At 42.6% G+C, this 288,358-nt stretch overlaps 6 protein-coding genes across 16 annotated transcripts in view; all 6 read right to left on the bottom strand.

Moving 5' to 3' along the window:
* LOC139332983 (proline-serine-threonine phosphatase-interacting protein 1-like) overlaps positions 1 to 3,132 on the bottom strand; it is a 7,377-nt gene extending 4,245 nt beyond the window's left edge. Inside the window, exons 1-3 of the mRNA XM_070965191.1 lie at positions 2,987 to 3,132; positions 2,290 to 2,390; positions 454 to 528 (exon numbers count right to left, since the gene is read on the bottom strand). Of these exons, the coding sequence (XP_070821292.1) occupies positions 454 to 528; positions 2,290 to 2,390; positions 2,987 to 3,019 (209 nt within the window). The 5' untranslated portion in view covers positions 3,020 to 3,132. The remainder of the gene's footprint in view (positions 1 to 453; positions 529 to 2,289; positions 2,391 to 2,986) is intronic.
* A 105,172-nt stretch (positions 3,133 to 108,304) lies between these two features.
* On the bottom strand, positions 108,305 to 113,241 carry LOC139333067 (insulin gene enhancer protein isl-2a). 2 transcript variants are annotated; one of them, XM_070965326.1, is made up of 6 exons: positions 113,134 to 113,241; positions 112,527 to 112,716; positions 111,887 to 112,149; positions 110,279 to 110,574; positions 109,413 to 109,580; positions 108,305 to 109,047 (listed from the first exon to the last, which is right to left on the bottom strand). In XM_070965326.1, exons 1-6 carry the CDS (start codon positions 113,189 to 113,191, stop codon positions 108,931 to 108,933), a joined length of 1,092 nt encoding a protein of 363 aa, XP_070821427.1. In that variant the 5' UTR covers positions 113,192 to 113,241; the 3' UTR covers positions 108,305 to 108,930. The 2 variants fall into 2 exon arrangements, with proteins under 2 accessions (XP_070821427.1, XP_070821436.1); XM_070965335.1 differs by having other exon boundaries at positions 110,291 to 110,574.
* Positions 113,242 to 128,797: 15,556 nt separating this feature from the next.
* On the bottom strand, positions 128,798 to 176,584 carry LOC139336033 (transmembrane protein 266-like). Its single transcript, XM_070969922.1, has 11 exons — positions 175,740 to 176,584; positions 174,861 to 174,998; positions 163,029 to 163,220; positions 141,997 to 142,151; positions 140,557 to 140,630; positions 139,124 to 139,180; positions 138,517 to 138,655; positions 135,568 to 135,683; positions 134,061 to 134,256; positions 130,859 to 130,921; positions 128,798 to 130,489 (listed from the first exon to the last, which is right to left on the bottom strand). The coding sequence occupies exons 2-11, from the start codon at positions 174,872 to 174,874 to the stop codon at positions 129,849 to 129,851; spliced, it is 1,647 nt and encodes a 548-aa protein (XP_070826023.1). The 5' UTR covers positions 174,875 to 174,998; positions 175,740 to 176,584; the 3' UTR covers positions 128,798 to 129,848.
* A 349-nt stretch (positions 176,585 to 176,933) lies between these two features.
* Positions 176,934 to 184,738, bottom strand: fbxo22 (F-box protein 22). Its single transcript, XM_070970482.1, has 7 exons — positions 184,544 to 184,738; positions 184,147 to 184,279; positions 183,367 to 183,454; positions 181,604 to 181,702; positions 179,445 to 179,597; positions 179,163 to 179,328; positions 176,934 to 178,776 (listed from the first exon to the last, which is right to left on the bottom strand). The coding sequence occupies exons 1-7, from the start codon at positions 184,672 to 184,674 to the stop codon at positions 178,383 to 178,385; spliced, it is 1,164 nt and encodes a 387-aa protein (XP_070826583.1). The 5' UTR covers positions 184,675 to 184,738; the 3' UTR covers positions 176,934 to 178,382.
* Positions 184,739 to 185,143: 405 nt separating this feature from the next.
* Positions 185,144 to 194,925, bottom strand: LOC139338792 (tropomyosin alpha-1 chain-like). Of its 9 annotated transcripts, none has more exons than XM_070974096.1 (10): positions 194,640 to 194,834; positions 193,969 to 194,094; positions 191,529 to 191,662; positions 190,014 to 190,131; positions 189,743 to 189,813; positions 189,528 to 189,603; positions 189,333 to 189,395; positions 189,012 to 189,081; positions 188,311 to 188,389; positions 185,144 to 186,959 (listed from the first exon to the last, which is right to left on the bottom strand). In XM_070974096.1, the coding sequence occupies exons 1-10, from the start codon at positions 194,751 to 194,753 to the stop codon at positions 186,938 to 186,940; spliced, it is 873 nt and encodes a 290-aa protein (XP_070830197.1). In that variant the 5' UTR covers positions 194,754 to 194,834; the 3' UTR covers positions 185,144 to 186,937. The 9 variants fall into 9 exon arrangements, with proteins under 9 accessions (XP_070830197.1, XP_070830281.1, XP_070830451.1 ...); XM_070974267.1 differs by lacking the exon at positions 185,144 to 186,959 and adding an exon at positions 187,772 to 187,906 and having other exon boundaries at positions 194,640 to 194,833; XM_070974180.1 differs by lacking the exon at positions 188,311 to 188,389 and having other exon boundaries at positions 185,144 to 185,836; positions 194,640 to 194,925.
* Positions 194,926 to 199,501: 4,576 nt separating this feature from the next.
* Positions 199,502 to 285,831, bottom strand: tln2a (talin 2a). 2 transcript variants are annotated; one of them, XM_070958749.1, is made up of 58 exons: positions 285,692 to 285,831; positions 263,983 to 264,030; positions 245,773 to 245,943; positions 244,925 to 245,022; positions 243,982 to 244,111; positions 243,721 to 243,876; positions 243,141 to 243,283; positions 242,879 to 243,006; positions 242,548 to 242,611; positions 242,318 to 242,422; positions 239,404 to 239,559; positions 238,552 to 238,653; positions 237,835 to 237,911; positions 235,350 to 235,530; positions 235,069 to 235,182; positions 234,741 to 234,849; positions 234,037 to 234,245; positions 232,914 to 233,012; positions 232,127 to 232,294; positions 231,021 to 231,155; positions 230,517 to 230,676; positions 228,251 to 228,417; positions 225,485 to 225,613; positions 224,724 to 224,837; positions 224,394 to 224,507; positions 223,805 to 223,939; positions 223,347 to 223,475; positions 223,034 to 223,136; positions 221,622 to 221,830; positions 220,143 to 220,262; positions 219,681 to 219,878; positions 219,437 to 219,576; positions 218,881 to 218,974; positions 218,564 to 218,653; positions 218,313 to 218,435; positions 218,053 to 218,196; positions 216,810 to 216,971; positions 216,385 to 216,525; positions 216,066 to 216,247; positions 214,726 to 214,858; positions 214,048 to 214,149; positions 213,627 to 213,797; positions 213,373 to 213,519; positions 211,333 to 211,434; positions 211,005 to 211,124; positions 210,573 to 210,719; positions 209,231 to 209,397; positions 208,156 to 208,339; positions 207,856 to 207,981; positions 206,441 to 206,557; positions 206,073 to 206,258; positions 205,851 to 205,958; positions 205,526 to 205,631; positions 204,738 to 204,862; positions 203,121 to 203,309; positions 202,847 to 203,029; positions 202,533 to 202,658; positions 199,502 to 202,381 (listed from the first exon to the last, which is right to left on the bottom strand). In XM_070958749.1, the coding sequence occupies exons 3-58, from the start codon at positions 245,906 to 245,908 to the stop codon at positions 202,253 to 202,255; spliced, it is 7,632 nt and encodes a 2,543-aa protein (XP_070814850.1). In that variant the 5' UTR covers positions 245,909 to 245,943; positions 263,983 to 264,030; positions 285,692 to 285,831; the 3' UTR covers positions 199,502 to 202,252. The 2 variants fall into 2 exon arrangements, with proteins under 2 accessions (XP_070814850.1, XP_070814858.1); XM_070958757.1 differs by lacking the exons at positions 199,502 to 202,381; positions 202,533 to 202,658; positions 202,847 to 203,029; positions 203,121 to 203,309; positions 204,738 to 204,862 and adding an exon at positions 204,948 to 205,291.
* Positions 285,832 to 288,358: the final 2,527 nt, after the last annotated feature.

Below are 288,358 nucleotides of genomic sequence, written 5' to 3'. Positions count from 1 at the left end.
AACAGCTACACCCGAGCACTTTGAGCACAGTATCATCAAGGTCACCTTACATGTACTTCCTTAAAGAGGGAAAACTGTGGTTCATTATTTTACCAAAAGACAGGAAACTTGCAAGAGGTAATGACCTCCTGTATACTGAGAGAGGGGTCGCTGCAGGAAGTACAGCGTGGCGTGCGTGTGCCAGCACACACAGCGTCTCTCATTTTTTCTTTCTGTCTCACAGACATAGAAATGCGTGTTTCCTAAAATGAATATGACTCATAGGCGCCTGACTGATGTTTTATATTCTATGTTACAGGTCAGTTTCAATCTGCATTAAACCGTAAACTCATCACAGTCTTCCAACAAAATGAATATAGACTACCTTTTACCATATTTTTAGCAATATCTTATATAACGTGTGTATACACGTGTATACAGTACTGATAACATCACACTCTGAATGCCATTTACCTGATCTCTGTGTGTCCTCCAGCTTTGCGAGCAATAGTCACCAGTTCCCTCCCATACTTGTCCTCTGCTTGTGCCCTGTGCAGTGCACACACATGCCCAGAGTTTGTGTTTTAATAATTAGCCGTAAAACTGTGACATATGTCCAAACAAAAGTGAGGCAGTGTGCAACCACTGTATTTTGTCTTCATATGCAGATACAATAATTTGCACCTTCCACCCTGTCACCACAGAGGCATAAGAGGCTTTGTCCTTCCACATCAAGTAACTGACTTTTTTAGTGAACTTATTTTGAAACCAGACCTTCACCATTTGGCAACAAGAATCCCTTTACAGCTGTAATTGATAATAACATAAAATACGTACTTTAGTACACTTTAGTAACACGATGACGTTGACCTTGTGTGAATCTGCTATTCTCTATGAATAAATTCTTTCCGGTGCTGTAAGAAGTACTCAGATCTTTTTCTTAATACAACAGTCTAAATGTTCTTCATTACAAGTGAGCACAAGTAATTCAAGTCCTGAATTCAAAATGCTACTTAAGCACAAGTACAGAGGTATTATTAGAAACTTGTATTAAAGGTCAAAGTGTTCATTATGCAGAACGGTTCTTTTCACAGTGTTATGTTGTTACAGATAATTATATGTTTCCGTTTTCATTAACAAATACATGTAAGAGCATTTTAGTTGTAGTTCATCAATGTGGAGCCAGTTTTAGATACTTGCTCTACTACTAGGTAGATTTGCATTATATTACTGCATCTTATCATAAGCATATCATGTGTTTTTTTTTTTACTGCAAAAAGTAACTGGTAACTAAAAGTGGAAATTAGAATATAAAAATTAAAAAGTTCTATATTTTCCTCTGAAATGTCATGAAGTATAAAGTATCTTAAAATTCTCAAGCAAAGTGCAAGTATGTCAAAATTGGACTTGTGTACAGTACTTGAGTAAACGTTCTTAGTTACATTCTGTCTAGCTAATGGGTGTTAGTGGTGCTGAGTAGTTTAATCCATCCATCCATTTTCTATACCGCCTATCCCTTTTCGGGGTTGTGGGGGGCTGGAGCCTATCCCAGCTACAACGGGCGAGAGGCGGGGTACACCCTGAACCGGTCGCCAGCCGGTTGCAGGGCCACATGCAAGGACAAACAAACATTCACACTCACACCTACAGACAATTTAGAGTCATCAATTAACCTAATGAGCATGTTTTTGGTCTGTGGGAGGAAGCCGGAGTACCCGGAGAGAACCCACGCATGCACGGGAAGAACATGCAAACTTCACACAGAAAGGCCCCGCCTGACCCGGGGATCGAACCAGCAACCTTGTTGCTGTGAGGCATGCGCACTACCTGCTGTGTCACCGTGCAGCCCGTAGTTTAATCCATAGCTTAGAAATTTGTCAGCAATCCGATAAATTGTTAACTGACTGTGATGCAAGTAAGGGGTGGGACTTACTGAAGGCTAACAATGACTGATTCACTGTTAAATCAAATGATCACCAGAAATTCAGTTTCTCTAGGATGCTTAAAGTTTAAAGATATTACACTCCAAACTCCATATTGCTGAGTGTTGCACTTTAAGATGCTGTTGTCATGTGATAGTTATTCAACCTTTGCACAGCAATAAGATAATACACTGGCTCTGTCACTCTGTGATGAGCTGGCCTTTGCTGGAAAAAGCTATCTTTATTTAGATTTATACTCATCCTATTCCATCATGGCTTTAATTACACAACAATCACAAAAACAAGCAACATGTGGTTTTAAGAATTTGCCAAATCCCTGATTGAAATGCTCAATATTAGTTTCAGCGAATGAAATACAAACTGATACCGCATTTTTAAAAGCTCCTCCACATCTTTGCACATTTGCCTTCCATCCCGTAACCTTTGGATCACAGCGTCATACCCGGCATGACAGGTGAATTCTGACCCCTGTATTGAGAAGAAAAACCTTAGAGAAATACTGCAATGAACAACATTGCTCAACAACTATTGCAACATGACCTTGAGTCAATTCTGGACTCACTATGTGGTGAAAATGCAGAACTAGCATTTAGCAGAAATATATGTGACATGGCAACATGCTCAGTACTTCAAACTGCCCTTTGTGAGCAGAGCAGATTGTCATATAAGGTAAAGGCAAAGAGTGCTAGCTTGACCTGTAGCATGGTGCAGAAACAAAAACGTTATTACAAGAAAATTTTGCTCTACAATTTGGTGTCATGCAAGTACAGTCCTGGTCCATAGAGCGCTGTTGCTTACAGATTACATTATATGATATCAATGTGATGTAAATGTGGGACAATTTTGGTCTACAAATGACTAGTCAAGTTCAGATACAGCACATACATACCAGTGACAATCAAAGTGTCTGTTTGTTTTGTAGGTACTTTAGATTATCTGTATAATTAATAAATTACATTGTACAATGTGAGTAATCTAAATTATTGGACGGCCATAAACACACCAATGATCTTTCAGTTTTCAAAAAGCTTCAGCAAAGCATGAAACCGTAAAAATAGACTTACCCAGAAAGCATCTTTAAACATTAGAGGTGCCATCACAAGTATTCCTTGAACTGAGCACAGTTGCTCTCCTCAGTATGAACCTCTCTTAATCTCTCACCAACAATTCAATTAAAGTTGCTGAAGGTTGTGGGATTAACAGCCCTGCAAACTGTGTTTAAAACCATGAGTGTCCAAACGTCAGTGAGTCATTTTGAATGAGGAAGAGCTTCTGTCCCATGATGTCACTGACCACAGTCAGCGCAGTGTGGGCTTCATGTGTGAGACGGCATCTCTTTCACTATCGTTTGATGGCCTTAGAGCAGAAAGTCTTGTCATGTAAGGGTTTGTCAACCATATTGCAGATGATTTATACTGTGGGTGCCTGTTTAGACAATGTGGTCCATGTGAGTTTAATCTGTCAGCTGCAGATGAAGAAATTATTGGTTTGCTCATTTACAGCTCACACGGACATCGAGCACAGCTTCAGTTACAGCTGGAGTCAGTAACACTGTGACTGATGGCTGAAGCTAACAACTAGAGTGGGCTTGGATGATTATCTAATATTATTGAAATTCTGATAATATTTTACCAATAAGGTAACACATTCATATAAAACACATCCATTTGAATGGATTCTGTACAAATTTCATCAAAGCATTTGTTGTATTGTAAACATGATGTTTACTGTTTGTTTGTTTATTTCTCTTGTTCCTTCTTTTTATTCATTCTTTTAATTTTACTGCGCCTCAATGCTTAGTTGTTTCACACAAACAATTTCATCCAACAGTTGTGTACATTCCCATACTGACCACAAGGGGGAGACACAGACCTTTCTAACACATCTCAATCATACTGAGGATTCGAATACCACATGGGATCAATCCCTCCCATCACATTGAGACTGTAACTCTTAAATCTCCATGGGGGATCGGACATAAAATCCGAAATCTCTCAATTCAGCTGAGATGAATACAAGTCTGAGCCTCGGGCATCTCTACGGGTAGACATGGAGACACGTGAATGAGCACATCGAAGCTTATTATTGATTTTCAAAGTGAGGAGAAGGACAGACTGATGTCTCTCACCAGCCGCTCAGTAAGATGTGTGAAAATCTTTGGCTCTCACACAAAGCTGGAGGATCATTCTGTCACACACCTAACGACATGTTAAAGGGACAGAGCAAATCAATACAGCCAACTGAGAATAATGGAGCTCAGTTTTTTACTATTTGTATTCCTTTCAAATTTATGTAGAGCACTTTGAGTTGCAATGCTGCATATAACGCACTGACCAGACAAAAGTTTGATTTGTTAATTGATTGGACAAGCAAATTTTATATTACATGATACATTGTATCTCAGTACTCAGGCTTATCTGAAAACCAGCTATGGCTGCCCAGGCTGTATAAAGAGTATATACTATTTCTCATTCTGATGCTTGATCAAAGCCTTGAATTACAGCCAGCCATCCATCTGAAGCGGCCATCTTTGGGTTCAGGAGGGTGTAAGAATTCAGTTTTCCCACTTGGAAAACCAAACACCTACCAGTAGAGCGAAGATAATCCTCCAGACCAAGACTTGTGAGTTTTCACGTCGACATGACTGAGTCCGTGGTGCTTGGCCTTCGCTGTGACCCCGTTTGAGGCCTCTAATGGAGGGACAAGCTCTGGGAATCAGCTGTGCTGCCAGGGCCTGTGTACACTGCCACACACCAGGGCTGCAGCGCACACACACACGCACGCACGCACGCACACACACACACACACACACACACACACACACACACACACACACACACACACACACACACACACACTTTAGTTTCCTGCCCCTCTCTCACTCGTTTCTCTCTCTCCCTCAGAGTGGCAGTTATTGAACTGTGACAAACGAGCCGTGTCAGACCAGCCCCCCTACCTGGGGGATTGGCTAAATGACCTTTCCATTACCCAACCACTGCTGTATTCCCCCTCCACAGATAGAGTTACACACATGGCCACAAAGCCCATTTGCCAGGACCGGTGTCACTGTCGCTGCCATTAGCCACTACATCTTTCTGTGCTTTCTGACACATATTTCTGTTTTATTTTAATTTCATTTTAAGTCTGCACGTCCCTTTAGCTCCAACAGTATTTATTTCTTTTTAGTGCATATATTACACCCATAGTGTTGACCATGTGTGTGCATGCTGAGTGGTAAACATGTGATGCTAGATGCAACTTGTGCCTGGTTGCTTAAGTTAATGTGTGTGTGTGTGTGTGTGTGTGTGTGTGTGTGTGTGTGTGTGTGTGTGTGTGTGTGTGTGTGTGTGTGTGTGTGTGTGTGTGAGAGAGAGAGAGAGGGAGAGAGAGAGAGAGCCTCTGGCCTGCAGTTAACTGGTTTTCACACATTCTTCACCCTCTTGCTAATCCCCTGTTGACCACTGGCACCAGCCCTGAATCTCACTAGAAACTTAAGGGAACAAGTTGGAAGGAGAAGAATGGAGAAGGGGATGAGAAGAGTAGGGTGGAAAGGTTAAAAGTGGATGGGGGTGGGGTTAGGCAAAAAGGATGCAAGAGGACAGGCAAGAGATCAGAGGGAAGAAATGAAGGAGAGAGGAGTAAAAGTCGAAGAGAAGAAATTCTCTGAATTGACTGCCGCTGCCTGTTGGATAGGAATGCAGTGAAGTGAGTCCTTGGCCGCATTAGTGCAAACCTGTTAGGAAGCTGACAGATGGAGAGCTAATGATGTGTAGGCACAAGGGCAGGGCCTGTAGTTGCTAGTGAGACGATCTGTAGTGGCTGTCATAATACAGCTGAAAACCAACAGCTGAGGGAGGTGGAGGAGGAGGAGGAGGAGGAGGTGGAGAGGACGAGAGGAAAGAGCAGAAACACACTAAGCCCAGAGAGCGAGCCGAGGGCCTTTCTCACGTTTGATCAACGTCTGGCTTTGAATGAAACATTTATTAGCTGTCTTAATCCTCAGTATTACTGCTAAGAACTCCAGCTTTAATCAATTTGATCCTCATGTGTCCCTTATTCCCTGATGTGTTTCTCTGGACACTGGGATGAAGGCAGTATGGACACACACACACACACACACACACACACACACACACACACACACACACACACACACACACACACACACACACACACACACACACACACGTCTAGCATGCATATTTGTGTAGATTTTCCTTCGTATAAATATTTAATTAGCGCTGATGTCACATAATGCGATCATGGCCATGTTTCTGTTTATATGGGGATTCTAGAGCGTCTGCGGGTGCCTGCGCGTTTGTGTACGAATATTAGTTTTTGTGCTGGTATAATAATATATATGTTGGGAAAGGATTGTGCATGAGGTACTTGCATGCATGTAAGAGTGTGTCTGTACATTTGAGTTGATGTGTACTGGTACTGACCCCTGTAAAAGGGATGCGTGCTACAAGCAATTCCCCCTTCATCCTGCTCCTCTCTCCTTCCCCCGCACCATCTTTTCAGCAGACTGGAGTTTGGTGTTACGCTAATTTGCCCAGCGGCCACTCTCTCCACAGGGACGCACCCTGTCCCCCTCAACTGCCCCCGTGTCCTCCTCTTCCTTCTTCCTCTCTTTCCTTACACCTCGTGACCATCTCCTCTCCTCTCCTCTCCTCTCCTCTCCTCTCCTCTCCTCTCCTCTCCTCTCCTCTCCTCCTCTCTCTCTCACTCCCCCTTTCCCTCTCACTCTTTCTCTGTCTGGCCTCTGCATGTTTCTAGTCTTGCTGGTCTCTTGTGACATGGCCTTTTACCACACAGTGCCACTTGTTTGTGCGTGTACCTCTATGTGTGTTTTTACGGTGTGTTTGCATTGTGTGTGTCCATGTGTGTTCTCAAGCCAGAAAGGGAAGGCTGCTAATTTGCTAAGTGGTTTCATCCACCTGACAGAGGACAGAGATTCTGCTTGGCTTCACTCCTCTGATCCAGGCCACAAGGGGAGTCAAAGTCTGGCCAGATGCAGACCAACACACACGACCACTCAGTCTGGACCAGCTACCTTCTTAGCTTTGTTGTGTCTGTTCAAAGAGTTCAAATGGATTTTTTTTTTAAAGCATGTGTGTGGACTTGTGTGTAGGTGTGTGCAGGTTTAGTTTATGTTTGCTCAGTGGGAGATAATGGATTGTGTGTGTGTGTGTGTGTGTGTGTGTGCTTGCACATATTCCTTTGTGTGACTTTGTTTGTTAGGTTTAAAGGGCTATAAAGTGGAAAGTGACCTGCGGTTTGACATACTGATAAAAGGTATCAGGTTTGTTTGATTTGTTAACATTCCACCTTAAGGTGTCAGACATTATCTGTACTCATACATGTGCAACATTTAACTTGCTCTACAAGATGATTTTGGATTTTTCTAATTGACTACATCATGACATTGCTGTCCACATAATTTTCTGAGTGAAATCACTCCATAAATCACCTGTGGTCAGCTGAAAAGAAATAGTTCAAACTCACAAAGATTTAAAAATGATGTTACATGCATTCTAAGGAAGGCCAGGACCCAGATGCAGAGACCAAGTAAACCAAAATTTATTGAACAAAGTACAAACAAAAAAATCACCTGAACCAGGGATAACGCTGAACAGCAGGAAAACTCAAAAATCACCTCAACGTGGAACAGTATCAAAACAGTCAAAATGCAAACAAGAGAACTAACAAAGTGGCAAAATGAGGAAAACTCAAAATCACCAGACTACTGGGAAAGAACTATTATCAAAATGCAGAACAAAAGGCGACTATGAAAAAACTCACAGCGATCAATACAATTATGTAGGCAAAAGGCACTGGAGGCAGGAGGAGCGGGACTAGAGACGAGCGAAACAGTTCGGTAGCAAGCTGCATACGACTGGGAGACAAAGAGAATAGTCCGGCTCAGGAGATGAGCATGAGGTGCCGTAAGACGCCGAGCTGATTAACAGATGACATGCAGGTGTGTCTAATGAAGCTCGCTCCAGAGCGATTCGGCCCCGCCTCTGCCCCGCTCCAACCTGCTGAGTGAGAGTGAAGTGAGAGTGACCCGAGACCACAGCCATCACAAATGAATCGATATTTATTCTTTATGTATCTGAAAAAAGTTCTTTATTATTTTATTTTATTATTTATTTTTATTATGTTATTTTATTACACTTCTTTCACCTGTGCAGAACTACGTTAAAGTTTGACTGGTTTCACTTATCTCACTGAAACTGGATTGGCCTGCAGACTGTACCTTAGAGCAATGTGAGCCGTTTGGCTGGGACCTCTGAAATTTCTACTGGTTTCATCAACATGCACCAAGAGGCTGCAGGACTTTGAACAATGTGCCTGAGGACAAGGGTCACTCCAGCAATTCAGTATTGAACTTTCATTAAGTTGGTGGAATAATAACCAACAGATTAAAAAAAAAAGAGTAGTCAAAATCAAAGCAGCAGAGGTTCCATGTCTCCTCATGCTTAATGCCTAATATAAATTCAGAGACCCTGGATCCTACATTTCCCATGATGCAATGTGATAGTGTCTTTCATTATATCCTCTGGCCACCTCTTTCAAATCCCACACCTTCAGTTTGTAATGAGAGTCTCAAGCCCAGGGCGAGATAACTCTGATGACATCAGTAGAGTCATTTTTTCTTGGAAAGCTCCCTCCAGAGCTGCAAAAAACAGAAGAATTATATTGTATTATATGATCTGTTTTCATGGACATGGTTGAGCTGAGCTTCATGTGTAAAATCAGTGGGGTGGCCCTTGAATTTCAGTGTACTCTTAACAAAACCTGTCATTTTTTTTTCCCTGCTTTGAACACTTTGTATTGTCCTTCGTCAGACTTCTGACTTTTTAAAGCCACCCTCTGCTACACACTTGTAAATCAAGAATGCTGTGAAAATGACTCTCGTCACTGATGATCTTGAACCAAGAGGCACACACGAAACAGCAGGTGGGGCTGTCGAGTTTCTAAATCTGTCCTGTGAGTTTCATGCTGCACGTCTCTCTGTCCGCATTCCTTTTGTTTTCTGTTCAGTCTCACTGCAAACGGTGAGGCCGCCTGAGAGAATTATCACTGGCCGCTCTGCTGCTCGTCCACCACGTATGAGGAAGCCTGATAACACAGAGCGAACACTGTTCACAGACAGAGCTGTCAAAAAGCTGTGAAACAAAAACCAAACCATACAGTGCATGCACTCAGATGCGTACATTCTAATGATTACAGCTGTTTATAATCTTTATCTGAATGATCATGTAAACCAGATGCCAGCAAACCTCTGAACCACTGTTTCATTCACACCTGGAGGCTTCCCATTACAGTGATAGGCTTCACTGATGCAATAGTTGTCTTATCTAAGAATGCTGCAACAATATTTAATAAATAAAGAGAGAATGTTTCTCATTTACTTCATCCGCCCAGATGTTGTTTGCTGGTTTGGGATTGTAATTCTTGAATTCCTTTCTCCACTGCTGTCTCCCAAAAACCTTGGGAAAGATGTCTATGTTTCACATTGCACACACTACATGGTGAATAGCGGATGTTCTTTTATATATGTTAAAAAAAAAACTATAAATTGATTTTCAGTACCCATCTTCATACTGGGAATGAGCTGATGGTGCAACAGTAGTTTGGTGGTGCATGCAGATGTATGACTTCTATAAGGGCTACATCAGCAGTTTATGTGACAGTTTGTCTTTGTTGTTGTGCTACTTTGCGCACTGCAAGGTTGGCTGTTGGTGATCCATCAGACATTTTATTGCCATGGTAAAAGTGAGGACAGCACAGGTTACATTTTACAGTATTACAGGAAGGAAAGATGGTTGCAGTTGCCTCAGAGTTGTTTAGTGGTTCTTTTCTTGACTTCCATCACAGGCCTTCCTTTATCCGGTTTGTTAGCTAGCAAAATATATGATGGCTAATGAATAATGAATGCTGTGTGAATGACGACACTGATACGGATGGTGTACCTACTAAAATATGTTTAGCAGTGAAATACAGCATTAGAGAGATTGTCTGTTGTCTCTCAGAGTGACAATCAACTAAAGAATGACTATTTTTATTATGAATCACTATGAATATCTTAACTTATTCAACATAACATTAAAAAAAAACTTGTTTTGTTCGAGTGTGCATCTCAGTGTATCCTTAATAGTCAGTGTGACAAACCAGTAGTCAGAGTAACCATTTCCTACCAGTAAACCACTATGAGCATTTCCAGGGCCCTTGCCAAAGTGACAATCAGCAATGTATTTTTGGGTGTTCACAACCAAAACATCTTTGCCTCCACCACCAACATCCGTTACGTTGGACCTCAACATCTGCAACAATTCAACAAACAGTTCTTGCAACCGCAAGACTAAATGAGGAGGAAGGCACGAATGTATTATTATATCAAAATCCATAATGTTGATTTTTGATGTGCTAAATGCTTCAAATACACTACACACATAAGTCATACAGTATATGGAAGATTAGCAAACTGATTCTTTGATGCCCTTCTTTTATTTCACCACAAATTCATTGTGTGTCTGTCTTCAAATTGCTTTAATCTAACATATATTGTACATACAAGAAGAAACCAAATATTCAATAAGTTTGAAAAAATTCTTAATTTCCACTCTATGAATTACTGTTGTGTGAGTGTGGCTCCAGGCGTGTTTGTTTATGACGCCACGCAGGCAGGCAGGCAGGCAGGCAGACCCAGGTATAGCAGTTACAGTGGTGTTGTGCTATGCGGTGGTGTGCATGATTATCGACCAGCGTGTCATGCAGGATAAGGCCCAGTGTGCCTCTGTTGACTGCTTTGCGGTCAGCACTGCAGGGAGCAGGATTGTGGTTAGCCTACAGACAGCCAAGGCTGTGTAAGAAGATCAGCTGTGTGTGTGTGTGTGTGTGTGCGTGTGTGTGTGTGCGTGTGTGTGTGTGAGCCAGGTATTTATCACGTTGTGGGGACACAATGTGACTGTTTACACAGTCACATTGTGGGGACTCACCTGTCATATGGGGACAAAATGCAGGTCCCCTTAATGTAAATCATTAAATTTTAGGGTGCAGACTGAGGATAGGGTTACAGGTTAGGTAAGGTTAGGTTAGGTACAGGGTTAGGAATAGGCAGATAGTGGTTATGGTTATGGTTAGGGTAAGGCTCCAGGAAATGAATGTAAGTCTATGTAATGTCCCCACAAGTGATAAAAACACAGCGTTTGTGTATGTGTGTGTGTATGTGTGTGTGTGTGTGTGTGTGTGTGTGTGTGTGTGTGTGTGTGTGTGTGTGCGCGTGTGTGAGAGAGAGAGTATGCAGGGTTCGCCTTCTACTACTTTGTGTCCTCTCCATGTAGTCTTCATGCTTTTGTATCTTTGTGCATTATTACTATATTTAGGTCAATATTCTAATGGAAGGAATTATTATTGAGTGCCAAAGTGAATTGCGTTTTTGAGGGGCCGGTGGTACAGTCCACCTGGATGTAGAACATTTATTAGTCAGATGTATCATGTCCAGACTTACGAAAACCAGCAGGAAGTTAGCCATTTTTGTGTAGTATCCCAGCCAGAAGCCCCAAACTTCCCAGCCTATGGACATCTACATGTCAGTTAAGATTCATAGTCATTGTGCCATTTGCTGGCAACAAAAAGTCTTGTGTGACAATCATCATTTCATTTACATAAAATTTTCATGGTGTCCAAAACACACGAAAATTCAGCACGGTCGGTGTCCAGCAATGAGGCAGCAGTTGCTGCACACCCTGACACCCACAGTGGTGCAGGGGTTAATTACCTCTCCCTTCTGCCATATTTTTTTCCTTATTCTCTCTCTCTCTCTCTCTCTCTCTCTCTCTCTCTCTCTCTCTCTCTCTCTCTCTCTCTCTCTCTCACACACACACACACACACACACACACACACACACACAGAAACACACACACACACGTGCTTTTACTGTTGAGCATTTGGGAAGTGCCTTAGGCTTCAAACGAGCCACTGGTACTAATGGCCCTACTGCATCAGAGTATGTGAGTGTTTTCAACAATCACTTGACTGACTGATCTTCACAGACATGAAATATAACATATGATACTTGGTGTTGTTCTCCCTCTCAGCTCCGACTTATTTCCTTAACTGTTTTGTCCATTCTCTTCCTCCTGTCATGTGCACACACATACATTCGCAGAGGCACCCACCCATGCATGCACACTCACACACACACACACACACACTCATCCTCTCACCACAGTGACCACAGATGCGTGCAGGAGTTGGGCCCCGTGGCTGAAGCTAATGGATGGCTCTCATAAATGGCGGGAGCTTTGCACGGGGGAGGCAGAGATGTAGTTTTTGCCATGCTCTGATTCTTCCCTGTCCTGATGATAGCACCATCCCAGAGAGGTTCATCAATTCTTCATGTGGCCCAGCGCTAAACACAAACAATATCTGACGGAGGTTTGCCACAGGCATGCTCCGAGCACCCTAAACCTCTGCTTTCTCTGCCCCCTCTCAGTATGTTTTGCAAGCTTGAGCAGTTTTGATACAGTTGTGGTGGAATGGGGACATCTCATTCAACATAAGGTTGATTGTTTGATGTGATGTATTTAACCTCGACTGTGCCTGATTCTTGTCATGACACACTAGAACTATTGATTGTGGTTTTGTTAGCGTTATTACACTTTTGCTGGATTTTTTTTTAACTTGCCGTTAACTTTGTGACATCAGAGTGCCCTCTGTGGTAGGTGAGCGAGGGCTTCACTGGAAGACAGATGCTGAACCGAAGAGCAGTATGAACTTAATATTAACATGATTTACATAAAATCATACCCAATGACGGAGTTAACAAATTTACATGAAACTGTGTTTGGATTGAACGAGCACTTTCCATACACACATTTGATTGGACAAGTGTTAATGTCCACAGAGAATCCATGAGCGAGTGGTCACAGTTCTGAGCTGATCTGCTGGTATAGTCTGCATGTCTGTCAATAAAAGCTGCAGCAATACAGTGTACAGAGCATGAGCTCAAATAGTGTTTATTTACTTGATGATGCAAATTAACTGATTATGAGCCGTTAGCCTTATGTCAGGAGTGTCCTCTGTGCATGTTGTATATCTCCCACTGACAGTCACATTATGAATAATGAATTTGTTTGAATAACACCCCGCTAACCTGGAGCATAAATACCTAATTATATCAAACACCGTCTACCTTGTCTTTGTTTATGTCACCTCATACATTATCAGACACAAGGCGCTTCTCACTGTCTTGCAAATCACCACTATTTGCATAATTTCTTGCCAAACACATCAGCGTATAAATGGAACAAAGCTCATTGATACGCTGACTCGGAGCGGGAGAACTTTGGCCTGCTCCTGTGCTCTGATGGGTTAGGTTGTCTTATGAAGGGCATAGTTCGTTTTTAATCCTAATAACAAACAGCTTCATGCCAGCAGTCGTCTCATGGTGAAAGATAGTAACAGTATTGATTTTAACTCTCCTGTGGTGATTTCACTCATCTGTCTCTGCTGTTGATGGCTGACGATGAGGAGTTTCTCGGATGAAGTGGCCATTCCTTTACCCGGGTGACTTGAGGGCTCTGAGTCACTCAGGCTGTGTTTTAGTAGCATTCTGTGGAGCATAATTGTTGAAATTTGAATTGTTTTTGCAGAGGACAGCAGCAGAGCAGATCAGTTGGAAATATTATCAAACTATTCTTTCCAGCTTCCTTTAAGGTACTGGCTAGATGACCATTAAAGAAGGTTGCCTGAATATCAAATCACATACACATGCTCTGTAGCTGCCACGGCCCCCATCCTTTCTCAGGGTAGCTCTTCATTCATTACCTGATGAGTGCTCATCGGCATGGCCCTCTTCCCACCGTTAACCAGCATCCATAATAAGGAATGGTGGTGGCGCGGACATCTTTCACTAGTCGACTTGTCATTAACTAAAAGCATTGCAGAGCTTTACTCCCAATTACCACTCCTCTCACTGCTCACATAAATCACACATGGTCGTCTCTCATAAGCTGCACTCTTCTGTCTCTAGCCCACCGTTGCCCACTCCTCCACTTCAATTTCTTTCTTTGTACCACAGAGAGCTTTTTGGACTGGCGTTCTCCGTAAATGTAGTGCCATTATGAGAAGAAGAACTAACTTTACCCCCCAACCTGTCCCCCTTTCAATTGAGTGTAAACGGTGGTTTGATTGCAGCAGGTTTAGGCCGGAGCAACAATAGAGACCTCATCGTTTAAGCTGTTATGATCTTTTAATAGTCTTCCATTACTGTATCGTTATCCTAAAAGCCAGCAGTCTCGCTTTGATATCACTTTCATTAAAAGCAGGCCGGGATCATTTGTAGTGGCATTTAAGTCATTTGTTGAGGGTGTGTGAATACGTTTGCGAATGTGTGTGTCTCTGTGTTTATAAAGGAGACTAGCTGAGGTGCAGTGTATTTTTATCTGGAGCATCGATCTGTTTCAACCTCCCCTCCTCTGCTCCTGGGTGTAGAAGCCTTGACCTTCAGTGTGGGAGGTATCAATGAGCCATGTGACCTCCGCTCTGGGCCACTGCTGCTACACCGTTCTCTCACACTCACTCATACACACACGGAGTCACACACCTGCTTGCACATGCAAAAAAAACTTATGGTATACAGTATCAGAGGTAACAATAAGCGAATAAATAAAAGCAGGAAAATTAAAGGTGTAAAGTTCCCTCTGCTCTCCAACTGTTAGACCACACCGCCTGGATTCCAGTTGTTGCACATGCAGAAGAATCTCTGTCTTTCTCTCTCTCTCTCTGTGTCTCACACTCTTTTCAAACAGACACCCTCCCACATACACACACACACACACACACACACACACACAGAGAGAGAGAGAGGGGGTCAGGGTCTCGAAACACAAGATTTCTGTTGTCTTTGTTTGTCGTCAGCACCTTCTCAGGCGGTTGAGGTTTCGCCTTCTCCGGAATCAGCCGAGCGCTGCGAGGGGGTCCTTCTGTGCGTGTTTGTGTATCAGAGTGTGAGTGTGTGTAAGGTATTGTGTGTCTTAGAGTGTGTGTGAGCGTGAGCGGGCTGTCTCTGTGTGTTCTGTGTGTGTGTGTGCTGAGGAGGAGGTGGAGGGCTCAGTTGCTGCAGGGCTCTGTATTGATGTCCGCTGCCTCCCCCCGAGGCCCAGCTCTGTGGGATAGTGTGTCAGTAGGACAAAGGCATGGCGCCATCCGTCCTGCTCTACGGGCCAGTAACTAGAATTAATTACAAACCAATCGAATCCGCTGCAGCCAATTGGTAAACTAATTGGTAATTTCAGCTGCCCATCTAGTCACGGATGGGCATCTAGCTGTGGCCACTGGTGCTGGTGTTCTAGGTGAGAGCCCCTCAGATGGACTTTTGTTCACTGTAGCTGTGCTCAAAAAAGTGCAGTTTTTTTGGCTTTAGGCAAGCAAAGCCCAGAGCTGTGCTGCTGCAGAGCTACTGAAATCACTGAAGACCCCAGCAGACCCCTGGCTGCTAATGTCTAACATCAGCATGACAGCTGTCTGGCAATGTTAACTTGCTGATGCTGAGGTATGCTTAGCTTACCATGTTCAGACATAGGTTAGCCAGTTAGTATGCTAATATCTAATGCCATCGCATTGGTATGGGACAGTAAAACTCCTGTATGTGACATCAGAAAGGTGTGTACGTGTGTGTGTTCAGATGGACCAACAAGAACAGGCTGAAACATACTGACCCCTTCAGTGAGAAGATATGTTTTTTGTAAATTGGGTGAGCTAACCCTTTAAAGTGGACCAGACCCCTCGCAGTCTCATCGTATTTAAACAGGTAACACTGGTCAGGACATGCTCCACTGGCCCTCGTCTGCCCCAGCTGCTTGTTGCTTGTGTTGTAGAAGTGGTGGATGTGAGGTTCAGGTTACGGCCCACTCCGACGTGGCCTGGTGATAGGGGACACGACAGAGCCACTGCCCCCACTGTTCCCCTCCAGACATTCCCCACAAATAGCCCCATTAGCTGGGACCGATGCCCCTATTCTTCCAGCCCATTCAAGGATACTCTCTTCTTTTCAGCATTTCTATAGCCTCAGTAATAAGTAAGTCCGGTGCAATGGAATCGTGGGAGATAAGGCTGGTTAGCACAAGCAGTCATTTCTTGAGAGACCGTCTGGCTGTTTGTGGCTTTCCCCTGATGCAACTGTTCATCCCTCCAGTGTCATGCTGCCTTTGATTGACTGAGAAAAGTCCTCAAAAAGGACAGTTGTCTGTGTTTCAGCGAGCCGTCAACATGTCTGGCTCTTGCCGTTTGGGAGGAAGTGCATGAGGGAGGATGAAAGGCATGTCGAGGTGCCAGGTTTCTGGAGGAACATCAGTCTCCCAATTAGGCCTGAAATAACCTGGCCTGACCTGACACTTCCTGTCTGCCCGAGCAGAAAGAGAGAGGAGTGGGAGGACAGGAGGACAGGAAGGTAGAGGGAGAAGTGTGAGGGACTGAAAATGAAACCGAATGAGGATTAGACATTAGGCGCAGGATCTGTGAGTGAAATGGGACGAGTGAGTGTGTGCCATGTGGAACTGTGTGTATTTGTCTTCAAATGTACAGTCAGCTCTGATGCAGAACGTCTCAGGTCACTCATATCTTACACAGTGAAATTATTACCCTTAGTTCTGACATCCGAGTATGAGCAGCTCAGTTTTGTCAGTCTGAGGGCGCTTCCAGTTTATTGCAACCTGGATCTCATTGTTGTGTTTTAGACAACATAAAAAAAAAAAAAACACAACCGCACAAGTGTCAATACATTCTGATTTAAATACTCCTAAATCCTGGTTTTCCAAACATCCAAAGCCTAAGGCACTTCAAACAAGTGAGCAGAAACAAAGACAAAAATGCAGAAATTCCTCATGCTGTACGTTCTCTCTGTTTATTTATGACCCCACTGGTCATAGTAAGAAAGCAAATGACATGATAGGTTTGCAGGGCATCAGATCAGTCAAATCTCCATTAATAGTGTTGTTGATCAGATTTGATTCACAATAACAAAACTAATGTTAGTTTCCTTAACGATAACGATCCCCTTTTTTCCATGACTAAGACAAGACTATATCAATGTTCAATTTTGTTGACGAAAAAGAGGAGACTGAGATGCTGTTTAATATATAAAAACTTTACTAAAATCTCTGGTAATTTTCCCCGATGAAAAAGAAGAGACAAAGTACTGTAAATGATGATGAAGATGATGATGATGATGATGATGATGATTAGTGTGTGTGTGTGTGTGTGTGTGTGTGTGAGAGAGAGAGAGAGAGAGAGAGAGAGAGAGAGATAATTAGGTAAGCCGTGTTATCATAAACAACAGTTTAGTAAGCACCAAACACCTGAGCAGCTAACCTACAAACTGATGCATTTTGGCGTGTATTTGTCAGCTGCTGTTTATGTGTCCTTCATATTACCATTAAAATGAATTTGATTTGATTTTGAATCAAAAAGAATCTGGATGCATTCCTTAAACTGGATTCACTTAAATGATCAATGTAATCTGATGACTAAAAAATTGACAAAATCTAGACTAAAAGATATTATTAAAATGCTCCGACTTTTCATCAATTAAAACTAAAACACTAAAACACAAGATGAGTTTGACGGAGCATAATTAAAACTAACAAGGACACTTCACATACGACTGAGGCGATGACTGAATAAAAAAAAAATGTTGACAAAATTATCACTAAATAAGCAACCAACCTAGTCATCAGATTCAAGTATTGATCAGTCCTTACTCTTAACCTTTTCTTGTTTTTCATCTCCTGTCCAGAACCTTGCTTGTGACTTGTGTCACTTTGGATAAAAGTGTCTGCCAAATGACAAATTGTAATTGTAATTGTAATCAATACTGATTGGTGCACAGAAGTACGCCGTATCATCTTTTTTCAAATGAGCTGCACTGGCTAAAACTGTTGGCAGAAAATATGTAGGACTCCATTATTCTTAGAAAGACACTTAGTGAGACAAAAAGTTTTCAGGACCTTTCATGTGTTGCAGTGAAACTACCATCATTTGATTTGCAACTAAGCAGTAAGAAAGCTGTTTTTTTCTCATGGTTGCAATTATGTGAAAGATTAAAGTTCCTCATGCTCACGTATTTCACGTCACCTTCTTTATCTGCAAGGTCTTCACTTATTACACTAAGGTGCAAATCTCCCTTTGACTTTTCATCATCAGTGTATCCAGTCCAGCAGTGTTTCAGGGCAGCTTCCACGGTCTAATATGGGCACCAGTCACCATGTGCAGCCTAAATCTAAACAGAGAAACATGCATGCATGCGCGCGCGCACACACACACACACACACACACACACACACACACACACACACACACACACACACACACACACACACACACAGGCATCATAAACATAGCTGGTCAATGGGCTAAGCAGTATTTCAAGGTAATCCACCAGTTTATTGGCTTAAACAGAATGACCAGTACACCCATAAATTGATTAAGACATTAAAGTGCAGGCTTTTAAGTAGGTACCCCCTTCCCCGATATGTGCTTTTAGTACAGACTGTACATTGATTGGCTTACTTGTGCTTTGCATGGGTTCTGGCCTTTCCACCAAGGGTAATAACAGTTTACTGATGTAGAAATGTATTTTACATGAGCTGGTTTTTAGTGTCACAAACTCATGGGGGGAGATGGTAAGAGGGCAGCCGACTCACCATCACACTAACTAGTGCTGCCTCTCAGGAAAGCTTTAAAATCTAATTCTTAACCGTCCTTCAAAGAGAAAATCCACCTTTGAACAAAATATATGTTTTTCATTTCTTTGATCTTGAGGTGTCAATCTCGAACTCTTTCCCACAGTTGGAAATATGATAGTCAAAACCAGGCCGATCATGAGCCCTTTCTTGATTTACAGTGCTCAGCAACACAAAACAGTGACCTGACCCACAGTAAATTTCCTTAAATTAGTGTCCTCTGAAATGTCAGGGAGGTAAGCTGGTTTTACTGAGATCACAGGTCACTGTTTCTGCTTTCTAGAGAGTTGTGTTCACAAATCAAAAGCTTTTAGCTTCAGCATTTCACATGAATTTTGTTTTAGGGTGGATTTTCTTGAGCTCAGAGTTGCAGTGAGATCAAGATTTTCCACCTATTAAGTTAACCCTGCTGATCTGTGCAGGATAAACAGGAATTGCAAACCAGATTAAAGGCACATTCCCTTCTCAGATGCCCAGTCTACGCTGTTAGGATCTCCCAGTTAGGCCAGTGGAGCAAGATGGATGATCAATGGCTTCTCTGAAAATCATTTGTTTAATCTGATTTGTAGGGATTTTCTCTCCTTCAGCAACGGAAACGGTGCACAGCTGGGAGAGTAAAACTGTGGTGGGAGTCTGCTGAAACATTGGTTCAATATGGACATTATTCTGAAACCTGACACCACAGGAAATAGATATTGATCATGATGACCATTTATTCACTCTGTGGCTACATGGGGGGCCAAGCAAGACCTGCCAAGAAGATTCTTAGTTGAATAGAGATGGCATTGCTGCCTTTTACACTCACTGGAGACAACTATCTTGTGTTTTCTATATGTGATAAGTCTGATGATATCCTATATATTTCAAATTTTTACCAAGGCCCATAAAAATGCCAAAACCAGCAATGAATTGATTCTACTAACAAATATTTCAAAAGCCTGAGTTATCTTTTTCTTCTCTGTTCCATTGTTGTCCAAATGCTATTAAAAACACATAAATGAGGCACACTGTTGCACTGGGTGACACACCCATCCATAATGAGTCTATCCTATATGTTCTCAATGCCATAAATACTCACATGGGCACCGAATGAATCCACGTCTGAAAACTGTCCCCATCAAATGCACTTTAAACTGCTCTTCCAGGAAGGTTTGCTGAAAACTTCTGAGCCCAGCTGTTCTGGGAAATTATGTAGCTTGTTTTTAAAGATTTACATCTTTGAATGCATGTGGGTATGTTTTTATGGAATTTGTTGATGACAGCAGAAATATACATTATCCAGGGCCTTATGCATTAAAATTGTGTTATGCCATTTGTGATTGAAGTGAAAGTATACAGCAGAGAACATGACAGACACGTAGCAAATATCATGAGTCATTTTCAAACTCATAACGTTGAGACTAGAACCTTTGTGTCAAGGCCCATCTACCAGGACGGCACATATTCTTCTTCTAGCTGCCTCCAGTAGGAGATGTATCCTCGTCTTCTCTCAGCTATTTACGTATCTCCTCTCTTCTGGTTTTTACATTATTCATATCCTAGAAATCTGTTTGCCCAGACACTAAAGCCTGGGCTTTCAGCTTCTGTTAGCGTCTGCTGTTTTTTTTAACAGGCTCCTGAACTTACCTGTGATGTTGAAAAATTAATTGACAGGACCAAGTGCACCAACCAGTCATGCATGTAAAAAGGACAGGCTAATGTCCTTTCAGAATAGTCCAGTTAGCCATGATGCCATGAACAGGCTTCTTGGGAAATATTTCATAAAGGCTCTGCTCTCATGAGCCCTCATAAATCTGCTGCTCCACCTCCTAGTTTCTTTGCACCAGTTGACAGGGCCGGTTTTTTCTATGGGCAATGTGGGCGACCGCCCAGGGCACAATCTATGCGCCCTCAAAAAAAAAAAAAAAAAGTCAAAACAAAACTCGCCAATTTTCTAGACTACCGCTCATTTCCATGTCAAATTAATGGAGTGGGCGCTGGGGCGCCCTTATTGTCACGTCAACTTGCTGCTTCATACAGGTTGTGTGTGTCAGAAGAGGCAAGGGGGAGGGGGGCGGGGGTTCAATTTGCGACTGCAGAGGATGGATCAAAGCAAGGGGTACAGGGGCGAGGGATAGACTGATAATCCCAGGCCACACAACACAAGCTGCCTCCAAATAAATTGTATTTTATTTCTAAAATTATTATAGAGCCATATACCTACATTTAATTAATTGGGTTATGTGAAAAAAAAAAAAAAAAAAAAAAAAAAATCTGTGCATGCATCTACATGACTTTGTTTACATCACTTGAGTCCGGTTGTTTGACGGGCAGATGGATGGTGTTGCAAAAGGTAATGATGTGGAGTCTTCATCATGGATCAAAGTAAAAGACCAAAGAAGCATCAGGTGCCCAGTTCAGAAAAAGAAGAAAAGAAGAAGAGGAGAAACGGGCAAAAGATGAAGGTATGCAGGTTTCAATGAGTGACATGAGTGACAGTAGCCTATAGGCTATTTATTAGCCTCCTGCTAATATGTTGCTACTTAGCCACAGAAGACGACTGTGTTTGGTTTTTAGTTTTGCTGAACTAGCAACTATTAGAATTGAGGCACCATGTCATGCAACTAATTTCACTCATTGGCAACCTAGACTAGTTTTAAGTGCAAGTTGACACAGAAGTCCTCACTGTGGAATTTGTAATGCTTTACCTGGGTCTATGCTAACTTAAATAACTTCTAATACACATTGACATGGCATTTTGTAAGCTATATGATATAACTTTTGGAATAATTTGTAGTGTGTTATGCTTAGTTAATAGGATGTTAACAAATGTTAATAAATTGTGCATTATGGGTATTTTAGTTGGGTAACTGATGCATGTGTGATGTAAGTGTGATCTAACTTACATATTGTATCTTAATTGTAAATTCAGGGGCACTTCTGAAATATTCTGGAGCTGGAGCACCCACTGGCCAAAATGAGGAGTCAGATACCTCCACAGCAGCCACAGACATGGTCCTGGAGACATTGGTGTTTACATACTCTATTTCGGTTATTTATCTTTTTTTTTTTTTTTTTTTTTTCTTGTTACTCTTTTATATTTAAGATTATGGGCTCTATTTTCGACTCAGGTCTGCTGCGATGGGGCGTGGCGGCACAGACTTTGGTATTTTCGTGTGCTGCATCTCCTCCTCCTTCTCATCTCAGTCCCACCCAGCGGCGCAACTGGGAAAGAAGGGGGGGGGGGCCTGGGTTTAGAACAGCCGAGTCAAATCTTCACCAATCACAGCAGCTCCTCGCCTCACCTTTAATAACACCGCTGGCAAGGCGCATGGCAAGTTTCCAGGAGCCTGACGTCACTCATGTCTCCCGACATTTGTATTACTTTGCACACCCGTTTGTATATACTGTTTATTTTTTCTGAGTATATATATATTGTTTTATATTGTGTTCTATATTTTGTGGTACATTTTGTTTATATATATATTTTCAATATAAATATTTTGTTTTTATATTTGCTTTTTATGTATATAGTTCTCTCTCTTTTCTTTCTTTTCTAATTTTATTCTAATTCTATTCTTGTAAGGAGAACTGCAACAGAAACAATTGCCCCTCGGAGATAAATAAAGGATTTCTCACTCTAATGTCTAAATATGAGGTCCTTAGATGGTAAATCGTCGGCCTCCTCCTCATCCTCCTCATCCTCCTCAAAGCAATGATGTACTCCATCTTTGTAAATAACGTATATAACGTATATATAAAGTATTACAGTGATAACATTTGTATTTGGAATGAAATGACGTGGGTAATAGCGGACAACGATCATCACACGTTTTTTCCATGTGTCTGTCTCTCTCTGTCTCTTGAGTGCTCTGAGATAGATGCAGTATATATGCTCTGTAGGATGCCACGGCTGTTTCTGTTGGCACAGCGACGTTAACCAATTAGTTCTCATCCCTGTTTCACCTGTGTACATTCAATCAGGGTGAGTGACCATTACGTGTGTCGTCAAATGAGATGCTGATCAAAATATATAAATATAGGTCTGACTGTATGTGCTGACTCAGACAGTTGCATTGAATCGTCGCTGTTGCTAATTATTGATCGCAGTGTGCGTTCGATGACTGACCGAGCACTGCTGAAAACACCGTTAAAACCACGCTGCCGTCTTATTGACAGTGTGATATATGGCGTCATCAACCACGTTTTCAGTGGATAGCCTTTATCATCTAGCAGCCACCCATCCAGAGAGGTGCCCCCCTGAAAGACTGTAGGGATGCTAGAATTCGCCAGGATGAACAAGTCATGTGTCGACCCGGGGAAACTGGCATACACATTCGTCACCAGGCAATTTGAGTCACAGATCACCAGACATCCCTGTTTCACCTGTGTACATTCAGTCAGGTTGAGTGACCATTACGCGTGCCAAACGCGCTTTCGATGTCGTCAGATGAGATACAGATCAAAATATATAAATTTATGTCTGACTGTATGCGCTAACTCAGATAGTTGCATTGAATCGTGGCTGTTGCTAATAATTGATTGCAGTGAAATGCCAGACACTGTGGAAACCTGACTGTGAGGTGTTGGTGACGTGAGCGCGCGACTCCGCCGGTTTGCGAAAATCGGCGCACAGAGTTGACCAGGTCTGAGGTGGCGAGCTTTCAGCGCACTTTTACGCCGCCGGTGCAGACCGAAATGGTCGAAAATTCCAATGCGCCGGCTCATTATGCCGACACCTCCCCCCTACTGCGCCGCAACAACCATCCTGGCGCACCTCTGTACGCCTCGGTTTGCCAAAATACCAAATGCGCCGTGCGCCTGCCTGCGCCGCTCAAAAGCCGGAGTCGAAAATAGAGCCCTATATATTAAAAATTAATTAAGTAGTAATTAATAAAATAATATAAATAATATATTATATTGTTGTGTTGGTGGGGTTTGTGTTTTTTTTTTTGGGGGGGGGGGGGGGGGGGCAGGACCATCTCTGCCAGTAGATAATCATTTTAATAAACAATTTTTAAAAAATCAAGAGCGTATAACCTCAACATGCAATATTATGACACAAAAGCATGGAGGCTTTTTGTGTGTCCTGATAAGCACAAACAGTGATGTCATTCTGCAGTTCTTTTTTGTCAATGTATTATTCATAGGAAAATGTATGTATATATATATTTTTCTTCCACTGGTCTCATCCAGGGAATTCCATCAGCATTGATCTGCACAGCAGACGAACCGGATGTGCAGGAGGAGGATATGAAGAAGAAGGCAGGGATTTCAAGAGGATTTGTCTCAGCTAATACTGTTAAACTTTTAAGATCGGAGACTTGATGGGGTGATGTGTGAGGAGGGACACATCATGAGAGTGTACATTTGTATGTGAGAGAGAGGGAGGGAGTATGACATCAACAGAAAAAATCAATACAATATGAGAAAGAAGAAAAAGTGTGTTTGTCCTGTTTGGGTTGTTCATTAGGCTCATGTCTCCTAGTGAAAGCTGAGAGTATCACACAGTGTGTGTTGTGCAGAATGTGTGGTCTGAAAGATGGTATAGGACCCAGCAACAAATCTGGATAGGGGTTTCCCTGGACAATAAGATGTAGAAATTATCTTTAGCTCCATCGTAGACTAATGCAAAAACAAAATCTTATCAGTGGTGAGTTTGAAACAAGAGTCTTCAGCCATGCCAGCAGCTGTGAGAGGCTACTCTTCACAGTGATAACACCATCTCAATTTAGCATGTTTGTGTGATAATGTTTGCAAATTAGAACTATAGGGAACGCACAGCTGTAGTAAATTTCATAACAATCCACATAGTAATTGAGATCAAGATATTTCACCCTGAGACACAAATGTCAACCTCATGGTGGTGCTAAGAGAGTCAGGGGATCACCAGCATCAGTAGGATTCATCTTCTGGGGATGACAAATGTCTGTCAAGCTTATCTGGTGAATATTATAATATAATATAATATGAAAACATATGCGTTTTCCCTAAGTGTAAACGGGGTCATAGGGCTCTATTTTCGACTCCGCCGCCAGCGCGCAATTCAATGCAACTATCTGAGTCAGACCTGAATTTATATATTTTGATCAGTATCTCATCTGACCACATCGAAAGCGCGTTCGGCACGCGTAATGGTCACTCAACCTGACCAAATGTACACAGGTGAAACGGGGATGAGAAATAATAAGTTAAGTCGTTAAGTCGCTGTGCCAACCAGAAACAGCCGTGGCATCCTACAGAGCATATATACTGCATCTATCTCAGAGCACTCGAGAGACAGGGAGAGACAGACACATGGAAAAACGTAAGTGATGATCGTTGTCCGCTGTTACCCACGTCATTTCATTCCAAATACAAATGTAATCATCGTAATGCTTAACGTTATCTACAAAGATGGAGTACATCATTGCTTTGAAGAGGATGAGGAGGAGGCCGAGGATTTACCATCTAAGGTCCTCATACTTAGACATCAGAATCAGAATCAGAAATCCTTTGCTTATTCCCGAGGAGAAATTGTTTTTGTTGCCGTGCTCCTTACAAGAATAGAATTAGAATAAAATTAGAAAAGAAAGAAAAGAGAGAGAACTATATAAAAAGCAAATATAAAAACAAAACAAAACAAAACAAAACAAACAAACAAACAAACAAAACAAAACAAAACAAAACAAAAAAAAAAAAAAAAATATATATATATATATATATATATATATGTGTGTGTGTGTGTGTGTGTGTGTGTGTGTGTGTGTGTGTGTGTGTGTGTGTGTGTGTAAAACAAAATATACCACAAAATATAGAACATCATATAAAACAATGTATATATACTGAGAAAAAAATAAACAGTATATACAAACAAGTGTGCAAAGTAATACAAACGGATGTCAGGAGACATGATTGACGTCAGTCTCCTGGAAACTTGCCATGCGCCTTGCCAGCGGTGTTTTTAAAGGTGAGGCGAGGAGCTGCTGTGATTGGTGAAGATTTGACTCGGCTGTGTCAAACCCACTCCACGCCTTCTCCCCTCCCTCTTTCCGAGTTGCGCCGCTGGGTGGGACTGAGATAAGAAGGAGGTGGAGATGCGCCGGGCGCAGCTCGCGAAAATACCAAAGTCTGCGGCGCCACGCCCCATCGGCGCAGCGGACCTGACTTTGCGCCGCGCCGGTGGCGGAGTAGAAAATAGAGCCCATAGTGTGCTTACCTGTATCTGGTGATTGGGCGTGCTGTGGTACTCAGGGCAGGTGGTTGGCTGGTGGGGGGGACTTGTGGAGGGGGATGTGTTAAGGTTTGGCCAGTTCTCTGCTTTTCTCACAAAGAAACTGTGTGGCTCATGAACTATTTGTTAAATAAAGGGTTTATTGTGGACTTGGGAGTGTGTTTGTTCTCAGGCCTCTGACACCGGACCAACCCGGTCAAAGGTGGTAGCAGTCCAACGGTTAGCCTGCCCGGTTGATTCTACATTAACTGAAAAAAAGGCAACGTTTATTACAGGCCTAATCAGTGGAGGGAAGTGAGATGATTGCTTAAATTTGTGACTGTCATTAGTTTTTCAGGTATTGAATAATTACAACCAGGTTTGGAAAATTGTAAACAAGAGGACGAACATGAATGTTGGGTTGTCTAATGTGGTCAGGATCAAAAACAAAGGTTACTGTAAAAACATAACTACAGAAAAACTAGTTACCAAGAGAAGTTGTCCGTGAGTCCGCATTCTGCTCTGTGTGTGTTTAAGTAGTTTTAACTTCATGATTAATTTCATTTTTTAAGAGATTGTGGTTTTAGATACATCTTAACTACTTTTGACAGATTTCACTGACTCTTGACTGCTGTGACAGCTGTGCGGCGCTTTCTCCGGATAAGTTAGCATGAGGTAGAGCGCCCTGAGTTCACTCTATACCGCCAACTTTGTCATTCTTTGAGCGGTCTGTCCTGGTTTAAAGGCTTCTGTCAAATGAAAATATGATAGTGTGAATGTATATTTTAACCCTTGATGCTTACTTGTTAAACCTTAAGCTTTTAATTGTTCTTATTTATTGAACCAAGAAAAGGGAAGAAGAAAATGATTTTATGGTATTTATTCAACAAATATTTAAGATATTTCACCCGTTTAGTGGTCCTTAGAGTTCCACTCCACAAAATATATACATATGTACTTACCTGCACTTTACTTTAAGGTTACTGGAAAATAAAATGCCAGACAAACCCGTTAGACCTGTAGGTTTGTAAAAGTCAGACACATTTTTAACACGAAAAAAATGTGGCAAATATCAGCTCGTTCACTTCTCGGCGTTATGATCCACTAATCACTAAATTAACAGCAAGACCCAAGAGGCAGACAATGAGCACGGAAACGACGGCAGCCGTTGAAACACAAACGGTTTACAAGAAAAAAAAAAATACTAATGCAAAAGTAACAATGGGAACAAACAACAAACGCATTCTCCTAAACTCAAAAAACAGCCCTAAAGTTGGGAGAACAGCTTGGAAATTATATCCACAAACTTAAGCAAAAGCATTTCAAGCTAGAAAATAAGCCTGACAGGTTACTTGCTAGGCAGCTAAAAGGCGTACGGGCGGGCAGGGCAGTACACAAATTTTCTTTGCCACTGGACAATTGATAATTGTGCAGGCAACGCCTGACTGGATGTGCATATTATTATTATTATTATTATTAGTATTAAGAAAATAGTCCATACAAAGGAAAAGTCCTAGATTCAAAACTTGAGCTTCATGTCTTATAAGATTTATGAAATCCTGCATTTTCAGAATGATTTTAATGTTTAAAAATCAAACTGCCTCGTCAAGTAAAAGTAGTTATGCAGAGACATGGACCCTGTGATATGTAGATACTGTACTTTCATCTACAGCAATGCATCATATTCTATAAGATCATCATATGTTTGTACAGTCACTGTCCTGTGAGAAATATGCTTTTCAAAAATGTCAACTTAGCCCTGTTTTCAGCTTTGCAACAGTACTGGTAGGATGGAGGATTTCTAAACAGTTTATTTAGTTGATGAATTTCCTCAGCCCACAAAGGAACACATACCAGAAAAATTCCAAAACACCAAATTTTTTGCGATTTCACTGAATGGAAAGGGTGTGAAAAGTTGTAATCTGAAAAGTAAGAAGTAGCTAACATACTGCTTCTAAAGGCTAAATAAGGTGAGGTTAAAGTAAAGCCTCTCCATGAACTACAAGAAGAAAACATGACAGTTTTATGAACAATAGCCAGCAGTGGCACAGAGGGAATCTAATCCCTGCACCTGGCAGTTTTGATGCCATAATCTACCGGTGGAGCAGCGCAGGCGCACCCTCCTACAGTTTTCAATGTAAATCAATAATGTATGCTGGCTGGCAGGCTCAGCAGTGCTTAGCAGTGATTTTGCGGACTGGCACATCCAGGAGTAGGCAGGCAGGCAGCTGGGGAGCTATTTTGCTACATTACTGATGATGATTCCCCAGGAAAGCTGCCGTAGGCCACCAGTGGGGCTCAGTCCAGCTGCAATAAGTGTCAGGCTATGAAGTCTTGTCAAAGCAGCGATGGCAACAGAAAAAAATACATATGGTATAACTATCACACTGGATTGTTTAAGGACATTGTCATTGTCATTTTTGTGCTGGTTTATGGTGGTGGTTATGGTTTGAGCTGTGAGTGAGGTGGCTGGTATTGGTTTCTTGACTCCAGCTGTATTGAACAAAGTGTTTGGGTTCTTGTCCCCTCTGCTGAATGTTTTAAAAGGGATGACATCATTGTAAGTGACATTTTAAATGCCTTTGTTACTGGGGAAAGGTAATCCATGACTGCAACAGGCCACTTTTGTAAAGCGTTACCCTGAACGCTGCTCATCGAGCAGTCTGAGATTAAAAACAGGTTTTAAAACCTGTTTAGAATGTTGTCAGTGGGGCATTCCTTCTGTTTACCTTTGAAGAAAAGAATTCAATTTAGAATGTAGACATGAAGAAAAAAAAAAAAAAACCTGATCAAAGCAAAGACCAAAGCCAAATAAAATGGCTTTGATCATCAGGCCTATATATAGGGCAGCAGCAATTAGATCAGGTAGATCGTTTCTAATCTTTCAACGCATGGTAAAACTGTGATCGAAAGGAGAGAAAAAATCTGAGATAAACCGACTGACACAGAGATCTGTTCATCAGAGGAAACCTTCAGCTGCGCACAATAGCATTTTTTTTTTGGGACTGATTCTACCAGCCAAAGAAAATGAGCTTCACTAAGACAGCAAGAGATACTGAGAGAGTGCCTCAGAAGAACATCCTGAAGAAGCATCACAACATCAGGACAGCTAATGGTATCGAAAGAGTGCCTGTCGCACACGAGTCTCCGAAGGACGTCTTAAAGGAGTGCCACGATCTGCGCGAAGATGTTCGTGAACTCAGCGAACATTTGGGCACAGAGATGGCCAAGTCTTTCAGCGAGCAGAGTGCAAGAGTGGTTCTAACTGAACAGCTGGATAGGACCACAAACCAGTGGCAAAGACAGAAAACCCTGAAAGAAATGTACATCAACAGGGGGAAAGAAACAAAGAGGGAACTGGAGAGGCTGGTAAAATACAGCAATCCAGAAGCTCTCGACATGGCTAAGATTGCCACTCAGGCGAGAAATACCACCAAGAGAAAGAAGAAGAGGGATCTTCAAGTCGATTACGAGGAGCTGCAGGTGGCTTACATCATCAGTGAGGAAAAGTTTGCTGCTGAGCTTCAGGCGGAGAAGGAGAAGAACAAGACACTCCAAGAGGAACTGGAGAGAATGGTTTCACACCAAGAGGTCAGCCCAACTTGTGACACTGACGTCATCTTTGTCAGACAGCAGGTTGAGACCCTTCAGTGTGAGCTCTGGAGGCAAGTCGAGGAAAAGAATCTCCTTCTGAAAAATTACCAAGAGCTCCAGGAGGCACATGCGGTGATCCAGCAGAAGCTCACGACTGAGCTCCAGCAGGAAAGGGAGAAGAACAAGCTTCTCCAAGGAGAACTGGAGAAGATCACTGTTTCACACCGTGAGGTCAGCCAAAGGTACGAAGCTGATGTCATGACTGCGAGACAGCAGGTCGACAACATTCAGCGTGAGCTCGACAATGAACTCCAGCACAAGACACGCCTTCAAAAACACAGTAAGGAGCTGCAAGAGGCATGTGCCCTCAGCCAGGAGAAGTTGACAACCGCTCTCCAAGAGGAGAGAGTGAATAGCAAGCTTCTCCAAGAGGAACTGGAAAGGACCAGAGATTCCTACCAGGAGATCAGCCAAAGATATGAGACTGATCTGATCACTGCACGACAGCAGGCTGACAAACTTCAGTGTGAGCTTGACAAAGAAATTAAGTCTTACACGGACATGGTGTCAGAAGGCTTGAGCGTGATCAGCACCTTGAGGGCTGAGCAGGACACCCTTCGTCAAAAGATGGCGGAGGAGATGAGTACCTTGCAGCAAAATTTCGGGAGAGAGCTGGAAGAGCTGAAAACTCAGCTCAACGATCAGATCTCACTCAACCTTCAGCTTTCCACCGAGCTTGAGGCGGAGAGAGAGGACGGTCGACCTCCCCGAACGAAGGCCAGGCATGAAGAAACAGGTGAGGATGAGCCATTGAAGATAGAAGGGTTCCTCCCATTCCCTCCTCTGGATACAGCTATCATCACACCCCTGAAAGAGGCTCAAGTTGCCCTTGAGTCCACGGAGGAGGCAGAATCTACTGATGAGAAGCTCCCAGAGAAAACACACAGTACTTCTATGTGGAGACGCATGTGCAAATTTTTGGGAATCAAGAAACGTAGAGGACATAAAATCAGAAAAGAAGAGCTCAGAAACATCGGGACAGAAATAAAATAAGCTCCCAGAGACAACACACACTACTTCTACGTGGAGACGCACGCGCCAATTTTTGGGAATCAAGAAATCTAGAGGACTTCAAATCAGAAAAGAAGGCTTCAGAAACATCGGGACAGAAATCAAATAAGATCCCAGAGACAACACACACTACTTCTATGTGGAGACGCAGGCGCCAATTTTTGGGAATTCAAGAAACGTAGAGGACTTCAAATCAGAAAAGAAGGGTTCAGAAACATTGGGACAGAAAGAAAATACATCAAATAAATTTGAAAAAAAAAAAAAAAAAAAAAATCTAATTCCTGCATCTATTGTTGTATTTTGCACTTTTAGTCGCTGAATAGTCAGTCTTTTAAGAACTGGCTGTAAAATGTAAGACCATGTCTCTCTTATGGTGAGGGCACACATTATGACTGCTGTGCCGATTACAAATATGACTTGGGCCTGACGACTGATCAGACCAAGGTAGACTGGGTCTGTTCCAGTTTGGGTCAGATGGTGTTCAAAATCACACAGCATGTGATTTGTAGTGATTCTAGTCTTCAGATCCAGTCACTTGTTCTCTTCAACATTTTTAAAAACGTGTTTTAATAGAGGATGATGCGAAATTTTGTTTCAAAGAATCAAAGTCCACAGATAGTTTCCTAAATCGTTTTTATTGCAATAAATATTATCCACCATTCACTCTGATCATTAAATGTGTATCAAGCAAGTAAGTCTATCCTAAATCGTTTTTATCCACCATTCACTCTGTATCAAGCAAGCAAGTAAGTAAGTAAGTAAGTAAGTAAGTAAGTAAGTAAGTAAGTAAGTAAGTCAGTAAGGTAAGCAAGACAGAAAGACAGGCAATGAACTGTCAGGCTATTTGACCGGAACTTTTTTATAGGTGTCCTACAACACTTTTTAACGGACACCCTGCAGCCAATCAGAATCGAGTATTCACCCAGACCACGGTATAATGCAATTTTATTTCTCAGTTAAGTTGAGATGTGTCATGCACCAACCTCACCAAAGCAAATTCCTCGTATGTGTAAAATCGTACTTGGCAATAAAGCTTTTTCTGATTCTGATTCTGAAACATAATTGCTGTCAGGATAATGTTCAACAGACGACGTTTTTCAAACAAAGAAAGTGAAACAATTTTGTATTGAGCACAGCTCGTCATGTGGGTGAGCGTACAAATTGCAGGACTTTGACAGGATTTGTGCCCTGAGTTGTGCTTGAGGTTACATTTAGGCAACAAAAGCACTTTGGCTTGGGGTATCTGACTGTCACTCAGTACAGGTGCCCTGTCTCATCCCCCATGTCTTTCCCTAATCTTTACTAAATGCACTGAGTGCTGAAGCACAACAATGGAAAAGTTGTTTTAAATGATTTTCTTTGAAATCATTCCACTGGCTGCAAATCTGCTGTCTTCTTTTAGGTAGCTGGATTATTTTCCAGTTCCTTCAATTCTTCTGAAGCATTCTGATTTAAAATATAATTGAACTTCAACTGTTGCAGATTATACCTGAACTCCACTTTGGCTTTTGTAATAAAGAACCACTGCCAGTGGAGAACAGGATAAGATAAGATAAGATAAGATAAGATAAGATAAGATAAGATAAGATAAGATAAGATAAGATAAGATAAGATAAGATAAGATAAGATAAGATAAGATATACCCTTATTAGTCCCACAGTGGGGAAATTTCAGGTATTACAGCAGCAAAAGTGGATAGCAAACATAGAGGGCATCAGTAAAAGGACATTAAATATTAAATATCAACAACAATATAAACAAGGAGTAATGAAATATGAGCAAACAATACTGATATTGCACATTGATATGAATATGAACCATCAGTACTGACATTTCACATTAAATGATAGTACTCCTGACTGGAGTAATGAAAGGACGAACTACCAAGCACTTTCACAGCACCATGTTTAGAATTTAAGTTTTCTTAAACTGATTGTACAGTTACTTTCAAAACAGTCACTATTGCCAGACTCAGCAGTGAAACTTAAGACACTCTGTAATGGCTTTAGTCCTTTACTGTTTGCTGTGGCTAATTACAGAGCGTAAATGATAAGATCTCTTAAAGTGTATAGTAAATGGAGTCTTACAGTGTCATGAAACATATATAAGCAAACACCCAGACTGCTGCACAACGGAGCCCTTAACACTGGCCTGCTGAGATATTTTAGACTGAGCAGGCTGAGAGATGAGGATTGAGGAAGTGGAGTGTGGGGGTTGAGGTGACTCCCACAGGAGACAGTGACGCCTAAACAAATTCGATAACCTAACCTTGTTACCCCCCAACTCGCATGGCACTGGCCTTCATAATACCCCCAACCCCCCCCCCCCCCCCCCCCCCCCCCCCACACACACACACACACACACACACACACACACCCATTCAAAACAATAGCTTTAGCAGACAGGCGAGACAGATTGTGCATAATATACACACTGATGTGCACACATGTTCACACACTGAAAGCCACAAATGCACACACACATGCACACAGAGTATAATGAATGAGTGCTTGTGAATGGACGGCTATGTGCACTTAGCGCCGGGCACAGCGAGTCTCAGCCTTAGAATGATGAATTGACAGCAGCTTGTAGAGGAGGTTGACAGGCCCTGGATCACAGGAGAGGAGAGGAGAGGAGAGGAGAGGAGAGGAGAGGAGAGGAGAGGAGAGGAGAGGAGGCAAGAGGAGTGAGAGGAGAGGAGAGGAGAGGAGAGGAGAGGAGAGGAGAGGAGAGGAGAGGAGAGGAGAGGAGAGGGAGGACTCCGTGGGGAAGGTGATGAAGCATGCAGTTCAGGTTTCCTGTCTCTGATGTAAGGCCAGCCTGGATCGATGGCTCCACTGGGGCCCGGCCAGGACACTCCAACCTGCCTGCTCTCTACAACTCTCGTTCTCACCCTCCCTTTGTCTCTATCCTTATCTCCTTTTCTTTTCCCTCTCTATGTTGTCATCTGTCATTCGCTCCACTACTGTCTCCATCTGGCTCTCTGTCTCTCTGGTCTCAGTCACAACAAAGGCCACGCAGCCCAATGGCAACTAATATGTCATGTTAGAAATGAAGCGCCTTTTCTTGCCTTATTCACTCGGGTCAAATGCTACATCGTCCTCACTACAGCACAATTCTGTCTCTATATGCAATACTTGAATGAAAAGGGGCCTTCACTTACATCCAGGGCAGGAAACAGAGGTTGTCTGCTCAGTGTAGGTGAGTGAATTAAAGGAAGGACGAGGGAAGAGATAGCTGAATTGAGATAAAAAAGATTAATATAGATGATTGAGTAGAGTATTGCTGTATTTTTGTGACTGATCAAGTCAATTCAGTCGAAATACACTGCAGGTAATTAAGTAATATTGCAATGACATACTGTAAACATTACAGTTTGTCAATAAATGCAGTAATTAAATGCCCCTAACATAGTTACACACCAGGTTATTACTTATGTCCTCTCTGTGCGGTTCTCCCTTAAAATCCATGGGCTCATCACTTGTAAGAAACTGATCATTTGATCACACTAATATCAATTCCAAAATTTATTTTAAGCCTTTTTTGCCCCAACTGTTATGTTGCACTATATTTCTGGTGGGAAGGTCTGACATCCAGGGGCACCAAGCTGTTTTAATTGCCATTTTATCTTTATTCTAAGGTCCTATAATTTGATTTAAAAATTTAAAAAGAAGACACACAGTGGCTCATGTCTTCAACCAGTTGATATGGGGTTGGGAGCATTAATATGATCTTTGTTTAATGAAAAAGCTGTCCAATGCATTTTGATAATTATTTGCAATGACATCAATTACCAGTTTCAACACAGTCAATAGATTTTGTGCTTTTTGTTTTTAATCAATGCAATGGAAAGAATCTCTATTGTCACTGTATGAATTAACAACTGGACACTGAGTAAAAGCGGCTGGTAGGACCTCTACGATAAGGAGTTGAGAACACCCACTCTGCTTTTTTTAGCTGGAAACTCTGGTGTAACACAAGCAGCATTTCGGCAGACAGAGGAGAATCTACAGGGTTAAACTAAAACTAGCAACACTTGGGCTGCATATGACTGGCTGCCATTTGTATTGAGACAAATGGCTTTTTAATAGCCTTCAGGGATTGATACTAATCTAAGGAGGTTGGTCTGGCTCTTTCTCTGAGTGTGGGCTATGACACCAGATTGGATGACAGACAGCCCACTGATGTAGGACTTCCAAATGCCACCCAAACAGAATCCACTCACGACAGTAAGTTAAAAATACGTAGAACAAAGGATGTTTTCTCTCCACTTGACATTCATAGTGTTGTAAAATGTTCTGCAGGTGTCAAAAACTTAAGTCACTGAAAACAGACCAAGTCTGTACTGGATTCAATTATGGAGAAACTGCAGGTACAGGATATATTTTTCTTTCATTTTTCAGTTTAGGCTCTCGTCCCACGCAGTTACACACTTCAGTCTAGTGCAGAATTTGTACTACAATTGACACTGCATATTTTGGCACTTAGGATACATGACAACTGAGCACACATTTTCTCTGTCATGAACGCTGATAGAATTTACGTTTAAATTCTGTAAATATAATACAGCATGTAATTAGGACAGAAGCCTGTAAACAGCTGAAGGTTCAACTACTGAAAAACCTAACAGAAGAATCCATTTTAGGGCAGATTTTCTCCTCAAAGTGACAACAGTCACGGTGCTGATGGAGCCCGGTCTCTCCCTGCTCTCATTAAGCCCTGTTGTAGCCCGTTAGTAGACACAAGACTGGGGCAGCTATTGTTAGGTGGCCTGAGTCTGAGGTTGTCATGGAAAAACTCTAGTCTCATCTGTCAACAGGAGGATAAGTATTTCAAAACTAAATACACGCTGCTCAGACAGCCAGCCTCCATAACACCTTCACCACATACAAGCTTGTCTAAAATGCTGCTTGAAAGGCTGCAAGTTGAAATGAATAAATGATGAAACATAAATGCACTTGAATACTTCATATTAGCTTGTTGTAAATGGGTATTATCTCACAAAAGTGTCTTTACAGATAAACAAATGAGAAGTTATTTACTCTAATGTTTCCCCACTTAGTTTTATTTATTGCTCTTTACTGTGTGTTTCATTTGAGGTTAGTGAAACATTTCAGGCATATGAGCTGTAACAATAGTAAATTAGCGGCCTGTAAATGGTTACGACATCAGAAAATGCATTGCTCGAGTGAAGGGCCGTAGGGGCTATAGTCAGAAAGTGTGCGAGTGCAGTGGCTCTGGCTGAAGATAAGACCTGAAACATGTAATGCAAATCACACAGATGTTGTCAAATCTAAACTTTACTATGAACATGGGTTTGATAGGAAAGCATTATTTTAACGGTAAAGGTCTAAAAATGTGATAATGCATAGATCATATAAATGTCAGACATAGATGTACTACAGATCATTGATACATTGATTTTATAATTGTAGATGTAACATTTTGACAGTCGGTTAAAAGCAGATTTATAGAGGGGATTAATGAATACCTTTGGCATACCCTCCCATTCTCAGTTGACAGTGAATGGTATGTACAACATGTGTTGAGCCTTGTTTGCCCTAATCCATCCATCCATCCATCCATCCATCCATCCATCCATCCATCCATCCATCCATCCATCCATCCATCCATCCATTTTCTATACCGCCTATTCCTTTCAGAGTTGTGGGGGGGCTGGAGCCTATACCAGCTGTCAACGGGTGAGAGGCGGGGTACACCCTGGACCGGTCGCCAGTCGATCGCAGGGCTTGTTCACCCTACAGTAATAGAACTTTAATGTCCAATAGTTGCATCAGTCTAAAAAAAAAAATCACAATAATATGCTGTGTTAAACATAGCACTTGGCTCAGTTTGTGGGAAAGTCAAAATTCTCTAATCTACTTGGAATCTCACTTACGGAGATATGAGGTGAGATGTGAGGTTTCATCCAGCAGCAGAGATGATATGAGTCTTGGCAGACTGCAGCACAATGAGATGGCCTATCTCTTACCATTTGTGTGCATGGAGGGCTTCTCCTCATGACCTGATCTAAACCTATCTGACATCTAACATAACCATAGTCGACACATCAATGCTGATAGCACATGAGAGAGCAGTCAGAACTCATCTAGCAGAGAGATCCACTCCCTTGTGTTTGTGGTCGGCCTTCATTTCCTCACAAATACACAACAGCAGCACAGTGAGGTGCCCGTCTGTCCTGGCGAGCGCTGGCCCCATAAATATTTCACCTCAAAAAACTAAGATGCCAAGAAGCTTTGGATGAGACTCCAGCAAATAATTCATACCATCTGCTGTCAGACACGTCCTGGATCCCTGAGTACAGGGTGGTTTGGTATCTGCAAGGAGAGCTACTGGGAGGACAGGAATAGAGGGATATATTGTGTAGTGTGTGTTGGTCTGTGTATGCTGCCTGATGCTCTTACATGTGGTTATGCTGTAGATACAAACCCAAGGCTGGAGGCGATTTACCAAAGCCAAGAAGCTGTGTGAAGGAACTTAAATAGAGAAAAACACAAGTGTGGACTTTACGCCTAAGGCAACAGGTTTCTTGGCAAACTGTTGACAGACCTGTGGCAGCGCAGGCCTCAGAGAGAGACCATGCCATAAATTTAACAGTGTAGGGGTCTATGGAGTGGAAGTGGTTGATGGGAGGAGAGAGGAGGGTGACGACTGTATTGGCATCAGCAGCGGCTGAGCAGCAGCCACGGTAAGAGGCGTGAAAACAGTTAAGTGAAGGCCATCCAGAAGTCATTGACTGGTGTATAATTGGCTACAGAAGCTAACACAGCGTTCATTCACAGTGAGTTGGCTAAGGTGGCTCCTGGGCTTGCACACATATATAGCAACCAATATCTGCCTTTCTATCCTTTTCATCCTTCACACTTCTTCCACTTTCTTTCTCTCCCTGTTTTATCTTCCCTTCTCAATCCTGCTGTCTCTCCAAAGCCCCTCTCCCATATGCACACTAAATCAATTTTCAGGAATGAATGGGATTTCCAGAAACTGTCTGCCTCAGCTCCAGTGAGGAGTGTTAAGACGGAGCAGCAACACCTCCTGGGAAAGTACATGCAAGTTTGCAATGCTCTTTCACATGACAGCATAATATCTTAGCCCTTGCAATGAACAGCTGACAGAATATCACACCTTTTTGGCAAAATGTCCCATCTGAGCAGCTAGACAGAGTATAACTTGTGGTAAACTGCTGTGTTGGCATAGGAGTCTTTCAAAGATGCATTGTGTGATAGGACATTTAAGACAGTGGGATTGTGTTTCACTTTTTCATTCTCACATTTCCTTGTATTTTGGTTACATAATGTCTCAAACGAATTAGTTACCCAAACTATGATTTGATGAAGGGGCCATGACAGCAAGGTCGATCTTAAGCATGTTAATAAGTGCTCAGTTTATGATGTCTGATATACGACACCCCTCCACTGTCATGGAGACTGTCCATACAATTTCCATGCACTCTGCATAATTGTCTTTTGGTTTCTACCTTCAATACTTCCATAGCACGTTGACTATATATCCTTTCACTGCTTTCATTGGTGATGTACACACTCCAGAGTTCATTTAAGTTAACTTAAGTAATCTGTCAAAAAAAAAAAACATAACAATTTTAACACATTCCAGAATGAAAAAATGCACGACCCATTCTCTCCAAACCACTTACAATATAAACTCACTCCATTATTTTTTTTGAATTGGCTGCTGAGTGATGAAATATCTACAAATTACATGAAAAGTCCAAGACCTTAGCACAAAGAGTTTCCAGACACATAGTTCAGCATTGGTTGCATCATGAAGCAACAATCTTAGACTCTTGCAGCCTTCATCATATTTTCAGTAGGGTATTCATGTTTAGTGAGCTCGGGCTGAGATATTCACACTTGTGGTGGCTTCAGTGAAGCATGCAGGTGTGTTAAAGGCTGTTTGTACAGTGCTGCTGTGTCTGGGAGCGAGCCTCTGGTGGGTCAGCAGGGAGCTCCGGCACGTCCCAGCCCATTACATCTGACTGATCTGTGTCTCATCTCACTGCCTCACTGAGTGAGAGGATATTGGCGCAGTATCTTTGTCCACAGGGGGCCTTCTCATAGGCATTGCACGCATGCATGCATATGTGTTTGTGTTTGTACTGACGTGTGACCATCAGTTGGTTTCTTTATTTCACAACATCATAATCCACAATGCCGTTCCCAAATGTAGTGGTGACCTAAAAATCCACCTTTTTACCCAGAAATGAAATAACCTTACTTTGCACAAGGTCTAGATTCTTAGAAGAAATACACACTCTGACTGTCATGTACTGTAATACATTCTCCCACCACACAGCAGAAATGAAGCTGTGGCCCTGCTAGGCAGAAATATCCAGCTTGTTAACGTGTTCCAGCCGGCCAGTGCAACCATTTCTAGATACACACACGCGCGCATGCACCCACAGGTCTCAGCGAGGCTCGGGGTGATGGCTCTGCCAGGCAGAAACATCCCAGTCGCTAATGTGTTCCAGCCTACCAAACAGTCAGGAGACAGTGACCAGTGGAGCAGATAATCACATCATCTGAGTGAGACCTGCACAGCCTGACGATGCCTCTAATGCTGCTGCTGCTGATGGTGAAGATAACACTGATGCTGCTTTCCACCCTCTGACCAACAAAAGATGGTGTCTGTGTGTGTATGATGTTCCTGCGTGTGTGTTGTATGGGTTATAGGCTTGAGTATATATAGCTGCGAGGCAAAGTGCCTTTAAAATACTGGATGTGATTGAGTGTGTGTGTGTGTGCGTGTGTGTGTGTGTGTGTGTTACTCAGGGTTTGTAGACATCATATGTATTTGTTTGTCTAACTGCCTCCCTGTTTAGTGGTTTATGTATTTAATGCAAAGAGTGTGTGTGTGTGTGTGTGTGTGTGTGTGTGTGTGTGTGTGTGTGTGTGTGTGTGTGTGTGTGTGTGTGTGTGTGTGTGCTCGTGTGTGTATGTGGGTGTGTGAGCATGTGTCACGTTCAGTATGTGAACGTGCTGCAACAATAAAGTGTGTCTGTGTTCGTAATGAAAGTGTGCACCTGTGTGTGTGTCCAAGTAGTTCCACACGTATATGCCTGCCTGTTTGTCAGACCACGGCTTTATTAGGAAATGTTTTTTCCTATTATAAAAATGTCTTTATTGAGCTGAGTAATCATTTTACTGAGCCTGAGTGATGATCTAAGCATCACTTACCAGAGATGGATGTATGGCAGTTCGTATGTCTGATGGAAATCAATGGATTTCCTAATGGTGGATCAGTGGCTGCACGTATTGTCTATTTTGATTCATGGATCACACAGAGCCGTACTGAGGAAAAGTCTTCTTAAGGTTCAAGAATCAAATATCTGTTAAATTGAGTCATCTGAGCCATATTTGATACTAAAGATGATTGGATAACAATTTCAAAGGAAGTTACTTTTTAAATGTACTCTATTATTTTCTCCTAAAATTACAATGAAATTACTCTTTAATCATTAATTATTGGAGAAGAATAGATGATTCACTGGGCCTTTTCACAGCAGATATTTTGACTCACCATAGCAGGAAAAATACAAGTTCCATTAACGTGCAGCAAACATTATCATTCAGTCTGCATATACAGTGGCCGGGCTCTGAAAATAGTAAAGCTAAATGGAGTGCTGCCATCATGGATATTATTAATTACTATTTTTTTTACTACTGCTATTCCTGCTTTGCCATGATATACTATTATAGAGTATCAAGTCCATGTCAGGATTACTTCTTTCTTTCTTTTTTTTTGTGTACATGTGATTTTTGCTTTAATAAATGTTAAAACTGTCATGGTGGATGGTTGGGTCAACTGAACATCAGAGTTTAACTCAAGAGACTGCAGTTTGTTTCCTGTTTTCAACCAACAGCTTGCCACAATCTCTCTATCACCTTCAACATTTTACAGCGAAGGTCCCCTGATCTTAACCAATTAATCAATTTAACCCAAACCATGTTTTTCCTCTAAACCTAGCCAAGATGTTTTTGTGCCTAAACCTAACCAAACCTCCACCACAGTGATGTCACATCTTAAAACACTGATCTGTAACAGTTTTGGAAGGAACAGACACATGATGTCGTCCTGCAGATGGAGGTGCCAAATCAGAAAATGCTTCTCTGTTTTGCTCTTGAAGAAACACACAAACAATGTAATTTGTCGTTTAATTGATATGAAGTCATATTCTTAATTGTACAGTAGATGACAGACGCAGGTCCAACACTTGCTCGACAGGAAAGTTATCCAAGTATGTGATTTGTGATCAATGCCTCTGCAACATGCCTTTTTCACAGGAGACATTTTGACATGTCACAGCAGAAAAGACAAGTGTAAATGATAAAATAAATGATGGCTGGATTCCATGTAGGTGCTTCAGTTTCAGGGTCCTGGTAGTGTCCATGCTGGTTCAAAGGCTTATTGGGACTCTGGTTTAGAACAGAGCCGCCATTAATGCCATAAATAAGACTTGCGCTTTGACCAGTCAGAATGTCTGCTGTTAAAAGGCTGATTTTGGGCTTAATTTATGCTGTCCCTCTTACAACCTGTGTCCTGACAGGAGAGGGGGCAATAAGCCAAGGCAAAATCATTTTGTTTAATAGGTATCAACATGTACTGTGCAAATAAATATAATCAAACATTGGTGTGTTAAATTATTCTTTGATTTTAAATCATGCTTCTCAACAGAAACATTTAAGCGAAGACAAACTTTTATTGGCACACACGCTGACATAGCGGTTGGTCCCTGTACTGTTGTCATTGCAGAGAACATATTTAAATGAGAATTTAACTACATTCATTGGACATGAAGTGACCAGGGTGATAAATGAACTTTTATGTTTATGTCTATAGAGGAGAGACAGCAAGCCACAAATCAAAACATGCACAATGTTTATCTGCAATGGAACAAAATGGAATGGGTGAGACAATGAATGTCACCTGGCATCTCGCTGATTAAAACGATCCTGCAGACAGAGAAGAGAGGGGGGAGACAGAGAGAGACACAAAGTGCAAAGAGGAGAGAGAGTGTATTGTAAAAACCAAGCATAACAAAAACCTGACAGTGAAATATGGTTATGAGAGACAGCACACATAGAAAGGATAAACAGAGAGAAGCGAGGAAAGAGCACCGGAGAGCTCAGAGGATCAAATCTTGTTAACACTGTGGCATGACCTTGGCTGGCAGCTGACACCAGCGATCATCTTTAGGTCACAGCCACTAAGCCACTCTGTTTAATTGACATTAGCCATGGCTGCACAACAGAGAGTCCCACCATTCATGCTTCTCTCATGCAAGCCACAGCTCGGCCAGTTTTTCCAATGATTGTCAGGGAGAGGACGACAAGCTGGTCTTAAAATCAATTATTGGGAATGTCCAGCTTTGTGCTATTTGTATGAGCAAGAAAACAAATAATTTTACGCGAGATGCACTGATCACTGGCTGTGCCCATTATGTTTCATTTTTTTATTTTGGTCAAAAGACCTCAGACACATGGCCCGTTTGTTCAAGTTAGACTGAATTCCAAATAAAAAAGGAGAAGGCACCATCAGACCCTTTTGCTTTTCTTATACTTCAGAAATTCATTATATTGCCAAGGTACAGTAAGGTCAACTCTTCAAACGCCAGCAAGGAAACCTGTAGCTGTTCTGAGCTTATTTAGAGCATTTATGCTGTAAAATACTTGAAACTTAATATGTATGTTATAAATTGTTTCCATGTGTATTCAAGATTCACAAAAAAAATCTCAGTAAAGGACAAACTGGTGATTAACCGTAAACACATGTCATCAGTTATCATCATTGCAGCAGGAAATGACATCACAACAAGCCCAGCCAACTTCTGAAGGTAAGGCCTACTCAGACTCCTCATCTGGGGCCGTTCGTCATTTACGACGCTGTCCGATGGCTGTACTCTGTAATGTTTCACTGTAAGAATAACAAAATGATGTGTCAGAAGAACCCAGCGCAAGAAGCTGGACGGCGAGGAAGGGGTTTGTTATTGACGGCCCGTGTGTGAGTCAGGACGCCCTGTGCTCCTGACCCCGTGCTGTCTCAGATCAGTCTGCGGTTACGATGCCTGGAAGCAGAACTTCTTTGATGACCGCAGATTTATGGGGATGCTTTACTTATCGCACCTATGGGGGCAGGCACCCAGGGAGGGAGAATGAGGTCTTTCTCACGGGGTATTGCACAATTTATACTCGTCAGGATCCAGTGAGTGCTTCTTTACATTCAAAGGGGGAAGGATCAAATCTGCAAAGCCATGAATCTTGCATTTATTTAGGTTTTAATCTTGGGCACATAATGTATTTTAGAACCACTTTTGTTACATTTATTGAAATTGTCTTTACATCCCGACAACAATCAATAAATCAAATCCTTTGACAAAATGTTATGATAATAATGAAATAAAAATATATAGTATCTGTGGCTGTTGCAGGCCTGTAATAAGCACATCCAATGATTATGAAATGATTTAATAACTTTGCCCGTGCAGTCATTATGCATGACTGGAGTCTACCATTCGGCCGGGCAGATAAGTTGCAAGCCAGATGCAAAAGAATGTTAGCTTTTGGGACTTTTTGGTTGGATACTTTCAAAATCTACCTTACGCTTACTGGTTTCTCCAAACTTACCAACCACAGCTTTAAAGGCAGATTTACAGTCAGATGTACATATTAGAAAAAGTACTATGAAGTTCTAAATTTGTTTACTCATATAAACAAACTATGGAGCTATGACAAAAAAATGTTCTTCTATTGTCATCTTTTTGTCATATGTAATTTTTCCATTTCATCATTCAGAAAAGGAGAAATAAAATATTGCGTTTTCACCAATATTACTGTGTTGCTGTACTTCCAGTATTCATTAGTCATTTCTCTTCAGCATGGTCACAATTCGCCATGCTATCTATTTCAAAGTCTGCGTCAGTGGGCATGAAATCTTTCTTGAGAGCAAAATGAGATCTCATACGATTGTGATTTTCTTTTGTGTGTTCATCCAGTCTGGCGACAACTCATCTAGAAATTGTCCCGTAAATTGGCAACATACTGCACACACCACCCTAAAAGGAAGAGCTTGGATATTTGGACCAATAAACTAAACTCACAAACCGAACAGGCTTTTGGCTTTGCAGTAGAAACTAATCTATTCACTGCCTTTCTCATTCACAATAAGCCGATCTTTGCTTAATAAACATGCTGAGGTTGTCTGACAACTGTTGGTGGTATATGCCTAACCCCTGACCTTGCAGTCATTCCTCAGTGGAGCCCACTCTGCTGCCTAATCTCTAATGCCTTCCGAGCTCCACTCTAATTCATTACTTCCCCTTCCACTGCCCTGCCAGGGTCACATAAATGACACGCACCGCACCGGACCCTATTATGACTGAGCCCTGCGCTTGATCTTTGGTGCATCCCTCTGATGTCTGGTTGGTTGTGTGAAGGCAGTATTGAGACAGTGCGTTAAGTGCTGGAGGCCTTAGCTGACACAGAGTCAAAGTGAAGGCAAATTAACACCGTTCATTAAAAACTTTCATTCATGACAGATTGTTTGACTCCTCGTGGCTGCAGCAGAAGGTGTAGAGTCCTGGTGCAGTGATAGAGGAAAGAGAACAATAGCCTGCAGAGACGTGAGAGTGAGTTATGGTGTCACTGAGAGGACCTCAGTCTATTAAGGAGCTGCAGGGAGTGTGATGGAGGTCTTGGAAGAGTGAACTTGAATAAAGATGACAGAGTGGAACAGTTCGGTTGTGGAGGGTAAAATTTGTTTTGCATAATAAAAAGCTGGTTATAACCAACTATAAAAACTGACCCTCACTCTCTCATATTCCCATGCAGAACAGACTTATTTTGAGATATATTTCCCTGTCTCTTATCTGTTGAAAGAGGTCATGCTATCTGAGGTAAGATAAGGTGTAACTGTTAGCAGCGAGGTCAGTCAGTTATGTCTCATTCATTGGTATTTAAAATGATTTGCAAATATGGCCCCCACATACATAGTCATTAAACACAGGTGTCTCAAATTACTGCCATGGCCTGGATATGGTAGATATAGCATATTGTCTTTTTTACATTCATTGTGGCACACACAGACATGACATAATAAGCAATGAGATCAGAACTAATTTGACAATTAATTTCGTGATGAGCGCCTCCGTGTGTCTGATGCTCACTGTGCTCGTTGTTAATGTTATTCACATGGTAATGCTTGGAACCGGAGCTCCTTCTCTTATCCTCGTGTCTGCTTTTTGAAATACAATACACAGAAAGCAGCACTCAGACCTAAGCCTGAAATTAGCCTGTATTTTTTCCATTTTTTCCCACACACACACACACACACACACACACACACACACACACACACACACACACACACACACACACACACACACACACACACACACACACACACACACATACATATATACTGTATGTTTGGTTTGAATTAAAGATAACATTGCGATCACACTTCTTCATCTTTGAATGCCCATTATACTTATTGTGTCTTCTCTACAGTGTCAGCTCACTCATTACATTACAGTGTAAAGGATTGCCACTTGTTTGGTCTGCAAAGATTACAGCTATGAGAGCTATAAGTATCAAACTTAAGCACATAAATTGCAGCGCCTTTACCTGTTAACTGACATCTAAGCTTCACTGCAGTTACAGTGAAGAAGGAGAAAATAAGCCTCGAACACAAGAAAACGATTGCAGATCAAAAGCATTTAAGACAAAGAGAAAGACAGAGAGAGAGCATTATAAAACCTTTCACAACCTTTTAGTGACAGCAGCAAAGTTCTTTTTGAATTTGATGTTATATTTCTAATAGATGTTTGGCTTCATGTTACAGGTTGAATAAAAGTCAAGATATGAAAACACATCTATAATAGTCCTTCCAAAGTCAAACAGCTCTGCAGTAAAGGTATTAGTAATGCAATGAGCTCAGGTTAATGACAGCAGGCCCCATAATATCATATAAAGTTTCATAGTTTCAATAAAGTTGTACAGCATTACTGTGCATTGGCTGCCTCAGTATGCCCCCTTTTTGGGAAATCGCATCCTCCGTCACATCCGATTGATGTAGCTGTTGCTTACTCTGTTCGCACACACAATTTGTTATGTGGTATTTCACTCAGGCGGCTGCCAGCAGCCCTCACTGTACCTTCCATAACTCTTACACTCGTGAAAGATTTTTAATTAAAATGAAGACAGCTGGCTGAACTGTGGAGATGTCACAAATAGTTTTCGCTTCCAAAGAAGCCCATCAAGGTCTCCAGGCGTCAGATTGCAGGCAATTCCAGCTTTTTTGAAGAACTTGTTAATCACGTCTCCTTCTTAACTCAATTATCAACAGCTGCAGATTGATGCATCCAGAGATAGCGAGATAGCGGAGAAACAGAGAATTCAATTGCTTTCCACCGTCTTATGGCTTGTCATCTGTTCCCGTTCTGTATTATATATTGATATGCTGGTGACCCCGTGCATTTACTGTATTGGATTTTTTTATTACTCACCTTTGAGCTTGTGCTGAAGAATAACCACTGACCCCTCAGTGTGAACACAGGGGACCTGTGTGTGTGTGTGTGTGTGTGTGTGTGTGTGTGTGTGCGCGCGCGCATTTGCTCTCATATGAGTACATACATAATACATATACAGTTTTGCATGTGCGACATTAGGTTTGTCTTCTCAAGATGGGTTATATGTTGTGGGTCGGAGGGTCAGGGGGGTACTGGGGGACTGGGGGTTGGTTTGATGTAGTTGGGGGGTGGGAGAGGTTGGCTCCCAGGGCTGAGTGCAGGAGCGGGAGAGTTGGAAGGTCATGTTCATAAATTCTTACCAGTGTGCTGGGGCTTAATTGAAAAGGCTGGAGAAGGAACGAGACCCCTGATCTGTGGCCCCACGTCCCTCCATTGTGACCCTTAGGTCCTCACTCATTCGACTGTGCATCTGTCCCTTTGTCTGTCACAGTAAATATGGTGTCAAATATATGAATTACTCACAAGTAAGTAAGTGTTAAAGTGTTTTGTGCCACTGTATCCAGATACGTCACTTGTCGTATGAATCAGCCTCAGCAGCTCACACTGTACGTTCTGTGAACAATTTTGATTACACAGGAAGGAAAGAGAAAGAAAACAGAGACTCAAAACAGTCTGAATCAGGATGAAGCCTGATCTGAAATTCCAACTACTGGTCAAATGTGAGATAAAAAATTTCACGTTCAATCTGTAATGAAATTCAATATTCACATGCCGGGAACCAAAGCATCCCTGGTTTGTGTCCATCTGGAGAGCTTTTCAGGTCACTCCTCATTTCTCTCTCCCTCACTTCCTGTCAGATTTCCACTGGATTTATCAAATAAAGGCATAAACTACCAAAAACGAATTCAAAAAAAATAAATAAATAAAAATCACAGTCAGGGCAACAGTTTGCGTTGTGTACTCCAGTGTGGTGTGTGTGTGTGTGTGTGTGTGTGTGTGTGTGTGTGTGTGTGTGTGTGTGTGTGTGTGTGTGTGTGTGTGTGTGTGTGTGTCACTTGGTTCTATTGTTGAGCTCAGAATTAGGCCAAATTAACAAGCTGTGCTGAACATTTCAACACAAAACCAAACCATAACCAAGTCACGTGTGGAAGCATTTTGGATGGATGGAAAAATTATGGCTGAAGGACATCTATTTGCTGCCTTTTCAAAACACAACTGGTAACCATGACAACAAATCAAAGCCACCTGTTAGCTGTCATACACAGAATATCAATTCTTTTACAATAACTTAGAATTATGTATATTATATTGAGATTATGATTAATTATTATTTAGTTATTTCTTATTTAGTTACTAGTTATTTCCCTTAATCTTTTATGATCGTATGTATATGACTAGAAACAATTAAGTAATAACATGTCAGAAAATAGTGGAAACATTCAGTTATAGTTTCCCACACATCTTCAGATGTTTTGTTTTGTCCAGCCAATGGTTCAAAACTTCAAGTCATTCAATTGACCAAATATATAACAAAGAAAGGATCAAATCCTCACTTTTAGAAACTGGGAGCAGCAACTGTTTGTCCTTTTTACTTGGAAAAATGACTGAAACGATAATTCGATCTTCAAAATAGCTGTAGATAAATTTTCCAATGATTGGCATCAGTTAGCCAATCATAATTGTCTAATGACATGATATTTTTCACTCTGTGGAACCAGATTTTTAACAGCCTGAATCTGTTGTGTTCTTAATTTATTCATTCTTCTGTATGTACAGTATCTCTATGGCCCCATCACCACACTGTGGGCTCACTGATAATCATCTCACTCCATCAATCTTTCAGCTGACGCTTGAGATAACCCCACTCCTGTGTTGACAAAGCAACGGCTCATTTATAAAGCAGAGGTCCCACCTTCCCGTCCCCTATGGACACTGAAATCTCACCACCAAACAAAGCAATCATAAGCATGAATAGAGGTCTGCTGTGAAACTCTATCTAACGTGTCTTTGCATTCTACACAGATGACACATAGTCGTGGTCTTTTGAAGAGGAGCGGTGAGCCGAGTGGGCACTCGGCAAGAAAGAAGGAGAACCTGTCATTTCACACTGGGAGGAAATCCATCTAGGGTGACCATTGTCCACAATAATAGGCAGGAGATGGTTAAACATATCATTTTGACACGCTGGGCGTTATGACAAGGACAGTTTCACTGCTGCCATAGGTGGAAGGAAGGAAGGAAACTCCTTCTCAAGTTACTGTGAGCAGGGAGAGATAAAGATGCTGTCGTCCTTTTCTATCTTTCTCTTCTGTATCTTTGCCTCTCCCTGTCTTTGTGTGTGGGTTAGTCTGTCTAATGTCTGCCTCTCTGTCCCAGGCTAGGTGTCTTGGATTACTATGGTGATGAGAAGACAGCCTTTGAAGGAATAGTTTGGGATATAAGCTTATTTTTCTTTCCTGTCCGGTGTTAGATGAGTTCTGTGCCACTTTCATATCTGTATGCTAAATATGATGTTTCGTAGTTGGTTAGCTTAGCTTAAAACAAAGACAAACAATGGGTAGACAGCTAGCCTGACTATCAGAAGATAACAAAATTAGTCTACTGATACCTTAAACGCTCACTAATTAACATATTATATCTTGCTTGTTTAGACCTGAAGGTGCTCAAATGGCAGCTGCCTCTGGTACTGATGGTGAACAGTTACTTATTATCTGATAACACTTAATAGACAAACTTTTTTTGGGTCTATCTTGAAGAGACACCTGTTTGACAGCACCTCAAAAACAGATCCATTAACTGGGACAATCGGGCTTCCATATGTTCAAGGGTTTCACACTTTTCAAACATATCAACTCTCTGCTCCTTGTCAATATGTCAGCCATCTGTTTTAAGACAATACACTGTGCCGGGAGGGGAGCTCTGCACTGTTTTATGATTCTGAGGTGTGAAGCCCCCCCCCCACCCTCCTCCCCGACACTCGTGTGGCGTTTCTTCACCCGCTGTGTCCACCTGAGGTCCCAGGACAGCAGTTATGGAGGACGACTGCTCAGCTCTGGTCTGCTGGCTGCCTCTTCTTTAAGGTGTAACAGAAACAATCCCATTAAGTGGTGGATCGCCTTTCACACAGATTACTGAGCATCTGTCACTCCTGCTGGAGGGGGCAGGGACAAGGTCGCTACCGCTGGAACACACACATCCGCTCACACCGGTGCGCAGACCAGCAGGCAATCATGAACACACAAATTTCACAAATGTATAATGGCAATTGCAATGTGGTGATGTTAAAAAGTTTGCTTAGAACTATGATCAGCTAAAAAAATCACAGGCTAAAAAAATCACAGGTCATGTTCGGTGATAGTGTTCTACTCCTAGACAGCGTTGGCCTTTTTAACATATTCAAGAGTCTCATCGATATGAACACAAGTCAGGGATCATCATACAACACAATAACATAAATCCAAATGACCATAATGAAAAGATCTCACTTTATCAATGCTGTACATTGTGGGGGAGACTTACAAATTAATTCATTAATTAATTTGTTGCTTTTTAGGTCAAAGCAGCGATTCTTTGATCCAAACATTTAAGGATGATTTAGGATTTTTAGCACGATTTATTTTGATGGCTGCACAGCAGGAAGATGACAAATTACAACACACACACACAAATATACACAATTTACATACTAGGTCATTATGACAGACTGACCACACTACCTAGAGGGATCTGTGCACCGCTCAAAGACAGTGACACCTGCCGCCTGAATGAGAGGCCTAAACTCGACAACCTTACACTCAGACCAGCTTTTGATGTCTCCATGTCTCTCTGTGTCTCTTCTATGATGTCAGTCACTTGTTTGTTCTACCTGGTTTCTTTCTACAAGCTTGTGTCTTTCAGCGTGCCACTGGCTCCCCATGCAGCTCGGATCGTCGGGTTGGTGTTGTGTTCTGGTCTCCGCGGGGCTCGGGGGGCCCGGGTGATGCCGCCTCACGTTCACCCCGGGTGAAAGGTGAGAAGGCTGAGAACAGAGCGTTCTGGTCTGCTAGAGAAGACCTGCCTGCTCTGTTCTGCATGCTTGAGTTTGGGCAAGGGGTGACAAGGGGGTGGGGGGACAAGAATAGGTGAGAAGGAGAGAGAAATGAGAGAAAAAGATTAGTGCAGCTGAGGACGAATGACAGACATTCACTGCTATAGACGGGGAGAAAAACAGAGCGAGGTAGAGGGAGCCGCCCAGGCTCGCACGCTGTCTGTTCTTAGTTTGCTGGCTTGTTAAATTTAGCTGCTGGTAAGCCTAGATTCAGAAATAACCTTGGATTTAGTTCAGAGATGCTGGCTGTGGGAACGCTGCATTCACTGTGAGAACAGGTCAGCTGGAGTGCTGCTGACTTTGTGCACTGGCTAATTAAGTTAAAACACCAAAAACTTTAGCTGGCCACTTGTTAAATCCTAAGTTCTAAATACATGAGATAAAATATGTGACATGTTGCTGTGGAGGCTTTATTATTCAAAGGCACATAGCTTTGATAGAGCTGAGAGTAAGGCTGGTGACAAATTGGTAAATTACTGTAATTGTTTTTAGCTGAGTAATGTGCAATGAGTAATAGACATTATGTCACCCAACACTGATTATTGGTCATCCTGACTGATTGTAATTTTGAAAAATAATTGACTATTTTCGTAAGTTATCAATTAAAAACACACATCAGAAGCTGCAAAAATTAAACAATTAGACTGCTTATTAAACTTTGACATTTTTAATTCCAAAATACAATTTTTGACACTTTAAAGATTAAATGAATAATAAACATAATAAAAATAGAAAACAGCCAAGAGTTAATATCTAAAGAAACTGCAGTCCCATCAACATATTCAATGTGTCGAGTAATGTGGTCATGAGTTTTGTATCTGCATATTATTCTGTATGTGAGAGACAGCTGACATTGGATTACTTTGTTACACACAGAAAGAGTTCACTTCTAAAGTCGATGTGTCTGTATTTTCTTTTCTCTTCTTCACTTCAGATCCACTATGGTTGATATGAAGAAGCTGTAATATCTCATCTCGGTGTGAACAATGAATAATTGACATCCACCTCTTGGCATAGGTCAAGTTTGTGTGTCACTCCAGAAGACAGAAGTCAAGTGGATCTTAACTGCATCCAACAACTGAATGCATTTCAGTTTTGTTGCTTGCAATCCGTCACTCCCCCTCATCTTTAGTGTCCGTCGATGCCATTTAATAAAATAGAAATGGCACATCGTGCGACAAGCATTACTGTTGCTTTTAATAAAAATAATCCTCAATAAAATGTGTCACTGAATTTCATTGTAAACAGCTAACGTCTCTCCTTTTATGGAAAAAAAGCCAGAAATCTCATACATAATGACTCTGAAGCAATAGAGCTTGAGTGGCTGATCTGAGGAGTAGAAAAACATAACTTATGGTAAATTACTTTACACTCCTGCTGTAAATTCAAATGCAGTGAGACAGGTCAAATTTCACTGATATATCATTCTGTAGGCACGCTGTTTGTCTCTTATTTGACACTTGTCCTTTCTGTCTGTCATGTAATGATGGAGGATAGAGCAGTTATTTCAAAAGTGGGGCGCTTGCTGTGTAAAGAGTAAAGGATACCAGGAAATAAAAAAAAAAGTTGCAGCCATGCTTCATGGCTGTCTTCAAAACAAAACAGATGCGCTTTAATTTATGGCCACTTTCTGTGATTGGAGAAGAAAGCTTAGAATCGATCCGGGGTCTCTCTCTTTCACCTGTTAAGAGCTTTCCTCGTAATTGGCTGCTGCCATCACGGCTACTGCCAAAACTGCGGCCTTCTGTGTTGCACAATAGTATGTTAAAGTATGTGTAAACTGCACCTATTTTTCTTCTGCTCTGGCTATTGATTTTTAAATGAAGTATCAAAGAAAATCAATAGTAATCAACAAATAGAAGGCAACACGCTGTAGTGTCAGATCCCGGGGCACAGCTTAATCAATTTAGATACCTGTCACAACATGGGATGAAGGGGAGACATAAAAAAAATGTTGAGAACCTTGTTTGAATGGAAAGTGAGTAGTGGGATGAGCCATTTGTCATTACAGGAGAAGAGAGATAAGAAGAGAGGGATGTCAAACTACACAAACTTATCCACCCGCTTTTCCTTCGCTGCTTGTTCTTCCCTCTCTCCTCTGGCCTGTGGCTGATCGCTCAACCATAGTTTGGGGCGATTCATGTAAAAACATTACAGTATCCTTCAGGCCGGGGATCAGGTTACACTACAGCAAGGCCTCTCCAAAGAAGCCTGTCCAAAATGCTTAATGAATCTCCAAGTGAACTGTGGAACAGGTAGTCTACCTGCCACTCACTGTCAACACCTAGCCATCTGTCAACGTCACATGTATCCTCTCCTGCTGCATACCTGAATGTTGAGCCAATGTTGGGCCCATGATGGCTGGTTGCTCACAGGGAGAGAAGTCAGTAACCAAACACTGAATGAGCAATTCATATTTTTTAATAGGTGGAGGCAGCTGTAGTGTCGATGGGGGCCAAACAATGGACCAGCATATATTTGAGATGTTTCCCCAAACTTTTTTTCATTGATCCTGAAGCTGTCTTTGTCAGAATATTTTTCCAAGAGAGTAGAAGGATCTTACTTTTGTTTTATTTGGACAGTCGCCTCATTGTCAATAAATCAGACGACCATAATGCATCAATGACACGTCTGGTTGTGGCATCCTGTGACCTAGTTATTACAAAGCATACCGTATAGCCATCATAGACCCTGTCTGGGGGACCTTTGCTGAGTGCCATACCCCTCTCTCTTTCCCTGCATCTCCTGCCTGGATCTGAACTGTGACTAAATAAAGGCAAAATGCCAGAAAGTACTCTTTTAAAAAAAATTACAAGTCTGTTTCATGTTTTATGTCTGTTTAGCAAGAAACTGCAAAGCTGTGGTTAGGGTTTGAAATTGGGCAATGTTTAGAGTTCGACTGAAGATTACACAGTTGTAATTTGGGACTACACCCAAGAGGAGTCATTGTTGCAAACAGTTTATAAAAGCCTGCTCTTTGTCTCTCAGATATCTGATAATCAGTATCAGTATGTAACTGATTTGTTGCTCAAAGCAACACTGAGGTCAGAAGTAAGTATTTTACCGTACAGCATTTACTGCTGATCAAACTCACCACTGGACAATATTCTACAGAGGGTGAAAGCATTGGTTTCCCATTACCCTCTCCTTATGTCTGGTCAAATGTCATTCAAGCTCTGTACATTTCCATTGATTCTGAATACAAAGGGGCAGGAAGCTGTGCCAGGCCTCCCCTCAGGCTACATTTTCTAAGTAAATTTGAGATTGTGGCCAAGTTTATGTTTGTGCCCTTGCAGGTCTGTAGTGGGCTACTCAACCCCTCCTACTCTCTTCCGCAGCCCCCCCACCCACCATCCACTACACCACCAGGAGCAGACTGCTGTGCCAGTCCTCCCTCCAGGCCACAGTGCTGAGAAAGTGACAACATAAGGTCCATTCTGTTCCCTGTCACTCACAGCCCCAGGCCCACTGGTAAATGGAAAAGGCTTTTAGAGGCTGTAAATGGGAAATGGAACCAGAGGGAGGTGGGTCACAGTGGTCATTTCAGCGTGTGTGTCAGTCTACAGCATATGTGTGTATACATATAACGAGTGAACATGTTTGTGTGTGTGCTGTACTTAAATGTAATTTGTGCATTTGAATTAGTATTTGTGTGTGTGTGTGTGTGTGTGTGTGTGTGTGTGTGTGTGTGTGTGTGTGTGTGTGTGTGTGTGTGTGTGTGTGTGTGTGTGTGTGTGTCTGTGAGTGTGAGTGTGTGTGAGAGAGAGAGAACAAGCACAGCAGGGAGTTGTGGAGACCAGGCTGCTACACAGGTGCTGGATTAGCCTTTTTAAAGGAGCATGCCATGTAACCTGTGAAACACTGTGACTTTGTCCACATGCCATTTTGTTGCCACTCACTGTTCCTCACAGGGACCTGTCTCATGTCCTCTTTTTATCACAAACTCTGAGCCCGGCTTTGTTTGCAGCAAGTAAGAGTCTCCACTCTTCAGTCTTAGTTTGTGTCTACAATATATCTCTATTGTTAAAACAAATTACATTACATGGGACATGGTGCTTTATCATCATCCATGGTTATAAATGGCCTGTTTTTGCCATCTGGAGTCTGTATAGTGGCTGAGTTATATTTTACATGCGGGCGCATGCAATACTCCTGCACATACTAATTTCCACATGATAACAAACCATGCAAACCAAACATTCTTCACTGCATGACTGGCTCACTACACATTGTGAGAAAAGTAATGCAGTGAATGCATGCACTCACAATGCCTTTAAAACAGATATACGTCCTCTGTCAGTGCAGCACTGAAAACCAAATTCCTCAGTGATCTCCTTTTATGACAAGGGTTGTCTGCATCAGTCCCACAAAGGGGTGAACGTAGGGACAGTTTTGATTAATTGATGATTAGTGCAGCTTTGAGGCCTTGTGTTTTCCCCCTCTTTGCTGCAGCTGATCACTAATATTTATAACCTACCAGCCCATTTAACTGAGATGTAATATATCGCTTTGCAATTGGTCCTCATTTAACCTTGAGGACTGTAAAGCTGTCATGGAGGAACAATGAAATATTCACCTTCATGAGGGGGCAACTGCACTTAATGGTGACCAACTGCAGTCTGAAACTTTGGTTCACCATTTCACATTTAAGATTTCTTTGGATCCTCACTGATTCAGTTGTACAAATCTGAAGCAAACAAGGCAAAACCCAGTTTACTGAATGCAAAAGAACATTTAATCCCAAGATTTTAAAATCTCCATGTATGCATGTATGTGCGTGTGTGTGTGTGTGTGTGTGTGTGTGTGTGTGTGTGTGTGTGAGAGAGAGAGAGAGAGAGAGAGAGAGAGAGAGAGAGAGAGAGAGAGAGAGAGAGAGAGATTATATTTTTCTTGCTGTGTGACAGGATCATAGTCAAATACACTGTAATTATTAGTGAGGAGAGAGAAGGGGAAAAAGAAAGACCTCTGCGGCCTGCTTAATCGATTAGAGTCCATCTGCAAAATACAGAATGCACAAATAAACAGTAATACTGCATGAATGTACACCTAAAAAAAAGCACACATACTTTTGCATGCAAAAGTACATCAACACAGATTTGTAATACCACAGGCGTCAATGCATGTCCATATGTATAACCACATATTCACTCATATTAGACACAGTTATCGAGGCAGCACAGTGAACACTAACAGCTTTTATCTATCACTACAGAATCTACTTCTACGCTGTTGCTTTGCATCTACCTTATTTGAGATTTTGGCACAAAACCAAAAAAGTCGGAAAACAATAGAGAAAAGCAATTCCTCCTTAATTCCTTAACACTACACTGGAAAAAGTTTTTGTGTGAGAGGAGTGATGAATTGACTGTGGTGTGTCGCTGGGTTGTCAGTGGTGAGTGTGATGATAGTCAGCTGAAGGCTCTCACCTGTCGCTGCTGAGGCGAAGTGAGGGGACGCCTGGCGCCGGCCCAGTCTAAACAGGAGTCGGCCCTCGTTGTCTGAACAGGTCTGCTTCACACTGAGCACGTCGTAGGGAGGGAGAGAGGGAGAGAAGAAGTTCAGATGCTCACACACACAAACAGAAAGCCCCCACCCCCTGTCATTCACACATATCTCTCATGCTGCATGCAGTCAGTTGGACACTATGTGAATACCGTGACTTTGACATACTTTGCTGTAGATGGGTGGATGTTATTTCCAAAATATTATTCGGAAGGATGTGTGTTCTCATACGCGTCTGTGGTCTTGTGTTTATATTACATATACTGTGTGCGCAGATACATTTCGTGTGTGTTCATGCTACACTGCACATCATGTGGAGGATGTGGGCACATCGATGTTTGAACTGAAGACGGATGATCTGTCTGATTTCATCTTGATTTTACAAACACACACACATGAAGACACACCCTTATCCTCCTGGCTGGTGGGCTATATCTGCAGCATGACACTCCCAGGCAAGGCCCTGATGTGTGGGTGCGAGTGTGTGTCTGAGCAGGATATGTGTGTGAGGGTGATGGCGGAGATGAACCATCTGTTTGGCTGAATCTGGGTGTGCTTGATATCCCCTCTGCCTTGGCGTGGCTGCCCTGCAGATGTTTTGGTTGTTTTTAGTGCTGCTTTGTTTTTGATTTCCCCTCGTCTGTTTAGAACTGGAGGGATTACAAGCCATCCACAGTGGGCCATTTGAAGAAGTGTTAGTTAAGACCTTGTGTTGTGCCCTTTCTATAAAACTGTCTGTGCCATTCCACTTATCTTGAGAGCATTCAAACACAGATTTACAATATGAAGCCAGATGAAGAAAAAGCCTGGGAGTCCTTTTTTGTTACTTGTTTGAACACAGACTGGAACATTGCACAGCATACTGCTCTGTGCTAAAACTTTTTTTCATTGTACCAGTGAGGTGATTTGTTTGCAGCTGCCTACATATAGCTTACTTTCCCGGCTTGGTTGCAGTTTTGTTGGCTGTTTTCTTGTCAAACTACACAATGAACAAAATATTTGTCTATATAGTTTACGCGGCTGTTGTAGAATGCATGTACAATACTCTACTGATGCCTTTGGGAAACATTTCCGTTTGCTTGAGAGGTCAAGAGCCACGGTCAGCTGCAGAACAATGATGAGGAAACCACCACAATGCCTCGCAGAATGACACTTAAGCAGGGTGGAGGTTTGCTTTGATGGTGGCTTTTACTTTATGCACCATAGATCTCGCTTTTGAAAAAAGGATCCGTTTTTACCCTTTAATGGTGGATCAGTTAGATATTCTGGACAAAGATGGCTGATATTTGAATGCTGTGGATTTCTGTGCGCGAGCTTGAAGGCCCCTGGTTGCTGATTGGTTGGAACACATTCTCACTCTCAACTCCTCCGCATCACTTTTTAAGGCACTGGGTATCCCTTTAGCATCATTTTTTAACATGCAGGGCTCTACGGTCAAGTTACCAATAATAAAGATAGTGCATCGGATGACACTTTTAGGATAAACTTCGCCGACAACAAAAATAAACGTGGTAAACGTTGTGAAATGGTTGCACTTTGGTTAGGTTCGGCAACAAAACTATTTGGTTGGGTTTAGGGACATGCTTTGGCTTAAAATAAGTGCATGAGTTACATATGTTACATACAATAAGAGACAAATGTTATGTTGCTTCACTTACAAAAGAAATCAGTCTTCACCTCTGGCTTCACAAGGGACACAAATCCCAATCCCCTGGACCAAAGTCCAACCACACTGCCTTCTTCCAAATGCAAACTTTTCTTGCTCTTTGTATTACATCATTCGATGGGCTGGCAGTGAGAAGGGGCTGTCTGCAGAAGTCTGCTGAACTAACCTTCACATTGTAAAACGATGCTGAAGGGCTACCCAGTGCCTTAGAAAGTGACACCAATGGTCCTGATCAAGTGTCCATATGCGATGAGAGGGGAGTGAGAATGGGTTGGTTGTGTCTGAGCCATTTGGATAGCCAAGGCTGTGTATAAAATGGCAATGGCAATACTGGACACTCACAGTGGGTTGACGTAGTATAAAGCAATTGGAGGAAGGTTCAGTAGATGGATGAGTCAAACAAATGCATGAATTTGACCCAGGAGACCCGGGTTGTGTCATGTTCATGCGAACAATCTTTTCCTTAATGGGAAGGCTTTGTGCACTGCTGGGATGAAAACACGCTGGACAGACGGAGCAGTTGCTCTGCACATCTAATACTGCAGTAGATGGATTTACATTGGAGTTAGTTGAAAGTTGGTGTGTTTCATACAGATGCTGCAGGGTACCGTCTGTGTCTGCATGAGACGATGAAGAGCATGACAAAGCATTGGTATCTGGCGCTCTGGTCAGGAGAATGAGTTGGTGTGTTACTGCTGAAATAAGAATTTCCGCTGTTCACGTTGTGGGAAGCGTGTGGTGTCTGCAGAATGTAATATTTTGTGTCAATGATATATCACATTAAGAATGCATCTGCGTCAAAACTTTTTGTAAACTGGATAGACTCTGTTACTCAATGCTGACTCTCATTCAAGATCTCACATTAGACCATTTTGGGATTTCCAGCTTGTATCATGGTGAAATTCCAACCACTGACCACTCATCATTCAAGCGTCTTTCAGGCACTTTCCTGAAATAATAACGCACGAGCAAGACCGTTTAGGTTATGAGAATAAATGCAAGGAAGATAACAATCATCTGACCTGGTCTGGTATGGATCTAACTGTGACTGAGATGACAAATTCATTTTATCTGAGGCTAATATGTATAATAAACTTCTTTTGTGGAAAACTCGTGTTGTGATTAGTTGCAGGAGGTTCCCCAGATTTTTTTTTTTTTTTTTCATTTCCCCAACTTCAACCATCTGTTTTTTGCCATCTGTCATTAAAGGAAATGAGTCATGCCGACTGACAGAATCTTGTGGAATCTGTTGGATTCAGTTTATCTCCCTCTTGCCTACAGAACCTCTTTAGCTCAGTGTGAGTGGGATCTCACTGAACGCTCTTATCTGTTGTTGGCCAGGCGGGGTTATCAGCTCTGGCCTACCTCAGGCGTAAGGACCTCAGACCTCACACAGACATGAGGAGAGAGGGAACACTGGAGTTTAAGCTGTTATTGACGTTATATTCCTCTGAGAGGGCTCTTTTTCCTGCAATAATCAAACACTTGAATAACATAAATACATTTAATCCTTACACTGTAGCATGTCAGCAGTTTTTTTTAATTAGCTTCCATTTGCTGTGGGTGTCAGCCATGTTTGTTTTTGTTGAAATTCCCCTACAGTATCTAAACTCAGCGCAACTACGTGAGTACAAATTAGTCAATTGTTATTCTTGTCAGAGAAGGGTAATAAGCCCACACTTGCCCCATGTGTTTTGAGTTGGCCTGAGTGGTGAGTGGGGTAGGTAGTGTTGACTCTTTGGTGAAAAGTGGCCTTGATCCATCACTGCGTGGTCACTTCCAGGTCAGGCTGTAGGCAGGATCGGCGAAGGGCGTGGAGGGGGAAAGCAGGATATCAGAGACAGGCCAAATAAACAAACCTGTCAGCCGTAGCATGGCCCTCTGACCTCCCCTGTCCCATCTGTTTTCTTATCTACTCCACTGCTAATACTGAGAACAAGTGACACCTCTCTCTGGCAAGCACTCACTGTTTTCCTTCCACTTAGCTGCGGCAGAGCTGCATAAGATATGCACATGGTGAGGAAGACGATATCTTATGGCTTGTTGAGGCAGAATTATGCTGGTAGGAGAGAAGCTTCTCATTATCTGAGTGATAGGTCTATTATTTAACACTCATAATTATAAAAATACAAATACATGTAGTGCGAAAGGCCTTGAAGTTCACTGAAACAAAAAAAACTCAGTTGAGAGGAACTTCATATATATCTTCATATAAAGCTGAAAATCATGACGTTAGGGGGTCACTCTACCAGTATGAGAGGACATAAGAGGACAGTGGAAGGTGATGAGTGACCAGTGGAACGTAAACCTTGTTACTGCTGTCAATGTGTTACCCCGTTCCTTCCCTTTGTATATACAAGATATTTTACACGTGTTGCTTTTGTGACATACACTGTCCATCTTTCTCCACCCTCTGTTCAGCTGTTACTCTACAGTCTCCAAGAAAGCAGTATACCCATCATCCACGCAACAGGGCGGAGTGGATAGGTGGTTGATGGTGTCAATCACTGGTGAGGGCGGAGGAGCTGGGCCCCGTTAATGAATCTCCCCAGAGATGAGAAATTGTGGGGGTGGAGTGAAGAGGAGGAGCTGCAACAGGAGAGGAGGCACCACAGGCAGAGTTTGCTTGTTTTTGTCTGTGTGTGTGTGCATGCGGGGGGGGGGGGGGGGGGGGGGGCAGGCCGATGGGGGTTGGGGGGGTAACAAGCTGTCACACTGGAGGAAAGTCTGCTCCAGCAAGTCACATCTGCCAACGTGCACAAGGGCTATGCCTGAGGGCTGCAGGGTCAAAGGGCAATACGTCCCCCCCGGAGTGCTCAGATCATGTATCCACTCCAGTCAATAAACTGGCTGCTGTCACTGTTACAGACATTGACAATACTGTTCCTTTTTCTATAGACTCAACTGTGGAACTGCATCACATTGATTTACAGTATATTAGTCTCTCCTTTATGTTTTATTCTAGCATCCCGGTGATTGAAAGATTGCATTTTTTTTTAAAAAAAGATCTGTGCAACAACATGTGCTACTGATAAAGCCATTTAACTGAGCTGATTTTTTTCCCCCTATTTTTACAAAAACACTCTTTTATTTATAATTTGACTTTTCAGTCAGCAAGCCAAACAAGTCTGCAAGTCCGTTTTGTCATAACTGGAACTCCTGTAATGAATTTTACACATTTAAAGTGAAATAAATCAAAATCAAAACATACATACATACATACATTACATACTGCAAAGATCCAGCAGTGAGGACACACGTGGCAGGCTGACAACTCCACCTCATGTGGGAATGCAAGCTTGAGTTACTTGTATTCATCTTGGCTGATCCAAGCCTGGTTTGTTTACCTCTGAGCTACCACAGGCTCATGGCTCCTAAGCAGTGTAGAGGTGCAGTGAACAGCACTTAGTGTTCTAATACTGACACAGCAAATAAGCGTGTGTGTGTGTATAAATGTTAATCCGGTGTCAGAGTTGCAATTTCTCTTGGAATGTTCAAGTTTGGTGCAGAGGAGGGGGAGTTGACTCCCTGTCAAATCTGGCTCAGGAGCTTCCAGCCCATCATGTAAAGAAATGCAACCTTCTGCTGTGCTAACTAACTTCTGACAAATCAGCAAAAAGGCATCCTTTTTTTTTCTTTGACCTAAATGCCATCTCTCATGTCCTGGAGCCACCCTGACTGAAAGTTTGTTTTCCCTGGATTATCTGATCTTGTACCCTATTTCCACTCAAAAGCAATGCAAGTAGAGAATGCAGCCAGCACCCCTTCAACCCCACCCTGCCACTGCCCCTCCACCGTCTGACCCTCCCCTGCCTCTACCCGTCTACTGCTTTGGCAAAACCCATGACCTCCCAGTACAGCTCCCTCAGTGACCAGTAATGGTTTATTTTGTGTCAAAGTGCATTTTGGTTCCACTCTGCTCAAGTTTTCAGGACAAATTCAGCAGTTGTGCAACTTGAACCTGTCATGAGCTCACATGTTTACAATGCAGGGCTGCCATTGTTTGTCACACCTTTCAAATAAAAGGTAGCCAAGATGGACAGTGTTTACAGGATGCTGGGAGCTGTTACGGGCCGTGGCTGGCAGCTCTGTCCGCTGGGATGGTGTTTGGAGGCTAATTTGATGGTTGTTGAGCCCTCCCCCACTTCCCAACTGCAGGCTCATGGCTCGTACATAGTGTTTTAAATGACCTGCAATGGAGTTGTGCTTTGTCCCAAAAATGCTGCTGGTCTTTTGCACAAAGAAGATGTGAATACGTCTGCAAACTTGCAAACTTCACATTTGTTTGTCTTGACACAATATATAAACTACTTTTCACGGTATTGTGAGTATTGATGTTCTGATGGTAAACAGGTAAATTGTTTCCGATGTTAAAAAATCATAATTTTGCATGTTAGCATCATAACATTTATTGATTAGCAATATACCCAAGTACAGCTGAGGCTGATGGGAATATCATTAGGTCTGCGGGTATTTAGTTGATATTTAGGGTCATCACAGCTAATCACACATTGTACACAGATATAACATTGTTATATACAGATGCAGCCATGATGGCTGTGGGTGCATTCATAATTCAAATATTGTGAACTAAAGAGTGGGACATTGGTGCAGCTGAATGGAACACCTAAGGGCGTTTATCACAGCTTGACTAAGCATTTGATTAGTTATGTTGAAATGCCTGCGATGGTGTGTCAGTTCCCATCGCACTGTGCGTTTCTGTGTCAAATGTACAGTAACAGTAGCAGGCCTGAGCCACTCCCACCGCTCTCTGATTGGCTTCCTGCCCAGTTGTTCTCCATCTGTTGCCTGAGTTCTTACTGGATGAGCATCTTCAGTTCTCCCATTTCTCCTGTTGTCCTCCTCCTCCTGTTCTATATCCCATTTCCCCTCCACCCCTGTACTTCTCCCTCCTCATCCTCCTTTACCCTCTTCTCCTTCCTCCTCCCTAAATGTCAACTAATTAAGGGGGTGAGGAAAGGGCAGTACAAAGACTTCGTCTGGCCCACCCACTGACCCCGTTACACCCTTTTCTGAGCCATCATTTCTAGCCATTAGCCCTGTCTTAGTCTTTTGATTAGGGCCGAGACTGCCTAGACACAAAGGGCTAATCATGGGATACGACTAGCTAGGCTGTGTCCCTCATCTTTGGGGTAGTCCCCTTCCCGTCCCACCCTGTTCAGCTTTCTTGTTTGTCTTTGGTCTGCTGCTCAAGAAATGAACCTCTAATCTTGTCACTGGTCAGCGAGTCTGTCTCAGACTCTCTCTTCAGCCTGTCATTAACAGAGATATTGTCTTCCTGATCTGCTATATGTTTACAGGCATGTCCTCAGTGTCCGTTCTGTTCCACAAAACTAAAACCACATGAGGGTTTGATCATACAGAATGTAAAAAATGTTTTCTCCCCTCATATATATATACAGAAATGTCACATTTTGGATTTAAACCACAGCTAGTCTAACATAGAAAGTAACAAAAATGTTGATTATACCAGTATTCGTAAATGGAAGAGGCTCTGGTGATACATAACTCGATCAGCAGACAACAACAGTTTTACTGGATAATTCTGTAGCTAATTTCGGCGTCATTTCATTTTGTCCAATGGCGTTTTTTTTGGAAATTTTTACCCTCTGCAACATCTGTGCATTGAGACAACTGTGTTGTCATCTTTAAGGAAAGATTGGGCTATAGGAAATAAAATATGGTTGTAAAGTATGGTTAAATATGGTCTGATTGCAACCTGGTATCATTGGATAGTGTAGAAATATCGCTGCATTTTACAAGTTTTGGATGTGCAGGAAAAGATGAAGTCAGGTAACCTTTGCTAGGTGACCTTCATCAATATGATAACAACAGTGATGTTGATGTTGTGAAATGGTCACAGTTTGGTGAGGTTTAGGCAACAAAACTAATTGGTTAGGCTTATGAAGGAATTCATTTGCATTACGTGCATGACGTTGGTTACAACTGTCGCCTTTTGTCCTACGTAAACTGACTTTTTTTTTTTCTAACACTGACGAAAAAGACAAACTGCCTCTGAACAACAGAAATCAGTAGAGAATAAATGGCGTGATGACATACAAAATAAGTTGTGTATCGTTTTCCATATGCCATTGAGTGATACCAGGCAGTACACTCCTCTAAAACACTCCTGGGGAATGATGTGTTGTAGGCTGTTTGTAATTACTCCAAACGACCACACTGGACGGCTGAGTGAAAGGGGGGGAGATGCAACATTGTGGAAATACTGAGGCAATGGCAAACATTTTCAGTCTCTCCTGGAAGACATTTATTGTGTTGCACTCAAATTGTTGTTCTCATGAAGAGTGACAATGAATGTGACACAAAAGTAAAAAAGAAAGCTGATGAATAATGCCATGAAGTGGGTGTGAATACAGACGTCTGTTTCTGCAAGTTACCAAAATGGTCAGACCGACCTGAACACCAGCTTCTGTCTCTGTAGCTCACAGTGTCAGCTGGTGGTTGCTTTTGTAGCAGATTTACTTTGTGTTGACTATTGACTATTAATGGGGAGTTCCATGTCCTGTCCTGGTGTGGGTCCACTATTGAGGTAGATCATCCCCACACATGTGCTGTATTTAAGTAAACTCTTCTGCACTTGTTCTCACTCACAAAGAAACATGTCTCGTCATGAAATCACACGAACACAGTTCAATCAGTAGTCGACTGCACGGGTGGACTCCAGCCAGTTGAAACCCAAGCTGCATGCCAACTTGCCATTCTTCTGGCTACTGCTGCATGATGAAACCTCTCGGTGGCTGAAGTGATGGACAGAAAGCTGCTTAGGTGCAATTGAGGGGAAACTTTCCCATGTTTCCATCTAAAATGTGTTGAGACTCGCAGGACGTTGGAACAAAGCACCCTCACTGTGAGACTGTCATTCTGTCTGCTTCAAGCAGGCTGGGCAGAATTATAATGTCTTTGAACTTTCAGATTTGTTTAAGGACAAAGTTTCTTCACCAGTGCCAAGTCCAGGTGTTGTAAAGCATCACTGGCACAGAAACTCAAAGAGAAATATGAGACTTTTTTGAGACCTTTGATATAATATCCAAATGAGCAATTTAAGGGTTTTTATTTGTTTTGTCATTTACCAGAGTCATTATGTTTATCAGTCTGGCTGATAAATGAGTTTTGTTTGTGTGTGTGTGTGTGTGTGTGTGTGTGTGTGTGTGTGTGTGTGTGTGTGTGTGTGTGTGTGTGTGTGTGTGTGTGTGTGTGTGTGTGCGTGCATGCACATGTGACTGAAGTTATGAACAGAGTAAAGTACTAAATTTGATCTGAGCCTGCTAGCTAACGTTATGTCATCTACAATTTGATGAGGTGACCAGGCACCTGCCACAGCAAGACACCAGACAAATGGGCTTACAGCTTACAGCTGTTGATTTAATCACGGCAGAGATTGCTGCATTCTTAATTACGCTGCATTATTTTCCGATGATCAAGTAGGGCGTTAAAGTTTTAATAAGTTTGTGATAGCCATTAGATATGCCATGTTTAATAGCCAATAGTTATAGCCGACCAATACACAATTAATAATCAGACATTTGTAAGCATTTCATTTGAATATGTGATATTTGATTGAATTTGATTTGATTTGATTCAGACCTGTGGCCCTTGGCTGCAAGTCACCCCTTCCCTCCCCATGTTCTACTCTGTGTCTCTCCTCAAAATAAATAAATAAATAAATAGAGAATTAGAATGCTGGCATTATTATGTAATTATACTTACTTCATAATTTCCTTCTAGAATCCTAGACAACATTCTAGAGCCGTTTCAGGACCTAACATTAAACACACAGATACAGCTTCAGACGTGAAACGCACTGGACTGCACAGGACTAGGTTGTCATTTAGGAAGGAACAGCATCTCAGATGTTTCAGCAGGATTATTTTCAAGGAAGAGGAGTATCTGCTGTAAAACAGACAAGAGAACAAGAAACCCTAAATCAAATCAAATCAAATCAAATCAAATCAAATCAAATCAAATCAAATCAAATCAAATCAAATCAAATCATGGGTTGTGGGTTTTTATCAATTTTTCTAACAAGGCTGTTGGTCTGTGTGTGTGTGTGTGTGTGTGTGTGTGTGTGTGTGTGTGTGTGTGTGTGTGTGTTCCAGATTACTGTCAGATGAATTCATTAATTGGCTGTATTTCACACATTTAGAATTAATGTCAACATAGTTTTTTTGTTCCTCATTAATGTGTTTTTTCAGTCATACATCAGCCTCATACATTTCAATTTCATGTCATTCACTCATTGAGTGAACAATGAATTTATGTTGAACCATTAAATATTATATACCTTCTTAAAACCAACCAAAGCATTTGAGCCTCATTACCACCACTGGAAAACCATTTGTGAGTCCTGACAGAGAGCCTTCAGGGTGCATGTTAAGTATGTCAGCAATGCAAACAGATCATAAAGGCTTACGGCTACCCACAGTGAAAGGTCGCACACAAAGCAACTACCTTGAAAACCATTAAAGTGGGTGGTGTTTAACTCACACATCACACATTTGAGTCTATCTGCAAGCAATTTTGGCAACCAGTCATCTCACAAGGCTGCAGCAAACTTGCAGGGTAAAAGCCAGCCTGGATGTTTTTAGTTTTCTGTCTTTTGTTGCAAAAAAATTTGATGCAATGATTTATTGTTTGATCCACTGAAAAACCACAACATATGCACTGGAACTGGATCTTTGATGAGTGACATAATGCTGAATATTCAGTCTCTGAAGATGAGTCTTTTGAGAAAAAGGTGACAAACTGCTGTACAAACATTCCCTCTGTGTATACAGAGAAAAGAATTGGAGGAGGGTGTTGAAGACTTGCTGATAATGTTTCCCCCCTCTCCTCTTTCCATTGTCCAAAGAGCAATTGTTAATTACGGTAAGCTCATTGTTCACTGTTTATAATGCCTGTCAGACGAGAACAGTGTGGCATGCACTTCATTAAGTTGGAATAAAGTTTTATATGCAAGATTTTCTTTGCAGAGTAAGCAGATTTCATGTCAATCTGACTGACTAATCTCTGTGGTTGTAAATATTAACCAACATTACGAGGCTATTACTATTTATCTGTGGCAACAGTTGCCCAAACAAATACCTAACAATCAAAAGATGTGCAGCTTGGTGCATTGTGATAGAAAATAGTTCTGTACTCTTGTAACAGAGGTGTTTGACTGATGTTCGTCTGCTGATGGTTTCCTCTTTCCCTCCTCCTCCTCCTCCTGGACGCCCTGGATTAGGGCAGACCTCCCTGCGACCAATCACACACGGACCTGCTTCTTCTCAATTTCTCCATCTCATGTCTCGCTCCTGTGTGTGTGTGCATGTGTGTGCACAGAATCAATGTTGTGTGTGAGCATGTTTGAGCATGTATGCAACTGTGTGTTGGTATTGTGTTTTTTTGTTTGTCTGTGCACATTTGTGTGTGTGTGTGGGGGGGGGGGGTGTAGGTGGGGGTGAGGCACATGCATTGGCTTTTGAGATTTAGTAGGAATGTTTTGGGATCATTCTGTTTCAGATTTCACTTCAGTTTAAAGGTGGGGAGGGGGGGGTGTTGAAAGAGAGAGAGAAGGAGGAAGAAGACGGTGGGTAGATTGGGGGGGAGCTGAGAATAATTTGATCCCCTGGCTTGGCTGGCTGTTCTTGACTGTGTCTTGCTCTGTCCGTCACTGAACAATGCAGATGGAGTAACGTTTCAGGTCGGAGGGGAACACTGATTCTTCAGACAGGTAATCACCTTCTCCCCCACATCCCCCAATTATTTCTCTCTCTCTCTCTCTCTCTCTCTCTCTCTCTCTCTCTCTCTCTCTCTCTCTCTCTCTCTCTCTCTCTCTCTCACACACACACACACACACACACACACACATCCAAGTTCATAAGTTCACAATATTCAAAGGTCTGTGTGAAGTCAATGAACACCACCACACTTACTGTCTTTCTTTCTTGCTTGGTCAGCCTCATCATGCCTTCCAGTATTCCATAACTTTCTGAGTAACTGGCTATTCAGTGAAACCCCTCTGCCATTTCTACACTTGACAAGCCTTGGTCAACCTTGCATTAAAAACACCAGAGGAGCCACTTAAAATGATTAAACCAATTGTGATTGGACACCATTGACTCAAGTCCACGAGTCTCTTCTGATTGTTCACTTTTGGAGTCAGTGTTGTTCAGGGTCTCTTGATGCACTTCAGTAGTTTGCCTCAATACAAGATTGCCATACCATGTGGTCCAGACACATTCGCCCAGTTCATCTTTATGATTATTCCCAATACCTCTTTTGGTGTTATCACACAGCAGAAAGAGACACTGTCTGTTTTGGGAAGGGAAGCAAATTGCCGTAGGCCTTGAACTTGTCCTCCTCTTCCCATATCCTCCATGAGGGATTTGTTGAGTGTCTGTAGTTATGGCCTGTACCTGCTCTATATGGAAAATGTCTTGAGACAACCCCTGTTGTGATTTGGCACAATAAAATTAAAAATGATTTGAATTATATTGAATATACAAAAGTATCTCATTTGGGTTCAATCCCATGTATTTTGGTGACCAGTTTACGACAGGATATCCAATATTCAAACAAAAACAGAACTATGTATCTTGACACCACCCTCCAATTTTCTGCTCTTGGGAAGACATAAACAAGAGGGACCCTCTTCCAAGGCTTAGTGGTGTCTTAACAGTAACATTTGAAGAAAATACATGTTAAAGAGAAAAAAAAATACATATCTTGACACCATCCACCACTGATCAAGGAAAAAACCTAATTAAAAAAGGTACATTTGGAAGTGCCCTTGTGACAATTTGAACTACAGGGACCCTCATTCAAGGCTCTCTGGTGTCTTGATAGTAATATTACCATACAGAATAATACTGAAAAGAGAAACAATTACATGTCTTTGACACCACCCTCCAGAGGTCAAGGACATACCTGTAAAAACTCATTAGAAAGGTAAATTTGGAAGTGCCCTTGGGATGACTTGCACGAGAGGGACCCTCTTCCAAGGCTTGGTGATGTCTTATCAGTAACATTTAAAGAAAATACAATATTCATGAGAGAAAAAATATATACGTACCTTGACCATCCTCCAGTGGTCAAGGAAACACTCCAAAACCTCATTACAATGGTAAATTTGGAAGTGCCATTGGGAAGATTTGAACTAGAGGGACCCTCTTCCTCTGTGTACTAGTGTCTTGACAGACACATTAAAAGAAAATACAATTCTCAAACAAGAAAGAACTATGTGTCTTGAAACAACCCTGAAGTGTTCCAGGAACTACCTCCAAAACCCCAACTACAGTGGTACATTTACAATGGTAAATTCAGGAAAGGTGCTTTGGAAGATTTGCACTCAAAGGACCCTCTTCAGAGGCTTGCTGGTGTCTTGACATTAAGTGTAAAAGATAACAATAATATCCAAACAAGAAAAAACAATGTATCTTGACACCACCCTTCAGCGGTCAACAACATACCTCCAAAACCCACTACTCAGGTCAATTTGGAAGTGCCCTTGGGATGACTTGCACAAGAGGGACCCTCTTCCAAGGCTTACTGGTGTCTTCACACTAACAAAATTACTTATCTTCACACTTCCCTGCAGCAGTCAAGGAAATACCTCCACAAATCCATTCTGGACGTAAATTTGGAAGTGCTTTGTGAAGATTTGCACAAGAGAGACCCTCTCCCATCGCTTGCTGGTATCTTGATATTGACAATCACAACAACCATAATGACTCTAATAACAATTTTTCCAAAAAAAGCTAAAGCGATCTTAACACCATTGTTGTCACCTTCAATTAGAGCATTCCTCTAGATGAATTACACAAGTTGGATTCTCTTCCAATGCGTGCGACTGTCATGAACACAGCTATAAGAGAGTTTAAATGTAAAATGAGGGGACAAAATGCCTGTCGTGATATCACTTTCCAGTTGGCGAACGACTGCTTCCCACAATTTGTAGTGACGCAAGGTTAGAAAAGTGGGAAGATGAGCACAATAGACACAATACTGAAAGGCTTGCAGGTGTCATGACAGTAACAATAATAGAAACTTTAACAATAAAACTGCACACTCACACACACACACACACACACACACACACACACACACACACACACACACACACACACACACACACACACATTTGCAACCTGATCCTTTTAGTATTGCCTGCCTTCTGCTTGGATCAGCAGTTCAACTCCCTCCTTTTCCTTTTGTATTCTGTTTGCCTTCCCCTGTGTCTCCTGTCTGTCTCTCCCCCTTTCTGTGATTTTGTGTGTGTGTGTGCGTGCTTGCGTGTACAACTGCAGGGTGTGGCTGGCAGGTCTGCTCACTCCTAGTATTCATCAAATCACCCGTTATTCCAAGTGGTAAACTTCTCTTCCTGCCCGTTCATATTTTCTTGTGTTTTTTTGTCTGCTTGCCTGCAGTCCTGAGTCCTCCCTGTCTTTGTGTACCTCAGGTTCATACCTTCTGTTCCAGCTGCACTGTGCAAGTTTGTCTGTCGTGAGTAATCTGGATTTTAATTCATTATCTGCCTGTGCACTCTCAGTCCATTCACCAGCAGTATTGTTGCATCATCTGGACTGAATGATCTGAACATTCACTAAATAATTAACTTTTACTCCTGCCTCAGTGTCTGAGTTGAGCATTTGGGCCCAGTTTCTCCTGAGTAAAACCTCACACCTTCAATCTCACACACGTGTAACAGTCCTTGTAGGAAGACTTTTGTGCTGCCAATTGTCATGAGAATATACCCACAATTATGCATTAAACGGCTCACATACAAATGCACAAAACTGTCAGACTTTTCATCGAAAATTAGCCAGACAAAAACCTTTTTCTCAAGTATTTCTTAAAAATGTACTCACATTCCCATATGCACATTGAAAGCACTGTTGGTCAGGCTCAGTGTTCTTCCTGTCCATGCGGACCAACAGTCTTGTTAGAAAAATTGATAAAAACCCACAACCCATGATTTGATTTGATTTGATTTGATTTGATTTGATTTAGGGTTTCTTGTTCTCTTGTCTGTTTTACAGCAGATACTCCTCTTCCTTGAAAATAATCCTGCTGAAACATCTGAGATGCTGTTCCTTCCTAAATGACAACCTAGTCCTGTGCAGTCCAGTGCGTTTCACGTCTGAAGCTGTATCTGTGTGTTTAATGTTAGGTCCTGAAACGGCTCTAGAATGTTGTCTAGGATTCTAGAAGGAAATTATGAAGTAAGTATAATTACATAATAATGCCAGCATTCTAATTCTCTATTTATTTATTTATTTATTTTGAGGAGAGACACAGAGTGGAACATGGGGAGGGAAGGGGTGACTTGCAGCCAAGGGCCACAGGTCTGAATCAAATCAAATCAAATTCAATCAAATATCACATATTCAAATGAAATGCTTACAAATGTCTGATTATTAATTGTGTATTGGTCGGCTATAACTATTGGCTATTAAACATGGCATATCTAATGGCTATCACAAACTTATTAAAACTTTAACACCCTACTTGATCATCGGAAAATAATGCAGCGTAATTAAGAATGCAGCAATCTCTGCCGTGATTAAATCAACAGCTGTAAGCTGTAAGCCCATTTGTCTGGTGTCTTGCTGTGGCAGGTGCCTGGTCACCTCATCAAATTGTAGATGACATAACGTTAGCTAGCAGGCTCAGATCAAATTTAGTACTTTACTCTGTTCATAACTTCAGTCACATGTGCATGCACGCACGCACACACACATACACACACACACACACACACACACACACACACACACACACACACACACACACACACACACACACACACACACCAGCCTCATTGTTTTTTCTCACATATTTACTGTCACCTCTCCTGGATTTTCTGTTCTCATTGTATTTCTCTGTCACTCACACTCGCTCCATCTCTTGTTGATTCAGCAGACAGGTAGTTCACTCTGACCCCACCACCTCCATCCATACCCTCTCTTTACACAGCACCATGTGCATTCCTTTGACTAAGCACAAGGAGTCTGAACCCTCTTAAACACACCATTCTTTACACACTGTTCCTTTGTTTAATGTCCTGACCTTCTCACAAGAAGGAACTTAATTGAACAATACTTGTTTTAATTGATTCCCCAAAGGCCATTAAGCCATATTTCTTTCACTATAAGCCTTAAAATGTAGTTTCTTTTTTTTAATATAAGATAAAGCCAACACTCATCGACCGATGGATAATAAAGTTGAGATGCTCTTTTATTGTATCACCCCCAGTGAAAACTGAGGTGCACATGGCACTTAGATGCACATGAGTAGATAAACTTGACATACATAACTAATAATGATTGTTAATATTGACAAAACCATAGCTTTTTTTCATGTCTCATAGCTCACTTCACTGGATTTGACTATTTAAAGAGTACAGTGTGTTGTCAACCATGTGTGATACATCATCCCGTTGCTCTTTATTCAAGGTCCTCTTGCCCTAGTATCCCCATGTGTCAGTTCATATCACTGTAACTTCTCAATATGACAACGTACATGATGCATGGTGCTGTAGGTTACATACCAAATGAAGGGAGTCTCATCACAACTTTTCAAAAATGCATGACGTAACATCAGCATAACTTTTCTGAGCTTCATAAAACTCCTTCCCTTTCATGTCATGCATTGGAAATCAAATTAGATCCTCAAATGAATTGAGTCTTTCAAGTTTACAGCAACAAATACATTTCCTCATTTTCCAATCTCCTATTTTTTCTCCCCTCAAATGTACAGAAAGTCCATTAGTACCATTTATCATTAACCTCCCTGTGTGCAAGTTGTGGGTCCGTGTGGCCGTGTTAGTTTTTCTCCCTGCGAAAACACAATCATTTCCCAGCGCTAAGTGCCCTTAATGGACTGGAATGGGCACTCTGAGGCTCATTAGCATTAGCCAGCTTCCTACTCTCCGTTAATGGAGAAATGCTCTTTATATTTATAATGCTTTTACAGAGAGGGACGATCAATATCATAATCTACATGATTGTGGAATATGAAGTAAGGTTTTTTGCGGGCATTAGAGAGAAAGTATTGGTTTGAGTTACAAAACAAGAAAACACTTTCATAAGGGTGTGGTAGCTGTGCAGAGTGGATGAATCCTGGTGCAAGAGGTAGAGCAAGAAAAAGAAAAAACATATTAATGACTCAGAGAGTTTGTTCTATTGAATCTTAAAATTGTGGAGCCTGTCTCACTTTTTGTAATGTTTTCTTTTTATAGAAACTGTAGACCACCATAACTACTGAAAACCAATTAAACACATGCAGGTAGGCCGACACACTGTGCACATGCCACAAATTGTCCTGCAGGTTTTTTTTCTTCTCACATTTCTATGAGCAATAGATAGATAGAAGACAGAGTGTGTGTAAGATAAGCAAGTGGACACTGTTCTTGGTCTACAGAGGGCTTCCCCAGCACTTCTGCTCCTGTGTGAGTGTGAGAGATTTCTCCTCTTGTGCTATCGCTGGTGTTGAGTGTGAGCAAGAGTGAGCCAGGGACGATTGTGACACCAGCGAGGAATCCCATCACGAGAGCCTTCAGCTCATATAGACTTAGAGCTGAAGATGTGATTGTCCAACCACACACACACACACACACACACACACACACACACACAGGTTTGACAGGTGTCACAGGTATTTTTTTGAAAAACTGAAGAAATGTATTTTAACCAGTTTACATTAGTATTTTGCCTGCAGTGTAAGTGTAAGATATCATACACACTAAACTACCCAGAAACATTAGGAAGCTGTAAAAACATCTATGGTGGTCCCCTGTGATCTGTCTCCTTCAGGGCCTGGTTTTACAGTATTGGACCACAGGAAGGACACAAAAGTCACATACTTGTCATAACTTGTCTCTCGCACATAATTTTTTAAAATCTTTTTTTTCTTTCACTTTACATTTGTCCTCACTGCACAGTGTTCTCTCCATTTTGCCCTTTTATTTCAGTTAACTTGTTTAAATGTTTACCTCCTTGTTATATTTTCTGTCTCAAATTGTGTTTACGTTTCTGTCCTTTCCAGTCTTATCCACCCTCTATTTTTCAACCCCTTCTTTTCTACAACATGCACCACTCAAGACTGATGTCTACTCCATCACCAAGGTCAGTCTCATATGTATCGGATATGATTGTATGGATCAGCCTATTCTGCCCTGTCAGTCACACGTCCTTGCGTCATGCCGGTGTGAGGTGTGCTGATACCCGGGCAGACAGTAACTTCAGCAAGCTTACCTCCGGAACATATTGATCAGCATCGCTTAAGTAAGACGTCATTAACCAAAAGGACTATGGTAGCAAAAAGAGATACCTGGAGGAAAACAACTGCCTTTCGAGAGACCTCAGGGGATTTTTGATCTGGTTATTTTCTGGTAAGATGCAATCATTAAAGGTGGGGTGAGTCATTCTGCAGAAAGATTGTCGATATCTGCATCTTTCATTCTTCACAGTGAAATTTCATGTTAACATGCCAGATTAACCATCCCTCCCCCTCCCCCATCTCCCCTCCTTTCCTCTTGTTCTGTGGACCAGCACAAATGCCACCTGTTGCTTATTCGCTCAAATACTGTGTGGCTCGGTCTAAGCCACTTTGTTTGTTTCTCATGTACAGAGCCAGGGCTGCATACAAAAAGCAGATTTTTTTCTCAGTGAACACAGAGCAGTGAGTGGACCTTGAGTTTTCTGTTCACACACTCCACATATGTTTATATGTGTTTATAATGATAATAATGGCAGATTTACCACTTGAAATTCTTCCTAATTGTTCAAACAAGAGGTCCCTAATTTCAGACAATATGGAGATTAATACAGGCCACTCATTCCTAGTCTGCTGCTCGATTTTTGGGCTAAAATGCAAAAACATTTAAGTTATTTAACTAACATGCTCCATAACGGTCTCATTAGTTTGAAAATCTGAACCTCATGAAAGAGGTTTTAAATAAGCATTTGCTGCTGCTTAGGTGTGAGTGTGAGGCGGAAGATAAATGAGAAAAAGTCAGCATTACATTTGTGCAATATTTTTTATTCTTGTTATTTTTTTATTTTTTGTCTTCTTGTTCTCTGAATTCTTGCACTCCTTCTTGTTGCTGCTATAACACGTGACTTTCCCCCATTGCAGGATAAATAAAGTCTATCTTGTCTTATCTTTATCTGTATAGCTCTATTGAACTTCATTCAATGGGCTGCTCCAAACGTTCACATGATTGATATTCATACAGTGAATGGTGAGAAACAGGACAGACATGAAAAACATATATGATATAGTATTTATTTTTTTAAACCATTGCAGGACCATTTTTCTGCTTGCAGGAAGGTTTTTTTTTCACATTTTTCGAGTCTTGTTTTGTATTTGAGTGCACCAGTTACAGTGTGGTTATGCATGACAGTTATTTCTTTCGTCTTTTTATTCATGGTGTGCGAGCCTTTTGTTGCTTTTGCTCTGTACACACAGAGCGACGACTGTGGTCCTCAGAGGGAGAAGCAGCTGCTATCGTCCACATAAATAACCATGTCCTGAACGTGCAGCAGGGATATGCATTCAGTGTCCATGTACAGTCTCCAAGACATTGACCCTAAACGTCCCCAATAAATAATGACAAGCTCACACACATTAGCAGCATTTACCATCTTTCTGGATGCCCCACATTCATACCCTCACTCACTTTTCTCTCTCTCTCTCTCTGACACACACACACACACACACAGTCCCCACAATGTGACTGTGTAAACAGATTTTTGTCCCCACAATGAAGAAGAAAAATCGGAGGGACAATGTGATAAATACCTGGTCTCACACACACACACACACACACACACACACACACACACACACACACACACACACACACACACACACACAATATTCTCTCTCTTTCATTGTCCATAACCCTCAAATGGATAGAGATTGATTTGTGTTTTGGTAATGTGGCTCCCCTGTATGTTTCCTTGAACTGACCCAGCAGATTGGACCCTTAAGAATGGCTGTAATTCATGTGGTGGGAGAGAGATGATAACTAGATGCTATATTTATACACTGTATGTACATATATTTAAGGTCGGTATGAAACGATGCCATCACTGTGGATGGGCCCTCAAACTGCTACAACAACAATTTTTATCAAAATAAAATCCTGTATATTAAGCATATACTGTAAATGCATAGTAATCATAATCATTTGGGTTAATCTTTTATATGTTCTGTTGTGTTTCAGTTTCATCTGTTCAGTAGTGATTATTCCTGCAGATGTTAAAACACGGCGGCACGGTGGACAGCAGGTAGTGCGCGTGCCTCACAGCAAGAAGGTCACCAGTTCGATCCCCGGGGATAGCTGGGATAGGCTCCAGCCCCCCCACAACCCCGGGCATAGACAATGGATGGATGTTAAAACACATGCTGAAGCATGTGTTTATCTCAAGTATCCACTCTTTACCATAATCATCGTCCTTCTTTCTCTCTCTCTCTGGGTCCGTACATCCAGGGTATGCCTGCTCTTTCCTCTCAAAAATTTCACACACCTAATCAAATAACAGATTAGGGAAGGATTTATAAGTGCCTGCACGTGTGGTTTGGGATTAGCAGGACTAGGTAAACATAGGTACATAATGTGATACAGATTTTCCAACTCCTTGCACAGTGCTGCATATGTATGCTGTCTGTAGGTTCATGCAGACTCCAGTAGGTGCTGCTGGAGAGCAGTAGAGTTGCCGTTTGTGTCTGATCTGTCCCCACAATCTGGGATCGCCACCAACCTCCTGTCAGCATACAAGACCACGACTCACCACGACTGCAGGGAGATGCTGAGAGAAAAAGCCACAGCAACACTAAGTGCCACTTCACACCTGAGACAGTATTTGCAAAATACAGTTTACAGTCTGGCTTTTATTAGTAGATACATATGGGTTTGTGCTGCTTCAGGAAAATTCAGTCAGGAATGACAGAGAATATAATTACATCTGTGTTTGTCCAAAAATCCGTCTCATACTTCCTTTATTGACCACCACATCAACCACTGTTGATGTACAGCTAGTGTGCTGCACAGATGTCTGACTCTAAATGATACACAGATGTACAGTTGACTGAGGGTGGCTGTGACACTACGGTTAAACCAGTCTATTTACTGGCTAAAGTGGTCACCTACTCTGGTTGAGACAGTGATACAAATTGGCTTGAACAGTTTGCTTTGTTACTGCACAAAGACACAGCAGCACTGCTCACACCGCTGAAGGAGTTTAGAAGTGACATAAGTCAACTCAGAGGAAAATAAAAAACATCATTTTAATGAAATAGCCCTGATCATTGTGCATCAATATAATTAAAAATGACAGTGTGGGTAAAGAAAAAGGGATGGCATGGGACCAGATTGTTCTCTTTTAATTGACTTAGATATCACGTATGTTGTGTATTTAAACTTCATTTGACTTTAAATCTCTAAAATCAGGAGGTGAAATGTCCAATGACTTAAGTCACTCTGCTAGACTTTGTTATTGTCACCCAGTCTTCTCCACTTTTTAAAATCTGACACTAAAACATCTGTTTTCCTTATTACGAGATCACAGTCATGTTTAGTTGTTGTGCACTTGGGCATTGTGGTGCCTCAGTATGGAAAAGGATGACATGATTCTGATCTCCTGACCCACCTCTTTATTTCCTGTTATCACAGGAGGGGTCCAGTTTGAACTCCGAATTCAGGCGCACACTTCTAAGTTAGCTAATCTCTGATGATCTCTTGCCACATGAAGGATTTTTTTGTCTTTTTAATTTAAGTCAAATTGTACTGCTTGAATTGACTATAAGCATTTCAAGCTTGATATCAGTTTTCATATTCGTTGGAGACTGAAATGTCTGAGGATGCTTTGTTGCACTCTGTGACTGAACAAATGCCAAATGAGCATCTTTCAGGGAGTGAGGGCATTGTCTAAAGTAAAAATTGTAATTTGTATCTCCCCTAATCCTCTTTTCTCCTTCCCAGATAAACCATCTGCTCTGGAATTCAGATTGGACTTCATACAGAGTTAAGAAAGCTGAACTAAGTAGACAAATTCCCAGCATCTTAACCCTTCAACCCTTTATAGTATGATGCACAAAAAATCAGATATCAGATTGTATTTTTGCCCGATTTACATCACTTTTAGCTCGTATTTTAACATATTGGGAACCATATTAGAGATGTTTTTCTTCACCACAAGCAAACAAATAAACTGTTCTATCACATGAATTCTGAATATATTTACTGAGTTAAGTGTTGCCAACTTTGTCCAACATAAGAACCTGCTTCTACACCTTGAGCCCGGTTTGCATACAGTACTGCAGATATTAACCCTATGTTACCCCTTGCCAGGGTGCCACTGGGCCAGCAGCCACTGACAAGGTTAAGCTGTTTAGAGTAGGTGAGGAGATTACACATCTTATTATCCACATCTCTCTCTCTCTCTCTCTCTCTCTCTCTCTCTCTCTCTCTCTCTCTCTCTCTCTCTCTCTCTCTCTCTCTCCGCGCCCCCGCCACACACCCTCTCCGCCAGGCTGGCCGCATGGGGCCGCTCCGAAATTTAATACCATGTCTACAACAAGATAAGGCTTTCTTATGGACAGATTAACAATATGCCCATTGTTTGTTGCCCCCGTGCAGTCTTGCAAGCAGGCAGACACAGGCAGCCCAGGCATTAAAGCCAGGGAGTCTGGTTGTCCAATGTGAACTCTAGCAGAAAGAGAAAGAAACACTGAGAAAGAGGAGGAAGGAATGAAGAAGCAGAAGAGGAACAACAAGAAGCTTTAGGGAGTGGGGGGGAGAGGCAATGAGAGAAGAGAGACAGACAAACAGAGGAAAAGGGCCAATGAAGAAAAGAAGAGAAAGAAGGGGAGAAAGGAATTCAACAACCTCAGATAGTCTAGTACTACTGAGTCAAGCGCAGCATACTTCCCCAGTAACAAGACACTGGAGAAGGCATGTCAGCGGCCAAATTGCCCCTCAAACCCACTGACAAGGATTGTCAGCAGAGAGGGGAGAGAGACTCTTTCTGGCCTGCTCTCATGCCAGGGTTAATCACTGGCAATTACAGAGAGGAGGAGCAATCAAAAGGCCGTGATGGCGCGGCACTGGAGTGTGTGGGCCGCGGTACTCGGGTGTCATAAGCCACTGTGACTCAAACCAACCATTTGTCAAACGCCCGGACTCTCAGGACGGGTTCTTCATGCATTATGGAGACACAGTGCTGAAGTTGCAAGTGTGTGTTTATGCGAGTGTATGGCAGTGGTAGGATTACGTGGGAGGGAATTCAGAGGTGATGAGGCTTTAAACTCAAAGGATCCCCAAAAGACCCTGGCGGTCCCGAGCACCTGGTGTCAGATCATGTCAGAGGGCAGGGGGCCAAAATGTCCAAGTATGAGCTGTGAATGTGAGTGAGTGATGATGGTAAAAAGGTATAGATGGATGTTCCAAAAGGTTTCATTTTTTCCAATGAGAACAGTGTAATGCAGTGAGTTTAGTCAGATTATAAGCTTTTTTTATAGATTCAGATCAGGAATTAGTGAACTAAAAACTGCTGGGATTAAATACATACATTTACACATGTGCATTCCTTCATACGCTGACAGAATCATATCAAATCATATGATATATGTAGTGTGTACTACCTTAATTTGATGTTGCATTCGTTGATAAAATGTCGGGGCACCACCTTCCTCAGCTAAGAAGGACTGCAGAAATTAACTGCTATAACGCTGATAAATACTAACGAATGAGCTAACGGTAAACCAGTCTGATAACCTGAAGTGTAAATTCTGGATACAGGGATCGTAAATATTCAGTTCAAAAGGACACCGTCTAACCAGGACTTAAATCAAAATATCATTTATTAAGCAGAATTGTGGATAATGGGTAATGTACCATGAACAATAAGACAGAAGATGGGAGGTGATATGACAGAACACACAAGAAACTTATGGCAACACAATGGTAAATAAATTGGCGATAGTGAGAGGCAGTCTAAAAGGAATAATGGGGACGCGAACGCAGAGTTAAGGGAAAGACGATTAATGGAGAGAATTTGGACGAATTGACCTAATCTTAACCTCACGGACCAACTCTTATTCAAACCCACTTAGCGTGCCTACTTGGTTGCTGGCGTCCCGTTGTGCTCTGCTCCGAACTGGCTCGAAGACGTTCCAGATGTTCGTCCGCGGCTCGATCTACTTGGTGGTCTAGTGGAAGGCCCAGACCTCCAAGATGACAAACTGGTGCGGAACGGGGCGTCTCTGGAACTGGTTCGGCGGTCGGTTACAGATGATGGACTGCTCCGGATGGTTGTGAACCGGACCAAGGATCAACAGCTGGCCGCAGGGTTTGGTTCGGTTGAGTCCGTGACGGATTATTTTAGACTGATAGTACAAATTAAGAGTCTCTTCGATGGCCGGTCGAAGAAGGCTACAAAATTAGTATTACTTGCCTAATTTCACTAATGAAAACAAAACAAAACGTTTGGCTAAAGAGGAAGTTAACTTTGAAGTTTACGGCAAATTATAAGAATACGTCTTCTGAAGATTATTTACGCTACTCGGAATGGCTTGGAGTAGCTCGAAGACGAAAACTTAAGGAGCAAAACGACTGTGCAAAACTTAAGACAAAAGCAAAGAAAGGAATTCAGCTGAGAGTAACTAGACGTGAAAGAAAACAAAGGAACAGAACAAAAGAACAAAACAAAACTAAAAATCTACTACAAATCTACTCTACTATAAAATCTACTATAACTCTCCTGAAACGCGCACTACACGCAGTTTTTAAAGGTCGCTCCGGGGCGTGTCGAAAGGCAGGCCATCGAATCACGGGAGACTCTTTGTGACGCGCGGTGTAATCTCGCCTCATGGAGCTGAACTAATCAAAGAATCATACGAGGGGCTCATCTGCTTCTCACTATGGTCAATCACATATAATTTCAATGACCAATTTTCAATGGCATTTCAACATTGCTCACAGCATGCATTAGACACTTTCTATGGTTGGGTGAAAACATTAAATGATAATCATGGTACAGTTTTATCCTAACAGGTATAATAACTCAATGAATAACTAATACAAAAATAAAGGTAGGACTAAAGAGAGGCAGATTATATTTGTCAAAATGATTATCACGATTATGGTTACTTATCGATAAATGTGCCAGGTCAAGCATATTCAATCTGACGGTTAGGAAACTCTGGATGGCAGTATGGTTTTGTGGTGACAATTCATACAAACTTTTATAAAACCGTTAAAATCAAAACTTGGTCATACTTCAGGTCAGAGATACGGGAAAAACATCAATATTATGCGTACCCCAAGTCCTGCAAGTTGAAAACATGAAAAGTTAAGTTTAACATAAAAGTCTGGTTATCTTGGAGTGTTGAGGAAAATCACACAAGCATACACAAGTTGCCTCAATGGATGTCCGGTTTACGACCCATCAGCATTTGCTGATGTTTGTGGATGTTCCTCTGGAGCCTGGCGTTTGTCTCTCCAGACAGTTTTATTGTCTTGATCACTCTTTGGGGCTATCAGGAGAGAATTAGCATTGCTATGAGAAACATAGTGAGGAGAAGGTGAGGAGAAGGCCACCTTTGATGTTGAGGTGTCTGTGTCCCTGGCTTCCCTGAAAAGAAAACATGGAGGAGATGTCTCTTGTCCAGACATCTTTTCTCTCTTCGAAATCAGTTTGCATTATAGGTAAACCAGATGGTCTACAATTCAATCAGTTGGCGGGTTTACACCTCCATTTCCCTTGAGTATCACCAAAAGGAGGGAAAGAAGGGGTCAGTTAAAGGCCGGTTCTGCTACATATAAATATAATATCAGGATTTTCAGCATCAGTTAGCTCTCCATCAAAGACAAAACTTAAATATAAAAATCTATCTATTTCTTTATTCCCCAATTAGTTGTGTTGCAATTATGGGCCAAGTAAATCAAGATAGAAATTGCGATATCAGGTTTAAAATAGGAAATGAATAATCTTTGAGAGGCGCTTTGTAGCTTTTATGTCAACATGATATGTGTAATAATCAAATTTGCAGGTGATGAATATGCAAGTAGTATGTGCATGCCGTGTCACAGTGTATCCCACCAACATGGCACAGACACACTCTTCTGCTCTCGACACAGACCATTTGTATTCATATGGTGACAGTTGACAGCTGTTTTTCCTTTAATAAGATTAGGCTAAAGAAATTAGTTGTGCACTCTTTAATCTGCCATTTAACAGAGGGAGCCACCTGGGGCCTGCCTTATCCCATCCACTCTGAATGGCTAATCAGAGAGGGTTTGATTCACACAGGGATGAGCCCAGCACTCAGAAGCTGCACCTCCACAAGCCAATAAATGGATGATTCCCCAGTCAAAAGACACCATGCTTTGTTTCCTGTATAAGATCATTTAGTTTGTCTTTGTGTCATTCCCATCTGTACTCACAAGTTCATGATATGGCATTTTTTCCAGATAATTTTGTTTTGTTTTTGTTTTGTTTCAAAAGTTGAATGGGCATGTGTAATTACTCTGTAAAAATCCTTTTTTGGTTAATTTTATTACAACAGCATCATGCTTCTCATTTCACTTTTGATTGCCACCATATGCACGGGCTCAGACTTCCATGAGGTGAACAGCACACACTGATGTTAATGAAAAGCATTGCGGAGATTATTTTAAGAATAATTTTTCCCATGTTAGAGACAACTTGTTATACTGTTGAATTCATGGAAACTGCAATATTTAACAGCAACAGTTTAAACTACAACACACTCTTTATAAACAGATATCTTCAGAATCAATAGGCAATGGACAAGACTTTGGTATCTGAAGTGTTCTGCTTTCCGTTTATAGTGCGTTTGTAGTCCGAGCAGTATTGACTAATCACATTTGAGAGGACTGTGGTTGCATGCAGGTGCACAGTCCATGTGGACCTCAAAAGAGACAGAGCACATTGGCCAAAATGCAATCTCAGAGGGCTATTGTATTCATATTCACATTCAGTAAAAATATGAGCAGGAGAGTGCCGTCACCCTCATTTGCTCTCGGCAGGGGTCTTTGGTTAGTGTGGTTTCTCCGCAGTGGGAGCTGTAGTGGGCTGGTTAGGAGAAATCAGCTTTGGCACAGCTGCACAAACGGGCCTTTTACTGGGCAAATCAATCAGGCAGCTCTGGGCTTGGGCCACTGCCCAGAAAGCACAGTTTGGAGGGAGTCTCACCTTACTCCTGTGCACTGGCTGAAAGGAGCCAGTATTATCACTGTACAGCACTCACCTTGTCACCTCCTCTTTCTTTTCCTCTGCCTCCTCCCTCTGCTCTTTCTCCTTCTGTCATCTCTGTCCTGTTCACCACTTCTACCATTATGGTTCCTCTTTTCTCCTCTCGGCTTTATTCCTCTCCAGTTCTCCTCCTCCTCCTCCTCCTCCTCCTCCTCCTCCTCCTCCTCCTCCTCCCATGCTCTGCTACTCCTTACACGCTGTCCAACTTAACAGATAGCCATCAGGAGGCTGTGATCTGAGGAGAAATGTCATATCGTCTCCTGCTATTGGCTGCATGCCCCTCAAATCAGTTGTGACAGTTTCCTATTACATTGTTTACCTGCCTGAGGGCGGAGGACAGCGTACTTTAACTATATTTAAATCTGCTCAATCTGGAGCGACCACAAGCCCGTGCGTAGCTTTTTAAGCTGGTACGTGGTGCTGTTTGTAATGTCTACTGTTATTCCAGTGAGGATTGGTTTGAGAATGAGGACCAGATGGAGAAAGTTATTATGGAAGATGGGATGTTTATGACAAAGAATAAACAGGGGCTTGCTTTAAAATATCACAAGTCACTCCCTTCAAATTCCATTTCTGATCGAAATGATGTTCATTTTTTGTTGCACGTGTTTCGTCTTAAATGATGCTGGAGCCACGAATAGTTCCAGTTAGTATTCTGGCAAAATAACCAGACCACAGAGATAACTGCTGTACGCATCAGCTCTCAGTGCAGCACTGCAGTCTCGCTGGTGATGGGAACTCTCTGTTGTCCCTGCTTTTTATCTCTGTGGACAGGTCATCAGGTCAGAGAGATTAGATTGTACGTAACGTGGCAGAGTTTGGCAAGTGAGTGAAACAATGTTCTTGCTGTACACTTCCTCACCCATCGCTGTTCCTTCTTGCTCTGCAAGTTTGTGTTTGAGACACTGAACTGCTGCTCTGACCACCACAGGATTTCACTGCAGGCACTCTCATGCTTATATTGTCAGCATTATAAGGATCTAAATGACACAAGTGTCAAACTTTCCTTCCTTCTTGGAATATTGTTATTTATAAGTGAGAGGTTTAACATTTGTCTTCAACTTCAGATAACCATGTCAACACAGATAGACATGGTTAGAGTCCTACTTTAATCCTATTGAGAAAAAAGATTTTTGGATTCAGTGTATGACTGTGTTTTATATCCATATATCTTTGAATTTTAAAAGGCATCTGTGGGTACAATGACCAAACACAATAAAAGTAAAGGATATTTTAAGGTTTATTAAGACAGTGCTGACATGCCCATATGTACATTGGAAATATTACGGTTGCAACTGTCCCTCCATTTCATACTGGCTGTAAATAAACCCTTTTCTGAAGCAGTCACACCAGACAAAATGCACCATCCTCAGTCTGTGCTGGACTAATCAACTTGGTATCTTACAGTGTTTTTAGTAGGGAATCCCTCTTTTGCACCACAGAAATACCACAGAAAAGACTGTAACTTTGGGACATAATGACTTCATTCATTTTTGCACATTATGAAGACTGTAGATTTTGTCCCCCACTGCCTTACATTAAAATTGCTTTTAGAATTTTTTTATTTGCAGCCAGTACAGACAAGAAAAACATTTACATCAACTAATGATGCCTTTAAAGCTGCAGTATGTAAAATGGAGAAGAGAGCAGACTGAGCCTGAAAATTTGAACGAACACAAGTTTCACGTCACTCCCCCTCCCTCTCCGCTGCACTCATGTCCTGCCTCCAAGCCCCTCCTCCCTGCGGCGTCTGCGTGGCTGCCATGACAACCAGTAATGTTAGCCTTAGCATCGGAAACAAGCTAACTCTGCCCAGCCGCTACATCACAGTCGCTAACATACCGTACGCCCTGCGGAGTGTTACTGTAATGATCACTATATTAGCTTTATGGTTATTTGTTGTCTTAGCCGTATATGCTGTTGTTGGCAGCGGCGGTATGGGCAGTTTCTCCTTTGCGGGTGGCTGTTGCTCCGCCATAGCTTTCACTAGCCTCCTGATGCCGCTCACAGAGCTGTTCGACTGAGCAGCAGCCGGCAGCATGAGCAGAGGGAGGGGGTGGAGCACGTGTGAGGAGTGATTGACAGATGTCAGACACTCCCTCAGATGCTCCTCTGGCTCTGATTGGTCGTTTTGTGTCGGGTGCAGTGGATTCTTGCAAATCGCAGTAGGAGCAGTAGGTGGGACCAATGGAGCTGTTTTTTTCACAGATTACATGTTTCATGTACTGCTGTCTGGGCATAGGGACAGTTATAGCAAATATGACAAAAAAATACTTTTATACAAGTTACCTACTGCAGCTTTAATGTACTTGTGGGCATCTGAGTATTGTATAAAGATGCTCTTCAGAAAAGCGAACCTATCCTTTAATGTCTCTGAAAGTGAAAGCCCATGAATGACAAAAGTGCCGTGGTCCTGCAGATGTATAATTATTAAAGCTCATTTTGTTCTCTTAAATATTTACTAAATTCTTTTCTCTTTAAGTCACTATGTATCAAGAATACAGGTGAAGAAATCCCCTCCATGGCTGCTCGTGACCTGCCCAGGGCACAGTGAAATCTCCAGAGTCTTGCAATTAGTTAATTGAAAAGTTATGTACTTGGCATGAATAATTAAATACAGGGTCTCTGGAATTAACACCATGTTCAGAGGCACAAATGAATCCTGCAGAGCCATGTGAGCAGAACATAGAGGCAGGAATATTTGACTAAGGACACTTTTTCTAGATAATTTCTTGACTTCATGAATTGCTTTGTGAGAAAAAAAATAATTTCACTGATGCTGATTGACTCAAAGTGGATAAAAGGTGTAAGAATAATATTACAACAACCTTTCCTCACTGAAAAATGGCACTCATAAGTGCCTGAAAACAGCATGGAGCTTTCACCTCCATCTCTTCGTAGATGTCAGTGATGACTGTAGAAATTCTGTTTTCTGTGATAACTTAATTTGTTGCACATTGCAGTAATGTGTTATTTTTAAAGCCTATCTCTTGATCGAAAGACAGCAGTGATGTTGAATTTGTCACATTTTCATGTAAACGGAACCGTGCAGACTAAACAATGTAGACTTGTCAGAATCATTCACAAGCATACGACACATATGGTTCATATTAGGAAAACCTAAATCAGACAGCTCTGACCATTTCACTTCCAGACTGTACAGCCATGAAGAACCTCACATCAAATTGAATGTGGATTCAAATTCCATGACGCTATAAAATATATCCTATTGATCATACAGGGATGTTGACTGAGGGATAGTTTGGCATTTAGTATACAATGAACCATTGTTCTGTATCATCTTGTACTAACAGATCTGTCAAGTGTCAGTCAACCTACAGCTTCAAACCATATTACAGGTCTAACTTTTGCAGTAGCTCTTCCACTGCTTCACCTCACTCAAAAATCAAGCAATTTTAAGATGCATGTTGCCATTTTTTAGAGTAAATGCACCTCAACTTGAGACGCAGCTTGTTGCGTTTACCAAAGTGGTTGCAAACTACTTGGAGCACTTCACAGTTATTTTGCAAATTAAACCATTGTCCACCTACTTTAGCTCTACATTCACCACCTTCCTCCTTCCTAATCTTGTATTGCCTCATTCTTTTTCTGTCTATTCCTCCATGTGCCCTTCCCTCACACTATCCCTCTATCTAGCATGTATACTTCGACCCCACACAACAAAGCTGTCCTGCTGAGACACTCAAGGGTTAATTGTGGGACATGGTGGTTTCTCATTGTGAAGCTTTCCTAGTTAGCCCCAGTGTTTCGCCGTGGTTATCTGAACAGGGCTAACATGACCTGCCGGGCTCCTTTACACCCTGCTGCAAACACTTCCGAGACTTCTCACTTGCCTGCGTTTGGCACCCGACCAGAAAGCATCTGTCACTGTGACTTCTTAGTGACCAACTTTAGCCCAGAGCTGATGAATAATATAGAGACATGTGCTATTATTCATGGTACAATGCTGCAGGATCCTCTGTGAGACTAATCATCTCTGAGATGGTACAAAACGCTTTTAAATTTTATTTTATTAGATTAAAGACATCCTAAAGCCTGGATTCAAAAATAGATTGTTTTTCTTGGACTCTATAATTAAAAAGGGACATTTTTGACACTGCTGAATAATGCGTTATGATGTGTTGTAAGTTGACATTTACACAGTAACTGTAGGCATTATCAGTTACGTTATTAATAAACAGTAGGTAATGTATTTACAGGATAATTGGATATGCTTCATCGTTACAGAATTGGGATATGGAAGTTCACAGATTCAGCTGTAATATCAAACACCTCAGTATAACTATGAATAAATTCACCAGGCTTATTTCTCCCTCCAAGCGGTCTGTGTCTTTCAACAGGCCTCCTTCACTCTGGTGACAGATGAACCAGCCCTGTGCAGGGATCTCCCTGCTCTGACGAAACTGAGCACTTACCATACGAGCAGGAGCCAAACATTAGTACTGCCGCCTCTCTGTTAGCTAGCATGGCGAAGTGCTAAGCTGGCACTGTGCCTGTTTAAAACTGGCCGGCTCTGGAATTACAGCAGAGCGAGGATTCCATGACTGAGCTGTATTTACAGAGGACATTTAGATGTTGATAGTCTATGCTTACAAGTGGATCCATCATTTAAATGAATAACTTGCTGATAGATAGTGTTTAATATTTATGAAGGGCTTTTAATTGAGCCCACTATTCACTGGGTGCTGGCAGGGGCAGAGACTTCTGGTGGTGCCCTGCGGTGGAAATGATCTTGGCCAGTCACTAAGATGCTATTAGGTAACACAAAGATATAGCTATTGTCCCCTCTTAAAATGATACAATTAAGTAATTGTCTACTTGGGAGAACATTTTTGTTCATTTGAATTTATTCAAAGATCAAATTATTCTCGATTTAATGGACTGAGCAAAGGTTAGGCATCCATTATTTTAGAGGCTAAAAAGAGAGTTTTTTCAATTCTGCTCTAATGCACAATAAACAAAATGCAGCAGCTCTACAAGGCTGGAGTCGGAGGTGTGACCTATCACTAGAACGGTAATGTCTTGAGTCAGGAAAGAGAGTGTTGAACTTTTATTTTTTAACTTCCTGCCAGTAAACAGTTCACCTTGAATTCATTCAAATAATGTCTCTGACTCTGACACTTTTGATTTATTTATTTATCTTTTAGTGAAAAGAGTATTGTGGTATTCTTAACACACATTCATTTATAAAACTGACAATCTAGTAATTCTTAAGACAAAACTAATTTTATTTTAATAAGAGATAAATGTGCTGGAAATATTCTTCGTGCGATTGCAGTAGGATTGAAAGACCTCCTGTGTAAAAGACTGAATAGGTAGATTGCCACTGACTCCCAAAACACAAGTGACAGGTCTACGTTTGTCTTACTAGACCTTGGTCCTCCTTAACATCATGGTTTAGGATTCAGGATTTAGGATTCCTTTATTGATCCCCGAAGGGAAATAGTTTTTTGTAGCAGTGCTCCTTACAAGATAAAATTATAGAATTAGAATAAAATTAGAAAGAAAGAAAGAAAGAAAGAAAGAAAGAAAGAAAGAAAGAAAGAAAGAAAGATATATATATATATATATATATATATATATATAGAGAGAGAGAGAGAGAGAGAGAGAGAGAGAGAGAGAGAAAGGCAATATAAAAAATCTGAATATTAATACTAAGAATATATGTCAATAACAAATATACAACACAATAAAATGTACAACAATAAAACAAATATATATTATATATATTTGGCCACCAAAACTACTTACCTAGGTTTAGGAAAAGATCATGGTTTGAGTTAGAATAGGTATATTACTGTTACATACATAAGATAATAAAGCACATTATGTAACTTAAAATGGGTCAACATTTACTTGCAGTTCCACATGAGACACGAACAGCGGTCTCCTGGGTGAACGTCCTGGTTTGTTTGATCCATCCATCTGCCCAACATCCTCCATATGCAGACTTTCTTGCTCTTTATACTGCTCAACCGACTGACTCCTATGCTTACGTTATAATTTCTCCAGCTACTAGAGGTCCCCTCCTAACAATAAACATAACTATGGATCGTAATAACCTCCTTCAATTGTCGACCTATAGGGCTGTTTACTGGTGTGGACAGGCTGATTTTAATTTCACAATTATAATAAATATCATGGCACAATGATCATTTTGTTTATCTACTGCTCAAAAGATACCAGTTAGGTGACAGTTACACAACAAAGAAAATGATACTTAGCATCATAACTAGCACCTTAAACCTGTAAAATTGACTAAAAATGTGAGCAGTTAGTTGTGCATTTTGAAATAATCTACCTCTTTAAAAATAATACCCATGTTTGATTGTACAGCAAAAAGCCCTTAGACCTGTAGTCCCTAAGGTCTAGTATGACTGCAGGTAAATGCACCCTGTTCTGTTGAGGCCAGAGTCAAAGACTGACAAATTGACAATGGATGCCTTAGTGAAGCCATTTAGGGGGAGAATGTCATAACAACAAGCTTAAGTCCAAGTGACATGTCACACACTGAGTAAGGAGGTTGTGAGCAGTTTGAAAATGTAATTACTGGTATATGTAAAGTCTGCACTGACTGACAGCTCCAACAAAGATGTGAAAGAGGAGTGGGATTGCCTTGGTGAAGGGCAGAGCTTGAGAAAAGCCGTCTTAAATGCTCTTAGCGGTGATGATCGAATGCTGCTCGGCCTCAGAGCTGACTGGAAGAATTTTGACATGCTGGGAGGTCTGGTGATCAACAGCTCTCTCTGCAGGACGCCCGTTTAAGAGAAGTGGACTGCAGTCCCTTCGGGGGAGACATACCTTAGCCACTCAGACAAGGTGAGACGGATCCCTGTGCTGGCTCCTCCCTGAGCTCAGTGAGCTCGAGTACTGAAGTCGACTTGGCGACAGAGTAATAGGCCAATTACCAGTGATTTGTACTGCAGTGGGTGGAGAGGGAATGTTCTCTGGACCTGTCACTGCCAAGCAAATTTGTGATATCACAATAATGCATTGTCATGGGGGACTCTCCCTTAAAGCCCAGTGTATTGAATTTCAACTCAGCTATTGAGGGCAGATTTTTCAGAAGTTTTGATACTCTCTGTTTCTCCTCTGTTGTATGCTGCTATGTTTAGCAAGTGCATTAATGTATATATAAATATATAGGCTCTATACAAAATAATCAGAGTTTAACCTGAGCAAATCTTATGCAAGGCTTTTCTCTTTTTTTCCAGCTTCTTTCCACTACAGCTTGCTGGCATTACTTCAAACCCAATCAGTCTTGGACAGAACTCCCTCCACCACTTCCTCTCACACTATCAAGTTCTCTTCTGTCCGTCTCCTCACCTTCAGTCAAACACTCTGTGTCACTTGGTGAATTTCTTTTTCATTGGCGCAATGAAAGGTGTAAGCTGCTGCTTTTTCATTTAGGTGGCAATGTTGTCCAGGAAGCTTTTATCAGTGTTATGTAGGATGTGAGTAGCCCTCTGTGGAGGAGAGGTGATGATAGTAATCTAGGAGGCCAACAGACAAATGGAAGACAGCCTGTCCTCTCAATCGCTCAACATGAGCTCACTTTCAGAGGCAGATATGAGTGTTCCTGTGATAAACAGAAAGCCTATGGATTTGCAGTCTGCAGTATATCTTTAGTTTTATGAGTCATTTTAAAGAACTAATCTGTGACATTTTTGCTCACTGATTGTTCAACCAATTCATGCACGCTTTTCACCTGGCATTGTGTAGGTTCTTCAGGGAAACTGGAAGGAGTGCTGAAATCAAGGTGGTGTTTTTCACTACTTTACTCTTTTTGTATGGATCGAACAAACAAGATAGATGAATGGCGAAAATTGTGAGCTTTCAAGGTGCTGATAGTTAAACTACCTATTTCCAGTCTGTAGGTGCTGAGCTAACCAGCTGTATAGATCAAACTATCAAACAACTCATCTAAGTCTTGGCAAGAAAGCGAGAGAGAAAATAAATGATTTTTTTATTTTTAGTTAAATAGCAGTGGCATTTTGTTTGTTTGAGAACTGCAGCGCAAAGACGAGACATTACAAAAGTTTTCAGCAAAATAGAAAACACAATAATAATAATAATAATGATATTGCCACCAGGAAATATGTGGTTAAATACTCATTCATAAGATTCATAAGGCTCACATTGTTGTGGTGTATTCTGTTAAACTGACTGATTCGTGCTTCACTTAGTGTCTGCCGATTGTAGCACACAGTAAATCACTGTATATCATTGATAAACCAACTCAGTTATCATCTGCATTGACAATTCTTCCAACACTCCTACAGAGACAGTACCAGCAGCTTGACATATCTCACATGTATGTGACTGATTCCTGTCTGTGTCAGTGTCAGCTCTCACTGTGTGCTGCAGCCAGGGCCCATGGCAACCCCAGCTGCTGTGCTCTAATGACAGCCAGCTGTTTGATCGGCTGCATGCCTGTCACTGAATATGTGTGAGAAACCTGCCGCTTGTTCCCCTCACTCATTTCATAGTCCCACCATAACCACAGTTTGCACAGTAGCCAGTGAATGTAACCTATAGTCGTGGATAATATGAGAGAGTTTAATGTGTGGGAATGCTTTAGGAGAGGAGAGGAGAGGAGAGGAGAGGAGAGGAGAGGAGAGGAGAGGAGAGGAGAGGAGAGGAGAGGAGAGGAGAGGAGAGGCTGCACTTTGTTTTACATTTACTTAAGATTTAGTCTTCTTGCCCCCGTGTGCTCTATCATTAAAACGTTGCCTTTTGCACAGAGGCACACTTGTCTTTAGTGCTGTTTTAGACAAGCACAGCAAAAAGTAACCCATGGCCTTTAGGAGACCTAATTGTGTCTCCGTAGTGCCATTTGACAGTCCTGACCCACCGGTGTCCAAGAGATGCATTGATTTTAGTGGGAGGAGGTGGAAATGAGTCTTCCTTCTTCTTCCCCTGGTTTTAAGAGGACAGGGGAGCCATGGAGCAACGTTGGCTGATGTACAATAGCTGTCCTCCATGCTCAGGTGTCTCAGCGCAGCATTAAGTGTGACCAGGCAACCCTGCGCACAATCAGGCCCTTACACTGTGGAGGTATTGGCATACAGGTATCCATCCTGTGCTTAGCATGCCACTGAGTAAGGGATACCTGCTCATGGTATTTATAGGAGGAAGTGCAGCTCTCTCATATAGGGCAGAAAGTGGTGCAAATTTGTAACCAAAATGTTTGCTGACTCATTATGAATCCTAAAAGCGGTTTAAGTTGCAGCACTCTGAGAGATCAGACGAATATGTGTTTGTTTGTGTACCTGCTGTGAACAATTTTAACAGTTATTTGGTTGAACTGGGGATTGGAGGCTAATTACATAATTACTTTATTAGCGATAATTGTGTTGAAGCATCAGTTTTCCAGCCAGCTTTCATGACTTTCATCTGGAAACAAGGATTTCTTTTCAGTATGTGGACAGCTAGGCCTTGGATATTCAACATCCAGCATCTTTTTCTTGCTTGGCTGACAGGCTGACAGTCATTTTTGCACACTCTAAAGTTTGTTGCATGCTGATGATTTGCAAATGCATCTTTTTCACAAATGTAATATTATGGACTGGAATTTATAGAACCAGTAATTCCTGCACGGATTTGCTGCTGTCAAGCTAATATTTGGTATTTTGGTGAATTATTAATTATAGAACTTGATTGAATTGATTTGTACTGATTGTACTGTCGTAAGGTGACTCAAGGGAGAAGGAGTTTTCTTTGCTTGGTTCTTTGTCGTAGATGTTCTGGGTGAGGGTTGTGTGTCGGGGGTTCAACAGTGCCACAAGTCCAGTCTCACTTAGCTGTACAGACACTTTAAGTGCTTGGTTGGATCAATACACACCATGTGATATTAATGATTGAGGTAAAATAATGTATTGGCAGTTATCAGTGCCATTTAACAGTACAAGATCCATAATATGATCAAAAGCAAAACCAATGCTCCATCAGAATGTCAATATGTTTCCATGTTGGGTCACTAAAACAATACCATGATTAAGCAAAAAGTCATTTTAGAATCACGTCTTGAAAAAAAATCCATCACAGAAATGAATAAATTAAAGCTGAACAAATTAGAATACTTACTCATCAATAGTACTAATAAAAACACTATCATCACTTATATTCACTATTGTCTGAATACAACAATCTGGCCTGTACAACGTCATTTAACACACACCACACACATTAGTGCACAGCGGCTAATTCATCGTGTTCTCATCAACATGCATTTCAGTGATTCAGGCAGCAGGCAAACTACAGTAGCCCCATCTTCATGTGGTCCAACCTTATGTGCGAGTCGGAAAAGCGTTCTTATTGTACCGCTGAACTGTCATCAGGAAAGGATGTTTCCCCTGCGAAAATAAACGGGTGTGACCTTTGACCCCTGCTAATCCATCATGGGGACAGACAAGGCAGGGCCGAGAGATAGCGTTGTTAGCGCACCAGTCAAGCTCAGTCAACCTGCTGCTTCCATGTATTTACTCAAGTATTGTTTTTGTCTAAGTAATTTGAGAATGAGGAGTCTTTTATGTGCTTTGGGTACTTCAGGAGAAGCCTTTTAAGAATAACAAAAAAACCCAACAAGCTCTGTCATGAAAAGTTCCCTTTTGAAGATAGCAGTAGAAATCCACAAGATAGGCACTAAACCAGAAACAAACAAACAGGAGGGACATGAGCTGAAAGTAGCTCATATATCAGTGTTTCAGTGTGATTACATCTGAGGTGATCTGCTGTGATTTCCTCCCTGCTGCAACTCAGATCTGACTAACTTCGTACAAAAGCAGACTCTGTGGTACAAAGCTCAAACTCTGAAACAGCCAAAGGAGGGACACAAAGGTGGAGACTGCAGTCAGTGATTCAGGTTTAATTCAGCAAACACCTAAACCAGATGGCAATCTTTCAGTCTACAATATACACAACTCCTCTGACTAATGATGATGACTAAAATCATCACCATGACAAAGCTAAACACATCCGTCGAGTTAGTACAGTTTGTTCGACCTTAAATCAGCTGGCCTGACTCATGACGGATTACTAAATAATACGTTGTCTGGATAAAAACTTTTATGACCTATCAGCACAGTTTGTGCGTACGGGGCTGCAACATGCTGCTAATAATTTATCGTATTAACTTTGGGAGAGAACTGGTTTCAAAGCTCCATATATCTGCAGATATACAAAGCAAAATGTGTGTTTCTAAGTTTATCCATTAAATAAAGGCTTAATGTCACTTTGTAAGACTTGAAATTGAGTGGGATTAAACTGATACAAATGCAGAAAAACCAGAGAAACAGTCATCTACATGCACTAGCTCATGTTTGCTTTGTCGAGCTCATGCATTCTGCAGAAAGGAGCATGTTGGATTCAAACCATCCAACTGAAGTCCCCTTCCACTCAGAAATGTGTTTTGCTTTTTGTTCCTTCACTTGGATGTTTGACCCTCACTGTGCACAGTGATGTATGAGCAGCGCCTGACACTCAGAGGCTGTTTTCACAATCATCTGAGGGGGGTAGTGTGCTCACCTTAATTCGGGGACCTGTGCAGGTCAGAAACAGAACAACCATGATGTTGTGGCATCACAATAAGGGTCGAAGCCAATTGTGATCCAGTAATCAATGTACACATGTTAAGTGTGGAAAGCTGAAGCCTCCGGTGCAGTGTCAGAAAAATATTTGGATATTTATATATCTGGGATGTGATTTTGACAGACTGATTAATTTTTCTATTTTATTTATGTGGGAATAAAACACACGAGAAACAAATTCAAAGCAGAACATCGTCTCTGGCAGTCCTGTAAGTATCAGTGAAACTAGCACGTTTCAGCCTGTGGTTTCTTCTGCTTGATCAGAATTTCACTTAGAGAGTTACTGCACAGTATGTGTTCAAGAATCAACAGAAACAGCAGAGGCCAGAATCAGATCAGCTTAGAAGACATTATAGATATGCCAGATCTGCCTATTTTACTCTTTATTACCGACTGACACTAACCTTAATTCAAAGTAAATACTCATGAAGAAAAACAGTCCAGGATTAAGTTTATCCAAGCCAAACATTTAATAACATGCAATGCATGTTTAATTCCAAAACACTGGAGAAATGGAAGTGAACTGCTTCACCATGAATATGTTTATATTGTATTAACTTTTTATACACAGGCTATGCATATCTGCAAAGAGGATGCACAGTGTAAACAATGGGCTTTCTCCTGTTTGCACATTCACTGTCAATATATTACAAAAAGGAAGAGATAGCAGACAAGCTATCACTGCTGTGTATTGTGTCATGTGTCAGTTTATATGTTTCTACATCCTCACTCAAACTTACTCCCACTTTAATCTACAGTGCTCCTGACCTACTGCTGTTCTGTCACCCTGACATGTTTAACAAATACTGTCTTCCGGGACAGGATACACCAGAGGTGTTGTTGTCGGTCTGCACAGAAGGTGATGGATTATATGTGATTCAGGCTTTCTTATCAATATGTTCAAACTTCAAACACCCCTGCACAATAACAAGAATGTGAATCATACATGCATGATACACATTCAGGGGCCAATATTGTAATTTTATTTAAATTTTTATTGTGTTTTTCTTTAGTTTCTCCACTGACTTCCTTTCAGAGGCCAGATAGACTGTGAGGAGGGAGGGAGACCTCTGCGACGGTCTCCCCCTTCAATCACTCGGCACAAAAGCAACAAAACACGCCTCTGTAAATATTTCAGTGGCTTCAGCACCTCGTCCAGGGTCCTGCTGCTCGCTGTCTGCTGGTCCTCAGAGTGAGCCATTGTGTGTCCCATGGCAGACTGTTTTGTGTTGTGCTGCTGGACATGGCTGGTCTGTTGTAGGGAGGCAGCGGTGCCTGCATGCATGCAGTGGCAGAGGAGAGGATTAGGGTTGATGTTTCTCTGTGTCTAACTGGCTGCCAGGCATGCTCTGCCGCCTTGGCACAGCACACACAATTTACATCATTTAGTTCTGCTTGCTGCAGAGTGAAAATCTAGTTTAAATAGAGTTCAGATTATTCATTAAGTTTGGGAAAGAGCTGTATTCCTGACCACTAATTGCTCTACCTTGAAGCAAAAAAGAGTGAAGAATTTGAGTGTTTGAGATGTTACATTTCATTAACTTTATTTTGCCAGTTATACACAACAGAATTGTGGCCACATGGCTTCTTTCAGTCAGTTTCTTGAGTATATTAACAGTGCAGTGGCTTGCAGTCTTTTGAGGAAACTTGTTCACAGTCCAAGATCATTGCCATAATAAATGAGAATCCTGTTTTAGGGTGGACGTGCCCTTGATACGAGCCACGTCCCTCGGTGCTTCCCTGAGCGAGTCTTCAGGGAGCGCTTTCTAATAAGAGTAATGTCCCCCCTGCGCATGGCCACCATTCAACAATTTACGGGCAGATTACAGATTCTAATAAAATTTTTTGCAGCCTTAATTAAAGAATCTGCTCCCCATTTTATGATAGTTCAGTTCCCCTCCACCACTTCTATCCAATTTAATTATTCTGATGTACATAATTAGCATGAGCTGGCTATTGTTCGCCTAATTTGCATATTATATTGGATAATTGAATGAGAGTGGCTGATGATTAAATTAGGGTGAATGACAGACGATTCAGCTCGCAGTGTGGAAAAGTTAACAGAATGAGCAGACTGGGAATACAACATGTGCCTTTTGAATATTTATATGTTCCACCGTGGTCACCCCCAGCAGACGCACTCCGCTAATTTAAAAAATGTGCAGCATGGCTGCGGCTAAACTTGTTTCTGCTCCTCTGGCTGTTCCTCAGTGGCTAAGACTGTGCACAAAGTGGAATGGGGGCAGTGAGAAATACTTTTTTTCAGTGTTTTAAATGTGTTCCTCCATCATCAAGGCAACACATTTACAAGTTGATAAGACAAATGAGACTAGTGTGGGGAAATTCATTTCTAGGCGCTTCCAATGTAAACACAGACTCCTGGTGCCTGCCTGCCTGCCTGCCCGCCACATTATGGACAGGCTCGACTTCCCTGATGATGCCTGTCTTGGCAAAAGACATGTGGAACGTAGTTTAAACACATCTGAAAATGACAAATCTGGAAATAAAATGCAAAGATATAAACTACTGTGTAATGCTTAAATGTTTTATAAAAAAAAAAAAAACTTTTCTGTCCTGACTCAAATCAAACTCAAAAGTCACTAATGATTAACAATGAAATTTGTTTTTAAGAGTGAGATTCTTTCATTCAGGATGTTAGTTAAACATTTATTTCATCATCTTGTTAATTAGTTTATCAAGACAAAATGTTATCAGCAGTTCAAATCCCCTTGTTGCACCATAGATTCATCCCACTCCCTGGAACTTTTCCATGCAGGGTTCGGGCAGGATAAATGTTTAGAGGGAATATTTGGAACAGCTTTAGCCTTTCACATGCTAATGTAAGCACTGGCGGCACAAGAAAGCTGGCCTGACCCAGGGGCCACACGGTGACACAGTCTGCTGATTCAGTGCCGGCAACCCTGGCTTTGTTTATGTGTGTGCACGAGAAATAATGCACGTCATAAAAAGGAGAACTTTGAAGGGGAACCACTACCCCGGATGATAAATGCCCTCTGCTCTTCAGATATAAATAACTCTTCCCAATAGTACAAAAGCAATCTCAGGAGTGACTTATTCACCGTCATTTCTACAATAACACTGGGCTGTGTTTCCACCCCTGGTGTTCCTCACATATTGAATCATCCTCTGGGAATTTTTTTCAAGCTCTGATTTGGACACAAACTGTATCACTTTTTAATTGAGAGGCTTTAAAAGAGAAACATGGCACTTGTGATTCAGCATACAAAATCAGAGCAAAGTTGTTGACGAATGCAACAAATAAATAATATGTTAGTTTCTCCTGTAGGAATCTGTGCAGAGTCATATAACCAGCTGCTATAGAGAGGGCATAAAGCATGCTCCATTGGTTTACTTCAAGGATTGTCCATTTTCAAACACAATTTGCAAAACATGAAACTTGTGTTTGTCTTTGTCTCCCACATACCTTGTAAAATCTCCTCTGTTCTCTGTGTTATGGTACACATCAGTACACAGAGTGTCGTCTCATTGTCTACCCAGGAGACATTTCAGGGAGCAGAGGAATTTACACAGTCTCGGGACCTGTCAGTAGGTGGTATAGGAAACTGTAAAGATAAGTACAACAGCTTAAGCCGAGCTTCCTTTTCACAAGAGCCTTCGGCATCTCTCAGATCTCCCAGATACAGCCTTGCCCTCACTCTTATCAGAAACCTGACCATGCCCACTTCCAGCTTGTGGAGAGAAAGATGGGGATCTGGTCTGTGTGTGTGTGTGTGGGAGGGTGTGGGTGTGCAGGACTGATATTTGTTGAGGTGGTCGTTGCCTAACACATCTCAGATCTCTGCAGGGTAAAAGACGCTAAAGCAGTCTACACGAGGGACTGAAGCCGTTAGTTCAGTCATGTGTCACCTCCTTCCTTTAATAGATTGTTTTATTGAACGATTCTTTGCATGAGCAACATGTCATTGTTGTCCAGAGAACATTGTTTATCTTCAAATGTGATGATTTGGGATTAACTATTAACTATTCCCTTGTGGGAATAAAATAGAAATCACTGGATTTCATGAAAAATGTATTGTCGTGAAAACTAAACCGTTATTCTTAGCCCCTGAAAATTAGACATTTTGGAGATACGTGGTCACATTTTTAACAGTTGTGCCTTTTGTTGTCAATATTCTCACTAGTTTGGTACACATCTGTACACATACACTCTCTTCAACTGGATGACACACCACTGACTCTGTTGGTTCTGTGGTCCACTGTGCTGAGACTGCAACGCTTTGTTTCTTCTGTGAACCTTTAAATGCTGTGCAATAGATGATGAGTGTATATCTTCAGCTATGAAAATAAATCCACATTGAAAATATCCATGTCACATCTGATACTGTGTTTTGTTAAATATTTATATTTGTCAAATATTCAGTTCTGCTCATTTATATTTTACCTAATATCAAAACTCTTACTGTAGTAGGCATCTTAGTTTAGCATGTTAGCAGGCTAACATAAGCCAATTAGCACTACATGCACACAGCTGAGGCTGATGGGTATTCCATTAGTTTTGCAGGTAACTGGTCATAAAACCAAGTATTGGATGAGTGATATTTAGATGAAAAGTCAGCAAACCACCAACATTAAGATTTATCATCTGGGTATCATCAATATCTTTACCAAATTTCATTGAAATTCATCCAGATGTTGAGATATTTGAGGAAAAAAATGGTGGACTGACCAACAGACCGAAATTTCCATCCCTTGAGCCACGCTGCTGGCATGGCTAAAAAATGGTGAATCTACAAATGCTTGCGTCCCTGAAGCTTCATTTACTTCCTGCATAGCTGCTTTACCATTTACCTGCTCCAGAAAGGAGTTGTTTGTAAGGTTCTGCTGTGCTGACTCTAAATACTTTATTCAGTTCCGATAAACCAACGTAGAATTAAGATGAGAGAGGAAAGCATACAGCTGAAACCCAAGATGCCCATTCGTCTTATCGAGTGGCTCCTCAGTGCCTGTGCTATCCCTGAAATCTCTTTCACAAAAAGCTGCGAGGAGCAGTGTAATGCAGGCTGACAGGCCGAGAGCAGCCAAGACATTATCATCCTGTTTCTTGGAGCAACATGGAGGCTGCCACCGCTCCACATCCAACCCCTCGGTCCTGCCCAGTTATCTGCTTTTGCTTTATGTCTTTTCCTGCAGAGAGCACTTGATGAAGGACAATTTGTTTGGATGTTTAATGCTGCGCCACTGGCTGGTGGAGGATTATATGAGATGGTCCAGTGATTTGTGGTGGCTGGTAGTGGCTCGGCCTAAGTATGTGTGTTAGTGCGTGTGAGGGAGAGTGTGTGTGCATAAAGACAGTGAGAATGTGTGTCAGCTATTGTGCGTTTGGGTGTTTTTGTGGCTGTGTTCAGTTCCAGGTCCTCGCTCTAACACAGACATCAGTTGTCTCACACACTGCTTCCTCAGAACTCTTGCATTTATGACAATATTGCCTCTGTCACTGTAGGAAGACATTTGTGATATGTTCTTTTTTTTCACACTATAACATTCATTTCCTGTTGAAAGATTAATAATCTTTGAATTTCATTGTTTTAAGATTTATGAAACCCTCCTCTTGCTGAGTCTTCTTTATATGTTTTGGCAGCCTGGAGAATCACTGACTTATCCTGTGAAGCTTCACCCGCCGAAAACTCAGCCAAACGCTACTGTGAGCTTTCCCAGATCTCACACTGACAGACTTTAATGACACACCAGCAAACGGGTGCACAAAGAGCGATGGAGGCGTGCTGGCTTTAATATCGTAACCCAAGGAAGCAAGTTCATCTTTCACTGTGAGCAGTCTGTTAATGTAGTTTTCTGTTTCTTTACTGCCACTATTTATCATCTATCTAAAATTTAAATCAAGGCATAACACTTTGTTCTTTTACATAAAATTGCTGCATCCTTTTTATGTTGGATAACCACTCTGCCATCCACATGACCTAAGACTCTTTCTGCCTAGCCTGTAAACAAGGCCCAATATTCTCTGATACAAAATCTTGTGTTTGTTCTTGTCAGTAACAGAGTCCCTTTTAAATGTTGCCCAGTTCTTGGAAAGATGAACCTTGGTGTACTTTCATCCTAAAGAGAGCAAAGAGATCACCAGTTGCATGTCAACTGTTGTCCAAAACATCTTGCGACAGCCCTTCATTTGATCCATTCGAGGCCCCTTTGAACGCTGCTGTAGAACCCAGTCCTGAAGGGCTTCACCCTCAGATGATAAAAAAAAGTGAATTATTGGTTTGTTTATCATGCTCTTAAAACCTAAAGTGCATTATTAAACAGAGAGCACATTAAAAGGGGGTATTGTTAAAAGTGTTTTAAAAATCTTGTAAATCCCAGTAATTTATGTCACTGTGTTCGCCGAGGCTCACCCTGGCCTTCTGGCTTTAATTTGGATTCGGCTCTGCTCTCTGGGGTCTGTACCTGTGATGCTGCTGTTTTTTCCCAGACACGATCTGACCAATGTGACCCCCTCAGTGAGGCAGCGGTCGCCTCAACTTTAGCGAAGTTGAAAAGTGAATTAACACATTTGCATCAATGTATCGAGCAAGGCATTTTAGTTTAGCACTTTAGCATGCTAACATTTACTACTTCGCACTGAACATTAAATACAGTTGAGGCTGATGGGAATGCCATTAGTTTTGCAGGTAGAGGTGTTGAGATTTTGACCTGAAGATGGCACAATCAAAAGTGAGGAGATCATTTCACTAAAAACTTTGCACTAAAGCCAGCTTCATGGTGGTGCTAGAGGAAAAGTCAGAGGTCATTATTATTAATCCTCTGGGCAGCAGAATCTGTATCAAGTTTAACGGCAATTCCTATCAAAGCTGCAGAGACATTTCATGAAGGGACAAAAATGTTGACCTACTGGTGGCGCTACAGAAAAACTCAGGGGATCAGTAGGATTCATCCTCTTAGGACCATGCATGTCTGCATAAAGTTTCATGTCAATCCATGTGAAAGTTATTGAGATATTTCAGTCTAGATTGCCCATAAAAAACAGTATTCAAAGAATGGACCGAAGCTTTTTTTTTTTTTTTTTCAACACGCACATTTTAAATGAGTATTATTTTGTATTGTCAGATCTCTTAATTGCAGCTGGAGATGTCATTTCTGCTCATGAACGTTTGCCTGATGTAAACCTTCTGTAAATCTAAAAGTAGCATCAATAAAAAATATTTTTAAAATTTCAATGTGCAGACAACCTATCCTTTCCTTTGTAAACGTGCATCACCAACCATGAGTCGTATTCTGCAAATTTATATCTGACCAGTCACTGTATATACACCCCTGCCAGCTGAAAAATACAACAGAAAGCCATTGAAATAACTTCAAAACATTCAACAGTGAGGCGTCACACTAGATTACTGTGAAGCTTCAACAGTGACCAGGCCTCGTCTGGGTGCTGCCTGGGACCAGAAACCTGCTCCAGCCTCTGGGGACTCCCTGGCAGAGGCAACAATGGGTCAGAGCCCCTTCTTTGTGTGGTTGCCCTCCTTAATCAAACTAGCCAGAGGAGTGATTGGATTTTAATTCTGCTGGGCCCACCGTAATGGTGTGATGGACGGGGACTGGTGAATTGGAGCAAGATGTCAGCCCTCGGAGGCCTCCATTAATGATATTGCTTCATTTCTTAAAGTGGCAGGAACGCCTTGGGATGAGGGGATCACTGCAGTTGGCAGGCACAGCCCTCCCTTCCCCTTCTTACCCTCTTTCTTTTTTTTTTATTTGACTCTCGTTATCTCTCACCAACTCAGGATCAGTCGTGTCACTCATTGTGCTTCCTTAGTGTTGTCGGACCATTTCTTAAACTGGTCACAGTATGCGTGCCATTCCAGACTGCTGCTGAGGCGCTGGGTGCGAGACGTGTAACTACTGTCTTGCTGTTTCAACTTAAACATTTACAGAATATGCTGTACATCATAACTATGTATGGTATGTGTGCTGCATGACAGCCATCTTACTGTACATGGCCCCTCAAGAATGAAAGCTTATCAATATAAACTGTATTTCCCTGACCGTGTGAATAGGCAACTCTTTTGACTCACAATGTTTTCATCTGACAGGAGCAGTATATCAACGGCATTTACATTTCAGTGTCTGCTCTGCATGCTATAATTAAAGTTTGTCTCTGTTCCATCCTAACTCATGAGTCAGAAGGTTAATTGAACTTTAGCACTAAATCTAAAACACAAAGACTTCCTGAAAACATTCTTGAACTCCTGAACTGACACTGATACGACCCTGATGAACGCCAGAGTGTCTCCCTGAAACCTTTTGATGCCGTTTCTCATCTTAAGTGACTCACACTCGCTGCCTCATTGTTTGCTTCCAGTGACACTCGTGTTTGTCTTCGCTGTTGGGCTAATGACAGTTTGGTCCTGTCAAAGGCGGGTGCGGGGGCGTGGGGGGGAGGCAAGTACAGGTGAACACTCATTGTGTTTTATAGCAAGTCATTGTCGAGTGGGGCGGCTCCAACCTTCCTCTCCTCTCCTAATGGCCGTTGGTGTGTTGTTTTTGCTGTAGATTTATGCGTGGGTGGGGCGCTGTGATTTACGGAGCTCTGACACTGTCTCAGCAGCAGAACCAGAGAGGCTGATTGCAGCTCAATGTGTGTGTTCCAGGTGAGCTCGAGGTCTGCTCACCATCCCTGCATGCGCACACACACATGTGCACACATGCACACAGTGTGAGCAACATGTCCAGAAACTCACAGAGGAGAACACACAGATACTTTAATGCACATACGCACTCAGTTTTTGTAGTGCAGTAGAGCAGGAAAGCTGCTACTGTTGCAATTTCCTCTCTTTAGGTTCACCTGAAGTACAGATGTATAAGAGGTCATGTTTTGCTATCCTGCAAGCACCGAACAGTAAGTTTAAAAGCTGCACAGCTGAGTGACATTTCTTCACATAAATCTAGAAAAAACTGTGGCTTCGAAAATCCAAAAAATAATGCTCAAAATATGTCAACACAACACTTAAAGAGAAAGTCTTGTTTCAAAGAAATCAATATTTGTTGTTTTTAATGCAGCTTTCTAAAATACCTCCTCCCCTGTTGGCCCCAGTGCTTTTAGAAGTTTAAAGGATAATATGTGGATATTTACTCATTGTGTCAGTTTCCCATAAAAGCAGCATTCATTCCCCAGGATCGATAGTACACAAGAAGCCCGGTGCTGCACAGAGATGTTGATGCTGCCCTTTCATTATCAGGGTAACCCACGAGTAGAGAAGATTAAATTCTTGTCACCAGATGTTAAATTGGCCATTACCCATCTAAGATAAATTGGTCCTTAAATTTCCGATTAAAAACACCTGACAAGAGGTGGAGAAAACACAGCACACAATCACAGTGATGGTGACATCGTGGGGTTGAGGCTCTATTTGGCTGTCTTATGTGGAGTATATGACATGAAGAAGAATTAGGAGAAATTGTTGTCTTAATTTGGGACGTTCTGTTTTGTTGTGAGTCACACATTTTGTAATTTCGCAATTTCTCAATTTGCCTTCAGAAGTGGAGGAGCAGCGTGCAGGGACCTGCTAAATCATCTCATATTGTATGATTTAATCTTACAGCAGTTAGTGAGACCCTGAGCCCAGTCACTGCTGTGTCTCCACTAGAGTGCCACACTTTCTCTCACACCCACCCTCCCCTCTCTCTCTCTCTCTCTCTCAGGCAGAAAAAAGAAATCTCCAGGCTCAGACTCTGCATTAAGTCAGCCTGTCAGTATGCTTCCCTGGAGACTTTTGGACTTGAAGTTCGTCCTGGCAGTTCCTCTGCTGGTGGCCCCCACTCGAGGAGCAAGGTCACAGCGGACCAGAGTGTCGAAACTTTCACAGAGCCCCCACAGAAATCACACGCACTCATTTTTACACAGTGTTTGTAATTCAGCGGTCTCATGACAATCTCTTCATATGTAACAACAGGGTTATGAAGGGGTTGCAGGCAAATTGACAATAAACCTATTGAAAACACATTGCTTTGTTTTATCTTTACATCTATATTTATCAACTGCTCTGAATGAAAATGCACAAAAGCTTGTCTCTCCACATGTTTATATGGGGCCAACCTTCCTGATGGTGGCACTAAAATATCCAATTTCTAAAGGTGAAAATGTGAAAACGTTCATGTTTTATCTGCCACATGTGCACATGGATCATCCATGTGAGAGGATTTTTATGTGCTGCTTGCAAGCAACAAACAGCAAAAACAGCACAAATAACAACAATTTAATTTAATAACAGTTTAAAATAGTTAAGACAGTTTTCACTGCATGGAAAATAAAAATGTAATTTCTCCAGTGGTATGAATTTTACTGTGTATTTCAGGATGAAAATATGAAAGTATGAGTGAACAGCATTGCAGGGTGTTATTTTGGCATATAAGTTTGATGGAGTATCACTGCCTCGTTTGTTTAGCCATGACTCTGTACTGACTAACTGGCTCCTGTGTGTGACCTGTCAGTGACAATAAAGGTTACGAGATTCAGTTATGGGTGGTTCATTTATAATATGACAGTCATGCATCTGTGTATGTTGGTTTATTATTTATGTAAAATTCCCATCAAGATTAAATATCATTGTTTTAAGCCTAAAAAAATTCCACCTTCTTCTCCTTTTTGTCCCATTTCCTCTTGTTCCTAGATGACTGAACTGCTGGGTGCTAAACCTTGACCACTGTTTCCCCAAAATCTGTAAGACTAAGATTCACCCGAAAGAAATTTCACGGAACTGACAGACACAAAGAAAAAAATACATCATAGGTGTTTTTGTGTCTGTCATGACTTTGATGAGGGTAATGTTACAGTCAATAGACAGCAAACCTTGCAGCTCAATTGCTAAACTGAATTGTGGTAATTGTCTGTGCAATTACAAATTCATCAATTCATTAGTGTTCAGTGGAAAATGCTGAAAATGTTAAACTGCCTTTTAACGTAATTTACAATTTAGCCAGTCAGCTGAGACATGTTTCTAATTTACAGTCTGCCTTCATTGAAGAAAAAAACAAAAAAACTGGGTGGACAAAATATTAGAAACAGTCCTCAATATAATGCAGCAGACCAAAAGTTGAATCAGCACCTGTCAGTTTCAACAAAGCCTGAACATTAATAGACTCATAAAGGAAGGGTTTTACTGCAGGCCTGTTGTATTACACTGCATTCATTTCACCCTGGGGTGCCTAAAAAACTGGCAACTGAGTGTATGCCCATGGCTGAGCAAAGGTAGTTGGCCTATATATTTATTTTAAATGGTCAAAATAGACCCATTTCTTAAAACAGCAACATTAAATGGTACATATGACCATGTAAGTCTCTGTTAAATTATCATGGGATTGTGGGGAACATTACTTTGCATATTGGGTGCAGCATGCACGTGTCAAAGTCTGACTTAGTGTTATTTATTTTTTACCTGACAGACTAACCAAAAAAAAATAAAAAATCTTCTGCAGTAGATGAAAGAATATTTTAATGAGCCCCGTGTCTATCAGTCACTGACCGTTTAGTGACTCGTGGTTGTGGGCGGCGCTGCAGTCCTCGCGAGCGCGCTGGGTGATCTAATTACGTCCACCCCTCGCCAATTAGAGAATTACATCACACCTTTAAATGGACTCGTCCTCTTAATCATTAATGATACGGTGTCATTCCCTCTGACAGCGTCTGGTTGCGTTGTGGCAACTTGACACAGTTTGCAGTTAATCCTTAATAATGTGGCAGAAGCTTAATTGTGGTTTGTTTCATAATGTGAGAAATAAATTCGGGAGTATATTAATATTTGCTGTACGGGGTCTCTGCGTGCAGGTCAGTATGAGGCCCAGTCATGCTCGGGTTAAAATCAGGCTGTGGTGCAGACACTGTAGCCGGGGCTGCAGGTAAGGATCACCGCTGTTTGTTGTAGTTCTTGTTTAACACACTGAGGGGAAACGCCCATTGACCCCAGAGAAGATCAGATGCCTTACAGGTACTCACGCCTCTTTTTATGGCTGTCAGAGGACGTGATCTGTCAGCATCTCAGGCGAACAGACAATAAACTGCAGCTTCATTGTTGTACTTCACGTCGTTCATTGAATGTGATTGTGCATTTAAATATTAAACTGTTATTTGCCCCGTTTTTTATTTTTTCCGTGCATTTTTTTTCTCATGCAAACCTGAATTTTAGAAAACGTCTGTAAGAGCTTTTCTTAAAAAATATATATAAATATTTTCCTTATTTAATTTCTCCATATTTTATCGGTGTTGTGACTCATTTGATCTTTTGAGAAAACTTTTTTTTTTTTTTTTTTACCTTTTTGCAATTTTGGCTTTTTTCATTGTACAAAATTGATGGTTCAAAAGATGAGAGAGGGGATTATTTTTACATGATAGTAAGAACTGTTTTAGTTTATTTTAATGTGATCTCGTGTGGTCCTTTAGGGGATGACTTATATACAGTCTCTATGCTGGAACAGGCTGCTTTGGAAACATGCACGGCCCCACAGTGATTTTCTGATAGAGGAGGGTTAATAGGCCTGCATTCTTGTCTGTAAACGCCATTGTTATTCTTCACTTATCTGTGTTATCTTAATCTGCTCGCATTGTTTACTTATCTTATTTGAAATAGCTCAATTACAAATCTATTATCTGCCTTTGTCATTTAAACTTCCGATTAAGACGGTGTCAGTGCAGGAAAAACCATCAGTTGGATTGTTTAACAGTGAAAGACGCTCAAATATTAACATACGTTCATCAGTGATTTGGTGTCCTTATTATTGAATCCAGTTTGGATAAAAGGCAGCAGGTGGGGAAATTACTGCACCAGGATAATTCTATTTATTTCCAAATGTGATGAGAATTAAATATAAAGACTCTTTTTTTTCTTTCTTTCTTTCTTTCTTTCTTTCTTTCTTTCTTTCTTTCTTTTTTTTTTTTTTTTTTTTTTTTTTGGTAATTAAAGACGTTTTCTCTTATCTCTGCCTTTTTATCTAAATTCCCTCCAAAGCAGCAAAACTGCACTGAAGAGAAATGAAATGAGCACACCTGATTTTCACAATAACAAAGAACGTTTCAGAGCCGATTTATATCTAAATCACGTCAGATAAAACAGAGCACCGCATGCACGCCTCTAAATAAATTACGAATGCGTATGTGCCAACAGAGCAGGTTGATCCACAGATTTTCAGTGCATGCATGGCAGCTTTGTTTGGTCCTGCACACGGCGTGAAGGGGGTCAGTTGGTTTAGTTCACTTAGCCTGAGCTGTCATGTCGGCTGACCCGTGCGCAATAACGCAATTCACCGAAAGAAAATAAACCGAGGAGGAGAAGTGACCCTTTACGAGCTGCTCTCTGCTCCCCTCACATACGAGGGGCTTTGGGGAGGGGGTGTGTGTGTGTGTGTGTGTGTGTGTGTGTGTGTGTGTGTGTGTATGTGTGTGTGTGTGTGTGTGAGTGGATGAGGGGGTGTTTGGTTAGTTAGTTTGTTGTGGCTTCAGTCAGTGTATCGCTTGCAGGTGATGCCAGGACTAGATAAGAGGTCGCCGATCCCTCCGCGCTGTCTAGACCAGCTTGTGACTCAACCAGAGTAACTGGACTGAGCACAATTTACAGCAGATTTTTGCCCCCAAGATAGTAAATGACCACTGGCCGATTCCTGCTACACAACCGAAGGGGGGGGGGGGGGGGGGGGGGGGGGGGGGGGGGGCTCCGCAGATGGAGGGCGAAGATAAGACAACAGAGCCTCCAAGCTTCGATTCCTGCAGGTTAACTTGATACATGTTGAACAGGACAAACAGCATATTTCATGATTATTTGTTTTCCTTATTAAACGCGTTGAATCTTTTCTTCATGCTGGTCTCTGCTTCTCTGCTCTGACATGACTGGCCCTCATGAGATGTTTACGGTCTGAGGACAGTGAGCGTGACTTGGTCACCATGAACGCGCCACGACGCAAGCTGTTATTAGGTCCGTGCAGTCACTGCTTTTCTCTCCTTACTTTTGCAGTGAAAGCGGAATTTTCAAATAAAAGAAATTATCATCTACGATAATGTCTCGCAAATGGAAAAGCGACAGTAGATTGAGAGGTTAAAAAAACTGCGCCTGTACAAAGACATGTATTCAGCTTTTTATTTTTTTTATCAGTTAATAATCCCTTTACGAATCGCTTTCCTAACAATAAATAATATAACAATAATTTACTTTTTGTTCGAGAAGCTCAAACAACCTGTGTCCTGCCCTTAAGATAAAGTATTTTACAACACGAATAGTTTGCAGATTATCATGCTCTGACCTTAAGACAAAGAGTCAACTGGACTCGACAACGCAATAAATGTATCAAAAAATTCTCATGTTGAAGAAACAAGACACAATATGATCACAATGAACTCGCAGAAAGTCCTTCTGTTTCGACGTGGAAATGTTTCCAATTTGTTTTTGAGGGAAGGTTTTCTTGTAGTATATCCATCAGGAGGTCCTCTGTACATCTGCCTTCTCCGTATCAAGTCATGCATCAATTGTTCTGCTTATTGTCAATGAAAGCTCCACGAAAAAATAAAATTAAATAAAAAAAAACTCGGAGTCAGTCGGTGCTTTCTTCGTTCCATCTCTTACATGTCAGGGAAAAAACACTCTCCTCTCTGTAGTTTGGGCGATGTGATGAGCTGGTCACATGCAGGGGAGGGGGGGACCGGGATCATGCTGCAACTGTCCTTGCAGGAGGTGAGGGTCGGGGCGACAGGTTTCAGGGGCCCCGTTTCACGTCTCCACCGGGCTGGGTACCATACTGTTGGGGGTGTCCGGTAACTGAGAGGACAAAGAAGTCACGTCGCTGCCCGAAGAGTTCCCGAGAGAGCCCGACTCAGAGAAAGACACCTGAGCGGACAGAAATCATGTGTCAGAATATACGAAATATTCAGGCGTGTGCAGTTTTGTGTTTACGTGTGGTCACTCAGAGAGTGCGTGCGCATGTGTTATTCACAATAACATTCAAATGATTGTCCCTGTGCACGTGGATAGATAGATAGATAGATAGATAGATAGATAGATAGATAGATAGATAGATAGATAGATAGATAGATAGATAGATAGATAGATAGATAGATCAGGTTACAGCCTGCAGTGTGTGTGTGTGTGTGTGTGTGTGTGTGTGTGTGTGTGTGTGTGTGTGTGTGTGTGTGTGTGTGTGTGTGTGTGTGCGCGCGCGCGCGCGCATCTATCTGTCCTGAACACACACACACCAGTTGTTGGAAGGCTGGCTGGTCCAGGTCGCTCTGCAGGGCGAACTCACTCAGGGCTTTCCATGGAGGCTGGTAGGTCTGAACCTCCACTGGGTTCCCCTGCACAGTGCTCTCGTGACGGATAGGACTCCCAGCCACGAGAGGTGTCCCAGTGAGGCCCTGCAGGTTCTGGCAAAAGAATTTTCAAAATTGTTCAAATAGCATAAGCATCATGTGTCCAGCAGGACAGCGTCTGTCACCAAAAACTGGTTAATATGTCCTCATGTGCACGTTTTCAGAATCCTCTTTCTTGTACTATTAATGATCAGTGCTACATTTGGAATAATGGTGACAGCAAATTTTCCCCAAAAGTTTCCTCTTGGGTGGAGCAGAGATTGAACTATGGTCACAGAGGAAGAGATGTTGCAGAGATGCAGACCAAGCCTGTTTGCAGAGGTTGATTTTATCTTTGAGATCAAGCATCTGAAGCCAAACCAGTTGATTCATTATTCATTGACCTTAAGTTTGAGTACAGAGTAACACTGGAGCTGACTGGGACGCTTCTACTGTGTCTCAGCGTAAGCAAACTAAAATCTTAAGTTTGGGAAAGAGTCCAATTATGGGCTAGTCGGCTAGTCGTGATTCCCATCAGTGATAAACAAAAAGGTGAGCATCACCTGCAAGTGATAAGCACAAGGCAAACAACCACCAAAGAGATCGTCATCATTCATTGAAATACGGTATAAAGTTAAATATGGCTTGGTTGCTTTTTAGCGCACTCTAATAATAAAGATACATGTCAGTCTCTCCTGCTCGTGATTTTAAATGACATGCAACTAAGAGAATAAAAACATAATCGTTGATAGTAATCAAGTGGTCAAACTTACGAAGATGCTTACAGTCTTATCACTGTGTTGCTGCTGCTGGAGCTGCTTCATGAGGATTGACTTCTTCTTGTCTTTGCAGCGCTTGTTCTGGAACCAGACCCGGATCACCCTGGGGCTCAGGCCGGTCATCTCCACCAGCTGCTCCTTCATCAGCGCGTCCGGCCTCGGGTTGGCGTTATAGCAGGTCCGCAACGTGTGGAGCTGCTTCTCGTTCAGCACCGTCCTGACCCGCGTCGTCTTCTCCGACTGCTTGTGGACGTGGTTCCGATGCGGGGCCTGCCGCACCGCCACCGGGTCTGCTGAGTCCGGAGGACGGATATTGGTCAGAAAGTGTCACGCAGAGTACAAAGGCCTCAGAAAGCCCTTCAAATGTTGATCTATCCTTTGCCGCTCATTAATCTCAATCTGCAATGATTTGCCTTTTTATATCTCCTGCATTGTTTTGTTTTATGCAGGAAATGCCGATAATATTAGATATCAGTCTGCCATGATTTTTTTACGAGATTAATGTCTAACATCTTAAATCACGGCTCAGGCAAATGAGGATCTTTAAAGAGGAAAATGACACCCTTATGTTTTGGAGAAGTTCATTTTGTTTCCTTTGTCTTTAGAGGACAAAAAAATGTAATTTACTTTTACTTTTAAAAAATAGGAACGAAATTCAATTCTTTAAAATCAAACACTGTGAATTGCGCAAACTTCGACTGACTAAACTCGTGATTTAATGTTTTTAAGGCTGCGTTTTGCAATTTAACCGCTGACGTCTTGCATTGTTATCTTTTGTCTGCCTAAAATAATCCTTAATCGTGTCGTATCGCTTCGGCTATTGTCTTCATTAAATCTATACCAGTAAACTCAGCAGAACTGAGGAAAAACGCAGGTGAAATGTGAAATCCTGCACCGCTGCGGGCCTGTGTGGCCGCGCGCTGAGCGCTGGAACTTCTTTAGAATTGAGCTCTTCGAGCAGGAAGTTGGTGAACATTATTCACACATTTGCTTTGTTCTCTTTCTGTTGGCAGGCGCCCTCAGGATGACAGCTCTGCACACACACACACACACACACACACACACACACACACACGAGCACGTACGCACATGCACGCATGCACACAGTCGCGACTCAAATACCAGATTATTTAGATAATGGCAACAGAGCAGGTTAACGCTAATGAGATCAATTATGAAATTAGCCTAAAGAAAGGTCGCAGCATACACTTTACACACAAACACACACACACACACACACACTAAACCAGATTCCCACATAACAAATAATGTGGACGTAAATGGACAAAGAAAAAAAATTTTTTTTTTCTGAACTTAAGCAATTAGATTTTTTTTTCAACAAATGTTCATTTTTGTGTTTAATTAGTCTCGTTGCAACACATTAGAATTTCCTTAATTTCTTTAAATGACATGGCCTTTCATTGAGTTTTTCGTTTATCAATGCCAGTTTTATTATCCTGGGTTATGTCCTGTTATGACAAACCATCCCATTGTCTTAAGTAAATATAAAAAAAAGTTATTAATAATAATAATAATAATAATAATAATAATAATAATAATAATAATAATAATAATAATAATAATAATAACATAGAATCGGACCTGTCAGGTGCAGCGGTCTGTTGGAGTGGATGTGTCCGGGGCTGATGGGGCTTCCTGCGGAGCTCCTCTCCAGCAGCAGGCTGTGGTCCGCCCGGCACAGCAGCTCGTCTTCCCGCAGGGAGAACTCGTCTCCCGGCAGCAGCTGCCTGCTGCACACCGAGCACCGAAAACACTCGATGTGATACACGTTATCCCGGGCTCTCATCACTAAATCGCTGCTGCTGAATCCCAGGTTGCATTTTGCGCATTTTATTCCAAACAGCCTGGAAAGTTGGAGGGAAAAAATATGTCAAAGAATTAAAAATCTGGGAAGAAATGTAGAAAATAGCTTTTGGCTTTTACTCAGAGTTGAGAGTTGTAGCCTCACAATGTTCTTATGCTATTCTTTTTTTAATGGCTGTTTAAAAAAAAAAAAAGAAGAAGAAGTGTGGTATTTTTTCTTTTTGTGTACCTATGTCAAACTGCGAGGTTAATTTATTAGTTATTCTGCTTTTAGTGCACTTTTTCTTTTATGTCCAACTTCGTCTTTTTTTTAACCTCTTTATAATACCATATATTATTGCAATCAAATATTTTAACTTTGCATTTAAAACAATTAAACAAGATTCAGCCTATACGGGAAATATTTCCAAACTCCTACCTCACATAATCTCTTTTGCAATAGGTTTTTCCGTCCCGGACGAAACAAGTGCAGGTCTCATCCAGGTACTGGCTGCACTCTGCACACTTCAGGCAGGCTGCATGCCACTCCAGGTCGGGAGAGACTCTCAGTATGTACTGGTCATGGATCTGACTTCCACATCCTACACACATCGCGAATCCTGGCTTCTCTGCAAAGAGCCCACAGCACTGTAACCGACTGACTGACGGGAAAATGCAACCAAATAAAACCACTATCTCAAACAACTGCAGCATGAATTATTTTACTTTATTTTATGGTCCAGTCTGTATGTCTCAATTTTGCAGTAAACCTCTGCGTTTGTTGCAGACTGGACAAATCCTGATGTTATGTAACAAATGAAGACTTTTGCCAGCATTCCTAAAGAAAAACACTGAATTATTTCATTTCTAAAAAGTGCCTCCAAAATGCACAGCCGATGAAAAAAATACTACACAGTATTGCATTACTAAGAAAATAACTTTAGCAATCAGTGCGCTGCTGGATATATCATGTAGCTCCACGGTGCCACTGCGACGAAAACCAAATCTGCCACTTAAAACTGGACCGACCAGTGTCGCTTACTTACTTTTGGAATGATCCCCCATATCACCCAAGAAAGAAGAGCTGAAAATAATATCCACCATACAGGAAGGATAGAGGGGATTGTGGTAGATGCAGAAAAGATGTGAGGAGATGACTGGCCCCTCGGCTGCCTCCCTGATAACGTGTGTCTCTCCGGACGTGGAGAGGGAGGCGGGGGGGGGAGAGCAGGCAGCAGGGTCCCACACGCTGGTCCTCTGACGTCATGACGTCAACACCCAACTTCTCCAATCGCGCTACTGCACCTCTCCCACAACCTGTTAAAAAAAATAAAATCAAAGAAAGAAAGAAATCCGGTGTGCGAGAGAGGCGTAAGAATGCAGATGTTCATATTTTTTGTTTCACCCAACAAAGGCTGAAGACAAGGGGGGTAAAAACGCTTCATCGATCCAATTCAATCCGGCTTTACGATGCACATACACTTCATGATGGTGACAGTCATCATCATCATCATCATCATCATCATCATCATCATCATCATCATCATCGAGATACTAAAAATATGTCAAAACCTCTGCATCTGAAAATATTTAGACAATACCGCCAGAACTGCTTAATTAAACTAACTTAAAGGTTCAATTTCTTCCTCACACAATGCAGCAATAACTGATTATTGACTATAGAAATATATTCTCATGGTATTATTTAGTCCATATTACAAATGGTAACATATATAGATTGCTAAACTGTGCCGCGCAGACTCACACAGGTAAGAGAGGGCTTTTTGTATATCGCTTCCAATAAATTTCTGTCTGTTTTAATTTTAGCTCCTCACCATATTTTGGTCAAACATCATCATCAAGGGACATGTATGTTTCTTGAGTCCCGTTGTTATTCTTTAAGTTGGAGGAAAAAAACAATGCACATTACTGCCTTGATGTTTTAATGAAAAACACGCAGGCTAAACCAGAAGGAGAAATTCTTGCAGTAATTTCTTTTTCGGACATAAATTGAACAGGATGGGGACAGCTGGCGAGTCCGCTCCGTCCGGGGGCTCATCTACTCGAGAACGAGGCCATCTATTGGAGGAAAACCAGAACTACATTTATCAGAGCCGGAGAGGGATTTGTTCTTTGGATTGCTGAGAATATATTAGACTGAGCTTTAATTCAGTCTATGAATCTGTCTCTCTCTATATATATGAGCATGAAAACTCTCTATGGTAAACTAAATATCAGTGATTCTACATTAGATAAACCTGGTTACTATAAAAGACAAGTGGCCTGAATAACAGATGCGAATCAAGTTTGATTATATCAAATAGTCTTCATGCAATTCTGTATTCTGCATTCAGAAAAGATATTGCCATGACAAACAAAGCGTCTATATGTATGTGCACGATCTCAAACATGATATAGTTAAAAAAAAATGTCCACTGACACGGTCAGTGTGTTTGAATGTTGAGGCTGTTGAAAAGAACAAACAGCACAGACATGTCAGTGTTGCTGTCTCAAACGCTGGTTTCCTCCTGTATCTTTCCTTCCCTCATCCAAACAGAGACTCTTTCTCCATCTCTCTCCTCTCTCATTCCCTTTCTTGCTACCACATGTTACACAGTATTCTTTCACCATGCTGTTAGACGAGAAACTGCAAAAGATTGTATTGTTTCTGAAACAATGACTCTTACTTTGAAAGCCACAAACCAGATGTGCTCCTCCTGAGTGGAACAGTGGTTTGGTCGGTTCTGGGCCGCTCGTGTCGTGAGGTTTCGCACGAGCTGACCTGACGGCTACACATCGGTGTGAAAGAAGAGCAGTTCGGGAAATAATGTCATTGTGCGGCAAGAAGGAGATGTCACTCACTCTGTAAGGTCAAATCATGATCAATCAGGAAATGCGTGATTGGCTTACAGGTGAGTTGTGCAAACGATGTTTAATGTTTTTTTTTTTTGTTTGTTTGTTTTTTTAAACGCATATATATTTAGTGTCTTAGCCGATTGTAAATGTATTGTATTTCTGTATGGATTATTTTTTGATTGATTTCACAACTTTCATAGATATCAATTAGGACATTCCTGTAGTTCACTAGTCTACACATTATTTTTGCTACTGGTGTCAGGTATAAATGTTAAATACAAACTTTTGTTAATTAACTTCTCAGTTCATTTTATGAAAATGCCTCAACTTGATAAGATTCACAGTCTCATGTTAAGAATTTGTCTTAAACTGAAGCAGCTGCTTAGCTACCTGTCTACTGTATTTTCATGTTGTTGTGCATGTGTTTGAGGACAGGGCACTTTAATTATATGTGCTATAGAAAATGCTTTTGGCTTTTACTCCTAATCTTTTTTTAACACTTGCATATGTCTAAAACTTCCTCTACAGGCCAGCATCCTCCAGAGCACCCCGACTGTTGCAGAACAAACTGATCACTATCAGGCTGACTGCCATCGCTGCTGCCAGCAAGGTTGGGAGGAGAAGTAAGGTATCATGTCTGAAAGCTGGTATAAACAATACCCACAGCTGTCTGTCCAAACAAGTACATGCTGATAAAAGGGCACTAGGTCAGATCATTGAAGAGAGCACAAACAAAAAGTGATACACAAGCTATAATTAGAGTGCAGCTGACATGAAGGTAGTGAGTCCAGTTAGGATTCATGAACCGGTATCGCTTCACTGAGGTAATTTGTAAAGCAGCAGGAAGGGTTTTTTTTGTCTTTTTGGGTAATGTGAGATCAAGGCCTATGATAATATGTGTGCTTTTCTGTGCTGGATTTAGTCAGAAGAGGATGATAATTAATGATATAGGAATGTTATTGTCATAGTTAATTATGCATGCTGTCGAACAAATAGAATTTGTTATCATTCTTGGGTTTTTTACTGTCTCTCTGCCTCTCTGCTGTTTTTGGTCCACACCAAATCAACGCAGAGGAACTCAACTTCACACACATCTGTGCCTCTGCCACATGCAATCTGTGCACCTGTCAGTGGAAAAGAGGTCATTTATTTAGTGATTTATTTGGTGAGGAAAACGATCTCTCACTCATGATATACATGTCATGAATTCTCTGTTTCTCAGGCCTGAAAAACTGAAGATTGCTAACAGTATAACAGTGATATCTTTAAGTGTGAATGCTGTCACTGTTTGCTTTTGACAGCCGGTAACCTCGGTCCTCAAAAACTTTGGGATGCAGACATCAGTTGAAATCTTTCTTGTTCTCATCGGTATAAAATCGTATTTCACATTTCAGAACATTGAAGTTGTTGGCTGCTGAAATTCATCTGCTCAAACTCAACTTTAGTCAATCCAGACTCCATCTTTGGGTATGCATAAAATAAAAAAATGAAATATTTTATTATGCATACTGGATTTTGCAACTTCAGCAATTATGTCCCATTGTTCTAATGCATCTAAAACTTTTTTCTTCTTTTTAATGAGTGACCTCACTCTGTAATCTGTGATTACTCAATACAACCGTCATCTTGTAGATATAATGGTATTTCAATTGAATTAGGATGCATTAAACTAAATCTTAGGTATTTTATTACAGCTCATATTGATCTTTATTTCTAGGCTCAGCTTTACTGTGCTTCATATTAGAATAAGGTGCAGTACGTGGTTGATTCAATGTGCCTGACTCACTGGCATCAGTCATTTTAAACTGTGCCGTTGGTAGAGTGTTTCTCAGAGAGTACAGTAGTATCATGTTCAAGTCAAAAGTTGCCTTGAAATTTGTTGCAGATATTTTTAAAATCAGGATGAGCATTACCTCTTTTTTGTGCTTTTATATGACCATTTCACCCTGTCCTCAGAGAGCTCATTACAACCATTACTTTAACTTTTATAGTCTCAGTCACTGTCACTCAAGAGCTTTATAAGCCTTAACATGTTGTGGTTCCCTTTACAGCATCTCCTCCCCAGAGCGTCTGCTAGGTTGGATGTGGCTACTATTTCAGACATCACTGGGGTCAAATCCCAAAACACTTTTGTCTGGAGCGTGTGTGTTGGTAAGCCTCTTGTGCCGTAAATGCAGTAAGTGGAGTGAACAATGAAAATGTAAAGAGGACTGAAGGAAGGTTCACCAACCACATGGAAGAGCTGATCCCACTTTAACACTGTCCAGCTCCAAAGTTCTCTCTGGCTCTCTGTATGTTTAAGTTAGAGCCCAATATTATGACAACTCATTGCAATAATACAGCATAGACATAACCTGAGTCCTTCCGTAGAAGTGTGCATGTGGAGTGTGGAGTGTGAATTGTGGTTTCAATTCAAGCTTTGGTCATGATGCTGTGATTTATTCCTGCATGCTGCATTGCATATAGGATTTCCCACAATGTGAAGCCTACGCAGAAGAATGAAATATTGAATGTAGACTAAATTATTACGTGCACTCACTGTTTGGCAAATGCAGCAGGTCAAGGGTTAAGTTTACGAGTGTTTCATGCATATACAACAACAAGAAATATCACATGCGGCCTTATTGTGTGTGACCTGTTAATGACTGCCAGATCAAGCCCAGCCATCCTAGCTGTCACTCCAGCATAAAAGCCTCCCTGAAGAATCTCTGATCACAGTTTGATGGGGCCCATTAACCTCATGAAATATATATGTGTGACTGAAATCATCCACTTAAACTTTGGCAAGAGCGAAATGTTCTTGTTTGGAATTCAGGGGGGCCTTTCCTGGGCTGCATTACCAAACTTTTCACAGTGACTTGTTGTCTCTTGAATGTTTTAGGGTTCTGTGGCACTGTGCCTTTATTGTCAGACATATAAGTAATTTACTATGCCGAACTCCCCAGGTTTGATTCAGCGGACATTGTGCCAATCTGTTTATGTCTGTCGGAACGTCTTCATTTTTTTTCCACAAAACAAAACAAAAAACAGTCAAACCCACATTCTAACACAGAATACATGTTTTCTGCAGAGTGCCTGTTTATTAAGTGGCTTGCTAGCTGAAAGAGATGTATTGTATGATATATTATTGCTTTACTGCTTGTGCAGTCAAGTGCAGCAAGGTTTTCACTGTGAGTGGGGCTTCATGTGAGGCTGCACCTATGAAAGGATGAAGTGCTGCTAATGAACACGGTGATAAACTTTTCATTCGCCGCTATTCATTATTCAAGTAATTCTTAGGTAGAAACTTTTCTCTGAAACTTGTGAAAGTAAGTGGGATTGATTTTAAAAACCTGCAGAACACTGAAGGAACATTACTTGTAGATGAAAGAATAAAAGATGAAAAGAGACATTGTTCTGTGGTTTGATCATCACATAAATGATCCCGTCAGATAAACGATACTCTTGATTTTAAATTAAGATCCTCTTCCTCAAATGATAGAAGTGTTTTTATTGACCATCACTGTCTAGTTGTGTAATTAAGATGTCAAAAGGCACAGTACGTGGCACTGCGTTCTACATGTATTTGATATAGTTCCAGTTTAATACCTTCTCAAGCTCAAGCAGAATCCAAACCAAGAGTGACACACCTGAGCTCACCAGGTATTTTGGAAAATAAAAGGCATGTGTCCGTTTGGTTTGGCTACATGTGGCTTGTGAAAGGTGGAAATGAGTGGAAACATCATGTTTCTTTTCAGTCTTGACTTAACAACCCTTTTTTGTTGTCATCTTGTCCAACGTATGGTGTTTTTTTTATTTTGTATTATTTTTTATGTTCACTGCAGAAGCTGGTCTGTTCATTTTTGGCCTGTCATCACATATTGATGTTTGAAAAAATATGCAGTTAGGTGTACATTTGTACCTGAACCAGCAACAGCACTTGTACGTGCAGAATTAGTACACGTGGTCTCAGTGGGAGTCAAAACTCAAATGTCACCTCTGCTGACCTTTAATTATTTTGCGCTTATTCAGGACGAATCCTGAAGAGGAGTCACAGCTTCAAGCTGCCGTATGAGCTGGCTGATAAACTGAATGCTGCACATATTTTGTGTGAGTAGGAGAGTGAGAGAGAGAGGCACTTTTATTAGCAGCTCAATTGAAATGCAGTGAGAGCTTCTGAGCTGCTGTAGATGTTGGCTTTGTCCCCAACGACACGCGGGTCAGCCAGACCTGAAAGACCCATTAATCACATGCATGGTTTGTTTGTCTCTCAGCAAAAGATCCACAATTGTTGTAGTTAGAATTTTTAAATGTAAAATATGAACAGATTTTTTTTGTCGACAATAATAATATTATATAGTATGTATATTGTATATTATGTATATTATACATAATGATTCATATCAATATTTCTGTTTACCTTTTCTAGGGCATGTCTTTGAAGATCTTCATTGCTTAACAGGCCAATATCAAATCTTCCCTCTCTAGGAAAAATGATTGAAAGGGTTGTTTTTCAACAGACGCTTGCTTTCATGATGCAGAACAATCTTTTTAATGGATTTCAGCACTAAGACTGTACTTATCAAAGTTTTAAATGACATACATCTGAATAATGATGCTTCCAAAACCTCAGTCTTAGTATTATTAGATCTCAGTGCTGCCTTTGATAGAGTTGATCAGGACATACTTCTTGACAGACTGGAAAAGTGTGTGGGACTTACTGGCACTGTACTACACTGGTTCAAATCCTATTTACAAGATAGAGACTACTTTGTGTCAACTGGTGAGCATGTCTGAACGAAAAAAGATAATGTGTGGGGTGCCACAAGGGGCCATTCTTAGACCACTTCTTTTCAATATCTACATGTTGCCCCTAGCTCAGATTAGAATCATATTTCTTATCATACTTACGCAGATGATACACAACTTTATATTTCTGTATCATCACATGACTACAGTCCCTTACTTTCACTGAGTGAGTGTATTCATCAATCAATGAGTGGATGTGCCAGAATTTTCTTCAGCTTAATGCAGATAAGACAGAAGTGTCAGTGTCAGTCATCAGTGCTCACCTTAACTCCATGTCACTGACAACAGATAAAGCCAGAAATCTTGGTGTAATTATTGATTGTGACCTGAATTTTAACAACCACTTAAAGCTCATTACCAAATCAGCCTACTACCACCTGAAAAATATAACCAGAATTAAGGGATGTCTGTCCAAAGAAGACATGGAAAAACTTGTTCATGCATTCATTTTCAGTAGGTTGGACTATTGCAATGGAGTCTTAACTGGCCTAAACAAAAAACAATTAGGCAACTACAGCTGATTCAAAATGCTGCTGCACGAGTCCTTACAAACAGCAGAAAAAAAGACCATATCACACCAGTCCTCAGATCACCACATTGGCTTCCTGTGAGTCAAAGAATAGACTTTAAAATCTTACTGTTGGTCTACAAAGCATTAAATGGTCTAGGACCAAAATATATTAAAATAAATATATAATATAAATATATATATATTAAATATATTTAACCCCATATGAAGTATCCAGACCTCTCAAGTCCTTATAAAATAAAATTTAAAAAAAAAACATTTATTGCAGTATTCTTCATCATACAGTCATCATCTGGCATATTTTGTTTGGATTACTCTTGGCACATACAGTATTTAAGTGTTTATAGCCGTCTAATTACTATGATCATAAGACATTAAAGCCATGTGTCTGAAGACATCAGTCTAATTCCTGCACACAGTTGACCCATTTCAAACAATTTTAAAATCAGTGTGACTGCTTCACATGCCAATGTGCAATATAATGTTTAACTACTTTCATTTGAAGACATTTAAATGGGGTAATTTGCACATTTGCTTACTCTCAGAAACACTTGGGCCACATTTTGAAATGTAGTTGATGGCTGGTATAAAGCTCTGAATGATTTATCAGAACCAACAGTGAGTTTAAGTGCTTTGAGTCCACTTTATGTCCAGAGTCAGCCAAAAAGGAAATTAATATGAGCACTCTATAGGCTATAAGATATAAAAAATGTGTAAACATATCTCTTCAAATTATTTTGTAATGATTTTTATTGACAAAAAGGTCAAGAATTACTTCAAAGACATAATTACAGTATACCTCACAAAAGATGTTTTTTTTATATGTCACAACAGTGATGGTATGTCTGCATGCACAGTTATTTATTTTGTGACAGGCCCTTAAAAAAGGCCTCAGAGAGGAAAAAATATAATCACATCATCATGCAAGCGAAGCCATTCTGAGAGGGGAACCATGTTGCAGATTTATAATTCATAATTCTTCAGAGTTAATGCAGTATTCACATGATAATTAGTATTAATTTTTGATTGGTGCCTCGGGGCAGTTCTGCATTGTTGGCCTGAAGAACCTGTGCCATTATTACCTTATTAGTGTAACTGTCAGCCGCCTGTTTTATTTTACAAATGCACGTCTTGTATTTTCTTATCAGCTGCTCTCATCAGCACAGAGCAGCAGTCTTGTTGCTTATCAGCGGCTTTAACAAGCGCCTGTGTCACTTAAATGAGGAAGGAAGCATCTCTGTTTGGACCAGTCAAAACGATGCTCTCACCTGCTGTGTGAGCGCCTGAACGCACTGAAACAGCTGGTCTGCAAAGAGTTTTGTCCATTAATACTAAAGAAAAAGAAAAAGAAAAAGAACTGAAATTTCTACATAAGCCAGTTTTAACACTATGTTCATCACTCTTTTAGTTATGTTTGCAGTTTACTATCGTTTTTGCTTTAACTGTTTCAAATAGAACAGCACGGTTTGAGGAAAAACAGTTAACATTCATCTGTTTCAGGGGGTGGATAAAACAATAGGAACACCTTGCAAAATAATCTAATGTAAGAGTGCAGCAGTTTTCAGATTTAATGCTGCTTCTTCCAATTGTTTCATCTACCTACATGTCAACACATCCATCTGTCTAAGCAAAAATCATATATATATTATTGATTTAATTCAAACCTAGTTTTTAACTCCATGAAGTAGCGCTAGAGCAATTAGTCAATACATAGATAGTCCTCTGACTGAAAATTAACCTCTATTCATTATTAATCATTTGAATCATTTTATTAAAGCAAAAATGCCAGTCTCGTCTCCAATGCATCAGCTTTTATAGACCAAATGATTATTTCATTAATTGAGAAAATAGTCTCCATGTTCATCAGTTGCAGCTTGGGCAGCACGGTGACACAGCAGGTAGTGCACGTGCCTCACAGCAAGAAGGTCACTGGTTCGATCCCCGGGTCGGGCAGGGCCTTTCTGTGTGAAGTTTGCATGTTCTTCCCGTGCATGCATGGATTCTCTCCGGGCACGCGGCTTCCTCCCACAGACCAAAAACATGCTGATTAGGTTAATTGGTGACTCTAAGATTGCCCCTAGGTGTGAGTGTGAGTCTTTGTATGTCTATATATGTTGCCCTGCGATCAACTGGCGACTGGTCCAGGGTGTACCCCGCCTCTCGCCCGTTGATAGCTGGGATAGGCTCCAGCTCCCCCGCAACCAATTTTGATAGTCGGATATAGAAAATGGATGGATGGATGGATGGATGGATGGATGGATGGATGGATGGATGGATGGATGGATGGATAGTTGCAGCTTTACCCTGACAACCAACCACTGAATGCCCTCTCGGCTGTACAACACAGCCATAATGTGATCTGCTCAACAGTCCTTTAGCTTTATTGTTTTGCTGTGTGCTCCACGGTGCTCTGCTTACTGACCAGCTGATGACTTCAGTTGTGTCACAATCTGCATGTTTTGTAAAGCACTCATGTTCTCACACCTGAGGGAAGCTTTGCTGTGTGAAGGAAGAGGTTTCAGCATCACTTTGGGGTATTTCATTAACAGGACAGCAGGTGCACGACTCCCTGACCTGCTCCTTCCACCAGCTGTGTGTGTGTGTGTGTGTGTGTGTGTGTGTGTGTGTGTGTGTGTGTGTGTGTGTGTGTGTGTGTGTGTGTGTGTGTGTGTGTGTGTGTGTGTGAACATGTGGAGACCAAATGGCAGACTACCAGAGCTCTGGGAAAACTGACCGAGCTTGGCAAATCGACTGGTGACTCTGCTGAACCAAAAGCTCCCTGCTGCTGCCTCAGTTGTCTACTTTCCAGAGGAAACTTTGAAAAGCTGTCTGAATGCAGCTGGATTATGAAGGCAAAGGGGCGTGCTTTTCTTTCTTCCTTTTTTTTCTGTCTCTCAAGTGAAAAAAGGCCCTCCAGATTGACAGCGCCTTTCATACTGTATTATCCAGCCTGGCTTTTAACTCCAGGAGAACTGTGTTCACAAATTGATGCTCTGCTCCTTTGGGGCTGTAGCTGAAACATTAAATTGTACTGAAATATTCATACGTGAGTGCATTTAGCTGAGAGCAATTGATGTGCGACTCCCCAGACGCCAGATGGAAATGTTGCAGGGCCCCAGCACGTGCTGGCAGACACCCTGAGCTCTGGCCGGGACAGTGATTGTGATTTAGCCAAGGCTACTGAATTGGACTGGGTTGAAGGCTGCTGCATTCAGGACGACTGATGGCGGTGTCTGTCCCAGTGGCCAGAGAATATCTGGTGTGCTGTGCTGCAAACTAGCGGGCAACTTGAAGGCTATTAAGAATTTTAGGACAAATTAAAAATATGTTTGAAGAAAACCAGTCACTGGTACAAAAAAGTACAATGGTACAATTCATGTTGTCAAACAGCCACTTTGTCAAAAACAGTTACAGACACAGTTAAGTCAGCAGGGATTAGATTTAGATGGACATACTGCACACTCAGATATTTTCTGATAATATTTTGGCTAAATTAAAATATTAATGCATTGGGTATTGCTGTTGTAATTCTGTTGTATTAATGTTTCTACATGTCTGTTTTTTGAAATGCAGGAGCTCTATTATAGTCTGCCTGCATCGTATTTTGTATATTATTTCATAAATATTCATGCAGTGTAGTCCACTATGAATATAGCATAAGCTTTTCACAAGACCAAGCTCAGATTTCGTATTTAATTCAAAAAGTTTGTGTTTGGAACAATAAATAGACCCTGTGTGTCAGAGATTTGGGGAAATGGATCATCTGTTCACATTTGGAAGATCAGTTTAGAAGTGTGGAAATTCTTCCCTCCAGTCTCTTCAGAGTATGTTTGTAAGGTACTGTGAATGTTTGGTCAGGATGTTAATGCAGTTGTTGCAAAAGCATGACTTTGAATATTGTGTATGTGGTTTCAACAGGATTTTAGAAAAATGTTGAATCTGTGGCAGCCATTTCCCTGAAGAGTTGGGCTTTTTACTCAGAAACGTTTGCTAATTTACTCCTCATGTATGAAGTCATGCATGACTTTACACGCCGGATTGCTGAATTAATTTTGATGTTGTGTAGATTATTTTATTCAGTTCAGAGTGATGCAGTGTCCTATCTCCCAGAGGACTATCTGAGTTGTGTCTTCATGTTTATCACATGACTAACTAGCATTCATCTTGTGATTGCTTCTCACATATGCAGGAGCAACAAGAGAAATTCTTTTCTTTCTTTGTTTCTTCTCCTGTAGAGAAACACAGAAAAAAACATCACCTTTACATTACGCAAATCAGACTTGGGAGTTTGTTTCTGCTTCTCTTTCTGTTGATCGTTTGTTCGCATTCCTTTTATTAGCAAATTAAAAAATATGATTTGCATTTACCAAAAACTGATTTAATAATTAATATTATATCTCAAGAAGACTGAAGTGATTGAGCGCGGTCACTCATTGGGTCTTGTTTCCAGTTCTCTTTTTTTCCTGCTGTTGACCCACTTTTAGCCCAAGTAGCATCTGAGCGGAGAGCAGCAGAAGAAAACCGTATTTTTATGTAAATGCAGAAGAAAAAATCCTCTGTAGCCATGACAACAGTCTCCTGAGTGGATTTCTTCCACCAAGCGAACCTCTCGATCCTGTGCACTTAAGAAATATGTTTCAAAACGAGAACCTGAGAAGCTTTTTAGAGAATGATGTATAATTTATTTGTATTTTTCTCCTGCTTCAGAGCCTCTTGAAAGAGGGTCCTGTGTGAGACGTGTTCTGAATCTGTCAGACCGCAGAAGTAATGCTGCCGTGCTCCCCACATGTATTTGTTCTCAATGAGATTGACCCTTTTTAACATATACCCAGCTGTTCGGTGCCATAGGGCAGCATTTCAAATCTCTTCCGCCCACTTGAAAAGAAACAACAAAATCACTTAGGTGTGACTCAGTAAATGTCTCTTTTACTACAATACAAAACATCAAATGCTGTACATTTACATTTTAATGCTAAGGTCATACTAGATATTCCAGTAGTTCAGTTTCTATCACAGTACCAGACTGTTATGTGAGGGCCGTTAATAGGTTTCAGTTGCAGTCAGCTAACAAAACCTGCAAGCCTGCAATAGCTGTTCTTTGGCCACTTGGGGGCAGTAGAAATAAGTAAACACTGACTTATGTTAAGTTGTCAAACATGTTAGCAAAGAGTCATTTATTTAAAAATCCAGAAGATACGTAACATTAGTAGTCATATGGAGTTATGTTTCTGGCCACTTGATGAATCTAAGTCAAACGTTCACTCTCTTTTAGCTCTGTTTTGATCTCCACCAACTCCTTTGGTTGCGTGCGACAGTCAGGGGTGGGCGGTCTTTCAAGACGTAAACACATTATCATCATCATCATCACGGTGCAACATCTTTCACCTTCGGTCCAGAATTCTGCATGTTTACCAAAAGGGTGAAGTTGTGGGCCACACACACACACACACACACACACACACACACACACACACACACACACACACACACACACACACACACAAATGGCACAGCCATGGGGACCAATTTTGGGTGCAGTATCTTGTCCGAGGACACTTTGACATGCAGACTAGAGCCACGGATCAAACTACCAACCCTCTGATTGGTGGATGACCTGCTTGTCTTTCACTGGCTGGATTCTGTTGTAAATGAGCTGTAGTCATGTTCACTCTCTTGACACAGTGTACAGTGTGAGTACACAGTATGTATACCTGCTTACCTATAGGTATATTGTCTTAAAATACAATAAGTCACAACTTGTAAAATGATAAAAATGCAGCATATTTAATTCATTATGGCATTTCAGATTTAAGCGTTGCTGTCTTTGATGTGTACAGCCCTGACAGAGAAGACTGGAGTCATAATCACATAATCCCAAACACATAATCCAAACATGATGCACCAAACTGGCACTTCTGTGCTTTTTTATGAATGAATCGACCACAAAAAGTTTTGTTTTGTTTGCTTTTGAATTTTGTGAACTGAAACTTTATTTAAATGAAGTCAGCCTTTAAACATTACGGTTTAACTTTGAGCTTCAGTGAATGTATGCGCTCAGTGAGTTAAAATAATATGTTTTCTTAATGGTACTGAAAGATTTTACAAAAGCTTTTCATATCTGCAGAATTAACATATTTATGTATTAGAAGGGAGGAAGGAGGGAATTTGTTAACTGTACGAGTCAGTAGATGCAAATCTTTTCATCTGATCTCGGAGGCCTCCATGCTGCCCACAGAAGCCATCTTACAGTGTGCTATGGTCGTCTCCGAGCTTTGGGATCACACCTGGTTACTGTCGATCCCACATGGTTTTAAGCCTCAAAAGAACATTAATGTATCACCGGTCCATGTTCCCCTCTGTTAATGAGAAGGAAAACAATGATCATGTAATGTTAATGCAGTTAAAGTGACTCCCTCTGTGCCATTATTAAAACATTTTAATTATTAAGTGTCTAATGGTCACTGTTAATTCACTTAGCTTCCTGTGAGTATGACAGGGACTGTACCTCTTGGATTGTCAGAGAGGTCCCAAAAGCAATTTACTTCTTAGCATGTCTCCTAAAGGTCCGCTCAGTGTCCCTGCCTGTCATGGCGAACACTTAACTCAGGCTGTCCTGATATGATACGTATTGACAAATTGGGTTCATATGAATCATTCAGGCTCACTTTTCGTTTGGCCTTTAGTCTTAAGGAAAGACATTGGGCATCACGTTTTGTCTGCAGTTATTAGTGAAATTTACAGATATCTTTATCACATACAAAATAATTCAGCTTCGTCAGTGAAGCCACCAGGGTTATCTCTTTTACATGGCTGGTTGAGCTGGAAGGGGCTCGGATTAGAGACACAGCACCTCCACTTGAGACATTAATACCAAGACAGCTGTGACAGATCGAGGCTGAGCCAAGGTTTGGCACCCATATTCAAGAGGATTCCTTTGTGTGCATAGAGAGCCAAGCAGATCATTACTTATTTACTTCTTCCATGGCATGCAATAGGCATTGTTGTTTTTGTAAACTGAATTGATGTGATGTGTCTAGTAATAGGTAGAAGGCTGCAGATCCAGGTTCTCAACTTACATCATGAAAAAAAACAAAAAACAATTGTCTGCCAAAGACAGTAAACAAATGTCTATTTGTTTGTTTTTTGACAGTTAATTTTAGAGATTCGATTTTATGGACCAGTTCCCAACAGCTCTACATTTACCTCATGATGGTTTTAAAGTAAAATGGAACGCTTGAAACAGCAAACATGTCTGTACATTGTTTGGAGCAGCTTTATTCAGAAGAACTCTGAGGTTTTAAGTTTTGCTTTATTTTAAAATATATAATATATTTTTAGGCTGTTCCATTGATGACTCAGCATCAGAAGAAGAAGTCAGCATCAGTTTAACTCATATGTTACTTATTTAAGTATTAAACAATGACTTTCTTTTATTGATATGTAAACCTCCCTCCTGCATATTTTATCTGTAAATAATACAGTTGACAGGCTTTTTACATGTGAGGCCTCCAGTATTGGCTGTTGGCCACCAGAATTACTTTGTGATAAGATAAACTGTGATGGATATGGGACAGATGTCACTTAAACACACATCCCAAGAGTGATCTTAAGCAGACTACAGTTGGTAGGTATTGTGTTTTTCCTCTAAATAAAAAGGAAAAAAATAACAGGACATTTAAATTGGAATATGCAAAGTGCAGCATTTTTAAATTGTATTCATGCTTTAAGTATTTTTTTTCCTCATCTCTCAGGGTTTCCATCGGCTGCTTCATTGCAACTTCCACAGTATTTTTCTTGGGATTAATACGCAGTTTTAGGGCTGTATTAACCTCTGTGAAAAGTTGTTGCTTAATGTGACTTCCAGTCAAAAGTCCATGGTCAATAGAGTTCAACATTTGGCCCGTGTTATGTGAATACAGCATCAAGGCTTCATTCAGAGGGATGGGTCTTCTGTTTTGGGGGCTACAGACAGAATCTTCTACATTAATACTGATAACAGCCCTTGAATACTGCAGCAGTATGTGGAATTGCCCCCCATATGCATTTACAAGTGAATCAAATAAGGCTGTTACAGTCCTCATAGCCACCTCTGCAAATTAAGTGCCCAGTTCTCCAAACTTACAACACGTGCTGATAGCTTAATTGCAGCCGTAATAGTTATTAACAATTAAAACATTCTCTGGATACTTGTAAACATCTGACAAGCAACAAAATGGTACAGCAGTTTATCTTCTGAATTAATGATATGAAGAGGGTAATTAGGGAGGTTGATTCCTCTCACGACACACTTCCAATGATTTGACCAATTAGCAGTTGTTGTGACAGGTCTTCCAATGTTAATAACCTTAAATAATTCAGATTTTTCACAATCATATGCACATAAGGAGATTATGCTAATGAAATAATGCTGTACAGTGCAATATGTACCAAGGAGCCTGTGAGATTTGAAAAATGCCCTTCAACAATGTTTTATCCTGCTGCAGTGTCTCAACATTAAGTATCATGCATATTAACAAGAGTCAGTGAAGTGAAAGCAGTTAAGGAAATACTAACTTTTATTTTTGCTATTTTCATTCAAATGACAACACCTGCATTTGGCAATAACTTCCTCCATATCAAGTTTACAAAAGTGTCTGTAAACATTAAAGTGCAAAGAATTTGCTTGCCATTTAGGGCACATATCTTTTAAAGGTTCATGCTACAAGCACTCCAGTCTAGTTTCATGTGAAGAATCCAGTCACTTACCTTTTCACTTCATCCACACAAGAATACCCTACTACTGTTTTTTTCAACAAGTAAAACAAATATGCTATTCAATTAATTTTGATGATGCTCCATGGTTTCAAATCAAACAAACAGGTGACAGAAAGGCAAAGGTAAGAAAAAGAAAAAAAAAAGAAAGAAAAATTGGCTGTTTGTGCAGTCGCGCCAGTCTTATGTACCCTGTGGCTGTTTAAACAAAGAACAGCACTGATTGATGCTTTGAGTCGATCATACAAATTAAAAGAAATAATAACAAGAGAAATGTATTAGAAAAGACTCCTTTTAACTGCTTGAAATTCCAAGAACAGTGTCTTGGTTTACAACGCTGTTGAGAATTGAAGTTTTTGTTCAATATAGGCTTGAATGGCCCCTTGCTGGTTTTAATTCATGTGAAGTTCAGTGCATTTAGGACCTATTCAAAGTGAGAATTCCTGATGAAGAATGTGTCCAAGAACACATTAGACTCCCCCTAACTGGGATGTTAGAATCTTTGTTGTGCTATTTCAGGGCATTTCTTATTTCAAAAATCCATCAAGGAGGAACACGGGAGGTTGGACAGTATGGCAAAGGGCCTAAGGGTTCGTATTGTCATTTCTACTATTGACCTCTGAACACGTCCAGTTAAGGAGCAACAGTGTTAGCTGCAAGCTAAGGCTCAAGCTTGCTCTTGATTGGCTAAGATCGGATTTACACAGCGACAGAAAAATTCCATTTTTGAATCTTATGTGGTACCTCTCATGAGGTTTGACCGGCCACAGGAGTTCAGATAAATGCTAAGGGTGGCAGTAAAAATAGAAAAGACTTCTGTTTTTGTGTAAATGTAGCTTATGTATCAGGCATGTGCCCCAGAGGTGTGTCGGCTGGTCCCAGGAGCCGGTACTTCTCGTCTAGGGACGGCTCAGTGCTGCCGCCCTGCAGGTGGATCAGTGGCTTGGTCTGCAAGAGCACGCAACCCCTCCCCCGGCCTCGCCTCTCCTCTTGGTTCCTGCGGTTGAAGATGTTTATTCTGTTGTCCAGCTCAGGGCTGGCCTTTTCTGAGCCAGTAGGGCTTGGAAGCTTAAGGTTGACAGGGTCCACTACCAGGCCCTTTTGAGCAAGACAGGAGTCCTCAGAGAGGGAGGAGAGAAGCTCCTGCACCACCATGCTGGGGTCCCTGCAGGGCTCCTGGCCTGAGAAGGAAGGAGGGCAGCAGCGATGGGAGCTGTAGCTCAGACTGAGGTTCTGAGCAGTGCTGCTGCTGCAGTCTGTCATAGATGAACCTGGGGTGTGGCTACTCAGGCTGTGCGGGCGGGCTGTCAGGCTGCCACTGGACCGTGATATGCTGGTTGAAGCGTCACTTACGGCGGTGCCCACCCGCTCCATAGCAAGCATCGGGTTTGACTGGATGGGATTTGGATTGGTGGGGAGGTGAACATCGATGGCTGCAGTGGTGATGATACGGGCACTTAAGCCAGAAGCTCCAGCATCTTCAAAGACATTATATATATTAGAGAAAGTCTGACAACACAGATAAAACAAATTACTTTACACACAACAAGCCCACAGCCCTCTAAGATTTCTGTCAGCCATACAGACAAACTTAGATATTTACTTAACAGATTTCCATTGATCCAATAAAGTTAGGTCAAGTTTTGAGTTCACAATTAAATACAGAGATATAAGATTTCCAGCTCTCCTCAGACTCTATGTAAGACTGGTCCAACAGCAAACTACAAACTGCTCACCAAATGTTTTATGTGCAGCAAAATCTATGAAGATTTGTGACAGCCTTATAACCACTTAACCACATATACACAGAGTAGCATGTAATAAAGTGAGTGTCCATCGTCTCTTACCACTGCTTGCTTCACTGTAGTATTGGCTGATGTAGTTGTTCATGTCATCACGTACAACTGGATCTGAGTTAAAAATAATTGAATAAAAATAACTATTTCAGCAAAGAGAGTTGTGAATAAGAAAACATAAATGTGCTGCTATGGTGGCGGTTTGTTTAATGTATTCTGCATAGCATGTGACCATACCATGAATCGAAACATCATCCACTCTTTAATGAACCTCTGGCTGCATCACTGTGTGAATGCAATGCTTTCCCCATCATTCACTCAAAATCATACCACCATAAAAAACCTAGTATGCATACATTCTTTTATCCATCACAAATCTTTTAGTTTCTCTTCTGTTTGTCTGTAATCTGATTACTAACACGACTTAACACTTTGTCTACAAATCATTTGTTAAATTTGGTGAATCTTGCTGCATCTTTATAGAAAATATTAATTCCTTGGAAAAAGCCTGATCGCTTGTCTTACAATACCATACCAATACAAACACAACATATTGTTTGGGATGTAATGTTTTTATGCTCTGCTATCCACTTTCTATCATAAATAGTATAAAAATATGCCAAATATGCATGGCGTCACTGTTGTAAGTACATGGTTATCACACTTTTGACAGCACTCTGTGGTTGCTGAAATTTGGGATCATTTCAGTGTCAACATCGCAAACTAGTCCAAATGGAAAATATCTCTTATGTTTACAACATAATATTGACAGAGATGACTTCTGCCCCAGGCCACTGGTGCTTTATTGGCAAGTGGCCGGGATCACAAACTGCTACGCTGTGCATTAGCTGCACCCTAGTGCACCAGAAATAAACTGGGACAGGGACAGGGTGGGGTTGGTTTCAGAGATGAGAGAAATGGGGGGAAATGAGAGAGGGGGATCTCTTTGTTTGGGCACAGATCCCTCCAGTCTAGCAGGCCACGGCGTGCATGGTGAATGGTCGTGATCTGCTCTGCTCTTCTGTTCGCTTGATTGGCCTTGAGCTCACTGTCCGCTGGCTGAGTGCGAACCCAGAGTACCCTGAGTGCTAGCCCCTGTCCCCGGGGACATGCTGCAGACTCTGATGGGTAATTTCATTTATTTTTCAGTCTAAAATATTAATCCCTGAGCCACCCCTGGAGAGGAAGCATTGCGCTCACTAAAACAAGACCAAGACAATCACTCCACAATTAATAACACATGAGTCTAAAGAAGAAAGAATGGGCTGTCCAGCATGCATGAAAGGCTCTCCTCCTCTGGCTGTGACAGTCAAGTTACCGGGCTGTCATCTGTCAGTGGAAAAAGAGAGGTGACATCCTGAGGTCCTTTTAGTTCAATTCTAAACTTTCTGATGGGTGAAGTGCAGTTCTACACCACAGGTGAACTGCTATGAGACTAGACCTCAGGAATATTGGCAGCCACAGCTCCTGTTAATACAGATTAACTAACCAAACAGGCAAGTAGATCACAGATCACACTCATCAACAAACGTTCCCGGACCTCAGAAAATGACCCTACTGACTCTCCTCATCGCCCACTTGTCGTTGGTGGTTTTGAGTAAGATGTCTCAAATACTACTGGATTTCCTATATGTCCAATACTTAAGTTTCTGACTCAATACTTGCAAAATGAACGACTATCCCCTCAGAATAAGCTGCTCTTTGCATTTGGTGCTAGTTAGCAAATGAGGACATGCTGACACACAAAAATAAGATGGCGAATTTAGTGAAAATGAAGTAAATTTAGATGGTAAACATGGGAAAAAAAACTTCTTTTACATCAGCATGTTAACATTGTGAGCATGTCAGCACTCTGAGTTAGCCTCTGAAAGTCAATAACATTTCTGTCAACTCTTAGAACACGTGGCTTTGTTCAGACAATTTAATAGATACAGTAGGATAATTTCAAATGTTCTTTCCAGCCAAACATCATTCTTTGTTGCAATACCTATGTTCTGTTGTTACAGTACTGCTGCAGTACTGTGTGATGTCACTCCAATCCTCTCTCAGCATCTGACAGGAAACTCCACTGGCTCACTAATAAACCCTGATTGTCACTGGTCGTTCTGAAATTCTACATGGTTTAGTACTTTAAGGTGGCAAAACCCCTCAGTCTCCTGGGTCATTCATCCTTCTGAAGGCCAAGAGCTCTCGATAGTTTGATGGCACGCTGCAGGTGAGTGGGAGAAAAGCCCACTGAGACTGTGTGTGCAATATTGAGCTATACAAATAAACTTGACTTGATTTGAGTTGTCCTGACTTGACTTGAGCCCTGTGGCCTGAGTGTGCATCACAGTGACCATGTTTCTGTAAAATGCCCCACTTGTTTCTGGAAGAGCCAGATTTCCCACTATGCCCTTGGGGTAATATTGTGGCCGCCGTGGAGCCTCCTGGTGCCCTATTGTGGTTTGCAGGTGAAGGGGAACAGATGTTGACAGGAGCCCACTGTCTCCTAACAAGGCCCAATGCACAGAGCACTCTGTACCTGAAATAGCCCAAGTGGTCTGGGCCGGCTAGGCTGGCCTTGCCACGAGGGGGGCGGTAAGAGAGATAGTTGGGGCATGACAGAAGCTCAGGCAAGCTGACGTAGTGTCAGAGAACATGCTTGTTTTCTCCAGGATTCACCAGATCCTAAAAGCTTTTTTGCCCTCATATTGATCCCAGAGCGCCTGCGGTCAGATGGGTGTTGTGTGCGAGCTCAGAGGGGCTAAGAGGCTGGCCTCGAAGATGCTCCAGGGCTACTGCTCCAGATTAACTGTACACTGCTTTGGCATCAAGTTCACCTGATGTTACACCGTTAGAGACTTTTTGTTCCACATAATTATGTACATACTTTATGCTGCACCTCTCTCCTGGTTTGTCATGCTGCTTTCTCAAGCAAACACTGCACCTGGCGTGGTGTGTATTCAAATAAGCTATATTTTTAAGGCCATATTCTTTGGTCTTTTGTGTTCATTTCCACTTTGTGAAATACTGTTTTGCTATTAGTTCTAACCCACTGCATTAACTTCACTGCAGATCAGTCAAAATTTGTGTCAGAGGAAATTAAAATTAAAAATGTTCGTTTTCTTTCTTACGTCCTTTACAGTTCAGCTGTATCGGATGTATCTTTTATTTCACAAACCTAATAATTTTACATTTAGGTTTCACCAGAACAGCTGTGGTATCTTGTCAACCAGTCCCTAAAAACTCAGCTTTAGGAACCACATTGTACCTGCAGTGGCATGAGGCTCCCTGGGGTTTCTCTGGCCTCCCTCATCGTCAGACTCCCCAGGAGTCAATCCTTCTACAACCTGAAAACTCCTCCCTTGTTTGCCCCACACGTGGTGGATCTGCATGGCTGCTTCACGTTCTGCCGCGAGGTCCAGGTCTTGCTGGGCCAAATGTGCCCTCAGCTGCCTGATCTCAAACTGGAGACAGTTGGTGTGCAAGCACACAAAAAGAGAGAAAAGCAGAAGGTTGACAGTGTGAAGAAACGAACAGATGAAGTGGAAAAGGATTTTGGAGAAATAGATGAGTGAAGAGGAAGGGAAAAAGGACAAGGAAGGCCAGAAATTGGAGATAGGAGGAGAGCAAGAGGAGAGGGAAACAGAACAGATAATAAGAGAAGAGAGAGAAGAAGGAAGGACGGCGTGTCACCATCCCAGATAAACAGCATCAACACAGAACAGCAAAACTCCTAAAACCTCTTTACGGATTGGAATCAATATTGAGATTTTGTCCAGACCTGATAGTTCATATTGACAAACATCAAGATGATTTACTAGTGAACTGTTTTCAGCATTAATCCCAATGCATTATAACCTAATTATGTGTCTGGTACTTTGTAAAACCATGGGCTTCACTGATGTACAACTGTGAGGTTTCTCTGCTCTGATTTCAGAGTTTTTTGGCCTTGAGGATCGTGTCAACTGGCCAGAAACCACTGTGGCAATAAACTCTGTGAAGGGAAGTGAATATAAAATAAAGAAAACAACAGCAAAGTGTTGAAGTACCCACATTTACAAAATCTACATGCAGGGAGTCTGTATTACTCTTGTGCCAACTGAAACTTGCATTCTTAATATACCTGCTGTCAAATCACATTTTGACTGAGGTCATATATGAATTTGTAGCAGTGACTGGAAAACTACTGGCAACATTTACAAAGAGGAATTTTTGGAAGGATCCGATCATTTATGAGAATTAGTTAATTAATTCATTAATTGTATATGTCTGGTCTCAATTGGTCAATTGAGGGTTAATACTTTATCAATATTTATTGTAGTCTGCATTTTCCTGCATGAGGTCATCAGTGTGTGCGCTCTATCGACTCATGCTGCTGAACCGTGTGGAAGGACTGGACCTGTTTGTAAGCTATTGCTGCCCTCCTCTGGTGGTAGATGAGCCTACAGTTTCCTACATGGCCACAAGCATAATTTGTCTCTGTGTGGCCTTAATCAGACCAGTGGTGTCATAAACCATTTAACATGACAAAATCTACAGACTGTTTTCATTTTGGTTACATGGATGAGTGGTTACATGGCCAAAACATGGCTGTAAAAGTAAAACTGTGCACACTTCGCTGTGTGTTGTGCATGACGGCTCTGCTACTGTGATAATTTAACCCCAGTTTTGGGTGGATTTCTGTCATCCGGTTTTCTTACAAGCTAATTATGTGGACGTATCTGGGGAAATGTAGCCTGGCTGTAAGGTTAAATCGGAGGTGTTTTGCTACTCACAGCCTGTTCCTGGCAGATCTGAGTGAGACGCTCCAGCTGCTCCTCTCGCACAGCCTTGGTCTTCTCACACTGCTGGATCTCCAGCTCCATCTCAACTTTGACTTGTAGCACATAAGCTAACATGGAAGAGGAGAGGGATGAAGAGTTTTACAACAAAGATAATAAGAATTGTTTAAATCGCTAAGCTACACAATGAAATACTGACTTGACGGTGTCACAAAGTTTTAATATATTTTTTCTGTCCAGATGGACACTGTGAAGATCCCATTCTACCTCATCCAGAGTCTCCACTGGGTCGGCATCTGGGGTTTACAGCATCTGGACAAACTGGTGTCACAGTCCTGGAATCATCCTTAGTAATGTACCAATGGTAGTGTCTTTAGGAGATGAGATGGACAGGTCTCCACAGAGTAGAATTTATCTGTCATAATTTGTCAAATCAGACTTTAAAAGTTTCTTTTGCTGTGCTGTTTTATTGTTTATAACACTGTTAATTGTTTTTTTTAGTTACTTTAAGGACTGCGTATATAATCAGCAGATCATTTCTCGTCATTTTTATCTTAACTTTCATTGAGCAGACCATTTAATGAACTGTCCTTGACACAAAGCAGCTCATTTACTCACAGTACCAGTGTGTGGGATTTAGCAGCATCTAGCAGTGAGGTTGCAGACTGCAACCAACTGAATACACATTGTTTCACCCCTCCCTTTCCAACCTACAGTGGCCATGAAACTCTCCTCTCTAGAGAACATGGCGGTGCAACACAGCGACCTCCATGGAAGAGGACCTACTCCCTCTGTAGATGTAAAGAGCTCATTCAAAGGTACGAAAGCACAACAACTGATATTTTCAAGTGATTATACACTAATGAAAACATACTGATGTCTATGAATGTAATTCATTTATTAAATGTTTCCTGGTAAAGTATAGGAAGTATAATGCAACGCAACATATCAGAAGGGCAGCATGCAGGGACTGAGGCATCAAGACCCCTAAATTTGGATACCTGTTGTCATCACAGGTGGCGGACAGTCAGTCCTCACACCTCTCTCACATGATATCACACATACTGTGTATCCTGATTGCTATGGGCAACATAAAGAGGTGAGACATGATCAGTAATTGTACTCGTCCTATTCCAATATGTCTGTTGTTGTTGTTGTTGTTGTGATTGTGGATCCAAACTATTATGAGATTCGCCTGCTTTGTCAAAACACAAAGAGGAGAGTGAAACAGCCTTTGTGGTACTGAAGGGGGCAGAGCAAAGCACACAGCCATCGCCACATGCTCATTCTACCTATTTATAGTCATGTTGGCACACAAACACGTTTGCAAAGTGGGGACATCAGAAGGGGTCAGTCCAGTCAGAATTCAAACAGGCATGAAAAGCTCAATCACAGGTTCATCATTTTGACACAATAATAATTCATTTGTGCTCCCGCATATTGTATCTGTGTCAGTATGTGTGTGCGTGTGTATGCGTGTGTGCGTGCATGCTACAGCATTACTGACAGCTTCTGGCAGCATAACAGTGTAATTCACACCACGACTGATTCCACAACTTCACAGAGGCCAACGCAAGGCCCAGCTCTGCTCTCTCCTCTCCTGGAGTCAAGTGTGTCGCTGCTTAAGCAAACCTGTGCCACTTACATGACACACCAACCCAGAAACTGCGTTTCATACTAATGTAGGTCTTTGCACGGATCGCTTTTACTGTCTGTTGGTATATATTTTGTACATTGCAATGGAAACATTCCTCACCATCATGTATACATTCACCATTTACTGTTATGGCAAACACAGTGACCTTGGTGAAATGGCTCTGTTTAAAGCACTGCTGCTTTCACTGTCTTCATATTTGTCTTTGAGTTTTAAAGTCACTGCAGAAGTTGGAAAGGAAGACATTCATCATTTCAGCATTTCATTTTTTTTACATGCTTGAGTTGATATTTCCCATCACTCTGCTCATGAATTCTGCTTTCTTGTTCAAGTCCTTACAAATTCTGCTGCAGTTCACTTCTCTTTATTTCCACTCCCATCGGACAGACACACACGTTGCCACTATTACACATCAAGATAATTCTGCCAGAGACTCAATCTTTCTCCTACGATAACCAAGCCGGGTCCTCAGGTGTACATTTATTGGTTTGAGTGTGATTGTTTTCCTCTGAGGTGTGTTACCGCCTGCCTAGCAAGGAAAGTCAATCACTCACAAATATCAATCCCAACAGGTCGAGATGTGCAGCAGGAAAATCTCGAGTTCATTCCCTGGAAACCAGCACAGCAGCTGCATGTTAAGAAGTTGGAAACATGCTCATGTTCAACATGTTTCGCCAGAGTAAATGAATGTTGAAAGCTGTATTGTATTAACTCTGTATTATAATAATGTCATTTTGATGTGTTCCTTTTAGTTCAATAAGATTGATCTTTAAAAAAAATGTATGAAAAGTGTTATACAAATAAAGTTTTATCATTATTATTATTATTTCCTAAAATATATTGTTTTATGGGGAAACAACCCTGTACCTGTCCACTGTCTCGCTGCAGCTGATCCTGTATGCAGTCAGAGGCCTGTGGTGAGGGTGACCTCCGAACAGATATTGAACCAGGCAGCATTAGCATATGGGAGAACAACCACTATATTCATTATGGCCTCTCTGAATCTACTTAACCAGGCCCTTACAATCAATACAAGTTAGAGTAGCAGAGTGGCAGCAATTTACCGTGAGGGATGATCAATAGCGATATTGCTCTGAATAGTAAATAATTTGTATAATCATGGAGGGAATAGGGTCATTTATCTCTTCAAGGTAAGCTGATTTTCATGCATCTGTGTAGTCCCTTTGGGTTAAGAAAGACTGGCTATTTCATTGAGTTGCTCCACAAAATAAATTGGTGGAGGCTTAGTAAGACAGCTTTGATAGACAGGAGGTTTTTGCCTGCCTCACCATCAATGATCCTCTTGACCCTCCAGATGCGTAGAGTGATGATGAGACTGATGGCATCCCAGGGGCTGCTGGGCCCGTTAGCCACCGTGGAGGCCACCATGGGGGCCAGGGACAGCACGATGACAGCTCCATCAAACACCTGAGGGGGTCATACACACAAACAGATGTACAATTCAAATACTGCATGTGCGAATGTTGTTGTGTCCCACAGGCGCCTGCCAGTAACCCCGGGCCAACCCTAGAGCCCTGACCTCATAGGGTGGGCTTACGTGGGACGCTTGTTCATGTATGCATGCGCAGTTGGTTGCTTTGAAGGAATAGTGTGAAATGTCTTCTTCACTTATTTACTTCTTTGCAGAGTTAGATGAGAAGATTGATACCACTCAAATGTCTCTGCAGTAAATATGAGGCTGCTGAAAAGCCTTAATGCTGAGCTAAGCTAAGCTAAGCTAACCGGCTGTGCTGTCATAGCTTCCTATTTAAGGCACAGACATGTGTGGTACTGATCTTAGAACAGGTGGCCAAATTGAAAATAATATCTGACACTGACAGAAACTGAAAACTGGCCATCAAGATATGCCAATAAACACAGAACACAAGCACTAACCTCAACTTTGTTCTCTATGTAGTCCCAGATCCCGAGCACTACGATTCTGAAGACAGTCTAAGACAGACAGAGAGAGATAAATGAAGGCATTAAAATAGAGAGGTGAGGGAGTATGCTGATACATATAAAAAGCTCTTGTGATATTCTTAGTCTTCTGAGTTGTCATCACATCCAACAAGCTTTGTCAAGATGTGTGAACATAGACTAAAAACTGAGAAGATGCCTGTGTGTTCTTCTTTTCTTCCTCAAATTTTTCTTTCTCCAAAAATGTGTAGCTAGAACCCTTAAAATAGCCCCCAGTAAAAGGAATAGCTGTATGTGATTAGAGTACAATATGTTACAGCTAGAAAATAGTAAATACATGCACACATACAGAATGATGTCACTGATTTACCTTTGACAGATGACAGAGAAGAGAGAAGACGGTCCTTTACAAGCACTTATAACTAGCTCTTTGGTAAGGCTTTTATAGCCGTGGCTAATCAGTTCCCCAATCTTTGACCTACAAAAGGACAACACAACACTTGCAATCTGATCACCTATCACTCTGTACATTGTGCTAGATGCTGTTGGTTGTGTGGGACCCTTTGTTGAGCAGGGCCATTGATTTACACTCCAATTAGCCTTGGGTGTCATGTACGAGCAGTCTTGCTAATCCATCATCTGGAGCTCATGTTGAACAACAGTGCTGGTGTCAAGTGAGAAGCGCGGGGACTCCACCCACATGTTAGAATCCTCTTTTCTGATTGGTGCAGAGGGGCCAGCTGGTGGTATGCTACATATATGTAACACCATTCCCAGATGACTCTTCTTCTGTGATGTCAGTGGGCGAGGTGTTTGGATGGATCATATCACTGTAACCTCATCCCCACTGCTCATTAAGCTCAGCTTTAATTATTGCTCCTGCTGGCTCACTGGTGATTAATGTTTGGTTTAGGGCATTGGGGCTGAGGCTGTCAGGGTAATTGGTTTGCACTGGAGTGGAGGCCTGTGGGCCGAATTCTCCCCTCTCCATTTTGTTTTTCACCACTCCACAATGTTGATTAGACATTATTTTAAAACACTGGCTCAAATTTTATTAAGACCAATTACAATTATGGTTCAAACAATAGACATTTTACCATCCATTCAGCCTCAAGGTAGCATTTCTGATGCTAAAGCTGAATCCTGACGAGACAATGAGGGAAATTACATGGCAGCCACGAACTCTACTTCCCTTAGGCCTGTACCTGGTTTGCATTGCTGTTGATAGGATATAATCTACAGTTTAAGAAAGTTATTTTAGCTTAATTCAATTATGTGACCATATCATACAACTTGTACAAGAGACCAAGAACTTGGAGGTGGGAGAATAACAGAACTAGAACTATGAAGATTTTTGTCAATGGTGGCGCAAGAAATAAGGTTTTATGGACAACAAAGACATATCTCACCTCTGAAAAGAAGAGTGACAGGATGATAAGGCTGATCCAGTGGATAATGCTGGCAAATTGGAAAGCATTGGAAACTGTTGAGAGAAGAGACGGAGCATTTAACCAAGAGGAGCACACGAGACACGATACAAGGAAACAAGGTCTGCGAGGTGGGCTGGCAAATGAATTCAAGTTAAGAAATTCAAAAATAATAATAACTGTCTTAATTCCTTTCATTCTGATTCCAAGAAGAAGAAAATCTTTTTTTTTTCTTGTTTCCTGCCTGAACTTATTTTGAACTTTTACCCATATCACTCCTCTCTTTGACGTTCTGTCCATCAGCATTTTTGCATGCATTGATCTCGAGCACCGACCTGTATCTACCCATGTCCTACATCACTAATGTCTCTGTGCACTCACTCACTCTTGGCTTATTGTCCACTCCTCTATTTGTCTAGCGGGACTGGCAGGAGACGAAGCACTAGATTACAACAGATCTGAAGTGACTAGAGTCCTGCAGCCCCCGCAGCGAGACTCAGGTATCATCAGAGCTGGATGCTGTCCAGTAATCGATGGGGACATGTGCCTGCTGCCATTGACAAGAGACTTGGTTCATTATCACCTTTCTCCATCACTCTCCATCATGACCATTTACCGTCCACCACCACCAGCTCCTCTGTGACTGGCAATGGTGACTGGTGATGGAAAGAGTGGACACTAAATGCATATGTGACTGTTGAATATAAATCACATGACAGTTATGATGATTTCCACAACATTTACAGGTTATACATCTTCAGACATGATCTTTATAAACTGTCCGATGTTAATGTGGTGAACAACGAGGGACAAAAGTCACACTCGTAAATTAGTTCAGGGTGTAACTGTTAAAGCATGATACTGTCACAGTTATCAAATTTTTTTCAGATTTTGAACTAATCTTATGTTTTTTGTGCAAAATGAATTGCAGTGAATTAGAAAGTGCCTCAAAATTGCATTTAAGTATGGTGCTTGAGCAAATGTATATAGTTACTTCTCAGAGTTGGACCAAAGGATGTAGCAAACTGTACACAGAGAAGAAATATAATTAAGATTTCAAATCAGGAGCTTTTTACTGTGACATGCTCTTCCTTGTATCTTCTTATGTCAATCGTACTGAGGGATTTCTAAACCTTGAGTCCTTATCATGGGTTTAAGAATGTATCAATGAAGATGTGCAGCATCTGTCAGCAGGGAGGTCACAGTGCAGGAACAGCACTGTAAGGACATACTGTAGTGGGTGGATGCTCAAGGACACTACAGCATTTAACTCCCCACTGCTGGTGTGTGTGGCACCAGATGCCTCCCAGGTGTTTTATGGACGTCACACAGTGTATTGCTGGAGAGAAATATGCATGCTCAGCAAAACCTCCCCTGAAAATAGGAGAAATAAACAAATAAGCAGCAAGGCACACTATTTACATTGTAGGAGTTTGGTGTCTATAAGCAGCTCCAGAGACAGGAAGAGCACCACCACGATGACACAGGCCACCAGGATACAGTTGAAGCCAGCGCTGAGCAGACAGACCTGCCACAGGGCCACTCGACGGCCACAGCAGGGCTTCAACCAGTTGGACCTGAAGAGAATGAACACAAAAAATCAATCAGGTAGGTTTTTTACTCAAAGTACATTTGTATATGTCTGTGTTATTCTGTTGTATTTCTAGACTACACAATACAAAAAAACAGATAATAATTCAACTTTGACAGCCTCAAATGATATTATCTGAGGTCAATGTATTGCCTATAAACAAAGACCTAAATTAAATGTTTGCTTGCATTGAATCCCAGGCTAACTCCAACACTGAGCAAGGTTTCAGTGGTTTAATCTTGATATTTGAACTCCCTGACATGGCCAACAGAGGGTGGTAGTTTACACTTATGAAAGGTGACGCCTGCTTAATCCCAGCAAAGTTTGGTGCTGATGGCCAGAGCAAAAGGAAAGGAAGCGTGGTCAGAGACAGCATTGACAGAGGAAGGGACAGTGAAGCTCTGTGAACTAGTGACTTGACCATCAGCCGTAGGTGTGACTGGAATACTGATGGACCCCTTTTTACATGGCGATGAAGGGAGTCACTGTAGGAGAAGCTGCTTAGGAGGAAGCATTTCAGAAAAATCCATGGCCTGAGACACAAGTCAAAGATATAAACAGAAAATTCAATTGAAATTCACATCTACGTGTCAATGAGTTGTTTGTTTACCTATGGTCTAAGTCTTTTCAATGAAACATCACACACAATCTCCTGTCTGATGAAAAGTCATTGCTTTTATCTCAGATCATTTGCTCCAGAGAAAATTGTAGGTGAACATTTTTAAGACCTGAAAAAAGCATTATTTTGCCAGGTACTGTAAGAATCCAGCATTTAGGCCATTAAAGTGTCTGGCAAGATACTCAATGCTATTTTGAAATAGCAGTTAGTCTTACAGACCAGCTACTACAAGGGCTGACAGTAGGAGATGAGAGAAACAATGCCTCTCACCAGCTCTCCAGCTGGAGTGGAAAGTTGGCTCAGCCCACTACCTTTCCCTTCTCCCCATGTACTGGCATGGAGGAGACAGACATTGGCAGAGCATTTCTCTCCTCTGATCATGTCTTCATTCCTTGGCATGGTGCTAATATGAGCTGCATCGGTGGCAAAATGGCTCAGTTTTCACTGTGGCTTGAAAAGTGACTATGCTGCACTCATTACGGAAGAATTTGGTTATTTTATCTGTTTTAATACCAGTTATAGCCTATTAAACCAAACTGCTTTCTCACTCAAACACTGGTGGATGAAGACACGTGCTGTCTTTGAAATGGGTTTTGTAAGAACTGTATTTGAATGAGATGATACAAATTAAGCATCTGTCATTAACGCTGAGAGTACTGGGATGAAACAAATCAAGCCATAATAGAAGTCCTACTTTTATCTTTCTGTTTGCTGTGTAACTAACTTTAGAAAATCAGGCTCTACAATGACAGATTCTAAGCTATTTTGATGAAAGGAGTGGAGGACTTCTTGGCTGCCTCCCAGTGTAAAGCACATGACTACAAAACAGATCCAGAGCTTTTACTGTGGTTGATTCAATGCTGTTGCAAAACTATCCCCATGGGGAGAGGGGTTTTCACGTGTCACCTCCTCATCTCTGACATATTAACGTGTACTCAGTCAGTGGAAGAGGCCACACGTGTCTTTTTTTACTCTGTGTGTATCACTCTGTGGTCAAGAAGAACTTTTTGAATTCTCGCACAACCTCCACAACAGATCAACAGTCAAAGTTAAATCTACCTTAACTAAATAATGGACACAACTAATGAAAACTGACATGACACGTTAGCAGAATTCTGCTCCATATACACCAGCCAGAGCTGGAACTAGACACTATCTAAAAAAAAAAATACACCAAATACACTGTTTTCATGTTAGGCATAGACTGATGGTGAAGGATTGTTGGGCTAAAATAGCTGCCATAACCTGTTTTAGGAATTTGTCTGACCCCAATAAGAGACCCTTGCTAAAGACACAGGACATCACTGAAGAATAAACTGCAGTAGAGCAAAATGAGCACATTTGTTCTCCCAGAGAAACGCATTTATGTAGCGATAAGGGAAATGTTCTCAGCAGCTGCTGAGTTGATCACTCCACCCACCCATTGGTGTTTCAGGGGAAAGTATTCGTTCAAAGGCTGGCACGGGCAGAGCCACAAGCCTGTAAACAATGCACAGCTAATCTAATAAAGGCTTCATCATGCTGATAGCAATCATCTTCTTGGCTTTGGGTGGGGTGGCACAAATGCACAAGCCCCAGATGGTGTAGAATCTGCTCCTCCAGAGTCTCGGCGAGACTCTGTGGATGCCAGGTATCGTGTCGTCCTGAGAGCCAGCCTACATGCCAACCTATATACTGTATACACACAACTCCTGTATGAATATATATTTCTATACGAATAAATATGATATACTATGTACACTGTAGGGCTGGTACAAGATGGAAAAGTGACAAACTGATGACATGTTCTTGAACGATAGCAGATGCACATTTCGTTAGAGTTTGCATGAATTTGCATCATCATCTGATATGGTGAACAGGATTAGCTGGAGAAATTTTGGACATGTTCTTGAGCAAAAATTTAACTTCATTTCAACATCAGTGAGTCTGATGGTTTGTGGATCAGAAGCCTTGGTGTATAAAACAAACAACTTTGTCAACCGAGCTAAACTTTAGAGATCCTGAAATGACATATGAGCAATGACCAGCCAGTCACAACTACAGGCCTTTTAAATCACCGTCCAGTCACATATCGTCAAAACTCATTACAGCAATACATCTGCAGCAGTTTATTTCTTATGCATGCCGGTCACGCCCCACAGTATATGCTATCAAACTTAAAGGAGCTAGAAAATCAAGCAAAAGTAGCTGCTGCATTATTTCCCTGATTTTCCCCGAGGTGTGTTTGTGCGCCACAAAAACCAAACCGATGAGATGTGAGGCAGGAGGGAAAAATCTTTCTTTCAACCAAATTAAAACTGGAAATGAGAAATTGATAAAATAATCATTGTAGTTGACAGTGTAAGAGGACTTCATATTTAATTTCCAAATGCAATGAAAGGAAGACATCATTATTTCATTGAGGAGACTTAAAACATTCCGGTTTTGCTCACGGGGCCATTAAACAAGACACATAACTCATTGTTTCTTCATTTAAACATGAACTGAGTGAACGGTCTCCTTCAGCTATGCATTGCTTTCCATTCAAATATTCACTCACTGCTGCTGATCTACTCTACAAGAGCCATTTGAATTTAATGCCTTGCTGAAGGCCACCTTGACAGTAGTTGAAGGTGAGGAGAGTTATTCATTCACCCTCTCCACACACATTTTACATGAGGCTCTGGGGATTTGCACCAGTCAACCTCCAGTAATAACCTTCTCTAACCTTTATGGATTTGTGGCTACTTCCAGCAGCACACAGCAGTACAGCAGAGTCTCATTTCTCAACGAAGCCTTTTTATCAGATCTGATTGTGTAAACATAATAAATGCAATATTCAACACTGAAAGAATGTATTCTAACAATGTCTCACCAACAATGGTGTTTCCTTTCTGAGTCATGTTACTGCGTGTGACACTGCAGACAGTTTTGGAGTATGTTTTATTTTCATGTCACGCTGAAAAAGGATGGAAAGAGAAAGAAGAAAATCCATGCTTTTGAGTCATCCAAACATTTCACTGGTTCAAATAACCCCCATTTCCAGAGGTTATGGTTTAGCAAACCTCCACCATATGATTAGATAGTCCATCAAAGTGCATCTTATATCAAATGATTTCATGCTTCATTCAACTGCTGCAGGGAAGTAAAAATAAGAAAAAAAATTACCAGAATAATAAAACTCCATGAGTGGGAGTAGTAAAAGTGAGTGGTAAAAGTGAAGAACTCTTCTCATAAACTTTAGAGCAGTACAGTCTCCTCAGGCTTTAACAGCATAGTGCCGCCAATCACAGAATACTACTGAGTACAATAGTTCAAGAAAGTCCTCTTTTGGGGTAATTTTACTATTTCCCTATTTTGTATCTGAGTGAGGGTGATACTTAGACAACATACCAGATAAACCAAAATGTAAAGAAAAATGTTTTCTTTCTCTGTAGAGTTCTTCTGCTAATGTTGAATACTACACTACACAACTAATACTACACTTTGAATAATAATCTGAGCCTGCAGTGGCAAAAACAAGCACTTTTAGTGGACACACAATGACGGTCCCCAATAGTCTGAAAGGATTACATCATCCATCCATTTTCTATACTGCCTATCCCTTTCAGGGTTGCGGGGGGGCTGGAGTCTATCCCAGCTGTCAACGGGCGAGAGGCGGGGTACACCCTGGACCAGTCGCAGGGCAACATATACAAACAAACAACCATTCACACTCACAATCACACCTAAGGACAATTTTAGAGTCATCAATTAACCTAATGAGCATGTTTTTGGTCTGTGGGAGGAAGCCGGAGTACCCGGAGAGAACCCACACATGCACGGGAAGAACATGCAAACTTCACACAGAAAGGCCCCGCCCCGGGATCGAACCGGCGACCTTCTTGCTGTGAGGCACGCGCACTACCTGCTGCCCCACCGTGCAACCCGGATTACATCATGTCAGTAATAAGCAAGGAAACTTTCTGTTTACATGTACATGATACCTGCCCTGGCGACCGGTCCAGGGTGTACCCCGCCTCTCGCCCATTGTAGCTGGGATAGGCTCCAGCCCCCCGCAACCCCGAAAGGGATAGGCGGTATAGATAATGGATGGATGATACCTGATACACAATTTTCAGGCTAGCCGTTTCCAGTCTTCATGGTAATTTAAGATAATGGGCCAAACAAGCATATGGGTAGTATCAAACTTCCCATCTAAGTCTCTGCAAAAAAGTGAAAAAGTTTATTTCCCAAATGTCAAATTATTCCTTTAAAATCTTTGGTGTAGATGTGTTTCCCTACTACTGACTGGGGTTTAATCCAACAAACATCTAGTAAAAAGGCTAATCTTGCCATGCAACATGTCTTTAACGTACACACAGACTTGAAGAAGGAATTCATGAGTTATTGTTCATCAGTCTTTAGGCAGAAAGGAAAAAGTACACTTCCCCCAAAATTGTCCATTTAAGCACAGCAACTAGCAACCAGCACTCTGCTTGTTCATAATGCATGGCAGGACAGCATCCTGGCAAAGATCAAATCTATACCTGAGGATATTAAAATAAGTCAACAAGGCAATAAACCTGCTGTAAGTTACAATCTGCCCAGTATTGATAACATGCAGCTTTTTTTTTACAGGCTAACAGCACTGCACGGCAATGCATCACTCACACACACACACACACACACACACACACACACACACACACACACACACACACACACACGCACACACACGGATAAACGAGGGATGTGAGTTCACAGGCAGTGTGAAGACTCAGCTTTGATACGTGAGACAAATAGGCTAAATTCAGTGAATGTGTGTGTCCTTACTTCAAGTCATGCCAAAACTAGCCCAGCCCAGAGGGGACGCAGTCAGACGCTACTGGTGACACATGCAGTATATTAATGAGTCTTATTAAAGCAACAGAACAGTGGCAAATGTTGTTTCTCTGACCCGCTCAGCCCTGACGGCCTGACAGAACCACCTGGCCCAAGTCACTAGTCGACAAGCGCATGCAGCGGACAAGGTCACTTCTCAAACTGCTTGTTTTCAAACCCACTTTAGCGTCATGGATTTTGCAGCCTAATATCGATCTACAAAATGACGTCAATTAAGTCATGTTGCAATTTTAGACAAACTGCAAGGCTTCATGGACACAAACGTAGAGCACGAAGGGTCTGTCTTCATTTGCTCTGCCTTTGCATTTCTGTCTTTATCTCTGCTGCTTTTGCTCCCTGTCCACTCCTTCTTTCTCTACATCCTCTCTGCTGCCGGGTGTGTGGGGCAGGTTGATATAGCTGTCAGTGTTTCCCACTGTTGGTGAGATTGAGTGGAGCTGGACAGGGAAACAGAGGAGGGAGATTAAATCAGGCAAAGTAATCGATACCAGCATGTGGAGTGAGCCACCAAACACTGGGACTGTCAGACTCGCAGCACCTGATGGTCTCATCAGATAAAGTACTCCACCACAGTGGAGGGGGCTATATTGCTTAAACATTCATTCATCCTTAGTCCAACAGACCGCAGCAGAGAATAAGTCCTTTCACTCAAACAGTGAGTTCAATTTGAAGTTTCTTCATTGGAAAATATTATACTTGTATTATAACTACTTCTCACAACTTTTCTACTCTGTCTTTTACTTGTGCCCTGTTTGTGTATTACAGTAACTTCAAGGAAATTTGGGAAATGCACATTATATTAAGATCAGTACTCAAGAGTTGTGCAAGTTGCTCCTCTTCTAAATCCTGAAGCCCTGTATTCCTAATCAATTTCAATTCAAGCTGTGGTGTACAGTAAAAAAAAAGTTAATATAAAGTTGATATTACAGCATTTGTAAAGGGTGTATGACTGTATAAGTTATTAAAATATAAAAGTTTGAAAAAACGTATGCACAGACTTAGCAGCCAGAACTTGTTGAGCGTCTGGTTCGTTATAAACAACACTGTAAGTCCAAACAATGAGGAAAAGCATACTGTACAACTGGTGGTGCTGTATTCTCAGTGCTTTGACAAATCACAGCAAGGAGATCAAATTTAGTCTTGTCCCAAAACAACATATCCAGTTCCTCACAAACTGATCTTCAATCAAGTGTAATAAATTGTGTGGTATGAATTGGAGCGACGCCTGTTTTAATTTTACATTTTTACTCACAAGTCATGAGTTTTCTTCTTTGACGTGTTCTATTATTGGCTAATCACTTGAGGTGCTTTGGATGTGCTGATGACAACTATTCTTGGGATGAGAGGTGCGAATGTGAATGAAGAAGTTCAGTGAGATCATCGCAATACTTTTTTAGTTGTACTGCTCTTCAAGAAATGTGACTTCATTGGATGAATCCACACCCACACTGAGAGACACAGAGAAAAAGAGAGATAAAACACAAGGTGCTCAGTCAAGATAACAAAATTTAGCATTTAGTTCAGTTTGGTTTAGTTTAGTTTAGTTTAGTTTAGTTTAGTTTAGTTTAGTTTAGTTTAGTTTAGTTAAACAAGAGTCTACAGCCACACCATCAGCTCTGTGAGGCTGCACATTGATGGTAACATCAGCAATGCTTGTTTGCTGATGTTTAGCATGTTCAGCATATTAGTTCAGCATAACATGATCATTTTGCTAATTAGCACTAAACACAGCTGAGGCTGATGAAATTTTTATTTTTATGGCTCAATAGATGGACCAACAGAATGCTGATTCACATCAACACATTTAAAGCTGCACTGAGCAATTTCTGACCAGCAGAGGTCAGGAAGTGACTCAAAAGCAAACTTATAACACTGAATCTTAGCATACTAACTCAGCCTCTCAAGCTGTGCTACATTAGTCACATATCAGCAGAAACAGCATGGGATACCTTCTGCTGGCCACCTGTCAAATGTATAGAACGTAAGAAAAAATGTGTTTCTGTAATTAACAGAATTTCCTGCACGCCACATTGGGCTCACAGCACAGATGCCTCAAATTACTAAACGGAAACAAATGATTTCCTACATGTAAGAAGACTGCACTCTCAAGAGTCTAAACTACGTAGAATTACCACCTCGTGGTTGTCTGCTTCCACCAACCAGTCAAATTGCACTTTACATGCATGTCTGCACAGACTCACATAATATATGTAGTGAAGATTTTGAAGGATTTGAATGAAAGGTTTTAAGTGTATTTTCTGGTGAAATGGAGGTTGTCACTATATTGACATGTATGATTCCAGTGAAGCTCGGCGGTGCGGCAGCAGGTAGTGCGCGTGCCTCACAGCAAGAAGGTCGCCAGTTCGATCCCCGGGTCATTCTGTGTGAAGTTTGCATGTTCTTCCCGTGCATGTGTGGGTTCTTTCCGGGTACTCCGGCTTCCTCCCACAGACCAAAAACATGCTCATTAGGCTGATTGGTGACTCTAAATTGCCCCTAGGTGTGAGTGTGAGTGTGAATGATTGTTTGTCTTGTGTGTTGCCCTGCAATCGGCTGGCGACCGGTTCAGGGTGTACCCCGCCTCTCGCCCGTTGACAGCTGGGATAGGCTCCAGCCCCCCCGCAACCCCGAAAAGGGGATAGTCGGGTATAGAAAATGGATGGATGGATGGATGGATGGATGGATGGACGGATGGACGGATGGATGGACGGATGGATGGATGGATGGATGGATGGATGGACGGATGGATGGACGGATGGACGGATGGATGGATGGACGGATGGATGGATGGATGGATGGATGGATGGATTCCAGTGAACAATTTCCTGTGAGAAACATGCTGTCTTCACTTAGAGAGTACAGAGGACTGATGGAGAGCTTCATCACATGGTGCAACAAGCACCTGAAGCTCAATATCAGCAGAACAAATGAGCTTGTAGTCGATTTCAATGCTTCAAATACGCTGCAAACATGTCACAAAAACATGGATGCTACAGAAGATCCACACAATCACTACAGTTTCAAGGTGGACACCAAAGATTAGTGTCATCAATTCAGCATCTGACCGAATGTGAGATATGGTCACATTCTGCCTTCTGTTCCTGAGTTATGGTGTCGAATAATGGATGGAAAAGTGTTTTGTTATGATACCACAGTGACCTTTGGGATATAAAATGTCATCGCTTCATCATTTTACCCTATTAGACATCTATGTGAAATTTTGTCATAATTAGCGTTTGAATTTTTATGTTATGGTCAAAAATGTGTTTTGTGTTGTCACAGTGACCTTTGACCACCAAAATCTGATGAGTTCATCCTTGAGTCCAAGTGAACATTTGAGCCAGATTTGAAAAAAAAATGCTGAAGGCATTCCTGAGATATTGCATTCACAAAAATGGGAAGGAAGCATGGACGGACGAACATGTACAGACTAATAGACAAACATAATGTCTTCAGCCATGACTGCCACTGTCACAAAGACATGAAAAGCATCATGAACATGGGTATAGATTATCGCCTTCAGTTTGAGGGGTTTTTTGGTGGCTGGCAGTAAACACACATTTATTTGTGTTATTGCCAAACCAGATTTTCCTGCAGCCACCGCTTGAAGGCACAGGGCCCACAGTTTGTCCATGTAAAATCACTGTATATACAGCAAAACAACATGCTGTCAAGAAACACTTCAGTGCTTGTGGAATTTGTTTTTAGCAGGAAAGGAGAGAGGGGACAGGTGCAAGAAGACCCTCTTCTTCCTGAAGGAAGGATTACGACTGTCCTTTCAAGTAAAATCACAGTCTGCTGATGGCAAATTCAGTCTCACCTGACAGGCAGCATCCTACCCTCCCCAAGAAACAAACGTGTCTCCAGTAGGCTCCACATTTCAGTAACCAACGCACACACACACAAACACACACATACACAATGCTTCATGCTAAAGCAAGCATGGAAAAGGGGGAGTACCAACTAAGCAGAAAATACATGCTGAGTTTCCCTGATGCTGTCAGATTGCAGGTAATTAATTTTACATTTGAAAGGTTCCCCATTACCAATGCCTGTGCACCATTGATCACAACACATCAGCAGGGGTAGAAGCAAGCCCCACAACTCCTGCAGCACTTTCAGTGGAAACAAACAAAGGAATAAATGACTGACCCTGGAGTCGGGATATAAATCTGTGAGGTACTGACTTCTGCTCAAATATAGAGCGGCTTTAATTTTTAAAAAATTTGGCAATAACTAAACGTTAAAAAAGACAAGTGAATTATTACAAAACAGTATTTACCTTCTTAGGTCAACAATATTGTCAGGCAAGCGTATTATTTATTCAAATTTGTTCATTTGTTTATGTGTGACAGTTACATAACAGCTTCGTAGTCTCTCTCCAAGTCATGACAGTAGCTATAGCTGATGCTGTACAAGCTACAGTGGTACTGCAGCTGGGCAAATAAAGATGCTAATAATTTAAATGTCAGTATATGGCGGGTAATCTAAAGTTGAATTATAGCTTATGTCATATTATACATGCCTTACTTTTTTGTGTTACCTCTGACAGCAGCAAAATAGCTTCAGATCTCATGCTGAAAGGCATCACAGTAAAAGTTACATACATACATTGTACTACAAGAAAGATACATATGATGTAGATTATATTTAACCTGAAGCTACAAGACTGCACCTACAGAGGTTGTACCGCTATGGTTGCTCCCCTCTTCAGCTCAGGCAAACCAATCATTGCTGGTTGACATGAAAAGCATCACTATGGGGGCACCAGCATGCAAATGTCACCACAGACACCAGATTTAAAAACTCCAATATACTGTGAAGCACGGAGAGATTTGCCAGGGGGTGAAAGGCTTGGTCAGCATTGTGTGAACTTGTTTGGCAAGGGCTTGGATGTAACGGACATTCATTCGGTAGAAGTCCGGCGCTGCAGGTTTAAGTTTACTGTGAGCGGCTCCTCATGCACACGGAACAATGAACAAGGGCAACTGGTGTTCAGCTTACCCTCGCAGTCCTGTGGGAACGCTGGGAAACGACTCATTTGTATGTTACAAGGGGACAGGAAGGTCAGTGTGCGTGTGTGTGTGTGTGTGTGTGTGTGTGTGTGTGTGTGTGTGTGTGTGTGTGTGTGTGTGTGTGTGTGTGTGTGTGTGTGTGTGTGTGTGTGTGTGTGCGCGCGCACGCGCGCGAGTGCCTGCATGGGTGTATTCTGTATTCTGTATTCTGTATTCTGCATGTGTATATACCACACATTTGCTTTCATATGTGTTTCATATGTATAGCCAATCAGCGCCAGGCTTGGTAAGTACACTGTCACTATAGACTGAGAGGTATACTGTAGATCTCAGCTGAGGTGACAGGAGTAGATCAAAAAGAGAAGCCACTGTGGAGCTCATTTAAGATGCAGCAAACAAAACAAAACAGCATTTTGACTTCATTGACAAGAAAGACTAATGAAATCGTGCACGGTGCTTTCAAAACAAGGCACTGAACTCTTCCTCCGTGAGTTAAAGTAACATGGGCTTCAGGGTTGTTAGCTGATGCTTGGTCATTGACTTACTGTAGCTCTACTTTGATCAATTACCTGTCAGAAATCCGTTATACTGTCACTGATATTATTGTACATGGCAATAAAAAATATATATTTGCCATCTCATAATAAATATTTACATTTCAAAAAGTTGTAAGTTGAAGCTGTAAGAAGCTGAAAATCTAGGAGAGTCTGTTAGGGACCCCTTCCATGTATCTGGTCTTTACATGTGTGATTAGCGTGTTACGACAGAGCAACTGAACACAACTATCCCAATCGTGTCCCGTTGAACTGAAAACTCCAGCTCGATAATGCTGAAACTTTCTGGACATATGCTTTATGTCTGACCCTTTAAACCTCCATAGTGTTAGTGTTAGTGTTTTGGGGTAAGATGGGGGCATAGAATCAGTCCTCCTCTCAGCCAAAGACATGATATTTTAATACAGATCTACCCACATCTGCACCGAGGCCATCAAGCTGGTCTCCACTAATAGGCCTTAGCTCCGGCACTTGATCCCTCTCCCTTATTAGCCAGAAAAGCAACCTCACACTTCTCCTGTCTGTGAATATCAAAGACTCTGCCAACACTCTGCACCTCCTCTCTGAAGGTGATTTAGGGGCTGAGTGTGAGGATGGGGGTTAACAGAGCATCACATGGTGCTGCTGAAGTATTTCTCTGTGGCCATTATCACATTATCAAAAGTGCGATTGTGCAGCCTATGGACGGCAAAGAGAGAAAAATGTGTAAAAGTTGACACCGCTAATGCGAGGGCAGGCAAAATACAAAACAGATGATCTGGATATACGCAAATGTAAACATGAAGATACGGGCCGCCAGTGGGATTTTCTACTTAACTGCATCATTGTTTGTGAATTTGGGGATCAAAACTACCAGATATTTATCTGAATGTTGTATTTAATGATTATGATTAATGCATAGAGTAATTAATGATTGAAACTTTTTTTCAATCAAATAATTATCATGTAGTGTTTTAGTTTTGATGGTCAAACACACTCGCTATTGTTAGTGAATTCAATATTCCTTTATTCGTCCCTGATCATGAATCATGAAATAAAAGCACTATTTTAACATTTTTCATAATTTGGAGAATCCCTGACATCAATTTTTCCTCAAGACAGACAGAAAACATCTATTTGACGAACAATGAGCATTTAGCTTCTACACTACAAGGGCCAGCAGTCATTCCTGTGGCAGAGGAATTAAGAAGCCTGGGAGATAACAGGGAGGCCGGTCATTCTGGTCGCCGTCTCAGACAACTTCCTGTGCTCTCTAATTAAATCGGGCCAAATTGGCTCGACCAGGTGAGAGCCTTCAGAGAATGCATTATTTCAAAAAGCAGGACTTCAGCATTTGACTTTTATTTCCCTCCTCTGACAAAGATGTAGCGTGTGAAGTACAAACGCAGCGATGGATCCACAGTAAATGGTTGCTCTTTTGGTTATGCATGTTGAGAGATACAAAGTAACTTCTACACACCACACATCCCTTCAAAACGCTCTTTTAAACAAAACACTTCATTTGTCAGGGACCATGTCCAAAAAACATTCATCTCATGCAAACAGACTACTGCGGTCCCTGACAGGTAGACAGACTTTGATTTGCTGGCCCATTCATGATGTCATACAACACTTTACCGACATACTACTTCTGGTCAGTGTTGGTATATCCTTATTATGCACAAATGCCAAAGTTTAGTTCATGTCCATGTTACAAAGGTCAAGTCTGAGCACCGTGCCCACCACAAAAGAGATGGTTGTGATCATGTGCCAAGGTCCATGTTTATGTTCCATCTTTAGCCACATTCTGGACTTGCAAATGGGCCAGCAGTTATTTCCAAAATGGCAGACTTGGACCTTTGGCCTAAAGCTGGTGGGTGGCAGAGAGAAGGAGCACTTGTTTTTCCTATTTTCCCCTCTTGCTCACTACAGATTTAGATGAACCATCTGGTGTTGGTACCTAACCCTGGACTGCCGGCACATTTGGAACAGCCGTATCAGCAACATATGCTTCTATCTCCGCGTCTGGCAGCCACACACCCATCACTAGGATGGGAGGTGACATCATTCCACTGCTCAGGTGTGCACTTATAATGGGAGTGGGTGAGTGACAGTGGGTTGGGGTGGTCGGGTGAGCCAGTCTAGCAACTCAAATCTTAAGATATTTCTGTGCTGCATGTTTTTATCCAGGTGTTGGTCCTCAGACAATAATAAGCCCAGGCAATTCCCCTTATCACATCACCCCGTCTCCACCCAGACCTTCTCTTTACCTTTTAATGTGTGTATCATACCACAGACATTATTTGGCAGCAAGATATTCTCTGCCACTGAGCAGGTACTGCAGCAGGTGTTGTGGAAAAGTGGTTGTTACATGCTATTATGATTGGCTTTACCTTGGAGTTTAGCTTCAGGGCTACATGTCATTCTGTGCTATGTTCTAAGTTAAACAGAGCGCTGTGACAGTCAACCTACATGGCTGATAGTTACATATGTTACAATTTTTTACTTAGAAAACAAGTATAAACTTTAAAAACTCAGCAAAACATGGCCTCTGAGTAGATGCTGTTGCATTTAAGGATTAGTCTCGTTGTCACCATGCTGCCGGTGTTCACCATCGATGTGAGCCACAGATGAGGGCAGGCCCTTCAAATCTCCCTCGCTGGCATTCTTTGTTACATCTGGCATTTTTTTTCCACCAGCAGCAGCCTACACAACGACAAGCTCAAATGCACCAAGAGAACCCTTCAACCTAAAAAAAAAAAAAAAAAAAAAAAAAAAAGTGAGCAAACAAACAAAAGCAGCTTGATGACTAGGGGGAGAGTGGGCGGCCATGAAAGTGCTGAACACAAGCCCACGCCACCTTGGTCTTCCCAGCATTTTTCCTAGACAGGAAGATGGATGGGCCCAACTCTATTAATAACTACACTCCACTTACCATGACGCCAAAACTGCTAACACTGCAACTGCCCCCTGATGCTAGCTAGAACAACCACCTCCCACAATGTCGCCCACGTCTCTCCCGATAGGAACACTGTGTTAGGCAACAATACAGTAGACGGGTGCTGGAAATCTCCAACCTGTCCACCTTTCTTCCCCTTCATACAGGACTGTGAGCCCAGAGGTTCCTGAAGGCTTTCGAAGGTGCCCCTGGTAGTTTTGTTCAGTGTGATGCGCTGACGAGTGTACACAGCATGATTTACAGCGATGAGAAAACATGGGCTGCTACTTGGCTTTGGGTTTAGTTACAATGCAGACTGGCATTCAGCATGGGAAGACATACTTTGTGTGAAATCGAGGGCAGAAATGGATGGAAAAAGATGAGACACGGAGTGTGAAAAGAAAAGAGTAAGAAAGTGAGGGAATAGAAGGAGAAACGAGAACAAAGAGAAAAAATCAGGAGAACTACAGAAATGTGTAGAAAGGTGGTGAAAGAGAGAGAAAGAAGAACCGATCTAAATGTGCAGAAGCATCAATGAAGGAACACTATTGTTCCTAATGAGATGTGACAGCCCAGTATCAACTGGAATATGAAGTGAACCATGATTACAGAGGATTAGATTAACAACCTCTATGTAGTGCAGTGAGAAAGCTTTTCAGGCCTGGCCTTGTTCCCTTTCTCTCTCTCTCAATGTATAAATACTCTATGTGATGTGTTTCTGTTCATGCATGCACCAATATATGTGTACGTGTGTGTGAGAGAGAGCGAGCAAGCAAGAGGAGGGTTTGTATGTGAGTGACTACTTTGCCGCCATATGAAGTGAGGGCAGCACATTATACAAGAGATAGCAGTAAGGTCAGCTCCACCTTCACAATGCTACAGGCTATGATATGCAAACATGGCTGACAGTAGGTGCTTCATCACTCCATGGCAGCTTGACACAGGAGCCTTTTCTCTTGATTAATCCCCCTCTGCTTGCTTCCTATAAAACACGCTGGAACCTTACACTATAGGCAAACCATAATAACACAAAGCTCTGTTCATTTAGCATCCAATCTGTAAACCTGTGAGGGAAAAATACCGCCTGTGAGTCGACTTGCCTCTTGCTCCCAACATGTAAATATATGATGTTTTTTTTTTCCTTTAGTTTTTCCTCTGAGTTTCAATTTCAGGGACTCGTCAACAAAACAATTCGTTCAACAACTGTAAAATACACCTCAAGCTGGTAAATTTGATTTCAGCTTTTAACATATTTCAACAGAAAATATCTATTATGTTTGCATATTTTCACTTGCACCCACTTGCTTTCAAGAAGAGATGAGAAAAGTTTTGCTGACAGCAAAAGATTCCCAAACTGCTGGCGAAAGTAACTTCCGCCCCTCACCCAATGAGCCGTCGCCATGTTGATGAAACAGCTCCACTATGGTTGTGACATTCTCACTCGAAGGGGTGCGCACTGTCATTTTGCCCAACATCATGACAGAAGCCTAAACCTTTCCCATGCACAGCTTTCTTCATGACGCTCCTTCACTGTCTCAGAAAGCCAATGAGCCAGCTAATGCAGACTGGGAGTAGAGGAGTGTGTGTGTGTGTGTGTGTGTGTGTGTGTGTGTGTGTGTGTGTGTGTGTGTGTGTGGGGGGGGGGGGGGGGGGGGGGGGGGGGGCAGTCCACTTCCTCAGGTAGAGTCAGTGGAGCAGTCAATGGATGCCTCTCCCACATACATTTTCATTTTGATGGCTGTGGATTGCTGTCCCACTGCCGCTATCTTGCCTTCCCTCAACTTCACTTCATCATTCCACGCGCCCATAAAAAAGGTTCATTTCCTCTGCCCCATTTCCCTAAAGGTGAGTTTGGCAATCGGTCTCTCTGCGAGACGCACTCCAGCATTTCCTATCTGCACTCTGACAGCAAATCCAGATACGTGCCTGATGGCGCTTACATACTGTTATGACCCAACAAAATCAACTCACTGGTAGCTGATGTCAAAGCGCTGACTTAAGGAGCACCGCCCACTGCTGCAAGAGTCCTTCTTTAAAACATGATGATGGTTCACGGGCGTGGTGCTTGTGAATGTCATTAAAGGAGGCTAATGGCCGCTGTCTGTTTGAGAGGTAGATCGATACGGTAATGAGGAGAAGGAGGCACAGGCGTAATCACCGAAAGCCCCACAATGCTGAAATCCACAGAATAAAATAGAAAAGGGTTGTGGAGGGCAGCAGGCTGACTGACACATTCAGTGAGACGCTCTCTCACTTCATCTAATGATGTGTGCCTTAATGTCAGAGGAGGTGCTCACTTTTTTCTCTTTCAGTGCTGATTCTCACTATTGCGCTGTTTTCTGTACTCCATCTAAAAGTCTCACAGGCTGGCAAAAACATCCGACATGATGCGAGACCTATAAACAGCAGGGATTCTCAATGTTTCACCTCTATTTTCACAAAGCAAGAGGTATCGGAACATCCTAATGAAACTTCCCAACAGGAGGCCAAACACAGGGCCTGGTAATAGTGATTAATGTGAGAGATTAGTATAGCGTTTAAGGTAAAGTGAAGATGTAACATGCACATTGCTGGAGCTCAGGCCTGGTGGATTTAAATGGAATTTCATTAAAGCTAAAAGAAAGAATGATGACTTTTACAACTCCCACTGGCAGCATTTTTATAGGCAGACATTTCGCACTAATGACTTGAATATGAAATAGTGACCCCTTTGCACTAAGCACAGTTTGAGTAAATTGAGCTCACTGGTAAAATACCCTTCATTGCCATGACTGGTAAATCTGTTGTTAGAGCTTGTTACAGCCAGGTTTCTTATGGTTTTTCAGCCTTGGGACCAGAAGGAGAACTTAAGTCTCTTGCCCTCATATCCAAGCTCATTTGAACATATTGGTAGTCTCATTTTGATGATTACTCAACAACAGCAGGCCTGTGACCCAGTTACTGGCCAGCTCTTAGCTTGAGCAGCCTTACAGGTATTTCACAGGTTGAGCAACAATAGGAAATGCTACATGCATAATTCATCACTGTACACCAAGTGTTACCCAACAACACGAGTCCTCGACAGTGAAAACAATCAGAGTAAACAGACTCACATCCATCCATTATGCGCAGGGATGGAAATACATGCTATCACTGACCCTGATGCAAAATAGGACACATGAGGGGTGTACTGGTTGTGATACAAGCGCAGCGTGAGTGTCGGCACCGCCTTCTGTTGACGGTGCGTCTGTGAAATCCATCTGTTTCTGGCCGTGACTGGCTGACTGAAGGGAACCAATGGAGTGAGACCTGATTTGGTGTCAAACGGAGTGCTTGGATGAGGCAGCGTATATGGATTTGCCCTGTGTTTGTGTGAGTGCGTACGTCTATTGGATGCTGTACTACAGCTTATGGTGTTTATGTGTGTCCTGGTGAGAGCTTGTGCAAAGAGCCAGGTTTGAGTCACGGTTGCTGGACGGAACGGAAAGACTGGACAGAAAGCAGGTTTTGAAGGGTGGAAAAAAAAATCTGCTAATGTTGTGACTAATCAAAAGGACAGCTGTGATGTGACCTCACATCCATATGCCATATCAGCATTTCACACCATCATGTTAAAGCGGAAAAAACAAGGCCCCCGACCAGCAGGTCACAAGTTTAGCATGGCTCTCATGCCTGTGTAATCAATACAGTATTTGCTCTTTTTTATCGAGCATATTATATTGTTATATAATTCATCTTCATTGCTTTACGCCTTGATGCTTTATAACAATCTTGAAAATGAGCTTTATGGGACGTAATTGATTAAACCTTGAGTCCCATACGTGTGGCTGCAATGAAGGCCGATGCATTCAGAGTTCTTAGTCCGAGGGAAAAAAAAAAAAAGTGAAGTAATGACACCTGATGACATACAAATCATGAAAAAACACGTACAAACCAGTCAAGAACAGTGTGTGACAATTTGTAGGGTTTAAATGACTTTAAACTGTAGACAGCAGAATATCAATGACATCAAACGACTGGAACTCTGTCGCTGTACAGGCTTTAACAGCCTGCGTCTGATCACCCAATAAAATAATTGAATGTGACGGCATGTATAGTTAGACAACATAAAAGACTTACAAGAAATTAAGAGTGTAATATTATTGGCTTCTGGCTCACACGCTGCAAAATGTCACTTACAATAAAGGCTCCCATTGTCAGCAGGCAGTGGGAGGAGGGAGGATATTTAGTCTGAAATGATGAATTGATCTCAGTTAACTTATGGACGCTGGACAACCCAGAGGTTGTCACTTAATGATAAATGGACGCAATACTGAGCAATGGGGACAGCAAGTCAAGGACTTGGGGAAGGAGACTTAATGCATGATGGATGATAATCATGCATGCTATGTGGCATTAATGCAGGCGTGATGGGGCACGTGTGTGTGTGTGTGAGTGTGTGTGTCTGAAATGTTTGTAGATAACAGCTTCAGGTTCCACCATCTGCTCTTCATAATCTTAACAGGGTAAATATTGGTCCTGTCAAGAACATGTTGTTGACATGCCTTTAAATACGTACTGCAGACATGTGAGTACAGTGCAGCTTCAGTACTGCTTCAGTTCACGAGGTGTAACCCTGCTAAATGGGAAAAGCATCGGGCCATGCTGAAATACTTTATCACAAAAACAGGAAATATGGTGGTATGTTGAACATAAGGTTGACTAAATGGTGGTAAATTACTAAATATTCGCAACAAGGAGGGTTTGTCAAACATTTCAGTGCACTCACAGAGCAGCACAGTACTCCAGAGCCACAGATGACATCACTTTCTCTCCAGGAGTAAACTGAACTCCTGCACCTATTGACAGACCTAGAGATCAAGAATCTACCTTTTCAGCACTTGGCACAAACTTTATCTAACTGGGGTGACATTTACTTTAGCTGAAATTCTCAAAAATTCTTTTATATTGATGCATTTTAATTCAGCCTTGTTGCAGCTGAGCTCACAAAAGGTAAAATAAAAGGTGCAATGTGTGAGGCCACTTTGGAGGACTGATATGACAGCAACAGATGAAACCACGGTGGTGAGCTGCACACTGGACACCGGCGGTGGAGTAAATGTTACATAAATAATGGGCGGTCATGATGATCTTTCATTGCACTCATTTGTTCTGTTCGACTTTCCTCTTCCTTTTCAGGAAAAGGTATTAAGCACCTTTCCATCCATTTGGCAGACACTTCCAGCATATTTGGTCTGACCATCCGTAAGATGCATGACCGTCTCTTGACCCCTTCCCTCTGCTGTCGTTGCATTTAACAGGCTGTGCACCTGCTGCCTCTCGGAGCTTCATCACTGCCACTCCTCTGCATCTCTAACGTCTTGGGACCATGCTGGATGTAAGTGTTTTCACTTTATCACGTTATCTCACTATTTTTTTCATGTCTGCAATCCATAAATAAATCATATCACATCACATCATATTGCTGACAGCTCACTCGCTATCAGGAGAACTTGAACGGTGGACACCTCCATAGTGGAGCTGTATGTTTAGATAGGAGCAGTAAGAATGAATGGCGTATCGCTGCTGTCACTGGGTCTTAAGTCTGAAGTTTTGGCCGAGGGCAGAGATGATGAGCTCTGAATACTAATTTGGGTCGAAGAGCTTTTTTTTTTTTTACTCTGAATCATTTTTCACATTATGTATCTAAGTGCTTACTCTTTAACAACAAACCTTGACATTAGTGTAGAAAATGTTCCTACACACAAAATGAAATGTATCTAATAACTCATTTTGGATCCGATGATGCTGCAGTTTTATGCATTTGAAATTAATTCGCATTTCAACTTGTCTGAGGTTTTTTTGAAAATTCATGCCAGATGGCAGGCTTAAGAGTAATGTCACAAGAATCATCACATTTTAGATTTGTGATTGGAATATCTTGGTGTTTATTAAATTAATAGTACAGGTGCTGTTTAATTAAATAGTTTTGAACAGTCATAAACAACTTTGTAATGTATAAAAAGGATAAAACCTTCTCCCTGGACTAAGCTAGTACCAAGAGTCAAATTAGAGCTCAAAGTGACTGGATTAATCCTGCAGCGAGCTACAAGCACACAAACACGCCACACTCTGTCCATCTGTTACGGACGCTTGTGTGAGATTGACACTTACAATATGAACAGGTTGCCTGAGAAACTGACAATCATCTCACTGCACAATATTTGTTTAAATCACATCATTCAGTTTTTGTATTCCAGCATAAAAACACTGACTTTAGGCTGAGCGCTGACGAGAAGCTGCTCCAAAGGCAGGTTGTTCATGTGCTGCTGAGGAAGAATTAAAGAATCTAACAGACGATACAGTAGGTTCAGGAGTTTGTATACACTGCAATGTTAAATCAGTCGCGACTTAACGGAGCGAATATCAAGAGAAAGAGAAGATGGGGAATCATATGAAGCCCGTAGAGATACTGTACAGGTCAAAATCTGATCAATCACCAAAATCTGATCAGTATTCCAACAAACATACACACACAGCGAGCTCAGGACATCGGGACGATCAATACTCTCTGGCAGGCGTTACTGCTCGATGGGGCTTTCAGAAGAGTGAGTTGTTTTTAATTTCCCTTGATCAAATCACTCATAAGATGCAGGAATCTGTTCGACTGCACTGTGAGTGTGTGTTTGTCCACTTGCAAATGATTTCATTAAAGTCACCTAGAGCAAAGTACCAGTGTGTCGCTCACACCTCCCAGCTGCCAAAACTGCTCAGAGAAGCAAATCGCTGTCACTCCGAAGCTGCTTGGAACCAAGAAATGATCACAAGTCTGTCACTCACGCTTGCCACCGAGGCAAACCAATAACCAAAAAAAAAAAACAAATGCACCTTCCACATAGAACAGCACTCTTCAACAGTCAACACTAGCTTCACTCACCCATCCCTGTTTTCATCTTCATCTGCGTTGGAGAGGAGCTGTGAGCCAGCCAGCGAGAGGTCCAGAGCTGCGAGGGGCAGATCTCTGTAGCCAAAGCTCACCAGCTGGACCGGAGGAGCCAAGCACTGGTTCTCATCCTCCACTGGCTGGGAGATGATCTCCAAGTCTGACAGACCTGCCTGCTCCACTTCCCTAGTCACATGCCAACACCAGAAACAGACAGACAGAAGACAAAGAGGAGACAGAACAGAGACAGTCAGAGATTACTTACGTTAACGACCACGTTTCTCAGATGTGTGCAGAAATATTACACCACACCAGTAACATCAATTTTGAATTTATTACATTTAACATCGCAGATAAATATTAAAATAGTTTAAATATCAAAACGACAGCATAAGGACATCCATCAATTACCATAAAAGTAGCAGATGCAGCCTTGATAACAGAGCAGAAGGAAAGGACAGAAAGGGTTTTGTTGAAGAAGCGTATAATAATGTTTGAGCACAAAAGCAGCGCGGATAAAAAAGACTAATTATTCAGCCCAGCAACTTCACTAAGAACACATTCTCACAGCGACGGCCTCGGGGAGTAAACGCAGGGTCAGAGAGGGTTACACACAAACACCCACTCAAGCACCAGGGAGCTACTGAGCACTCACGCAGTCCTCCACTGCGGAGGACCGGACCGGAGCAGCTGCAGGTGCAGTGCCTTGCTCAAAGACAGTGATTACTGCTACCTACTGGAGGTAGCCTGTGTGAGCTGCTGTTATAGTAAACAAGCTTGACTGACAACAACAGAACACAAACAATACAGACAGAAAAGAAGAACTTTCACTTGCTGACAAGAAGACGAAGAGGAGACACAAGAGACAAACTGAGGACAGCTGAGACCTGAGGTGTATTAATTCTACAGTTTACATCAGAGTAATTTCTTCAATGCTACTATTATTCAAAGTTTGTGAGGTTTATTTGTCATTTTCGTGATCAAATCTTGCAAATTATGCTACTAAATTAAGCTGAGTTACTTAATTGTGGCAACAGCTCATCCACAATGTTCCATCCATCCATTATCTATACCGCCTATCCCTTTCGGGGTTGCAGGGGGGCTGGAGCCTATCCCAGCTTCAATGGGCGAGAGGCGGGGTACACAGCCGATTGCAGGGCAACATATACAAACAAACAACCATTCACACTCACATTCACACCTAGGGGCAATTTAGAGTCACCAATTCACCTAATGAGCATGTTTTTGGTCTGTGGGAGGAATTCACGCATGCACGGGAAGAACATGCAATATGCAATACCATTATCATAGCAGATACTACTTCACATAATTGTGTTTCAAGTAAATGTTCTGTAAAAATGATATTAATTCGGTGATATCAGTTCTTCTGAGGTAAAAATGAAAAATATAGGTGGGTTATTTTGCTGTGTATAAAATCGTCAGTGAGCACTGAATCACAGCTGAGATGTGGTCCATAGTAAATATTTAAAGACTCTACCTGACCAAAGCAACTATTAGAAAGTGCATTTGGGTGATTTTTTACACACTTGGATCCAGTTGGTGTGATAATACTTTGTTTTTCTACATGTCAAGCCATACAGATGCCACACTTACCAGTATTTTGTATTTATCAGGTTTTAATTTGCAAAATGTACAAGTATTAAACAATTTAACAGGAGAATTTCAACAAGAAATATGTTAAGTTTCATTTACAAATGACAGGTTGGATGTTAACTTAATAACCATGCCCACCTTCTTCTGTGTTCACACCAGCAAGCCTCCGCCCTCCACCCTTATCCAGCTTTAAACCTTAATATGTGAACGCATCAAGGCTGCTCAGTTGTAGGCCAGCAGCATGCAACCCAGTGTGCCCACAAGCCCCAGTTGTGTAAAAGCTGGGCCATCTCAGTAGAGCGTGGAGGTGGAAACAAATGCTGAGTGCAGCTGCAGACTGACTATGTGTGCCCTGTGGTGTGTATTTTTAGACCAGAGCAGATGCTGGTGTATCATGTCTGCTGTGACGTCATCGCCTCTCTCTTTGTCAGCTGAGTGGATCCCCACTCTCCTTCAAACGTCAAAGGAAGTCAGGAAAAAGGTGAGCGGGGAGGGGAAGCTGGAGGAGGAGTGGGAGGAAACGGGGATGGACATGAGGGGTTATACAAGAAGGACAATAAAGATAAAAATGGCTTGGAACAATAAGAGATTTTTTTTTTTTTTTTAATGAACCAGAGCGACTGGGCTTAAACCAGGAGGAGGTGGGAGTAAAAGAGACAAGGGGGGAGAGAGGGGCACAAATATTCAGCAGGAGGACTGGAAGTAAGAAGTGGAGGTAATACATAAAAGTAAGAGAGTGAAGACAAATAAATGTAAGCAGAGGGACAAACGTCGAGGAGGAAAGAAGGTTGACCACTAAAAGAAAGAGGAAATGTAGAGATGACAAGATGAGACGAAACCATACGGTGCTGCTGAACGCACAGTAAACTCTTTCATCAAGAGACTGCAGGCTCTGTTTTCCCTCATGGCTGTGGCACAAAGCACAGGGAGAAGCTGAAGTGACTGAAGTGATGGCTGTGTGCACAGAGGATACAGAGGGTATTCCCAGCAGCCATTTTCTATATACTGATACAGTCTTTTTATGTTGTGTTTTTTTTAATTCTTCACTTTCTCTCTTTCAGTCATCCTCAAACTTCCATGACAGGCAGCACTAAGTGACCTAAAACATTCAGAGGAGAGGCATGCAATCTGACAGACAGGCATACCTTTAGGAGAGGACAGACAGGTAAACAGGCAGGACAGGACAGATAGATATGCAGGCAGATAACAGATAAAACCCCAAGTCTCTCTCTCTCACACACACACACGCACGCACGCACGCACGCACACGCGCACACACACACACACACACACACACACACACACACACACACACCACAGCCCTAAACCACAACACAGCCACAGTTCATTAAAATATACAGTGATAATGTCAATGCTAAAGGACCTTTGATGCAATCTGGAGTGACCTGAGCTGTTGGAGGGCATCCTATTCTCTGTGAGTGACTGTAGGGCGTGTGTGTGTGTGTGTGTGTGTGTGTGTGTGTGTGTGTGTGTGTGTGTGTGTGTGTGTGTGTGTGTGTGTGTGTTTGGCAGAGAATCGTGGATTGTGGGTTATGGCAATCATGATGACATCAACAAAGTGACCAAGGCTGATCAGATCTAAACTCTGACTCAGTGACCTTAACACCAGGATTTAAGAAAATAACCAGCCAAATACAACTTTGCAATGGAAGGACATAGGAAATTTTAACAATCATAAAACACAACGTTTCCTGCTCTTTGATCCAAGGCACCAAACAAACCTAAGTAAACCGCAAACACACTGTTGGTTAATGTCATCAATGTCCTAACGAGGAGGCTAGTGGCTCAACGCTTCATTTGCAGGTGCTAGCATAACACACCCAAATCTCCAACCAAACTGTCTGTGGTTGAGTTGCATTGTGGGTAATGTAAGCGTATTTTGACAAGGAAGAGCATGCATGGAATAAAAAAGACAATATATCTGGTTCTGCCTTATTGGTTTTAATCATTTTCCATTGTGAGTCAATAATGTTAAACGAGTGGAATACTAATCGGCGGAGTGCTCTTTTAAAGGTTGTTTTTCACCACTTCTATAAAGCGTGATGCAGTTTTCCTGATCTAAATACTGGAAGGTAAACTGTGCAAAGAATTTGAGGTTACAAAACAAATCAAAGACTAAAAATTACAACAGTTGTGTATGGATTTCTGATGGAGTTCAAGGATCATAGAGGTGTTTCTGATGTCTGCAAACCAAATTAAGAAGGCCGTGTGAAGTTCCAAAAGACATCACACAAAACAAATCCAACTGCCTCTTGTTGCTATAGTGACACATTAAGCTGCAGGAAAAGTATCCAAAAAATCCCACCGCCATATATTGTAGCTGCGACCTGAGCGAACACTAAAGCAGAGCAGCCTCGACCCATTAAAGCCAACAAGTGTACAAATGAAAGTTTGTGAGCTGGACACCAACAGAGCATGAAAAGAAGGAAAAGGCACCAGCTGTCGATGTGTTACTGCAACCAAATCCACTGAACAAAACGGCCAAACGGATGAGTCACAGCCATTATGAGCTGGTGTATTCTCAAAACCTGTTTCAGGTGAGTAAACATGTTCCCGTTGGCTCCGGAGAACTTTAGCTGCACACACTCTGTCCCATGGAAATTCTGCAAGCTCCTCAACAAAAGGGCCAGACTCATCTATTTATTTTATCTGTCTGTGTGTTTTCATGTAATGGGAAAGATCACTGGACTGCACTTCTCCACATTCTGCTCTTCTTCAGTGCTGGCATCAGCTCTACAGCCAGTAAATCACAGCTGAACAGGAGAGTCCACTTGTTCTCTGAGGCCGTCATACAGATGTAGTTGAAGGAAGTTGGGAGAAAGTTCATGCAACATTTAGGTAAATTATCACACAGTACAAAATAACTGCCACACTGATGATTCTGTATGCTGATGTGCTGATAACGATGTAAGTTAAGTTTAAAAAGTAGAGGCGGTAGCATTTCCCAGGAGCAGTCTATTTTAACTCTGCATGTATAGAACACAACAGCAGCACTTTTTTCCTCAATATAAACCCTTTGCTTTCATGAAGAAGTGTTATTGTAGTATTGTCTCAAGTGCTGCTGCCCTCATCCCAATTTGATGGGGTTATTTCCCTCGGCAAGGGGGCCATACATTTCTTTGAAGATACAGAGTCTATATGGACCAGACACTGTGAGGCTGTTGACTCAGGTACAATGCAATATGTATTATATGAGTGGACGATGGATATTAAATTAAACACAGAATATCACTTCTTCTCCATAGAAAGCAGCTTTTTCATGTTCAGAAAATGTGATTTCAGTAATGTACAGGTACAGTGCACACATGCATACAAAGGAAATAAAGTAAAAACAGAAACACAGCAGGGAGCAGACGTAAGAAAATCTGTAATCTGTTGGGAAAGCCTTGTCTAAAAATTAAAAACATGATAATAATTTACAAATAAAAATAATAATAATCATTATTTAAAAAGGCGACACAGAGTCTGTTAACTTTATATCCAAAAAAACAGATTTTTCCAAATTGAGGGGACCCCAAACCATAATTTATATATGCAAAAGAAGAATATACAAATGTTATTTAGCAGAAGCAACATTTCCCACTGTAATTGTTTTCAAGCCACCAATTCTGTTTAATGAACACCTACATTTACTGCAGTAAGTTCTGGTGCAACATCACTATTACTGACCGACCACGGGGATTCTTTATGTCATCATGTGTACAGTAAATGCACTTATGTCAGGAATGGACTCGTACGTTGTTGTATTGTCAATGTGCCTCTATGACAAATAGTTCTACACTTATTTTACTTGGCAAAGAATGAATTCCCGCTCAGAGACTGTGGACATACAGTATTATGCCACAGTGGGTTGGCCTGATAGATGTTGTTTTCTCCACACCTCTCCTACACACAACACCTCATCCATACCACCTCTCATCTACAGCACAGCAGCAGGTTTGGCTTCCTTCCCAAACAATCAGGACCATACACATAACTACTCATGACAGACACAAGCTGTCCGGACCCCGCCGGCTCACAGCTTACAGTGATGTACCTGGTGTGCTGCCTGGCTGCCAGTTGAGATATCAGGGAAAGCTGCGGGTGCAGCTCGTGGATTTGTGCAATGTTCAGCAAAGGTCTCCGGTGAAGCAGGAGGGTTTGTCACATTTTTAGAGATATTTGTGATATTTCAGTGAATGTCGCTCCAGAGGCTTAAAGTTTCTTTGGAAAGGTAATCCATTACAGTGTACATATCCATTTTATTGTTGACATGAATTTTGCATCAAAATGTGAAAATGGAGACTCTTACAAAGTGGACTTTACATCAACAGTGTACACGTGTTGTAGTAATATTGTTATAATATAATACATGGCAATAACTTTAGTGCACTAAAGTCCAAACAATGTCAACAAAAAAAAAACACAAACCTGTCTCCGTTTCCATCCCAGTCCAAACATAAATAGATTTTGCTGTTTTAAGTAAGAATACTGACCTTTCTGAGTACCCCAATGTTCTTATCTAACAGAAAGTGGCAATTGCAAAAAATCTCAAACACATTATACCATGGAAAGACTAAAAAGAGTGCAACTGTAGGAGAGCACCCACAGGAAAGACGTGATATTCAGGGGAGCAGGATTCCCTGGGGGTGGCAGATAACATTACATAGTGGACTGCAGAGTCGTGGGCCAGGTACGAAAGGTCATTATGTGACAAAAGTTGCTCAAGGGACTTCACTGACCAAAACAGAAGGTCATGTAAGTGACTGGGAGCCAGTGGCGCTGAAGAGTGTTCCTCCTCTGACAACTGGAAGTGTCTCGCTCATGACCCTCGTGACCCCTGTGCAATAAGACAGACTTACAAGCAGCCTTGGAGACGAGAAAAGGAATAATTTGGCTTTGTTTGCTTCGCATCCTAATACTCTACACCAAGAAGGTGAACATGATAAACAGCATAGCGACAAAACATTGCATGTTTCAGTTGTCATAGTGAGCATAATAGCGCGCAGACGTTAGCATTTAGCTAACTGCTGTACAGGCTGTGGACTCCTAGTCTTCTTCTGATATCTTGAATTTAAAAAGAAGAAGCTCGGGGCACACTGACAGCTGAGGGGCCTATAGGGGCCATCTTTCTCTCTGTTGGCTAAGAAGTAAAGACATAAAATGCCCCAAAACATAATTTTAGAGCAAGTGTATGGAAGCCTAACGACAGAGGAAGAAAATCCTGCCTGAAAAAATATGAACTTTCTGATTTTTCAGTTTGACTTCAAAGTGCTTAAAGTGAAATCAGTGCTTTCATTATGATCCTGTTTAAACTTTTATTGCACACTGTTCAGAAATGAGAAATTCCATCAGCACTCGGCATTATGAAAATATGATCTACTATCCTCTGAATAAATTCCACTGTACGTCAGGGAGTATATGGTCTAATATATTTGAAAATGCTGCCATGAAAAAGAAATATGTGGAATCATGACATAAAAATCTGACATTGTCTGCTTTCATGTTGTGCTACACAGCATAAATATATGAATCTATCAAGCAAATGAAACATAAAAACTTTGAGCCATTATTATCACGCCTTACCTCAAACATAGGTGTTATCACCTCCCCCTGAAAAGCCCGACGGCAGCTTTGAAAATACACTTTCTGGGGGAGTAAAGAAAATGTATTTCCATCCAGGCATATTTTACCCTGAACCACGCTCCACTCTGTCCAAGGCCTCAGTGGACTACAAGATCAACACACACACACACACACACACACACACACACACACACACACACACGTTAGATGAGGCTGTCTGAGCATAATGCCTGAGGATCTAAAACACACCAAAAACTTGGCCAGAACATGCAGACACAAAGCAGATGTTCCCTGCTCCCACCAGCTGCTGTGGAGAACTTTGGAGAAGCTGGACATCACTGCGTATTAGTGTTACAGACTCATCACATACGAGTGTGTATGCATGCTGCCGGCAGAACAGCCAACACCACAAACTGTATCCTAAAACTTCTAACTTACAGTCAGACTCAAAGCCGGAATCGGTTTGAGAATAACTGTGTCGTGGTTACAGAAGTGACTTTTCACACTTGTGTTTGCTCTAAACTGAGAAGTGTCCACTTTTTGCTGCTCGGAAAGTAAAGACAGTGAGTAATGTTTGTCTTTGCTGCTGACTCACACGCAGCGTAATATGGATTTCACATCAAAAGATGAAGATGAGGCAGCTTGGACATGTGGGACTTTATCAGCATCCAGATTAAACCATGCAAAAACAGTGATACCAGCAGAAAAACACACTTCGCCTCGCCTTTCTTACCCCGTGCATTTCGGTCAATCTACACCCATCAGTCTTTTCCAAAGCAATAACTTGGAAAACGGAACTCGCTGTTTAGCACCGTGCCCATGTTGTAGGACAAAACACCTGTCCAATTTCACAAATTGCCCCAGGTAATTTCTTAGAACACCCAATTCAACTTCCACAGAAAGTTTCGCAATTTCACGCCAGTGGATATTAATGAAGTCTGCCAGGCACATTAGCTCATTAATAATTACAGATTAAACTATGATGAATTGGTGGACTGCACAATGGACTGTTCTGGCCCTGGTGTGACCAGTCTCTTATCTGACCTTTACAGATACAAGCTGTAGAAGACACAAGAGACACAGAGACCCTCGTGGGGCACGACTAAGACAGCAGATGTACATAAGCCTTCTTCATAATGGAGAGGTCCGTGGACCTTTTTACACTGTGTCAGTTTCCAATAATAGATTATTTTAATTTCTACAGACACTTTGGGGAATATGGGTCTTGAAAGACTTAATGTCTGAAAAGACAGATTTCTGTAGACTTGTGAAACTGACTTGACTGACTGGTTTGTTCTTCTGCACTGTATTTTTGCATATAGGGCAAACATAGGAGACATACAGTATATGCTGTAAGTCAGTATTTAAGCTGTTGCCTGTTGCATCTTGAGCACTGTGCAGAATTCTTAGCAACAGCTGTTATCTTATTAAATTGTAAATGTTTAATTCAGTAAGGAGTGAGTGAATAATTAGAATTATAATGGCATTTCCAGGAACAATTTACTGCAGGGAGACTTTTCCCACAGATAAGACTGATTAGTTTGAAAACGTTGTGACGATATATGGAGGAAGCTGAAATGTTACAGGCGTTCGCTTGTCAAAAAAAGAAAAGTCAGGGAAGGAACTTAATGCTCCAAACGTTGTTATGTCTATCATGACACACAGAGCAAAGACTGTAAAAGACGCAATGTGTAAAACGTAAATAAAACAGAGTCATTTGCTAATCCTTTAGGACAAATACTCAATTGAAAACAGTACAAAGACAATACATTTAATGTTTTACTTCATCAGCTTCATTGATTTTTGTAAATATATTCTTATTCTGAATGAGATGCAGCAACATATTTCAAACAGGTTGGGACAGGAGCAGCTAAAGACTGGGAAAGATGTGGAATGCTCCAAAAACACCTGTTTGGAACATTCCACAGGTAAACAGATTCATTGGTAACAGGTGATAGTATCATGATTGGGTATGAAAGGGGCATCCTGGAAAGTCTCAGTCGTTCACAAGCGAGGATGGAGCGAGGTTCACCTCTTTGTGAACACATGATTGTATAATGATTGTATGAAGGACATTACTACATGGACTGGGGAACACTTCATTAATTAGCTTTCAGTAAGCACAGTTAATTTGATGATTGCATCCTGCTTTTATTGACATTTTACACAGTGTCCCAACTTTTTTGGAATCTGGGTTGATGAAATTCTCCCATCAGGATTTTTCCATTTGTTTTACTTTGGAAAACTCCCTCCAGAACCCCAGAACTTTCCCAGGGCCAGTAGTACTTTCCATAAAGAGTAAAATGAACTTGACGTGTAAAATCAGTGGACTGTCCCTTAATCTGACAAACTGACTGTCCAGATAAGAAACATTGGTCAGACTCAATGTTTTAAAATGCATCGTTGCATCTTTAAAAACAGGGCAGCCTTAATGCACATCCAGCACATCTCCTAACCTACATGTGTTATTATCCATAGCTAATCAACTGCGTACATTATGCCAGTGTACTTATGAAAAGAGCCAATTAGGCAGAATATCGGGCCACTCGTAGACAGCATTTCTCCCAGCAGACAGAAAGACACCATGTGCTTGTCAACTCCCACCCTCTGTACAAAAGAGGCAAAGCCGTCCAACCTCTCCGCCCTCCCACTGGCGTTGAATAAACAACAGGGTAAAGAGCGACGTGGGGAGAAAGATGAATGATCCCAACCAGCGCCAAGGACCCTCCAGAATCTTAAAAGGGAAAATACACCCTTCAATGCAATTTACTGTATACATTAATTCCATGAAAGGAGACTCGTCAGGTGGACAGAACACAAAGCTTCAGTCAAATCTGTAAATCTGTCCACATGAGGAGACAAAACATAAGATTGGTCCGTAACAAACAAGCAGTGGCAGAAAGTAGAAAGAGTGCTGTGTTTTAGTACAATTTTGATGTATTACATATTTTGAGTATTTCCATTTTTCAGCTACTGTCTGCTGCAACTACACTACATGTCAGAGGGACTTATTCTGAACTACATTTGTCCGACAGTTAGTGGTTACTTTTATATGATTTCTATGTTTTTTATGTTTAAAGATTAAACCCATTTCTTTTTCACACAAATAGCGTAAGAGAAGAGGAAAGTCCAAACAACCAATATAAATCTGTGGAGCAGAACTTGACTTTTTCTTCTTTCAGACATTTATCCATTTATGCTTTGCAGGGGTCCCTGATGCCTTGGTTGGGAACCACAGAACTAAACAAACCAACAGTGTATAAATACTTCATCAGCAAATCAGCAACTCTCATACTACAAGAGCAAAATGCTGCTTGCACGTTGATACATCAGTATTAACAATCTAATAATATAAAAAAACAATAAATCAAAATCAGGGGCCATTTTTCTGTAGAACCAGTTATACCAGTATGCTTTGATACTTTACGTACATTTTGCTGATAATTCTTCTGTACTAGTATTAGTTAAATAGGATTTTGAGTTATTTTACATGTAATGGAGTATTTATTACATTGCAATACAGGTACTTTCCTTGTATTCTCACTTTTGTTTAATTTAAATATGACTCTTTATAAAGCTGAGACTATAACAGACTCCTCATGTAGAATCAAGCACTAATTTGCATATAAAAAAAAGGTCTGAATGAAATATAGTGCTAAAGTAGAAATATGAATGATGATCATAAATCCAAAGCTACGTCACTACAAACATCAAGGTGTAGAAAGACGGGTTAAAAGTGAAATGATGAAAAATAGGACTTAAAAGTAATGATTGTGTTTCACTCACTGATCGTCAGTCTTCAGGAGTGAAAGCTTTTTTTCTGGTGAGTGTGCAAAGCGGCTGTGAGCTATAGTCATCTGTTTTAGGATGCGCTCCCCCTTAACCACAGCATGATATGGCATTGCTCGTGAGCCCCGCTGAGCTGAGCTCTGTATGGGACCGCGAGCAGAACTGGTTCTCTTATAAAAGCGCAAATGGAGTGATGATTTAGGGCTATTCATCTAGGTCAAGAGAATAAACGCAGCTAGTTAAGACGAGACAAATTAAGAGCCATGCTGCAGCGCCAGAATCGTGAGTTAACGGAGAACAGTGATTTTCACTGTTATCCCTTACCTCTTACTTTGTCTTCACACACTCATAAACATACACACAGGCTGCAGCACGCTCCCTCTGTAATGCATCAGCTGTTCTCGCTACACCCTTGGAAAGCACAAATTAAAAATGGAAAGCAGGGAGAAAACTGGAGGTGGAGGGTGTTAATTTGTAATAGTTAAGGATAATAATAATCAATGTATGCTGTTCCACAGAAAGGATTAGCACAGTGAGCCGTGGACAGGGCTGCAGAATGGACGCTGTGTTTGTCAGCAATGTGCAGGTGTGTTTCTGCATCTCAGTGTGCGTCTGTGTTTAGCATTCAGAGTGACCCGGGCCGAGACACCTCAACTGTAGCAGTGTCTGGGGGAACAAAGGTCATTATTGTAGAGAATGAGGCACAGAAGATCGAGATTGAGATTGAGTGAAGAGTAAAGTTGAGGTGAAGTGTAACGTGAAAGGAAGAGGAAGGAATCCATACGAGGAGAGAGCGAGGAAGAGGAGAAAGTAAGATCCGCGATGGACTGTACTTACTCAGCATTTGCCATGATGCTGGGTGATGGAGTGAGGGGAGATGGTGGTGGCACTTGTCACAAGGTTTCCACTCAGTTCTGGTTGTTTTAGTGCTGCAGTTCACCTTTTCTCCCGATGGATGCTGCTTTCATGTTGAACCTGGAAGAAACACACTCGTTACTGCACATGAGGAAAAGTGAGATTCCTTCATGTTTCATGCAGGACTAATAATCATCTGTAACTTTACTCGCCACAATGGCTGGAGATGCAAACAGTGAGTGTTCGGCCTGATATCTGCAGCGTTTCCATATCAAGTAAAACTGTGACAGCTACTGTAACATCACAACTTCTGCTATTAGGAACAAGTGAAGCTCCTTCTCTGCTGACTCCTATGATTTGTTTCTTGTATCTGCTGATGAAAAATATGTGTTAAAATCAGGGGAGCTCATTGCATTCATCACACGAGCCACAGGGACCGTGTTGGAGGGCTTGTCCTTGAGTATGGTGGCAAATATCAGACCGACAGAAACCCCCAACCCTGCAGCTGAAAAGTTGATTTCAATGAAAATGTCAGACATCAACCACAGACTTCACTCACCACAGAGCCTACACTCCAAACAGACACCAAAAGCCTGTTATCACCAAAAACATAAACTAACTCGTGCAAACATTAACTTTTAATCTATCTGCTCACAGTTCTGGTTCAACTCTCTCCAAACTGAGTTCGGTGCATTTCAGATTCTCACTTCCTGCCATCACAGTAATAACTACACCTGTGATCAAGCCGATGTACTTGCTGGAATGCAGAGAGGAGAAACCAGATGAGAGTTGTGCGCAGAACAACTACTGACAGCTCCTCGCTGTCCATAAATGAATGATTTATCCGGAGAAAGGACTTACCTGTGTGAGATTTACATTGTTGACGGGTAATCGTGCCTCCCGCTGCCCCCTTGCTGATAGTAATGTCTCCCTCGGTGGTGATGAGAGTAAGTGAAGCAGCAGCAGGCTCGCAGTGTGTGTAGGCTGCAGCTATCCTTAGCACTTTTGCATTGGACGAGCACCACCACCGCTTCTGCTGCTGCTTCCGCTGCTCCCACTTGCGCTGCTCGGATTTCAGTGGAAAACCAAAAGAGCGGCTGAAGCTCAAGTGCAAGAAGCATCGTCACTCGGCAAGATCATGTTAGCTTTTAAGGGTTATTCAGATCAAATAAGGACCCTTGAAAGTGCGAAGTCTTCCTCCTCCTCCTCCTCCTCCTCCTCCTCCTCGCTGAGGGTTGTGCGTGTACTGCTCCAGATCCAGATCCAGGTTCTGCTCCTCAGCCGAGGGTTTCCCCGGCGAGCGCAGCGGGGAACCCTGCGAAAGGAGCTGTCCAGGTGCTGAAGCGAGCCCGACAAAGCCGTCGGCTCCGAACCGAGCCGCTTCCTCAGCAGCAGCCGGCCAACACAGGGCGCATTTCAGCCGAACGCCATCAAAACATTGACGTTTTCGTGCCGGAGACTGACAGTAGCCAATGAATAGTGTGACATTTGCATCGCTCCGGTCACGACATAGCAGTCTAAAAATGTTGTCCGTGTGTGTGTGTGTGAGCGTGTGTGAGTGCGCGTGAAAGAAAGAAAGCCTGTGAGCAGATTTTCTCAGTTCCCGATCGAGGCCAATTTGTGAGCGGATTATCGCCACAGATGATTTTATTAGCTTTACGCCTGATAGGTCGTCCCTCTCCGTGTCATGAGCGGGGTTTTTTTACGGTTTCCCAAAATAAAGATACTATGGGAATATAAATTGCGTTAACAGCAATTGGTTTAACCGTTTGTCATTCATCGGGATTAGCCAGTCGATGGTTAAAGCGACCATCAATCAATCCCAAGCGTCTCTTCCTTTATTCAAACACGCCTGGACGTGGGCTGCTGGAGATATCATAGGCTGAGGCTCAGATTTCAGGGTGTGCACAAAGGAGGAAAAGTGGTGATGTGAATTAAGTGTAGTAGGCCTGTGGTTACAACCGGGGAGGATGCGAGCGGCCGGTAGGCTCAGGGAGCGGGTCTAAGCACGCTGCTGGAGCGGCGTTAAAGACACAAAATAAGCATACATCAATATACTAAAGGTTTGTCCTTTATTGAGGAAAAGAGCAGAACAGACACGATTTGGCACACGTAGAAAAGTGCATCAACACCAGAGACAGCTTTGTTCAATGAACCAAAAACACTAAGACTTAGTTTTATCTGCAAAAACTATGAGGGCAGATGTGTGCGTTATGATACAAAGGAGGACTTTTTAAAAGTAAAAATACTGGAGCTCTCTTGAACAATGTCTATTCTTGCAACAATCATCATTGCAGAGTATACAGAAAAGCTGAACTTCAACATATAACAGCAACTAACCACCAACAGACCTACACACTGCACCCTTGTGTCATGAGGAGATTCGTCTTAATGAGGAAAAAGCATGACATCGATCAATCGCAGGGCCATCAAGAAGGATTAATAGATTTTGTCAAAGAGCAATATCATTTCTTATATTTGGCAGCTTTTTCAAACGTGCAACTAGGTAGTTAGTCTCAGACTACGCTATCAAGATTTCAGGCTTTACCATGTATTAGCTTTGCAAAGGGTACCATTTTTTCTGACTTTGAACAGTGCATCTTCAATTTCCAACCACTTTTTCCTAAAGCTAGCTCACTGCAGGAGAGATGAGAGTAAAGTGAGGTGAAAGTGAGAGTTTCTGCTAGTCAGTGTCACTAACACAGCTAACAGGGTGGCCGCGTTCTCTCTTGTTTTAGGATGAATCTTTCATTTAAGCAGCAGGAGCTGGGGAGACGAAGTCACCATTGAGCTCATCCATTAACAGTTGGATGTAGGTAGCAGGAGATGCGACCTGACATGTGGATGAAAAAAAAGAGGCACTGTAAGATTCGAACTGATTCCTCTGTGCCCAAATGAACCGCGGTACATACATATCTAGCAAAAGAGGATTAATCTGTAGGCTAACACGGTTTATTATTTCTTCTCTGGTGTAAAAAAACATAAGTGTAAAACCTACATAACAAGAGCATTCGAATCAAGATTACCTTGATTCTGTGGAAGAGGGACCACACTCCTCTCACTTACAGGAATAGAAAGTGCCTGCGCTGAAGCAACAACTACAGTTTAACAATCGCTCGTAGGACCACAAGCGTATATAATTTACTCACCTGCAAAGCCAACAGACCATGAGGATGAAGTTGCAAGATATGCCTTGAATGTGCCCGAAATTTGGGGAAAATATAAACACATATATTTTACAACATTAAAAAAAAGAGATGATCGGTTTGTCTTGTGTCAACTGTGTTTACACACAGTCTCCGAGGCGGGACACAATTTCCCAAATGACGCCATTACGTTGATGGCTAAAGGGATCGCTTTCCCGCTGTATGAGCAGAAATGGTGACAGCAATATTCTGAGTCGTGATGTGAGTTACACAGCGAACAGACTGATCGTGCTGCAAACAGGAGCACGATGGGTTGTCCTTTCTTTCTGTTTGTCCATAGTCACCGTGGGTCAGTCAGTTAGCCTAGATGGACCAGGGTCATGACTGTCGTGTACTCATGCTGCAGACTGTCTGTGTCAGTGTCACACAGCGTGTAGTCGTCTTTGATGATTCGGTCGCAGCCAATCTCGCCGTTGCCGAACAGGCCGAAGAGCGGGGTGTTGGGGAACACCTTGTGAAAGGCGTCAGCCTCTACGTTGGTCTGGTTGTTGTAGTAGTTCTGGCCTCTCCCCACACAGGCGAACATGAACCCAAGGGTGTTCCTCTCAGGAATTTTGGCTGCCTTTAGGCGGCGGATGGTGGCTTCAGCTGCCTTTGGGTTGCTGATGTCTTGGTCCAAGAGCACAGATGCCCCCTGCACCTTAGGGCCACTCAGGGCCAGGCCCACCACGCCGTATGCACCCTGGCTACAGCTAAAGAGTGAGAAATGTCAGGAAGACTGTGAATAGAATCAGAGAGTATGCAGTAAACAATGCCACTGAAAAATGTAACTCTGCAAATGATAAAATCCTAACTTTCAGTGTTTATTAATAAGTTCAATCCAAACCTATTGTCAGTTCCATGAATGGCATAAGTGACAGGGAAATGAAATTAAAGTCAATCAAACAAAATGAGGTGAGAGTCCCCAGTATCTATGGAAAGCCCTTCAGTCAAACCACGTCTGAGGAAGCCTCACAGTATTTGAACTTGAGGAATTTGCATGAAATCACTTGCAATTTGTATTTTTGTAGAACAGCATTAGTCTTCTGAAAATCACTGAGAAAAAGAAACATAATTTAAGTGAAGGACGTGAACTCACCAGTGCCTGGTGGGAGATAAGACACTTTCTACCAGCCCTCCGGCAATGAGAGCTTTGCTCTTGGCCAGCGGCTCCAGTATCTGGCTGAGGAAGCGTGCTCCTCCAGATTTATATGCCTCATAGACAAAGATTAGAACCACACGAAGCTCTGGGTTGTCAACTAGTCCTGGAAAGAAAGTAAGACAAATGAAAGAATGAGACAAAAACAAGGTCTGCAAGATTGGACGACTTTTGTGCTCCTTTGTTTAGATTACTGAATGACTGCTGTGATCTTACACTCACCTGCTTCCTTCAGGGCTGTTGGGGAAATGGATTTCTTGCAGAAATGAAAGGGCTTGATGTGGACACCTTCCATGCTGGGGAACATGACCGCAAAGCCAGCCTCCCCCTCCTGGTATTCCTGAGGAGGGCTGGAGCAGGAGCCACTGGGAGTCACTTCACAGAGGAGCAAGCATCAAGTACCATAATATATCAAGGTACATGCCATGAGTCGGAGTTTTCATTTAAGCCAAAAAATAAGCAGTGAACAAGTTCCTCCCTTTTATCTGACAGTGAACTCATCACTGAAACCAGCTGTTGTGTTAATTTGGAAAGGAAACCTGCTGAATATCAGTACATTACTGAGAACCACTCATGTGCTGTAGACCCATCTGCAGTTGCAACCATAGAAAGCGGACAGTATCTGTGGCATCACCCTAGTTTCCAGAAGGGATGAGGAAGACTGGAATTGGGTTCACCGCTTGCTGCCATCATGTGCCAGTTGGAAAGCACAGGTGTGAATGAAAAGCTTAGTTACAGCTGCTTCAGTATCGGGGTCCTGGTATTGTGCACGGCTCACTGTCACACCGTCGTGTCGTACTGGAGCACTTGAATGGAACAGAGCCATTGTTTCTGTGGTTTTCCTGCTACGACAAGTCATAACATCTGCTGTGAAAAAGGCCTACACACTTCTCTTAAAGCCTTAATGAACAATCATTCTTACTAACTTCAAGTAGAAATTATTTGTCTTTGTAGTGGGAAGCTAGAGCTTGATTTTGATGCAGGAACTTTACTGAAGTCAGCATCTAGTGGCCATTAGAAAAACTGCAGCTGGAGGCACTAATGTGTTGGCCTCAGCGATGAACTGTGGTGGTTCCTGCTGGGTTAGGAATCATTTTTAGCATTAAATTGACAGGATCGTGAGACAGCCAGCTTCATCCACAACTACTAAATCATCAGGCCCTACTTGAGGAGAGAACCTCTGCGGATAATTCTGCGGATAACTCAGCTTCCAATTAAAACCTCCAGAATAATGAACACTGAAGTAATCCAACCCAAAAAAATAAAAGGCCAGTGGTGGTTGTTTAACAATGAAGGCAACAACTCCCATGATCCCACACTACTTCACAACACCATCAAACAACATCTTTGGTTATTGCTTTGATTGAGAGACCCCGAGCAGCAAAAAATTAGATACTGTACATGAATGCACCCCCAATGAGTAAAGCTCATGCATTCTTATTTCACCTGTCATGCTCTCAGATATGTCCTCTCACTTATGTGATTACATTAATCATTTTAGCCTAAAAAACATGTGATCGACATCTTTAGTGCGTGTTGCTCATCCCAGGTCCCCAGCTGGCTGCTATTTTCACTCAGCTGTAAACTGTATGCACAAGTGGAAATTGCTGTAACTGAATTTGTACAGTATTGGTATCATTTATTCACAAAGAGTTCTGCAGATATTTTATGTCTAGATGTATCACAAGTCATCTTTTTAGTACTATACAGCCCCATTATCAACACGCATAAATAATGACTTGTAATCTTGGCTGTATGGCAGGCGTATTACAATCTATGGACCCTACCTTATCCAATCAAGGATTTCATTCATTTGAATTAGATGTGTGTGGTGACCCAGGGGTGACCCCCAGCTGCAATTTCACAAAATGAGTGTTATCGCAAACAGCTGAGGCTGCCATTAAACCTGACAGACGACAGGAGCCTGATAAGCCATCATCTTGTGGAGAGAGGATGTGGCTGATGGAGAGTCGCTTCTCGGCAGGGTTGTGATTATATGGAGAAATGGGGAGCACAGCACCAGGCAGACGAGGCAATCTATCAGAGGCAGAGGAAGGGAGGTGCCAGCCACCACTGTGCTATCCAACCAGGCAGCAGCACTGGGCTTTAATGTGTAGTCCTTTCTGCTGAATTATTCCTCTTAGATTTACCCAAAATACCTGGATAGCTTTAATTGTTTTTAGAGGATCCCGGTAGGTGAGCATGCTAAGGCTACATAACAGGGCTTTAAGGCTAATTTATGAAGCATTTTTATATTAGTATTGAATTAAATGATTCCCTGTATGTGGCTACCAGTGGTTTTACTGGTTGTGAGGTGGAGATATTATTGTCTTCTTTATGACAGAGGAAATGTGAGTGAAACAGAAAAGAGGAACACTTACAGACGATGCCAGGTGTAGAGATGCCCATGACGTCACATCCTTTGGGGAAGAGCAGCTTCAGTTCCTCAACTGTGTCGGAGCTGTGGCGACTCTTTTTTGCTTCAGAGTAGTTGAGGTGGAAAAAAACATGTTGACGAGAAGGGTCACTGTTTTATGTGCTTATCATGCTAGAAACTAAAAATGTCCTTTATGCAACAATACCTATGTAGTTAATTTTTACATTTCAGTGAGATCTATGTGATACTAGCAAATTGCATACAAATACAGTACAGGATATATCCTCTTTTGACTGGCTGGTCGGTCTCTTTTTGTCCCAGTCAATGGTTTAACCACTCTTCTGAATCAGTGAGCAAGGTACACTGTATCAGCTGCAAGTAACCATAGCAACTATAATAATGCATCACACTATGTTCACCAGGCAGGACTGCACATAACTCTAAATGACAACTTCTGGCATCATGGCTGCTTTTTGAGTAAGTCATGTGAGTCATGATGTGAGTACCATGATACACTCTGATGGGTTACAAGTGCAGGCGCTCTGAGTCATGACAATGATGCCAGAATTATTTTATATGTCAAGAACACAATAACATATACCACTGAGACTGCAGGGACAAAGATGACCAACAGGAACAACATACACAGAAAACCTAAAGCTAACCGGCCACCATCAGAATATGACCTCTGCTCACCAACTCAATATAAAGTAACCAAGGTTACTGCAGTCATTAAGTCCTTTTTATATCTACAGATATCATAGTGCAGCAAGTAGTCGCCAGAAGAACGAATAAAATCTTGGACATGGTTTCTTGCTTTGAGGCAGTATGACATCACCCCCGTGGTTTACTTCCAAAACAAGACCAATGGCCGAGGCAATGGTGACACAAACACATCACACACAAACATGTTATGAGAAATGTGTTAATTAATCTATGTTAAAATGGATTTGAATATTTGACTGACTTTGAATGTATATAGTTCTTAGGATTAAGGTTTTTGGTGAATTTCTCTCTTTGTGAACCATCTTGGAAATCAAAATACACAGACTTTAAAGCTTTCCTTAGTTCTGATTCCAGCCATCTGTGAGATCTTTAACACAGTGTAAAACACACGTCATACAAGGTTGTTTTTACATTCCAAATGTATTTTAAGTGTATTCTACATCAACTAATACATAACTATGGTAATGTTATGATGTAAATAATTCAGAGTGCAATGGAGATGCTAGAGGAAGTCAGAGGCACTGACAAAAGGGGCGGCTGTGACTCAGGAGGTAGAGCGGTCATCTACTGACCTCAGGAGGTTGGTGGTTCAATCCCTGGCCTCAGCAGTCCACATGCTGAAGTATCCTTGGGTAAGATACTGAACCCCAAAAACCTGCCCCCGATGCTGTGCTATCGGTGTATGGATTCATATGTATGTCACTTTGGATAATGACTAATTGTAACCGTAATTGATAAATATTCTGACAAGAAGATAGCAAAGGCGAGGCTGGTGAGTGTTTACACAATCTAGCGTTCAACAACATTATTTTAAACAAACCGATTTCAAAGTATGGCTAACAGTATAGCTATAGTTTAATAGTCACTTTTCCTGAGGGACTATGTTACACCTCCTAGCTCATACAGGATATGTCCGCAATATGTTCCACTAACACAACAATTACGCATGAGACAGACATGCACTTGTGGGACACTTTTTGTCTACTGAACACTACATATTATAAGGTCCACCAGCACTGTGTACTATCATTTAATACCAACCTTTATTCTGTCTGTAGCAATAAGCCTGTCCATTGAAGGCCTCACAGTCCACCATTGCCAGAACTGTTTTGGGTAGGAGAAACACTTTCTGAAAATAATCAGAAGCAAAGTGCTCAAGTTAAAACAGTGTTCACACGTTTTGTTAAATGTATGGTCCAACAATATACCACATTTCTAATGATTTTTATTTAAAAATATGTAAGATTAAATGATTTTTAATCAGCTCCCGAACACATTTATAGGTCTTTATGAAGCTTTATGCTCCACCTCACTCAAAGATTGATCCAAGCATTGCATGGACGGTGTCATGATGGGGTGTCCTGAGTAATAAAACAATCCTGCACTGGTCTGGAGTCAGTACGTCACATGACATGGAAGCTATTGGGGAAAAAAAAAAAAAAAAAAAAAAAAAAAAAGATTTTCCATAAAAATAAAATATTGATATAATATGAGAGACACTAAAATACTACATGATCGGGTGTGCCTTATTTGTCCAGTGTAGTAGCAAGATCTGATATGGACTTTGAGTCAATAGGTCACATGACATGGAAGCTACTGAAAAAAATGCGACCAGGTGTGAATGTTCGTCGAATATCCAACTTCATACCGACTTCATCTCAGTCTATTACCGGGGGGTTTACCATACGTGTTGTATAGTTTTGTTGTTTGTTTGTTTGTTTGTTTGTTTGTTTGTTTGTTTGTTGTTGGGTCCCGCGCATGACATTTCTGTCCCCAACATCTCTCCGTTACGGTTCTCTTGATGCGACTGTGATGATTTACCTCCACCTCATCAGCCAGGATGTTGCAGAGGGCATGGACCTCTGTGTTAGACGGTCCACGGGCTGACACCCAGGTCAGCTGCTGCTGAGTCCTTAGCACTCTGCGGGCACAGTTTCTCCACAGTCTGCACACACTGTGGAAGACCACGAAAACATTCAGCTTTACCCTCTGGCTTGGTAGAGACTTGCTAAGAAGTTAGCTAGCTAGCTATTGAGTTCGTGCTTCTGTCAGATACGGAAGAGCACCTGAAAGCAGTAAACTCTGTCGCACACCAGGTCCAGTGGCTCATACTCGCTGGTCTAGCAGCAGCATTTGTGTCCCTGAAATACAGTTTCACTTCCATTCAACAGCCAGCTAGCTAACTTCACTGTTTAGCATACAAAACACTTTCCGTTACCTTGCAATCCGGAGAAGCGACTTGGTTGGTACGAACGTCAGAATTCGCTCAACCACTTCGGCAACATTGCTGAGCACGTATGCAGTCTTGCTGTCTTGTAAAGAACCCGTAAAATCTTGATTTTCACCCATATTTTCTTCTCAAGCCGTAGGTCTTCCAGCACGGTTGCCCAGCTACGAACTTTCACCTCTGCTCCTCCACCGCTGCCGAGGCGCTTGGACGCCACACAGCGCCCCCTGCTGCGAGGAGGGACTGCCGCAGTTACGACTTCCTGAACTTGATGAAGGGCAAATATTGTTTTTAACTAGTAGTTATTAAACAAAGAAGAACACGTCTGTTACACACTACTATTATAGCTCATGTTTATCTCAGTACTATATTGTGTTGTGCTTTTAATTCCAATACAAGCGGCACTTCTACAATAAAAGTTTAGGGTACTATTTTGTATCACTTAAATGAAGGGCACTATAGAGAATATCGTGTAAGACAACACAGGAATGAAAGCAAAAGTTTCTGGACCTCTGACATTTTCCCCATTTCGTCTTCAGAGTAACAAAAAATATCAAAGAAACAGTGGAATAATGCCACACGTGCGCCAAATTATACTTGATCCAACCATTTATTCATGATCTTTACATTTTCAAGATAAAATGGGAGACAAATGAACAAAACAGTTCCTCAAAATGAACAGAAAAGTGAGTACACTGTACACTTTCTTTCACTTAGCTGATCAAACCAGTACATTCAAGCAACTGCGCTAAGAATTCCTTCCTATACCAAACTGACAGTGAAAAACATCACTGACACTGAATATATGTTTATAATACAGAAGAAACAAAGACACACAAGCAACTTTACAAAAGTACACATAATAAAAGTTCCTTTTATATAACCTTGGCTTAACTTATGGCTTTGTTCACAATGATTATGTGCAGTATTTTTCCCTACAAAAGTGCAAATTTTCCCAACACATACATGTAAACCTATTAAAGATATACAGTGAATGTTAACTGACCTTTGATTACAGTGTGTAACGGAAACAGTGTAGTTCAAGAGTAGCTCACCAAAGCTGTTTGTGCTACCTTGTGTTTCTTCAGGGTGACAAGGTCAGAGGACACATAAACACAAGGCCTGACACTGTCTATAGCAGCCGTATATGGGAGCCAGTCATACTCAGAGCAGATGAGGCAATGAGGCGAACAGAGCTGTGTCAAATGTTAACCATCTCCATCAGAGTCTGATCCAGCACCTGCTTTACGCTCAGGCCTTCTTCTTTAGCACGTGTGAGTTTATCTGTTAATATAGCATTGCATCAGTTAAAATCAGAAAAACAACAAAGATGCATGGAGTATAAACAGACATAGCTCGAGCCCAGGAGAACAAACAGTGTTAGACATGTGCTGATATTGTTACAAACCTTGCGCGTGTGAGAACTTTTCCAATAACACAAGTTAGCATTCATTAAGTCCTCAATTCCAATTCTGTGGGCAAATTCACTGTGGATATCACAGTCAAGCTATAGACAGGGCTGTAGCCAAAACTGTATGAGCTGGGTCAGAGACCGAACAGTGGCTTTTTACCAAGTCTGCAGTTTGACAATGGATTTCATCTCCAGGTCATCATCCAGTTTTTAAGCTCATTCAATGTGATATCGGGGACAATCTGCCAAGCTTACTCAGATTTGCTCTGGAAAGTCACAGGGTTCACAATCACGTCACGTCATCAAACGTATTGTTAATGCAAAAAAAAGCCAAAACACTGATGTGTGTCCTGACTGAAATGCTACAGATAGACATAGAAAACTTGACTAAACAACTCTAAGTTGGGCAGTTTGGTTCTCAGCACAGCTGAACAAACTGCACCTTGAGACTGAACTCTTACTAGATTACTTTTGTTGAAAAGTTGACTTCTCTGGTTAGCAGTCATAACATTTCAGAGGGGGATTTGCGGATGTAGAAGAAATTCTGGACAACTCAAATTATTTTATGAGCCTTAGCAGCTGTTGGCCACTAGCATCACCACCAGCCTTGACCCAATGAGTGACAGCACCATGCAGATTTCAACTGGACTGATGTGCTACAGCCCTGTCAATAAGTGAGAAGAATACAGCAAAATCCATTCCAGTTTCATAACCCCAGGTTGCCTGACCTCCCACCTGAAACTGCAGTTTGAGCATGCATAATGTGAAAATCTTAGATTTGTATCCCACTTGTTGAAAGCATTACTTAAGTTTTTGTGTCATGGACACAGTTGTCTATACTCTTTTTATATCACAGCAGTAGACAATATGCCTGGACATTTGAGTTTCAGAAGAATGAAAGCATACGAGAGCCCGTTCCAGTTTAAGCCTCGTTTAAAGCTACTCTCAGTTCATTGGTCAGAAGGCGGTTTTTCTCAAGCTGCTTGTATAGATGGTCTTGACAGTCAGAAAGCAGGTAAGAGAAAAGGGAAAGAGACAGTTAGGTGGGTTAGTACAGAAGACAAAGAGTTAGCGTTAATCACAGATGTCAGTTTGTATTCAAGCTGTTCAACTGCGCACCTCATGAACATTGCAATCTAACCTGCAATAACTCACTATCTGTCATCCACATTTCCAAACGCTCTTGGTGCTTACCCATGACAACATCAATTCCTCATTTTTCCTTTTGTTGGTTTTGTTTAAGTAGCTATCCCCAGTATCTCCCAGAGATAATGAGCCTTCAATAAGTGGCTAATGCATAATCCAGATTCAGGAGGATGTTGACACTAAAGATCATTTTAAGGTGATTCAGCAGTTGATCCCTTTGGCCGACAAAGTGTGTTTGACACATTAGGTTTTGTAAAAAGCAAATCTAAAGCAGGTAACCTGTCATGGCGGCTGGTATTTTAGCTTATTCCTCTACTTCAATCTGGGAGGATCACCCTTGTATTTCATGTGAACATTAGTTTGTTTAGAATTAACACCCCAATAGTGCCATTACACCAAATAACAGTCCTCTCGAAAAGAAAAGGGAACGGTGAATGAGAGAGGAGCTTCAGAGTTTATTCAAAAGCTACTAAACAAAACAAACTGAAACACATAAAAGACAAAAAAAAAACACAAAAAAAAACACAAAAACAGATGCGACAAATAGAAATGAAGAAACATGGCAGGAGAAGGGGGGAAGGGCTGGCATAGATGGAAGAATGTTTATTTTACAGAAAGCAATGCGGCTCAAAAGGTCTGTATGAGAGGTGAACAAATGGATGGCGGCAGCTGCAGCCCAGTGTGCAGAGGTATAGAAATACAGAGACAGAGGAAACGAAGTTGGGCTGTGCTGCACAGGAGAGGATGAGGATGAGGACACTCAACCAGCTTCTGGGGTGAAGGGTGTAAAGATTTAGCTGTGGAAAAAGGAGAACAAAAGTGTTGGAGGGAGATAGAAAAAGAAGAAATGGAATATAAATGACATGCAGAGCCAAAAAGAGGAAAAAAGTAAGCGGAACTGAATGAGAAAATGAGAATGAAGGTTATGAAGGAATGTGGCTGTGCTGTGAGACACTACAAAGGAACTACAGCTAAATGTGTTAGCAGTTACCCACATCACAAGAAACGTTCATTAAGTTGACAGCCAAATCAGTGTTAGAAAAACAGTGAAGGAGGATCTCAGGAGAATCCACCGTCTGCGATTTAGCTGAATAAAAATCACTACACTCAAACATGCCACAAGAGGGAGCTATTGTATTCCAGTTAGAGGTGAGGGTGTCATGATCTAAGGCACAGCAGAAACAAGTGCGAGGTGAATTACATGGAAGTCATGTCGTTGAGGGCGTGGTCCAGCTCCTCGCTGATGGCCTTGTACTTCAGTTTCTGGGCATACAGCTCATCTATTGTGTGGCAATTGTTATGAGGTGGCAGTGAAGGATTTGGAATAAAATAAGAAGACAACAGAAAGATAATAGCATCAGAGAACAGAAGTCAAAAGGAAAACGCAAACAGAGAAACTGTGGGGGAAAAAAAGGCAGGACAGAAATAGGAAGTGCACATGGAACAGCTGCTGAGGTTGTGTCAGATTCCTGAGGAGTCACAGAGAAACTGCCTCACATGTTCCGTGACCCTGGGAGGACTGCTTGGGACCAAGCTGGCCTTTAACAGTCACTATACCAGAATGGCAAACAGCAATACGGTGAGAAATGTTGTTGCCAGCACGAATAATATCACGCCAGCCTCTGTGGATCACCACTGCGTTCCCCCCTCCCCGGTAGACAACTGACCGAGCAGATATTTGTCCTGAGGACTGTTTAACACCCTGCTGACCAGACTTGTAAACTCACACTGCACCAGTGTTTCCAAAACAGCAACTTTTCTCTTTTCTCTCTACTTTTTTGTGCCAAGTGGTTGAGCAGTAACTGCCTTGCACATCACAACCGCGCTGTAACAAACACACACCTACATTTTGTAAAAACAACTTTTTCCGATGTCTAAAAATCAAGTGGATAAGATTCATACCCTCCAGGTCATCAATGGTCTTCTCCAGCTTGGCGACTGATCTCTCAGCGAACTCAGCACGAGTCTCAGCCTGAGTGGAGGGATACAGGAAAACATTAGCAGGTCACATTAAGAGGTTCACATTACTAACCACAGCCTTGCAGACATTTAAAACACTTTGTGCTGTAATGAAAAATATATAGTCAGCATACTTAATTCAAATAACTAATGAGTCAACATCCAAAATCAATTACAAAGAAGCTCTCTAAAATACCTTTGAAAAAAAAAAGTAGGATGGATAATAAATGGATGGATAATTTAGGCAAACTTTAGTTAGCTCACCTCCTTCAGCTTGTCTGTAAGAACCTTGATCTCCTCCTCGTACTTGTCCTCCTTCTGTGAGTACTGTGGTTGCACACAAAGGCCAGAGTCAGGCAAATATGCAAGACCATATCATATACAAGAGGGCTGTGAACAGACTTTAAGGGTCCAAAACAGAATTATTTGCCATAAATGTTCTTGGTCAGCCATCCTTACCTTTTCTGCCTGGGCCTCCAGAGACTTCAGGTTGTTCTGCACGGTTTTCAGCTCCTCCTCAAGCTCAGAGCATTTGCTATTGATTTATGGGTTTGGTTGAACAAGCAGGAAGATGCCACGGACAAAAGAGAAAAAAATACAAGAGAATTCATCTGACGTGTTACGTAAAGTTGTGACTTGGAACAGATGGAAGGGAAAAAGAAGGAAGTTGTTACCTCTCAGACAGCTCAGCACGCTCCTCTGTACGTTCCAAGTCACTTTCAATGATCACCAGCTTACGGGCCACCTGAGGTCACAACATACAAAGTTAGGTCTAAAAAAACTCTCTAATGTATCTACTGTAATTCTAATAATTATTCATGACTTAGCAGCAATACCAAGTGCCTGAGAGAGTGGCCATTGGCGTTAGCTGTTACGCTGCAGTGAAAGAATTTAGACAATGCTAAGCTCAAAGTTCAGAGTGACGTGAACAGCTGTGAAACCTGCCTCCTCGTATTTGCGGTCAGCCTCCTCTGCAATGTGTTTGGCCTCCTTCAGCTGGATCTCCTGCAGCTCCATCTTCTCCTCGTCCTTCATTGCCCTGTTCTCAATGACCTTCATGCCTCTGAGGGAAAGAAAACAGTGTGATCGGTAAGTCATGAGCACCACAGGGACGACAACAGGCCAATATGTTTAGATAATGCCCTCTTGTATAACTGATAACTGATAGTGATAACTGAAGTGATCAATAGCTTGTCTTATAAGGACCCAGGACACTGCTTGAAGGAAAGTTTAGCATGTTTCCCACTGATGTCTCATACTGGTGAAGCTGTTCTGATTTTGAGGAGGACTACACAGACTTTCATTTACACTGCATTATCTGGACAACGTGTTGATACTTTTAGACACACTGGTCCATCATATTATGGTGGGCGACACTGTAAACAATGAGTGTCCATGTACGAATAAACACCAAGCCATAAACAAACATCCTTAACCAGTACGTCAATGAGCTAGCAATCAGCTGATCCTGGTGTCTGTAGAAAGAGTTTATCACCCACAACCAGCCTTTAGATGGAGGAATGAAAAAAAACTTTTGCAGAGAAGAATGCAACAAAACATCCCAGCACTAATCGTTAACAGAGGCACTCTCAGGCACTGAATCCAAAATACAAGTGATTGTCTTGTCAACAAAATCTGGTTCAATGTGCAGCTTTGTCTGGAATGCAGAGCTACAGGGGAAAAACTTTGATGCTGGTCCAGAAGCAAGAGAAATCCTGTCAGTGACGGGACATAAATGTGAATCGCCCCTGCAATCTTACTACAGCGCAAACTACAACGAGAGCGGACGCTGGAGCAATATCCTTGATTGTGGCATCCCACAATTCAAATGCGCCTGTCAACAGTCAAAAATCCCCTACCTGCGAAGAGGAGTGCTAACATAATTAGCCCTTTAACCGTTCTAAAATCACTGTAAGCCTTGTGTGTCTTATCACATTATTCTGTCACCCTGTTTTAATTGAGTGCTTACTTCTGAACATCAGCGTAATATTACTTCCAGCCACCAGTGGCAGCAGTGAGCACAATAACAGGAGTGCTACTCTCAACAAAATGTTATGTTATGCTATCCTTGATTTTTAGGTAATTGTAGTTAAGTAGAATGCAGTATTTCAGTGCTAGAGTGATAGGATTTGCTTTCCTATTTGTTTTAAAAGCATTCAGTGGCAGAATGACCACTGTGCCTCAAAAAGTTTGAAGCTGCATGTTGTATGATGCAGGACTGGACTATCAAAATCAAAACATCCTGTCCGAATCTGTCCTCATTGGTCTTTTTCAGAGACTATATTTCAGCGAAACAAATAATATGAGGTGATGGGGAACTAAAAACCTTTCAAATTGTGAAGTTCCATGTAAAGTGAAGCACAGCTGTGATTTCTCTGAGTGACACTGAGGACTAACAGCAGGGCCTACGAGTGGACTGTGTTGGGGTCTTCCTGGGCTTAACGGGTGTTATGTACCCACCTCTCACTCTCATCAGCAGCCTTCTCTGCCTCCTCCAGCTTGGTCAGAGCTGTGGCCAGACGCTCCTGAGCACGGTCCAACTCCTCCTCAACCAGCTGGATACGTCTGTTCAGGGAGGCTACATCACCCTCAGCCTAGGAGAACAAAACACCACATTCATATACAGTCAAATCTAGCGTCTCATAAAGGCTAAAATCACGAACCTTGCTTCAGCTGGGCTTTGCAGGGTTGCTACATCCAACCCTTCATGTTCTCCTAGGAGAGCTTGGGCTAGGCCAGGGACACGCCCAAGGGAGGATGCAGGCTCTAGTATGCACGTTTCCTCCACAGCCTGAGGGGTGGATGGCACGTCTCTTATTTTAACACTCATTTTAAACCTACCACATGTTAGCAGTAAGATGCTACAATAGTTTATCCACCCTTCCTCCGGTGAGACCTGCACTATCCTGTCTCCGTATTTCAGTCATCTTGTCCCATAAACAAATTAGCAACCCTGCTACAGTTCAGTATAACGGAGGGGTAAAAAGCAGCTCCCCTGTCCTCCAACTAGCTAGTGGCCTGCGGGAGTTTTACACAGGAGAGGGTTTTATCTCACTGGACCAGCGTTGCTGCTGCAGCGTTAGCGTACTTGTTACAGCCTATTTGTTTTTTCTGGACGTACCGGGTGGTGGTCCTTTCACCTACCCATCGTTTACCCGCGTCCTACACTGGGCTAATTTCACACATGTGTACCTGAGGATACCTGACGGCATTTGAGCATAAACCGTCGCTGTCTAGGCCTTAGCAGCCACGCTTTCTGACCAGATTTACGCCTAATGCCGTCGACAGTCTGACGACTAATTGCCTTAAACAATTAGCAGTGGCTTACTGCTTCCCTCGCGCTCCGCTCCTGGTTCAGTTCCCGCTGTAGAACCGCCGCCCGGTCCTCCGCCGCATCGGCCTGTTCCTGTAACGACTTGATTTTCTTCTTCACAGCCTCCAGAGAGCTCCCACCGGCCATTTTTGCTCTTTTTGTCTTAGCTAAACTAGTTGTCCCTCAGCTCTGTGCGAGTAGCCTCAACGCAGACACACACTCACATACACACACACTTGGAGAAGGATGCGGCGCGTTTGATCCCTGCCCCCACCGCGCTTAATCAACCGCTGATGAGGATTGGGATGTGCCATCCACCCCGGAAGTACCCGATTTTATGCGCAAATGATAACATTTAGCAAATGCCAAAGAAAATTTCAACTGTGATGATTTCCAGTGTTTTCTCGAAAAACTTTTATGTCACTTCTTATACTTTTTGCCCGTTAAACATCTATCTAATTCATGAGCTGTTTTAAGTGTATCCCCTACTGGTAAATTGAGCTAACCCTATCAAAATCACAGCTCCAGGCATTGGACACTGGTCCAGCCATGAGCTGCTAGGAACCATAACGGTACAACTGCGTGCACATAATTAAAGGCCTAATTAATTCTATAAATTATTATTCAAGTTCCTCAGCCTTTGACCTCCTGTCCTATTGTCTGTTTACTCATTGGACCTCACACACTTTTGTTTTCCTGCTACCATAACTTTATCTCATGTTGCACTGCTGCCTGCAGATGGATACTGTATCCACCATTCCATTGCCTTGCTTAAGTTCATTTTTCATGTATTTGCTTATTCATTACGAGTTAATTATGTCCTGATTTTATTAGTGATTTCATGTGTTTCTACAGGGCACTCCTGCACTTGATGGTGTTTTAACTATCTATCTATACATTTTTCATGGTTCATATTGTACTCAGTGCTCAAAATGTAGAGTAGTTCCAGGTTTTCTACTTCTTTTATGTGTGTTATACATCTGTTTTTGTACTTTTTTTTAGTTTACCCGTCAATCAATCAGTCAATAAAGCCCATCTGAGAAATCACTGAAATTTACCTTATATCATCTCAGTAATATTGTTGTTGCTGTTGTTGTGTTGCAGTGATTGACGTTGTTGTTGCTGATTGCAACATAATCAATTAGGCATAATTTGTGTAACATTAAACCCAGTCAATAAACTGGTAATTTCATCAGGGTTGGACATACTGTAACTGTCAACTGAAACCAGAACAACCACAAATCTGTCAAGGATTTTACAGGCCAAATTATGATTGTAAATGCCTGGCTGAAACCCTACACTGGGCCTAGATTTGTCCAAATGGCTGTGGAATGCACTGGTAAGCCAGCGAGCTGTGACCTTACCATATACAGCACAAGAGCTAAATTTAACTATCCATAATTTCTTCCTATACATAGGCCTCATATAATTGATTACTGTGTAATAAAAATGAGAGTAAATCTGTATGGGGGTTTGTAATCTTAGTTTCCTGACTGGACCCATTGGGGTGGTTCAAGGTCAAACCATTTGGCAGTGGCTGCCCTATTGGGGCTCCACTAGTCAGTGGTGCTGTCAGCTCAGACTCACATCTGTGGCCTTCTTCTCAGCGAGCTCCAGTTTCTCCTGGGCATCCTTCAGGGCTTCAGAGTACTTGTCCAACTCATCCTCAGTTGCCTTCAGCTTCTTCTGCAGTGCTACCAGGTCATCCTCAAGCTTGGACACAAAGAAAAAAGAGGAGATTTACTAACATGTGGACCACTCATCACCCTCAACACCAAGCACACAACACCTCATAGTGTCTGTAAATAATCTCTAAGGTGTGAAAATAATACGTTTGTACTACATCACAGACTTTATATAAGTCATTTAGAAATACAGTTTTTCTAGGCTATTAGAAAATGCTTCTTGTCAGGCACTATAGCTAAATTATACTGGATCCAACAGTAAATCTAAAATGTAAATTGTTGCCAACTTCATGCAGCCTTAATAAGTATGTATGTATGTATGTATGTATGTATGTATGTATGTATGTATGTATGTATGTATGTATGTATGTATGTATGAATAACAATAAATTAAAAAAAACGCAAAAAGCAAAGATTTTCAATTTTTAAAAAGTTAACTTAATCCTATGATGACAGGCAAATTAATCCTCAGTAACAGGACGCTGGAAATGCAGGAACCGCAGCGCCGGGCGCACTGTGCCATTGACACCGGTGCGTAAAAGCACCAGAGCGGGTTTCACACTGGATGCCGACCTGTTTGCTCCTGTCCTCCGATGCCTTCTTGTCTGACTCGGCCTGCTCAGCTCTATCCAAGGCGTTCTCCTTGTCGAGCTTGAGCATCTGCATCTTCTTCTTGATGGCATCCATGGCTGCTTAGTGTCGGGGGAGTCCGAGCAAACCAAAAACAAAAGAAACTGAATGAAGAGATCGGAGCGTCTGACCTACACTGAACGCCAAGCTGGAGTGCGAGCTCGCCTGGGTTGTAGTGAGTCAAATATGTAGTTCGGCTGGGCAGTTACTGGATACCCAATACTTTTTTGGATACAACAGCAGCTGTTAGTCAACGCGGGACCTGTCTTTTTTTCTGGATCTCTTCAGTGATTCGCTCTTCTAAGACATTTGACAAGTTCTATGACTATACATGGGACATGGACGTCAGGAAAGCACTGCCCCCTCACACCAGGACGTCCACTCCTGTTACCAACACCCTCCAATTGAAATCTAGGAAGTAGAGTGACAAGAGGTAGTAGCTCCTCAGAGGGGGGTTATTTGGGAGAAACATGCTGATAATAGTGACCCAATTATCACACAGGAGAATAACCCAAAACTACAGGTGAGAAAAGCCACATGAGGAATAATTAGACAATATAGATAGATATAGATATTTTATTTTACACCTAACTGTGGCCAAATAAAATACAGTGTTTAATGAATCATGAACTCGCAACAAATACCAACATTTCAACACAGATTAGTAACAGAATGAATTGTAATAGCACTCCATGCATCAGGTCTATTCATACAAAACAAATATATGTGATTGGATAAGCCCCTGTGAAAGTTCTTCCCCCTCTGCGGGGTGTCATATTAGCCAATATGGCTTGTTTGTCTTCCAGGGATCATTTCAGCAGCTCCCTCACAGCATAGTTCAACATCCGAGCAGCAACCAGATAGGCTTTGCTCTCTGCAGAGGTATAACATTGAGCTTGTCCAACTCTTCTCTCAGCTAGTGCATGCCTGAGAGTTATATCTCATACGAGATGCAGTGGATACATTGGCGTGCGCAGTGGTAGATACAGAAGCTCTGACATTTCAACAGCCCCCCTGACAGCGCCTCTGTCGTAGTTCACAGGGCCACTGGCACAGCCGCAGCTGTCGCACACAACCTGTGGTCGGGACTGGTTGAGTAATTATAGTTTACTGTCGACCAGAGTCATTAATTTTTGTATATGTGAGGGAAATTGGACCTTGACAGTAAAAATCAATCTCAGTAATAACTAAATATAAGTTAGTGGGTGAAAATAAGATATATTTCAATAATAAGTCAGATTGTATATGAACAACACTGTCTCCATGTCCATAAGGCATAACAACCCGTGCTGACTGTATTCTGTCATTCTCAAAGGAGCTTTCATTCTTTAACATCCTCCCGCTCTTCCCTGGCCCAGCCATTCTGCTTTTATTCTGTTGAGTGCATATTTTTGGGGTCTTACTGCCTAGAGAGCACCTGCTTGACTCTGTTTGTGGCCCCTGTGGCCACTCCCATGCCGACTGAGCCTGTCTTTTAGAAGAGGGGCATTAGCTTTCACTATTTTGGTTCCTTTGTGAAGGGGATTGGGACAAAAACAGAATAAAACAAGCAGGCTAAATGATAAGTCACACCAAAAACTCCTCACTTTTGCTTAATTTCTTAAGTCTTGATTAATCATACTCCTTAAGGTTGACCGATAATGATGTGTGATTGCTTCTTGGTTTGAACAGCTGAAGAAGAAATACTACAAATTAGTCTCAAAGTTTTTTTAGTTGAATTTCAAGATTATTTCTTTGCTCTAATAAATAATAATCTATATTTATTAAAGTATTTGTATTAAATCATTTGTCCCTTTTCTCCTGTATTTTATCTCCTTGGGGGGCCAGCCTGATATCCTTCCTGTGGAGCTTTTTTTAAGGCCGTCAGCTGTCACTGTGTTGTCATCCCACCATGTGTTTTGTGGACTGTTAAGCAGCCAGACAGGCATACCAGTCATATACAGAGATCAGAGAGGCTCATGGCGCAATCCATGTCACCCTAGCACCCTGGATAGATAGAGAGACGAACGCCACCACATTGTACCTGTCCAACAATTAATGATTTAGTCAGGTTGAATGTTTGGGTTTTGAGTCAGGGGTCTGTAAATCATTCAAAAATACATACAGCATGAGTTCTCTATAGTGCTCACAGAGGTCTTTGTTCTCTATTCTTTGTGGGACTTACACTTGCAGTAAAAATGTGATTTTTACATTTTCCTGCCAGGGCCGTTACACATGGACAACATGTTTACAGTATTTCTGCCTGCAGCGAAGACCAAGTGGTCAACTGCAAGAGTCTTTGGAGCCTTTTATCACATTGTTTTGTTCTACAATCTAAAGTCTGACCATTGTCAGACTTGGGTAGATGTGCAGAAACAGGCCTTATTCCTCACCTATTAGTGGCTAAAGGTGTTAAACCACATTTCACATTATTGCATATCCCAGCTGTTATTTCTTGAGTAGAGCTCAGCAGAAATCAGTGGTTTAGGTTTCACAAAGGTTTCACAGTGAGCCAAATTCATGCTGACAGCCGTGATCACTGAAACAAGCCTCAGTATTCCCAGAATTCCCATCATGCAGGGAAGCATGTGGCATTGTAACAATGATGTTCTGGCCTTTCATGTGAAGTTGAAAGACCTTTGAAGTTGGATTTCATTAGGTGACCATTGTCTGTTGATGGCCATGTATGCAATACTGATTTATTGTTGTGAAGAACTCATAAATCTAAACACAGTCTTTGTTTCTGCGGTGCGTCACAGCTCAGCACAGTCAAAGCACAGTTTATCAAACCTCGATGCTGCAGGGTCAGACCACAAATAAAAGCCCGGAGCTGTCTGAATGGCTCATCATAGATGTGTCGAGGAAGCTGGCTGAGCAGTTCCCAGACAAAAATGGGACTACGGCGATGATTTCATTGTTAACGTCTAGACAGGAATTTCTCACCTCCTGCTCCATAATTAAAAGTATGGAGGGGGAGTAATGTTGCTGTTCCACTCACTCCTTCTGAGTCAAACTTCATCTCACGCGGTGACTCAACCTAATCAACCTCAACATAACGGTTTAGACGTGCAGAGCTCATACTGTATGTGAGGTCATGTAAAAATATCAACATGATGAATGCTTGTTACAGCGTGTCATCGGTGTGTCATTTTCCATCTGCGGAGTAACAAAGCCAGCAACCTGACGTGACACTTTTTATTGAAAACACAATGTGAAAAATGAAGCACCGGCTTCAGGTCACAGTGGCTCAGAGGAGAGAATCAAGAAACTGGCGCCCACAAGTCCGGACAGGTAATCTTACATTGAATAGAACGAATTGAACGTCTTGAGTGGATGGACCCTGTAACCTTACTGCACAGCTTGCTGCAGTCATCAGTAACCGTACCCGCTTTCTGACGTTTATTATAATTAGATTTAGGGCATAAAAATAATGGATGAGCTGTCTTCTATCAGCTGCTTGTCCACATTAAATTCAATGCCCTCGTCCTTTTAGCCAGGGTTCTCGCTGTCTCCTCTTCAGCAAAGCTAGTGTATCAAGGCCTCTTGTCTCAAGTCAGATCCAATAGGAAGCGGAAAGTGTTAAGGAGTGTGTGACATTTAGATTTGGATCATGAGGAAAAGCGTACAAAAGTGTAGCCAGAAGAACTAACTTTAAGGGATATCGCAGAAAAACAGGATTCCAGGTTTAAAAGCGGTGCTGGAGCAGCTGTGACAGTGTAACTGACATTGCCGCCTCAAATTTTAGTGCCAGACAAATTTAGCACAGGTCTCAGTTCATAGCATGGACTCAATATAGCCCCAGGTTTAGTGCTGACTCAGAAATACCATCTTGTCTTGACACTAAAGTGACACAGACACTTAAAGCGACCTTGTTTGCCTGCAAGAACTCACCTCTGTGTTATTCAGTGGGACTGGAGAACTTGTAGCGGAGTTCTGTTGGGACTACGGCTGAGGCATCGTGAGGGGATATAACACACACACACACACACACACACACACACACACACGGAGAGTTGGATGCTTCATACTTTATTTATTCTGGAAACTGTTGAATTTGCATTTTCTGAGAATTTCATTTCCCAAAAAAAGGTCTAAATGTCTCCAAACCTCCAGGAGTAAACCTCTGCTGGGGAACGTACAGGCCTGAGTGTTGAACCTCAACACATTTTGAATACCAACCAAAATGTCCTTGTGGCATTGAGGAGTGAAAAGTGTGGAAAGTTTCAAATGTTTGGTCCAATTCTTGGCCTTGTTCACAGATTCTTTAATCAGATGTTTACTGATCTCGATTTTCTTCCTCTTTAGACAGATTGACATGTCTTAAATGAGAAAAAATACCACAAAACTGGCCAAATGATGTTTGTATTCCCCTAAGCATTGTCGGCTAATGGCACCAATGTCGATACCCATCCCTATAGTTCTTTGTTTTTCCACCTCCAGGTAGTCCAAGTTAAGCATATTGAGTCTGAACAGACTGGAATTTGCCTGTAGAAGTTTTGAATTGCAGAACAAGTAGCAAAAAGACAAGACAAACAGATTTACTCAGCAAACGCTGAGGACATGACCTCAGTGCCTTCAGCGGGAGCTCCGGCCCTGATGTGGTTCCAGATATTTGAGCTTGTGAGGGGTGTGATTCAGCTCATGTGCTCCAAACAACTTTAAAGTCTAATCCAGTGTGCATCTTTTTCTGCCTTTTTTTCCCGTCAGTGTAACTATATAATTTCCAAGTCCAAAGGCAATGAAATTCCTGTTGATGTTCAGGAAGACCTCAAACTAGAAGACACCAGAGGCGCAAATTAAATAACCACAAAAGGCAATTTGACACACAATGTTCCATTGAAATGCTTTATTTTCAGTGAATACAAAAAATAGTTTTATTGAGGCCAGATAAATATCTTTTATACCGTTACCGTTATCACTTGTCTTTATTGTAGTAACTTCATAATTTTATTTCTGTTAAGGGAGGAAAAACATACAGGACACTTCAATTTACTCCACGTCATTGAAATGCGTCATGACATCTTAATGGTGACAGATATTTCGAAATGTTCTTATCACATTTATCTTTCATAGAGGCTTAAAAGCACAAGAAAAAAAAAGCCAATCCAGAAAATTTCAGTGACTTCATAACATACAATAAAGCAGTTGACTGACACAAATCTCCAGTCTGGCGCAGTTTAGAAGCACTGTGGTACATGGAATGCAGTACAAAAATGTGTTCATATATATAATATACATACTTATATATATATAGATGGTAGATTTTAAACAGCAACACATTTTTTTGACTGGTGGACAGTTCCTCTGTCATCCCCAAAAGGCCTTACATGTGGCAGAGAGATTAAAGAGAAAGGTAGAGGGGATGCAGTTGGTTCAGCACTTTAAGAGGAACAACAAACGTTAGAAAACCCACTGACACTGAACCCACATTCCCAAAACATTTACTTGTCCAGTACCTTTTATTAACCAGTGAAGTGAAGCTGTCACTCAAGCAGACCAGACACTGTATGGGCTACGGACTAAGGCACTAATAATAACACTACAGACTTGACTGATGAGCAGTGGACCCCCCCCATCCCACTTCCCTCCCTAACACAAAAAATATGCCAGAAAACACCGCTGAATTCAGACCCAACTGCTCAGAAAACTCAAAGGTGATGGCCTGTCTATTTGCTGTGGTATACTGTCTGTAAGAGAAGCAGTGCATCCTTAAAAGTTGAACCCCGTCGCTGCTTAAACAACAAGATGCATCTGAAGCACAAAACCATGCATTTTCACAGCAGGACCTAATCTTACAATATACTGTAGTTTAATATTGAAACACAGCCCGTATAGTAAGACGAGGGAACCAAACACACTACAATCAAACTCGGTAAACAAAAGGTTGCTCTGTTGCAGCAAGTAGTATATTCAGTGAAGTCGCACAGAACACCCTTCAATTCAGACAGTGATGAACAAAAAGCTGCAGTGATTAGCGTTGCAGTCACTTCACTTTAAATTGACTTATTTTCACATCAATTCTTAAGCGTTTCAATTGTCAGGGTTTGCTTATTGCAGTTATTGTCTGATTCTGAATTTTGCTGCGTCCTGAAATTGCAGAATTGGAGGTGAACTGACTCAAATCAAATCCCTGGCAGTGATTGAGTATTGCTGAAAAAATGACTAGAATCACTAACAGTGGAAGTGCCAAAGTAAATCTGCAGGGAGGGTATTCATTATAGCACAGAAGCAGTTCAAGCCGCAACTGGTTGATTCAAGAGGTCTGAGGTATTTACAGGTATTCTTAATTTGCATGATGTTGTAGCCAAATCGACCTGCCAAGTGACTCTACCCACATATTCTACACTATATCGCCTCCCATTATTACTTCAAGTTTGCATGGTGGAAGGGAAACCAATGCTGCCCCCTAAAGCACCATCCATGTTATTGCATCATGATCAAATTTCATTTATACTGTGTGTAAAAGCCTCAATACGTAAAGTGATGAGGAACAAAAAAAGATGTCTGACTTGAAGCCGGCACAGGGTTAGCCACCTAGCTCGGCTAGTGGTGGCGAAGACTACTCCTGCCTCTGAAGGAGCCCTCTCTGCTAAAAATACTTTTGAGTAATAAATATTCCTTCTATGGTAATATGTCTTCCTGTGTAGAAAAAGCATTCACATGGTAACATAATGTTCAACATTCGACTTGAGTCTCAGCAGCTGCACACGATGATACCTATATTCACGGGCTTCGACAAACATGTAGAATTTGTTGCATCTTAAAAAGACATTTTGCATGTGGAGCCCATCAATACCAGCATTAAAAAAACGACAAGAAAGAAAGCAAAGACGCTGAATATCACTGTCTACTTAAAGGAAGATTCCCGAAAAAACAACTGTCCATATGGAAATATACAGTGTGGTCCACGAAACACCTACCTTCCTTCATATTAGGGTTTGTGACCACTTAATTAAAGACACGCCACGTGATTCAAACAGACAGTAAGGTGCCAAACGGGAGCATGAAGGCCAACATTCGTACAAATAGAGTACTGAGCTGAAATCTTTTTGTGACGCTGCAGTTAAACGGCGATATCACATGAACGGCAATACAATCAATTCTTCATCTTAAAAGTACGTGAACTAGATTTGTCAAAGAAAAAGAGAAACTGTAGCTTATGGGCAAACATGAGAGCATATGAGCCGTACGGTTTGTCCCAAGCCTGTCACATTCTGGTTCAGATTACACCAAAGGGCAAAGGAGTTAATGCTTTACATGAGGACAAAAAGCAGGTCTTCAGTGGAGTCGCCACAATCTTTATGTTGTTTTCAGAAAGTAATCACTTTCAGGCAGACGTATTTTTAACTTGCTCGTAGTCGATTTTCAGATCTGTCCACGTCCTGTGGACTCAGTCGATGGTGTTCGCTGCAGACTTGGGCATTACTGGTTTGTTAGATCAGTCACAACATATCTGAAGTAGCTGCAGGCCGCGTACCTGTTCAGGTGCGCCATTAAAAAGGACAAACACACACAAACACAGACGTGCTGGTCGCACTGCTTCGAGCGTACGCTGCAGCGATGGCCAGCTTGAGTAATTAGTTGTTGTCCTCTCGTAGCTCGCTGGGCAGGAACTTGTACTGCTGCTGTCTGATCTGAGCCAGCTTCTTCCGGGCTTCTTCCAGCTCTCTCTCCTTCCTCAGCATCTCCTCTTGGGCTGCAATGATCTGGCCAGACAAAAAATAGGTTTAACAGGAGTTTCATTTCCTCGACGTTACACCTGATAATACAGCAGCACAAACTGAAAGAAGCTGAAGAGACTTCCTGTTCGGGCAACAGAAGCTTGTTGTGATATTTAGCGCCGCTCGGCCGTCTTACCTGTGCTATCCCTCCCACAAACTTCGTCTTGACCACCACATTGTGGTCATCTGCTTTGTCAAATGCTGCCTTCTGAGCCGCCCGCACCAAGTTGTCTGACGCCTTCTTCACTGCATTCCCAGCGATCTATTAGAGGAAGAGATCAGTTGAAAACAGCTAATAGCAGCACAACAAAAGAAGAGAACACATTATCATTCTATTAAATCTGAACTGCAGTAAAGAAGAGCACTGCCCTGCTCCATGATCTGACAACTGACTGTTAAAGCGGTCGAGCCAAACTGCGGTATGCTTTTTGGAGTGTGCCTGTGCTGTACCTGCAGTCTCCTCATGGCCTCAGAGTCCTGGTCAGCCTTCACCTTACAGGCCACCAGCAGCTGGGCGGTGGAGGCCGCCACCTGTTTGGCTGAGGAGATGAGCTTCTCCTCACTTGCATGGCCTTGCACCGAGGCGTTGGCTGCCTCACACAGGTTGCTGGTCGCCGCTGCCACCATACGTGCCTGCAAGAGAAGAGCAATTTTAAGTTTTGTTGGTAAAACTATGCCTCAGATTAGAAAACTGTGTGAAAATGCCCCTTCACAACGCACTTACAGCAGAAATGAGCCCTTGGGACCACTGTCCATCGTCCACAGCATTGGCAGGGATGAGGCCCACTTTGCCCTGAGCCACCAGCTCTCTTTGGGCAGCCGAGGCTGATTTGACCAAAGCGCTGGTGGCTGCAGCGATGGACTTGGCTGCCTCCAGGATCTGCTCCTCGAAGTTCAGCGTCTCGTCCGCCTGCTGAGGGGGAAGGAGACCAATCAGTGAGACGGGATGACGTCCTACACGAGGCTTAAGGTTGTTACCTTCCACACCACCAGGACTGAAAGGGAATTTTTTGAAATGGGGTGTTGTATGCTGACACACTGCACTAAGAGAAACAAAAAGATGACTCCAAAAGCTTCACACAGCCAGATATGAAGCATCTTTTTAAACTGCAACAACTGATAAGGAGCACACAATCAGTCAAACTCAAGTCAGTCTGTTTAGAGAACAAACACACACTTTCACACACAAACACATTCACACCACAAGTCTGTAGACAGAGCGGGACACTGTAGGAATATGTTTGATATATAGTTGGGACTGAATAACAACCTAATATATCAAACATATCAGACAGAGCCCTGCAGAGAAGGCCTCCGGTGGTGGGGGCAGGCAGGGAGGGAGGGGGGTTAACTAGGAGCCAGAGGACATATACTGGGACAGGAGACACTAGCTGGAGCTATCGCAGATGCATGTATGATCAGAGGAGGGGGGGGACATGGCAGATGTGTCGTATGGTAGAAGGGGATATGGCTGAAGATATAATGTTGAGCAGGGGGCGGGCTTTCAGCGACAGAGATTAAAGTCGAAAAGTAAAACTTGGATGGCATGAATATCCAATAAAATGGGAAAACGTGAGTGTCTCTGATTGTTATGGGAAGTTCAAGTTCAGAGAGCGAAAGTCGTGATCTTAAATCGAGGTGAGAGAAAGTGTGATGGGAATGCGTTAACAGGGAGGAGACGGCACGAGACACAGAGGACACTTTCTGTGACCTGTGACAAAACAGGTCATTTAGTTTCTGTGAAATCGCAACGTTAACACTGACGCTTCAATAGAAACCACAAAAAAACAACATAAAGATGTTTACAGACAGGCACAGAGCATTGAGAAAGGTAAAAAAAAAAAGGCCTCAAGGCTTTGCTACAAAGAAAATTGTCTCTACTTGGGTACAACATCAACATTTTACCAACTGGGAGCTCCGATTTGTACTTTTTAAACCTCACATACTCGAAAATGATGGCGCTTAGGATAAAGACACTACTCTAATCTGATACAAAAAAGCTGCAAGCTAACAGACAGTCCATTAAAGGCAGGGAAGCATTAAGTTTTGAGGTACTATTCTTAAGCATTAACATATTCATTTTACTTGTAAAATTTTGAATGGAGGACTTCTACTTCTATATCTACAGTGTTGTTTTACTACTTTCTACCTTCTACTACTACCTCCTATTACTGCCTGCTATCTATATATTCATATAAACTTGTTTTATGAGTCATGACCTCCCATGAAACTGTACAAAAGCACCTTTTTTTTCCAACTACTCTGCAGCTCTTTAAGGAACAACACTGCAATGAAACCTCCTCATACGCTGGCACTCAGTTTCAGTCATGCAGTCACCCACCTTGGGCTTGGCTCGGGGTTTGAGCTGCTCCAGCTTCTTAGCCGCCGCTTCGATGGACGCCGCTGCTCCGAGCAGCTCCGTTTCCGCGATCACTGTTGGATCCTCAGGATCCACCCACTCTGAACCTGAGGCAGCATGCACACGTGCAATTAAGATTAAAGCTTACAATTTGACAGCAGGATTTCAAAGAATACTTCAAAAGGTGTGTGAAAAGATCATGCCCCACAACAACAACAACAACAACAACAACGACGACAACATTGTGATCACAAAGAAAAAAAAAACAATCACTGCATCCCATGCGTAGCTGATGGAGGGAACAAACTGCCATTCACACTGCAATAAAGATGGAGTGACTTATTTAGAATGAGATGGAACATAAAACGAAGCGCAAAGGACGGAGCTGACTGTGCACTCGAGAAGCCTGTGAGCAGCTGCAGCTCAAAATGAACGATTAAATGAATCAATGTTAGCGCTGAGGAGAGAACGTGTCGAACAGCTCACAACAGGTGATATAAGTCGCGGTACAGAAAACAATGCTAACTTACCTCCGTCTGTAGCAAGAGAAGGAGGACAGGAACATTACCAAACATTTTTATCTAAAGGACTTTCTGCTGTATTCAAAATGTACTCTGTAGCAGCCTCCGACTGGGGATTACACACCATGACAAATGTTGTTGGAAGCTTCATTAGTAAATCAAGAGAAGTCATCACTTATTGATGTAGACTTGAGTTCATCACAGACACTGTAACACTGTAAAAGACGTGAGCTGTGTGTGAGTCATTACCTTTCATGGCCTCAGCGGTCTGGATGAGCTCTGTGACAGCTCCTGCGACTCTTTTGGAGCAAGTTGCCAGCTGCTGCTTCTGCTCTCCGCTGGGCTTCTGCAGGACCTACAGACAAAATACACACATACACACACTGAGACACCACTCTGCTGGTTTTGTGCTCTGTCAAAAATGAGGAAGTGGCTTCCAGTGAACATGGCACTGAAAAAATATAAATTAAAAAAAAAAAGGTGTGGGGCACATGTGAACTAGATTATACGATATTTTTATTCACTGGAATCTCTGTTTCTCTGAGTCTGCTTCCTGACACAATGTCCAACCTACCAGCAGCACTTGTTCCAGTAGATCGATGTACCCTGTTGTACACTCTGATCCGAACATCAGCGCTCTGTTCTTCACCTCCTCACTGACTTCTGGATGGTAGGCCGCTTGCTGAAAGACAGAAAGAGGGAAGCTCCAGATCCAACCGTCATGTTTAAATTTATTTTCTAGGGTTTCTAAAAAAAATAAAAATATGTTTTTTCTCTTGATGAGGTAAAAAAGAACCTTGCAGGTGGTGAGCATGTCTGAAATAGCTTTGCGGCTGAGGTTGGCTGTGTGGATGATGTCCTCCTGCCGGGCAGAGTTCCCCGCAGCCACCGCTTTAGCAGTTGCCATGGTGATGCCCTTCGTCATGCGAATGAACTCCTCAGGTGTGGTCGTCTTGTTGGGAGCGTCCCTGGATTGAAACATCTTGGTACGACAAAGAGGCTGAGTGTCATTGGACAGGTAATGAACAGATATGATTGAGACATTGATTTAATCTTGAATCCTAAAAGATCACTCTGTGTCAATCAGTTACACGTAACCCTTGATGATACTGCATCACTGTTATCCAGCATCTATCCATGCTCATGCCCTCCACCCGTTCTCACCGACAGTTCCTGTTTGATGCACTCGATCGTGGCCTCCAGCGCTCTGGTGCCCCGGGTGGCCTCGTCCTCCACGGCCTTGACAGTCTTCAGCAGGGACGTCACGTTGGTCACCATGACCTGACAGAAGAACAGAGGAGCACAAAATAATGACAAAATCTGATCAAACTGGTTCATTCACAGCAAAAATATCTCTAATTTATATCAGTGGAGATGGAGCACTAAAACCTGTTAACCTATTATCAGAGTAGCAACAGTGAGAGGACACTACACGTCTTCCACGGACTTCAAAATCCATCCATCCATTTTCTATACCGCCTATCCCAGCTGTCAATGGGCGAGAGGCGGGGTACAACCTGAACTGGTCACCAGTCGATCGCAGGGCAACATATACAGACAAACAACCATTCACACTCACACTCACACCTAGGGACAATTTCAGAGTCACCAATTAACCTAATGAACATGTTTTTGGTCTGTGGGAGGAACATGCAAGAACATGCAAACTTCACCCAGGGATCGAACTGGCGACCTTCTTGCTGTGAGGCACGCGCACTACCTGCTGCCCCACCGACCTGCCCGGACTTCAAAATGTTTATTCATATTTCACAGTGGATCCCCTAAAAAGTCTTTTTCATAGTAAGCACATTAAGCACATTTTGCCTTTATTTCCCCAATCCTGGATCTGAGCCTGTAGTGTCTCCCTGTGTTCAACCATTGCACAGGTTAATGAGGGTGTAGTACATCAAACTCAGGGGCAGGGGGCGCACAGCCCCCATGCAGGAGAGCCCACAGCCCTGAAGACTTTAAGCTAAGATCTCACAGATGGTTTACAAGATTTTTTTTCACCTCAGGTCCTAAAATTGCATGTGAGAAATGTTGTTATCATCTGAGAGACTCCATGACACACTGAGCTGCCGCAGACTGTGAAACTGACACTTAAAAAAAACAAAAACACTTCACAGCTCGAGGTGATAATGAGCAGTCAGCGCTTTCAGCGGTGGATCGTGAATTGTGGCTTTAAAGTATGCGCTGAATCCAAGCATTCAGCTGATTTATTTTGGGTACACATATCCCAGTTTCCTGCTATCCATAACATCCATTTCCTGGCTTTACATTACTGAGACAGCTGAGGAAGAGGAGGATGACTGCTGTGCATACATACAGTATGTGGGACAGTCTAATTAAATTCATCAACATAGATTTAGATTTTCGTCATTTCAGTTGCAAGAGAAAATAACTTTTCAGCACTGGAAAAAAGAAAATAACAGCTGCTGCCTCTCAGGAAACAAATTAGCACAACTGATTTGATTTATTATGAAAAAATAAAATACAAACAAGATTTTAAAGATTTCTAAATTGGAGGCCTTTAAATTAGATGGCGCCTTCAGGACCCACAGACCCCCTGATCCCCTCACCTTGGCAGCGCTCTTCAGCTGGTACATAGATGGATCATCTGCAGCCTTGCCAGCGGCGCACTTGGTGGCACTAATGAGCTCAGCCAGCGCCTTGGCCACATCTTTGACAGCATTTATCAGAACCACCTAGAGAAAAGGACACAGAGACAGACACCAATTAATCACAACTCAGCCTGGGAAACAGACAAAACCCTGAAAGGTTACAATCATTCACAGCTCATTCTTCCATTTTTCTGATAAGAGGCACAGTGAATAAAGGACAAATGGAGAAACACGGGGAGAAAAATAAGAGTGGCTAACCTGTGTCTCAGGGTCATCAGAGCCAATGCTGGCAGCTCCCAGTTTGACCACATCTGTGAGCTGGGTAATGGTTTTGGCAGAAGACTGGGCGGCCTGAGACAACTTGTCCTGACCGGAGGCTGCACCGGACACCAGCATCTTCGTGTCCTCGACCAGAGCTTTGGCCGTCTTCAGAATGTTTTCCCTGAGAGAGAAGATGAGGAGGCAGAAAAAGAAGGAGGAGAGGAGGACAAACGGGTTGGACATTCTTTCAGTGATCCAGACGTCTCACTCGCGTGTAATTTACAGTCATCAAAATGATGCATACCGGCACAATCTCTCTTCACATCAAACACGTTTGTACATCGTCGCCGGTGCGAACAGAGGGAGGACAGGTGAGATCATGCAACAATTTGTTATTTTTCTAGACAGAGGAATTGTAGGAAGCTGCTGCAAAGTTTCATTTTGATTTTCGTTTCCTCTCCTTTTCATGCTGCCCTGCCGGGTCTTCTCTACATTTTGGTTTTCATGAATCTTCAGTGAGAACAGAACAATTTCACTAACCATTATCTGGAGGGATCTAGGTTCATCATTTTTGGTCAAAGCGGCATGCGATTTGCCAAGTCTCATCTTGGATCATCAGATATGTATCTGAACTCTTATCATTCAAGAGCAACTAGGCCAACCAAGCTCACCATAAATCAAACACTAGATTGTGAACTCTTTTACTAACATTTGCTCAACAATCTGAGATTTCACAGAATATAACCAGAATAATTTCTAACTTCTAAACCTTTTGCTTTCTTTTCCTTTAGTTTTTAGCACCACAGGAATACTGCCTCCGAGTGGAGTCCGCAGTCTCAGAGCAAGAACAGTAAGAGATGTGGCACTTCCTCCATCTTTCAAACCCTGAGGGTAATTTGTAGTTTCTAACTTAAGAGGTTTCCTGCCCCCTGTTCACCAGCTAATATGTCATTCTGTCAGTTTCAGATGAAAGATAACCAGCGGGCGGATTTCACACTCTGGTCACGTCTCGTACTTGCAGACTTAGCAGTGTCTCGCACACTAAGCAGTCGAGTGCGTTTCCAGCTCTGACCTGTGGTCGGCGAATGACTCGTCATTCTCTGCGTTGAGCGTGCCGGCGGAGGCGAACATGATGGTGGTGTCCAGATCGGCGATGATGCCGGACACTGCGCTGGCTGCTGTGATGCAGGCCTGAGTGCCCTTGTTGCCGGCTTGGAGGGCTGAGAGCACCAAGGACACCTGAGGACACACACACACACAGACATCACACCCTGTAATCACACAGGTGACGATGTGCAGGTATCTTGACCTTAGGCAGAAAACAGTTTGAAAAGCAGATGGATGAATGTATTCTTTAGATTTTGTACATTAGGGACAGAACCAGTGTGTTTCTTGACTGAGTTTGTTATTGTTAAGTGTGTTACTGTGTTTTGGTCAGTTCACGTGGAGTTGAATACACCTTTACTGGCCAAAACAGAGCAGAATAAAAGCAACACACTGCTACAGATCCTCTTGGTACATGACAAATAATGCGTTCAAGTGAGAAGCCCAAACACTATGTGCAAGAGGATTTTAAAAAACTGCTGTGACAGCATGTTGGCGCAGAGCAATGCACCACATCAGTCACTCACTGAAATGAGTTCATGTCAACGTGGTTTAAACTCCATTTGTTTTCCTCCCAGATGCCCGAGTGGCTGTAGAAACTGATTAACTGGTGTTTCCAGACTCCTGACACTTGAATTCTTACATTAGATTAATAATAGTGGTGGACAGTTCAGCACTGAGAAACCTCTTCTTTTCTTGCCACAAGCATGTTAAGCAAACGAATAAACCCTTGACTTAAAAAAAAAAAAAAAAAAATCACAGTTCATCTGTCCAACATTGCTGGACTGCGTGGAAATGATCTGCGCAATAGTTAAGCATGAATTATAAAAACAGTCCACAGAGTAAAGCATTTTGCCAAGGACTATGAATTAACCAGCCGGCCTTTGAAGCACAAGCATGCCTTGAGCAAGTGGTTTCATTCAAAATGCTTTAATTCAGGAGGCATATGATAAAATGATTTATGGCACTAACCCTCTTATGCTGTTGATACCATGACAGCAGGATCACTTGGTATAAACCACACAGTTAGAAAATAATGCTTCACTATTCCAGTAAAGAGCAACACTGTACAGAGTGATCTGGTATTAACATAATTAATGTTGACAGAAAAGTAGCACAGACTCAGGTTAATGTAGGCGTGCAGCCTTGATAATAACTATATCAAGAGTGGTGTGGATCAGCAGACAAACATCGCAAACAAAAAGGACAAATAAATGGTTAGAAAATAAATAAACCTGGCATTAACTCATTTCTTAAAAACATGAAGACAACAGAATTCGAGCCCAGATCTGCTGAGAGTAGGACAGCACCTTCTCTGTGACTGCGCGGGCACATTCAATGAGCTCTCGTTTGGTGAAGCCGTCAGAGGGAGTGATCTGCAGAGCTCCGGCCTTCTGGACGAGGAAGATGCAGCCATGTCCGAGCTCCTGCACTCGAGTCTTGATCTGGAAACCGATCTGGACAACAGAGAACGCATTTACTGAGCTATTAATCTTATGCAGAAGTACGGATTATGCATCAACTTGCCTCATAAAGGACAATTTAGATCCAAATAAAACTACCTGCTGTAAATATTTAGAAAGAAAATGTGTCTCAGCTACAATGTGTTTGCTGTGTACTGCGTAATATTTCTTACATACATGCAGTTTTTAAGTGTTAAAAGATAAATGTGTCACTCTGACACAGCAGTCGTATAATGGGTGAGACTGTCCGTCTCTGAGTGACACCCAGGCCATCCCCACCTCTTCTGGCTCAGCTGTGTGAGCAGCCAGTCGTCCCTGAACGGACAGCTGGCTGTAGTCCACGGTCACCTGAGAGGCCAGGGCTCCCAGATCATCCGGACACGTCACTGATTTGGTCATCTGAGGGATAAACACACACAAACACACAGTGACTGTCAGTCCAAACAAACCACACTTTGGTCATCTCACACACAGGCTGGTTTATGTTGATCTCTGTGAAATTTCAATACTAAAAGTTTTTCCTCCTAATGACCAATAATATGTTCACAAGTCACAGTCACATTTCCACAACAGTGTAACAATGTAAACAATTATTTTGAAGGCTTACCATTTCCTGAGCAGTGACAGCAATGGCCTTAGAGTATTTCACCATGCTGGTCTGATAATCCACAAATGAGCCCTCAGGTTCAGGAGGCGTACCTTCATCCAGCTGAGGAACACACACATGCACACACGCACGCACGCACACAGTTAACATGGCGCTGCAATTTTCATTTCGGCATGATTGGTTTGTCCTTGACAAAAAGGTACAATCAACTTGTACAATCAATCATTTGGCTCTTTAGTTGCAGCGACATGTTCAATCTAATCTATCCTTCAATTATAATAATTCTGCCAGGTGCGCAGGCATCAGTTCATCTGCAAACCAACATTAATGCAATTTTACATTCAAATAAACACTCAGAATGAAAGATAAACACTCATTATAAATTACCCACTAAATCCAGTCTGTAATTACAGCTTTAAAATAGCAGCCGCTACAAAAACATTCATTCACCAGCTTGCAGTGCATACATTATGTTTCTGGCATTTCTGCTAAATTAGAGAACACATCTGAGTGTCATGACAAAGCTGCGGAGACGAGAGAGGACGATGCCGTGAGGGGGGAGCACGCTGGTGCTGGAGTGAATCTGCAAAATCGCAAGTACATGATGCTCACTAAGTGACACAACACCTTAGAGTGCGCAGTCTTGATGAAGTGCCGAACAGCTGAGCTGAAAAGCCTTGAAATCACCTCTGCTGAAACCACGGCAGGCAGTGACCATTATGTCGATGGATTATCTGAGAGGATTATCTCTTTTTAATCAACTACCGGCACACACATGCTGAGTGACACATGGGTGAAACACACACGCGCACACACACTTGCTCGTCACGCGGTCCCAAACTGAACCACTTTGACTAATTATTCATGACGTGCCACAGAGCGTTGATGCAGAGATGCTCTTCTCCCACACCTGAGGCACGTTCTCCCCCCTGTGATAAGTCTCACTCAGGAAGGCGAGGAGGGATGTAATTAGTTGACGCTATTCCATCTGTACCTGAGATAAAAGGTTTTTTTCTTGCTTCACACCTCATGTGTTTGCCAATAGTTTGACTGTTAATTGGAAAGACGGTCTGAGTTTTTCTCTGTGGCTTTTTATGGCACTGACATCGTAACCAAGATGTTAGACAAAGAAACAGGAAATCAGAGGGGAAATAAGGAAATTCTAATTAGAAAATGATGTTATTTCTCATTTGTACAAATCCTGGAACATCCTGGAAAAATATTCAGGACAGTTGCTGTGCTGCCAGTTCCCCTGCACTCTCCATCAGTATCTTGACTCTTTCCACTGAGACGCTTGCCAAACAAAGAACTTTTCCGCCACAATTTTGCCAACTCGTTAAGATTATGGTGAAATGGGAATGTTGTTGTGGTGTCAGGTGACCACACCTGGGTCCTCACTTCATTTTAGTAATCAGTGCAGCAAAAAGTGGAAAGCTGAGGCCTTTTGCCTGCAGGCCAGCACCTCTGTGGCGCCACACAGAGTGGACCACGTCTTCGGGCCGCTGGATTTGTGTTGCTTTTGGCAGGAAAGAAACTAGAGCTTGTGGCGCACGTCACATATTTGGGTGGATTTCTCTGTGCCAGTTCTCCTCGAAAGGACGAGGGTAATTACTAGCCCTCGCAAGGGGGTCTTGATCACCTTAGGGGAAAAGTGGATGACTGTATCTGATTTGCAGTCATATTGTCAAGTGACACAAGCAAAGGCAAGGCAGAGCTGTCAACTGATCACCAGCTGTTACTCTGCAGCTAGAGAGAACATTTGACGTGGTTTGGGCGTCCTGTAGGAATTACTCCTAGATGCCTCTCTCCACCTGGGAGGAGACCCTGAAGCAGGTTCATAAGACACTGGAGGGACACCATTCGGCCTGGGCATACCTCAGGACCTGGAGATGAAGCTCAAAACACGGAGAGGGAAACGGATGTCTGGGATTTTCTGCTTACTGGTCTGACCAATCACAGTCTTGGTATCCAGGCAAATGGAAATTTATTCACCATGTTCAGGTGAGCTCTAATCACCAGTGTTTGCCCAGGAGCACTCACCTTGGCCATGGCCTCTGCGATGGACTCCACCATTCCTCCCACCATTCCCACCTCACTGGCGGCCTCATTCAGCGTCACCGTGATATCATCAACCGCCTCCTTCATGAGCTGGGCTGCCTCCGCTATGGCATCATGGGTATGGGATGCCTGCGTGAAGTGAGACACCAAGACATGAGCACACATCTGATAAGAGCGTCCAGATAGTCCTTGCAGGAGGTGGAGCAGCGGCACCTAAGAAAGACGAATAGTTTTACCTTTGGGTTTCCTCCACCCTCCTTGGCCGCGTAGAGCATCTGCAGCGCAGACTCAGCCAGGGTCTTAGTTTGGTCCAGGAAAGTCATTTGCTGCTGGTGGTCCTTCAGCTTAGATGCCACACCCACAGAGGCCACGATCAGCGGTTCAAAGTAACCTGCCAGCTGCGTCACCTGAGGAACAGAGTGAAGGCTTTTAACGAGTTCTGAGAATTCCTCAAATACAGCAAACGCCACATTTTCAAATTGAGAAGAAGAAGTAGAGAGAGAGAGATATTGTTGTGACAATTATTACAATTTTGTCCAGACGGCCCACTCCTAATAAGTGGAAATGCGTAATACTGCTGCCCATTAAAAAAGTATTACTTTGTTGCTCCACAGTTGCAGTATTTAAGCAAAGTAATTAACTCCCTGCCCTATATACCTTGTGTCCTAGTTGGGAAGCTTCGCCTCTGGCAGCGGTGGAAACAGGGTCAATTAAGTGGCCAATTTCCTGCACAGTGGACGTCAGCTGCTCTTGTAGTGCCTAAAGAGAGGAAGTAAAAAAAAATAAAATAAAATTTGTCTTGCTTTTTATGGGAGTCAGAGGTACATTCAAATAAGTCAGCTGGAGCCTGATAAAAACTGCCATGCAGCAAACTAAGGAAGGAAATCTTTGCTCAGAGCTACTTTAGCTTCAAATATGTGGTGCAAGTGCCAAAAAACTGCTCTGTGACCAGTTCTCCGGTATAGGGCATAAAGATCCTGTGGGAACCAAACTGTACTGCAGATCTGCTACAAGAAGTATCAACAAAAAAATGATTTGTGCTCTAGAAAGTTTCCTGGTCCCTGGTTCCTGTCTAATGAGCTCCGTTTGTGACCTAGTAAGGACAGAAACCTAATTAAAACAACCAATAATACAGTTGATCTATAATTTATCAGAGACACAAAAAGCAACAGAAGGACTAGAAAAACGAAAAAAAAACAACAATCTGACTAAAACTGAAAAAAGAAAAAAGTCAGCGATGGAGATAAACTCCCAGACAAGGACAAGCAAACGCAAACAGAGAGAGATATCAGTGGCTCTCTGTAAATGTTGAGTCCTTTCCTGATGGTCGCTTACCTCCAGTGAGATGTCGTCCCTGCTGGGTAAGTTCTGGCTGACTGCCGCCAGAGAGGCCTGCTCAATGTCCCGGATACATTTGTTGATGTTATCAATAGACGAGTCGCACTCCCGCTGGCCTGGGGCCTTGTCCCTGAGAATAAAACGGGAAAAGGAAAACAAAAGACACAGAATACAATAAAACGGTTAGAAAGAGTAAAGTTGAAGGATGATCTACAGTAGGAAAAAAATCCCTTGAGGACAAAAAAAAAGACATAACAGACGGCAGGAAGAGAGAAGAGAAGTGCAAATGAACATAACGACCACTCATTAAATCAAAGACAGGTTCCAGGATGTCTCTTAAACGTCTCTTCTGAATGGTTTCCTCATCTCACTGATGCTCAGGTCACATCTGCTGAATTGTGGCCTATAGAGTCTTGATGCTACACAGGGAGATCAAGCTGGGCAGCCAAATTAGCTCTGAAACCGCTGAGTGGTCCGGGGCAGCGGCCACACGGGCAGAATAAGTTTAGTTAAACATCCATTTCCATGCATGGCAGCACACTGAAGGTGACACTGAAATAAATCCTCATCTTTGCGTGTAAAGAGTTATGAGGTTGGCTTTTGCAGGATGGAGTTCATTCATATTTGTGCTCTTTGACACCGTAGTACATCACTGACCATCATTGAAGGCCTGGGCCAAACTCCCAGCACTAAATCTGCAGTCTAAAAGGAAGTCTGAGATAAGGGCGTCAGAATCCAACCAGATGCTAAGCTGGCTGCGTGCGAATGCTAACGCGCAGAGGTTCTGAGCCGGGCGGACACATTAAAATTCAGCGTGTTTGACACTGGGAATTAGTTCCTCACGGGCATCAGTTTTGTTCTGATCAAGGTCAGGTAAAATGGTGTGAAAGAGGAGATTAAAAATTTAAGCTGTGGAGGAAAAAGAACAAGCATTTGTCACAACACGGCGCAGCGCTGGGTATGCTTTCACAAGGACGCTGCCTTTGTCTCACAGGCAGGTTATGGAGCAGTGCGTTCAGAAGAATGGAAGTGAAAGCTGCTTCGGTGAATTTTAGCCTTTTAGTGAGTTTTAACCTTGGTTGTAATATTTAAACTCCCATAATGCAATTCACCACTGCAGTGAGAGAGAGCACAGTGGTGTTAACATGGGGTAAAGGATTAAAATGGTGACATTTTGGCAACTTCTTGGAATTTCTGCAGCCAGGTTAGCTGCTCCCCATTTCCAGTCTTTATGCCAAACTAAGCTAAATGGTTGCTGGTGGCAACTTCATATTTACAGCAGAGACATGTGCGTAGTATCGATTGTCTTTATTGCTAGTACATTTTTTCTCACTCACCGGATGGCTGTGATGAGACTCTTGATGGAGTCGGACACGGTGCGGGAGTGACCAGCCAGGACAGACCAGGTGGGCGGGTCTTTGGGGTTGATAACCAATGAGCGTGCAGTCTTGAGGAGGTGGGTGGAACTGTCTAGCATGGAGCGTGCTGAGTGGAGGATGGGCTCCTGTGCCGCAGAGCCCTACCGAGAGAACAAACTGAACTTAAGGGACAATGTAGAAATGTGTTTATTACAATGCTCTGTTTTTCAGTATATGTGCTATAAACCTATTGTTCTACATGTCACAGCTACAAACACTAATGTTCCCGTGACCGTACCTCGTTGCTGATTTGAGCAGGGACGCTGGCAAACTCCGGGTTGGAGGCAAACGTTGTCAGGTTTTCCACAGCCTCGATCAGTGGAGTGGTGGCAACTCGACACCTGTTCCTGTTGTCCTCTGAGAAATCTCCGTCTAAAGCCTAGAAAAAGAGTGACAGAGCATGAACATGAAAGCTGATTAAACTAGAGCACCTATTAAGTTATTGACTCAAGAGTCAAGAATTAAATCACTGACAGAAGTTTGATGGCAAGAAATATGAGTGGATTTGAAAGACAGATAATTGACTCAACACAGGATTCATCAAAATGATGCCACATCAGTCACAAAGAACGTCACTGCCAAAGCTTAATCCACATCTGTGCTGTGGTATGCCAATAAGGGGACAGACCAAACCTTTCGACAAGACTGGCAAAGATAGCCTACCTTGATGGTTTTGACCAAGTTGGCAGTGCTGTTGGCCACCTCCTTGGCAGACTGGACAAAGTGCCTTTTGGCAACTGGGTTGATTGTCTTGGAGGAAGCCAGACGGCAGGCGTTGCACAGTGCTGAAGTGTGCTTTGCAACAATGGTGGCTGCAGAGAGCACCTGCCACATTATGAACAACAAAAAGGTAAATCAGTGACTGAGATCTCAAACAGTTTATCACTAGATGACAATGCAGCCATCAATTACCAATGTCATATATAAATCATCCAGCGTTTGTACCACTGACAGTTGTTTTGCCTTGTGGTTGTGTTGAGATGAATGGAAATAGATTAATCAAAATTCCTCAATTAGCATGCTCAATCAAAGCAAAAACTAGCTGAAGAGGTTATAAAATTTGTCCTTTGCTTTCAACACCTTAAGACTGAAAGCATGTAGTAATAACAATGTGTGGGCTGCACATGTGATGGGAGAGTGAGAACTGTGCATGCAGAGGGTTATTACTGCACTTAAATTCCTATTTAACGGACGCTGAGAAACTTCATGGAAGAGTGTGCTGTTGAATGCAGTGCATGGCTAATGGTTCAATGGGCATACCTTTAAAAAAAACATGCTATAAGACTAAGTACTGCTAATGTTCTTTATTAAACGGATACAATTTTTATTTTGAAAGTAACTTCCCTTCCCGGAAATATTCTTGAAACTTCCTAGGTAGATAAAAACTGGACTTTCAGCCAGTGAAGGTGTCTCACTACACAGTTGGACACATTAGACATTTGTAGAAAATATTCTAATGAATAACTATTGGAGCTCTAAAAAATATGGCTTTGTCAGCTTCAATAGTTTGAAGATCGTCATCTGATCTTTTTATGGGTTTAAATAACCAATGACCAAATGTTCCTTTTGAACTGCTCCATTTAACGCAAGTTTGTCTCATTAAAGCATGTCTATAATGTCAGCACGAGGAGAGAATTGAGGGATATTTGAGTTCAAGACCAACATGAAGGGATATCTGTATGCACTCAATAAAGCAACCATAATGGCAGCCATATGCAATACTGTACACTTCTTAAGGTTTAACACTGATCCATGCAACACTCCGACCTGATAATAAATCATACTGTGACACATCTCTGCAGAAAACTAATACCCATGTGATCATGCTGCCACACCTAAACCTGTTATAATGTAGATCAGACAACAGGTTTTTGCCTAATTGCTATACAGAGATTATTGTATGTACCTGAGAGGGACTACTGTCTGGGTCTACAAGATTCTGACAGGCCATCTGGATTGCCTGATTGGCTTTGGCAAACTGGATGGGGTCCACCAACCCCTGGTGCCCCGCCTGGCTGTTAGGATCGGACACACCCACCAGGTAGGAGGCCTGTGTGGGGAAAAAATACCCCATCATCATCATCATCATCATCATCAACAAAAAGGCAATATGACCCATTTAATATGTCCCGTTCTGTGAGGTCTGTTCCTCTCCACATTCTCTACCTGTCCTGCGGCTTCGGTGAGGCCACACAGGGCTTTTGAAGCTGATCCAACGCAATCTCCAAATGCAGTCACATCTCCAGTCTTGCAGTTCTGGGAAATACCTGCCATGGACTCTCCCAGGACCTGGACAGAACAAAGGAGCAGGCCAGCGGAACAAAGAGAGGACAGAGGGGGATGCTTAGGATGCGAAGCTCGCCGTGTGCAGAGTGCTCGAGTGTTTGATCGCGAGGCTGTTGGAGTGGACAGCCTACCTTGGAGTTCTCCATCACACTCTCGATGCAGTCGAAGTAGGAGAGGTCACTGACAGGCTCGTTGGGATTGTCCAGCATTCCTCTGACAGCCTGGGAGATGAGTGAGCAGTGTGAGTCTTAAATATCATTTCCCAGGGTCTTCATTTTCATAGAACTCTCTGACATGCCAGATGAAAGGATTAGTATAAGAGCAAATGAATGTTATTTCTGTTGGGACTGCACAGATAGACCACTGTAAACGAGACTCCAATCAATCCTTTTTTGATATGATTGCCGATTGTTCCTGTTTGATAACAAGGTCGTTTGGTTCTGTTTACCTCCAGCTCTCTCAGGGCATTGTCACACTCCTTCTGGCCAGGAGCCTGTTGTGTACACAGCGTGATCAGCTGGTTAATGCTGTCAGTCACTGCTCTGAAAGAAGGAAATAAAAAAGAAGTCACATCCTAATCCTTGAATGTGTGTGCTGTTCGTGCTGCCTTTGACGTGTGCACTGGAGGTTTCTTTGTATGTTGATAACAAAGCCTGCGCAGGCATTCTTGCATACTTCTATTTGCCTGAGTTGGTGTGTGCAAGCGTCGGCATTTCATCAGTAATGTTTGAAATTCTTTACATTTCTTTCATCATGTCTTTTTGAAAATGTGGGAGTTTTTGCTCTTATTTTTCAAATTACATGTGAGGTTTAGCAGCTGCAAGCTTAAAGCCATTAATGGCTAAGATGACAGATGACTGAATGCATTCTGCTGACAACATTAATGGACAAAAAAAAACTGCATCATGACAACAGGAAAGTCAAGGAAAATATTAGATGCACAATAAAATATACAGCATGGATAAAACTCAAAGTGTGGGAGTGTATGTGGCTCGGTGTGGTACCTGGCAGCAGCAGCTAGCAGGTTCTTGGCGTTTGCTGCTGCAGGGTCTACAGAGAGACTCTTAGCTGCCAGCAGCAGCTTGCTAGAAGCCATGGAGATGTTCTTCAGGTTACCAATCACCTGTACCTGGTCATCCTTCTTCTAAAATGACACAAACTCATAACGTTAAAACTTCGTCAAACACACGTCAACATGACTTCAACGCGACGTCAACATTGTTGTGAAACCGCTGTAACGTGACCGACCTGAGTGTGGCCGGCCATCTCTATCCCAGCATCCAGGAACTCATCAAAGTCTTGGCTGAACTTTCCAGAGGCCACCGCCAGCTGGCTGCTGGAGCCTCTGGAGGCATGGACCACCTCGCCCGCTGACTGGTTCAGGTCTGCCGCCGTTTGGTTCAGCTCGCTCTGGGCCTCCTGAAAGGACTTGGAGGCTGGAGGGATCTGAATGGACAAGAAGAGAGAGACGACAAGCACTCAGTGATTTAAGATTAAACTGAAAAAAACTGAGTCCTTTGCTGTGATGAGGGAGAGAGCAACAATGCAAAAACCACTGCATCTATACAGCAGTCCATTTTGCTTTTAACTCGTATGCGTCATTCACCTCGATACATTCCTCGAGGATCTGTTTGCTGCGGGTTATTTTAAGAAACACAAATGACGGTAATTTTGCTGGCAGAGATCTGTTGAGTCACAGACCAAACTCACAGTTTCAATCAGCAGCTTCTTGCTGGCCTCGCCGATGCTCTTGAGAGCCATGTCCACATCCTTCTGGCCAGGCAGACAGTTGACGCAGCTGTTCAGGGAATGAGACACGGCCTTGGCCACCTGGAATACACAGCAGGTTCACAGTGGACTGGGTGAGAGGCAAGGCAGTCCTGAAGAATGACTGATATCACCATTTGGCTTTTTTTTTTTCTTGTATAAACATCAACCAATATGCCTGCGTGTTCTCTTTGATCAGGCAACCAATCACTAAGAGCAGCACAGGCTTCCTAATTTAGTTTTATGTCCCAAAGCAATTTCAAATGACAGACGAGTATATATTAGAGTTTTCTTCATTAAAAAAACATCCTGGTTTGTGCTTTTGTGATTTCTTTATTAGATTCTCCAAGTTTCTACTGAGAAGCATAGAATTTATTTATTTTGTGTAGAAAACATGAAGAGGACAAGACATAAATAATCAATGTCCTTGGCCTGTAAATGTGGCACCAGGTTTATTAGAGGAATCCCTTGCTGTATTTGACAGGTGTTCACTTTCATGTCTTACGAAGCAGATGTACACGTTCATCTGGCTCAGACTTTGTCCACGAGAAAACATTAAGCAGAATATTGAGCACAGATGGAGGCACTGTTGAGTAAAAAGAGCTGACTTTTCACCTTTACATGCCTATTAAACATTTACTTGTTTAATTTGTTACAAATAAAAAACAAAGTCACATTACTTTTGTGTAAAACACAGGGGATTCGGTTGTATGAAATGTTTAATATCATTAAACTTTTCTGTTTTACTCCAAATTCAGATTCATCCAAGAGTTACAACTTAAAATACTCGGTTGGATATGTAATGTATTGAATTTAACATACAATTACACACCCAAGTCACCAGTTCAGTATCTGACCAAATGTGAAATATGGTCACAATCTGCACGTCTGATCCTGATGTTGTCACTTTATCTTGGTCACAGTGACCATTGACCATCAAAATTTAATCAGTTCATCCTTGAATCCAAGTGAACATTTGCTCCAAATTTGAATAAATTCCCTCAAGGTGTTTGTGAGATATCACATTCGTGAGAATGGGATGGACGGACAACTAGAAAACATAATTCACTGTTGTCGCTGGTGCTGCTGGACAACAACATTCACGAAACACAGACACACACTGTGTGCTGTTGGAGGGCGGAGAGGATGGGGTTAGAGTAAGTGAGTCAGTGCTTGTACACAAACATCTCATGGATTCACAAGTTGCAAGTGTATTTTGTTTTGACAACTTTGGAGAGTTTTGCAAAATTGTCTCCGCAGTGACATTTGATGATGTCAGCTTTATGGCAGCAGTGCTGTCGTCTGTCAGAAAGATGAACTGAGCCTTCCAACCTGCAGCGCCAACAGTCAACCGCAGTGTAAAAGAAGTACACACATGCAGAATAGACTCCATACCCTCGAGCGACTCTGAACCAGCCTCACCTGCGCCAGCCTCTGCTGACTCTCAGCGTCTCCGGGGGAAATCAGTGCCTGCTTGGCCTCGTGAATGAGAAGCGCTGAGCCCTCCATAACGTCACGAGCTGAGTCCAGCATGGCAGCAGCAGCCTTGGGGTCCGTGGTGGAGGCAGCGACGCCCCGGGCTGCCTGTGCCAGCGTCTTCAGGGCCTGAGCCGTCTCTCTGGCTGCTATTCCTACACACAGGACCACAGGTAAGACGGAGTATGTAGATGTGACCGACAACTACAATCAGGACAGGAAGTCAGAGACATCATAGATATATTTCTACAATTTGATATTTATCATATACTAATTCTCAAATCCTGAAGACTGACATCCTGTTTGCGCAGGATGTTTGTTTAATGCATAGAAAGCATTCTTTCTCTTGACAAATGTCTTGCAACAAGCAACACAGACAAAATGTAATTTGATAGGAGAATTTCTCTAGAGGTTCTGTGGAGACCCAAGGACCCTATAAAGGTAATGAAAAAGAAGATGACGAGAACAAAAACAGGCGAGGTGAATAACCCTCTGTTTTTGTTCCGACTGCATCACACCTTCTTATTTTTCTCCACTAAAATCGAAAGACCAAAAGTCATTAAAATGGGCAGGTGTGTGCGAATTCCACCCAGCACTCAGGCACATAAAACTCATTGACCTCAGGGAGGCCTCTAATTCTTTCACCATTTTAGCCTATCAACTCATCTGCATCTTTGCTCTTCTGCTCTAAAATGTCAAATTTTGCAACTTTTTCTCAATTTTCTAAAAATCCCCAAACGAAACCACTGGACCAATTGTTCCAAAACTGAGCCAGGATCATCTGACTTCACTGATGTTATCATGGAAATTTCTATTGGGCAATCTGTTTTGAAATAATTTATTTTTAGACCTGTGCTTTTAAGCTCTGTTTTACATAAAAATTGGCTTCAGTGATTGTAACCAAACGTGGTTACGATGTATTCAGATGTTGGTTTGAGACCTTTATTCGCCCTGCTTTACACTACTGCATCACACAGAGCGGCCTAGTTAGAGCTCTGTCAGACCAGGACAAAATATTAACTGAATTGTGATGCTGTATGTATATTGGGTAATTAGGTTATTCAATCATATCAAGTGGTTCAAATATTTTAAAGTCATGTGAAAGAGAGAAAGAAGCTTTGTGGGCAGAAAGCAAAAGATGCTGGCAGCTACAAGATGCACTGAGTTTCAAAAGTGCTGTGTCACATTTAGCCTGCAAATGTATCAGATCAATGATTTATTGAAACTGGCATCAGTGCTCATGGTGGCTGCTGGGATCATTTTGTTCACAGTGAAAGTTGCACATTGTTGACTAAGGAGTCAAGAGATATCTATCCATCTAGACTTCATGGTGGAGTCAATATGTGAGCAGTACCGACCTGTGTAGTGTTCATTTCCCTGTGCAGCACATGTGAGCAGCTGAGCCATGGAGGATCCCACTGACTTCGAGGTGCTGCCCAGATCCTGAGCACACTTCTCCAACTGAAGCAGAGGGGACAAAATAAACCAGCTTTAAACGTAACTAAATACTGAATATTTGGCCACAAATCCATTTGACTGCTTCAGGCGTGTGTTGCTATTAGTCAATATCTCTTGCACAGCTTGATTGAAGCTAATGCAACTGCCATTATTCATGTTCAGTTTGGAGGAATGAATCCCGAGTCGGTCTCACGGATCTGAAACGTCTCTTACCGACTCTCCTGGTAGTGGTTTCAGTTGGGCGTTTGCAGCAGCCAGCTTGGCATCTTGCAGCTCGCTTCTCAGAGTCTGAATGGCAGTGAGAGCAGAGTCGATCTCCATGGGGCCGCAGGCTTCATGAGCCTGGAGCATAAAGGAAGTCTGCTGTTACTAACAGTCAAAAGGCTTACTGCTTATGTTTTGCGCTTGCAAGAAGTGATCTTTTAACAAAGAAACTCCAACAAATGTTACTGATGTGACAAGTCTACTGTGCAATTAAAAAGCTTCTCAGACAGCAGGTTACACATGACGCTAATGGAAAAAAGACTCCACTCATCAAGGCTCATTGACATTTAGACATTATTTTGCTGTGACTTTAACCATTAAGGTCATTACACGGTGTCTCTCTGGACTGATGTAAGTGTATTAGGTTGGTTTTTGCAGGCGCTGTCCCGTATATGACTGCGCTCTACCTTCTGTGCAGACGTCCTCAGCTCCGCCAGGCAGGTGGCCAGGTTCTTGGCACACTGACCCAGTTGCATGGCTGCAGCCTGATCCGTCACCGTGGGAACAGATGACTTGGCCGAGGTCACCATCTTACTACCAGGCTGCAGAGTGGAAAATGAAGCAGAAGGGAAAAGAGTCTGAAATGTTTAATGGGAATGATATTTTTCCTCAGAGCCTGTAAAACGAAATGCTGCTGTGTGCAACGAGGAACAAAGGTTAAATTATGTGGTGGTATTTGTGGAAACCCCACAGTCCTGCATCAGCTCTAAAAATGCCACTGAGGCATTAAACACATAATCCCATCACACCACTGCTTCTTTAACTGCCTGCTTACACCAAAAAGAGGTTACAGGCCTATTTTTAAGGGATCCCCTCATGGCAGAAACACTATTTATACTTTGTGCAGCCTGGTTCTCAATGTAGGACTGAAGCTACTCGGTTTGAGAGTAAGGACATAAAGTTTTAACAATGTGTGTGTGTGTGTGTGTGTGTGTGTGTGTGTGTGTGTGTGTGTGTGTGTGTGTGTGTGTGTGTGTGTGTGTGTGTGTGTCGCACCTGTAGGAAGTTCTGGCTGGCAATAATGAGTGCCAGTTGTGCACTAAGGTCCTCTGGTTTGGCCTGGCTGCCACGCACCCCCTGGACGAGTTGTGGGATGTGGTCTGCCACTGCCTGTTCATACACAGAATACAGACACAGGCTAAAATACAGCCTCAGGGTAAAACCCCTCTGCAGTACAATTCTTTATAACATCAAACAAGCAGCTTTAATGCCAACAATACAATGACGGTCAACAGCTGCTAAAAAACTATTCAAGGAGAATAAGAAAGAAAACAGTGTGAAGGAAACGTCTGAAAAGTCTGAAGAAAACATCAAAAGTAACCTCACCTTACAGCTCTGCACCAGCTGCTGGTGAGCGGCAGTGTTCTTATTGGAGGCGGCAGCATTTTGAGCAGCAGCGATGGTCTGAGTGGCTGCAGCGGCAGCCTGCTTGGCAGCATTCTGAGGAATATAAAGACCCATGTAAACATCCACATGTGCAATATGGTTAAACAGTGGCTCTCCGTCACTGTATCAGTCTCTCTTCAGCTGAGCTGAAAACCACAGTGCTGGTATTTTTCTACATGAATTTGTGTTTCCCTACATTTGCTAAATTTCTGTGTGCAGCTGTAACATTCTCTGTAAGATTGTAAATACAGCAAAAATAAGAGTTTGGTCACCTTAGTTGATACATTATTGTCAGTTATTAATAAAATCTTAATATTATTACAACTACAATAACATACACTAAAATTTCCCGTTCTGACTAACTAGAAAAGGCCATGCACTACCTAACTTGTAGTGTAACATGCTGTAAATTTCATAAAGCCTTCCAATGAGTTGGATATTGTAGTTGGTGGTACTGAGCTGTGAGTCAGATGACCCTGAATAAAATGAGCCCTTTTCAATGCCTGATGACCAGATGACTATTTAGTTTCTTTCAGGATCATTTAAAAAAGACTAACAGCAAAAATAAATCTGTCTGTCTAAATCTGTCTAAAAACACGGATATTTAACAGTGAAAAACGCAGCTGTATTGAACATGTATTAGAGATAGCCTCTTCTTGATGCAGCTGTTCCTCTTGGGACAAAAATGTGCCATCACTGACCTCCAGTCTGTTTATCAGTTTCTTCTTAATGGCATTCTGAGCGGCAGCGTTGGTGGCCACACGCAGCCCCTCTGCGGCCTCCCTCAGCCTTTGCTGCTGGTCCTCATTCTCTGGGTACGCTGCTGCACCCTGAATACACACACACACACACACACACACACACACACACACACACAGATCAGCAAATACAATACACAACAGGTTATCAGGAAGGGAAAATGGAAATGGAAGCTCAACCAGCAGAACCAGTGAGCCAGTGGTCGACAACAATGCTTCAAATGTGGATGTTGCGGCAAAGAAGCTACGAATTGTTAAAATGTGGATGCTTCACACACGTCTTCAACCCGGCAGCGTTTGACCAGCAAAGTCAAATCAGTTCATCCTTAAGTGGACATGCGTGCCAAATCTGAAGAATTTCCTTGATATCGCGTTCATGGACGGACAACCTGAAAGCAAAATGCCTCCAGCATAAAAGAAAAGAGCACAGGCTGAATGACGTACACACTCTTTAAAAAGACGGTTTGTCTCCACTTTTTTGTTTCTTTGAAAAGCAACATCGTGTCTGAGTGACGCGTAAGCACTCATCACATCACACACACCTACTGAGACAAGCAGCAGACACACCCACACGCTGCCATCAGTTCATACAAGCAGTCTTAGAATATCCAATCAGTGCGCAGAGACCTTTGAAATGACACAGACTTAATCACTGCACTCAAACTCAGCTGCAGCTCCTCTTCACTACATGAATCAGTTCTTTTGTTGACACTACGTGTCCGTGAGAGATGCTGTTTACTCATTTTAATAAGCAGCTCTTTTTAATCTTCTTGTTTAGGACTCCAGCAGTACAAGTTAAACGGGTTCTGTGGAGACTAATATCACTTTGCACCTCGGCGTCTCCTGCTGTTGGAGAGAGAGCTAAGCCTGCAGCCATTAGGTTAATTAACTGGGAACTCGGTGGCTTCACCTGCAGCTGCACAGAGAGGTGGGTGTGCGTGCTGCTGAAAACCCGCATCATTAAGGTAATGTTTGACCTCACACACGCTGCTGGCAGAGGTCGCCAGACACAGATATCACTGTGAAGAAGCCACACGAGCACACGAACAGAAATTCTGCTGTTAAGTCATTTCACAGGTTGAAAATGTTTCCAGACTCTCCACAACATTTGACTTCACAGTAAAATAGTGACCAGCTTGGAATCAGTGGATTCTGCAGCTGTCATCTGCCTGCTGGCAACTGCTGATTCCATTTAATTTCAACAGCCAATTTGCATAATTATATAGTGTTTTCAGAGCTGACTAGCCTTCAAAAAGTAGGGTCTGCTTTACAGTGATACAATACGTGTACAAGAAGAGTCTAAAAAGAGCTAAAAAGCAAATCATTACCTGGCACGGGCTTTACAAAATAAGCCAAAACACAGTGTGTAACACATGCAGTCCAAAAACCAAACTGCACACGCTTCCATCAATCAGTTACCATGGTAACTGAGGTGTCAGCCTGCATTGACACAGATAAATATGCAGCTGTTACGGTGATAAGTCTGGCATTAAACTGGACCGTCAAACCAGCTGGAGGGCATCATTTAATTTCCATGGTGGAAGTGGAGAATTATTAATATCAATGTGTGATCCTGTAGACAGATAATGAGACTGATGGAGAGAGATAGCACATAAATAGTTTGGCTAGAGAAGATGGGATGAGTGGCACAGCTAAGCCTGCCCCTCAGCGGTCTGGTTCGAGAAAGAGTTTGATGTCCTCTTAATCATGTTAAGCTGGAAATTTGAGGTGTAAGAAGAACTGGAAGGTGAATTTTAAGGCTGTACGGATTAAAATACTTCAAGGTTCAACTCTAATTTTGAACTTTAGACCACTCGTTCATTCTGTCCTCAGACTGCTGTTCACACGGGGAAGTACACCGCTTTTAAACTGAAGGATTAGACTGAAACTACACCGACGACACCCTCAGGAGACACGTCTGTTAAATGCTGAAATTTCCAGATGACACTACAGTCATCTACCTCATCCTGGACCGTGATGAGTCTGTATACAGACTAGCTGGTCCTCTGCTACTGTCAGAACAAGCTGGAGCTAAACACACTCAAAACTGTGGAGACGATAATGGACGCCAGGAGAAGTCCCCCACCGCTGTCCCTCATCACATACTCAACAGCAGTGTGGAAACCCTCAGGTTTCTATCCTCAATCTCCCAGGAGCTGCTGATCCCGTTCTACTCTGCAGTCATCCAGTCTGTTCTCTGTTCATCCATCACTGGTTTGGATCTGCCACCAGACAGGACAGAACAGACGACATGGACCGACAGGACTGCAGAGAAAACCACCGGTGCCAACCTGTCCTCCATTCAGGACTTATTATGTCCAGAGTCCGGAAACATCACTGCAGACCCATTGCACTTTGGACACTCTCACACCCTCTCTCTCTCTCTGGCTCACTCTTCTTGGGGTATTTAGCTCAGCTTTTTTCCCTTTTGCTGTCACTGAAAAGGTCGCCCAGAATGTACAAGGCAATAAAAGCCAGCACTGTAGATTTTCATCCGGTCTTAAGAAATGCTGCTATTGTGATTAAAATAAAACTTTTCAAGATTATTTTTGGATTGTTTGAATTATTCATGGAATAAAGCTTGCTTCGTACAAGCCCCCTCAGCTCAGTAAACTCACTTTTTCTTGACAGCAGCTGAGGTGCAAGTGCAAGCTGTTAGAAGAGAATAAACACAATAAATATTCGACCTTCGTCTCACACGCCGCTCACCTTTGCTGCCTCCACCATCCTCGCGGTGGCGTCAGCCAGTAGTTTAGCAGCTGCCAGCAACTTCTTAGAATTGTCTACGTCCACCTCGGCCTCAGCATCCGACCTCATGGCATTCACCAGGTCTGAGGTGGCCTGAGCCAACACCCTGGCCTGACGGACCATCTCCCCTGAGAGGAGACACAGTTGAGAGGACAGAGGCAGAGCAGAGGTGAAGGGGGAAGGACAGAGGGATGAGAAAGATTAGAGAGCAGTGGATTAATGATGAAGGACCACTGTGTGGGATTTAGTGGCATCTACCAGTGAGGTTGCTCACAGCAGCTAACTAGATATGCCACTTCTGCCAAAAGATCCCTGTAAATCCTACACACTGGCCCTTAAACTTCATTGCGTAATCCCGTGCCTTTGCTGGAAATCCTCCTGAGTTTATAGCCTTGAACAATACGGACAGAGAAGAAATAAATCCATCTTTGTTTCTTTGTTGCAACAATATCCAAACTCCTGTTTTCTCCTGTGCAAGTTAGAAATAATGATGCAATGCTGGCAAACCTTAGCGGAGGAGATAAATATTTCAATAAACTGCATGGATTTTTAATTTGATTCCATTTAATTTTGTATCGGGAGAAAGGAGAAATTCAAAGTTTACTTGTCAAAATCGTAGCGAATTGACTCCTAATGTGACTGCTTGATGTTGACTTTAAAAAGCAGCTGGTGGGAGAAAACAAGAGATAAAAGAAACACAAATTTCCATCAGCTCAGTGTGGCTGAATCTCTTGCCCAGTTGCATTTGTCTCCCTGATCAGATGTGTGTAATGTAAGCACACCTGTAATCCACTTGTGAAGAAACAGTTGGATGCAACTGTTCCAGTAGCCCCGGTGTTTTCGACTCTCTCTGAAAACATGCGGTTTATCAGACTAATGGGATAAGACAAAGGGGACGAGAAAGGGACTGGTGTCTCTATCCTCTCTGTCAAAGCAGACCTGGCACACCACAGACGCTATTTGGCAGAAGGCTTCTATAATTCATGTGAATGTATCAGCTGATCTGCCGACACTGCACTACAGAGGGAGTCACTCTTTTTTTCAATTTCCTCATCACATTTCATATTTGTACCTGAATGGCACATTTGACACCAGTTCAAAGGCGATACTCTTCAACTGGCATATGTATTCAGGCAGCGCACACAGCGTCCTGCTTGTCTATCGAGCCAATCAATCCAGCGACGCTGACCGCTGGGTCGGGCCACTCGCTGCGCATCTCTTTCCATCTGCCTTGCTCTGCTGTCAGGCTTGTGAACATCACTGTCAGCTTTTTCTCTGTGGCTTCAGCAGGGCTGACAGCGGTCCATTCAAAGCCACCATCATGCCGCTCTCTCTGAGGAGAAGACGGGACGGTTCTACGCAGCAACATCGACTCAGAAACTTTAGAGCTGCGGAAAGCAAGTTTTAAGACTAAGGTTGGATATACAAGATATCTGGCTAAGGCAGGACATCTTTAGCCACAGCTTACAGATATAGTTGATTTTTTATTTTTTACCTTATTCTGTATTTTTTATTCTCTTCTACATCTCCTTCTTATTCCTGCTACTATTGCTTGCTGTCTGTAACACCCCAATTCCCCTGGCAGGGGATTCATAAAGTTAAATCTCATCTCATCTTGAAAGAAACCAAAATATTATCAGGCAGATTCGGGTTGAACCTTCCTCAGGTCTGGTTAAAAAAATGCAACATGTACTTAATTACAACCACTATGACCAAATCAAATTCAGAATAGGACAGCTTGCGTGATATTGAACAAAAACCAGTGCAATGATCAGCCGCTCACAAACAATCAGCTCACTGCTCTGAGTTTCTGGCTTTTATTTTTTCCAGCATGTTCTTCTTTATTTGTAAACCACCAAAGTCAGTAGGCTTCATCCTCTGCGGGCCACGAACATCTGTACAATATTCCACGCCGGCCCATCCAATAATTGATAAGATATTTCAGTCTGGACCAGAGCGATGGACTAGAAAGACAGATATTGCCATCCCTGGAGCTGTGCAGCTCGCACGGCTCATAAAGACTAAAACCTCCCTGAATGTAGCTGCCTGTACTTTTCTGCTAATGACTGACTGACTGACTTACAGGGAAATTAATTAACCTGTTCCTTGACCTAAGTACCGTACATAATTACTTAATTGCCAACAAATGTCCCTTCATTTCAACACATTTTTCTGGATTTTTCAGCATTGCCCAAAGTCCCCCCAAATCCTTCACTTTCTCACTCACCTGCGTCTCCCATCGAGCTGAAGATGCTCTCAGTGACGGTCATAATGGTGTCTGTCGCCTGGTCGTAGCGGCCGATGGGCTCTCCCCTTGAGGTGTACTGACGAACATGCTGCAGGAGATCTCCCAGGGCCTGACTCACCACGCTGGCTGCTGCACTCACCTTCAACACAGGAGATGCACACCATCAACATCAGTGCCATGTTTCTTAAGCTGCATTATTCCCTGCTTCTTATTCCATCGGGGTGGGGAGGAGCACACAGGACTCATTATCCTCATTGCTTCTTAAGTCGTGTGTCAGTGCATGAGCTGAATACCCTGCATAAAAAAAATGGCTGGTGCGATTTAAATGGAACGAGCTGGAGAATCAGTATTCTAGCCAACTCGTTTTGGGTTGTCTGGGTCATACATGTGATGTAGCTTGTTATCTTCTGAGGCAAAACTAAAAATGGCACATGGAACAATAGAGCTGAGCGCAGCGTTTGTCTGTGTCTTAATCGAGCTGACCTGTTTGAGGAGCTCGCCATCTTCTGTGGCTGAGAGGCAGGCCTGGACGCAGCTCTCCACCGAGCGATCCACCAGCTTTCCAGCTTCGATTAACTGCTCCTGGCACACCGGCGAGCTGATGGTGGGACTCACCACCTACAGCAGCAAGTGAAAAGTGTGAAACTTCAATTCCAATTCCATCTCCAACATGAAGGGGAGATAACGGCATCACATGGCGCTAAAGTAATCAACATCAAATGTCTTTCCCCAGCTAAAATAAAAAAAAGATACTGCTTTCTCTCATCTGGAAATTGGAACAATTCAACAATGCCCAAAGTAATCTCCATCTAATTTCCTTCAAAGATAAATGCAAAACATATTTTACACTGGAATAAATGCGCTGCTGAACACTCTTTTCATCACTAAAGCACATTTCGCAGAGAACAGAAGAAAGAAAAAAAAGGAGAGGAGAAAAGATCTGAAAGGGATTCAGCAGATGGCTCTCCTCACGCTGCCATGCAGAGAAGCGGGGGTTTGTTTAGTAAACGCAACTATTCAGGTTGGGAGCCAGGAGGGCATTTAAGCTAATTAGAGGCATGTGGGTTGTACAATTAAAGATCTGCAAATATGATGAGGGCACGGGGTATTTAACACTGCCTCGGTGCATCCTGATACATTCACTCTCCAAAAATACTTATTTTCCAGCTGCAGATGAATAGCAGGTTATTCAAATTTGAATGAAAAAAATCTCTATTTACCAAACCCCACTGCACACTCTACTTATGAGACAGCAAATGGGGAATTATTGTCATGCACTCAAGCAAACAGCTTTAACAATACCTTCCCGAGTGATATCTTTACACCACCTCTAGTGTAATATTCAAAACCGAGACAGATCAGAATAAATGAGAAAACATTACACCACCAGTGCATCAGTTCCAAGCATTTGCATAATATCAACTGAATTTACTTTTTGGGAATTGGGTGCATATTACACAAACACTGGTATGATTTGAGCCATTTAGTACAATGCGTCTCATATGTCATGCACGGTAGCGGTGGTGAATATTCAGCAGTCTTGGGGTTTTTCTTTTGTTGACAGGTTTATTCAGATCATGGTCTTGTACCTTGGCACATGCCACCAGCTGGGAGGTGGACAGGGCGCACTGGGTGGCGGCGGCAATGACACGGTTCTGAAGCACGGTGTCCTCTGCAACCTGGGCCACGTTCTTGGCCTTCAGGACCAACATGGCCGCAGCGTTGGCCACTGCTTTGGCCAGATTCATGAGGATGTCCTACAACAACAGGTGGCAAAGATATTCATCGCATTCTCTTTCAACAGGTAAGAAATTATGCTGGCATTTACATTTACATAGAGCAGATAACGGTTGAATTATAATTAACTGCAGCAGTTGGAGGATTATGTCTGTAGACATCTAACTGCCATCTTATTTCACTTGTAACAGGAAACGCAACAGTGTTCAGTGTACAGTGTACACATAAACATACTTAACAATAGAGATGTCATAAAAAGGGCAGCATCAACAATCTAATCTAATAAAAAACAAAACAATTTACCCACTGCACATCTGTACAACTCATCATTTTGGAGTTACTTTACTACTAATGACTAAAATACAGAAATACACCACAGTGTGTGACAGGCAGGCTGGAGAAAAGCTGTTCTTCATATAACCTTGACAAACATAGTCTAAGCCAAGTACGAGCTGCATGAAAGGAAAACACAAGCGTAACAGCTAGAATAGCATTCGATTAAAGCAAAAGCTAGCTTTCCTCCAAATTCCCCTGGCGACAGTGGGTTTTTGATTAACTGAGTGGCAGTTCCTCAGGGCTCCTTTGAGCAGGACACAGGCTGTGAGGTGTTGATCATAGGTGGACTGGGTGCAGCGTTACCTGGAACCGCTCGTCAGTCTCGCTCTCTCCAATCTGGCGCAGGAGGTCTCCGCTGGCCTGGCCGATGCTGCCTGCTGCTGTCAGTACAGTCTGTCTGGGCTGTGCGCGCACACACACACGCACACAGAAAAGCATTAGGATGTCAAAATCATCTTGTTCCTTGAGTCATGGCTTGTACCCAACTGTGCAGTGTTTCACTGGGCTGTATGCTGCAGATTGTCATCGGATTGAGTTGTTCAAACACAAAATAAGTTAAAAAATTGCTACACTACGACACATTTAACTGTAACAACCAGCCCAGATTTCTTCATCTAACTCTCCTACAGGCTACAAGTTATCTTTCCAACAACTTACATGCATAAATGCACAAATGTGTAAAGCTCAAGGTTGCCCCAGAGCTAGATAGGCCTGTGCATTATGCAGATTAACAGACAACAAATGTGCAGTACATTAACTTTTCAATGATACTTCCACAGCAACAAACCTCCGTGAGAACATTACATTTCTGCAGTCCAAGCAGATGCAGACTGCATTAGCATGTGTGTCATTTACAGCATATTTTAAGCACGATCTGTTTTCAGAAAAGCACGAGATGCTTGACATTCATCCCAGCTTCAGTCTGAGGTCTTTATTCGGACCGACCAGGACAATTCAGTTAGCTGAAGCTGGACAGGGGATGTTAATGTAATTAGGTGTAGTTTGGAGGAGCAGGAGACACGCTGCATTATGAAGAGATGATACACTGTCTCAGAGCAGAGCTGCGTGGCAAATCTGATTAACTTTTTAGGTTGTCAGTTTGGATGGGGGAAAAAAATCACTTCACAGACAACCAAAGGCACAAACAGAATCCGGCATTTCAAGTAACACAAACGGTGAGTTTTATTGCTGTAAGGGCTCGACTCCAGAGTCAGGCTTCTCTTTCACGCAATGTTCTCCATTTTCTAACAATCTCTCCTCTCTGTCTATGTGCCCTCACTCTTTTCTCCACTTGGTTTGGGCTATAAAAAGAGTACAGAATGAAGAAAACCTGATGACATAATGGACAACATACTAAAATGTACTGTATAAACGCTTTGACTAGACATGGTGTCATTATCTCAGAGTTTGAGGTTCCTCTGCTCACCTCTCCGGAAGCCGGCTCCACGGCCTTCAGCAGGTCAGACACGGCCCCTGCAAGTGTCCGGGCGGCCCTCATCAGGTCATTACCTCCACCTACGTCGTCCTCCATCAGCGCAGCCAAAAGCTTCACTCCCTTTGACATTTCTGTCAGGTTGGAGGAAATGGTGGTGATGGCGCAGCCGACCGCGGTGTAGTCTGTGTCAGTCGGATCACCTGAGCACGAGGAGACAGGACGGAATTAGTAAGCGCCATCAGACAGATATGAGCACTGGAGATGTGAATAAAACGAACTTAGAGAGACTGCAGAAACACATGGGGAAATGATGAGGAAAAAGTGTCATCAATCAGAGAGGCACAGAGCCAAAATTCACCAAACCAAGGCAGGATGTGATGGAACTATTAGACTTTACACAGGATCCACAATGATGCTAATGAACAGCAAAGTGATGGAAGGGTTTTCACTAATTGGCCAGATCATTTCAACTCAGAAGAAAAGCACTCCTAAAACTGCTGGAACACGTCTTCACATTCTCAGTGGTTTCATTAAGGGTTCTTAAAGGCTCATAATAAATCCCACAGAGGCTATGCAACAATAGATAATGTTGCCTTCTTCTACGAGACAGTGACATTATTGCCGGGGAACTGCGGTAAAGCCAAGCCTTGGGAGCAGACAAACACATTCTGCTGAGTCATGCCAACGTCACTGACCAGCTGTGAGGTTGACAACAGAGGCGGTTCCTGCAGTGATGGCGTCGACCTGGGAGTGGATCTCATGCTTTGACTCGTCCATCTTGTTCTGGATCCACATCTTGGACGCCTTGGCACACAGACATAGCCCACAACAAAGCACATTACTTTTCATGCATAAATCTCCAAGCAATCTGCAGGCAGTGCCATGATTTAACACTATGTACAGAGAAAAGGATCATTTTATTTACTGGGATATTGTTTTGCGGCTGCTTCACATGACCATAATGTGTGTAAGGATGTGAGGGCTTTATGTTATTTATAGACACGTGTGTGCACTGTACAGTACCATGTCCTGTCCCAGTGGTGGCAGGTTGTCCACCTCCCCGAGGTCAATCTGGGCCTTCTGCACAGCTTGCATACTGGTGTTGATGGTTCCCATCAGGGCCTGCTGTGCTGAACTCTACAGACACAGAATGATCGCCATGAGGAGTGAAGGTGAGAGTGGAGGTTTGATGATACATCTGCCCACTTAGAACAAACTTGTGTATGACTGACATACACCTTTGACAGACTTCAGTCAAAGGAGAGGCACAAACATCACACTAAGAGTCACTTCGCTGTTCTTACCAGAGGTGGCATGTGTCCACGGTGCATCTGACCCATTGTGATCTGCTGTTGAGCAGATGGCATGGTGCCCATGCTGAGTGATTCTGTGCCAATGGAGCCAGAGCGGATCACCCCTGGCAGCGCCACTGAGCCATGCTCCACCCGGCCCACACGGTTAAACTGCTGCTGAAGGATGGTGGACCTGCAGGTACACAAACAGGCAGTGAATACAGCATACGGAGATGTTCAACACTAAAACGGCGTGTTTTTCAAATGACGTCCCGTCTTAAGTTAAAATAGAAGGATACACACAGCATAAAAACAATTCTCAAGTCGTTTCGAGAGTAAATCTGTCAAGGTTTCCATTCAGTGTTGCCTGGTTAGATTTTGAAACACGGTATTCACATAATAACCAAAAGAGAGAGAGTGCTTGTGGGAATGAGAACAACATGAACCTTTCCAATAATTCATGATTATTCTGTAAGCGTTGCACTGAGCTATTCAACACTACAAAGCCAAAACACATTCAGTACACTTTTGGTAAAAATTGGAGTTGAGACCAAAATGTGATTTTTAGACATTTGTTTTACCATGACTGAAAACAGCACAGGCAGAATGTAAAATAACCTTCTTAAGAAAATTTGGCTAACCCGTCTTTAGTTACTGCTCTCTGTCTTGTGGGGCAGTATGGACAGAATCATTCATTTTGTAGCTGAGTGACTTTGCACTGAAAACAGACCTGGTTCTGTTTAACGTCTCATCTCATCTCAACATCACAGACCTCGTTTTCACCAAAATCTCTTTGCATCTTTGCATCTTTCACGGCATGCTAGGCACAAAATACTTCCATTTTAAGGCTAGAAAGAAAACACTACACAAAGAGACAAAGCGCGTTCAAGGCAAGGACAGGACCAAGCTGTGCTCTGCCTCCAGTCAGACATGTCAAAAATTTGTGACTTAAAGCAAAATCAAACAAAATAATTTTACTTAAAAAACTAAGACCTGACTAAATGCCTACTTGAACATACACGCATGACATACAGATGCATCCAGAAATACACCATCAACTTAATACAGAGGCCAAATAACAGTGCAAAATGCAGCTGTACAGTAGATATATATCAGGGACAAGCTGGAACGGCTGCAAACACATTAAGACAAGACCAAAAAGAAGGGAGAAAAGTGACTAAAAAGAAGACTAAAAAAGAGAACATGTTTCTGTTTCTCAGCTTTGTGTGCGAGTGTGTTTATAGGAGAGATTTAACAGCAGGCAGCACGATTGTGTTCATTTGTGACAGAGGGCCACTAACACAAAGAAGACTGACACTGCAGAGTCTTCCCACTGTGTACTTCTGGAAGACAAAGCTCTGTTTTGTTTCTCTTTAGATAAAGCCTTCCAGAGTTTGGCTTGCTGTGTGTTTGCAGTATTAAAGACTTTTGCCTTCGGCCGTGCATACAAGCCCAGATAAAACAAAAGGGGGAAAAAATAAATTAACAATTGCAGCAAACGCTCTCTCAGTTGAAAGAAGGAACGCAATATCAATTGAAGCCAGACAGGAAAAAAGGGCTTCAGTTACTGTTCACTGACAGTCCACTGTGGATAAATGAGATAATACGCATCTAATCAGGAAATGTTCAGATAGAGCCTTCGCTTGTCCAGTGCAGCAAAATTTCCTCACATAATGATTATCTCTCAGGATAACATCTAGCTAAGGAGGTGTTCATGTGGGGAAATGAGGTCCCGGAAGATGGATGTGTGAGCTGTGGTTGAGGGCGGTGGTGAGAAGGAAATTGAAAAAAGGACTCAGCCTGATATTGTGTTTTGCAAGAATAATATGCAATAACAACAGCTGATGCTGGACCATAACACAATAAAGCACTGCAGGGATCACATGGGAGATACTGGAGGAATTAATTTATAGAACTACAAGTTTGTTATGCGGCAGCTTTACTTCAACTTCCTTGCTTTTGCATAGCTTTCCCTTCATAAGTATATTGTTTTCTACTGATGGAAAAATGGCAACTGTCTGCAACAGTGACAAGAAGCACTGCTTGTCATCTAGTTTCAACAAGAGTAAGACTGCAGCTATGCTAACAGCTCTGTGAGGCTGTACACAAAATGTACTGAGCTACCTGCTAACTAACTGCTAACATGCTTACAATGGCTCTGCTAAAATGCTAACGTTTAGCAAGTACAATATCTACCTTTTTAGTTTGGCATGTTAGCATGCTAGCATTAACATTTGCCATCTTCGTTGAGTGTTAGCATGCTAGCATTAATGTTTGCGGTCTCGGTTTAGCGTGTTAGCATGCTAACATTTGCTAATTAACACTAAACAAAGTACAGTTAAGGGCTGATAGGAGTGTCACTTGTTTTGCAGGTCGTGAACCAAAATATTAGACCAAGTGAATTATTACAATTGATTCCAGGGAGAGCTGCTGAGTTCATCGCATGACACAGCTCACACAGCATTTATTCTTAGTTACAAGTTACTAATTTTCATACTTTTTCGGGGACACAGATTCCTCAAGCATGGTTGACTCTTCATCGCCTTCTAATCCAAAGCGATCCTTGCTTTGCTTCTGCAGGAGAGAGACAACAAGTGCATCAAATATCAGTTTCAAAAGAAGCCAGCGGTGGTGTCAGAGAAGCTGTCTTTGCTGAACGTCAGATTTAGTCTCACATAAAGAAAATCTGGCCACAAATTCATCAAGCAACTCGAAGTAGGAAACTGGTCTGAGATGGACGCATAGTTAATTCTACTTTTAGGCTTTGGATGCAGCAGCTGAAGATTTAACCTTAAATGTCATATGAAATACAGATGAAATAAAGGAGTAGTAAGCAAAACAGTGTGTGGGAGTTTTTCACTTTGAAGCAGCACTGCCACTCAGCACACCTGTCACACTTTCAGGTGTGTAGAGGCATATTTTCAGTATTCTGAAGGAAGCAGGCTGAGAAATTCCATGTTTGTGTCAACTTTCTTCACTAAGACTGGAGACCCAAATATGCTAATAACACATATTCCACTCTTAATACGCATCCACTTGAGCTGCTCTAAACAGCATGGTGACTTCTTACAGTGTGCCACATGAGCCCAACTGTCCTGCATTTCTTTTTATCTCACTGCAGCTTGAGTACATCAACAGATCTGAGACTTAATCTGCCACAGGAGGATATTGATTCATCATGATTCATCTGCGTCTCCAGAGAGGAATGCCTCACCTTTTTGAGGATGATGTCGATGTAACCAGCAATGAGCTGAGAGATCTGTTCCCCTTCAGTGGTTTGCACTGAGTAGTAGCTCTCCTGGTACTCCCCAAAGTCCTACACACACACACACACACACACACACACACACACACACACACACACACACACACACACACTAGTTTCAGATGTATACTACACATTGTGTTGGCTGACATCAAACTGCTGCAACATACAGATTCAGATTAAGCTAAAAACATGTTGGAGCAGAGTTTATGTAGGGAAAGGAGCAGAAAAAGGAGCATTTTTTTTTTCTTTAAGAGTGAAAAGTGAGGCGTATGGGCAAACCAGAACAGATCAAAATATAGGACTCCTTCAACAAGCGAAAAACAAGCCAAACCTTTGAATCCATTTCAAATCCCAGCATCAAAAAAACGCACATCCTAAACCACAAAGCACTCTGCTGAATTAACAAGGAGAGAGTGTGTTATTAATTTAACAGAGACAGCGCCTCGACCAGATCTGCAAGATTAAATCTGTGTTGCTCATTGACTCCATGTGCTGACACAAAGCAGGGATATTGACAGGGAAGACAAAAGAGTCTGTTCAATAACTGAAGTGCACAGGGGAATGAAAGGACAGGCAGACTGAGCACTACAGTGATTGTTTAATGGCCACTGCAGGGAACGGTCGGGCTCAGTCTGAGCCTGTCGGTCTTATTTACTACTCGGGATATAACGCTCAGTGTGGACAGAATGACTAAAAGCTAGCAGTGTCAAAACCTTGTGGAAAATATTCACAGCGGGTGCTTCTGTGATGAATCCTGCATCAGTGTGAAGTCAGGTGTTTTCTGTATGCGCGTCTCACCAGGGTGAAGCTCTTGGGTGACGCCGCCCACCTCTTCACGGTGGTAAGAGGCCACTCCTGAACCACATCTTTGGTCCTCTCGTCCACTCTCATCACAGACTCTTTGGTGATCCCCAGGAGCCGCGGCACCAGCTTGTTCTTACTCTTCATCTTTTCCTGCAAAAACAAAAGAAACTTCATTGCCTCCAAAATGGACAAAAACAATACGGCAAACTAATACTGAATCAAAGTCCTTCTGGAACTGCAGCATCACTGTTGGATGAATATAACCACTGACCACAATGACTACCTGCAATGGCTAAATTTGCAGACATTTATTAAATTACCACACAGGTGTTTACTAATAGCATTAGCAACGTCTCTGATAGTGGCCTATGGGTTTCTATAAGGACTGCTACTGGTATTAATGCTACTGCTGGTGTAACTAGCACTCGTAACACTGCCTGCAGTAGTAGTAGGACCACAATTACTAACAACAGTACTACAACTTCTCTCAGTTTGATTGCAGGATGCATTGCTCCTCCACTTCAACTGAAGCTCTGTATGTTTTAACGTCTGTTTGTCTCATCTCGTCTGTATTTGTAATAGTGACACAGAGCATCTCTGCTTTCGATTTTCTTATGTATTACAGGACAGTTTGCTCTCACTGGACCACACTGTAAAAATAAAGGCAGAATCACTTCATGAAAACAGATGATAAACCAACAACACACCAGCCTCAGTGATGCAAACAAACATTTTAAATGTCAATCTCACTACTACCTTCAGTGAACAAATTCTGCCCACATGCGTCTTCTTTAATGGCCATACTCTGCTGCATGCTGAGGGCATTACTTGAGTAAAAAGGCATTTAGAGAAAAGCACTGATTAACAGCTCGACCAACAAAATTTAAATTCATCGGCACAGTCGACTGAAACTCTAATTTTGCCGTCATTCCGATCTGCCAAGATGGATACGTCTTAATCATGTCTTTATCTGCCTGTCTGAAACTCAGCCTCCTCTTGCATCCATTAAGCCTCTAATGTCATACTCCAGTTGCGCTCTGAGCCCACAGAACTTCTTTCCCTTCCCCTGGCATGGAAAGAGAGAAAGCATTTCTTCAGGAGCTGCAGTCGGTGAGCAGATGGACGGACCGTGATGTGCTGTGACGTGAGGGCAAAGAGGTGAGTTGTATAAAAGTCCTGGAGGGCCTGTAAAGTCTCTGGGGCCTCCGGCGGGTTATGGGTTAGGCACTATAGGCTGCATTTTTTCCAGGGTTATTTTTAAGATGTTTCTGCTCCACCGGATTACAATCGAGGGTGACGGAAATGACAAAGGTGAGTGCATTGGATGTCAAACTGATCAAGGGGAACACAGATCCAAGGCCAGGAGGTGGGAATTGGTTTAAGATGTGTGTTTATGCTTTAAAAAGAATGAAAGGAAGAGTACAGCGTGGACTCGCAGGGCTGTGGAATGTGTGATCTGCTGCAAATGAAGATTTGATGAGGTGAGCTCTGATCTAATAGAGAGGGTTTTCTTTTTTTCCTGTTTTTAATACCTCATCTCTGCCCTTATCCTCTGGTGCTGAGAGCTACTGATGAAAAGCCAGAACTGTCTGGCGGAGAGTCGGTAACAGCAGCACAAGTGACTTTTTTTTTTTTTAACAAGCAATTACCAGAAATGATCTCATTTTCTACAAGAGCTGAGCAATGAAGTCAGAAAAGGTGACGACTGGAAAGCAATTTATCGATGCAGATGGGGAGGTTTCCCATGACTTTATGCAGGATGTCCTCTTGCAGCAAGGGGTGTGAAGCAACAAAAAAAAAGAAAAAAAGGTGGTGGTGGTGGGGGGGGGGATTATCTGTCAGTCTTGTCATAGCAGTTGCATAGGTGGTACGATTGAAAATCAGTAAATTGCACCTTTCAGCAGGCATCTGCTGGCAGGTGGACTTATTTGGTAGAGTTATTTGTCCTGGGTGTGCCTGTGCGATGCCTCCCAGCCCCCCTCATGCACTCCACTCCCCCCAGCTCGCTCTGAAATAATCTTTAGTGCCACACTCGGCTGCACAGACACATTTGGTTTCCTTCCAGCAACGCGCTGAACTCCCTGCAGACGAGGTGTTGCTGGTGTGTGTTTGTCTGTGTGTGTGAGTGAAGAAGAGAAACAGGAGGAGATGAAAGATGTCACATTTCTCGATAATGAAAACACCCAGTTTAAAAACCAATGGAAAAACATAACAGGGGATATTTTGCATCATTCGTCCGACAAGGACATTTTGTAAATTAGCTTTTGAGATAAGAAATTTAGCTTTATTATCCACCAAGAATATGCACACTCTTCTTGTCTTTTTTGAATGTTTTCAGGTTATCAGAGCTTTCTTTGGATAAGATTTAAACTTTTAAACTGAGCTGAATAAAAGGACTATGATATCTAAAACGTATTTTTCCATTTTTCTCGTATCCATATCATACACTCTGTGTGTGTGTGTGTGTGTGTGTGTGTGTGTGTGTGTGTGTGTGTGTGTGTGTGTGTCTGTTTCACTGAGTGGTATTTGCAAACCTTATCTGCAAATTTCATTTTACAAGCCCTAAAAACAAAGCTCTACTCACGTGTTTTGATTGGGGTGTTTTTACTCTCTGAACGGGCGATATGAGAGGCTTTGTAGGTTCAGGTGGACACACACAATTTCCCCTCCTGCTAGCTTCTGTCTCCAACCTCTTTATCCAGTTAACACCCAGCCCAGAGAACAGATTTCACACTTTGGAGATAAAAGGCTTTGACTACACTTCAACTAATTCCAAAATCTGCTTCCACCTTTTTAAAATAATTCAATTCAAAAAGAACTTCAGGCTAGATTCTCCATTTTTTGAGGGAAGATGATCTTTTCACTGAATAAATTGGTGCAGTGTTTACAGCATGTTTTGCAAACTTACCTTGACCAGGAAGAAGGAGACGCCGTATGTCCGCAGAGACCGAGCCAGTTTGACGTATTTCACCTTTGCTTCGATCTCTGTCATTTCTCCGCAGTTCTTGTGCTCCTACAGGTTGGATTAAACATTCATGCAGCATCTGAACAAATGGTGCAACTGACAACTGTCAAACCAGCTGAAGGTAAGGTTATCAATATGGTTATTTTGTTTGAAAAAGGACAATGTGACCGCACCTGGAATACTTTCTTCTCGGCTCCCCTCTGCTTTATGTATTCTTTGGGTAGAAACTCCTTCAGGCTAGAAAAGAGATGAAACACAGAAGAAGCTGAAATTCATACAAAAACCTCATTTTTTTTCTGCTACAGCCTTGAAACTCAAAGAACGATCAATTTGGTAAAATATGACTAAATTTATGATATGAATATAAATGTTTCTACCACTACTTTCATGAAAGGCTGTATCCTTCAAATGAGTCTGACACCCAGTGAAACTGATTAAATCAGATTAAATGCCAACCAATCATTTGGCACCACTGAGGAATCGTCCTGTGGGATGGATGCTTACTCTAAGAATCCAGGTTTGTGTTTATGCTCTATGTGAGGTCCAAACTGGATCTGGGCCTGGATGCCTCCAAACTCGCAGGCCTTGTCAAAAGATACGGGGTGAGAGCCGTTTAGGATGTCATCTCGTGCCTGCAAGACAAAAAGAAAGCCTTTCTTACCCTGGGATGTGCTGTCAACTCCAGTAAACATACCCCATTTAGCCTGAGGCACAAAAACTGCACCGGAGTGCATCTGACGGACAACTTCAGAGTGACGGCTCGGACCTGCACATAAAGCAGATTGAGCTGGACTGGGTCTCGGGAGTCCACGTTCTGGTCGGAGTAGAAGAACTTGCGTCTGAGCAGGAGCGTCTCGTTCTCGTCCACCCCCTGCTCTCTGAACGTCCTGCTGTGATCCAGCCAGTTCACTGACAACACACAGTACAGACACCGGGGTCAGATTAGAAGAAATCTCTTCATGAAAGGCAGGAAAATCTAAATATGAACATCTTTTTTTTTTTTTTGTTACAATAATCCAGTCGGTGTTCTTACTGCAAAAAGAAAGGATTTCAAAGCATTGACAGATCAAAGAAATCTTTGTCTGACTGTAAGTGATTATGTTTTTAAGAAGCACCTAGGTCAGATCACACGACTATCATCTCCAAGACATTTCAATTATCCCTCCAGTCATTATCTTTCACTAAGGGCTGGTAAACATCAGAGGAAGCTGTGGTCATGTTTTATGTTTAAGGAGCCTCATACCTTTAATTAGAGGGACAAATCAATGACCCGTCAAGGTGTTTAGCACAAACCCATCTGCAAAACAAGTGACCACCATCGACTACACCATCAGGTCTGAACTCACGGTCGTCGTCTGTGTGTAGTTTAGCTTTCAGCTTCTCCATCTTTCTCTCGTCTCGCAGCAGCGTCCTGTCTTTCTTCAGCGTACCCAGCATCCCATCCTCCTTCTTCTCCTCCACCATCTCCTGGATCAGAGAGTACTCCTCATAGTTTGTGATGCCTGGAATCCAGAAGGGAAAAAGTAAGGATTCCCAGGACTGCGCTGGAGTCAGGTCGGATACACTTTCAATTTAGCGCATGTGTTTAAAGGGAGTACAGTATGTACCTATTCTACTGCATATAGTCACAAGCAGTTCTCCCACAGTTTTGGAGTCGTCCACCATGATGGTTTTGACGGCCCCATCCAACATTTTGATTTTCTGGGGCCTCTGCTTCTTCTTGTATTCAAGGATATCCTGCTCAAAGACAAAAGTCAGAGAGGAGAGAAGAAAGACGAAAAGAGTCAACCAGAGGAGAGAGGAACGCAGGAATTAAATGTAAGAGAGGAAGAGAGAGGGAGGGAGAGAGGCAGGCAGCAAGGACCCGCTGAGAAAATGATCAAATGCATCCAGGTTTGTGTGGAGAGAGGGGAGAATATGGGCCAGAAAACCTTATTTAACGGCTGCCTATCACAGCCCACTGCTCCCTTCCAATCACAACAATGAGGAGAGATTTGGTTCAGAATAATTGGTCACAGTCATGCCTTCTACCTGGGTTGCCTTTGGTGGATTTGAAGAGGAGAAACCATTTAGAGCTGCAAAACCAAACCCACAGCTGTACCGAGAGGGAGCTCTACACGACAAACTCGAGTCAGCCGAGCCTTTGGCAGCGGGGATCAGAGCCTGGCGGAGGATCTACAGCTGGCTGCAGCGCCTCTTTAAAGTCACTTTTTAAATGCTTCCTTTGATGTTCTTGATATCCAATTTGATCCTGTGCTTTCATTTTCTTATTCTGCTTCACTGTTTTTGCACTCCTGTGTAGGATTTAACCTTAAATTCTACTGTATCCTTTATTTGGAGTCGCATTTAAAACTGCCAGCCCTTACTGGATTGAACATTTTTATATGAATTCAATTGTTTTACGTTCTTTTCATCATAAAGTGCATTGTCACCAATCTATTTAAATAAAGATGATGATGCCTCAAAATGCTATTTTGTGTGTGTGTGTGTGTGTGTGTGTGTGTGTGTGTGTGTGTGTGTGTGTGTGTGTGTGTGTGTGTGTGTGTGTACCCCATTGCGGAGCATGTAGTAGTCCAGTGTCCTTCCAGACTCCAGCCAGATGCCTTTCCTGGGGTCTTCGTCAGACAGAAAGAGGCCGTAGTCTGAAGCTGGAGCAGTGAGGAGAAACATCAGCATGTTAGTGACTGATGTGATGGAAGTTATTCATTATGCTGAGACAGAGCACGTGACAGTTTGTCATTTTATCCTGTTCCCCTGTTACAATGTGTCCGGTGAAGCTGGACACAGAGCGCTCTTCAGGCACATCTGTAAACATGGTGATGTAAAGAGCGCTCTTCAGGCACATCTGTAAACATGGTGATGTAAAGAGCGCTCTTCAGGCACATCTGTAAACATGGTGATGTAAAGAGCGCTCTTCAGGCACATCTGTAAACATGGTGATGTAAAGAGCGCTCTTCAGGCACATCTGTAAACATGGTGATGTAACCAGGAATGATGGCGTTGGTGCTGTCAGGCAGAGCAGACCCTGCCGCCTCCTTCTGATCACCTATATCAGCAGCACATGTGAAAGATGGCTATGACTGCCTGGGCGTCAACGTGTGGTTTACCACATGTCTCCAACACGTCACATTCGCAGCGTATGACTCCACGGCCTCTTAAAATATTATGACGTCTGAACCCAGCATCAGTTTATCAGGAAATTATTACAAATGGCACAAGAATAAGAAAATGCTGTAACCAATTGTTAACTACACAGTTCTGTGAACAGCAACATCAAACATATCCTTGTCCTTCAGTTTTGAAAACTCTGGATTACTCACAGTGGAATCACACAGCGTTCCTCACAGACACACATCCAGCCGTTTTTTTTTTTGTTTGTTTTTTTTAATCAGTCTCACCCTGTCCGGTCTGAGCCTCAGGGACCCTCTCTCTGATTATCCTGCAGGCATCGTAGACCGCCGTGGAGGGCTCAAACTGCATCGTCTTCACAACGTTGCACTGGCGAACGCAGATTTTCAGCGACAACACCACCATCTTGGCGGCCGGTGTGGGGGGGGCTGCAGCTACACCTGCAGAAAATGAAGGCGGGGGGGGGGGGGGGGGGGGGGGGGGGGGGGGGGGGGGACAGCAGAAGAGGAGTTTAATGCATGGCACGAGTCCAGGAGGTCCAACACCTGAACACAGTGATGAAACTCGCTTCTCTGGCAAATGAGATAAGTGTGATTTGGAATTTGAATATGTATTAAACGTTATGTTAATGTACTGTGACATCACCGCTGTGCTTGACAAAACAGGTAACATCTTTTTTTCCCTTAAAGCCATTAATCACTTCACGCATCTGTGTATTCTCGCAGTTAGGCATGCTGGTATGACACACACGCACGCACGCACGTACGCACACACGCACGCACAATTGAGAAAAAAAATGTCTTTGCCTTGTGCTGTCAAAAACAATGAAATCGTATGAATGTGAAGAAAGTGTTAATTTGTGCACAGCAAAGCCACTGTTACGCCTCACAAAACAAAAGGGCTGACAACGAATGTATCACTTTCTGAAAACACCCCATCTGGTGCCTGCCGGGGACAAAGCAAAGACATGGACACACTCTGAGCAAGAGACTGTAAAGGTAAAATAAAGCACCGGAGCCATCCACTACAACTGGAAGCGGAGAGGCGACGCCCCACAATCTTTCCTCTGTTAGATGCGTGAAACAAACCGCTTCTTAAATCTCAAATTGGTTTTGAAATCGCCAGTGACGGAAACGCCAACGAGAGTCTGAGCACACATCATCATCTTCACACATAAAGAGGCAGCAAAGCCATTTCCAGCTTGTTATCGTCACAAGAAATCTCAGTGTGGGTCCCACGCTGTTAAACTAACAGCATGCTCCATATTTTCTTACCACATATTAAGTTACCACAAAAACATCCTGAACAACACACTGTGGAAAACAACACTGAATGTTGAGCTGTCAGCCTGCTACTTCATCTGCTCATGGTTACATAATGTCGACGTCTCGCTGCTTCAAATCTAAATCTCCCTAAAACTCCCTTGTTATACATTGAAAACTATAATTAAAAGAGAATTATCACCTGAATTTGCAGCTCCACGCGGCTTCGTGGAGCTTTATAGCGAGTTTCAGCTCATTGATGAGCTGTCAGGCCAACAACTTTATTGTTTCAGCTCACTCTCACCGCTCTTGTAGGGTTGTTTTTTGGCAGCAGCTGGGAGCAGTTTTCAGCGACGGGCTCAAAAAACCTGCTCTGCAGACAGACGCAGCTAGAGCCTAGCTGGTCAACATAGAGGAGATTTTAGCAACTGAAGTAAAGGCATTCTGCAGTTGGTAGAGCCCAAAAACAGAGCTGAAAGAGAGTGATTATCAGGCCTGAATTCACCAGGTGGTCAGAAACACGACTGGATGTGCACATAAGCAACTGGTTTTCCATGACAGCCTATATGATATGTCACTGCTGCACATGAATACAGAGACGAATGTGACACTGCTGCGATTCAAAGAGATTAACGGCAGGGAGATGAAGGAGAAGAAAGCTGTGACCTCCCTAACAGAGCACCTCCTGTGTGGGACCAATGGGAACACAGGGCTCCTCTGTGCCCGGGGGTCAAAGGTGAGAGGTCACTCCGGGCCATGGCTGAAGTGCGCAGGCGGCCCCTCATCTGCTCCGCTGGCCTCTGACCCTGACTCAGACGTTCAGAATCTGGTTCCTATGTGAGATGTGTTCACATACAGCAGTGAAGGTGTTTGTCTGGTTCGCAGCGTTGACACTTGTCTGCGCTACCCTGAAGCAAACGTAAGAATACAACCAGGCCTCGTTTAAGGATGTGCAATTAGTCACCAGAGGAGTTTAGCATTTAGCCTAGCAACATCTTAGGCAGCCTTTCAAAGACACCTCTGAAGCTGACCATTAAGACTTCCTTCTCAGAATAATAATAATATTGGGCTTTTTGGGCTTTTTTGGGCTGCAGCTTGTAAATTTGTCTCAGTTATTGCTTTGGGCTGCATCTCAATCAGTGGAGCACCTCCACAAGCCTCCTGCTGATAGCGGCTGGACCGAAGCCAAGCACTTCCTTCCCATCACTCACACTGTCAGAGGCTGACTGAGCTTTAAGGACAAACACCATCCCGAAACAGATATTAAAACGTTGTTCTAGCGATCCCACCCTGTCGAACCTAACCTGTCAGAATGAAAAGGTCTCTCGAGGGAAGGATCACAGCAGACAAAACGCCCACTGATGGCTTTAAAAGAGCTAATTCAGTGAATGAAAGCAACAAAAGCGAGTCTGTGGAGACACAGGGCTGAGGGTGATTTACAAGTGTATGAACGCATTTTTGAAATACTACAAATCCTGTATTGTATGAATCCACAGAGCATCACCAGCTGGTTCAGAGTTACAGTCCTGGGCTTTTTCTCCCTCCTGTTCTGATTAGATCACAAACTGGAGCCTCGGTGGTCCGCCTTTTACCTTTGGGTGGTGTTTGATCGCCTCCACAAACAAACTGCAAAACCACAGAGATAATGTGATATTCCTCTTTTAGACTCTAATCGCTGCAGCATCAGCCTCCACAAGCCTGAAAAATGGCCAAACAAACGGCAGGAAGAGGTAAAGAGATAAGCGGAAGTGATGAGGAAGGAGCATGATAAACTAATGATAGGATGAATTGTTATCAGTGGAACCACCAGCAGGTCTACACAGTGTGACCTATAGAAAGGGCCATTCATGGCTGTGTGACTACATGCACAGAGATCACTTTTGGATTCGGGCATTGTGCCACATCATGGCTCAACATCTTAAAGGTGGAAATGTGCTGTACCCTGAGGGACCTTTTTTACCCAAACCATGCCCTTCTTTGCCTCCATACCAGCCTCTCACTAAATAACAACTGATTTAACAACACTGCTCTGAAGTGTGCATGCACATGAGCAAGTGCAGCCGTATTCTTCACCGTAGACAACGCTTTGCTGTTTGTGTGCACGACACGGATGCAGGTAGGAATTTGCATGACAGCAACACAAACAAACAAACATGGAGGAGAGCGAACAGGACACAGAACAGGGTAATTCTGAACACCCACGCAACAACTACATCAAAACATATTCACATTTTAGGCCCTTATTTATTTTGCCTGCAAATATAGCTGAAAACATATCTTTTTACCTTTGCATATTTTATATTGTATTTCACACGTATTTGGAAATTAAAAAAAGATTCTGAATAAAAGAGGAGAAATCATTAAATATGAGTACATACTTTTTATTTGATGAGTAGACAATTCAAAATGTAATAAGCAGGCAAACTATTTATTCACTGAACTGACAGAAAATGTGTTATATGGTGTAAAATGGCTTTTATGGGGATATGAGGATTTGGGAATTTATTAGTCAAACTATTAAGCTCAGGTAACCAATGTGACCATGAGCCCCACCTGAGGGCCCTGCAGGCTCCTCGGCTCCTCTCACCCACCTGAACCAAAGCAGTTTCAGCCTTGCAGTGGAATAAAGATTTGACCAGTGTTGCTATTCTGACCGCCCACCACTCTCAGGAGTCACACTTAAAACTGCCATTGGCTATGTGAGGCCTAATGTCAAATTCACCATTTTGGAAGTGTAAAAAAATAAAACTTACTGAGCTCACGCAAAATCCTTCTCAGTCACAGCAGTAATAGGAAAGACGGTCATGTCACACACCAGGTTATCCCTCCTTAAACCATGTTGAGCCCTGATGTGAATCATATATTGTTTTCACCCACACAAACATCACATTTACAATACGCCTTGTTTCATAAACAGACACTTTCAGTTTCTTCGGCTTGTTTAACGTCAAACTTTTCGCCTGATTAAATACAAATAATGCGAAACAAAACTAATTATGAGCTTGATTTGAGCATGACACTCCAATAAAGCCAGGTCAAAAAAATGAAAAAAAGAAGGTAAATCCCTCCTTCATCCCATATGGAGACAAAGCAGAGTCTCCATCAGAGCCAGATTACCACCAAAGCATCCTATTATACATTCTCCCTTCCCTGAGATGAGAAAGGATTTGCTGAGATCAAATGTGATTGTAAAGCCCCCAAAACACTTGAGTACAACCAATTCATTAGGCTGCTACCAAATCCAGTGTGGGAATAAGGCTCCAGTGTGCACACAGCACTAACAACCCACCTTAGTAATCATGTATGCAGCTAATGTAACTAACAGACAGCTCTCTACATTTACAAAAGAGCGGTCTCAATGTGTTGTGCAATATATTTATCCGACAAACATAAATAAACAGGTTCACCATGATAATGATTAGCAGTTATACCATGCTCACCATCTTTAGCTCAGCATGCTAACATTTGCTAATTGGCACTAAACCCAGCTGAGGCTGATGGGAATGCCATTCGATAAGCAGGTTTTGATGATCTGATGATGCCGCGAGAAGAAAACTTACAGCATCTGCAAAGTTATTAAAACTCACCCTCATGGGAACGTGAATGTCTGTAGAGAGTGTCATTACAATCCATCTGATGGCTGTTTGGACCACAGTGGTCCCATTTTTAGCCAAGCCACTAGCAATTATGTTTGAAGGGCATGTCGGTGGTCATACTCAAATCTTAATCATGGGGAGAATGCTGAATGGAAAAATGCCTTTAATCCATCTGTTCAGTGTTTAATAACTGGCTCCATTATCCGATCCTGGACTTTTATGGCATTTTATAGGTATAGCAGCAGATTCGGGTCAGTTCCGACTATTAAGTTGACATAATTGCAGATGCAGAAGCACACAAAAGTTTAAACAGTACAATTTTACAACTGTTCATTGCAAAGAACAAATAAAGTGATAAGAAATACAACATGAGGGGCTGATGAGACCCTACTGATGGCTACAGCAGTGTCGTCTGACCTTCAGCAACCTGCTACATCACTCTTGTCTTCATTTCTCTCCATGCTGGTGACTCCACCTGGATGCAGGCCCATCTGCTCTAACGACTCATCCACCTGCTGCACCAGGGTGCCGTCAGTCTCTGTCTGTCTATTTTACTTGCCTTCCTTCTAGCTTTGCGCCTCACTATCAGCCCTAACTCCTGCTGCACAGGAGGGGAGCAGCGACACAGTCCACAACCCTTCGGCAGTCATCAGTTTAAAGGAATTAAAGCAATTTTTAAAACCTTTAATGAAACAGGAGCAAACAATTTGAGCAGAGAAAAGGGACATGCTGGCCTACCACACTGAAACCACTGAAGCACCAATGCATGGGAGAGTCAACACACACAGACAGGGAACACATAAATCCATAATCATTAATGCGCTGTACACTCCCACACTGTGATACATAAGCACAAAGCATCCCTCCCCCTCCTGACTTTAAACCCAACTGCACCAGTTACACCTACACTCCTTTGATCTCCTGCAGGCCCACATAACAAAGAATACTCAACAGAAGCTGCTGAAAGCAACACTTTTCATGCACTTCATGCCGATGACAGCAGACGCTCATTCAGGGCCAATTAAGTCACAGCAGGCTGGACTTTTGTACTTAAGACGGATTTTCAGGAATACGCTGTTGTGCACGGTGACTCGCCTTCATACAACGTGTATATGAAGTCAGTACGTTCCATACTTGGACCACAGGACAACTGAGCCATCTCCATGACAACTGAGCAAACTTCAGGCTGATGAAAGCTTGTGAAAAACCCAGCAAGGGGGATTTGAGCAGCATCTGTTTTAGAGATCTCAGTCAGTCCACCACTTCGGTCCAGACTGAATCTCTCAACAGCTATCACAAGGATTAACATGACATTTCATGTAAACATTCATGTTTTCCAGAGGATGAATCACGCCGACTTTGGTGAACTCAAAACCTTTCCTTATTTCAACATGATGGATTGCCACAAATTCATGGTTCCTCAAGGCCATGAGCTCAAAGCACTGGTGTGCCTGCAGCATGTAGAGCCATGCAGAGGCACTAACAGTTCCTTCCATGTCAAACTTAACTTTGTGTTTCTAAAAAGACAAAAAAAACAACACTTTCTCGCTGCACTTCAGCACATGCAAACCCTGCACTACGTTTGACCACAGCTAAGAGAAAGCACAGCTCGCGATCATGGAAAGAGTCCGCTGCATTCAAGCAGCTGAGCCCTGAAGGTGCTTTTTAGCCACGTATCATATTAACCCTGCACAAAGCACACACAGGGAGGACGTACATCTACTTGCTGTCAAAGACATTGTGGCGGTGAGACCACTAGGAGAGATGATACGCGTATTATATCCCTCAACAACAGAGTGGCCTGGAGGCACAGTGGAGGCACCCTGCATGTGTCACTTTGGAGGAGGTCAAACAAACAGAGACAGAAAGTCCACTGGAATGACAGGATTTTAAAGAGAAATGTCGCAATTTTAAATGATAGCGTGCACAGAGCAGTCAGTCAAGAATCCAATGATCTACTGAGACCGCTCCTTTGTCTCAGGAGGCAGATGAGGCTGTCGGCACAACCTATCCAAGAGAACAAACGCTGACAGATGTCAAACAATGTGAGCTGCTAGTTGAGCATTGTAGTGTTTGAGTCAGTAACTCAAAAACATGGGCTATGACATACTTTATATACAGCAAATACAGACATCACACCAGAGGAGGACAGAGGCAGCACACACAGAACGCTAAAGAGTAAGAGGTGACTGTTTCGATTTCATTTGGAAGGAACAGCCGGCCTAAGAGTCGCACAAAGGCTCATGAGAAAAAAGGAAAATGAGGCAGAGCATTGGAACATGTAGCTATTGTTCAATAGATCAATAAGGCAGATCAGAGCCTGCTGGGAATGCCCGGGCCCTATTACAGTAACATGGCCTCTAATCCAATAATAGAACAGCCCACAAGTGAAACAGGCCAATCCTGGAGGAGTTGTGGACCAGGGAACATGTCAAATATTTGGCCAGAGCATGCTGGTAGCCTAGTTTCAACACCAGGGCCAAACTGGGCTAACAAAAGCATGGTAATTAGCTTTCTTTGGCTTAGCCCCGAGTAGCATTTCTGTGTTTTAAGTCCAACTGAGATTTTTGTTTGTCTTTACAGCTACATTTCTGCACTGTGAATCATGTGTCCTGTGATCTCCTTTGAGGAAATAAAAAAAAAAAATCAGAAACCAAAACACCATATTTCAATATAGCCAACCAAATCTGCAAGCTGCACTATGCAGCTGTCACTCAAACAGACACCGACCTGCCCTTCCAGCCAGCTGAGACCAAAAGGAGCATTCCTGATATTTCCCCAAAGACCATTTTTTATTCCCTTAATAAAAAAAAAAATAATACATTTAAAACACGTCGTCTTTATATTTGAGAACAAGACCTCCAAATTAAACAGCATGGGTTCATTCAGCGACTAGCTGCCTCCAGAGACCAAGATAATCACATTCATTTGCAGTTAAAAAACATACTGTCCCTGACCTAAAGCAAAAAAACAGCACATGCACAGCACAATACAACCTTATCATATGACAGTGGCTGACACCACACACGGCCTCAGGAGATCCAGCGAGGATGAGGGCTGCTGAGAAACTCAATCATGTTGTTTTCAAAATGAATCTGCGAGCACATAAACCGCTTTTCAAATGCTGTAATACATGTTCACACACGATGAACGCCAAATGAAACTGAGAAATAAATGCAAAAACTAAATCTTTTGCTCTGGAGCCTGCTGTGACACAAGCTTTATTAATATTATTCCTGACTAACAAGTACACAGTGGGGGACTAATTTGCTCCTGGAGCATGTTGCATATTATGATCCATCTATTTTATATGCACTGCAACTGAATAATAACTAGGCTGCGTAATGCACCACTTTGTCAGACTTCATCGTTACCCTCTTCAGGGCGTCTAGTTGAGTTTTTAACGGGGAAATCTGCGTGATAGGACCCGACTGCACCAAATTCAATTAATTCATACAGAACCATTAAAATCAATGAATTTGCTCGTGTGAAGAAAAAAAAAAAACCATCTGTTAGATGCTTTCATGTTAGTACAAATTTTGAGACATGAATTCTCACTTTGCACCACTAGAAAACGTTTTGATAAAACCAGCGTATGAACACTTTTCATTTTTAATCTCCTGGGTGGGATGAATACAGTCTTATTACTTTATTGGCTTTAGCTTGCTAGCATAAGCTAATGCTAAGACACTGTGAGTTCCACTTGATACAGCGGTGAAATACTGAGGCTAAAGCTGCATGTGGCCGGCACAAGTCAGCATCCTCACCAGCTGAGGGTGCATGCAGACAACAGGGACACAATGAAGCACCACTGGATTGCAGGGTAGAGGTAGGAAACCTGGTTATTATGGTAGAGTATCCTAATTTAAAAAGTTATTTGACAGAACAAAATGATTTGGATGCTTACTACAGAAAAAAAAACATAAAAATACTTGGGCAAGCAATGCAGCGCTTAGATTTCTGTCTAAATCATCTTATTTTGAAACACTGTGTTTAACTTTACAAGAGAAAAGGCTTTGGAGGATTGGAACCAAACAGTGAGTTTGGCAAATTCAACTCCAAGTTAAATTTGGTGGAAGTTGCTGGAACATAAACTTCACTCAACCAATGGAGGATGCAGCCACTGCCATTACTCTGAACTCTGATGTATGAGTGTCTCTGTCTGGCAGCACACATGTTCCAGGTTTTTTCTAACTGAACCCGTAACCTTACAACATAATGTTGTTTGCTAAAGAGAGGCTCTGCGGCCTCACGGCTAAACTAGGTTACTGCTGTAGGTACTGTAGTAACCTGAGCATGCTAAGGTTTGCTTTAGAGTTCAATGTTGAATCCATTCGTTCCAGTTGTGTTCTTGTGCTGATGTTTTTGTTTAAGTTGGAAAAAAAAGATGCCACCCTCCAAACACTTGATATGCTGAGCATCGTTCTTATTAGAGCTGCATGCACAGCTGACAGCTTGCTGACCTGTTTTATTGCTTCTCATCTCTGCCAGCCTTTCAAGTGTTTAAATATGTTTAATCAGTGTGTTCTCAACTGCACAAAACGCCCTCCGATACATGCATGGGGTTACCCCATAATGAATCAGTTTTAAACCCTTTTCTGGAGCAAGAGGACCTTTTATTTTTAAATAAACTCAGCTGCAGTTTTGCTTTATCACTGCTGTCCACATTTCCATGAAAACGCAGTGTAAACAAGACATCGAGACACTCTCTCTGCCTACTCGTCAAGCAGAAATGGAACTGATCTAAAGCACACAGTCTTAGTCACACACGAGTGAGCCGGCGCAGTTCAGAGTGAGGTCATCGCCATCCGGCAGGCTGAATGGGGCGGCGGTGGCCAGGAGGTACACTTGTGACTGTGGAGTCAGAGGGAAATGCAGGCTGAGGGACTGAGGAAGCATCACTCTGTCTTTTCCAAGTGCATCTGAGTCAAACGGTGACACCCTGCTCCTGCTCGCCACTCAGGGCGTGGCTCGCAGTCCACACAGGCTCCGGCAGAGTTCACTTTCCTCTTTTCTCGAAGCGGTTTCTCTGTGTGAAAGACGGCAGGCAGATTGAAGTCTTTCAGAGAAAACATGCCCATCATTAAAGAGTGATTCCACTGTTTCAGCAGTTTTCAGCCTGGAAGAAAAGGTTGTTAAATGCTTGGCTGAGGGAGGAACAGGGAGGCAGAAACGTATCCACAAATCAGTTTTTTATGCTTTTTTCTTTTTTTTTTTTGGAAATGGCATTTGGCCAGAGTGGGGAGTAGAATGAAAAAATCTGCCTGATGACAGCAAATATCAGTCTTTTACTGATATTTCTGCATCAGAAACATGTCCTCACTGTGCGTACATGCGTGTCAGAACTGTCCTGTGTGAGACAGGAGGACACACATCCTTCACGCCTCTACTTGAAAACATAACTGTGTGTGAGAAATAAAACCTGTTAGCACAATTATCCACCTGGTCGGTGGTGGGGTCAGGTGACAGACTGCATACCGCCTGAGTGACGAGGCTACATGTCTGTCGTCTGTGTGTTTTTGCATGTGCGCGCTGATCTGTGTGTGTGTGTATGTGTGTGTGAGAGAGAGAGAGACAGGGAAAGAGCGAGCTTGGCAAATGGCTCAGGCAGGCAGGTGATGCATCTCTGTCGGCAGCAGCACCAACGCAGGTGTTGAGTTTCATGCAGGGAAGAGGCACACAGTCGGCCAGCACTCCCACAAATCCAACACTGAGCTTGCTGGTGATGCCTCATTCGGCGTAATGCAGCATTGAGTCACGCGCGGCTGTTGTTTTTTATGTGGCCGTAACAGGAAAAAGTTGCTTGAAACACTGTTCTTTTAAGCTGAGCGCGTCATCCTCCTTCCTGCCTCCTTCATCCCCGAGTTGAAAGTAAGCCGCGAGAGCGACGGACCCGCGATCAATTCAGCCTCTCGACCAGGAGAGAGGGAATCGATGTGAAATGTGACACCGAACCACAGGCACCCCTCCATCATTTGGCACGTATACCAAATATCAACATGGATGGGTGCTGTGTGAAACTACTGAGAGCCGCCATTCAGAGTTAATCTTGTATCACGACCCTCGCTCACGCTCAGCTTTCCTTAACCAAAAAAAAAAAAAAAAGCTTTTGATTTCCATTTAGAGTATAGATGCAGCCTTTAACATTACTCGGACCACTCTATCGCCACTTGAGGATGTGTTCAAATACAGGTTGCCATGGTTACAGAGGCTGGTTGCAGCCTGACTAATATCTGATCTGTTTTAGAAGGCATGAAATGAGAAAACGCTACAGTTCAACTGGCTTTTGTTGCTTGATATGTAGAAATGTGGTTTAAAGCTACTGCTAGCTGCCATGTTGTTTTTATTCAGCAACTTTAAAATTGCCCTTTTATGCAAAAAGACAAATGATGCATTGTTTAGCTGAGGCGTTTGTCCTTGTGAGGTTAGAAAAGAAGCTGCATTCAGACCATCATGTGACATGAAAGGTTCCACTGAATTACAGACTAATGACATCCTTTTGTTTGGATGTGAAAGCAGAACGAAGCAGCTTTGATTGTACATTTAACAGATTTAACAGAACAGCGGTGGTCAAGTATTATCTGTGCATAAAATGGTTTCTCAGGGCTGAAATCATCTATGAACGCCTGAATAAATTAATTAAATGATTAGCCTACATTAGAGAGGGAGCTACATACTCTCGAAAGGGAGCTGAAACTGGCAGTAATCAGCCTGCTTTGACAAACGAGTGACTGTGACTGTGACTGTCTACAGAGCACAAGCAATAAAGCCCAAGAACTGAGATCAACAATATCGGCTCAATTGGCTTTCCTTACTCAAGACTGACTGCCACTTGTTGCCTCTGCCCATGGTGAAGAGATCACCCCAGCTATGCAGAGACACCACATTCACATCACAACAAGCTAAGGCTAAAAAAAAAAAAAAAACTACACAGGTATCTACTGAGTGACGCATACTTTCCAAGTGCAAACCTGCAATCAGCTCCGAGAGGTTAATCATCCACACACAGCCCTTTCCTGTCACAACAGCACGCCGACAACAAACACGCAGCCAGTGAGCATCAAGACCACCGTGACAAAATGACTGCTTACGAGCCGAGGCGGGTCACCTTTCATAAAAGACCTGAGACAAACTGCCTTCACTTCTGCCTGAGGACAGCACAACACCTACCGCACTGGATGCTTTCCTCTCTCACGCTGCTTTTTTTAACTCTCCCTCAAACACAAGAATGTGAAAGAGCTGCATCATGCAAAAAGCAGCGCTGTGCTACACTGTCACATGTCCTAAATAAGTGCTGATGATGTGCAACGAGCAAACTATTACGCTAATAACTTGTGCTGTAATAAATCCACATCAAAGTCAGTTTCTATTCAATGCTTCGGAGCTGCAAGATGCCGGCAAATGTGCACTCTGCAGCAGCAGAAATGCATTACAGATTAACTGAGCTTCAGCGTCCAGGGAAAGAGACAGTGGACGCTGTGGATACCTAAATGCATCCATTGGTGAGTTGTCTATAAGCTATCACTCTCTCACACACTTTGTTTCAGAGCTCACATGCAGCAGCAGTTCCTCTTCTTGCACTCACTGCTCTCAGAGCAGAGCTCACCATTGTCTGCGAGCATGTTTATGTGTACATGTGCATCCTGACATTCATCCCCGTTTGGTGTCCCCTTTCAAAAAGCACCCAAACAGTCTCATACGGGCTTACAGCAGGTAATTGTGGGGGCCAGGTCATCTGATGCAGCACTCCATCGCTCTCCTTCCTGGTCTAATAGTCATCATATAGTGTGGAGGTGTGTTTGGGGTCCCTGTCCTGTTCACTGATGGTTCCACAGAGCACAAACCCGACTGGATGGTGGCAGAATGTTCTGCACATTAGCCACTATGATGTACTGGACATAGCAGAACAAGCATGGCTGTACTAACTTTCCTCAGTCCTCAAACATGACAATCATGTATTTTCAGTGTTTTTGAATCTTATGTAGTGAATCAAAAAAGGCTGGGGCACAGAGGAAATGTTTGGTCATCTGTATCCATGTCACATAAACACTGCTCAGCCCTGAAGTTACACGAGCAAATCATAAAGAGACAGAATCAATAAGACCTGCCATGTACGAAGGGGTTACATTATCGCCGTACTTTGGTGTGCTTTTAGCAATTATTGAGGGGATTGTCTTTCTTATGGGACTTTCTGGTGTAGTCAAAGGCCAGGGATAATTCTGGCTGTCAGACAAAGATTTAGTCTGATCCGTTTCCTCAGCAATAATTCCACTGAGTCTGTAATATGAAGAGATCTCCGATGTGAATACCGTACAGCTGAATCATATTTGCTTTAAAAATCTACTTGACTGAGTGTCAGATGGGGATCATTTTAGTGCAATTTTAGCAGTGAGACCAATGTCATTAGTAAGTTAGTGCTGCTAAGTTAAAGCACTCACACTGCTGAGGTTATAATGACAATGAAACATGATAATATGAGTGCAGTCACAGGGAAAAGTGGTTTGATCGATATCAGGCCAAGCCCTATTTCAGAGGATGAAGATGAAGTTTAACATCAACATTGAATGGCTAACAGCAAAGACATGCATGCGTACATACTGTATGTATTTTTTCAGTGTATTCAGCCATCAGCCAGTTTAAAGCAATCTGAGGCCAGTTTCCAAAGGAAGAGCCATGATAGCTGCCTGGATCTGAGCGCCAAGGAGGCCACTGGGTTCCTGGACGCCGAGGCCTGTTTTTGTTTGGCAAAGACGCAGTTGGGACTGCACACCCCCTTCCCAAACAGGTGACTCACTGTGATGGTGCCAGCCAGCTGCTGCCGCGATGGCCTCGGTCACCCCCACCAGTAGGCTCAATCACTGCTTACCAGTAAACTGTCTGTCAGCAGGAGGAATGCAGTGACAGCATGGAGGAGTCAGTGTAAGATGTGGTCAAGAGCCAGTCCTTCTCCAGGCGTAGAAAGAGGCACTGATACCGGACCCAAGACATATCTTGTGTCACTTCCTGTAAGCCTGAAGGATGGTTGTAAAAGAGTGTACTTCTCATTAACAGAGGAGGCTGCAGGCAGCTTACAATGCATAAAACACGGGTGCTGCACCGCTGTTCTGCCTCTGAAACAGGCATCAACTGCTCAGCGCTGCACGCACAATCGGCTATTTTCGTACTATCAAACCCAGGATTATGGGTTGGCCCCTGGGTATAATACTCCTTCCCTCAAGCTCTGCTGCGACTTTCTTAGAAAATAAAATAAGGCAATGTGCACCCAAGGACACACCAGTCCAACAGTGGTATCGGATATCAGTCTGACCCAAATCCCTGGATCGAGTATCGCTGACAGGAGGGCCGATCTTGGAGTCGATCTATTCAGTTAAGTTCTGTGTTTACATCAAAGTGCCTGTGTGCACGAAACATTTACAAAGAACATTGATCTTTATTTTGGATGTTTTGTGACTTATTTGTGATTTAATGCCTACACTTTGGTCTCATTTGATGCAGTTGCATTGTTTTATACTAGAATTTTACACTAGGATGTAACTCCTGTCAATTCAGTTCATTACGTTTATACCTCTGTATTTATTTGTTACATTTTGTTTAACAAAGTTAGGAAAAGCAATGTTTAAGTCAAGTCTGACGTTGCCTCAAACATGAAAGAATGATTCCAGTCTCTTCCACAGAGTGAGGCACAGCTTATTAATTAAAAACACTGGTATTTGAATCAGTACTCCGCATCGGATTTCTCAACTCAGGGATCGGAATCAGCTGAAAAAAAACAGTAGGTTTTACTACAAACATGTTTCGTCTGCCGAGTGTGACGTCACCTCTTTGTTTACTAAGCACAGCAAAGCAGCAACGCTTAACAAAACAACCACATCCTCTAAGTGCATGACCAGACCGCTGAGTAACAGACCCAGTCGTCACCAGTTCTAATAAACGGGCCTTTATTAAGTGCAGGTAACAGTGCTGCTAAACGATGCTGCTGCATTGACTCAGTAGTTCCACAACATCTGGTCATAATCGGACGTGTTTTTACCGTCTTTACCGTCGTCACCGTGAATAAAGTCTGTGTCAACCACCACTGCTAAATATTTGATGCACTGATGGACACGCACAGTGCATGCACTGCTCAGCACACAAACTACTTTTAGATGTAAATATCCAGAGTTTATGAAAAGAGCTTTCAAGCTACAGCTCAACACACTGTAGGATATTTACAGTCTGCTTTTATTTATGGTCTTAAACATCAACCATGACCACAGTGAAGACGATGTAATAAAAGCACTCAGAATGAAAATGTGCGACAGTCTTTTACACTGATCCTGATCCTCTCGCAGCCCTCTGAGTTAGAAACTGGGTGCAGAGAGTCACTGTGGATCCCGAGTGGGGCCCGCTGGCCCAGGTCCTGATGAGTACTCTGTGAGGAACGTCTAAACATGGGACTGCTCAGGCTGAGGATGGACCTCTGAGCCGTCTCAGACATGGTCAGGCTGTTCAGTTGCACTTAAAAGGTCGATACAATTAATTGACCAAGTTGGTAAGAAAGTGGCTGACGGTACACCACACCCAGAAACGCACATCGAATGAGAACAGCCACTCAAGACTGTGCCATGTGGAAGTGTTGGGATGTTGAAGATGTAATAAACCTATATACATAGCAATTATTCTCGGCATAATTAGAGAAACAAAGACGTGCCAGTTCCAATTAAATGTTTCATTCCTCTTGGCTGAGGAAATAAACCTAGAATTATTCCTATGACGGTAATAAAAGGAAAGGTTTGCAGCTTTCCAGTCTACGGCACACCTCTTTGTCATTTATGAATGTCAAAAAACAAAATAAGGTGCTACAGCATGTGTGACTGCAACTGAATCTGCTCTTTCAGGCTGATTCCTTGCTTTCTACTGACAAAAATCTCAATAAAAACAGAGTTAAAAATGTGCTCCCGAAGCATATGATGAGTGTTCATTGATGAGCAAAAGCAACAGAAAAGAGGAAAGGTGGCAGATCTCTGCAGAGCATTTCAAAGGATCCAAGCTGACCGAAAGAAATATGGAAAAAGCGTACCGGACAGAAAAAAGGTATTTCAACAAAATATGTTTTGAATGCTTAAGAATGCTTTTAAAACCAAGACGGACAGTCCTGTAGCAGATCTAACCAACGGAAACGGTCCTATGGCGTAAATACTGTATCCAGAATTTCCTTGAGTGTTTTGTCCCACCACAATTTCATTAGCTCAGTCCGTTCTTGACCAATCAGCTGTGAGCAAACAGCTCAGAGTTGAGCTGGAAGGACACTAGTTGGGTAAAGCCACCACAGATTCAGAGGCAAAGCAAAATGTGTGCAAGACACACTCCAAGAGGCTTAAACTGTATTCCATCACATTACACGAAGAGCACAGCACCATGTTAAACTGCACTGAAAAATGTCTGAAATACAGTCGTATGAATGGGACACAAGTGCCATCAGAACTGCAAAACCAAAGGGAAAAGAAGGCAATCGAAGGCCAAAAACGCTATTTCACCTGCAGTCTTATGATACTGCAGCTCCAGACTCATGCACATGCGAGTGAGTTCAGATCTGGCAGTTTATTGAGGCATGACGGCATGAGACAAATCAACATCAGAGCTCATTAATCTTTGGAAAACTAAAATGCACAGCAACTGTAACCTCATTTGTGGAGTGGAGCATAGTAACAGTGAGAGGCTGGGCGCCAGATGCTGCCAGCTTCTGTAACTGCCCTCTGGAAGCTGCTCATTGAGTCAGCTTGAAAACACACACTATAGTATGCTGTCATGGAGAGCTGCAGATGTGCTGGCACACACACATTTAGTTGACTACAAATTCTATTGACTTTCTTTAATTATCTAAAAGCAATTAGCAACCTCAATGGATACAGTGCACCTAGCAAGCAGCTTTAAACCAGGTATGAGTGGCTCACACACACTCACGCACACACACTTGCAGCCTTGCTGGGTAAACACAAGCTCCCTGGACTGACAGGATGTGTGATGGTTTAAAAATTAATTACACAGGTGAAGTATGAGTCAGCAAGTCTGCTGAGTCATACTGTATGTGCTTCACCTGTGTAACTACAACATGTTTTCAGTGGGTGCTAGACAAGGTTGCCCCTTGTCCCTAATCCTCAAGGTGCAGCCGGGGTGAAGAGATGCTCCAGTTTGGGGTCCTAAGAATTGCATCTCTGCTTTCTGCACATGATGCGTGTCTGTTGGCTTCATCGGACCGCGACATTCAGCTCACACCAGCGTGGTTTGCAGCCAAGTATGAAGCAGCCGGGATCAGAGTAAGCACCTCCAAATCTGAGGCCATGGTTCTCTGTTGGCAATGAGCTGCTGCCCAAGACAAAGGGGTTCCAGCATCTTGAGATCTTGTTTGCGAAAGTGACGGTAAAATGGGTTGTTGGGTGGACGTGCGGCATGAAGTTGGAACTGAGCTAGAAGGCAAAGCTTTGCATTTACTGATCTACATTCAAACCCTTACTATGGTCGTGAGTTCATCCAAAAGAATGAGATCACGGATACAAGCAGTGGGCTCAGCCTTAGAGGGGGTGAGGAGCTCAGACATCCTGAGGTCAGCCACTGCTCCATGTCAAAAGGAGCCAGTCGAGGCGATTCAGGCATCTGATCAGAATGCCTCCTGGGAACCTCCCCACTGAGGTTTTCTGGTACTGGGGAGGAGACCCCAGGGTAAACCCAGAACTCATTGGAGGGATTATCCAGTTCATCTGGTCTGGGAACACCTTGGGATCCCCAGGAGGAGCTGGAAAGTGAAAAAGGAGAGGGAAGACTGGAATACCCTGCTTAGCCTGCTGCCAACCTGACCACGGATCAGTGGAGGAAAATGGATGGACGGAGCGTGTGAGGCACCCTGCTTTCACTGTGTTCATGTGATTGAGCGAGTGAAGAGAGTGAATCATGAAAGACAAATAATGAAACGGACTAAACCTCAGTGCGAGACAATCCAGAGAAGCTGAAGCTGCTGCTGCCATTAAGAGCAACAGAGAAAAGCAAAGAGCCTGCAGGATAAAGACTATCATGACAAAAGCTTCCAGGCTTGAACTCTTTCACAGTTAACGTCCTTACGGTGACCTGGAGGCTGGAAACTGCTCCTTATCCTGACAAGTCTAGCCAAGACAAACACGGAATGGATTTCACATGGAATTGCACAACAACACCAACACTGACGCAAGGTAGCACCCTGCAGTAGAATATTACCGTAGTTACCAGCCATACTTCACAAACCCCTTTCTAAAGTGGATGTGATACACCATGATCACGACAGCAGGTGTTGGCAAAGAGGACGATTTAATTGGCTCTAAGTCTGCGTCTACATCATGTTTCACCTCCACATCATAACATACAGAGTGTTTCTATTATTCAAATATGTGATTTCACAGTTTAATTCAATTTAATGAACAGCCGACACACTTCTGTTTCATGTGTAAGTGGTGCTGCACACCATCTGTACACACACACACACGCACACACATACGCGCACACACACACACTGCAACTTCCAAACCTGCTCAAACTAACTGCCCACAGACGTTTTCCAGTCTGTCCAATCACAGGCCAAACAGACACTATGTGTCCGTTACCAGCTTCTTACCTTATTGCTGAGGGAAATGCAGCCTTGGATGTCTGCTGATCTTCGCAGCTGAAAAGACGAAAAGGGAACATGCGTGAGGTTAATGCACAGAATATGTATGTACAGGTTTACATTTAACATTTTACAATCTTTGCTCTAAATACAGATGTTCGACAGGAATCCACATAGGAGTGATGCTGCTCCATACACAGCCCCAGGCACAAAATGCTCAGCAATATATTTTTAGATATTTGTAATTCGTGACGCCATATGGGGCAGCACATGAGGATCAGATGAACTCAGAGGCAAAACAAAATGAAGATACGCAAAATAATAAGAACTTTGGTGTCAAGAATAAGGAGACAATTACAGCTGGTCAAATGGATGAATGCAAATTCAAAGTCATCAAACAGAAATGATGTTGCAGTTGAGCTGCTTTCCCAACGCAACAATGCTAATAAGGTTTTTCCAGGCAGACTGGAACATGGAGGATTATTAAACAGTGAAATATCATAATGTGATTGCACTGTCAGATAAATAATTCAACATATAAAATATGTATGTACACTGAAGAGTCAGTCCACATCGCACTGCAAATCAGCTTTGGAACAGTTTGAACTTGTTATAGGTGGCTGAACTGACATCAGTGTCCTACTTTGTGGTGCCCAAGGCAAATATTTATTCAGACATTTTCTAGAAAGAGATTTGTTCAGCAGTGTTATCAGGGCCGCTTGGGGCTTCTTCTTTATTTTTGTTGACTGTATCGGCTACATTTAGCTAGATCAAACTCCGATCCTTTGCTTATTGTGACCCACTGCACGGCAGATAGGTCAGCTTTCACAAACACTCCAATGTGCTCTAAAACACTTAAATCTGCCCCGATCACACAGCGTAGAAACAACCCCAGGGCAGCGCGAACAAATGAACAGCCATCAGCACAAATGACATCCAAATGACAGCATTCATCTGGGAGTGATGCAAGCAGAGGGTGCAAAGCAAACCTGGACCAAACTTTACAGTTAAGTGGGCTGCATGACAGCGGCTGCTCTCCCCACGTCTCTCTTTGGACCTTACAGTTGAATCAGTTTAGCATCGTGGACCATGTGCCTTTAAAACTTAAATTACTCACGGAAAGTTTGGGAAACTGTCAATGTGAAGAAAAAATACATTGCACTAACGGTGAGAAGTTGATTTTCATCATCATCATCATCATCATCATCATCATCATCATCATCATCATCCATTGTTGATAAGGAGAATCGTTCAAAATGCTTAAACTGACTTGCTGCAAGATTGTGACACTTGTCCATTAACCACCAGCTGTGGCTCATTTTAGGACGGAGCAGCCAGCTTCTTTATGCAGACCCATTGTTACGCTGGCCTCTTTGAAGAGCACAAAGACACTTTTTGAAACATCGTGCTTCTTTATCGATAAAACCTTCTTTGGCTGACTGAGAGCAACACAAATTAACTACATTTGCAGCCATTATAGCAGACAAAAATCTATGGCCACCAGACAATCCCAGCTTGTTAAGACACTGTTAATGTGTTTTAAGGCTAATCAAAATGCGGCTCTTCCACTCTTTCGAATAAGGATTTTGATGTTAATCATCCAGCCAGCCTCAGGATCATAAAAGACCGTCTCCTAAATCTCAGCCCAGCACACTATCTTCTACCTCTGCAAGCAAACAGAGAGTCCACTGCTTCTGGCATACTGTGAAAACATAAGTGACAGAAATATAACACAACAGTGACAATGCCACATATAGTCAAGTATAGCATGGTCTGCATTCAATGTGGTCCATGTGGCATTTTACTGTGCTTCAAGTTTCCAAGTGGACTGGAATAATCCACAGCAGGACAAGTACAATATTTCACAATAGGCAGTGTGGGTTATTACACCTGTCCAGGCTGCACAGTATAATGCCTGCAGCCAGAGTTAATGACACAGGCTGCAGCCGCTCCACTGACAGGCCGGAGACTGATGGGGGACAAGTAAGAGACACTCTCAAGGTGGATCACTGGAGGGAAAAGCAACACTCTGCAGGATCTCACTATAGTGCAGATCCTCTCTCCCCCTGGGGAGGCTTTGCACGCACTGCAGTCACACCAACACTCACACACTCAGCGAGACTGTGCTGGATGCAAGAACGCATCAGCCACGCACACCTACACACAGGTAAAGTGGTCTGTTTTCACACACAGCGCAGGTGTGATAGGATTAAGTCTTTTGGTTTTCAGAGGAAAGCAGGGCTGCAGCATCTTAATCCATCAATTAATCCATCCAAGAGCAAAGAATTCCAAACAATGTAATGTTAGAGGGTCAAATCCAAACAGCTGCACTCTGATGAAAGCAAACATTGGCTGGTGCCGCTAAGCGTCCATCCGGCTTCTGATTACCTGCTTACTCATCAGACTCCCTCAGAGCTCGGCTTGAGCGCAGGCAGCTAGCAGCAGCAACCTGTCCCTTGAGTGTCATTGACTTGCTGACATTGGCAGGGAGCAGGAAAAGGTTTTAGGTTTCTGACTGGGAGGTAACTGATTCACACGGTGACTCGCTTTTCAAATTCCACTGAAGTGTAGGTTCTAGCACTGTGTGTTCGTTAAAGAACGACGGCTGAGAGAAAAAGGTTCAGGAGCATGACGCTTATCGCAATCGTGCAGGATCTGATTCTGCTCCAACTACGCAGCATTAGACTCCTCTAACACTGTGGGAGTCAATAGGGAGAATTTTAAAAATGAAGGATAATAAACAAAGGAGCAAAATAGATGATCTCTGCATTTCCTACATTACCCAAAATGCAACTTGACCACTGACAGTCCAGGCGCAGATTTGGGTGTGTTATACTACTAGCGGCCAATATGGCCTCGAGCCGCTAGCCTTTAGCAGAGATGAGGAGCGGTCTGCTGAGCTCACTTCTTTCTAACTTCAGACGCTCAGACTTTTTCTTCATTTTCAGAGTGAAAAAAATCTCCAGCCAACATTCACCCAAGTGACATCACAATTTATCCACTTCACTTTAATTTGAAAGACAACAGGATCTCATATTTCAGGGACACTAGTTTGCTCTGGCAAAATAGGAAAATGTGTTACTTAACATTTAAATAGTACTGTTATACGTCAAATGGTAGACTGTATTCCACAGTGTTCATAGTCCTTTATAATCAGTGGTTATCATGGTGCCAAGTAACACAGCCTCACATCATATTAAACCCACAACAACATGGGAGGGACACGTATCTCACAGATCAAGCGATCTCTGGAAAGAGCTGAAAATAATGTGATGATGCAGGAATGCTAAGCCTCTCGCCTCCAGGAAAATAAACGCGAGCTCCCGAATCAAACAAAACACACTTGAGGAGAGAGAAACCTTATCTCACACAACATTAGAGGCATTTGCATTCCTTTTAGTCTCTTCTCTGAGCCTGAGGGGGATTGCTTTGAGCAAAACTCAACATGCATAGTTTTTAGGAAACACCACCGAAGGTGGTGAGAATTCTCAGAGAGCAGCAGTTATGAAATTAACTGAATCTGATTTTGTTTGATTCACTCTTGTCGGATTTAATGACCACAAACACGACAGGAGAAACAATTGGTGAAAAATTAAATGAGTAGGGAAACTCCTCTGATCTCCTGGGGTTTCCGGAGGTGGAGTGCAGGGGCACATCGCCACTGGCAATCTGAAAAAGCACAATCAGCCGCTGGAGACTTCATTGTTCTGTCCGTCCTGCAGTTTCATTAATCACACACTGCAGAGGAGGACCAGCGTGGGGACAGGTCAGACAATATGGTGCCTGGGAAACACCTTGCTGCAGCCCGAAAAATGAGGCTTTAATAAAGCTGCCCACTACGACTTCTCAACATGTCCCGCTATCAACACAGCTGGATCATACACAGGTCAAAGTGGCAACTCATATTATCTACCAAAGGTGTGTGTATGGATATGTGTGTGGAAGGGAGCGTGTGTGTGTGTCTGTGTGTGTTTGAATTCATCATATTGACCTGATTTATTGCACACACAGTTGTTGCCACTGATTCAAATGAATGGGGACTGGGGGCTAATTTCCTTGCTGTAGGCCACCTCAAAGAACAATGGCAGCTGTTCACTCGGGCACAGCATTACTCATTCCCATCACATTTTGCCCCCAAACACTTTTGCACAAAAAAACTTTTATATACTAATGTGCTTCTCTTGAAGGAATAATTTGAAATGAGGGAGAGATGAGAGGATCGTCAGGGGAAGTCCTGTGTCTCATGAATGAAGCCTGCAGACCTTTAAAATACATTCCCTTCTCAAGTCCACTGAAGCTTATCATCATCCAAAACGTGGATCTAGACAAATGTTCCTTCATTTGATACATATTAGCGTGACAACTGGCTCGGTGCAATTGTCACGCTAGGAAATAACAACGACCACGGGGCATTATCTGTAGCATCAAGGACAATCCAATCATTTCAGTGCCCCACACACACCCCACAGCTCCACCAACACTGTCAATGAAACCCAACACTGAAGCCTAAAAAGCCCTAAAATGAACAGACAGTAACCCTCTCTGTTGCATTAACATCTCTGTACTACAGAAAGGACTCAGACAGAGAAACAGGATGAGTGCAACCAAGAAGAAAACAAAGTCAGGACGATGCTGCTGCTGCTGCTTTCTAGTTGTCTGCAGTGAGGGATTAAAGATCCTAAATCACAGCCAACATCACAGCTCAGCCTTGCAGCACAGACTGACTGCAGAGCCCACTAACTAATTGTCTGGTGTCTTCTACCAGTCTCATGGATAAGCAGCAGACCCCCATATGCAATTAGCTTAATGGGTCCATGGGATCTGGGCTTAATAAATGCAGGTGGTGGGGGGAATTCCTTGTGTGGTAGGGGACTCATTACCCGCCGCCCTCTCATTGGGAGCCACCTGTCAGGAAACTGCACTCATCATATAGAGCTTATTAGCCTGTAGAAAAAAATGATTTACATGAAAGTAGAGATAAAAAAAAGACATCCATGCAACAAAACTAATTAATGTGCATAATACCTGGGAAACATGCAAAACATGAAGAGTTCTAATGAATGTAAACACTTGCCACCACCCGAAACAGGAAACACAGCCTCAGTGCAAATATCAGCTAGAATTTCACTGATCACAGAATGAAGGAGATTAAATGCTGTAAAGTAAATGAACCCGTCTTCCAGCAGCACCCAGCCGTGCACCACTCCCAATAATAATAATGCCTCCATCTCTATAAACACAAAGCATCTGCTCTCGCTGCGTCTGTGTGTGTATATATGAGTTAGCGATATATTTTCGACATTTCAGACTGTGGGGAATTGATTGTGATCCTATTAATCACAGACTAGTCATTGACTGACCTGGAAAACTGGGACATTGATGATGTTTTCCTGTTATGAAAAAAGATCAATACCTAAAGGCTGCGATGGAAAAGAGAACGGGAAACCTCTTTCGGCATCTATTCATGCAGACAGTTCTGTTTTTGTCCTTTGTAGTTTTCAGATATCCAGCTGTGAGACGTCTGCTGCCGCTCATATACAACAGACATCAATGACATTTTGTTTAAGGTGCACAAAGCATTGAAAATTCACACGTGCAAAGCTGGATGGAAACACAAATCTCACCTAAACAAATCACAAACTTTCATTATGGAGCAATCAGCACATTTGTTTTCATTTTTTTAATCAATCAGTGATCATTTAGTCCATGAAATGACAGAAATGAGTGAAAAATGTTCTCAAGTAGCTTGTTTTGTCCAACCAAAGGTCCAAACCACAAAGATAATCACTTTAAGACAAAGGAAAAGCAGCTATTATCATCAGAGGAGGACTGTAGGGAAAATAGCTGCTGATTACTTCTGTGTTGATTATCGATCGCCTCATAATATTCATTTCCCTACATGCCAACAGCTTACACACACGCTCATTTACGCCCACACACAGCGCTCCAAACAGTGCATGGGATCGTCATGAATGAGCATTTTGTGACTCACAAAGACGGCACATGTTCCCCGAGCCTCATCTGTACCTCTTTGGGGTTGGGATTCTCTTTCATTAACTCTTTTTTTCCTATATTTGGGGGGTGGGGGGGTGGGGGGGGGCATCTGGACAACAGCTGTTGCTGTGCATCACATGCGAGCACACACAGGTCTTACATAGCCTCCCTATTAGAGGTTACGGGGTCAGGAGCCGTGTGTCCAGACCCACCATTTAATCTGGTCTAGGTATAGACAATCTCAGGGGGAGGGAGGGAGGGAGGGAGGGAGGGAGGGAGGGAGGGAGAGAGAGAGAGCAAGCCTGGTCTCTCTTCTATACAAGGCAACTATTCGACCCTCTCTTGGGAGGGCACAGCAGATTCTCAATGATTAGTCCTGCCCTTCTAGAGAAGGGAGCGGGGGGCACAGCTACCAATTCAATTACACAGACCCTCATCCCTGTTCGGGCTGACTCCCAGTTCCATGAATGGAATCAAAGCCATCAGGCCAAGTTTGGGGGGCGAGCAGAGAGGGAACAGTGTGTTTACATTTGTGGTTTACATTTGGTTTGCACTTGTTTTATTTAGCTTGTGAGAGAGGGCCCACTGTGTGAGTGTGCATGTGCCCATGTGTGTGTGCGTGTGTGTGTGTGTGTGTGTGTGTGTGTGTGTGTGTGTGTGTGCGTGCGTGTCCTAATGCTCTCTGGCTGAACACTGTAACCCAATGTGTGACGAGATGAAGTGAGAGTTTCATAAGCTCTCTGACAAGCATATAAAAAGGTGAAAACCACAATTTTTCACGGTTTGCTGGGAGAGCCTGCAGTCAGGTGCCATTAGAGCAGAACATCAGCTCTGGATTTCAGTATGAATGCTTCATGAAGTTGACATTTTGCACTAATAGTCTGAAGAAATTGCACTGACAATTTCCCTCTGGTCTGTAGCAGTAAATAAAGTGATGGCGAGTCCTCCCTACGTGCACCTCTGAGCAGCTCCCTTAAAATAACATGTGAGGAAGGCAAAAGCACATCCTGGCTAACGAACAAGAAGCCGACATGAAGATTATAGAGGAAAATGTTACGTGCCCATCATCAACACAATCCATTAAATGTTGAAAGAGTTTATTGTGCTAGCATTCACGCCTTCTCGGGACACATTAGCAAGTTCTTGAGGCAGCTGACAACTTTACTCACGATCCTGGCCGACATTTCCCAAACCAAGTGTTTTTCTTGTTCTGCACGATCACAAATGTCCTTTTTGCTACTCATTAACCAACACTCGTCACCACGATAAATGCTGCCTTGGAGAATTCCCTCAGAATGTTTGACCCTGAAAGGCAGGTCGTGTGAGAAAGATCCTTCCTCTCCCACCATCGCAAGAGCTGAACAGAGCGGCCTTCACAGAAAACACAGAGCTGAGGTAAAAGAGACTAAACTGCAACTGTCGGAGACACGCCACTACATAGACGGCCAGTGAAAACAAAAAACACCAGCTGTCACGCCAAAGAATCCTGAACAAGGTTTCCAGGGAAGCCTGCTGAGGTCCAGGGCAGAAAAGCTGGGACTTGGGCCAGCATGGGGGTCGGGCTGGTTGTGGAGATACCGGCTGCCAAGCAGTCGTGGCATAGCAGAGGAGCTTCAACCAAATCCTGCTTTCGTCTCCATGAGCACAGTAGATACTGGGCTCTGGTTACACCGCCTGGTCACTTTGCATGAACCCCAACACCACCAGGAGCTGAGATCTCAACGTGGACGTGAAACCAAACCACGCTGTAACGAGGACAGTATGAATGTGCACAGTAATATGGTGCAAGTCATTGTGGCGTACATCTAAAAGCTACTGGATACTGTGAATTGCTTCTGTGTGTGGTAATAATGTTTACAGTGGAACACTAAGATCTGGATGTCCCCCATTACAGCTGCTGAAAAAGCATCGCAGCTAATGAGAATGCTGCATAAGTTGCTTTAGAGAAAGACAGTAACTGACTTTAAGGGAGCTGTTCTGTGTGTAATGTGCTGCCTCACATGCTGGTTGGCACATGCTGAAATAAACTCATCCAAACAAATGACCCATAAAAAAGGCAGAGGCACCCACAGGAGTGAGCACATCATTTACAAGATACAATAAATCATCAAAGCCCGGTTTAAAAAGGCAGTGTCTCACTCCGGCGGTCCCGCAGATTAGGACGGGCCGGCCCTCTTCACGAGCTGCCGACCTAATCTTCTTTTGCATCTCAGCTGTAAAGATATGGGAGTCCTCTAATCCGCTCATTGGGTGGACAGCAGTGAGCAGACTGTTTGACTGTCTGCTACTGTAGCTCCAGCCGCTTTGGCCTCCAAAACCCAATTCAGTCAACAGCTATATGGATTGATGTGCATTTTAATTAGGATAAGCACTGCTCCGCCGCTGCTTATCTTTTCCATTAGCAGCTTTTGCAGTTAAGGTTTTCTAAATGGATGAGTGACGCTGTTGGTGCGACACTTGCCTGAAGCCCCTTTTGAAAAAGTCCCCTGCAATTCCAGGACGAGCTGATGTGATAACAATTTCAGCCAGGTAAGCCAACTGGCAGGCAAGAGAACCAATTAAGCAGCAGGCTGATGGCTGCGCACAGGCTGAGGGACACTGAAGAAGAAGAAAAACATGACACGGCGAGGTAAACTGCCTTACAGGGCTGCAGCCGCCTATTAAGGGTGAACAATCCAGCTACTCCATGCCCGTTTTTTTTACTGCTGTCTGCAAAGTGAAAGCCTGGCCCCTTGCTTGTCAGTTCTATTGTTAGTAGCAGGCAGGAGCCGCTCCCAATTCACCTCATCCACATTAAATACTCTGCATTGTCTGGTGAGTCAGCTGGCAATGGCACGTACGCACGCACGCACGCACGCACGCACGCACGCACGCACGCACGCACGCACGCACGCACGCAGCACGCACGCACGCACGCACGCACGCACGCACGCACGCACGCACAGACTGAGAGCCTGGAGAGGAGTAGAAACACACCATGGCTGCAGCTAATTTAAATGGTAAATGACTTCATTTAGGATCTAAAGAAACTAAGAGCACATCCTCAGTGAGGGAGCCACTGGAGCACAAAGTGGAGGCACCATCACAGCGTCTATTCAAGACAGACATTCTGCCAATCAAAACGCCTGTAATTTGTGCAGCCGTTGAACATCACATTCAACAACATCACATTGTACGACAGGTTCGTATGCGGTTGTCTGTTAAAGCATTAGATTTCTGCAGGAGCGTATATCACCCCCTGTACCATTGCTTGAACCCTGCTTTTCAGCTTCTGGCCTCGAACATGAATGCAATCATTGCAGCACAAATCCATCTGGTCCTTTCTCAGATTCTACCCTTGTGTCATGTAACGAAACATGCTTTCTATTTGTGGAAAATCCCTCCAGAAATCAGGGCTTGGTCCGCCATTCTAATAACTTCAAACTGGTTTATAGGCTAAGCTGTGTGACTTAGTTATCTGTGTCAAAACAACTTCTCACAGTGGCAAAATGCAGTCATTATCTGATTAGTTTAATGTAGCTGTAGAGTAAATGAGATAAAGAGACGGCACAAAATATAGGTTACAGCATTCCCAGGATTTAGAGTGTGAAAGAGGGGTAGGGTTGATTTTCCTCCTCTGACCAATCATCAACCATAAACAATCTCAGGCCAATTATTTCTTATGTCTTTGCAGGCGAGTGACAGCAAAAACAATGGCATCTAAATGAAGGTCAGGTCACCCATTTCCAGCCAGCACGGGGAGTCCATTTTTTAGATACCCCGACGAACGCAATAAAAAAATGTCACGCAGACGGTGTGAATATTCTGTCCATCAATACAGCACCCTTCATCCATTCACCAGATGTGTGCTCTGATTTACAGCCCAGCGAGGCAACCTGTGTCATTTCATCCCTGTGGCTGGGTTGCAGGCCGAGGTGTTGACATGCTCGCTAGCCACAGGGTTGAGGAGTGAACAGGAGGGGTGGTGAAATGGAGATAGGGGTGAGGGGAGCAAAGAGATGGCGGGGGGGGCTGCTACGGTGTCCTGCTAGGTCAGCAGACCGGGGCTGATTCCAGGACGGCTTATCTTTCAGCAGGAATACCACAACCACACCGAGAGGCAGAGACAGCAGGGAAGGAGGCCAGCACTGGGAAATCAATGCACACAGCACAATGCCGCAATTATTACAGTGAGGACGACAGCCTCAACTCTGGAGAATTAATCCACACTGACAAAATGACAAAAATGCTGCTCAAAAAAGTCTGACTAAATGCTGTTTTTTTTTTTTTTTGCCATGTTCTATGTTTAAGCTACTTGTAAACTTTCCCACCATGACAGATTTAAAGGAAGTAGTCTGAGTATCGATAATTGCTGAATATAAAGCTAAACTGATGTTTTGGTGGCAGTGGAATTAAACTCTTAATCACAACAACAACTGTCTGTTTAGCTTCACATTCAGCAGTTATGGAGCAACGTTAGCTTTCAGTTGAAGTGAGCTCCTGGGGGAAATACATATCTAGCTGCTCAGGTGCTAAATGCTCCCGTATGTTCACCAGCTAGTCGCTAACTGTGTCCGTCTGCTGTTCAGTGTGCGGTCAGTTTGCAGAACTCCATCGCTGTGTCTGAATATGACGCTGTAAGAATGAACGAGAACATAAAAAACCCAAACAATGAGCTCGCAGAGCTCTGCATTCATTTGTGGGCTTATTACTGTGAGCAACCCCTTTCACATTCAAGTAATGATGTGCTCTATCATGCACACAGAAATATTGATAACACTATTGCATCTCAGCAAATAAGCATTTTCTGAATATCTTCTGTTCCTTTCATATCTTTGCGTCCACCTTAACACGATCCAATAAAGACCACCTCTGCATCCACTCTCGTAAAAACAGAAAAACTGTGGCTGCTTCTCGTCAGCACCGCCCGCTGTAAAACAGGCCTGCAGGGTCCAGGAAAGATGTGGAATGTGTGGCGGTGCAAAGCGCACGGGGATGCCAGGTTGCTCAGGAGCGTTCACCTGCTCCCACAGCTGCATGAAAGTAAAAGGCTTGGCAGCACAGTTAACAAAACTCCAATCAGGGAACAAGCGGCACTTGACACGTGGGAAAAAAGATCAAAAACTAAAATCTCACTTCCCATCTGCCTCTTGTAACTGCCATTTAAATCCGCCATCCTAGCAGCGCCTGCTGCCAATTCAAAAAAAGCACAGAAACTCTGCATGAACATTCCCTTCAGAGCAGCCAGCAATAAATTTCCCACCTGGCGTTTGCCTACCAGCCTTACAACCACAGATTATCTTGTAGCTCTCTGAGTGGTCGCCTGACTCTAACAGGATAAGTAAAAAAAACTCAAAGGGAGCGACATAATTCACTCATGTTGTCGAGGAGGTGAAGGGGTGGGTGGGGATGCCCCTGAAGTAATTTCCCTGAGGGCATGCTCTGCACTGGGGAGATAAGTAACCCGGCTGAGGACAAGGCTGGCATTCTACCCCGAGCCCAAAAGACAAAACGCCCGAGTCCATTTAAAAGAGAGGAATCTGACAATGCAGCGTTTGTCTCGCTGCCAGCTGGAGAACAAGCTCCCCATAGACACGTCAATATGAAACACTGCGCACAACAAACTTTAAGCTGAGATTACTATAAACATCTTATTTTAAATTGTCAAAGCAGAAAATACTGATATTGGATTATCTCAATTAAATTCAAACTGGGAGCAGAAGTGATTATTCGACTGTTTGCAGACAGGGGCCTCGGAAAAGAAGCGCTCTTATGAAGCATCAAATCTCCGTGCTTTTCATTAATCCCACACAAAGAGGAACACCAACAAACTGCAGGCGAGGCCTTGCTAAACAGCATGCCGTTCACACAGAGTGACTCCAGCGGACGATCTCATTCCACAGCAAACTGTGCAGCCATGCTGACTGTACAAAGCTGACAACCAAATCTGAGCACTGCAACTTATGACTTAGCACCACCTCCACTACGGGCTTCCACCACCCAAACGACAACTGTACAGCCAATAAACTTAAGCCTTGTTAATCGCATAATATAATGCGTTTCCCATAGACAGCTGGTCTCATTTAAGCCATCAAAAGTGGGGGCCCTCGGACAGATTTAGCCCTAAGATGCTATTTCAATAAAAGAATAATCTCCTCACCCCCAGTCATGTTTTAGCAAAGTGCCTCCAGAGACAGTGGAGCACTTGACATTTAATACGGTTTACGAATGCAGATGACAAAAATCCAGTGGACACAGGTAGCCCCTTGAATAACTTAGCAGCCATCTGACAGCTGGCACTTACAACCCTCACCAGTGCACTCGAGCAACCTGACTGGAGTGGCAGGAATATTCTCAGCTCACTTTTCAAGAACAAACCCTCAAACTAAACTGCAAAGTGTTTATTTTTCTTCTTTGCAGCTTTCACTAGCTACAACCAAGACGCACCCACTCCTAATCTATTACAGTTGCTAAACTACACGTGGCTCTGGCAGAGGAGGTGCAGCCTGCAGCAGGTGGATGGCCTCCCTCCAACGGGCTCCACTGCTCATAAGTCTACTGACAGCAGACCAAGTCACTGGCAGGCGTCTGAAGTAACCACTGCATCCTTGTGGCTAGCTGCATTAGCGCCACTGCCCTTAGCACGGCGCACAAATAAAAGGCTATTTTCAGCCACTTGATTAACACTGAGCTTTCTACATGTAATGTAAGCCAGCTGCCACACTCATAACGCTGCTCCCAAAAAAAAAAGGAGCAACGTTTACAGCTCCACATAGCAGAGCACACTCAGTTTGAGTGGTGCTTCGTCTTCTCCTCTCTGTCCCCATTTTCTTCTCTGAGAGGCCTGGCAGCGCTCCCATGCACTCTCTCTTAACGAATAAACAAAGAATGGTTTCCCTTATATAGCTCTATTCAAACTCTACAACCTCCACAAGCAACATCAGAGGCTCGCGGGGAGGTGGAGAGTGCAAGCAAGACCGTTCCAGACAGAGAGGTTTCGGCCAAGGGCAAGGAGCACTGACAGCACGATTGTGTAACAGTCATACATTAACAGCCACTTAAAGTGCTATTTCTGGTGGAGTCCATCAGCAGGATTTTGCAGTGTCAGGTTGGATGTGTTTGAGAGGGCCGCAGAGCCAGACACATTCGACACAAAAGTATCGGAAATTGAGGAAAAAACTGCTCATGGACATTTTCAAACAGCAGTAGTGTCAAAACAATTTCACCAGCTCGCGGTCGAATGCCACAATGGGTGATCGTGGGTCCAAATTTGTCAACGTGCACTTTGCACCCTGATTCACTGCACGGCAGAGGAGGGAACTCAACGCTAATCACTGAGACTAGAAAACATGAGACATAAAAAAGGAATTCATTTAAAAAAAGAGCCAGTGAGCATGTGTCAGATCTGTCACGTCACATCTGTAAAACAAACACTGACATCCAGTCTTATCACAGAACAATATACTTTAGACTTGAATTTTCCAGCTGATCATTTTCAATTATCAGACAAAACAACAGCCTGTCACACGAACTCAGCTCCAGAGAATTACCAAATCTTTTTTGAGAGTCTCGCAACTGTAGGTGTTGCCTCATGGACGTGAAGAACTCAGCCGGCTTAACCAGCATGGAAGCGCTCTGCAAAGCTGCGGCGTGATCGATTAGACAATTCTGGAAATGAAGATCCGTTGTACTGAACAGCCTGTGAATCAGTTGTGTAACAATATCTCTAAAATGCACCAAGTTCCCCAACTTATTTGCACAAGAGCAAACGAACCGTAGGTGTGAAAACAGCCTGAGTGATTTAAGTGCGATCCCTGATTTCAACGCTCTGTTCATCACACATCCGGAATATTTTCTCCTTCTGTGCCTTCTCTGCCAGTAGGGTGGCGTCATACAGAGAGGGGGTTACTCCCCATGCAGGTTAGCCACCAAACATTTGCAGCAAGAATTTATCCCCATGAGAAAACCAAGAATAGACGCCCCGGGCTGCAGGAGGGCCGAGGAGGAGCGGAGGGGTGGGATTCATTTCCAGCACTCCCAGAATGTTCGCTCACCCCTGCTCAACAAAGCAACAAGCTGCTCCGCACTCACTTCCTGGGGAATTCCAAGGCCGGATTATGTTCACAAACCACAACATCACAGGGACAAAAATAATTCGATGAGTGATACAAATGTTGAAATTTGTCAACAGAAAACAAACACGCTGAGTAATGAGAACGCCATTTGTTCGAGACTTTGGGAATAGATGCCGTTACAGCCAACTGCTGAGGGATCTTCAAAGCAGCAGAGGAAACTTAGATGTAGCGGTGCTTGATTTCAGCTTTAAAATACAAGGATGGGGCTGACAGAACCATCAAAGCTGTGTGCAGTCATCCCCCTCCTTCAAATTTGGTTGTACATTCAATTGATATCTTCTCTTGTTCAGACGCCCAGCCTGATTTTTCTCCTCCTACAGTGCCATCAATTTCTACCGCACAGATTTGGGTTTAGACTGCAGTCGCCTTTACTGCCACACATATAGCATTTAGCAATGTTTTCTGATTCGGCTGTAGCACTTGGAGCATGCACGCAAACACACTTTGGATAAGATACCAAAAATAACCACAACAAGCAGCATTTGACATCAAGTAGTCCGCTGAGTGAATCTAAATAAAGCTCTTTGCTCAGGAACACTTGTTGTGGTGGAGAGGGTGTTACATGGTTCGCTTCCAAGCTGCAAACTCTGACTCGGTTTGGGGAAGCAAACCGGCAATCTCTATGTAATAAGGGTGCCTCTTTAACCCTTGAGCGACTGCGGCACTTTCTGGTAACTTTGGTGTGATTAAATAGGCTCCAAGCAGAAGGAAGAGGAGGGAGGAAGGAAAACACATTTTACTGCCCAAAGCAATATAAGTAGTATTAAGGAATCCAAGTGAATGAAATATGAAAATTACAGGGTGTCATATGCAGCTGGTAACATGGTTCACAGGAGCGCTGGGCCACACGTGGTCGCATACGAAACAGCCAATCTGCACTGTGTTCGCAGTGCGGCGCGCTCATGTACAGGCAGCAGCAGACACCTGATTAGGTTACATTTCTGCCCTAGTGACTGAGAGGCATGAGCCTTAAGGTGGCAGCCATGGCAGCAGGGACTTCTGCCAGAGACGCACACCAGTAATAGCCGAAGAGCTCAGCTGCAACCTGAAACACGCTTCAGAGCAGAAATGAAGCCAGTCTGGGTTTGACTCGTTCTGACGCACGTCTGTGCAACTCAAAGGATCTTCACACCATTGTTTATTTCTCTGTTCCGTTCTGTTAATGTTAAGCATTTTCCTCATTTAGCGTGCTGGCACAATATTAGCAAAATGGCAAGGAAAAGGAAATCAGCCAAGTGAACACCGACCAATTAAATACAATTACTTAAATGAGCAAAATATGAAAGCAGGCTGAAGTCTAGGGGCAATTTTAAAATCATGAGCAGACAATTAGACAATTTAAGCTTGTGTTAACATATTTATAGCCAAAACGCTGTCACAGGCCCCGTGGCGTGCAGTTCTGGGAAGCTAGTAAAGAAGATACTTAAAGCTGGTATTCATTTCGAAGTTCCAAACTTAAACAGGGAGGACTTCACCTCATCTCACCACAGGCTTCTGTCAAGTTCCATGTCATATTTAGCCCGGTGTCATGTGACAATCAAATAGATGCATAATACGGTAAAGACAACTCTTTACAGCTCCCCGTCATCTTGAAACATCTAAGCATGCATGCATGCTCTAACTAAAGGCTAAGCACAAGAGGCACAATAATGTGTTGTTCAAGGACATTTTAGCACAAAAAGCTAATCGCTGCATTGAGAATGGAAGCTCTCATGTGGGGCACACGACAGGTCAGTGTGGCAGAACAGTGAATTCTGCCCATACAAGATGCATCATACTCTGAAACATGGATGTGCAAACTGTCCACTGATCTCAATCCATTACAATACATAAACATCTGTGGTCCCGAGCATTGACGTTTACATGCACACAAATATTCCACTATTAATCCCAATATGACAATATGCAGAATTTGATTCAGGTCATGTAAACAGCATACTCTTGTTGTATATTGCAGATTAGGCCTCAATCTGAATGTAGCATTTCCCAGTTAAACATGTGCGATATGCCAATATTATTCAGGCTGGAGGAGCATTGTTTGGACATGTATAGAGCTCATTCAGAATAAGCATCGCAGTTTTCAACACACCGCCTCTTGCCTGTTTACGGTCATCTCTGTGCATTGTAAACAAACTAGCCAACACTTTGTGAGACTGGTGCAGAGACGCATGCACAGAAGAAAAGCCCATTTATCTGTTAGGAAGCAGAGACACACCTACCATGAAACATTATGAAAGACGCGGACATCAACAGTATGCACAGGTGCATGTAAACAGGAATATAAGTGGAATATTCATATTCATTAGCTACGGAAACAGCTTCGTAGGATTATCATCTTTTTTTGGAAGAAAGGCAAAAAACTGAATATTTTGTGCACAGTCAGTGTCACAAATGTGCTCTTCTATGGGGGTAACCGTTCAAATGAACAGCCCTATTGAAAATGCCTACTAAGTAGTAGGCAGCATGAGTTTTCATCCCCCATCACTATGACAACCAAACTGGCAAGTGATGCTCCAGTCTGTTCAGCATGACCAAAATTTGGTATTTTTAAACCAGACTGGGGGTCCACTGACTTGCATCTCAGCACACACAGAACCACGTATGCAGACCGCTGCAGGGCACCAGTCGCTCAGACAGCCTGCTCCTCCTGAAACACACTCCAGGCTTAATTATAGACTGAAAAAACACGGCGGACATTTCCTGTCCTTGAGTCATACGGAGTATTTAAAACCAATCAATTAGCACAGGCCAGTTGTGCAGAAACAGTTCTTCATGTTACTGGCAGGCAACCACTGTACTGGCTTACATTTGTGATGCAATGCACATTGGAGGGTGGACTGAGTGGGAAGGCAGGCAAACCAGAACTCAGTGGGAGGTGGGAAAAACAGAAAGTAGAGGGGATGTGCCAAGAAGGCAGCCTCTGCTGCATCCATCCAATTATGACAGACATTACCACTTCACAAACTTCACCACTGATGAGTCTCACCATGAATGGCTTCAGTCTTTTCCAACCTGTGCAGCAGCTTCGGCATTGACAGTGATTTCATTTTTGATATCATGAGTTCTTCATTTGATCTTTACAAAAAACAAGATTTGGCTCAAAACAGTGACTCTTGAATATTTTTGTCCACCTCGCCTGTTGCGAATTATAACCCTTCCCTTTAATACGAGGCTGCAGCGAGAACACAGGAGCATGGAGAGGGATTCAATGTGTTTTCTGTCTGATACTGAGCTCAGTGAAGTCCTGTAAATTGGGAAGGGCCGGTCACAGGGGGCCACTTCTCACAGGAGGTCCTGCTTGGAATTTTGTGATTTGACTCTTATGTTTAAGGTTACGCATGCCTCGGCTTGGTCACAACGAAGTGTGAAATTCTGTGATACTGTTAACTTGAACTAAGCCAGACATTCCTCTGCCTGACTTGGACCCCCCCCCCCCCCATACTACCACTACAACACTTAAAATGTGTCTCAACTGCACTTTGTAAGGCACCAAACTATGCGAAGTGCAGTTGGTTAAAAATACTGCCAGTCATGTAGTATGAAACTTTAAAACAGTAATCCTCAACATTTCAGTCCAAGTTGATTTGGCGACAACCATGGTCACCACAGTAACAGCAAGCGCATTTCAGCGCTACAGAAAACAACGTTGAGTAGCCACTGGTTTATCTGTTTAGGGTAAACAAACAAACTCGAATAGGAAGGCAAGTTAAGCCCAGGGCAGGAATGGCCGACTCCGCCGCCAACAATATAACCCACTATATAGAAAGGTATTCACAGAATGTAAATACTGGCTGCAGCAGAAAAATGTCGGCACACATAAATGGTATCAAAAATGGAATTCAGTCTCTTAAAGATTCAATCGAATTACATGCATGCATCCAGGGACCAACAGCAATGGCTGCCTGAACCCATTATGAGACTAATGATTTTTTCAGCCCAACACCGACAGTGAGGGCAGTGTGCGAATGACAGCACATCAGTATCACAGAAGAACCCATCCAACATACTGGAGTACTGAGGTCAAACAAAACAGGGATAAATTCATGCAAAATGATACCATCAAGCCTGCATGGCATACATAGACTTTACCACTCAGAAGGTGTGTTTGCTCATTCTAGAAGACGCATCGTAGATACACAAGGTTTGGAGTCACAAAAGAGGGCGGCCATAACGCCAAGGCTAGTAGACACCATGCTGTAAATCAGGCAATGCAGGCTCAACACCGTCGCCATTAAACACTTCAACTGCAGATCAAGAGCAGCTGCGGTCTGACCAAACAGATCATGATTGCATGAGGTTATCGTTCAGACTCTTCAACACTCATCCTGCCAATTCATGTATGATACCTTACAAACATGCAGTTTAATGCATTAATGATGGTCTTTGATTGTTTAATCACATAAAACCATTATGAGTCAAACAAACAAAACGATGGCAAATTACCTTTGCTAATTTTGGCAACCAAGAGCTAATGCCTAGTCACCAACCAGGCAACCACTTCCAAACATTTGTTTAAGGCTCCAGGTGAGTTCCAGGTGACGAACTGGGAGCTGCACTGGGAAACACGCAGGTTGCTGCTACATTAACGGCAGATTAAGTTTACTTCAGAACAACTGCTGAACGAGTGTCACAGGATGCTGCCAGTCACAAATTTTTGCGAATAATCTGTCAAAGACTTAACCAAATGTAATCCAAGCAGGCTTTCTCTGTTCAGCTCAAATTCTGTTCTCCACCCTCCCACCTGCGTGAAAAAAGCCCTCTAGTCATCGCAGCAGCTTTTGCATAGAAACACACGCAGATGGCAAGCTTAGCGTTTCCTTTAACTTACACCAGCCCTCCAAACTCTTGCAGGAACTACGTTATTGAAATGATTTGCGCTTGCTGGACCCCACAACTCTGACTGACCACGGCAGCCATGACATTTCCTGTGAACTCAGCAGTGCTACCTGCCTGAGCACGAGCAACAAACTGTTGGCTCCCCTCCCGAGGTCCAGTGCATTAACATGGTGCCTCTTGTGATTAAAGTGTCATTATGGGTTGCTCATTACTTCCTCCACTGTGGTCGCTGGTGACAGCAAAGGCCTGTTTCCATGCAGAACAAAGGGGACAAATCAATAAATTAGCCATGTGCTGCTGACTGGTAACCTATCCACTACTGGATGAGATTGGCCTTGAAGGTCTTCACAAGCCAGAAGCACATGGCCATTGAATGCTACTCCCCCAAGGCTACAGACAGGGCTGAATGACGATGGAAATTAGACAGTAAATTGTTTGCTTCAGTATCTTTGTGTTAGATATTTCAAAGGCAACAGGACTGCGGATGACAGGTTATACTAAAACAGTCATTTAAAGATTGATTTTAATCCCAGCCATTAACGCAAAGCACAGTTAATATGCTTTCAGCTTTCATTATGTGCAGACTTAAACATCATTTCCTGAAGACTCACAGTGCTTCTCCTTTCCTACTGCTAATTTCAGCAATAAATAACTGAACAGTTGCACAATAAGAGCATATTTGTTGATCACTCTGCTTTGAGAAGATTGGTCTCTAACTACTAATAGCATAATGGATGCATGAACACATCCTCCACAGAGGTCACTGCAGCCGCTAGTATAATGAAAAGCGTCTGATTGCTGTTTTTATGTCAGGAAAGCCAGATAGAGTTTGGTCAGTTTAATAAATGATCAGTGCTGTGGCTGGTGGCAGCGCCGCATACTAAGCAGCAGCAGCAGCAGCAGCCGATAGTCACAGTTAACTATGAGGCTTGAGAAAATGACATTTTCAGAGATGAAACAGAAGCCGAGCTGATCAGTGCAGAGGAACACGGGCCCGGCTCATTAGACGAGAGCTGCCATTTTGAAAGGACACATTTTAACACGGGGCAACTTGAGGAGACGGGATGACATTCTCGCGCTGCTGCCGCAATTTTCTTCTCACCTTTATTAACTATAGATTTTTGTTGTTGGTGGTGTTGGTGTGGGGAGTAGTATATTTAATAACCTTCAACCATTTCCACAAGAAATGCTGTCCTCAATGCAAAAAGATCTCAACACTCGGGCTGATGTTAGGCATACCTAGAGGATGTGTAAGAAAGCAGTCAGAGGAGAGCACTCGTTCCTGAGGCATTACACACACACACACACACACACACACACACACACACACACACACACTGGAGCCTGCAGCAGCCTATAAGGTCATGTGTCTTTTTCTGACAAGCCAGGGTCTAGGCAGCCAGAGGGGGAGCGGGGAAGGGAGTGTGTGTGTGTGTGAGAGAGAGAGAGAGAGAGAGAGAGAGAGAGAGAGAGAGAGAGAGAGAGAGAGAGAGAGAGAGAGAGAGAGAGAGAGAGAGAGAGAGAGAGAGGGAAGCTTCAGGGGATTTACTTTTGCCCCTTAAACTTGCACATCGCAGGCATCTCTTGCTTCGCTGCTGACCCTCCTCAAATCTCCCATGACCCTGTCAGGCCTGCCCCCTAAGTCCCACACCAGCTCACTGAAACGCACTGATCCACTCACTGTAGCACTAGCACAGGGTGTACTGATGCTCGGGCGCCAACTTGGCACACAAGCAGGTGATCGCTCCACTCCATTTCCTCACCAAACGGGAGGACGCTTTTAAAGACACCATGAGAGCAACAGACAGAGCATGCGGTTGGCGTTCCTGGCAGAGGCTCGTCTCTCTATGAAGGGGTGTGGCAGCGTGGAGACGATCCAGGCAGCCGTCCTCAACTCAAAGCACTGAACCTGGGAGGTACAGCCGCTGCGGAGAGGCCACACATCACTCTCCACCATGTTCCTCCTCATGCTGCTCATCATCATCATCACCTTGACCGCGATGAGCACCTGGCGCGGCTCAGCCGGAGAGCGGCACCCAGGCGTGGACAAACATGCTGGATAGAGCTGGAAATAAGGCTGCGAGATGTTTGGCATTCTGGTGAAGCTCAGAGGGTTTTATGCTTCAAGGAGTTGGTGCCTTGAACGCAGCAGCCACGCGCTTTGCACAGGTGGCCGCCCTTTCATGTGTGCTTCCCTGACACGTATTATTAGAGGGGAAAAGTTGGAAACAATTGCCTGTGGCAGCTTGGCTGAGATGGTAATTTAACATGGCGGAGACCCTGGCCGGTGCAATGCAATCTCCGTGAACCCATGCCTTTCTCAGCCTGCACACCCACCTCAGAGCCGAGCCTCCGTTGTCCACATGCTGAATCCTGCGGCTTCAAAAACAACAGCTTTGCCCCCCCAGAAAAAGGCTCGTCATGCAGGCGACCCCCTGCAGCAGCCCCGAGGTCCGTAAAGTCACCTCAAAACCGAGCCGATGCCGCTGGGGAAGTCGACAATTTAAGGCTCCACAAGTTTTGGTAGATTCACGGGAGCATCGTAGCCTCAGAAACACAACTTACAGCGCCGATCCATTCAAAAGCCGAGCAGCGCAGTCACACACACACAGAGACAGACAGAGACACACACACACACACACACACACACACACACACACACACACAAGGCGTGCGTTTTTATTCTAACGCTTTGGTCGGAGAGAAGGTCAGACGGATCTGCTGCGGGGGAGATGGGCAGCAGAATAAAGCCGATTACCGGGTTGTGAACGTACCTTCAGATTCTCTACTGGGGCATTTCAAGCGAGTCAGCCCTGGAGATGCACATTAGCCGACAGTCCCGCTCCTCAGCAGTAAAATATCCTCCGCGTTGAGGGAAATTTCCAAGTGGCCGGGCAGTGTGTGAGCAGCGGCAGCGGCTCCGTGTGTGTGCATGTGTGTGTGTGTAAATGGGGAGGGGGGAGATAATCCCACGGTGGGGCAAAGAGGAAATGCGTCATTATTAATGGACCAAGCGTTTTGTAGTCCATCCACACACCTTTGTAGTCAGCAGCCACGACACATGGGGATGGTTTGAATTCTATTTATTTGTCATAATATAAATATTTTGTGACCTTTAAGTGTAATTATCTCACTTTGAGAATATTTCCACTATTTAATTACCGGTTGTCAGCAGGCTATCATGTTAGTTATTTAATATGTAAACACCCTTTTGGGGGAGGGGGGGTACCTTGAGAAAACATCAGCAGCTGTTTGAGAGGAAGTTCAGACATGCTCATTCAAATCAAGTCAATTTTATTTATACAGCTAACACACAAATAAACAAAAGGCTGGGATGACGATTCCGATGACAAAATGCAGACAGCTGAGCAGCTTCTCCTCTCCGCCATGGAGACCTGGAAAGAGCGCAGGCCATGCAAACACATAGGAGAACACCACCATTCACACAGAGAGGAGAAACAGTCACACACAGGCAATGTGAGCCATGATAACATGCAAACTGTGGAGGGAGGGAGAGAGGGCGCAGGGGGACAGAGATCAAGATCAATGGCCTGGATGAGGCCCTCTCTCAGGAGGTGGAGAGGTCCCAGGCCGGCCGATGGTCCAGCAGAGAAGCCTGAGGGCAAGAGAGGATGGGTGGGTGGGGGGGGGGGGAGGTGGGCTTGGGGCGTGCACAGTTTTGCAGCTTTTAGTGCGCAGAAACAAAAACAGGAGAGAAATGTTGTTGATTTGAAAAAGTTTGCAGTCTGTTAGTTGAATTCTCATCAGCAGGATGAACATAGACTATAAGCACTAATGTCAAGTTAAAGTGAAAGTTAAAGTGAAAAGATGAGTTTTTTTGCTTAGATTTAAAGGCCTCGACACAGTCAGACTGTCTGATGGCAGCCTCTCACTATGGGGGCACATGTGGCCCAGTATTATGAGAGCAGAGAGCACAGGATGGGGCATAGGGCTCAATGAGATCAGAGAGATAAGCAGGGGCGAGCTCATTTACATTAACAATCAGAGGCCTTATTTTAGTGAGTATCAAAGTCATCAAAAATTATGATCTTATCAGAGAGAGTGATGAAGTCTGAGGTAACATCACCAAGCTGTTTACAGTTAATAGAGATGGGTTTAATACCAATGAGTTACACATATTTTCCCATTTGGACTTTAAGATGAAAACAGACTTAAAGTTAAATTAAAGCAACGCCTTCACCCTGTTTAGTGGCCCAACACACATGGGGGTAGGTGTAGTTAGGTGGAGAAGCTTCATTTAATGGTAAGAAAACATCATATAAACCAATCATGTCTGGATTATGCTCAAGAGTCAAATCATCTAGCAGTAAGGCTTTAGTAGATTATGATCTGATATTCATAAAAGCAAATTTGAGGGTCTCGTTAGGGCTGCACTTTTCCATATTGGGGGTCCTGCAACTTAGTATTGAACATTCGTGATGGTTCAACTAATTAGTTAGAAATTCTTCAACTTACAGCGACTCCCTCTCCCTCCGTTGAAAATGAATTGTGAAGTAAACCGACCGTCATGTGTGAAACCAGCGGAGTTGCCCTTTAACGATGAGCTCAATGGTCTAAAATTATGTTGGCCGTAAAATACTTCAGCTACTACCTGGAAGTGGGACATTTGATAGAGTTTATTATTATCTCATTTTTGCAGGGGTCAGTTGAGGTGAGGCAGGCCAAAAATATGCTCCACATACTGTAAGTGGACACTGGCTCCTTGTTGTCAGGGTACAGTTGGGTGAAATGTGAACCTTGGGGGGGGCAAAGCTTAAAGATGTTGCCCCGAGCTGGAGCCGGACAATCACAGCTAGATTCCACACTTTGTGATGGAAGCCTCGTTCTGCTGTCAGAGCGTCTGCCCGTCTGAGGCCCACTGAGGTCTGTCTGCCTCTGTAATCTTTACACTTCCATAAACACTGCAGCATAAATCAGCAGGTATGTAACGCATGTCAGCCTTTTCAAAATAAGAGCACACGCTGTTTCCAGGCAGAAACATCAAATTGGAAGTTTGTTGACATCTGCCCATAATTCATAAAAAAATAAATAATGTTTGAAACATCTACTGAACCCGCCTCTAACAGCAGGATCACCAGAAACGTTCTTACCTTTGAAGTAATATCCTTTAGATTTTCTTCACTCCGATTTTCATGTTGATACTTTTGTGGTTTCCTTTTAACAAGCACCCGCAGGCATGGAAGAGGGGAAAAAATCCTTTCAAGTACAGCGGACTTACCACATCAACAGCAGAGACTGTCAGGTTTTGGCCTGCACTCAGCTTACTGCAGTCTGATGAAGTGTTTCTGTACTGCATAGAAGGAACTGCAATCCACAAATACCTCTCATGAAGTTGCAGGTCAGCTCGTGAACGTTTCCTCAAGTTAGAGTGCATGTCTACAGTTAATTGTACTGAGCACAAAGACCTGTGTAAATGTTTT

Source organism: Chaetodon trifascialis, chromosome 1 (genome assembly GCF_039877785.1).
Source record: "Chaetodon trifascialis isolate fChaTrf1 chromosome 1, fChaTrf1.hap1, whole genome shotgun sequence".
Lineage (NCBI taxonomy): Eukaryota > Metazoa > Chordata > Actinopteri > Chaetodontiformes > Chaetodontidae > Chaetodon > Chaetodon trifascialis.
This window is presented reverse-complemented; position numbering and strand designations above follow the sequence as displayed.

Bases quoted from the DNA above. Each gene is read 5' to 3' on its own strand.
- tln2a (XM_070958749.1), bottom strand. From the start codon at position 245,908: ATGGTGGTGTTGTCGCTGAAAATCTGCGTTCGCCAGTGCAACGTTGTG. The intron at 233,013-234,036 runs GTGAGCAGAGGA...GTGCGCGCACAG, and splicing joins TGGAGCCGGCTTCCGGAGAG to CCCAGACAGACTGTACTGAC. The intron at 219,879-220,142 runs GTGAGTTTGGTC...TTGTCCATTCAG, and splicing joins AGAAGCTGCTGATTGAAACT to ATCCCTCCAGCCTCCAAGTC.
- LOC139336033 (XM_070969922.1), bottom strand. The intron at 134,257-135,567 runs GTGAGTAGCAAA...AACTGTCTCCAG, and splicing joins AGATCTGCCAGGAACAGGCT to TTTGAGATCAGGCAGCTGAG. The intron at 130,922-134,060 runs GTACAATGTGGT...TTTTTAACTCAG, and splicing joins GGAGCCTCATGCCACTGCAG to ATCCAGTTGTACGTGATGAC.
- fbxo22 (XM_070970482.1), bottom strand. From the start codon at position 184,674: ATGGGTGAAAATCAAGATTTTACGGGTTCTTTACAAGACAGCAAGACT. The intron at 179,598-181,603 runs GTAAGTGTTCCT...TCCTCTGTGAAG, and splicing joins CTCTACACCTGGCATCGTCT to TGACTCCCAGTGGCTCCTGC. The intron at 179,329-179,444 runs GTGAGTGTAAGA...CTTTCTTTCCAG, and splicing joins AACAGCCCTGAAGGAAGCAG to GACTAGTTGACAACCCAGAG.
- LOC139333067 (XM_070965326.1), bottom strand. From the start codon at position 113,191: ATGGTGGATATTATTTTCAGCTCTTCTTTCTTGGGTGATATGGGGGAT. The intron at 112,150-112,526 runs GTAGGAGTTTGG...CCAACTTTCCAG, and splicing joins TGCAAAAGAGATTATGTGAG to GCTGTTTGGAATAAAATGCG. The intron at 109,581-110,278 runs GTAAGTTTGACC...TTCTTTTGCCAG, and splicing joins ATAAGACTGTAAGCATCTTC to AACCTGCAGGGCCTCACTGG.
- LOC139338792 (XM_070974096.1), bottom strand. From the start codon at position 194,753: ATGGATGCCATCAAGAAGAAGATGCAGATGCTCAAGCTCGACAAGGAG. The intron at 194,095-194,639 runs GTCGGCATCCAG...TTTGTGTCCAAG, and splicing joins CGGAGGACAGGAGCAAACAG to CTTGAGGATGACCTGGTAGC. The intron at 189,396-189,527 runs GTAAGGATGGCT...GTGCAACCACAG, and splicing joins TGGAGGCCCAGGCAGAAAAG to TACTCACAGAAGGAGGACAA.